Consider the following 288,358-nt stretch of genomic DNA (forward strand, 5'->3'; position numbering starts at 1 on the left):
TAAGCTCTTGTATGTTGACTCCTTTACGTTGTGAGCACCTTTACTCTACATGTTTATTGTCTATATTTACATATTTGATAATATTTACAGATATTAGGTGTGTGACGCTGTAATAATGTGTCTGAGCAGCAAATAAGAGTGTGTCTTGGTTTAATCTTATTTCAGGACTGTATGAGTTTTGTTCTGTTTATAAAAGACATCTTTTCCAATGATGGCTATTATTTTCTTTCTCTCCTCTCTCTGTCCTTTGCCTCCATATGTGGAGGCAGAGAGAAGGTGTGGCTGAGGGGGAGCCCTGGCTGGTGGGGCACACGGCTTTTTATCTGATGCAAACAGTTGGACTTTCAGCACCGACCAAATCTCACTGGATTTTCTGCTGTCTTCCTTTTGGCATGTTTTCCAGTGACCATGCTGACGTCCTGCGTGTCCACTGCTGACAGGCTGTGAAACCGGTAAGGCTTGTCTGTTTGTTGGCTTATGCAAAAACATGAGGTTAAGGCATTGAGATTCTGCTACTTCTCTTATGTTGGGACTGTGTTCCAGGTGTAATAATTGCTGTATTTGATCAATAACAGATCTAGTCTGACTGTAAACAAATTTTTAGAAATTCTTTCCCCAAGAAAAGTTCCAACAAACCTTATTCTTTATGGAGAAACGTTCTTTTAGAGACAGAGTAAGCTTCTATTAAACTGTTGTGACAAACTATTACCTGGGTATAATGTCAGCTATTTATGTTATTTAGCTTCTGATATGACTATCTCAATACATATTTTCTATGTAGCCTCAAGTTATTTTCACAAACAAGAAACATCAGCTCTAGATAGCACTCCAAGGATCAAAACATTTACATAAGAGGGTTTATAAATGTTAATGGTTTATCTCAGAATTGGCTATATATGTGTATAGAATTTGGTGTGTGGCTGGGATTTATTAAAATAGGTGTGGCTTATGACAACAAATCTACCTGGATGACTGCAGCTACTTTTGGGACTGAAACAACTGGGACTGGAGATAATTACCAAACTTCTACAAATAAGATCAGGTCCGCTGGTTCTATAAAAGGTTATTGAAAGATGAATGTGAATTTGAAATTGAAATAAATCTAGACCAAAACAAGAAAAGTGGAAATAACATCTCAGTTCCACCAGGAGAGTTAGCATTTTTATGTTTTAATAGGCCGTATTGTACATGTTGGATCAAGTACAGTACATCTAAATATTTTGGATCTTTGGTTAGCCCTATTAGGTTGACTTTAAATGTTCTTCCCATTCATACAGTATGCAGGTTTAATTTATGTTTTCATGGAAATACAAATAGGTAAATTATCCCCGTCTTGCTTATATAGTTTATGTAGTAGCTCTCAAATAATTACAGTTTTACTTTCTAATGTGACATCAAACATTTTAAGGTAAAAAGTGAAAATATTATGAAATTTGCATTATGACAAATGTCCAGGTCCTAAATGAAAACTTTCTTGAAGTAATTTGAATCTGGAAACAATATTTTGTTTGTTTTGCTTTTCTAGTAGAAGTCTATCAGCATATATAGACTTCTACTAGAAAAGTCTTCACTTGGTAATATTTGCCACCTCTTTCTTGCAAAACTTTTCCAAATTGCAAGTTGATGTTAAATATATTGAATTGATTCTATTATATTTATGTTGGGCGTAAAACAAGAATAAATGTAGAAATTAGCTCAACCAGTGCACAGTGTAGTAGTTCACTGGTTGGCCCCTAAAAATGTTGCCACCTGAATTTAAGAGCTTCTCATTTCTGAACCAGCCATGTAGGTCAGATCACTGGCATCAAGCAGAGAAAACAACGTAGGAGAAACTGCTAAAATGTGGCTCGGAACCGTCCAACGAAGTCTTAAAAACTGGAGGGAAAGTGGAGAACCATTTACCATTCACCATGAAAAAAGTGTAAAAATTATGTATCATAGTTTCCAGCTAGCTAGCCTGTCGGGCTGCGAGGCCTCAGCCAACTATCCCCCCATCCCATTCGAGTTTTTTTTTCTTCATCTCAAGCTCTTCCCTGCAAAGAGCAGAGTGTGAGACAGGCTGTTTTTTTGCCTCTCCTCCCCCCCTCGTGTTGTTGCGTGATGGATGGTTGTAACTGAAACTGCAATTTCGTTGTCTTTGTGACAATGACAATAAATTCTTCTGATTCTGATTTATATTGTAACATCCTGACAGTTTAAAGTGTGTGTGTGTGTGTGTGTGTGTACACTTTAGAGATCCACTGTAGCTTCATTACACACAGACTGAATGCTTTCCGGCTGTTCTGCAGCTATAATAGCACTTTGTCAGATGAAATGTACAGAATCTTATTTTTAATTCATATATTGATTCTAATAAAAATAAAAATTGTGTTTCAATCATTCGACCTTTATTCTCAGTTTGTATTCAATGGCCATTTCTACAACAATTAACTTTCATCACTATGTTGTTCTTTTACTGACTGCAGCCATGACAGAGCTGAGAGAGGCAACACTGACCTTTGACCTGTGACTCCCTCTCAGGTTTCAGCCACATTATGACTAAATTAGCTGCTTCTGAGGCGGGGGAGCACCCGCCATCCTACATTATTTTTCTGGTGGTCTTCCTCTTCTTCCTGACGGGTCTGCTGGGCTTCCTTATCTGTCATCTGCTGAAGAAGAAGGGCTACCACTGCAGAACCGGAGACCTGGAGGATGAAAAGGAAAAGCTTGGGGAAGATGAAGATGGTAAGTGGAGAAGACAAATGAAGGAATCAGTTTTTAATTTTGTAGTACAGTCAAAAACATGACTGTCAGGTTAATTGGTTTCTCTAAATTGTCCCTAGGTGTGAGTGTGTGTGCATGGTTGTGTGTCCTGTCTGTCTCTGTGTTGCCCTGCGACAGACTGGCAACCTGTCCAGGTTGTCCCCGCCTCTTGCCCGGAACGTTAGCTGGAGATAGACACCAGCAATCCTCCCAACCCCACTAGGAACAAAGGTGTACAGAAAATGAATGGATGGATACACCCTTATTTTCTTTATTGTGTTTACAGATAATAAACACGTCATGTTTTCAACTTCAATTTTTCCAGTATCAAACACTCTATTTACTGAGTGGTGGTTATTTACTTAACCACATTAAGTTACTTTAACAATAAATTCTCCCTAATATGAATCATTTTAGTAGTTTTAGTTGTTGCACCAGGCTTCAGATTTAGTGGCACTGCTGGTGAAAATGTTTCAAAAGCATTGGAATAGATACATTTTAATATGGCACTACCATCAAAAGATTGATTTGTTTAATTTTGACAGATGTAATGACATTTGGCGCTGGAAAATGTAAAAAAAAAAAAAAAAAAAAAAAATCCAAACATTCAGTTTGTGGACACTTTAGTGTTGAAAGCTAAATGTCTGTTTGGGACTCTGAATAATTCTTATAGAATAATTAACTTTTTTGTGAGTGTCGAGAAAAATCTACTTATGAAAGACTTCTGTTGTTTAGCAGAGGTAAGACTATGATATTACACACATACTGATTTTGTTTACTTGCAATATTAAAAAAAGCAGCAGAAGAGGAATATGTGTTAAATATACATGGTCTCTGTGCTGAGGGCCTGGATGTGATTTTGTCCACAGAGCTAATATTTATTCCTAAATATGAAATCTTTTCCACACTGAACAAATTGACTAAAATTAAGAGTTAGATGTTTCCATATTATTTGGTTGGATGTTCTTCCACTGTAATAAATGTTTTAAATATTTCAGACGTCATTGCATATGCACCAGCCCGGTCAGTAAGTGTAGAAGATGCCATGCTATGAGAGCAGCGTAATGACATTTCCAGTGTTCTGAGTGCAGCTGGTTCTGAATCTGTTTATTTCTCATCTTGTTTTTTTCTTGTTTTTTTTCTCCATCTCACTCATAAAACCTCCTGAGTACACAAACTCTCAGCATAAAACCTGGCAGTCTTTGAAGAGTCCTCTCAAACACAAACATACATTGCTCTGATGCTCCTGCACATGTAAGAAAATTTTTTCTACACATGTAAACAAACACATACACTCACCCAAACACTCAAAAACCTAATCAGTACTTTAAGGATATTTTGCATAGACTGCACTCTCCAAAATGACTCCCTCAGGCAGTGGTTTTATTTTTAGGTGACTGAAAGGATTGTTGTTTTTATTTGTATTTCTTTCTTTGCTGTTTTCAGATGAGAATGACGAGAACCAGGACACCGTGGAGCAGATTCTTAAATGCATCATGGAAAATGAAGGTAACAAGTTTGAATGTTGTTAAATTCAATTTATTATTCCGTGCTATGATGCTAGTGTTGGGTGTATGGGCGACTGTGCCTCTGTGGAAAGAGTAGTCATCTTGTGATCGGAAGGTTGTAGGTTTGATTCCAGCTTCCTCCTGCCACATGTCAATGTGCCCTTGAGCAAGACACTTAACCCCAAATTGCATATCGGTGTATAAATGTGTAAGCGTTTGTGAGTGCGAATGGGTGAATGTGACTCTAGTGTAAAGTGCTTTGAGTGGTCAAAAATTATTGGAAAAGTGTTATATAAGTTTAGTCCATTTACCATTTGTTGATTTATTTCAAATGGCTCTTTTCTGATCAGATGTATATATCCCATTACAGTTTGTGCGATTTTCCAGAACTTGTCAGAAAAGTTGTTTAAGTCAGTGGATTTGTGATCTTGTCTCCTGCAGCCAACATGGAAGCCTTCAATGAGATGCTGGGAAACCATAACGTCTGCGTGCGCCATGATCCACGGTAAGCTCACACACAAACCCACCACTGAGCACATGGCAGCAGATTTTCTTTAAAATTACAATGAAGAAATTTTCAAATTCATTTAATTGTGATAGTTTAAGATCTGCTAATGGCACAATAGCACACTAGAGAACAAATTATGATAATAGAACTGTGAATAAGCTTCAAATACAGTAGAACGGTTCAACATAGGGGACAGAACTATTTAGCTTTAAACATAACAAAAATCACAGAAAATCAAATAATCACTGTTTCAACTTCATATTTAAGAGAAAAAAGCTCTGATTTACAGTTATATGTTAGATTGTTAGTTATTTTTACCATAATTAGCGCAGTTAGCATTGCTACTCGTAAACATCATTCCCTGTCAAGTAGGTTGACTGAGATTTAACCAATATTTCCAGCCTGGTCCATGACAGATAGATTTGATTCTTCTGAAGGAAACCAGGAGCAGCTTTGCTGTTGTTCGTTCTTGTATCATCGGCCAAAGTGGCAGCTTTAGCCGATGATACAAGTAGTTTTGTCAAACTTCTTGCACTCCATGTGCTCAGTTTTTGAAGACCACACTGATTCTGAAAATTGTGTTCTTCACTCAGTAGCAACTTGAACACCAAAGACATACTGTTAGCATGATCTGCTACAGCTTAGATACCAGACCATTCCCAGTCAAGCATTAAATCAGATAATTCTTGTCACCAGCCGTGTTCTCACTGTATGTTTCTGCCAAGAAATTCACAAAGGAACCATCTTCATCAATTCTTTCAAATTGTCTGGAATACATGAAATAATAAAAAAACATAAACTTCTGTAAGGTGTGATAGGATAGAGTAGATATCTGATTGACCTTGTGATTACATCCAAAAGGTGAAAACCTAACTAGGTTTTTTCCAAACAAGGACCAAGGTTCCAGGTTTGTATAACAAACTGAAGTCTAACAGCATCACTGCTTTTCTTGCCTATCTTTGTACAAATGCATATATTGGATCTTTGTCTTTGCTGTCCATAACAGTCTCAGGCATTTGGAGTATTTTAGGCTAAACTCTCATGAAAACAAGTAATTCTGAAATTGCACACCAATAATCTTGCATGTTGACATCCAGGTTGCGTAAGGAGTCCATTGGTGGCATTCCTCCCCATCTCCATACAGTCCACTCAGGGACCGACCTCAACTCCTGCCTCCTCTGCGCCCAGGTCAAAGCGAAGAGGGGCCACAGACAAAGCAGGACACCCCGCTTCAAACAACGACCTGGAGAGCAGACCGTCTTCTCTGTTGGAAGGTAGGAACACAGACTTTAGCCATTTTGTCAAGTTCAACGCATGACGAGCTGTAAAGTGAAACATTGTTCTCTCTGTCATTATCTCCTCAGATTCCGGGTGACACACTCTGATAAGAAGCTCCAGGGAAGTCCTAACCTATTGGCTGTTTTGGGGGACCAGCTGTACCAGTCCCAAGATAGTGAGGAGAGAAAGGAGGATGGGTACAATCTGAAGAATATGTTTAAGGAAGTCCAACTCCCTCCAGATGGTGCCAATGGTGTTGCTGCAAATGTGGGGAAAAGGAAGAAGAGTGTGACCATATTTGGGCTGAGGCGGGGCAGTGATCCTTTAGGTTTGAGAGTAAAAGAGAGGGTAGGTAGAGACACTGGGGGGATTAGATTTGCTGTTGAGCAGCCACCTGTTGTGATGGAGGAACCTGTCCAGGCAGAGAGTGTAGAGGCTAATCCGGAGCGTGGTACTAAAGCTGCTGCCAAGCTGAATACTGAGCCTGCATCAGCTCAACGTGAAGGCATAACTTCTATTCTCAAAAAATTCTCCAACTCTAACTCTGGTTCCCAGGAAAGTTCCAGGCTTGGCCTACAAGGAAAGATGGCCGCAGGAACCTCTGCCCCTTCCTCCCTGCCTGTTTCACCTGGGAAATCTGTAGATGTCTACAATAAGATAGTAAAGATTGAAGATCCTGGACCACTACAGACCTCAACCCCCATTGACATCATACCTGCACCAATTCCAGGTTTCACCTCTGCTATGCCCACTGGTCAGTCCCATTTGAACAAAGACTTTACGACTGCCAGAGTTTCCTCTGACCCATGTTCCAGTCCAGATCCAGAACCAGCTGCCAGCGGAGGCCTTGCTTTGATAAGTTTGGGTTCATCTCCTGCATCTTCCTTCCAAAACAAGACTTTTTCATCTGTCTTGTCATTAAAAACGCCTACCTCATCCCTGGCAGAGTCACCAAGCCCCAAAAGCAGATTGGAGAGCAGCTTAGCAGAGGCTACCAAGAGCAAACCATTATCACTATCACCACTCGCCCCATGTTATTCTCCAACTGCAGCCTCACCCCATTCAACCCTAAAGTCAGAATGTTTGACTTCTGTAAGATCTGCAACCCATGGAGATTTACATCCAAGTTCATATTCCACGAAGGAACACAAGCTTGAAGGACAGACTGAAGAAAAGATAGAAAAAAAGAGACCTGGAATCCTAAAGACACCCAAACTGTCTTCAGTTGCAGCAGGAGATCCAGCCTCTTTGTCTGAGCAGGTTTTAAAAGACAGACTGGGAAGTTTATCTTTGACGCCCCCCAGCCCGTTGTCCCCATCCTCACTTCAAGGAGGGAGAGTAAGTAGTGTATCAATTGTTAAAGCCAGTCCTGACAGCAAGAGGGAGTTCTCTGTCGTCACTATGGTGAACAAAGAAGAGGCATCCTCATCGGACCAGAGGTTGAAGAGTTTCCAAGATGGATTTAAATCAGAGAGAGAGGAAACAAACCCCACTGTTAGAAAGCAAGAACAGATTTTTATTGGTGAATCTGAGACTCAGAGAAAGGAAACCTCAGTAGTAGAAACCAGATCATATCCAGATCAAGACAAGGATGACATGATGGAGATGGAAGACATTAGAGACTGCAAGGTGACACAGGTGGAAGGAGCTGAAGGGCCGAGAGGGGACACTGACAAGATGTTGGATAACCAATCACTACAGAACCAAGAAGAAAAGTGCCAAGATGATGAAGAGTCTACTGCATTCAGAAACAATCCAACCAGAGAGACAAGCGATACCACAAACTGAACTACACTCAGACAAGTGATAAGATCGATGACAAAATACTATGATGAGCATTCTTTTATTCATTTAACTTCAGATGAATTTTTGGGAAAAGTTTTTTTCCCTTTCTTGCCATAAGAGTGAAACTGACACCAGACCTTCATATTTATATTAATGTAAAAGTTATGGTTTGTTAATATCAGCTTTGTTCTGTCAGTTTACCACTAACCACCATACCACCAATGGGCTGGTGGTCTGGTGTTTGGATATGCATGAACAATGCCACTGGCATTCACCTCCTTACTAACAGTTTAAGAGTTTCACTTAATGCCCTGAAATGTGTCGAAGTCCCTTCCTTTACCAAATAGAGCATTGGTTTATAATCAGTTGGCAAACCACAAACAGTTGTATCTTGGAAGATCTCACACAGTGTCTTATGGGATAGTCACATTCTACTGACTTTCTACCATCAAAGAGATTGGGCCGACTACCAGAGGATTAGAAGACAATGGACTTCTGCAGTGTTACCATTGAACTGAGGGCTGTGAAAACAGACAACAAAAGATTATTCCACTGAGTTTGGTATCCATTAAAGAAATGTAGTTATTCCAATTTGCACAATTTTATTTTCAATGGAAACACAGCTACTTGACAGCAGAGGTCTTAAGTGAAGTCCCAAGTAAAGACATTCAGGTGCAAAGTCAAGATCAAGAGTTAAGTTCATGTTCTAAGTTCTTAGTTTTTCCATTCTTACTAAGTCATTTTAGCAAATATGTCATTCAGTTTCAGAGTAATAAGATTTGACTACCTAACAACTACCTAAAAAAGGTAATGCCAAAGTAAGCAAATTTAAACAAATTAGTTAAAAATGGAAATGTATTTACTTTAAGGCTGATGTTACTCCAGAGTGTCAGCATGCACATGCATGTTTATGTATAAATTAAATAAAATCTAAATGCAATAAAAGATGTCTCCCAAAATATAGTTTTAGTTACTCATCTAATTTGTAAAGTAATAATTTGTGTCTTGTTTGCGTGTATGAGGATGAAGACTGAGAGGAAGGAAGAAACCCAACACTTATATAAAGTCAAAGACATTAACAGAAATGCTGTTGAATGAATCAAAGTGCAGTTAATATCTGTTTATGTCTGTCTTCATATTGTCCATTATATATTGCACTAAATACGGTTTATATATATATATATATATATATATATATATATATATATATATATATATATATATATATATATATATATATATATATAATAGTGGAAAATCATTTTCTGTTTCCATATTTAAAAACTTTGTTCTCAGTTCTGAATAAGAAATGTTAAAAATTTAAGGTACACATTACATCATAATGATCGAGACAAAGTGTGGGAAGTACATAAATGAGTCTCGAACTTCTAAACTAAAGGGACAGGAAGTGCTTTTCTTTTGTTTCAGCCGGGCGTGTCTTTGTAGTGTTACGACAAGTGATCATTATTGTCATTATTATGACTAACATGCACAGATAGTTCTGAGCCATTAACAGACATCAGCAGTTTTCCAGAGATCTGAATGTTTATTATTATTATTATTATTATTATTATTATTATTATTATTATTTTAATTTCTTCAGAATATTACAAAGATGTCATCAGTTGCAGAATCTGACACAGGGTTACTTCATTACAAAAAACCTCACCTCAAACAAAGAAATATTCTCCCTAACTATGCTACAATCCTGCTTAAGTAGACAGAGACCCTACCACTGATTAAATTCAGTGGGAAAGTCAGACAAACAGCGGTGAAAATTCTTTAACATTCACCACCTTAGCTCTCATCTTCAACCCATTCAGATGGATGATTATCGAATTTCCTCCAGGTCAGACGTTTTGTTTAGTGCTGAGCTGCCAATTAATGGATGTAATACAAACTACACCAATAAAATGAACATATAAACAATTACCAAAGGTTTTTTCCCCTCTTTTTTCTTTTCTGTAACAGCAACAATCTATGTAGAAGGTATACATTCAACCACTCCAGTTCCACTACAAAATCATTTGATTTTACATTAAAAATAATTACAAATATTTTGTACAAAGCACTTAAAATATTTTAAAAACTACGCATGCATAACTGCCATTAAATGTAGATTGTGCCTTTGCTAAAGAAATGTACTGTTATGGGATATCGTTTGTAAAGTTTGGTCAAGAATTAACAACAATAACTTCAGCTATTTTAGCCAACCATAAGAAGCATTGTTTTCAAAGTCATATTTTTACCATATTGTTCATTCGTTTATAAATATCAAATGATATATTTAATTAGCAAGCTAAATGTTTACTTGTAAATATTTTTTTTAGCCATGTAAATGTTTTATTTAAAGTAACATGTTTAGCTAAACATTTAATTAGCAGCAACATATGCAAACTAAATATTTAGTTTGCTATTTAGTACTAAGCTAATTATTTAATTAGAAAGCCAAATTTGTAGTTAGCAAGGTAAATACTTTACTTGAAGCTAAATACTTAGTTTGAAGCTAAATATCTAGCTTGAAACTGTGATGTTTATAAAATAATAAATAACATAGTGAAAATCTGAGTTTGAAAAACAAACCCTGATTTCTTTTCTGTCATGACAGGCTAAATTACGGTGGCCGGCAGGTGCAAATGCGCAGCAACAGAGAAAAATGCAAACAAAAAAAGAGACGCAAACAAATGAAATGCAGCAAACGAGAAGAGATGACGCAAACAAAAAGCAAATAAAATGCAGCAAACAAAAAAAGAGACGCAAACAAAAAGCAAATGAAGCAAACAAAAAAGAGACGCAAACATTTTTATTGGCAAATGAAGCAAACATAAAAAGAGACGCAAACAAAAAGCAAATGAAGCGAACAAAAAAGAGACGCAAACAAAATGACACGCAAACAAAAAAGACTACAACCACAAATGAAATGCAGCAAACAAAAGAAAAGATGCAAACAAAAAGTGCTGAAAACGGAAGTGCTCCAGACCACTAGAGGGAGTCGAACAAAAACAGCTGTGTCCAAATTTAGGGTCTGCATTCTTTAAAACGGGTGTTCAGAAAAGCAGCAGTGGCGGCAAAATTATTTGTGCTGTGTTGAACTTAAAATTACACAAAATTATTTTTTTTACAAAGTTTTTAGGCGAGAATGTAGATGCATAGATCTGAAATATCTGCTGAGTTCAACAGTAAATCATTTAATTACAATATTGCTCGGACGTTTTCGGAGATGTCTGCTCCCGCTGCATTAACAGCCAGTTCCCCTCGCCAGTTGTCAGCTGGCCGGGCGCTCCAGGTTTGGTACACCGAGAGAGAACCCATGTCTCCCGGCAAATCGTTTTAAAAACTCCCGCTAGTTTTCCCCTATGAGCGGAGGTGAAACACAGACATTAAGTCTGATAATAGCTGTAAATATTTTTTGTTCACTAAAGTATTTCATTTATTCCTGAGCAAATGGGTTTCACTGATTAAAGTTAAGCCTTCAAACATAATAGTTTTATTTAACTGTAATGTCTTACTCCCTGAGATATGGAGAGTATTTGAAAATGAATAATTTGCGTACATCCCTTGCTAAACATGTTTAAACATTTTAGAATCAGACAGATTTTTTTTTTTTTACTATGGAACAGCCTTTATTACAAAAGGTGAGGAATAATACAGAAATGAAGAGTAAAAAAACAAACTTCGAGTCCGTTTTTTTTCCTTCACCGCTCTGTGCTTCAAGTTGTCACGGTTGGTAAGCAACATAACGCCGAGATAGAGGCTAGGCAGCTAGCCGAAGGCTACAGCTTCTCTCTTCTGGTCGTCCATATTCGTGGCCTTCGAAGGCATAGACATAAATACGTAGACGCCTCATGCAGCCCGTTGCAGCGATACGTAATCGCGTCCGCCATATGGAATGTGGCTTCTCTGCCAGTAGGCTAATACAAATGAATGGACCGAACTTCAGAAAATGCCATTCCACAAAGTATTTTTAGCTAATGTTCGTCATCGACCCACTCACATATAAACGTGAATATATTTGGAAATTAAACAATCACCAAAGACAACATTTATAACTTTTCATTATATTTTAATTGTAATTTCTGAATAAAGAAAATAAATGTGAACCTATAATACAATTGATTTTGATACATCGTTTTTATATATACAGTAATCAACATTTATGAACATATGTACACACACACAGACGTCAATATATTAAATAATAAAATATATGTATATATAAAATATATATATTATTTTTTTATTAGTTAACAAATAAAAAATATTTTATTATTCAAATAAATATTTTATTCAAATAAATATATGAATAATATATAATAAATTTGATATATATATATATATATATATAACAAACATATATAACAAACATATATATATATATATATATATATATATATATATATATATATATATATATATATATATATTTTTTTTTTTTTTTTTTTTTTTTTTGTGTGTGTGTGTGTGTGTGTGCGTGCGTATTTACTGAATGTGGAATATGTGCCAGTAAGGTAATACAAGTGAATGGGCTGAACTTGATAAAGTGCCGTTCTACAAAGTATTTTAAGTTAATACCTGCCATTGACACATTTTCTCACACACATTAATATATTTGGCAATCAAAGAAATTACTAGAGATCGTTTCTAACTTTAAAGAGCATAATTAAATTAAAGAGTGTTGAGAATGAGAATCTCAATCGATGAATCATAATTTGTATTGACAGACGGAGCATAAAATCAGCCAAGAAAAGCATTCAGACTTTACTTATTTTATTAACTTTCAGCGCTGAAAGGAGACGCTTTACCATTACATCCGAGAAGAGTTTCTAAAAAAGTCTGTGCAGCGTCTGAGGAGAAAGAGGAGAGTAGCTGATCATATGAACTGAAGACACTCCCTGAATGCACACCATGTCTCTGTGGCCTGATAAGTTTCTGTTTCTCGTGAGAAATGGACCTTGGTGTCTAACAGAATCAAAAATGTAACTCTTTACTATGGGCCCTTTGTCTAACAGCATGTGACTCTTTCTCGGCCTTGGTAAAGCATCTCAACATTCGCCCTGTTGGGCTCTAAAAGAGCCCAAAAAGGAGAAGACAAACCCTAGAGTAGACACTGTCCCTTCCGGAAAACATCCCCCGAGGCTTTTACAGATCTTGACATACATTTCATCATTTCAGTCATTGATGTTGTCTTTCATTCATGTCATTTCATCTCATTTCATTTCATTTCATTTCAATTTTGGGGGTAAAAATGGACAGGGCACCCCTATGCCTCTTAGGCGGTGGATCGAAACCACAATGTCCCTCTTACAGTCTAATGAAGAACACGTAAGGAAATAAAATTGTTAAAGGACGTTAGAGTGTTAAATTTTGGAGGAACATAAGTGAACCCACCATGGCATGACTGTTTTTTTCTTTGTTTTTTGTAGAAGAAAACATTTTTACAGTTTTGTCAGAGCTTCATCATTTGTAATTACACATCCATCATAAAGTCGAACGATTACATTTTCTGGAACCAAATATTATTATCATTACCTTTATGTTGCTTGTTATTTATTAATTATTTCTTTTTGTTACCTCAGGTCAACGTCATGCCACGGAAGGGTAATGAACTATTAAAGAACAAAGTCTGAAATTTTTGTTAGTTTTTTTATATATATTTTTGTAATCCAAGTTAAAAAGAATAAATGTTAAATTTTATGAAAATATAAAATGGGTGAAGTGTTAGGAGGATATAATTTTCATCTCTAAAGTAAAAAAGTATTAAAATTATATTCACTAAGTTGTTAGAGTTAACCAAAATGTAAATATAATAGAATGTTAGGATTATATTTCGAAACGTAATAAAATGCAAAAATGAATAAAGTGTTAGGTTAATATTTAAAATGAATAGAATGTAAAATGAATAAAAGGCAGATATTACTTAAGACTTAATAAAGTAAAATTAGAAATGTTAAGGTACTATCCTTTAGTCAATGAAGCGATAATGAGTGATGCGTAAAACAATTTGTTAGTAAGATAATAAACCAAACTTATTGAAATTTCAATGTAATATTTAAAGGTTAATGAACTACAGAAAGGATGCAATGTTAAACGAAATGAAATGGTAAGAAAAGCTTAGAAGTCTGAGTATTGAAAGGCACAGAACAATGAACACATTCATAAAACAGCAAACCAATGCAATAAATCAGGATGAAGGGCAGCACAGTCAAAATATACTGATATGAATTAACTGTGATGAGGAAACAAGTAAAAATGCTCTCTAAGTAAAATACAATAATAGTAATAAAATCTAATCATATCAGTCTCTCTATAGCGAGACCTATCTACGTCAAATCAGTTTCTGCGTGTGTCCAGACGCAGCTCGATAGGAAACCCCGACAGGCCCATAAGGCTTCAGTGGCGTTTCAGCTTTAACTCGGTCCACCAATCGTGGAAGGCACCCATAGTCTGACATCCCGGCACACCCAGAAAGGATTGGACTTCATTCTGCAACAGAAAAAACACAACAAAAAGCGAAATCAATGGATTATATAAAGAACATTAAAGTGAATGTTCCGTGTTGAATTAAGATCCCTTGTACTATATTGCATTCATGTATTAAAAGACAACCTTATTTTGTCTCAGACCAAAAACTGCAAATTTTGATTATGAGAAATGTTTAGGCATTATTACCTTGGATCAACAATTACACATAGAACTAGATTCTTTTTTTATTCTGTCAGTCTGTTTGACCCGCTTTAAGTGGTTCCATAATTGCTCCTTTGTAAATCCAAATTTAGACCAATTTAATTTGAATCCTCATATTTTCTTCTCATCTATTATTTAAATCCCATAAGTTCAACAATTTTAACCTTTGAACAATTTGTTCTCTTGAAACCCTTCTATAAAATATTTGTTTAACTGAATTACACTCCTTTGTAGTGTTGATCATATTTATCAATGTTTTTGGCAGTTTTGGGGAGAAATTTGATACAACTAGATTTATTAAATAATATAATGTTCAGGTTAGACCTTTCTGCATGACTTGGTTAAACAAATTATTTTGAATTATAGCAAGAGAGAAGCAGCAATCAAATAATTTAAAGTCTTGACATCATTGTTAATTTTAATGTATTCAATTCAGAATATTCAGTATTAGTTTAGAAACTCATTCGAGTAATGAAAACATTTATGAATTTTGATTTAACCTCTTTTATATTTTGCTGAAGCCCAAAACTGAAAAATTTCTCAATTTCTTAGATTAACTCAGAATTTGCTTGAATAGTTTAATTCCATTCATCTCCCCCTGTTTATGTATTAGAACACTATATAGTGTTTCGGTACAGAAACTCCTAAGAAACCGACGAAAATAATTTAGCCCAAATTTTCTTTCATTGCTAACTGTAACAGTTGGATGTAATTTAAACAGGGTGTTTACACCTCAGTGAAAGAATTTATGTGCAGTAAACCCATAATTTGGTTCAGTAATTTTCCGAAGAGTAGATTTTCCTAAGATTTGAAATGGATTCAAATAAACTTAAATCATAACTTGAAATAATTGTCCTTATATTTGTAGCCACTGTAATTTGAGGCAACTAGAGCTTAGACTAAGCGTGGTTGGTTGTGCTTTTGTAAATCAGGAAATTAACAACTGTTACCATACTTTTATCCTGTTTCAATTGTTGTCCTGGTGGAGAAGAGAAACATATTAGCCAGATGTTGGACAATCAGAGTTATAATCATTCAGGCAAACAATATTTCTGCGAACTGCAGAGAGTTCTGACACCCTGCTGCACCGTTAAACTTATCCTGGGGGTCAAATAGCAGAGGTCAGAGTGCAAAGGCAGTAGATAATGAATTTGCTGTAAATAAACTAAGTTGAGAAAAAGTGGCATCACACAATTTGAAAATTCTAGAAAAACCATTAAGAGCTACAAAGTTTTGTTGGCAGCCATTTTGTCTCCAACCTGTAGACTGAGGGAAATCCCAGGACCAACCATGGCAACAGACAGGACCGCCTACGAGTCTCAGTCCAACTTTACATGTGATGTTCCATTTGCCCCATCAGAAACTGTCCAGGGCAGCATTTCATTCCCGCTGTGCAGAAAAATCTGGACAAAGTATGTGGCCCCCCTTGTGTGGGAGAGGGAGAGACGGAGAAATACAGCAGATGAATCATTGTTTTCAAACCTCCGTCTCACGTCGGGCAGAAGCTGTTGGTCTTTTCTGCCACAGGAGACCCTCAGAAATGACGCCTGGGTCTCGTCCTTTAGCCAGGTGTTTCCTCAGAGATCACAGTCAGACATCCAATGCGAGATCCTGCAAGCTGCAATCCGCCTTCACGTGACAACAGGAAAAATCAATCCAACCTCACTGACCTCTGTAGAAGGTGTAAGAATCGTCCAGTAGGTCTTTGCTCTCAAACAGCAGTCCAGCAGAAGATGGCACAATTCATGTGTAGAAAGTGCAAATGTCCAAGTCAGCGTGGCTAACAGCGGAGGCCTGACGCTGAGGCCACGCGATCCCCCTTCTCATCACCTCATTGCACGGTTCTGAACCCACAAAACCCGTCAGACCACAGGAAGCAGAACTGCTAGAGTAAAACACAAAGTAAATTAAGAAAATAAAAGTGTATGCCACCTTTTGCTCACATAATTAGAAATTAAATGTCTTTTTTTTAGCTTGTGATGTAGATGAAGAGTTGGCTCTTTATTTTGTTTCCTTTTTTTTTTTGTTTCAGCCAGGCTCAGGGTCACTGGAGCTGCTCAGATAAGGGCCACTTGTTACGGAGTAAAGCTTCTTCTCAAACAAGACGGAGGCTCGTATTTCTTTTACTGAACCTTTCTGTTCAGTATTTATTGAAGAGGAAAACAACAGCATCAGCTGATAACGGGCAACAGCTGTTCGTAACCAATAGCAATCAAAAGTCAACAAAGCAAGATAGTGACTAAACAGTAACAGATCCTTAAGCATTCTTCAAAATAAAAGACTTCCTCTATTCAAATAAATCATGTCTTGCACTTAAATATATTTCACTTCACCTTTGTAATTATATACAATCATGTTCAATACAATTAATAATAATCATCATGTAAATTATGCTTAACATATAATTGTAAATCAGTCACTTATCATGCAAATATACCGAACAGCATAAGTGTAAAAAAGTCACAACATTCTCCCGCCCGATGAACAACTGTTCATCTGTGTAGGATTTACCTTTCATTTAAGATACCTCTAAAGGGTACAATAACTGAATGGGCCTGCGTAACAAGCCACCAGTCGAAGTACGAACATTGCATGAACGTATGAGACCATCCCTGCTTGGAAAGACCTCTACAATTCTACCCATTTTCCATGTCTGTCTGGGTGTATTGTCCTCCCCCAAAAGAACTACATCTCCTACTTTAAGTAGTGTTGGAGTACGACTGTTCACCCTGTGGGCTGATTTCAAGTCCATCAAATAATCTCTGCGCCAGCGTTTGCAAAAGCCTATCAAAAGTTTCTGTTGGTATTTCCACCTTCTACCTAGCTGTTTGCGGTTTGCAGTGAGAACCTGATTTAGGTGAGGTGAAGGAATAATCTTTGGTGGCAAGGAAGTTAAGCGTTTACCAACTAGGAAATGAGATGGGGTAAGTGGCTGGGGCTCTAATGCATCACTAGTTACATAGGACAGAGGCCTAGAGTTCAACACTGCCTCAACTTCAGTAAGAACAGTTGTGAGCTCCTCAAAACTTAAAGATGCTTTCCCCAGTAGCTTTCTTAAGCATGTTTTTACAGATCTCACAAGCCTTTCCCAGAATCCCCCCCACCAAGCTGCTCGCTCAGCGATAAACTTCCACGTGATTCCCTTGTCAGTGAAAAACTCTGAGTGTCGTTCCTAAGATATTTTGCCATAACTCTTTTAAATCTTTGTCAGCCCTTTTGAATGTTCTAACATTGTCAGAGTAAATGACCCTACAAAGACCTCGTCTTGCAATGAATTTCTTTAAGGCCAATAAGAAATTCTCTGTAGTCTGATCTGAGACCAACTCTAAGTGTACTGCTCTTGTCACTGCACATGTAAACAGTGCTATATACGATTTTACAGACCCGTCCTTAGTTTTAACATATAAGGGTCCAGCAAAATCTACACCAGTAACTTCAAAAGGAGGTGATTCTGTTACTCTGTCTCGAGGTAAGGGAGCAGTAATCTGTTGTGCTGTCTTAACCTTTAGTTTTTTGCAAATGTAACATTTTGAGACAATGTTTCTTACAAGCTGTCTGCCTCTCAAAATCCAATATTGTTCTCTAACTTGAGTTAATGTGTCTCTTACACCAGAATGCATCACTCTTTCGTGACATGACTGAACTAATAGTTCAGAATACTTGTGATTTGTCGGTAGTATCCAAGGGTGTTGTTCTCTGAAACTAAGATCTGAATTCTGCAGCCTTCTCCCAACACTTATTAGACCATTTTCATCTAAGAATGGTTTCAAATCTTTGATTTTAGAATCTACCTTCACATTTTGCTTTGACCTTAGCTGCGATATTTCAGAACTGAAACAACTCTCTTGTGTAGACTTAATCCAGTGCATTTCAGCTGCACCAAGTTCTTCTGTACTTAACTCTCCCTGAACCTTCAGACAAAATCTTGTGTTACTTCAAACCGCTTTACCCATGCAGTGATTCTTAACATGGTCTTAAGCTTGCTGTACCTTTCTAAGTTTAACAGAGGTTCAGTTTGCTCAGTGCCAGTGAGCTGCACGACAGTCTCATACCCAGCCCTCAGCTCTGCATTCACTTCATCCACTACATAGTCACTACAAATGTTCAGTTCCTTCTCATCCGTAGACAGTGAAGTGGGTCCCTTCCACCACAGCTGGCTCTCAATAAGGCTCCGAGCATGGTAACCCCGCGTAAGAAGGTCGGCAGGGTTCATTTTGCCAGCACAGTGGGACCAGAGTTCTGGATTTGTGAGCCCTTGTATTTCTGCCACTCTGTTGCTCACAAATGGTTTCCATCGACGTGATGAGCTGCGGATCCAGTGAAGCGTGATCATAGAGTCCGTCCACATGTTGAGCTGGTTTTTCTCCATGTTCAGTGGCTTAAGGAGGCTGTATCCTAATCTTGCTCTAATAAGTGCACCCATGAGCTCCAAGTGAGGTAATGTCATTTTCTTTAATGGTGCTACTCGTGACTTGGAGGCCACAAAACTGGTAATAGTCTCTCCTAGGTTGTTTTGTCTTTGAAGATATGCCACAGGACCGTAAGCCTTTTCACTTGCATCACAGTAGACATGCAACTTTGTGTGTGACTCTTTGTTAATCTCAGTGTGGTACCACCTGGGAATAGACACCAGGTGTAACAGTGGTAACTCCACAGTCTGTTGATTCATTTCTGGTTTTCCATCTGCAACCTCCTCACAGATACCATTTTGAAGATAGTCTTCTATTACATCGTTGTATCTGGCAAATAAATTTACATCAGTCTTCAGCTTTCTCGTTAGATTCTCAAAGCATTTCTTCGCTACCCTGAAGTTGTCTGGAAGCTGGTCTTTGTCACATTGCCAGGGTAACTCAACTTGGTACCTTCCGTCTTCAAATGTTGTTTGTTCAAAACGTTGCATAATTTCTGAGTCCTCTGGGCTTTCTGACTGTTTATTTACAATACCCAGGGACTCCACCTCCCAGAATGCATGCAACTGCTTAGACAGCTGGGTGTCTTCGTTCAAACTAATGTGCATACACGTGGTGTCTGTAACACTGGAGGTAGTCACTGGTCCCTGTAAAGCCCATCCAAAGAGGGTTTCAACTGCCACTAATGAATCTGTAACCCTTTGGACCTTTCCAGTAACAGCCTGCCAGTAGTAATCTGCTCCAATTAACATCTGCAACTCTTGTTCATTAGCACCCTCTAGTGGAAAGTCTCCAAGCTGCAGTCCTCTTTTCTTAAACTCTGCTTGAATGGGCTCAGTTGGTACCTTTATTACAGCAGTGCACACCTCGGGGGTCTCTACAGCATCTATTTCGATTTTCCGTTCAGTTTTCCACACATTTTCAAGTTGAACTCTCACTATGTTGCGTTTCTCTACTACAGGACTGGTGGAACCAAAAACATGGAGGTTTAGTGTCTCTTGCCTCACAACTGGCAGTCCTAGGGCTCGGACAATGTCTCTGTGAACAAAACTACGCTGGCTACCTCCATCTAACAGACAGCGAGATATTTTTCTCTCCTTTGGTCCTACAGCCCATGCCTTAACCGTTTGGAGCAATACTGTGTTCTGAGTATTTGTCTTCACTTTGACTGAGCTGGTTAACGAAGACAACACAGCCTCTGCATTTCCACTATTGCTGGTACTGTCGACTTCTGGTTTAGCTTCAGATTGTTCACAAACTGACAAGTGGTGTTTTTGATTGCACTATCTGCACAAAATCTTCACTCTGCAGTATTTCGCAATATGTTTCGGGCCCAGGCAGACAAAACACCGTCCAAGCCTTTTCAGTTTCTCCCTGCGTGCACTTATTGTAAAACCAGGACAGTTCTCTGGTTTATGGTCATTACCGTCACAAAACACACAAGTTTGTGGCACGACGCTGGCTGTGTGCAAAGCAGTCGCTGATGGGATGCTCCACTTTCTAGGTTGATCACAGGCATAGGATGGCTTACCCACATGCTTGTGTTGTGGGCTCTGGCTCTTCAATGTGTGGCCTGGTCTGGTCAGCAGAAGCGCCCATTCTCTGCTTTGCACTTCATTTTGCAGAAACTGAATCAATTCTGGGACTTTCCATTCGTTAGTTGAGTTTTGTTGCCGTGTATAAGCAAGTGCTATGTCTTCTGGAATAAGCTGTAGCAACACTGGACATAGGAGACAGCCGTAAGTATCACTTTGCACTCCAAGAGACTCCAAGCTGCGTATCTGGATCTCACATTCATCATAAAGGTGCCTCAAAGCTGCAACATCAGATGATCTTCTCACAGGTGTCAAGTTCAGCAATTTAGACATATGAGCACTTATCACAATATCCTTCCTTCCAAAACGATTCTGGAGTAACTCTATTGCAGCATCATAGTTGACATCTGTCATTGTCAGTCCTGCAATAGTCCGAGCAGCTGCTCCAGTTAGGTAAGATCTCAGGTAAGTGAACTTGTCCGTCTTACATAGTCCATCATTTCTGTGAATGGCTGATTCATACTGTGACCAGAATTCCTGCCATTGGCTTATTTCTCCATCATACTTGATTAACGTTAGTTTGGGCAGTTTAACCGTCTGTTTGGATTGTGATGAAAATGAGCCGTTGTTTACGTCACTCACACGCGCTCTCAGGGTGTCTGTAGCGGTCTCCTGCAATCCAATAACGTTGGTGGTGCGAACCTTCCAAATGAGAATCCGGTCCGTGTAATCCTGTGAGTTCGTTAACTCAGTGTCCAAGTCTTCAATTGACGTTTCATCTTCTATGCTCTTGTCCAAATCCAATAAAATTTCCTCCTTAGAAGATAAAACTGCCAGGAACTCACGCAGTCTATCCATATCTGGACTCTCTTTGCCCACCTCATCCTCTAGTCGAGTTAACAGCTTCGTCGTTGCTGTTCGTACAGTCGACCGTTTCCTCTTTAATCGCTCCAGTCTTTCCGTCATGTTGGCTGCTAAACTGAGCCTTAGCTTCACTTCGTTCAGAAAAATCAAAAAAATCCTTATTCCCGGGTTTCGGCACCAAAATGTTACGGAGTAAAGCTTCTTCTCAAACAAGACGGAGGCTCGTATTTCTTTTACTGAACCTTTCTGTTCAGTATTTATTGAAGAGGAAAACAACAGCATCAGCTGATAACGGGCAACAGCTGTTCGTAACCAATAGCAATCAAAAGTCAACAAAGCAAGATAGTGACTAAACAGTAACAGATCCTTAAGCATTCTTCAAAATAAAAGACTTCCTCTATTCAAATAAATCATGTCTTGCACTTAAATATATTTCACTTCACCTTTGTAATTATATACAATCATGTTCAATACAATTAATAATAATCATCATGTAAATTATGCTTAACATATAATTGTAAATCAGTCACTTATCATGCAAATATACCGAACAACATAAGTGTAAAAAAGTCACAACACCACTGCCTCAGTCTCTGAGCTCCAAGGAGAAAGATAAAATAGAAATGCGTTAAGATGATTCACCCTCAGATATTTCAGAATTAACCGATTGTGGAGTCAACTCCTCTCAAAAATTAAACTCTCAAAAATCATTAAAAATGTAAACAAAATTTAGTATTTCAGCTACATACACTTTTCAGAAATTGGTTATTCAAATCCATATGTAAAATAATTAATTTAATAGTGTCCAATTCTACACAAAAGCATCCTTGTGAAATTGCCACGCTTTAAGACAACTAGTTAAATTTCCTTAATAATTTAGGTCAAAAAGAGAACTGTAATCAAATATTCTTTTTACCATTAATGAAAATGTTACCATTATCCTGATAATTTTCAAAACAGCTGAGTGTTGTATTTATGTATAGTTTTCTTTTTAGAATTTAAAAAGTTGTTCACATTTTATCTGAATTTTTTCCCATGTCCCCTTAAGGGGCTCCGTAGAATTTTATAGTACTTTTAACCAAAGTTTTCTCAATGATAACAATTACATCCAACTGTAACTTTATACAATTAAAATTAGAGGTGATGCAGGAAATTCATGAATATTTAAATAAACATGGCATAGATATTGATTGAAACTATTCAATTTTAAATTACCGATTTTAATTTAGTAAGATCTTCTATATGACTGTATTTCAGTCATGCAGGAAGGCACTGTAAGAGCTCATTAAATAATCTCACAATATACCAATGTCAAATGAATAAATTCATAATTAACCATATCTATACACCAACTAGGAACTAGAGTCTATTTCTTCCCCACCCCCTGTTGATATAATTTAAAAATTTGAAAGCAATTTTGCATGTTACTATTCTCCAAAACTAAAATATTCCAGGGTGTCACAAAGTTTTCCAAAACTTCTGTCTAAAATTCTAAATGTTCTAAATGTAAAGTTTTATCAGAAATGTTTTATGTTTATCATTTATCATTTCCCCCTTTTGTTTTCTTATGTAAATAGAAAACAAACAAAATATTGTTCAGAGACTCTTTATATGTCTAAAATGTCCAACTGAAACTGTACTGCAAAGGCCAAAAGTTTAATTATTTTAAAGAGTTCAGATCAGAATTTGGATTGCTTTCCTAAAAAGCAGTGTCATTGTTCTGTGTGAACTGACAAAAGAATAATTTATCAATTTAGGCAAAGGAGCAAAAATGTAAACAAAGATTATGCAGTACTGTAAGATGTCTTTGAGTTTCAAATCAAATGTTTTGTTGGACTTGGATTCATGTATCAATTCAATCAAAATTTAAGGCACACAAATGTTGTGAGCCAGTTGTTGTCCAATCAGTTTGTTTTTACATAATCAATTATTATCATATCCACTAAAAGTTTCATGTCCAATTTGTGCCTTTCTACCAAGACACGCATGTGTTTCGAAATCAAGAGTTAGTTCCGTTAGTAAATTAGTTAGTTACTTGGTTTGTTATTAGGAAAAAAATAAAAACAACAATAATATCAATAAAAATGAAAATTAAATAAAACATGTCAAACCAAATGAAACAGTCTCGTAATAAATGCCGTCTGGTCTTAAACCAAAGCTGAAATGTGATTACTCCTTTTCCAACCTATCATTTCCCAGTTTGAAGTAAGGTAACCGAATTCTCTGGATTTAAAATCATAAATTGTCTTTGAGACAAGAATATTTTGTAACCAATGTAATGAACCTTAATTGAATCTGGAGCTGTTTCATAATCACCTTTTAATTCATACAAATATTCATATTCATTTACCAATTCTGTTCCCTCTTTAGACATTTTAAGGTGACCAAGTTTCAAATAAAAAGGAATCATGTTTTTGATAAGATAATCAGAGAGAGACAAATTTTGATTAGTCCATGATAAAGTTCAACTCTGCTATAAACCTCAGTTTTAAAGTTTCATTAAGTTTAAATTTAACCCTGTTTACAGCTAAGACGGATTTCAAAAACTTCAACCCATTAGATGTCTATTTTGTTTATAATTTTACCTGTTATGTAATTTCATTCATCCTTCATACAGTTAATTTTACCATATGTGAATATAGTGAATTGTGCAGGATTACTTTAGTTTCAACCAGTTTTCCCTTAGTGTCATTTATTGCTTCCAGCCAGTATTTCCCCAAAGGCTGTTTAACAGGTCGCCTCCTTTCTTCTGCACCAGGTATTCTAGCCCCTTTTGTTTTTTGTTTTTCTCTTTCTCCCTTATTTTGATATTCGTCATGCTTTGCCAAATAAGTTATTAATGCTTCTATTTGCTCACCGAGCGCAATCCATGACCCGATGCCCCACTTTGGATCATATTTTTCCTTTTCAAGTTCACCCTCCATCTGTTTAGGCTAAAATTTAGGCTCAAAAATCACCTCTTTTCTTACAGTTTTAAAAATCACCTCTTCTTCCTCTCTTTCTTTTTTTTCAGTTTTGCTCGCACGGCGGCGAGGAAATCAAACACAGCAGAAAATCAAACCCAGCAAACAAAATCAAAAACATCCCACAGATTATAATTTCCCAATGTTGACCATGGTTTTAAAACACATTGCAATAAACATAAAAGAGTACATTTAAACACATAACGTCTGCTCAGCGGCAGAAGCTTACACACACAGCTGACAGATACACACACAGCTTTCAGATACACAGAAATGGATCCACGCTTTACAGCTCCTATTATTGTCCTCTTTTTAACTCTTATTTCACTTATTACTTCACTTATTCACTTATTACTCTTTAGAGGATCAGACCACGATCGACCTTTATCTTATTCTCTTATCTCTTTATTCTCTTGTCTCATCTTTTTTCCTATGGTGGACCGCTTTCACCGCATTCGTGTTTCTCAAGCAAAGTCTCAGATTGGCTTAACGTGTTCTTTTCCGGGGGCAGTACTCCCCGAGGATAAAACCGACAAAACCTAGTCTTTCCCTTCCCCGCGTCCGGCAGAAGGGGGGGACGACCATTTCCCACTGCAGAGCCAATCGACCTTTTACTTTGACTATTAACTACTTAACTCTTTAATCTTTAACTTTACTTTAAACTTTAACTCTAACTTTACTCCTATGAACAACTCGAAAGCTTTAGACAAACCAATCAAAAGCAGTACGAACAACAGCTGACAATGAACAATGGCTGGCAACTTAAGACAACTCGGTGACAAGCAGACAAACCTGGGAAACAGTACAGACAACAGCTGATAACTGAAATTTATACAGACCTGAGAAACAGTACAATGGTGTATATTAAGGAACAAGTGTCCTTACCTTTTATTTGGGCCCTACACCAGAGTACTGTTTCGGAAAGTCTGCGCCTGAACGGCCAGTCCAATCTCTGCTCATGTGTCAACACAAAACCATCCTCTGCTACCAACTGTTGAGAATGAGAATCTCAATCGATGAATCATAATTTGTATTGACAGACGGAGCATAAAATCAGCCAAGAAAAGCATTCAGACTTTACTTATTTTATTAACTTTCAGCGCTGAAAGGAGACGCTTTACCATTACATCCGAGAAGAGTTTCTAAAAAAGTCTGTGCAGCGTCTGAGGAGAAAGAGGAGGGTAGCTGATTATATGAACTGAAGACACTCCCTGAAATCACACCATGTCTCTGTGGCCTGATAAGTTTCTGTTTCTCGTGAGAAATGGACCTTGGTGTCTAACAGAATCAAAAATGTAACTCTTTACTATGGGCCCTTTGTCTAACAGCATGTGACTCTTTCTCGGCCTTGGTAAAGCATCTCAAGAGCACAATGTTTTATTTGATAGAAACGATTCTGAAAATTTTTTATAATGACATTGATGAACAGACACACTTTTACAGTGTTTTATTGAAGAATATATTTTCATAATTCCATAATTGAATGTACATTTAACATTTCAAGACAAGACACAAATAATTTTCCTGTATTTATTTTTTATGCGTTATTGAGAAATGACTTTTGATTTATAAATCAGTCATTGTCAAACATTAAACTACATATTTTTCTTACTTTTTTCCAGAGAATTTACAGTATGTCAACTCTGCTATTGACAGCAAAGAGTGAAAATAATTCCAACAGAGTAAATTATTTTTTATTTCATTATATACACTACATTAATACAATAATACTTCAGATTGAGATATTTAAAAATACACAAAAAGTGAAAGAATAACACATTTATTTATTATACTGGGAACACTGGTCACAGGCTTCAGTCTGCTGGTCACACTGGGAGAACTCATTGACTTCAGAGACGTCCTGGTTCACAGGCTGAAGCCAAGGGTAAAAGAGAAATTATCCAAAAGTGTAATAGAAAATACATACGATATGTTTCGTATATGTTTCTTTCACATTCATAAAAATAAATTTTCAGCATGTTGGGCTCGTAGCATCTTTATAGCTAAATACCGACATGGTGAAGCTGAGCTGGAAACAGACTGAAGAGCAGCAGCTCCAGCTCTGACCCTGACTGATCTTTCCTCACTAAATCCTCTGGTTTCTAATGAACTTCTCCTCTAACAGCGGTTTTTCATCACCTCTCTCTCATTAGAAAACAGTATGAAAACATTAGCTGCTAAGCTAACAATCAGCGGTTATTTCGGGCCAATTTAGCTACATAGGAAATATTTTTCGGTTGTTTAAAAGCGAATTTCTGGCTGGAAAGTCAAGTAATTCTGATCTTTCATCCTTACCTGGGGAAGGTAATCCTAATGAATCCAGTTTGTTTCGTAAAACGGTTGAAACAAGTCCACACAGCACAGGACTTAAGGAGCTCCGATCGCTCTGCTGCCACATACAAGATGGCGGACGCAGTTACGTACGGCTCAGCGCTCCATGAGGCGTCTACGTATTGATGTCTATGTTCGAAGGACCCGTCTTCCGTAGACCGGGCCGTTTCTCACATAGACATAATAAAAGGACAGACGCCTAATGGACGCTCTCGTCTTATCAATACATATTGTAATGACGCCAGCACACCACAGATGTAGTCCCGCCAAACGGGTTTATTAGTAATGAGAACGAATCAAGGGCACAGATCACGACTCCAACAAACCGTTGCGCTCCCCCAACTAGCTTCCTGCTAACACCCCCTCGAACTCCCTCCTCTTCCGGTCCTGTCCTGCTGCTCCCCTGATCAGACAGATCTATCACATGTGAGCGGGAGTCAGCAGAGCCAGTCAGGGGAAGGCCATAACTTTATACACACAACAATAAAGATCACAATGTAACAAACAACAAATACACATAACCATATGGGCACCAGCAGAACCAAAACACAGAATCGTTACAATATTTATATAAATACAAACATAAATAAACAATGATTAACACTGAATAATATTAGGCTATACATGTTTAGCGCACACACACACACACACACACACACACACACACACACACACACACACACGTAGGTTTTTCTCATGTTTTCCAGCCAACGAGTTCTAGCTTAAGAGTGATTGGGTCCAAAATCCGATGTGAGATTCATCCATGCTGTGCAGTGAATCTGTCTCTTCTTAAAGACATTTCTCCCTTCTTCCTCACATCGTGCCTTTAGGAAACCTTCAAGACAAAAACAGGAGATTTGGGAGGTATCTTACCTTGACAGAGTGAAATAAATAAATAAATAAATAATAGCCATTGCCACTTGTGTAAACTTTGCTGGTGAATGTTATAACATGTAATGTTATGATTTTTATAATATATATTATATTGTTTCATTTCTATAGTAGGCTCTTGTGTAACAGCTCTGTCTTTACCCGTCCGTCCTGTTATGCACACTCGGAGGCCGGTTGGTTGGTTTTTAGATGATTTATTGCAATCTGTAATCAGTGGTTGATAAAACACATATGGCGCAGTGAGCCTCTCTACCGGTCAACCTATGGCTCACAACAGAGCGCTGAACCAACTGTGCAATTCACAAACAATTATAGTGAATTCCGACATTATATTTTCTAGGCCATTTGGTCGTATAGTTTTAGAATACAAATAAAAATATGAATAATAAATACAACAACAGTGATTAAAAGCTCTCTGGGGATTAGTGGAAAAGAAACATGCCATGTTGCATAGAACCCAACAAACAAAAAGAATGGCAACCACAACTGACAAACTGATAAATATCACAAACTAACTGACAAACTGATACACATATCTGACAAAATAAATTACTGACATTTAATAATATAATTACCTGTAATCTGTGGTTGATAAAACACATATGGCGCAGTGAGCCTCTCTACCGGTCAACCTATGGCTCTGTGCAATGCAACAAAGATTCCAGTCACCCTCCTGAACAAACCTCCAACATCATTTAGAAGAGAACCGGATTTGTTGACTTACCACAACAGAGCGCTGAACCAACTGTGTGGAATTTTTGGTTTCTCATCCAATTTATAGGTAACCAGTAGGGGGCGCCAAAAACCACCAATTACAGGATAACTGTGAAACATATTTTAGTAGGAATTTCATCTGTATATCTAATACCTGTTACACTTGTATCAGATAATCTAAGTCAATGTTAGAGAATAAACCTTTTAAGATAATCTCGGTTAGCTTTCAAGCAGGGGCTGAACACCAAGCACTATAGCGCTATACCAGCTAGCATTCGCTGGTATTTCGCCAATGGACATAAATACAGTAAAGTAATATTCTAATCACAAAATACACACAATATTATGTCCATCTTACTTGCGAAAAGTTGTCTGTCGAGCCCTCACGTCAATAGTCTGTTGATCTGATCAACAATATCCTGCAATGCTGAGGCATCTTCTGCTGTTTTGGTCTAGCAAAGCAGGAGGGACTTTTATTTGTGTCTCTTTTTTTGTTTGCTGCATTTGCTTTTTGTTTGCATCTCTTTTTTTGTTTGCTGCATTTCATTTGTTTTTTTATTTGTGTCTCTTCTTTTGTTTGCTGCTTCATTTGCTTTTGTTTGTGTCTCTTTTTTGTTTGCTGCTTCATTTGCTTTTGTTTGTGTCTCTTTTTTGTTTGCTTCATTTGCTTTTTTTGTGTCTCTTTTTTGTTTGCTTCATTTGCTTTTTGTTTGCATCTCTTTTTTTGTTTGCATCTCTTTTTTTGTTTGCTGCATTTTATTTGCTTTTTCTTTGCGTCATCTCTTCTTGCTTGCTGCATTTCATATGTTTGCATCTCTTTATTTGTTTGCATGTTTTCTCTGTTGCTGCGCATTTGCACCTGTCAGCCACCGTACTAACTAATCCAAATTATTGCTATTGTTCTTTGACTGTGTAACTTTACAAACGCCACTTCATAAATATTAACTTTTCTATTTGGATATTCCGTTAACTGTATTTTAAACACTGATCCTTCTAATATTTCACCTGTTAAAGGGTGTGCATATACTGACTTTTCAACAGGTCCATTGCAGAGAAACCTATGTAGTGTCTGTTGCATTCTCAATTTTGCCAGTGAGAACACCACTAGTGTCTGCTCAGGCATGAGCTGATTGGCTCAAAATAAGTCACTATTTCCTGTGAAGCTTAACCGTCCCACATGGAGCTCGTTGGTGGAGGAGGGGGAGCCCGACACTGAAACCACACAAGGACAGTCAAAGTATTGGTCCTCACATCTTCTGTCAGCTCAAACTTGAATATATAATTGTCTTATTAAGGTACACATACTGGTCTTAATCGATCGCTGGGGAACTCTAGAGGAGTGGGGCCTCTAGTGTCAGCCTCTGTTGTGCCAAAAGACACACAATGGATTTAGATGGCACTGCTAATATGTCATGTTCCAGAGGAAACACTGCATCTTACCAGCAACCCTTGACTCTTCTATGTGAACAGACTGCTGTTTGTCCTCCACACCAGCAGGAGGAGTAGTACTAATGTTTGCACAGTCACCAGCAGAAGCTGAGGGAATTGGGATGGGGGGTGAGCAGGGACATATAGCTGCAGTATGGAGAGGCTAGACAGAAAAAAAACATGAGAAAAAGGAGAATTCTGGAGCCATTTTTCCATCAAAATCCTGCAGGGCTCCTGCTCACCTCCTTCTCCTCCTCCTCTTCTTCTTCATGCAGGAGCTCCACCAGCAATGACGGGAAAACGCCGATTCGCCCATCTAGTTCTCCTTCCCAAAAACCATCATCTACCTAAAAAAACACACGTAAGAATGGTTTCATTCAGAGGCCCCTTCAGAGCTACTGCAACGTGGACCACTACAGGAGATCCTTCCTGGTCACAGCCATCAGCACCTACAACAACTCTTTGAATAAAACTGGGTCATATGAGTTAAAACAACATTCATTTCCCACTTACTCACCTCTCCGTGTAGACAGCGTATGAGACGAATTAGCGCTCCCTCCTGGAAGGAAAGCTCTTCTGCACTTTGAGCTTGGTAGGAGTACAGAGCTTTGACAACACCTAGAACAGATGGAAACAGATTTTAGTCCCATGTTGTTCAATGTAGCGATCAAGAACATGATCAATTTATACACTTTACAAACGCCAATCCATAACAAGTAACTTTCCTATTTGAATATTCTGTAAATTGCAATTTAAAAGCTGATCCTCATAACATTTGGCTCATGGCCTTCACCCAACTCAGAGCGAACTATCAGGAAAATCACCCAGCAGGTTGGAACAGCATTAGACTGTCAGTGTGTTACTGTGCAGCATAATTTTAACTGGACAACAAAATCTTGGTTGAAACAAAACTGATAGAAGTGGATGAAGGGGCGTCCTTTTTTTTGTTGACTCTCAAATGTTAATGTTACATTAATAGCAGTAACTAAGGTTGTAATGTTACACAATAATCCCATTTCAGTAGCTTTTCTGTATGTTTCAATAATAAAAGTAAGGAAATATTTAAGATTTTTACTTCCGTCACCAGTAAAGTTGTGAAATTAATTATGTTTTTATGACTGTGACATGCCAACACTAGCCCAACCATAAAGCATCCCTACAGCAGTATCACTTTACTGACCGGTGGCCTTCTCTTTTATCCCTGAGGAGGAGCTGGAGCTGAAGGAGCTGTCCAGCTGAGCAGCGTACTCTGCTGGTAGACACTGGAACTGCACATAGCGCTCAGGAACATACCCCACCTGGCCACAGGAGTTACACACCTGGGAAGTGAGATTAGCAGATGTGTGCATTCATAGCCTGCAGCTCAGTTTTTTTCTATATTATATTGATATGAATGTATAAATTGCTGTTTTTGCTACCTTCAGCCAGTCCTCCACATCTCCGTCTTCAACCACATGAAGCTCCTCCCCCTCTGTGACTGACAGCTCATCTGATTGGCTCGCCTTCATGAGAAAAACCGGTTGGCAACAATTTTTTTTTTTGAGAAAAGCATAACTTCACTACACCAAACCAAGAATCTCTGCAGATTATGCAGAGATATTCCTGTCCCAGTTTGTCTTGTGTACATTATGTCCAGTCCGATGTTTGTTTTAAAAGAAAAACAATTCAATTAAAAAAAATAAATAAATAATGAGCTAAAAACATTTAATAACAGATTTCGGATCTGTTAAATGAGTTGAAGCATTTACAGATAGATGATTTCTTAGTATCAGTAAGAACAGCACATTATATTAAGTTGATTTTTTTTCAAACATCATTTTTTTAAAAGTACAGTTCTGTAGCAGCAGCTGTCCTGGTTAGACATTTACATATCTTACAATAAGATATAAAGCTTTTACGTTTTCCAGTAACATCTGTGTGAAATACCTCAGTTAAAGTGTGGTCAGTGCTGGTCTGGTACTACCCACCTGATAGCTGTAGACAACTCTGCAGGCTGCAGGATACACACACACTCTAGAGGCCGAAACTGGGTCTGCAAATATGTCTCCATTCTCATCGTCATAGTCCTCAAAGTCAGTCAGCTCAAACTCATCCTCCTAAAAAACAGGAACACAGTTGATCAGAGAGAGGAGGGTCAGGTCCACTCTGTGGACATTCTGCTGCCTCTGCATTGATGGGTTTAAGGGTAAAAGACGTCTGCTCTGATTGGCTCTGTGTGTGGCATCATCAAACAGAGACCAAAGAAATTCCAGAAGCGAGCAGGAACAAAGAACTGTGAAAGGACAGGGATAACTTTGTGAAACTGAAGGAACAATGCTGAAAAAAGACACAATTATGGTTATGTATTTTCACCAACATGCCTGAGACATTATGCTGAAACTGAAGCTATGATGGAAGCTGCTAAAATCTTTTAAAAAATCCCTGCTTTAGACTATTTGAGACAAAAACACCAAGCGTCTACCGATGGGGCAACGTTTGAGAGGGAACCAGAATCTGTCCAGTCACGGCCGGTCTGGGTGACAGAAATATGAACACAAGCCAAAGAAAATGCACTATAATAGTAAAAATCTTGACAGTTTAAGAAAATATAACAAGGTAAAAAAAAGAATATTAAAATACAGACAGAAAATGCACAATAAAACTATAATAAAAACTCATTAAAGTGTATTTTACATCAGGACAATGAGGAATTCCCTTCGTCTCCTTCTATTGCTATATTAATCAAAAGATTGCTTTTACTTAAATACTGACTAATGGATTTTCTTTTCCTTTAACTTTGGAAAAGTAAAGTATATCAGGGGAAACAGGGCATTAGCAGAGCTTAAACAATGAAATCCAGTGTTGGGCCAAAACCCTTAGAACATGCTATGTGTACGTTTCCAATCTTTAATCTGACCATAACAACCACATGCTGGTGGTCATTTAAGGTGATGTCTCTTCATACATGGAAGAGACATACTCTGACTTTCTCTCCCTCTTCATGGGAAAAAGAGAAAGTTGGAAAGTTCAGCTGATTTAGGGATCTTAACAGTAATTACCGCAGCGATTTAAAGGAGGAATGGGGGCTTTAAAAGCTCTGATGTAATGCAAGAAGTCTCAAAGAATAAAAAGCTGGAACCTTTCAACCAGTTCACAGATGTTCTTAAAACAGATTAACATATTTACTGAGGGAGTCTATGTCAAAGGGGCGGTATTATATATTTTCCAGGCTCATAGTGCCATTTTATAGCACAATCAAGTAACTATGTTACCTTCAGTTGTTATAAAAATGGTATGTAAAAGTTAGGAAACTGTAACTTGCTGATGGTAATGCTAAATCACTGTGGTGAGTCCGGTCAGAACCCCAAAGAAACCAGAGTCGCACATCAGTTGGTCCAACCTGCACTTGCTGTTCAGTCTTTATTTCGGCGTAACGGTGTGGTTCTACAAAATATAAATAATGCAGCATCAGTGTCTGATGAATAAATGACTGAAATAATAATACACTTACTTAACTAACTACACTAATAAAGGTTACACAAATATTCTGTTCTAAATAAACGACACAAAAAACCACGTTGTGTAGCTCAAGTGCGCACGTGAACGAAGCTTGCAATCAATAACGCTAAAACTTAAATATTCAGATGCATAAACAATATTCTTCACTTTCTAACATCACTTACTTGTATTCCACGCACACATATCGAAAATAAAGGTAACAACAAACTGCAAACGGTAACTCAAACTACACAAATGTGATCGGTAACTCTCGGCTCCTTCCTTTTCTTCTCTCCCTTTTTTCATATGCGTGCTGATCCACAGGTGCTCTAAGCTCCGACCCCTTAAGAGGGCCTCAGCACTTGAGCAGCCTTTTTCACAGTATGTATACCATATATGACTTAAAAGAAATTTGGCTTTATAATTAAATGTTTTGAAGTTGGGCCTCTGTCTCTTTAAGAAGCTCCTGCTCTTCCATAAACTTCAGGAAGTCATCTCAACATGACTCTGTCATTAGTTTAATGTTTTTACCAGTGTTGCACTGAGAAAGGAGGAGCTACAATTCGAAAGGTGGAGCTAGTTCTATCCAGGCCTTTTGCACAGCTGAATGGTTGCCATGGAGATTAGATAATTGATCAAACATGCATGAAATAATCAAAGCAACACCTGATGAAGGGATAAAAGTTTTACATGATGTAAAGCTCAAAAGAGTCGAATTTACATAATACTCCCCCTTTTCTGGTGCAGAACAAACTGAGCCTCCTGGAGATGGTGTGTGTGTTTGTGTGTGTGTGACCTTACTGAAAACTCCTCTGTGGACCTCCTCTGCTCGCTGAGACGCCGCTCTGTCTCCAGCTCCTCCTCCGCCTGGTTCATGGCATTGTGGAGCCACTGTTGGGTCCCCGTGACGCTGAGGGCCAGCAGAGCCAAGCGAGCCTCCGCCTTCACCCTGCTGAGCTGAGAAACCGACACACACGGGCCAGCCCCGATCAGGACATCACAGCCCATAAAGTTCCAGTTTAAGTTTATTTGTAGAGCACATTTCAGCACACTCTTAGAAATGGCTGTAAATTTACGGTGGAATTCCAGCAGTAACATACTGTTATTCCAAAATACGGTAGGATATTGTCAATTTGATGTCTTCTTCTGTTGTCACAATCAAGACTGATGACTGGCAGTAAACTACCGTAAAATAATTGTACAATATAGTTTTTTCCCCAGGAAAGACATTTTACTTGTATTTGCATCTTAGAGAACCAGCATTTAAAGACAATATTAAACGGAAAGAAAAAAAATACTTTCCATAATAAATCTTTTAGGGAATGAATCGAAATCTACAGAGCATAATCAAAAATGTTAGAATACCAGTGCTGGTGTTGTTTGTTAAAAATACAATGTTAATTAAACACTTGTTTAGTCAAATTCAAAGATAGGTTTGTCAGTTTCCCTAAAGAGATGGTGTTTGCTAAAGAGTTGCCTCCACAATCGCAACGTATCTGTGACGTCACGTGTTTGCCCGGGAGACAGCAGTATGGCGTCTTGTCTGGAGCTTATCAAGGTAAGTTCCCCAAAGCTATTAAAACTTTGGTCTTTATGTGCACATTGATATTAGCTCAAACAATGATGTTTGACCCTCTGGTGCATAGCGGTCACTACAGTGGACAGCTGTTTAAAAGTCATTGTTTCCTAAATGCAGTGGTTTCTATGGTGGAATTGCATATCAGTCCTTAGAATGCTCTCTACTGCTCCCCTCCATTGAGGTTAATTCAGTGGCAAGTTGTTGTAACTACAAGTTAATGTCATTGGAGTCCAAGATGGCTGGCAGACAGACACACTCGATGACCACTCCTGGAATATCCTCTCAATCCTTCTATTCTAGGAGAATCCTGGAGGTAAAAAAAAATACGCTGACATGCAGGAGTATCTAAGTAACAATATTATTAACTTAGTTTGGAAAATTTAATTTCACATAAGTAGGAAATTGTGATTAACCATGTGTCCAACACAGTGGACATCATGCATCGCTGACTATATTTTTAACATAAGTCATGTAGTTGATTTACCTTTCACTATAGCTGTTTTGCTTGTAATTTAATTCATTTTGAGTATATCTATAACTTAGTTTTAAAAAATATGCTTTTTTTATGCAGAACAGTTGTAGTTTGTGTTAGTAAAATTATCATTTTCTCATACTTTTAGACCACAAGTGCAGCAAAGAATAAGGAACACTATAGAATAGTCAAGGAAATTCCCTCCGACTCCTCTGATGATGAGTACAGCAGTGATGAGGAGTGGCTACCAGAGAACACTAGAAATATAGGAGATACGGATGATGAAGGAAATGCAGACAGTCAGGATGCTGAAAGTCAAGATGATGAGGGCCAGGATGATGAAGGACAGGTTGCAGAGGGAGGTCAGCAAGATGAGGGAACTGAGGAAAATGTCCACATGGTACCAACTCAGAGAAATGTTCACAAGGGCCATGCCCACAATCAACCCTGCAAATATGTCTGGAAAGTCCAAGACAATAACTTTGATGGAGACCTGCCACCTTTTCTAGGAGAAAGAAGGGTAAATGTTGATGGAAGAGAACCAATTGATTTCTTTAGGTATTTGTTTCCCTTAGATCTCATTGATGAGATAGTGCATAACACCAACATGTATGCACTGCAGAAAGGGAAAGAAAATCTGGCAGTGACAAGCGAAGAAATGCAAATTTTTCTAGGGATCAACATGGTCATGGGGTACATTCGGTATCCTAGAACACGGATGTACTGGTCCAGTGAGGATGGCCTTCGTCTTGGAATAATTGCAGATGCTATGCCTGTAAACAGATATGAGCAAATTCTGAGTTATCTGCATTTTGTGGATAACTATACCTACCAACCAGCCAGCAAACACAGACAGGCTCTTCAAAATAGCACCAGTGCTAAGTACACTTCAGAAAACATTCCTGGCGGCAGCAAACCCTGAAGAATTCCAATCAATTGAATCATTCCATTCAAAGGCCAACTGTCAATCAAGCAATACATACCAAAAAAGCCCAAACCCTGGGGAGTGAAAGTGTGGGTCAGGGCAGGGTCCTCAGGTTATATGTACAGATTTGAAGTGTACCAGGGCTCAGCAATTAGGGGTCAGAGCAGTGGTTTGGGAATGGCTGGAGATGTAGTGATGCGCCTTTGTGATGACATAAAGCACAAAAACCACAAGGTGTTTTTTGACAACTTCTTCTGCAGCATTCCACTCCTTGAGGCCTTGAAAGACCTAGGCATCTATGGCACAGGTACATGCAGAGCAAACAGAGTGAAAGGAGCGAGTCAGAAACTTAAGAGTGAAAAACAACTGAGAAAAGAAGGTAGAGGAGCCTGCTCTGTTGTCAGCACAAACAGTAACATCACTGTCACACGTTGGCTTGACAGCTCAGTCATCCACATGGCATCGACCTGTGCAGGTCAGTCCCCTGAAGACACGGCCCAAAGATGGCTAAAGAAAGAACAAACCAAGATCAGTGTGCAAAGACCCTACTCGGTGGCCCTTTATAACCAACACATGGGTGGGGTGGATCTTGTTGACCAGTGTGTGGCAATGTATCCCCACAGACGTAGAAACAAGCAGTGGTACATCAGAGTGTTCTTTCATTTTTTGGATGTGACTGTTGTAAATGCCTGGCGACTCCACCTGATGTCTGGTTTGGAAAAGATGAATCTCCTCATCTTCAAAGCTTCTGTAGCCCGTGCACTGATAAATTCTGGCTCTGTTCAGCAAAACAGAAGAGGAAGACCCAGTGGAGCCCCACCTCCAGCAAAGTGCAGAGCAGTGACGAAAGTACCCAGTGAAGTCAGGTTCAGCACAGGAAATCACTGGCCCGAGCTCACCCAAGTCAAAAATGCAAACAGATGCCACGATGCCGCATGCACAAGGAAGACCAAATACATCTGCATGCAGTGCCATGTGGCACTGTGCCCTGGATGCTTTGCCAATTTTCATGTAGCCTAGGAGTTAGGAAAATTAGTTAGGAGAGAAGTTAAGAGAAAAGTTCTGGAGATGCAGGTGTTTGATGAAGATTGTTCTCTAGGTTTGGACTAAACAGAAGGGCTATAGGATGTTAGAGTGTATGAAAGTATGTTCAAGTGCTTTTCAAAGCCCACAATGGAATAAGTGGTCATGGATATATGATCAAACTCAGACTAAATTAGTCTTCAGTTAAGTTCATACTGTTCTATGTTGAGTGCTGAAGTGCATGCAGTCCACTGTAGTGGACATTTCTGTAACTTCCTGAAAAAATAAATTTTTTGAATAAAAAGTTCATATTTGTTTTGTTAATGCCCCAAGAAGAGTAAAAACAGATTTAAAAATTCTTGACTCAGGGATTCATAATTCATGCATCAGAGGGTTAATGCATTTATGTAATGTAATGGTGATGTATTGTCTGAATGTTTGTCTGAATGTTTGTGGTATAATGTCCGCCAGGGAGTTCCCTGGCGGACATTATACCACAATATATGCTGCATTTATACTGTTATGTATTCTGTATCTCAATAAAGATCCATAAAAAAAAAAGGTAAGTTCCATGTTAAAATCATCATGTGATTCTTCAGAATAGAGACAAAATGGGTTTTAATTTTCCCCTTTTTTATTATTTCTCAACTTTATGTATGCAAATATGACAAATAATGTTTTGGAAATGTAAATATGCTAAGGTGCAGGCTCCCAGTTGCAACATTTTTTTCAATTACATTTTTAATCGACCTGACCCAGAACTTTGTCATCACCATCTGACAAAAATAAATATAAAATGATTTCTAAAATACCCTATTAGTGATATTTTAACTCATTTTACAGACAAATGCTTCTCAAGAAACAAAAGAAATATTTAAAATAAAAAACAACAAAAAACTCCATCTGACGGAGTTGACAGTGCATGACGGAGTTGACCCTGAACTGAAGGTGGTGACAAACTAGTGAGTAAAATGAAAAACTTGATACATGTGAGCAATTTATGTAAAATACATTAAAATTAATTAAATGCACATTTAAGCGAGATTTGTCAACAATTTCACTGAAAGAGTCACAAAAACTCTGATGGAGTTGACATCTGACGGAGTTGACGAAATACCAAACTACCTCAATTTATATGATGTTATTCTGAAGGAGGCCATATTGTAGCTCATCAGGTCCATGAAATCCTTACATTATACCAAACTTAAGCTTTTATTTCACAAAATTTCATCACAGTTTTGAAAATTGTCACTTATGGAGTTGACACATCATGGTTGTGACAAGTAACTTAAGAATAAAACAGAAGAAAAAACTAAAGAATAACATAAGCTAACCAGAGCTAACTAGCCCTCCTAGCAAAGGAAAAGAAAGGAAGAGGTAATGGGGTCCTCAGAAGTTCTGGTGCCCCCCAATAATGCCTGATTTTTTTTTTTTTTTTTACATTCTTTTCATGTCTGACTGTGTTGACAAAAACTAGGGACAAATGTCAACGGAGTTGGAAAATATCTACAAATTATTTTTAATTCAATTTATTGATACTTTTATAATTATTTATATACTTAATTGTCATAATGTATAATTTTTGTATTTCTTTAATTGTAATTTAAACTATTATTGAGTTCTGCTCCTGGACAAGGGATTTTACAGGCATCTTCCACCGACTACAATGTTTGAAATAAAAACATATTCAGCAAACACCAGGAAAACATACATTGTTGTGCTCACATGACCCAGGTTAGTTTAGTCAGATATTTGAAAAAATTACATTTTGTGTATATTTTATTCATATTTTGTGCTTTATCCATAGGACCTGTTTTGTCCCTATTCTCAAGAATCACTGGTTTTTGATTTTTGATTATTTTTAATGAATGCATTAACTTTCTGTTTGCGCAACAGTATCAACTTATTCTTGACGTAAGTTTATTTGTTTGAATATCGCGGTACGACTGTTCAGTACAGGGGTGCTCAAGTCCTGTCCTTGAGAGCTGCTATCCTGCAACTTTCAGATGCGTCCCTGCTCCAATTAACACACTTGAATCAAATGAAAAGCTGGTTAGCAGGTCCGTTCGGAGCTGATCCTGGTCTGTTGGAGTAAAGATGCATCGAAAAGTTGCAGGACCTCTCGAGGACTTGACGTGAGCACCCTTGGTTATTATTTTTGTTAGCAGCTAAAGCTAGCCAAGCAGGTGTAGCACGGGGTGTCGGGTGGTTAAACAAACATTAAAACGGTCAGAAAGGCAGTTTGAGTTAACATTATTTAGCTGCGGAGTCGTTTTCTTGAAGTTTTCGGCTATAGACGGCATAATGGGGAGAGTGGCTGTGCTGGACCGGTGGTTTGATCTATGCGAGCAAAGCTAAGCCAAAATGTTTTTGTCTCTATAAATAATAATTATCATAAATAATGACATTGGCTGCCTCTTTTTTCTTCATTAGTACTTCATGTTGGTGACTGAAGCCTGTTATGATGACTTCAACACATTTCTTCTGACAGGTTGGTAGAAGAAATCCTCTCCAGAATGTTTCTATAAGCTGACTAATTTCTATAATGCCTAATGTCTGAGTTGTGTTCATGGTAATTATTTCTGACATTGTTATGTTACAACACTTTATGTTGTAGGTGGTAAAATAATGCTCTCCACGGTAAACCGGGTGGACAAAGTATGTTGTTGGGTCTGGTTAGTTTTGCTCACTTCTCTTTAAAATCTGTATTTTTTTTATCCTAATGTATCTGCTATTTATCCTGTTGTTCCTCCAGGCTGGGAAAACCAGGCATTCTTCCGTTGGTTCATGTGCTTCGTCCTACATCCAAAGGCCACAAGAAGAATCCAAAACAGCTCATGTCAAACTGTGGACCATGTTTTCAGATATGTGCAGGTATGTGGTTATTCTAATGATTCTGCTTTGTAGAAGCACTTTCTTATTGTCTTTGTTTGCTATCTGAATGTAGCTGTGCTACTAAATATATTTAATAATTTTTATTTGTCTCCTTATCATTATGTCAAAGATGCAAACCAGCTTTGAAACATTCCTCATTGCCGTGCAACCAGGACAGCCCGTCCTCCTGCATGTTGGTGAAAACAAGAGCAGTACCAAAGACACTTCACAAGATCATCCAAGGTAGCTTTTGATGAACTTTGAAAGCACACTTCTCATTCAACTTCTGTACAACTTCTGTACATTAGTCCAGCCTACAGTTTTCAACATTGATGTGACTTGCACGACAATTGAGGAGTTTAATATCCTTGCTTCTGCTTTACCTGACAGAGTGGACACTATTTATTATGATGATCATTTAAATGCATACTGTATCAATAAGAGGATTTGTTTTATAGTCGTTCAATTAAGGACTTGGTTTATTACAGTCCCTGTGGCAAGCAGTTTTCTGCATGGTCAGCATTGAAGGCCATATTGTCTTTGAGAGGGTCCAGCCAACATTCCAGACAACACAGTGTTGTCCATCTTCTTCATCTTCAGCCTCCAATGAGGCAGCCAAGACTTTGGTTCATTCAACGGTAAAACCATTCCTGTATTTTTTTTTACAATGACATGGTTTTAAAGCAAGTTATGATTAACATTTGACAAAGGTGGTGATGTTTTCTCTTTACGTAATTAAAAACAGCTTTATTTATATATTGTACCAGCTGTATTCAAAATGCCTCACTATTTGTATTCTCGGGAATTTTCCCATTTTTAATTTTGTTTTTTAGTCGCTTCATTGGGATTAACCCAGAAAGGGGCACAAAAGCCAGTCAAGTGACGGTCAATGTTCAAGTTTCCACCTTCATCAAAAACATGATGGACTTTGAGTGGCATCTCATTCAGGTTAGTTGTTGTCCTTTTCTTTTATTTGAAATATTTCTGTTTCCATATTATTTAGGATCTAAATTATATTGTCTTTTCTTTTTCCATGTTGGACAGTGCCTTCATCTGCATCTAATAAAGTAAGTGCCACTTGGACTCTTGAAAACCATTAATAGTTCACATTTTAAAACCCTGTTAGAATTCCACATTATTTCAGCCATGTTGAATTTTAGGTTTTGGAAGTAATTTTTCTTTGATTTGTTTAGTGATAAACAAATCAGATTTTTCTTTAAGAACTGTGTTATGTTCATAATACTGTAGAAATTAATGAGTTAAACCCAGTTTGTCGCTGTAAACTGAAAGTCTTCAATTTTTATTCCAGTGTTAGTGAAACTATATATTGACTTTGAAGGCCTATTTTTTTTTACCAGTTCTCTGAGGAATGGTTTTGTTATTCATTTTGAATGTTTGAATATACTGGAAATATATGTGGTTTGGTGCCTTTAAATAAAAATTCTGTTCTGACGGTTACTTATCACATCCTCTTCTGTGTTATGTGAAGTTCTGATTATGCATTTTAGAACCGCATCAATTGTAGCACTTCTAAGAAGCTTACACTGGGTTAGGTATTAATGTTCTATCGTAAAACTAAGACTGTACTGTACTAATATGTTTTTAGACTTAACTTTAATCAGTCAAATCAATTTGCTCAGGAATATATTAAATATTTGAGTGAACCAAAATATTACAACTAGATGTTACCTGACTTAATATATGTGTTTAACTGTCATTTGGGAAAGCCCAAATGAGTCAGGTGTTCTCCTGCTGCCAGCTGGACCAGCTGGCAGGACCCCACTTTCGTAGACCGAGTCGTTTCTCAAGCCCATAAGCTTGAAAGGATGCAGACCCTGAAGTCGGACACAAAGCTCTAGTGGTCTGGAACACTTATTTTTATGTATTTTTTACATGTATTTTTTGTTTGCGTCTTTTCTTTGTTGTATTTGTTTTTCTCGTTTGCTGTGCGTTTGCACCTGTCGGCCACCGTAGTATTTTAACGATTCTGTATTTTACTTCTGCTGGGCTCCATATGGTTATGTGTATTTGTTATAAGTTGCATTGTGATCACTGTTATGTGTAGAGTGTTATGGGGTTCCCCTGTCTGACTACTGACTCCCACTCGCCCAAATGACAGGTCCATCATGGACCTGTCATTTGGGCGAGGGATCAGGGGAGCGGGAGGACCCGGACCGATGCTGACAGAAGACCGGAAGAGCGGAGAGTTCAGTGTGTTTTTAGCAGTGAAGCTATTCAGTTGAGTGTAACGGTTTGTTAGAGGCGCAGCTGCTCGCTCTTATTTCTAATAAACCCTGTTGGCGGTACTACGTCTGCGGTGTGTTGGCGTCATTACAGTATTTACTTGCAGTACACCACTTTAAAAGATAATTACAGGATTGAAAAGGTAAATGTCCAGTAAAATACTGGTATCTACAGACGCCAGCATTTTTTTTTTTTACCGTTTTTCTGAAAGAACGGTAAAAAAAAACCTGGCGTTTGTAGCTACCAGTATTTTTTTTATCGTTCTTTCAGAAAAACGGTAGATTACCGTTCTTTCGAAAGAACGGTAAACTACTGGCAGCTATAGACGCCAGTATTTTACCGTTCTTTTAAAAAACGGTAAACTACTGGCAGCTATAGACGCCAGTATTTTACCGTTCTTTTAAAAAACGGTAAAGTACTGGCGGCTACAGACGCCAGTATTTTACAGTTATTTCGAAAAAACGGTAAAGTACTGGCAGCTACAGACGCCAGTATTTTACTGTTCTGTGAAAGAACGGTAATCTACCGTCAAGATTAATTACGGTTCAGCAACTGTGGATTTACAGTAAACTTCTGGCGTCTATAGCTGCCAGTATGTTACTGTAAATTTTCAGGATTATTTCTTAGAGTGCACCGACGCAGCTCAAAGTGCTTTACATCATACAAACATCACCGATTTTGAAACAAGAAATAATCATTACATTTTGTCAAATGCCACCATCAAATATATTGATCAATGTTCCAATTATTATGAATTAAAAACAGCTCTGAACAGCTGGGTTTTCAGTCTAGACTTCAAGGAACTCAGTGTTTCATCTGTTTTTCAGTTTTCTGGAAGTTTGTTCCAGATTTTGGTGCATAGAAGCTGAATGCTGCTTCTCCATGTTCAGTTCTGGTTCTGGATGCAGAGCAGAACCAGAAGACCTCAAAGGTCTGGAAGGTTGATACAACATCAGCAGATCTTTCATGTATTGTGGTGCTAAGCCATTCAGTGATTTATAAACTAACATCAGTATTTTAAAGTCTTTTCTCTCAGTAAACTGAGTGATGTTGTCTATCTTAATGGTTTTAGTCAGAACACCAGCAACAGCATTCTGGATCAGCTGCAGCTGGAGGATTGATGTTTTAGTCAGACCTGTGAAGACACTGCTGCAGTAATAAGTGCAACTAAAGATAAACACATGGAGGAGTTTCTCTAATGCTGTGACATCAGTCCTTTCATCCTGGAAATGTTCTTCAGGTGATAGAAGGCCGACTTTGTAACTGTCTTTATGTGGCTCTGAAGGTTCAGGTCAGAGTTCATCACTACACCTGGATTTTCACACACCGTCTTTGCTGTGAGCCGTGCTCAGATCCTTCAGCTAAACCGAACAAGGTCCAATAATGTTGATCAATACTTTAATTGATTTCTGAATGTCAGAATTTCTGATCAGCTTTGAGATTACTAACAGTCATAGTTAGCTATGAGACACAGAGAGGTGGACCAGAAGATCTTAAAGTCAACGTGTTTATCTCACACCAACCTTTGCTTTCCTGACAGTCTCCTGAACCTCTGTGATCTTCTGCTCCACACTGAGCCCCGTCTCCCCTGACAACAGCTTCCTTCGACTCTCCAGCACATCCAGAGCCTGGCAAAGAAAACCAGACTAAACTGTCTACACAAGAAGCAGCAAGAAAATATCTTCACATTTGTGTGTATTACTGATGCTGGTACTTGAATATTCAGTGTTTATTGGTTTCAATTCTTTGAAGAAATGAAACAGATTTGTTCAGCTGGTCAGAGAAGATGGGAGAATGGATAGAGATAAATACAGGACAATACAGGACAAGAGACCCTAAGAGAGGTCAATAGAGACTGGGATGAAGGTTTACCTTCAAGCAGGACAAAAACTACATCCATCCTACATCCTTAGTAGATCAAACCAGATTAAGGAGGCCTACTCAAAGTCCAGACCTATTTCCAATTAGCAATCTGTGACCTGAAATCCAGTGTTCCCAGATGCTCTTTATTCAATCTGACTGAGCTTTTCAGGACAACATATCAGTTTGTAGATGTGAAAAATGTGAAATGATTCGTAGACCTAAAGACTTGCAGCTATAGTTGTGGTAAAAAGTGCTTATGCAATGTATTGTTTCAGGAATACAATGCCACACTTTTCTGGTCAACATTTGCTATATGTTTTTAGAAACAAAAACACTTCCCAATTCAGCACTACTTTGTGAAGTCTAATAAACTTTGAATAAAATGCATCAAAGTTTGTGGTCAGAATGACACAAAATAAGGAAAAAATTGAGGGGTATGAATACTTTTTAAAAACACCACAGTGTTCTCTAAAGGCATTCAAACTGATAAGTAAAGCATAGTTTCAGCGGCTTACATTCTGCACAGTGTAAATATAAAGGTTGTAAATGGTAACAGCTGATGGTTTTATCCAGGACATGTTACTGTGGAATATCATCTCTGGTGCCCAGGTATTAAGCTGTTAGCATGCGATGATGCTCATACAGCTACAGCATCACCATCCACAACAACTCTTTGAAGAAACTTAGATCATATTTTGGAATTGAATTGAATTGTCCCCCTTTGGATTGTTTCAGTTGTGCAGTATTTCTTCAGATGTTAGAACAACAAGCTGACGTTTATGGCATATATGGAACTTTTTAATAAAGTGAACATATATTCAGCCATATATTTACAGTTGGACCAGTTGGGAAGACAAAGATAGAGCAATCTTTAACTCCAGGAGAAAAGGGTTACAATGATACACTTAAAAAAAATTCTAAAAAAAAAATAAAAAAAAATCTAAATAAGGGAAAAGTTAAAGGTCAAGTGCAGAGTTGTGGCTCTGTGTTCTGCTTACCCTTTCCCCATGAGTGGCGATCTTGTAGTCCTTGGCAGCCTTGGCTGCCCATTTCTTGGCCTCCTTCACCAAGCAGCTCTCTCCCTCAGAGTCCTGGATGTCCTGCAGTGCAGTTGTCTGTGTGAAAAACAAACTTAAAACATTTTTCCTGAGTCCTGCAGGGCCAGAGGAACATGAGCTGCTGGTGTGTTGCTGACTAGCTTCGCCTTCAAATCTCCTTCACAGCTACATGTTTTTTATGTGTCTTCCTGTCTTTTTGGTTTTCTGTTGTGATCATTTTTGTTTCTAAGGTTTGGCACAGTTAATTTCCTCTGGTTTGTTGCTGTCATTAATGTTAATATGCCCTTTGTTTTGAGAACCTTACTTATCTCTTGTGTTCTGTTCTCTGTGTATTGTGTATTTTTCTCCCTCTGAGTTGTCTGGATTAGTCAGTTTCTCCTGCTCAGTTTTCTCCCACAGCTGTTCAACATTCCTCTGGTTAACGTCAAGACACGGCTCCTCTACAGACCACTGGAATTGTGAGATCAAGTATTCACATGAGTATGTACTGGAAATCCTGCCAGGATTTCCAGTACAAACACAAACCGGTCTGGCAGGAAAACTTGACCTTCTGAATTTCAAAGTTCTTGGACTCAACAAATTGCTGTGCAGTTCAGACCAAAACAGACATCAGGTCAGTCATCAGGTCCCATTAACTTCACCGTTTTCTAACAGCTGCATACATCATCCAAGACGAGTTTCCATCTGATTGGAGACAAATTGGATCCAGTGTGTCTTGGTCTTTAGGCTCCTTTGTCACTGATCACATCTCCTCTGTATCTAAGTTCCCCGATTTTCATTGGTCATTGCTGGACAGTATAAGACTCTCAGTCAAGTTCATAAGTGCCTCTGTGTTCTTGTGTTCTCTCTAATATAAGTTTGTTCAGTTCTCTTGTTAAATTCTGTTTCATTGGACCATATGGTCCCTGTATGCTGTCTTTGACAGAAGGAACCTCTTTTTTTTTTTTTTTTTTTTTTTTTTGTAAAGCTGAATTCTGTTTCTAGTCAGTTTGAAATCAAATCCAACTGAGATGATGTGCTTTGACCTTAAAAAGGCGGTCAATGCTCAAAACCTGTCAGGATGGCTGAATTAAAACAAGTCTGCAAGTAAGAGCGCACCAAAATTCCTCCACAGCAAAGTAAGCGGAACTCACTAAGCGTTACCAGGGGTGACACAACTAGTTACTAGGTCACTATGTTACCTTTCCTCATTGAGCCACGTTGGTTTGGATACCTTTTGCTTCTTTAATAAATAAAATCATCGCTTGTAAACTGATTTTAGTATTCACTTTGTCTGATATTTAAGTTTGTTTCATGATCTTAAGCTTTTCACTGCCAAACAAAAAAAAAATCTGTAAGAAAGCAAAACTTCTTTCACAACTTCACCAAATCAATGAATGAAGAAGGAGACAAAGCAAAGGCACACACCACGTCCCGCAGAGCAGGCTGGAAAATGAAATCTGATGTTCTTGTGAAGGAAATGGATTCCTGCAAAAACTGCTGAACATTCCTCTCTCTGGTCACCTGAAAACAAATAGTGTGCATCAAATTAAATGTTCACTGATCATCTAAAAAAACATTCAAAACATTCATCCTGCCACACAATTAATTCAGAGTTTCAGATTCTTTGATTTTGGCTCCAGATGTTCAGAGAGCGACTCAGGACAAACTCCTCTGCTTCAGTGATGTGGTGGTGGTTTTCTCTCTGGAAACATCTCTCCTTTAAGCGCTCCAGCACCATATTTATTTTGGCTTTTTCGCCGTTTGGCCCGACTTTGTCTTATTTACACAAGCGACCTTGTCTTTCCCCTATTTGGCTGCTCCTGCTCTGCTCTCTCTCCTCTCTGTGAGCCTTTTATTTTTCTGCTGCGCATGGGAATGAGGAATGTCTCATGTCTGGTCTCAGACAACATTCTGGCATGTTCCACCTGGGAAGCCCCACACTGAAGAAGTGGAAAGGCTTTAGTTTAGCAATCCTATCACTTTTTCTAATAACCCAAGCTAAAATACAGATAAACATATTAATAAATACCATTATAATATGCAATTTTCTATTAAATTCCTTCGTTCTTTATTTCAATGATCCTTTGTTAAAGGGGCAGTAAAATCAACTTTTAACATCATGCCATAGCATGATGTTAAAAGTTGTTACACATCATTTGATGGCATGTTTTGATGTTATTCCTTCATCAAAACATGCATGGAGTGTTACCTTGCATGTTTGAGAAATCCTTTAATCTCCATGGCAACCATTCAGTTGTGTTAAACAGCTGGATGGAACTGGTGCAGCCTTCAAGCATGAAGCCCCTCCTCCAAACTGCAGTTTCAAAACTTTCACCACACAGAGCAGCCCTCCCTTGCATCTCCCCCACCCAACTCCTTCAGACTAGCCAGCAGCAAATAGCAAACACCTAGTGGAACTGTGCATGCTAAGCTCATTATATGAGCTATTTCTCAGTGCAACGCTGATAAAAATGTTGTTAAAGGCTTAATAAAGGAACCATGTTGTGATGACTTCCTGAAGGTGGAGCTTAAGGAAGAGCAGGAGCTTCTTAAAGAGACATGGGCCTAATTTCATATCATTAAATTACAAAGTCAATTTTCTTCTAAGTCATATTTGATATCTACAATATTTTTATAACAACTGAAGGTAACATAGTTACTTGATTGTGCTATAAGGTGGCACTATGTAGCTCAAAAACACACAATACCATATTTGACCCCAGAGAATATCCCTCTTTTTATCTTCTTTTTATATAGATAAGATAAGATAACCACTGAGATGGAAATATGACTTTGACATCTGGCAGAAATCATCTACAGTGTAAAACCACCTATGTTTTTAACAATTGTAAACAGTAAAATTGGGCAAGAAAATGATGTGTAAACTGTAAAACAATTTAGAATTGTTGAATTGATGTGAAGCTGCCATACATGAATTAATAGGTGAAAAGAGTCTTTTGTAAGTCACGATAAACGATAAATCAATTAATCGCACGATAAATTAAACCTATCAACCTCATTTTAATTATTATTATTATTATTATTATTATTTTATTTTATTTTATTTTATCATCTCTTCTTGCATTTTTTTCTTTCTGTAGATGGCACTGAATGAAAAAAGGCTCAACTCCGGTGCTCTCCACTGACCCTCCCTTCCTCATTTCCTTAGTGTAATGTCCAGCGCACACTACACGAGTTGTCGACCAACTGTCTACCCATTTTCAAAATTCGATCATGCCGTGTGGTGTTCAGCCACATGGGCACAAAATAATGGCTACAAGTCCAGTTAACTAATTTTAAAATCAGGCATTAATAAATGCTTTACTAGAATATACCTGTGATGCATGTGGCTAGAGTGGGCGTAAAGTCCTGACTGAATGAAAATCATTATAACCTAACGAAGAACAGCTGAAAACTTACCGGGTTTATCAACTGCAGTAGCAATTTCGCTCCAACTCCTCTCCTTGTCATTTCTATATTCTATGCACGAAATGTTGAATAAATATTAATGTTGTTTCCACATATCATCTCCAAAGTCCGCTGGATTTTGGGTTGCGCCGTGTCAGCTGTTTGGGATTCCCCTCCGTAATTTCCCCTCAGAAAGCGCGAAGGAGAATCCGCGCTTTCTGATTGGCTACCTGTCACATTCAGCGTTAACGCTCCCAGTCGGGGAAAACCCCTCATTTAGATCGGAGCGGCCACGATTATCTAAATCACAGTACAGGATGATCGGTTACGAAATCACCAGCGACAATTTTAGAACGGCCAACGTTCTAAGATTGTCGTAAGGGGAAATCGTGTAGTGTGAACTATTGCATTAGGTAGTCGGATGTGCCCATCTTCTCTATTTAAATCTAGTGATTACTGAAGGGCAATATAGTATACAGACTTCATAATCTGCACTCTTTTGGTTGAATGCAGTATTTATTTCCACTTTGGCTTTATGTTGTTTAGTTTTTATTCAAGTATGTTTTTTTGTTAATGGAGACTGATAATCCTTTTTTGTTTGTTTTTGGTTGTTTTGTTTATTTAGTTTATCAGTTCCAGTGTTATGTGTTCTTTTGAAAATAAAGTGTAATAATACAGGGCATGCATTATTACGTCATTTCCATTAAATCAGTGTCAAAAGGTCTTGAAACAATATTATCGTTTATCACAATAATTTTTTAGACAATTAATCGCTCAGCAAAATTTGTTATCATGACAGGTCTATTTGTATATTTATTTTACAGGTTGTTTTCATGTTCATTTTTGGGGAAAACAGTTTTTTCCCCCATAAGCCAAAAATTTTTTTTTAGTAAAACATTGACTCCAGAAGCATTTTTAGCCATATAATCAACAATGGCAATGGCCAATCCCAGAGTTTTACCATGGAATGTCCAGGTATTGTGTGTGTGTGTGTGTGTGCGTGTGTGTGTGTGTGTGTGCGTGTCTGTGTGTACAAACCTTAGCAACACCATCCTTTATCTTGCTGAACTGCTTGTGCGAGGCCAGACAGGTGTCCATTTCTGTCCCACACAGCCGGGTAAAGTGGTGCCTCAAATCATCATAAACGTCTCTGTCCATTTGCTGGTGAGGAAAGCAGAGGAAACCAGTCACTTTTACTAGATTTTAATGGTTAAAGAGACATTTGATGTCTTTTGAACTGCAGTTTACGACAAGAAAAACTAGTCGCATCCTTGGTTGGTTATAACCAAATATGAGAAGCCCTCGCCTCCACTTGGTCAGTGTGTGAGTTTCTCACCTCCATTAGGAGAGGTAAGTCTTCAGTGTGGTAGTGCTGGTGATGTGAGTTGATGGCTGCAAGGGTCAGCAGATATTCGTTACGAGCTTCGTTCAAACGGTCTTCACACTCTTTCAGCCTGGCACTGAGCTGCAAAAACATACACACACACACACGCACACAACGGAGCACAACAGAGCACTTTACTCAGTCTCAATTACACACTGCATACAACTTTTACAGTGATTAACATCTTGTAACTGGTTAGTTAATTACAGGCTTTTCTCATGAGTTTTAAGATTATCCACTTGTTTATATATAAACAAGTGGATATATATATATATATATATATATATATATATATATATATATATATATATATATATATATATATATATATATATATATATATATATATATATATATATATATATATATATATATATAAGCGGAAATAATTAGGTTCACAAGCAAAACCGATTTACTGAGAAAACAATTGAAACCAGACGTTCACATAGACAGACTAAAAAAATAAAAATGTACATACATGTTTTTTTTCTCTCTATCTTAAGTTAAATCAAACCAACCTTTAGCAAATAGAAATATTTTAGTAAATCTGACTGACCTAAAACAAGAGAGTTCTGGTCCGATTTAAGTTCAGACAGTGAGAAAAAAAGATGTCTTCTCTTTATTCAGTGTATATGAACTTATGGTTTCAACTGTAGATCCATCAAGTTCCCACAGACTAAATCAAATTGAATCAAACAACACATTTTGGACCCCAAAAATACAGAAAAATGTGGGGAAAAAAAGAAACAGCTACAGCATATTCATACCTTAGCAGTCATCTTATGTTGACCTGATTTGAAATGGAAAATCCCATGTTCACTCTTTCTAGTTCTGTAAGCAGGTAGAAATTAATACATATTACAAATGAGTAAAAAACAATACAAAAACCGTGTTTGGTCTTAGAGAGGGAAAACTTACATTATTATAGCATTATCAATATTAGTAAATAGTCTCAAAACAACAATATTATCATTTGTTGCAATCATTTCTGGTACAATTTGATGTCCAGCAAAATGTGTTATTGTGACAGGCCTGACTGGTGACACATCATTGCACACATCACGGCCACACGGGAGCTTTTATGATGATAACAGCCCCTCAAATTTTTGGATTTCTATGTAAAGAGAATATTTGCAGCTAGTTGAGATACTATAAACCATACATGTGCAGAATTTCCAACCAGAAAACCTGCTTAGCCAGATGGTAGGGACACTATGGCAGTCCACCACCATGTTTTTGAGTTAAAAAAAAACATGGTAAAAAATGCTAAAAGTTAACAAAAGTTCAGAGGTGCACAAGCTGGCATCGTAATTTGGAAATAGTAGCCAAAGGGCAGGTGCAGGGACAGCCTTCACGCCCAGTTCAATGTGTGAACTATAAACCTGGCTTAATCCGTCTTTACTATCACCGTTACTTGTAAAAAAAAAAGAAAAAGAAAAAAAAAAGAAAATCAATTTAAAATAAAACACCTAGCCTGGTGGGGAGCCAAGTAAAGCCTGGTGGCCTGCCAGGCTTGTAATACACTGGAGGAAACCCTCCAGGAGGGAAAACCTGAGGAGGGACGATGTTTTACTGAATCTCTGACCTCGTCTGGGCGTCAGCTGCTTTCTCTCTGGCTACACTGGCGATGTGACTCAGATGGTGGTAGTTCTTCTTGACCCTGTGCAGCTCTCGCAGTGCGTCCACCACCTCACCCTGCACCCTCTGCAGCTGCTCCAGAACCTGCAACGTGTCGTTTCTCCGTCATTGTTTCTTAGGGGCTACTTCGCTCTGCTAAATGATCCTCAGCATAAGGTTCGCATGCTGTCTCACTCGTTTCGCGTGGATCTCCTTGGCGTTGTGGATGCTTTTGGAGGCGTGTCCAAAAAGCCGGCGGTATTCTTCTGCAGCAGTGAGTCGAGAGGCGGCAGTTTGAGCTGTGGCGTCCACCACCGATCGCCACACACCAAACACACTCCTGAAAACACACACAGCAGTAACAATAACTCACACTTACACAATACAGTATAAACAATATACACACAGAAAGTCACTGAATCAGAATTTTAATAAGGTAAACCTCACTGTGGGACCAGAGGAAAGAGGCTTTGAGCTGCAAACTGGTGAACTTGAAAATTTTTATGCATCGTCCCTGCTTATATGGACATACAAGTAAAATATTAAATAAAGGGTAAATTAAATATACTGTTAAAATAATGTGTTCCCACATCTGTTCTGTGGAGATGTATTAAACAGAAAGACAATGGATTTCCTCTATATTACTTATTAATTTTGTGCCATAATCATGTTTGCATTAACCATGTTATTGATTTAGTACTGTCTCCTTAGGAGCCTGAACAATGGGAATAAAGTTTAAAAAGTAACTTTGTGATTCTGATAATTCACCAAAAACTTTGTTAATTTTCACCTTATTAAAAATGAAATGTTTTGCTGAGTGAGACAGGATGGAGGTAGTCATAAAGTTTTTCTTACTTTTGTTGCTGATTGTGTAACAGAATCAGACACCAATAGCTGCAAAGTTTACAACAACAACCATGTTTATCCTGTGTGGGGAAAATGACCCTCCATTTTGACTTGCATTACAATGTGTTATTCATAACAAGACAGGATAAAAAAGTGTTGTAATGTAAAATAGGTGAGTACAGTATCTGTGTGTGTGTGGACTTTTGGTAATAAACTAAGTAGTGTTAGGGAAAATGTCTGGATCAGGCATAAATGCAGTTACTAAAATTAATGGAGGTTAATACAAAGCCAAAGTTCTAGTAGAAATATAAACTTATGTATGTGTGGGTGCGTGCGCACTTGTGCGTGTGCATGTGCGTGTGTGTGTGTGTGTGTGTGTGCGTGTGTGTGTGTGTGTGTGTGCGTGGGTGTGTGTGTGTGTTAGTCACCCAGAAATCACAGTGTCTGTATTTCCTCTCTGCCAGTCTCTCTTCTGGTACTGGATGGCTAATCTCTGAAGAGCCTGAAAACGAGATGACATAATAACTATGTTTTACACAGATATATACATTATGTATTTTTCCAAAAATAAATAAAGGTATTTTAATTTCTACTGGCAACCAATCCCGCCACCCACCACCAAAATAAATAAATGTATAATTGAATAAAGGTTGGCAGGAAGTATGTTTTCCATCTTTAAGGGTATTGTTGCTTGATAGAACTGATGTTTGAGTGTGCTATTCTAATAAGTATTGCATAACATTTTATGTTTAAATAATCTGATCTCAAGAATCTAAATTGCATAAAGAATCAGGATGTATTTCACACAGCAGAGAACACACACAGAGAGGAGACATGAAAACCAGAATATTTTTCTAAAAATAATTCTGGGTAGGTACAGATATGTGTGCACGTGGTAATAAATACAAACCGAGTTATTAATTATTATCCTATAAGATGGCGGTATGTGGCTGAAAAACACATAATCTGCCACTTTAAAACCTCAGTACGAAAACAAAGGTGAAATTCACACACTCATCGTGCTAAGTAAATATTTTTAGAATATTAACTTTCGCTCAGGAAATGCATTTTTGCTTAATGAACATAACAGGGTTTATTTTTGTATTTACTCGTAATGAAATCATTTCCTGTCCAGTGATAAAGACTAGACTTCAAAATGTGAGCGGTTCTTTCTAAAGAGCTGAATATTAAATGAGGCATCCTAATTTTTTTCACGTCTACAAAAGTAGTTGCAGTATTGTGCTCTGCTGTGCAAAACTAACATCCACAGGTGAGTTGAAGCTCGAAGCCATCACTATCTTATTCCTGACAGCAGGGCCCAGTAATATAGCTTCTGCTATATCAGAAGCAAATATAGGACAGGAATTCAATAAAGATGACGATTCCTACTAAAACCATAAAAGGTGCCAGTAAACAGGCCAGCAGTGAACCGAAATAGACCATGTGTCCTCACCTGAGCATACTCCTTCTCTATAGCTGCTCTCTGCTTACTGAAGGACCTTGGGGAACACAGAGACAAACAGAATATGACACTGCTTCAACTGAATGTCAGCATTGATCCGTCAGCCTATCAGTGATCCCGTTGGAGGGTATGAAGGGGGGAGTGGCGGGGTTCATACAGATGTCCCCCAATCTGTGTTATGACCCACCTGATCTCCTCCAACAGCTCAGTGTCCTGGTGCTGTTTGCACTGCAGTTTGCTGAGCTGCTCTGAGAACAGCAGCTTCACCTGCTGGCTTTCCTTTACCTGCACAGAGGTTCAGAGACAGGTTGGTAAGTTTGTTCCAAAACTTTCAGAGATGCAGCTTGGCGTGTCCAAATTGTCCCTCCTGTCTGTCGCTTCTTATGCAAAGGGACAAAGGGACTTTTTTTTCTTTTAGCAAAAACTTACCAGCCAATCCCAATATATGAGCTATTATACATTATAATATGTGCTCCTGTATTATTATTTTCCCGTAAATATCTCGTGTTATGCCCCCCACTCCCACTCTGCTCTGACGGTAGTTTCTCTCTCTCTAACTCGCAATCCTCCATCCCCCATCCCCCCATTTCTCCTCGGATGGCGACATTTCTCATTTCCTCAAATCCACAACTTCACAGGTAATCCAACTCTTCATCCATGTTGTTAGGAATTTGTCAGTAGAATTTTTTAACATTGACGACAAAGCGGTTATAAAAGCTTTTTTGTAGTTTGACCAAATTATGTCTGTTAATATGTCATATATCTTGGTATTTTAATAGCATTCTTACCTAGCAAAAATGTTTAGCAGCTACAGTTTAGACGGGATGAATGTCTGTTTACTAGCCTTTCAGTCCTAGATCAGTTCATTAGATTTATCAGCAATTCCAGTTTTTCTCTTTCTGCAGGTGTAGGAGCAGACTTCTGGTATGTGGACTTGGTTTCTCTGATTCTTTCTCTCCTCTTACCTTTGGCTCTACCTTTAAAACTTTTACCCACCTTTTTCCCTTTGCTTTCTCCTTTATTTACCATCTGCATGTCCATTACATTTGAGCCTAAAGTGAGTTCTAATAAAGTTCCACATACATGTTAAGATGAGCATCATGGTGAGAGCTGTATCACTGGAAGTAAATCTGTTGGGCCTCACCTTGACGCTCAAAAAACAATTCAGAGTACCACACTGCCATACAGGAGACATAAAAAATAGTTTGCAATGAACTGTCTAGCACAGGGATGGGCAACTCCAGGCCTCCAGGGCCGGTCTCCTGCAACTTTTAGATGTGTCTCAACTTCAACACACCTGAGTCAAATAATGGAGGACAAATAGTCAAATAGTCATTAGCAGGACTCTGGAAAACTTGATTCAGGTGATTCAGCTGTTGGATTTAAGTGTGTTGGACCAGGGAGACATCTAAGAGTTGCAGGACACCGGCCCTCCAGGACTAGGATAGCCCACCCCTGGTCTAGCACAATATTATGCAGAACTACACAGGACAAAGTGATGTCACATTCTTTCTACAACATAGGTCCTTCTGCTAATTTAGGATGTAGGCATTGCTCCTTCAGTCGCCCTGAAGCATCATGTCAGCATGGGATGTGGTGAGCCAGCATCAACTGTGCTCCAGTCCATCCAGAGGTACCAACCAAAGAGCAATTTCCTCTGCAAGCATTAAAAAACAGAACTGCTGATGTTATTAGGGATGCTATTTTTTTTAATGTGGTCAGCAGGTATTTTTTCTTGTGCAGTGGTTTGGGCGTTCTGTGACTGAAAAGGAGACTGGCTTTGAGTCATTCCAACATGCTGTGTGGGTTTTGGTTGATTTTTCCAAACCAAAACCCACTGACTCTTTTTGTCCTCCAAGTCTCTAATATATCCTAATCAAAGCCTTCATTTTTACACTCATACTGTGTAAAGGACTGTTGGAATGGAGTTGCAGTATGTGCCCTGGTGACACAGTCTGCTTCTGTGGTGATCCTGGTGAACAGTAAGAGCAGTGTTATATTGATTACAATCTCCATATCATGTTGTATGATATGCAGGTTGAATTGTTCTGTATTTTCACCTTTTATGGAGAGAAGGACTCTGATTCCGTCGACACCACCAAGTTTTGGTTTGAACTTTGTCTTTTTTTTCCCTGCAGCACAACTCATCCATGCGTTTAGCCGTCACTGATCAACTGACAGACATACTTTAATTTCAAATGTAATTTGTGCTAATTACCTAATTACAGTGTAAATGAGTAGTTCAGTTAGTTTTGTTATGCTCTCACATGGTGCCAGCTAAAGCGATAGCGTGTACTACAATGCATTACCAGTAGAAACCACAAAAAATGAGATGTGAACTTTCTCATCATATTCTTGCCTGGCTCTTATGACTGCTCCTATGACTTAAAGAACAGAATCGCACCGTCGGCTTTGCCATTGCTAAACATCCTGTTTACGATGACCCAATTCAAGAGATGTATAAGTAGATATGGAGAAGTGCTAACATCTGCAGGCTAGCTGAAACATCTTCCTTCCTGCCCCCCAATGGCAGAAGAGTTTTCACATCTCACCAGCCTGCCAGAAAGAACAGCGATGACGCTATGCTAGTGCTGACAGAGCACAGCCTAATCCACCATCCAAAATAGTAGAGACTATGGCCTGTGTTTATGATGTGAATAGTCGGTGTGATAGTGAAGGAAAACGAGCAGCAGGTTGCTGTGTGTTTGTGGTAAGGAGCTCTGAGAGAGCAGCTGAAAAACCACCTCTTAAATTTGACATTGATAGAAAAAGAGCAGTGTCTATAAAACTGGAACCTTCTGATTAACTTGAACTGCACTGAAGTTTGGTGCAACAGGTTTAATTACTGAGTCATATGGAAACAGAGAACATGCTGATAGCAACTTAGCATGTCCACACTGTCAGCAGGAGGGAGATGGAATCAGATATCTAGAAGCAATTGATAAGGAAACTAAATATTTAGCTTCCAAAGTAAACATTTAGCTCGCTAAGTATTTAATTTGAAGTTAATTATTTAGATTGCCAACTAAGCATTTAAATTGGTGCTAAATATTTAGTTTGTAAGCTTTATTAGCTTGCTAAGTAAATACATAGCTTGAAACAATGGCATTTATAAATGAGTGAATGACATGGTGAAAATATGACTTTGAAAAATGAACCTTCTTTATTTCTGTTATGACAAGCTAAATAGACCAAATTGTTGCTGTTCATTTTTGACAGTGTAACTTTACAAACTCCACCCCATAAACAGCAGCTGCTCAATATATTATGCATTGTTTCCACACCAAACCAACCTGACATATTCAGAAAGCAGTTGAAGTTCCATTGGTGTTTAGCGAGATGTATTTATTTATGTTTGTGATGGTAGGGCAGAAAGAGACTTTCCTTGGTATCACCTTGAATCAAAAGAGAAGGGTTGCATGTTGGTGCATATTACATTTTTGAGCATCCATGTTTATAGTAAAGACTTAAGTGTGATTTGAAATGTCTATGCAATGCTTTGTTTTTTAGATTTTACTTCTAATTTTGTGTTTAAGACACAATACAATGTCAGATTCATGCAAACATTTTGTCAGAGATACTAACATGTAGCTCCCTTTCATTTAGTAGTCAGAACAATAACCTGCAGTTTTAATCTGCACTGCACCCTTTACTCACTAACATGATTATTTTCAGACATGAGAAAACTCAGTAATTTTGCAGAAAAAGGTCAATATTATCTCATCTTAATGTGAACATAATCAACAGAGTAAATTCATGAAGATATTCTTAGACCAGTTTATACTGGACATCAGACATCTAATTTTACTAAGTTTTGATGCTAACTGAACAATATTTCAAATGAAATGTGTTTCAAGAAAAGCTGGGAGAACATTGATTCATCCCCCCCCAAAGAGTAAAAACATTTAAAATATTGCAAATATCTCACTGCCACACACAGTAACCTAATGTCAGTTTTGCTTTATAATCAAGCAATAGCCTTAAAATAACAGTTCAGTCTGAACTGTTCAGATGTGATCCAAGTCAAGCAAGCAGAAAAGTGAAAGTAGATTTTAAAATCAGCTCTCCTTCTTTAGACCCTCTTACCTTCCTGGGTGGCGGCTGCATGTTGCGGTCGGTGCCCCAGAGTCTGCCTCTTTGGAACTGCTGCGACTTCCTCAGTAGGTTAAGCCACAGTTCTGTTACCCGTTCGCTCTTTCTCTCTCTCTCTCTCTCCCCCTCTCTCTTTTCCTTTCTCTCACACTCTCTTTCTTACTTACTGTGTTGCTGGAAAGAATCCTGTAGAGGGCACCAAAGACCAGTAGACGGAGCTGAAGCATGCGACATCTTGAAGGTTTATCTTAATTTTTATTGCCAAATTCCATTGCTGTTGCCCCAACAAACAATTATTTTTATTGTAAAATAAGTACCGTATTGACCAAAAATATATTTAATATTTGTTGAGTGAATTACCAGTTTTCCCTTCCTTTGCAATTCCGCTCGAAAAAATTCTCTCTTCCAGCAGAGTCTGGACTTTCTCCACTTGACTCCGATTGTTCCCGGTCGATTTTTGACCGGGCCAATCAGCGAACAGAAGAAGTTGTGAACGATGACGTCGATTTTCTGTCTGTAGTTTTAGCAATAGCAGCAGAGGAAGTGAACGAAGCCGTTCAGTCTATGTTGGCCAAATACTGAATTAGCATTAACAGCCGCCTATTCTCTCTTTGTGGGGGAGGGTGGTTGTTTTGACTCCATCACCACACCCAGATTTTGAGCCTGATCACTAATTTCTAGCTGTAATAACTGAGGATGTAATAACTAACTTTAGGATTTAGTTTTGACTCCGTCCTTGTTCTGTGACTGACAATTTATGAGCTTTTTTGCCTCCACCTGGTGACACACATGGTTCCAATCAATGAGTCAGTATAGAGTAAAGCAGAAATATACACTCACAAAGAGAATACATTGTTAAAGATTACTTTATTCATGCACTATAGAATAACATTTAAGGACCAAAGTAACACAACAAATTTCTTAAAAAGTAAAGAAACGAGGGGACTGTTCAATATGACCAAACTAGAAGGGGATTCTTACATATTATCTCATTAAGACATCAGTATGATGTTGACATTCAGTTATATGTTTAAATCACATAAGTTCAACTATTTTCTTAACATATATAAATACACAAAGCTAAAGTATAAAAACTCAATATGCGTCTGCAGTATGTTGATAAATTAATGATAAATAAAATAAATAAGTAAACCTTTTAAAATCACATAGCACATACCATGATCAACTTCATGATGTTACATTTTACAAATGTACTGTTTTATACTCGCATAGTGTTTGATAAACTGTACTTTTTGGAATCAACAGCTCCTGGTTAATTGTAAGAAAGTACTGATAACATTCACAATACAGTCACAAACTAATATAGAGATATACCTTCATCACTTCGTTAGGCAGATTACTTCTTTCTTTGTTTTAGTCAGAATCGTTTGACCAAATTGGTTCTTCTGAACTTAAATAATAAAAAAAGAATTGGTAGAAACTGGATTGATTGTAAATAATAATAATAATAATAACAATATGTTTGACAATGAAATATTGATTTTTGCACAGAGATGATAATTTTAGGAAAGTAGCCAGGAGGTATAAAACATTCAGAAGTGTCTTCCTCAACATTCTGAGAAATATATCGATGTCCAGTTTTCAGACATTAGCAGTGATCCCTAAAGCTCTGAGTCTGATGGATTACTGGATTCTGATCTGCCTTAAAGGAGGCATGTCTCGTGGTACTTCTCCAGCAGGTTATTCAGGTTTTTAAGGAAACCTTCTAGTGAGGCGATGGGAGCAGATCCCATAGTGGTGTTGTTACAGTACAGGTCCACCTGCAGGGAGAAACAGCAGTCAGACCCAATGCTGCCATTTTTCCAAACAAACCACAAAACTACTTCAAGGCGTTGCATGTTTACTAAAGCGATGAAGCCTGTTCTGTTTTCTTCTTGCAAGATTCCTTCCCACTCATAAGATTTTAGCTACTGCTTCCCTATCTGTTTGCTATGTCATGTTGAAATCCAGTGGTTTCCTGGCAAGTGTGTTATTTTTAGCTTTGAGCCTTTACAGATGTTTCTGCAGAACAACCACTAAATAAAAACTTCAATCTCCCTTTGGAGACAGCAAGTGTGTCATAGTTACTTACCAGAACTGGGCATTTATTAGTGATATTCAGCCTGCCTTCCAAGTGCTTGAGGTGTTTGACAGAATCATCGTCCTTCTGTAAGTTGCATTTTGTTAAATCCAGGCTGAGCAGGTTTCTGACTCCATGGCTGAAAATACCAGGAAAGGCACATGTCTGCGCAGAGGAAGAAACATGGCGTTATAAAATAAACACACATACAGTTATCTGACAGCCGCCAAGTTGTTTGACCACAAAATGCCACTGATCCCAGACCACTGCAAAGCTCTTTCATGATGTCACTTAATATTTGGGTCATTCCAAAGAATTTAAGCTTTCCATCTGGGTGGAGATTTTAACAAAAGGTCCATTTAAAGTTTCACCTTTTTTTATTTTAGTTTTATTTTTTTTTACTTAATCTGTTTCAGGTACAACAACAATAAGTGAAAGCAGTAAATCTGTGGTAAACGCTTCTAGAGGAAAATCCACTACATGTATAAATGCTCGTGTTTTAATCAGCCATACTTTTATTAATAGCTTTGTATAACTCCTTGAAGAATTTTGAATTAATGAGTAAAAAGTTAAAATATGAAATGGAACCCTTACCTCCTCTGCTGTAGGGAGGTGATGAAGAGTGGAGAGGAGTGATGAATTCTGCAGGAAAAAGCAAAAGGATAAAGCAGACATGTTAATCATTACTGCATGAAACCACCAAATTGCTCCCAGAGAGTGCAAATGCTGACTGTGTAATCATAACACAGGTCTTCATCTAACCACCTCAGCTGGTTCATGTGTGACAGCAGCAGAGGAAAGAGGAAGTGGTGAAGGCATGGTGATGCTGAGCTTCTCCGGCAGCCCTGCTGCATGAGCAGACTGCTAATCTAGCACTTTTTAATTCTTCATGATAAAATGAAAATAAGAAATCCATCATTATTTGTAAAGTTGTTGTTTTTTTAACAGGAATAGTTCTCTTAATTATCGATGGTGCTGCTGTGTTTTCTGCACACATTGGATCATTTTAAAGTCCCACTGTATTAAAATAGATGTGTGACTTTTTAAAAGTCCCTGTTGACCTACAGTCAGGAGTTAACAAGATAAACACTATATTGAAAAGTTATTTCAATATAGAAAAGTTATTTTTAATATTTCAAGGTTGTTGTTTTTTTATTTAAAGCATGGATTCTTTTCAAAGTCAGACTGGTGTCCATATATCAGCTTAATGGCAATGGAGAGTACAGAGGATTCTTAGATCAGGTTAGCCCCAAAAAGAAACTAGCAAGCATACTGCTATCTCCAAGGCAATCATAATAAACTTTCACTTTGTGTTTTAAAAATCAAACATCAGATACGGTCAGGAGTAAAAAATAAAATAAATGTATCGGTTGTACTTACCAAGTTATAGATTCCAGAGCATTTCTGTCAAGACAAAGAAAAACAGGATTAGATACGTCAGACCAGAAGCGTTACAACTAAAAAAGAGCTGAAGACAGCAAAGCAGCCATAGTGATAGTTAACTGACTGCATGCAAAGTTATCTCTGCATCACTGAACCCACACACACACACTCATCTGTTCTCTCAGTGGGTGACATGACGACCAGAATGCTACATCTTGTCAGTCAGTCAGATTGTGAAGTGCATCTCTTAACCCAAAGCAGAACTTTGTACCCAGTTCCTGCTGCCTTCATGACGCAGAGCACAGATATCTGAAGTATGGCGTTCCCAGTGTCTTCCTTACCTCTTTCAGCAATTCCAGTCCTTTCAAATTATTTTTAAACTCCTCGACACCAACATCCTTACAAGCTGTCTCATTGCAATAGTGCTTAAGAGGCTTAGCCGACGTCTGATGGAAAGAGATGAAAAAAGGCAGCAGCAGCAGCAGGACACTCCATGTGGTGGTAGATGATCCGGCCATGGCTTGCAGACAGACTCAGTTCCACTCAACGTCCAGATGATAAACTTAAAACTAAGCCTTAGCCTGTCGTACTTCTGTTATCGGCTTAGATTTAGTCACTATAAAGATCCAGCTAATGCAAGGTTCTGGTGTTCTGACACTCTTGTTGCATGGGGGTTCTGCTGCTGCTTTGTCGATGGATAGGTGACAGGTTGAGGGCCTTAAATACAAACAGGTTAGGTCATTTCCTAACCTGTGGGGAATCCCGACCCATGTTGTCCTTGGTTCGATCACTTTCATTCAGAATGCTCCCACGCAGGACGTCCTTAGTCAACAGGACCCTGACACTATGGCAAGAGAGCTGCACTGTCAGCCACATATCAGCCAAATCTGACTGATTATGACTGTTGCGGCATTTCCTCACCTCTCTGAAAACATGGCGGCCTGTGCACAAAGGAAAGTCAGAAGCATACATTTTTTCCTGCTGCTTTGCGGCCATGAGTGGGCAGAGTGCCCAGGCAGGTAGGGCTCCATCATCCACGCTGACGTAGAGGACAACCCAAGGCAAGAAATACTCAACAGGACAGATTTATCAGCTCAGATTGAACTTTGGTACCTCAAATGATTTGATCTCTAGGAATGCAGAGAGCTCCTTCACAATATATTTTCCAGGAAAAGCCATATTGTATGTAAGCTGGTATTAAATATGTTTTTAAACATGTGTATCAGTGTCACCGAGTACAAAAATGCCATGTTTCTATTTCGTTGCTTTTCTGGAACTCTGTGTGCTTTTATTGCTCTTGCTTTCTAATGCACAATGTGCACTTGGTGGGAAACAATATTTAATTGTTCTGGTGAAAAGATACCAAAAGAAATAGAAAGTAATGTTGAATCATTTTTTGCTCTTTTCTCTGGCCCTCTATGTGACTGTTACTGTTGCTACAACTGCGGCAGCACAGCACTGTTTGATCCATTTCCATCGGAGGTCAGGTTGGATTAGAAACTATTTTTCTTGTCCTTGAAGATATTCTGAATGCTGCACTATGAGCATTCAGAAGTCCTTCTGCCAAATGTGTTTCGAGGTATTCACCAACAACCAAATTATTTCCTTCATTTAAAATGTTACTGCATATATGAAGATGGGTCCTGGCAAAGAGCACTGCTTCAAGGTTCCATGTACATTAGTGATGGTCGAACATAATGATGCCTGATTCTTGAAGCTGTTTGTGTGCTGCTGCCTCCACCACTATGAAAAAGAACTCTGACTGGTTTTGTTGCCTCCTGACTGATCTGTACATTTGGCTTGGTAAATAAATATGTTTACAAAGTATTCATTTTGTCATATTGGGTTCCAGTTTCTTTACCCACATACAGACCACCACCAGGAGAACAGATAATCAGATAAAGTTTATTTTTACAATGATGATGAAAAGTAGTCATGGGTCCGGCAACACCGATGGTTCGGCACAGGTTTCAAGCCCATAGACCAAACCCCATGTCTGTGCGCGTATTGCTTTGAGCAAGTCATGTGACCGATACAGGAACTGTTTCGAAATGACATTAAAGCGCCAAAACTGTGTTTATAAGGAAGTGAATCTGTCAAATGCATTTACCAAAATAATTCTTGATCTTTTACGATACAGCATCAACTATGGAGCAGTCTCAAGGCAAACGAAAAGTTTCCACAGTGTGGGACCATTTTGATCTTACATCGGAAAATAAAGTATTTGTTTTCATTTCATTGTTTCATCTGGTTCTTTTCAGTTTCTATTTGATCTATCTGAATCCAAATTCAGCTGAAATTGACTCTTAGTTTACTTTCATATAATGTTCTGCAGGTTAAGTGTTGCATATGTTTGACAGAAATGTCTTATTTAAATAAATCCACCTCCTCAATGCTGAGGCATTATGAGGCCAGGCATGAGAATGAAGTCCCAGATACACCTAGGATAAACTCAGACATACAGCCATTTTACAAATTACTCAGTTGCTTTTTATAAATTACTTCATATAAATGTATTGTTTACTTCATTTTTTTCTACAGCAGGAGAAGTTGTGTCAAAAAAGCGCAACAGACTAAATTTCAAAATGTTGGAAAAACTTATTTTGATTGAAAATTTAAAACAAAAAATGTCCACAAGCATTCTCATTCCAAACACGTTCACTTAAATTTTCACTTTATGGTACATGTTCACATTAATTGATTGTATCTAAGAATATCAAATATATTTTAAATTTAACTGAAGATGTGACATAATACAAATATACAATAAAATACAAAGACTTAAATCTTATTGTACAGACTTCATCAACAAGGGTGTAAATCCCTTCTCATTATTTGGGGGGACCATAAACACGGAAATTTTTTAAGAGCAATTTGGGGGGGGGGTCAGCAAAGTTACAGTGGTTTAAAAAGTTTTCTATTGTGTTTAAGCTGCACCACCAAAAATGACTAGTAAGTAGCAAATGAATAACAAGTGTTTTTCTTCGTAAACAAACTGTTGAAACCCATAGAAGTCAAACTAAGATTCAAATGTTTAGATATGAGTTTGGTGAAGAGTCATAGATCTAATCTCTGCTAAACCTTTACAAAAACTTAATACTCTGACTAAAAACAAGTTGCAATAAGTCCATCCATTTTATATACACCCTTGTCACTTAGTGAGGTCGGGAGGGGTGCTGGTGCCCATCTCCAGCTAACGTAATTGTAATAAGTAACTCCACTTAATAAAGTTCTTCATAAATATTGATTTGTTGCAGAGGTACTCAATACAAGTAACGTGTTATTTAAAGTATAACTTAAGTTGCTTTAAGCTTTTATTTATTTTCATGTCCTGGATGGCTGAGAACCTTTAAATATGTGGAAATTGAATATCTGGGAAGGATCATAACTTAAACTTATTGGTCAGCCCCAGAGTTTTCTAGAAAAATATTCAGATTTTATTTTGTGGTTTTAAATGCTCTACACTGAAGATGGTAAGAAATAAAGGCATACTTTTTATTTTTTACCGTCAGCTGCAATAGTTCCTCTGCTTTCTGCTCCTATACAGAGCTGTCAGTTAGTGGTCATGCTCAGCCGCTCCCGTTTCAAACTTTTCTTATTAAAGTAAGAGCTAAAGAGCTAAATATAATTGAAATACTGGCTACCTTCGACAGAAAGTCTATGAAAGCGATGTAGCAGTTTTGCTAGTTTTGATTTCCAAGGCATAAGGTGGCAGTTTATCATGATTCAGCCAAAGTAATGAAATGAACAAACTGCGGTCTGATTTTTGTTCATGCGTTTCTTCCTATTGAGCAGTGAAAGTAAATAAAATGTGTAACATGTCTTTTACTTTAAGTATTTACTTACTGGAGGGTTTGTCATTTGTGCTGCAGAGCCACAGCTAACTCCTCACTTCAGCGGCTCTGACGGAGGCTGTGTCGTTCAGCGCTGCTATTGTTCCGCCTGCACTTTGGACTGAACCATTGTTCTAACAATGGTGGGTGGGACCTAAAAATTATTATTTTTTTCTTAGAGGAATGGCAGATTTACTTCGTTATTTGTTTCCATTGCCTTTTTTTATATTGATATTGTTTAAATACAAAGGTTTCTTTCATAATTTCTTTGGGGGGGACAATTCTAGACTTTTCCAAGATTGAGGGGGTCTGGACTACCCTGACCCCCCCCAGGATTTATGCCTATGTTCATCAAATCAGTCTGTCATCTACGTTGCCTGTAGGGATTTCTGATGTCCAGCAAGTGTCAGTACTCGGTGACACAGTATCAGTACAGTTTTGCTATGGGTCAAAACGCTACATGACGCCTCATCTACCCCCTCACTAATGAAAAGTGAGATTGTGTGAGTCTGGTGCTTGGGGTTGGCAACCGGGGTCTGTACGCTGAAGAACAGTGAGAAAGAGATGGTGAGTTTGAGGTCGTCAGAAATTGGAACTTCGAGAAGAATTAGACTGATCTTACTTGATGTGAAGATAGGTTTCCGCCAGGGGAGTAATACAGTGGTTTCCAGTGGTCCGGGTTCCAGTGTGAGGTCTTGACGGAGTGAGTTCTTTGTTGGTGATGTGGAGGCTGCAGTGGAGGGCGGACAGGTAAGTTCAGGTGCGGAGAAGAGGAGCGAACAGATTGCCAGCTGGGAATCCAGGAACGGTTTATTGGAGATCTGCAGGAGCAGGGGTGAAAGTAGTTTTAATTTCTTGAGGGTACTATGACAAAAGTATATAGGAGCAAAGAGGGTACTTGGGCAACCAGTGGGTAACAATCCACAGCATCACAAGGGAGGAAAATCCAGAAAGCCAGCTTCACAGGGGAATTTCCAAGGTGTCAGAAGGAAACACCTGAGAGAGAGAGGCAACAAGGATAAATTACTAGAAGTTATTTCAGAGATAACGCACAGAGCTAGCTCAGAGGTTCAAAGAGTACCATAACAGGCAAACACTTAGGCGTCAAAGTGCTGGCGGCCTGCTCCTCATAAACTCCTGGATGATTAGGTGATGAATTACACGTGTGCTGACCTGAGTCAGCGGGCACGTCCTCCAAGGTATTGCAGCCTCTAGGCACCACCTAGTGGATGAAGAAGGAAGCAGCAGGCAACAGAAAATCCTGACAAAGAACCAAAACCCTGGTTCCCAACACATTTATACATCTCATATTATAGATAGCCCTCAATATACTTCATTCCATTTTGGAAATGAACTTATTTTGTAATGAGGTTACTTAATTTTAACATTCAATTCAATTCAAAAACACTTTATTAATCTCAGATGCAAAATAAATGTAATTGCAACTCATATGATAAAATGTTCTTCAAAGAGTTGGTAATAATTGATTTCATGAAGAATAATACTGTGCACCATCATGTCCAGATATCCCAGAGTCGACCCAAGAACAGAACCAGTCTTCTTTATCGGGTTAAGTCCTTGGCATTGATACGGCGACCCCAAATCTTTACTTAATTTCTAAATGTTTTACTTTATTCTTAAAAAATACCACACTTTGGGCAGGGGGCAGAGGGGGTGCAGGTTCACCATGCTGCATCCAGGCCTGAGTCCTGGATGAATCCAAGCCTCAGTCCTGGATGCTTGAGCCGTCATGGGCCCTGGCCCTGTTTAGTTGACCTTTGCCACATGTTTTCTGCCCTCTCTCATAACCCGCCTTCCTGTCAATCAGCTGTGAAATAAAGGCCACGAGAGCCGAAAAAAAATTATTTTGAAAAAATGTCATACTTTACTTTTGTCATACATAACTTTAGATTTTTGTCTTAATTTTCCCAAATGAAATCAGATGTCTTGATCAAAGTAGTGTTTTTGCCAGATGTTGTTTTACTCAAGTTCTTTTTGTTTGTTTTCTGTTTTGGATTACTGCTTTTTTCTTGTGCATGACTAAAATAAATTGCGTGTGGGAGCACGCTTTTACTAAAGTAACATTTTTGGCTTCTCTACCCACCTGTGCCTTTTTCAATGTGTCCCAGGAAAAAAACGGAACTGTAAGTTGCCTAATGATCTGTTGCTGCATTCCAGTTAGTGCCAAAATCAGAGTTCCAGTTAACGAAGTCGGAGAAGTCGGAATTTCACCATGGCGACAAGTAGACATTGTTTTAAGTATCTCTGATAAACATCATTTAAAACTTCATTTTCCACCAGCAAACACAACTCTTAGTTCGGTTTAGAGCTGGAGGCGCTACATTTCATATGAAACTTATTTTACATGCACTTTACAAGTGTGTATTATAAAAGAAACATGTTTTCACCTGGATTTGGCCCCCAAGCCTTGAGTTTGACACACGTTAAAACTGAACCCCTCCTCTAAGTGAGCACTCAGCAGTCACTTAAATGAACATCCTGAGAGTGTACACAATTTGCTCTGCCAAAAAAGGGGACATTTAATACATTTTACATTTCAACATTACTTTATTGTTAATTAATCAAGCTTCATTGATTTTATCAAGTATCACTTTATTGCTTGGTTTTAATTTTCTGTTGATTTTACTGTGTTTCTCATGTTATTTCTTTACATTCTCCAGATACTATCATCTGGGGAAGTAGTAACAGTTCAGGTTTAAAAGGATGCAGAATTCCACTCACAAAAAAATGTAATAAGCACATTGCTTTATTTTCCAGTGTTGCTTTTGTTGATAAACATGAAAGAAAAGTGTGAGAAAAATTCCCAGCCCTGTCCCTACACAGTCTTACACTGGAGATAGAGAGAAATAATCGCCCCCAAAAAATACTTTAAAGGTCACTTTTTGTTTTATTCCAAGCAGATGATATTGTTGTCTAAAGCAATCGGGTTTTCACAAATTTCCACATCAATCAGTATAAGCAAGGCCTTGCTGCAGCCGAGGAACACATTCAGACAGTGACGGCGATGTAGCAGATTACGCTGTGAAGTGGTTTTCTTGGAAAGTAAAACCACAGCACCACATCTTAGGCAGTACTGCTGTCAGCGGACATTTAGGTGGGAGCACGCTGCTGACAGAATGACTGGCATCGATCTCTCCATGAGTAGAAAGTCCACAAAAGCACTTTTAAAAAATGAACTGGGTGAAGTTGTTAGATATGAAATTTAGCTAACATGGTGAGCTGCTTCAGAGGTTCCCGAAGATGATCTGTTTATTTACAGACCAAACTGATTGTGGTGCCAGCGTTGCCAGGTTCACATCATCAAGGAGTGAAAATGGTTTTCTGATTCCCCTCACCTCAGCACTGGGAAGATGTATAACTTTTCCTGCATCATCAAGAACAGGGTGTCAGACTCATTTTCATTTTGGGCCATATCAAAAATCTGAACGTTCTTAAATGGCCGGTTGTGCCATAATATATTGATAAAACCATTAAACTGCTAAAACATCAATTACTAGCTGTTTGTTTCACCATTCAATAAGTGTTTCTTAAAATTAAATAATGAACATCTTTTCACACTGGAGCAGTGGGGTTCTGAGGAAGTTAAAACACGGAGTGGGAAAGACGAGCTGAGCCGGCTGGTTGTCATGTCACTTTTTCCTAGAGATAAGTCCCTCCAAGATTTCGTGATTGTTTTTGTGGTTTCTTGCAATCAGATTCATAGATTTTGTGGTGCTAAGTTAGAAATATTTGTAAGGAATGTATGACGTTATATGTGACTTTCTTTTACTCGCCTTATCAATAACAGACTACAGCTTGACATCAAGTAACACTGAGGCAGCAGTCACTTAAACTCTTTGTTTTTGTCCAATTATGAGAAAAAATTGCAGTAAAAATCAGAAAGAATTGTGGAGATCTGTTGATTTTGTGTGCATTTTGCACATTTGTGAAAGACTGGAAGGATTTATTGATGTAATTTGGAGTCCAGAGGACCACATATGAAGCTTCAGCGGGCCAGATTTGGCCCCCAAGCCTTGAGTTTGATACATGTGACCTAAATCAGGGTGTCAAACTCATTTTCATTTTAGGTCACATCAAGATGACGTATGTCCTCAAAGGGTCAGTTGTGGCACAATGTATCAATAAAACTACCCTCTAACAATCTGTTAAAATATTAATATATAGTTGTCCAAGTTTTTGATGAGAACATAGACTTAATTAATATTCTACATCTTTGATGTTCAGTCTGTCTGAATCTCCAGATTTCTTCTGATTTTGTCAGATTTGAAGGTTTCAGATGATTCAACCACTTTCAATATCAGACAAAGGTAACCTGGGCTGAGATGGTGTCATTTATAAATGGGGGAAATAAGTATTCAAACCCAACCTTCCCCAACTGAAATGTAAATGTTGTGTTGTTAAATCAGACATTTTGATTTGTCCAGTGAAACAAAAACACTTTTTGGGGGGGGCTTTATGATTCCAACAAACCAAAGCAACAGCCATTATCCAGAAACAGAGAAATGGCTGACTAACCAAAATTAGTCCTAGAGCGCATTAATAAATCTTCCAAGAGGTCATAAAGGTACCCAGAATAATATATAGCAACAGTTGTTACAGTTTCAGCTGAAGTAGTTCACTTTCATACTGCACTATGTTGAACGAACCAAAACCTTTGAAAAACCCGTTCCCTTCCTCACCTATGGGGGCGCTGCATCAAGAACCACCGAAGAAAATGACATAAAAACCTCAGAAGAAGACATTGAACCCAACTCCCTTCTTCGTAAATTAGGAACACACTATAATTATCCCTGCGACATTGATGCAAACAATAAGGGTATATGTTACTTTATGCTGTAATCTTTGCTCTAAATATGAGATTAAAGTACTATGTACCTTCTTTGTATTTAAAACATGTAAATAAGTCAGTGATACATTAGAAATTTCAGTCGTTACATTTGTAGAATCTGGTAACACTTTAGATCTGAGGCCTTGGTTTGGACTGGAATCAAAAGTCTTGTTCTGAGAGTGAAAAATGCAAGGCAAAGAACCCCTGGCTGTGCCAAAGAATGTTTGACACTACACAGTGACGGGAGGGTGTGAGGGGGCAAGGATAGGAAGTGTGTGTTTGTAGAAAAAAGGTTGTGCATAAAGTTTGAGCCATGTGTTGGGGAATGCCAAATGTGTTACTGTATAGGAGTGGAGACTGTGTTTTAAAGATGGTTAGGAGTCCTTTAACATTCAGTTCATCTGCAATTTCTGATGTGGGGTTGATTGACTTAAAGTCTTCCTTTGTTCAGAAAAGTCTGTGTCAACAGAATAACTTTCTCAAACCCTCACACTAACAGTTTGAAGGTGACTAACAACAACTTTGTTCAGTAGAGCTGGACTCAAGCTTTTTTGAGAAAGTTTCTGATAGTTTGTTATTTTATTTGTTACTACACTGCAAACTGCCAGACTTCTTCTGGTTTTGCTTACTTATCACATTTTAATGTTTCAGATCTTCAAACTAATTTTAGCAGTAAATAAGTAAATACAAGTTGTTTTCAAATCATGTGTTCACGTTTTAGAGAAAAAAGACCTACCCAATCCAAGCTGGCTGCATGAAAAAAACAGTATCTGTAATTTTGTGATAAAACAGAAAGACTGAGTTCAGCTTGAACTTGGTAGAATGAATAAATCATTTAGACAGAATCTGTCTGATAACATGAAGTAGGCTAAAGAACTCAAAAAGCAACCCACATTGCTCCAATCTAAAGGAACTCAAGAACAGATAAAAACCAAAGAGTGCTTCAACGACCCACAACAACTGCTGACCAAAAAGAACATAAGCTATCATCTCACATCTACAAAAAAAAAAAAAAACATTCTAATGAAGGGAAACTTTCATTTGTGTTCTCTGTAACCTGAGAACACAAATATTTATGTTTTTGCAAAATTTTCTCAAATACTATCTGGGGGAAAACTAACAAGAATATAGCACCTACTATTAAACATGGTGGTGGTAGTGTGATGCTGTGGGGTTCCTCTGCTGCTTCGAAACCAGATTGACTGCACTGCTGCTGTCTACCAAAAACTACAGAAGAAGGAGGGTCAGCTATCAGTTTGTTGCCTTAAGGTCAAATACAGTTGGGTTATGCAGCAGGACAATGGTCCAAAATACTTCAAGAAGTTTGCCTGTCTGGGTAAAAAAAAACAACAACAACAAAAACACAAAACAAGCAAAATAACAGAAAACTTCAGAGAGGTCTACTGAAAGCCTGGACCTGAACCCAATGAGACATTTTGGCAGGACCTTAAACATTCTGCTCAGCTCTCAGTGCAATTCTGTAAAAGACCATTACATTTTTGTATCTGCTCAGACTATCTTTGTGTAGCATTGGGATTGATTTGGTGATCTGAAATCATTTAATTGTACATTAAAAAAACCCCAAAAGAGATAGATGGGTAAATAAGTTGTCACATCACTGTAAATACATGACAGGTGCAAAGGTTTCTTTAGAAAAACATCCACTGAAGATATCAGTGTTAAAATGGAAACAAACTGATGTTGGTGATGAAATGATGCAAACTTATGGCGTCTCCTCAGGAGGGTCATCAGTATTACTCATGGTGATACTGAAGTTAGTTCTTCGCCAGAATGAAACACCATTATCTTGTTAAGTTTAAACACTCGTTCCAGGTAAAAGACATAAGATGTAATAAATTATATAGAGAGTTGGGGAATGAGTAATAAGTCCGCTCTGACATTTGGGTGAAGGATACAGTTTTGACTCCATGCCCACTGAGGACAGATATGATCAGAGAGAGTGTCATGGCAGAGACAGATGTCCAGCAGAGTAGTGGGGCTCTGAGGAAGTTAAAACACAATGTAGGAAAGATGAGCTGCACCGGCTGGTTGGCACGTCACTTTTTCAAGTGACGTTGGAAGATTGGGATGTATGGATAGACTCTAAAACACAAGAGACAAAAACATCAAAGGTCTTGAAACACATTGTGGCACAATGAAAAGCTGTCACTGCAGAAATGAAAACTGAAACTCACAGACGCTCATCCCCAGTTAGATAACAGAAAAAGAAATATGTCACATGGAAAAGTAAATACTGAGTTTGTTGGGAGCATTGATGGTTATAAAGTCTAATAGCTGCTGGGAGGAAGGATCTATGGTAATGCTTGTTAGTGTACATTGGATACAGCAGTCTGTCACTGAAGGAGTTCTCCAGTTCAATCACAGCTTCATGCATGTGTTGGGACACTATGTAATGCTGACTTAGCTAGAGTTCTTCTGTTTCCCACGACATGTACCAGGTCACTACTGTAATAAAACTAATATATAAATATATATATATATATATATATATATATATATATATATATATATATATATATATATATATGTATGTTAAAGCAAGTAACATTCTACAACTTGTAGCATTAAACTTATTCGACCCTGACATAATAAACTAATGAAATGGGATCAAAAGGTTATTACACTGTAAACTAGAGATGTGCCGATCAGGTTTTTTCCTTCCGATACCGATCACCCATGAGGGCCGATCACCGATACCGATCACATAATTATTATTATTTTTTTTTAATCATAAACACTACCGGTTACATTATGTGGAAAAAGGAACCATGAATTAACCTTAATTTAGACAAAAACTTGTTTTTAATAACTTTTTTCAAGAAGAAAACTAAACAAAACAGGCATTGTGCAAATTGTACTGCTATTGATAATACTATCTTTAACAGACTTATAACATATAAAGGCTCTGAAGAGGCTAAATAACGCAAAGAGCCAAAATAAAACCTCTCATTTGTTGCTACGCGTTTGCGCAGAGTGAAGTAAAGAGGAGAACAGCTGCACAGGCAGGCTGCGAAATGAGATGATCAGTATCGGCAACAAGAGCCAATGATTGCCGATCATGCACTTTTTCATGAAAATCGGCCCGATTATGATCGGTGACCGATCGATCGGCACACCTCTACTGTAAACCCTAACAAGTTCACAGAACTCAAAAATTATTTTGTAACAGATTACACAAAAATATTTTAGTGATGTTTTTAAATGTACATAAAATAAAAATTACAGGTGTAGTTGCCTTAAATTATCTCAAGTTATCTTGTAAATAACGATATTTTTCAACTTATGATTAGGGAATATTTCACTTAAAATTTAACACTTTCAACTCATATAATGATGGAAATAAACTCAATTTTTTCCGTATTCTTCAACTCATAATCGAGGGCAGTGGTTCCCAAACTTTTTCTTCTGCGCCCCCCCAGTGGTTTCCAAACATTTTCTGCGCCCCTCCTACGGATTACAAATGGCTGTCTGGCTGAAACGACGCGTGTGACGGGGGGAGGGAGGGGGTATCGACTTTCTGGGGGGCAAAATGAATGTACGTAGCTGAAAATAGACACCAACATCGGTAGCCTACAAGGTACTTGTTAAGCTTAAGGTTCTGTATTGATATTAGCTAGTCATCTTTTAGCTAACATTACCTGCATCCAACAGCTTTACTCAACTCAGTCGGTTAGTTTGGAGGGAAAAACTGTGAAAAGTTCTTTGCGTTTTGCTGGTTTGCTGCCGTGATTCTAACACAAACCTGCGTAGCTCCGCACAGCAGCAGCAGGTCTCCTTCACAGGTGTAAACCCAGCGCGAGCGTCGTAGCTCTCATGTTGCGTTTAAAGGTGGCTCGGAAAAACAGGTTACAACATGTTAACGGATTAAACAGTTTTAACTGCTGATAAAAGTGACAGAGGACACAAATATGGGAAGTGTGGAAGCCTCTACTCTATCAAATTGACATAGGAATAACAGAGAGTTGGCCATTCTAAGGTAAAAACCCAGCGCATACAGTGTTCATGTTTTGTTTTGTTTTGTTTTTTCATCCAGGCGGCTTCCTGCGCCCCCCCTGCAATGACACGGCACACCCCCCCTAGGGGGTGCGCCCCACAGTTTGGGAACCTCTGATCTAGGGGACATTCACTCAAAATTTACCCTATACTGAAATACTGAAGTGACAATTTAACAAGTTTTTTTTTAATACAATGTGCTTTTTAAAAGGCATGAATCAAAGTAGCTCAGTCAAAACGAAGTGCTTGTCATAAATTAGAACAGAAAAGGAGATGACTCCAGCACCTTATGATAAAAACTCAAAGAATTCATGATAAAATTCAATATTGTAAGTACAATCCATCCTCAACGAAAACTATTAGAATGTGTAGCCATTTAACACTGTTTAAAAACATGTTGGCACTTGAAACACAAGTTTTAAGTGCCAACATTGCAACTTACTGCAACTTAAAAAAATAAAATAAAAACATTCAAAAAGTACTTGTTTATACTGTTCCGTACTTCAACTTGCAACATCAGGTAACATCAGGTAGTGTAGGCATTAGGCAACAGAAAATTAAACATGTATAGTGTATGAATTTAACAGTCGTTTCATACAAGTTATTCAGTACATAAACTTTGAGCAATGTTGTTATATTTATCTATTAACAATCAATGTATGTAATCTGAAGTAGAAGGGAAAAAAAAAACAAAAACTTCCTCAAAACTCACTTCAACAAATAGTCCATTCTGAGTGATTCACTCATTGAACAAATCATTCTTCAGCGTCAGGAGACGCCCTTTAAGTGGTTTGTTGTCCTCAAGACACATCACAACTTTTTGGATAAATGTAAGCTCAAGATTCTTTGGGTACTGTAGGTCTAGCGCATAGATTTACCCAAAGAGCAGGAGAAATGAATCAGCCAGATTTGTGGGACCACTCACAAGTATTTCATCCTCCATGAAAATATAGATGCTCTCAGGGCTGAACAGGGCTGCATCAGTAATGTCATCTGTGATGACTGTCAGAAGAGCCACCGGAGTGTCAGTGAGGTCTGGACCATCTGCAAAACACAAATACAAGAATGAGTTCAGTCCCTCAAGGACAGAAATCATGTTAATGATGTCAAGACATTACTGTCACTTAGCACTTTGGACTTAGACTGCAACTTAGCTACATATTTAAACAATTGTCTTTACATATGCTTATATCTTATGTTAGTTTCACACTTACCTGTTAGCATACTTTTTAAGAAAAATTTGAACATTTCCACATTTTGGCAACAACTCTCCCAGATATTTATTAAAGATGTGTCTAGTCATTTTTAAATGGTATCAACTGTTTTCCAACTTGTTTTCCCTTACTCATTACGTTTTTGTTGAACTTCACAATTATTATTATTACTAAAAAATCTCAGAACGTGTTCATTATTAATTCCAAGGGCCATCATCATTCTTGTGTTACTCTGGAGTTTTTCTGACTACCTGAAGCTTAGTGTTAGCTTCCCCATCTCACTCACACTCACACACACACACACACACACACACACACACACACACACACACACACACACACACACACACACACACACACACACACACGCCTTCCTGCCTGCATGAAACCTTTTCGTTATGAACGTTTTCACTCCTTCTTACCGCAGCAACAGCTAACCTGACCTCTTCCTCAATCTGTCCCTGGTCACGTCTCTCTCATTATCATCATCCTCCGACGATAATAAAGCCCCTGCTGCACCACACCTGAATAGAATAATTAGGTCATTAGCAAGGCTCTGGAGAACTGATCTACACGGGAGGAGGTAATTAAGCAATTTCCTTCCAGTGTTTTGTACCTGTGCCACATCTAAAAACTGCAGGACAGCGGCCCTTGAGGACTGGAGTTTGAGACCCCTGATTTATGTATTTACTATTAATCTAATGTATGATTTGTTCTTTAAATTATCATCTGTATTATTTTGGCTGATATTATTGTACATTAAATAAGCAAATAATCAAACCAATATAGTCTACTAAAAGCACAAATGTTACCATATCAGGGTCTGCTGTGTTCCTCTCCTAATCTATTCTGTCTGGTATCATACAGCACTACGCCACGATGGACACATTTTTCTTTTTTAACTGAATGTATTCATCCTCACTAACATGTTCAGCCTGGAATTTGCGTTTTCCGTCTCAAGTCTGTATCTTTACGAGAGGTTTTGCTTGTAAGGACGGTGGAGAATCGGGTCGAGAATGTTTTAAAAAGATCCAGGTTGATAGCACCTCACTGCGGCTGCGTAGTGTCCGCTCTAGGCAACTCTTGTTACACTGTTGATATGTGTGTGTTGGGCGTGTCTATCGGACATTTATAGAAATACGGAACAAATCGCGTCCCATATCGGTTCAGTACGGGATGCAACATTCAACAGCCAAATACGGGACGATTCCGTATTTTAAGCCAGTGTTTTTCAACCACTGTTCCGCGACACTCTAGTGTGCCGTGAGTGATCGTCAGGTGTGCCGTGGAAATTATTCAATTTCACCTACGGTACCGTATTTTCCCGACTATAAGCTGCTACTTTTTTCCTAAACTTTGAACCATGCTCATTGTAGCCCGGTGCGGCTTTTCTGTGTATTTTTCTTCAACCACCAGGGGGTTCTCTAGCAGGAAGTGAATAATTAGATGTCAAAATTGTAAATCAAAGAAGAACGCGTTAATTTTCATTTAGAACAACCACATGCTAGCAGCAGGCACGACAGAGAAATGTTTTCAAACTCATATGGTGCAGCTTTTAAGTTGAGGGCTGTCGATCTGGGACTACAGGAGGGAAATAAAGCCGCTGCACTTAAGCTCGGTGTGAACGAAACCATGGGTAGTAGTGGCTAGCGTCGTAATCATGTAATTTTCTTACCACTAGATGGCAGTAGGTACAGAGCATTTTACATTAAAACAAGAGAATTAGTGATGCATGAATGTTGCAGGTAGCGGTGAGAGCATCGTATCTAGCAAGACTGTGACAGCAGTGATGGAAAAGACAGTGAAGCTCAGCAGTAGTTGGAAAGAACATGGGTCCATTTCCCACAACATGTCTGTGTGAAGTGAGCTTCTCAAGCCTGGCTACTATAAAAACTGAAACCAGAGAGAGACTGAGAGCTGTTGAGGAAGAGCTTTGTCTTTCTTCAATTTCTGCCAGGAAATCAGCTGTTTTCATCCAAACATGCACAGGTTTCACACTAGATGGGTAAAATATACAGATATTGACATTTTGTACATGCAAATCTTCATATTGTAACAGTGAAATGTTTCCCAAATATCATTGCTTCTTTCAGAATAAGAATTATTTTCTGTATTCTGGCTAAAAGAATGCTTGTGGATTAGTTTGTAAAACACTTTGAAGTTTTCTACAACTTCTTTAAATTTAAGACCACATTGTTGTGGCCCTGTTCAGGTGTATTTTTGAAGTGGACATGTTACGTGCAATTTGAAATAAGAAATGTAAAATGTGATAAAAATACATTTTTGTGTTTATTTGATTCCTATTCAAGACACTTTGATAAGAATGAATATATATGTAATATAGGCGGCTACAGAGTATCTTTGTTTACATTTTTGGTTGGTGGTGTGCCTCGAGATTTTTTCAATTAAAACAGTGTACCTTGGCTCAAAAAAGGTTGAAAAACACTGTTTTAAGGGACGGGTGGCAACCTTAAATGGCGGGCCAATGAGAACCAATGGATTTTATTGGGTAAGCCCAATGTCCGTTAATAAAATCAACCAATGGGCTGTAGCGGTCGATAAAAATTATATTTAATACATTTTTTTGTTTGTTTTGTTTTATTTTTTGTTTTGTTAAATCATGACAACCTAGGGCCACCAGATATGGAGATTATGCACATCAGTCTGGACTCCACAGGGTCAGTCCTCCCCTGGACAGAAGTTTAAAATGAATGCAGCTTTTTTTTTTTTTTTTTCTTTTTCCGGTTCAAATTGTTAACCCGCCACAGTGGCGGGTGCTAATTTCCACCCCTGAACATAACGTATTTGTCACATTCAACAACTTCAGAAGTTACAATAAGAAACATTCACTGTGCACATTGTACAAATGTATTCCCCGCTCCAAATTTAAGACTATCTAAATTGAGTTTAAAGAACAAAAAAAAATTTTGCTTACTTACCAAATCATGGCTGATGATAAGACGGCGCTTAAAAACAAACGAGGGAAATAAGACTAATGGGGAAAAAAACTGAGGAGGTGGTGATGGTTTGAAGCGGGAGGTAAAAATGCGCATTTCAAACATTTCAAACCAATCAAAATAAATTAAACCGTCTTCCACATCCTCACAGGCTGGCCAAGATTTCTCGCATCAAGGCAAATTCAAGATGGCTGACTCATCTTACCTGAGGGAGAGATAAGACCCACCCACCAGAACGTCATGACGTTGATAACGTCAGTATGGTTCCTAAAACTTTTGAGCGTTCCAGACAAATTGGGTTATAAAATACTGAGCCCTGTTCAGTTAAAGTAGCATAAATCTCAACAGAGCTCAATACTTTATAGTTTGGTCAACTCCATAACAACATTTGACTGCTGTGAACTTATTAGTTATGAGCTAGTACAACTGTTAGGGAATACAGTGTATGTAATAAAACTATTGTCATGTTATTCCCTCATTAATAACATACCTGGAATGTTGCTTTGATTCATTCATGCATGTTTGAGAAATCTTTTACTCTCCCATCCCATCTCCCATCTCCCATTCTGAGGAGTCCAAACACCTGGTGGAACTGAGCGCCACCTTCCCCACACAGACTGAAGGCTCTCATATACTTCATGCAAAGTGCCAAAATTGTTTCCCGTTGACATCGACAAAAATTGCATAATTATGTTCAGAGAAATTTCAGCTCATTTTTTCACATTCCCCCTCCCCCACATTCCAGCCCATATTTACGTCCATATAGAGAGAAACACTTGTCAGTGGAGACACACCCAACTTGGTTAGATTAAAACCAGACATTAACTGGTTAGAGTGAGACTTGACACTGGACAAGGGGTTTCGGTGATCCCACTCTTGGCTTTAGTGAGGTTTGAAGACTTCTTCAACTCCCTTGCATCCTTTCTCACTGTGTGATGGCAAGTTTATTTAGACATTTTATGTATTACTTTGGCTGTAGATGTGGGTAAATGAAGACAAAGTTAAGTTCTCTTTGCTATTTCCTGACTTATGAAGATCCTTGCTTGAATCACACAATCTCTTGTTCTTCCTATTGTGAATAGTGCCTCATAGATTCAGGGCTCTCTGTCACATCAGAATGATACCCTAAGTTAAACAGGAAGTCTGAGTAAAAGTTCTTACCTTTGTAAAGCTTCACTTACATTTAATTTGCATGAGCTGTTAAATGGCAGCTATCTTGATGTGGACAATTTTCCCCAGAATTGCTAGGCACAGGTTGTGAGTGGAACAACACTATCAGAGACTGAGAGCAAAGGGTCATACAATGATATATATTCTCAGTTTTCTAAAATATAAAAATTCTAAAGATCAAGTACTGGCCATTTACCATTACCATTTGCTATAACAGGACTTTCATCCTATTGGTGGAGAGTGTCATGTTTATAATCAGTATTTAGGACAGTCACAATAATAGGCCCATTAGGGTCACATGAGACATTAACCCTAACCTCCATCATGTTCAGTGGTTGGATCTTAACAACCCAAACACAAATAATGATCCCAACTTGTCACATTTTGGTCACATGGTTCAAGGTGTGGATATGTGTAAAACCAGCTGGGGAGATGAGTCAGGGCTGCAGAGGAGGTGTTAGAAAGATGAAACCTGAGGCCAAACCCTCAGTTTAAGGCTGTTTGTTCATATCATAGATGGCTTCTTTCATCCCTCTCTTGAATCACTCATCTTCACTATCTTGTAAATCAGACCTGATCATTTATTGACCTTCTTTGTTGGGATATCAGTTTGTGTAGCTGCTGTTCAGTTTCTCCAATGTAGGATAAGAACAAAAAACAACAAATGATTTATTACCAAGAAGCATTGTTAGAAAAAAGAAATAGCCAACCAACCAAGCATGGTTGTTCTATTTGTGAACTGAAAAGCCTGCTTGACCTCAGAAGCTCTACCTTTGCAATGCCCTTGACACTCTGGTCCCCATTTTCTGAGATAAGGTGATTGAAATCTCAAATGTATAAACCAGTGAACAGGCTGAGGGTAAGAAAATAACCCAAGTGATTGCTAAGCAACATACATATTTACTCATTTCTTTGGAGGAAAATACATGCTGTTTATCACCTATATGGTTTTATACAGATCAGCAGTTTCATTATGTTTTGAACAACAAGACTAAACATGTTCTTTCCCTGCTTCTATTTTGACTATCACAGAGATTGACGTGATATCAGGTGTAGAGTGTGAAAAACAAAAGAAACAGGATGATGTAGCAAAGCTAAATTTGCAATCCAACACTCACCGCATTTACATGTGATGCATCGCACATGAGAAATATGACTGTGTAGGCAACTTCATCCTCTCATTATTTTCAGGTCCTCCATGCTCGAAGGTCCTCCAGTGTGGCAGCAGGAAAATGGTTCTGCAGACCCAAAAGGTCTGAAATTACTCCACAGTGATGTCTCATAGCTCATATAAACTTCTTTCCCAGATCATGTATAGAATGTCATCTTAATATTCTAGATTGGAGTGTGCTGTGGTGGCCCAGGGGTTAAGCACAACCCACATATGGAGGCCTTAGTCCTCGACGCAGCTGTTGCAGGTTCAATGAACTGGCCCTTTGTTGAATGTCTCCCCCCTTCTCTCATTATCTGCTTTCCTGTCAGTTAACTATCAAATAAAGGCCACTAGAGCCAATAAAATCTTTTTAAAAAAAATTCTAGATTGGAGAGAATGTTTTCTGCTGGAGTTTAGAACCTTGGGAACGCCACAGCGTATTTAGTATTTCTTCAGACACCTTTGAAAACAAACTATTTTATGATTATTTTGTGCCTTTGATGATTTATAAAGAGTATGAAACACTTAAAAATGAAAGCAATGGCTCTAAATTGGATACTTATAATGTTGGTTAGAATGAAAATATTTTTGAAGCGCTTTTGTTGATGGTTTGAGGATCTGTGAAGTCTATCTGGGTCCTTATTAAGGGAAAGTGAGCATTGTCCTTCTTGATCCCACTCATCACTCAGGCATTGTGTCAGTCTGACTCAAAAACAATCAAATTTCAAATAGAAGCTATAATTAGTACTATTTCAGGTCCAGTATGATGCTTCATTAAAACTGATGTATGCTCTGAACAGGGATGATGCCAGGAATCGTGGGCCCCCTGACAAAAAATTTGTTTGGGCCCCCTTGCGCAGCTGCTGTTACAATTTTTTGAGCCTATTTGACCCATAAAAAGCATCACAATTTTAAAGGCTTGTATCTGCCTTGCTTTCTTTGGTTCAATACTGATAATTAGCACAATGTCTACTGCTCATGAATTTAACATCCAACAGTCCACATCCAGTATGCAAGTAGGTTTCTTACATTTTTTATGTTAGTTCTAGATTACTGAAATGTCTCCCATGAGCAACAGTCAAAAGCAAAGTGCAACTACACATACAGCAATCCAGACTTCTCAAAAAATGCTACGTAGTTGCATTTTATTCAAGCTGCAGTACATAACTTTAATAAAAAATATGTTTTCTCCATCCATCCATTTTCTATACACCCTTGTCCCTCAGTGGGGTCGGGAGGGGTGCCTATCTCCAGCTAACATTCCGGGCGAGACGCAGGATACACCCTGGACAGGTCACCAGTCTGTCGCAGGGCAACACAGAGACAGACAGGACACACAACCATGCACACACACACTCACACCTAGGGAGAATTTGGAGAGGCCAATTAACCTGACAGTCATGTTTTTGGACTGTGGGAGGAAGTCGGAGTACCTGGAGAGAACCCACGCATGCACAGGGAGAACATGCAAACTCCATGCAGAAAGATCCTGGGCCGGGAATTGAACCCAGAACCTTCTTACTGCAAGGCAACAGCTCTACCAACTGTGCCACTGTGAAAAAGAGGGCAGAAAGTTTGCCTGCACAGGTTTATTCTTAAATAAACATGTGCAGGAGAAATATGTTTTCTCCATATTTGTTAAAGCTGTCACGATGTCGTAGCAGTTTGTTATGAGGCAGATCATCTGTGAAAACAATCTCCTCCATCTCCTTCCTGAATTACTATTACTGGTTAAAGTAATGCACCATTCTGACCAAAACAACCAATCAGAACTAGTAGGATGCTCTTAGCACTGTGAATTAGCCTCATTCACTCACTGATAAATGAGCTAATGGTGGAGAAACAACTTATCATTACAAGAAACCGTTTATCTGCCATCATTGGTAGATATGCTAACTAAACTGAGAAGAGGTGACCGGACCCTGAGGAAGATTGTGGAGAAGGGCCGATTCCAGACCAAATTAAATTTTCATCTCCATAAAACTTTTCAGCAGATGGAAGCATGAAGTGCTCCAAAATCTTCTGATAGCTGCTGCATTGATCCTGCCCTTGATAAAACACTGTGGACCAACACCAGCAGCTGACATGGCTCCACAGACCATCACTGACTGTGTGTACTTGACACTGGACTTCTGGCATTTTGGCATTTCCTTCTCCCCAGTCTTCCTCCAGAGTCTGGCACTTTGATTTCCGAATGACATGCAAAGTTTGCTTTCATCCGAAAAAAGTACTTTGGACCACTGAACAACAGTGGTCCAAAGTGCTGCTTCTCTGTAGCCCAAGTCAGGCGCTTCTGCCGCTGTTTCTGGTTCAAAAGTGGCTTGACCTTTGACCTGGGGAATGCGGCACCTGTAGCCCATTTCCTGCACACGCCTGTGCACAGTGGCTCTGGATGTTTCTACTCCAGACTCAGTCCACTGCTTCCCCCAAGGTCTGGAATCGGCCCTTCTCCACAATCTTCCTCAGGGTCCGGTCACCTCTTCTCGTTGTGCAGCGTTTTCTGCCACACTTTTTCCTTCCTACTGACTTCCCACTGAGGTGCCTTGATATAACACTCTGCAAACAGCCGATTCGTTCAGAAATTTCTTTCTGTTTCTCACCCTCTTGCTTGAGGATGTCAGTGATGGCCTTCTGGACAGCAGTCAGGTCAGCAGTCTGACCCATGATTGCGGTTTTGAGTAATGAACCAGGCTGGGAGTTTTTAAAGGCCTCAGGAATCTTTTTCAGGTGTTTAGAGTTACTTTGTTGATTCAGATGATTATTTTTATTGCTCGTTCAGAGAACCTTTTCATAATATTCTAATTTTTTGAGACAGGGATTTTGGGTTTTCATGAGCTGTTTGCCAAAATCATCAAAATTAAAACAATAAAAGACCTGAAATATTTCAGTTGGTGTGCAATGAATCTAAAATATATGACAATTTAATTTTTATCATGACATTATGGAAAATAATGAACTTTATCACAATATTCTAATTTTATGACCAGCACCTGTATATATATATATATATATATATATATATATATATATATATATATATACACAGAGCTAGAGATGTAGCTCTGTCAGTCGTAGTCGTAGTGATATATCACTACGCTGCGAGGCCTGACACAACGGAGCTGCGCTGACAGAGCCTCTATTCTCGGGGCTCTCATCATAAATGAGTTCAGCTATACTCCCAGATAAATGATCATCTGGGACGAAATAGCCGAACTCTTTTCTCAGTTGATGGAAAATCCTAGACTCAGTAGATGTGATGAGTTCCTCTGGACCGAGCCAATAAAAGCAGGTCGTCCAGATAGAAGAGGACTCTCATCCCAGCCACGTACAGTGGCTGCAGCGCTGTTTCCAGACATTTGGAAAACGTGCGCGGGGCGAGAGAAACGATCATCTGGGACCAAATAGCCAAACCCTTTTCTCAGTTGATGGAAAATCCCAGGCTCAGCAAATGTGTTGCCAGCTTCTGGGTCTGAATGGCGGCTTCCTCTCTGGACCGAACCAGTAGAAGCCGGTTGTCCAGATAGAAGAGGACTCTCATTCCTGCCATGTGCAGGGATGTGCATGCGCCACTCTGAATAATGTTCTGAAAGCAGGCGTACATTCATGTGAAGTGCTGTGCTTTGCATGAACTATAGCCAAGTCAGAGCCCCTACCGCCATCCCCTGCCTCGGAGATTCTCTGGGGGACTCATGGGGGCCATAAAGGGCTGGTTGTTAGCCTCCATGCCGCATGACGCGGCCACGTTCATGTCAGGCCGAGGGCGAACCTGAACGCTCCCTGAATAGGAGTCAGGGTGCTTAAGACGCCATTTCGGCGCGGACCGCTGACGGACAGATGACAAACAGCCAACACTCACAAAGTGAGATGAGTGCGAAGCTGCAGCCAGAAACAGTAGGCTTTGACTGTTCACAAAACGCGCTCTCAGATCCAGACTGTTCAGAAGAGGCAGACTTTTCGGCAGGCAGAAAAATTCTGTGTAGAAACCGCGGAGCTGCGGTGCCTCCTAAACAGCTGTCTAGAGGCCGCTGGCTTGCTGTGTGTGGGGAATGTGTGCGAGGAAGCTGCTGTGATTTCAGCTGATCTGACAGAGCTGGAACCTGCAGGGATTTTGCTCTCAGCGATATGTTTGTGTTTCATTTAAAAACATTTCACATTATCACACACATTCCTCCCAGGTAGTCATTATTAGCTTGCCTTCTCCGTGGTCCCTGTGGCTGGCCGGTCAAAATGGTTCAGGCTAACATCCTCTGGGAAGACGCTGGGTCGCTGGCTGTCACACTGGGAAGAACCGCAGAAAGGTGGTGGATGATGGCGGAGCGGAACCGGAAGAGGCTACAGCAACTGTGGAGGGCCCTGGAGGGCCCTGGAGGGCCCGGTCAGAGATCCTGGTAATCAGCTGATCGTGCAGATTCGTGCTTAAAAGGGGCACAGGCCGCTGAACTAATCCTGATGTCCTGGCCACAAACATGTCAGTGAGGCCCGGATCCAGAGGGGTAACAGAAGGAAAACTCCGCTTAGTTAACCCTTCCACCCTGGTGATAGGCGCAAAAGTGGAGAAAGGCACCCTCAGCTTTGTGGGCTCAGTCGCTGCCTCAGTTATGTAAGCCATTACGGCCGCAAACTGAGGCCAGATGGGGTCCGGACGGCGTCTCAGGGCGGAGCTAAACCGTCCCGCCAGATCATTCGAACGTGGCGGAGGAGGTTGGGGGACGGGAAGCCCCTTAGCGCTAGCTGGCTCCTTGATCAAGCTAGGTAGCTTGAAGAGGAGCAAGCCCACAGCTAGGAGCGGGGTTGAGTTGGACATACGGACCCCGGGGTTGACTGAGTATCTGCTCAGCCGCCTACCTTCCACCGCGGTGCTTCCCAGCTGGGAAGCAACATCCGAAGCGCAGCTGCTCCTGCTGTGGTCCTCGTCGCTGTCGTCCTCTCTGCCAGTGGGATTATCCGATAAACGCTCAGCGTAGCTAGCATCCCGCTCAGTGTAGTTAGCATCTCCCACGAGCAGCGACCGGACTCGGTGAGCCTGGCGCCCCGCCGAGCGCCAGCCTAGAAAAGGCTAGCTCCGGCTCCTCTCTTCCAGCGGGAGGAGAGCACAGGAGCGGCAAGAGGGCTGAGGTGTTAGGGCGAGGTCCGCGTGCTGGGGACCCAGGTATCCCTCGAAGGTGCCCATCCAAGGACATGATGTATCCCGTCTGACAAGACGGGCAAAACGGACGTTCTCTTTTATAACAGTGCTATCTTACACTGAAGAAAAAGAGGGAGCCGTTTGTCCGGTCTGACCGTGATTTATACAGACCGGGGTGAGGCCCACCCAGTAGGTGGGCGTGGGTTAAGCTTTTTTTCCAGTGCTGCGCTGCGCGCGAGGGATAAACCCACTAGCGATAGCCTTAAAGGGCGAAGCCTATCCGAAATAGAACAGCTTCTCCCCATCAGCACCGCCTGTCATGAATGCTCCTGCTAGTTAGCATGGTCACCGATGACGGCAGCAAAACTGTTTTTCTTCTGTGTTTTTCCACACATTTTGCATTGAGTACATGATTTTGATTGACAGCACTAAGGCCCTCCTCCTGGCTCTGACTGGTTGTCTTTGGTCAAGAGCAGTGCATTTCTTTAGATAGCAGCTCTGGCAGAAGGTGGAGGAGATCGATCTCTTCACAGATTATCTGTCTCATTTTATACTGTTATGGTGACAATTTTAACAAATAAAAGCATTTTTTATATAAAAGTTACATATTGCAGCTATAATTTGCAATATGAGACAAAGGGAGAGTGAAATGACTAATCTGTTATTGTAGCTTATATTCATTTATTTCAGTGAATTAACTCAAACAGTGAAACTCATTACATAATTAAACACAGACTGATGTTTTCAAGTCTTTGTTTATGACAATATTTTTCTGCTTGCAGCTAATTGAAAAACTAGAATATTACATCAGACCAATAAAAAAGTTTAATGCAATGTAAAGAAAGTATGTTATCTGATTAAAGGTTTTTATTTTTCAAAAGCTACTTTAAACACTGACAAACAAGCCTCAATGGAATGTGTAGTCTAATTTACTCTAATTTACTAATTTATATACATAAATCTGTTTTCAAACCAGAGCAGGTTTCTTATGAGCCCTAAAGATCATAAATCATTTTTAATCGGATTAAAACAATAACTCCCCCTGTTGGAATGGTTTCACAGTATCTTCTGGGATGGATATATCATTTAGTGTCAATCAGCGCACCGTTGAGAATTTCTTCAGCTTCTGCCTGCTACCTCCTGAAAAGTTTTGTCCAAATTAATCTGTGTGCAAATGGAACAGGAGTGAGGAAAGTTATATTTTCATGAATGTCCATAAGAGTTCAGATTACCATGGTGATATCTTTGTACTTTATTTAAACTAAAGCTTTGCTTGTGTGTCTAAGATTAAGGAAAAATAATGAAATCTGTTAGAATGGAGATTAGCAAACACCAACATAGTGTAGGACAGTGTCTGCATCCCATCAACAATAAAGTAATCTCAGGGAACTGTTCATTTTTTCATATTCTCTTCTCACGTAGAATATTATTAGCTTGCAGTGTGGAATCATGTTGAGCTAACATTTTCTCATCGTCTGAGCTCGCCAGTATCTTGACAAATAAATCTTATAAATAAAGGAAAACAGATTGTTAGTCAACCTGAAAATTGAGAAAAGTCCTTGTTTGTTAACTCTGAAATGCTGACTAATTTAAAGGTGGAAAGGGATTTATGTGGCCCGAGCAAAAATATGATGGCTGAGATAGAGGAGGAGAAAGTGAGAGAGCAGTCGCCTGTCTTATCTCGGTGCCGTGACGAGGAGTTCAGAACACACCAGCACGTGGTTTTCCACAGGCCTGTTTATGAAAGTGAAAATTTGCACCGTTCCTCTGAACTGTCTCAATTCACTGAACTGTACTCTTCCTGAGAATTCCTGTTCTACACAGAAGAACAGAATTTGTTATGTTCAGAGGTTTTGCTTTGCATCTTTCTTTCTTGATATTGAATCTATTAATAAACTGAATTTGGTGAAAACAGATAATTGCACAAGCACTTCAGATTTTTGCGGTGTAGCTGAACCTCAGCGTGTTCTACGATAGCTGACACATTTTTCCCTGCGCTTATCTGGAATGATTAATGTTGAGCTGAGTTTGAAGGATTTCTGCTTATCTTACTACAGCTTCCTCTATGAGTGTAATGGGGCAACCACAGCAATGTTGCCTCTGCACTTGCAGTAACTGGTGTAGATAATGTGGAATCAAAGGCTTCCACTTTAGCCAACGGATCCAGGCGGGGGAGTTCCGATGTGGAAGGTCATAAGGCTGAGGCAGGTCTTCAGCCACAACTATAGCAAAGGTAAAGACTGTTGTCTGAATGAACTTTACAACTCTGGTCAGAATGTTACAGCCATCCATCACAAACAGGACAAATAAGTCATGTTTGACTTATTTGAGATTCGTTCTCCAGAGTGAAACAACCGTTATTACTTACCTTACCTTACTTCTTGTTTTAGTGAGAAAGCTAGCAGCACAGTTCTGGATCAGCTGCAGTTCTCTGGCTGATTTTTTAGTCAGAACCTGTGAAGATGGTGCTGCAGTAATCAGTGCAACTAAAGATAAACACATAGATGAGTTTCTCTAATGCTGAGACATTAGTCCTTTAATCCAGGAAATGTTCTTCAGGTGATAGAAAGCCGACTTTGCAACTGTCTTTATGTGGCTCTGAAGGTTCAGGTCAGAGGTCATCACTACTCCCAGATTTCAGCCTGATCTCTAATATTTATCTGTAATAACTGAAGTTGTGTGTTAACCCTAGATCATTCCTCTTTGGGTGCAAAGATAACTTCTGTTTTGTTTCTGTTCAGCTGGAGAATGTTATGGCACTTCCACACAATGATTCGCACCACAGCATTCTAAGCATCTGTTCAGTCACCTGGTGACATCATAATGTAGAGAGAGCTGTGTATCTCTACACAGCTTAGTTATGGTAGCTGAGCTACCACTATTATTTTACAGAAGAGGTCCAATTTGAATAATTTTACAGTCTGGTTAAAGGTAGATTATTTTTCATTCTTGCTGAAACATAAAATCCTGGAACTGAAAAAGTGTTTACTTTCTTTTTATATCACAAGAGAAAATAACTCAGCTCAAACTGTCAATGACCTGTTGAAACACCAAAGATGGTTCAGTTACTCCCAAAAGAAAACAGGCTTCAACTCAGCAAACTTTAGAAAAATATAGTTCAGAGCAGTAGTGACTCAGTGCACTCCATTTAGCTGCTAGGTTTCAACTCAGCTGTCCTGGGTTTGATTCCCAACCCTGGGCCACCAGCTGTGTTCATGTGAACTCTCCGCTCAATAAAAGTCACCAAGAAAAAGTAAATAAAAACAGATGTTTTTCTAAAATGCATGTGCTTCTAAGATTAACACAATTTTGCAATAAACAGTAAAGATAAATACTGAGCAGCAGGAGATAGGTAGGTGGATTGGTGCTGCATCTACAACGATGCAGATTCTGTACATAACTGCTGTGGTGAAGAAGGAGCTGAGCCAAAAGGCAAAGCTCTTGTTTTATTGGTCAGTCTACCCTTATCTATGAACACAAACTGTGTTCAAACCAAAAGAATGAGACCACAGATACAAGTGGCCAAAGTGTGTTTCTGGGCCTAGGTCATGAACTCTTCTCTTCAGCAGAAAATCTGGAAGGAGAAGATCAAGACTTCGGCTTTTTTGTAACCTTAAGCTCAAGCCGTGTCTTATGCTTCAGGACAAAGATCCAAAGCTCACCTGTATAAGTCCACTTTTTAAAGGCTCAATGAAGTTTTTAGGAATGGCTCAGTCCATGTTTGTGGCATGGCCTTAAACATGCTGTTTATACTTGAAAAACCTCCAATGTGGTCAAATTAAACCAGGACTGACGAAATGGTTGAACTGAAGTCTAACTGTCGACGCTCAGTCACATGGTTTTTAGAAGTTTGTTTTCACACTGTTCTACTCACATGACCACTCAAAGCGCTTTTACACTAAAGTCACATTCACCCAACCACACACACACACACGCGCACACACACATGTGTGTGTGCGCGTGTGTGTGCGCGTACACAGATAGGAAGGCAAACACTGGTACACAGATAGGAAGGCAAATTGGGGTTATGTGCCTTGTTCAGAGGTACATTGACAACTGACAGGAGTCTTCCCTCTACAGTCAATAATTGTTTTAATGCTGACTGATGTTCTAATACATGACCTTATGATAAAATGTGGGCGTCTGGTCTGTAATAACTTTATTACATACCAAAATTCATGGCAACACAGCAAATTCAAAAGTGTTCGATTTCCAGTTTAAGCGTTATGTTAAAAATACAGTGTTAATTCAACAACATGAGTGTTAATGAGTGTTAGTTTCCCTTTAGACTGCTTCGCCACGTAGAAACCAAGCACGCTGTGGATATAAGCAACACTTCGGGAGTTATTGTCCCGAACGAGACGGTCCAAGATAGGACCGTCTCGTTGCAGAGAAACAAGCTCAGGGCTCCAGTTAGTCATTATCGTGAGTTAAAATTTTCATGAAAGTAAAATGCTCGTTTTTGTGGCGCATCTGTATCTTATTTTGAAGGGATATGTAAACGCTACCATAGCGACCAGAGTCAGAAAGCGTTTGGGCAGTGGTCGAAAGGAGATGAGTAGAGCTTGTGAGTTTTAAGTCTGGTTTAGACGGCAAGATTTAAGGATTGTCGGCCGATTTTCCAAACCTCTGTGATCACAGAGCTGATAAAAGTACAACAGGTTCGATCGGTTCGTGTCTCCAGCCACACGGCAGGAGCAGCACACCACACGAACCGATTCCAGTCACAAACATCGCGATTCCAGAAGAAAATCCACAAAACCCCCAACACCGCACGGGAATTTAGAATGACCAAACACGGATGACGGTGTAGAAGCAATAGTGACAGTTTGTGGACTCATTTTAAGAGCTAAAAGACGTAACAAAAAGAAAAGGCGGTGGATAAAAGACAGCGGGAGCAGCCGCTCTATTTGCTGCACTATGATTTGGAGGCGACTATGTTTTTTCATAGTTAACATTTTTAACTTAATAAACATAAACATATATAATAACGACCTTTACATATAATAATAAACATTTCCACATATCATCTCTGATATCCACCGGACTCACAGTTGCGCGATATGTGAGCTGTTTGGGATTCCCCTCTGTTGTTACGTCACCACGCTTTCTGATTGGCTACCTGTCACATTCAGCAGGTTGTATTCTCGTTCCTAGTCAGGGTAAACCCCACAGGCTGCGATAAAAAGGCCAAGACAACCCAAATTGGGTATATTCAGGATTTAGCGGGAACACCAACATGCAGAAGCCTTATCTCACGGTTCACTCCTTCTCCTCCTCTGGTATGGCAAGACCTTTCAAGCAATAATTGAAATAGAGATAAAAGGTAAAATAATGTTGTTGAAGTGCCCGTTATGATTGACATAATTGCAGTTCTATCCATATTTTTAATGTTGCAGAGGACAGACTTTTTGAAAATAGATCAAAGTTTATACTGGCATTGTTGCATAGCTTTTATCTGGTCATTCTGTGCGATATGTAACAATTAACATCAGAAAATGGCACAGAACAAAAATATTTTTTTCCACTCTGATTGGCTGCTGATAGGCCTACCAAGCTTAAGTTGACACCTGTAAAAATGATTTTTATACCTATGGCTTTTTTTTGTTCTTTGGGAAATTATTTTTGATGATAAATACAAAAACAAGCATAAAAATGAAAACATCAACAATAGTGATAGTAATATTAATAATAAAATAATATTCAGTACAAAGTAGCCTACAAATTCTTTGATGGGGGCGGTGAGGAACCTGGATAATAGATAATGGGGGGCGCTGGCTCAAAAAAGGTTGAGAAACACTATGATAGAACACGAGATTTTCTAAAGCCTGGTCAGACACAAAGTCACCAGCAGACAAACCAACAATCCAGATGCTTTGCTGCCACCTGGTGCTTTACTTTGGCATGTGCACTGTGTCCAGATGTGTGTCTCGCTGTCCTGTCTGTATTTGGGTGTATGGCGATGTCTGTCTCTCCTGTTCCCTCCCACGTCCCCATCTTGCCCGTCCTCCCTCTGTGTTTCCTGCAGCTCTTGTCTTCCCGCAGGAGGAGACAGAGACAGGGAGAAGTCATCCACTGCGGACGGGGACGAGGAGTCGATGCAGTCCAACCAGTCTGCAGCAGAGGATCGTGGGTATCCATCCTGCGGTGCAGAGCCTGGAAACATAAACTTCCAGTAGGAATCTCCTCTGAACAGATAAACAGAACCTAAAAGTGGGAGAAGAAAGTTACAACAGGGCTACACTGATAACCTCAGCAGTTTCTAGACGAAAAACTCAGCTAATTTTTTTAATTTATGTTCTTAAAGGGGCAGTATTATGTAAAATCACATTTTTTGAGCTTTACATCATGTCATGATGTTATTTCCTCATCTAAAGCATACCACACGTAGCTCCTCCTAAAAGCTGTAGTTTCTAAGCTTCCAAGCCTCACTGCTCCCCCACAACTCCCTCACTCAACTCCTTCATAAAACTGGTAGAACTGCTCATCAGCTGAGCTCATCATAAGAGCTACTTCTCAGTGAAACGCTGGTGAAAAAAAAAGTTGCTAAAGGGTCAATAGAGGAGCCATGATGTTCTGACTTTCTGAAGGTTTCTGAAGTGTCAGAAAAAGCAGGAATTTTAAAGACACAGAGATCCAATTTCAAGGCGTTAAATTATGAAGTCAAACTTCTTTTAAGTCATAATTGATTATGTAGCATTTTTTTTATTAACAACTGAAGTTAACATACTTATTTGATTGTGCTATAAAATGAAACTATGTGCCTGGAAAACACATAATACTGCCCCTTTAACCAACTCAATTCCACTTCAATTGATTTTTATTCATATTTAAAACGAGAGCAGAGGTTCAACACATTCTGAGACCATTCACTTCCTCACCGTCGTTGTCAGTGGTGATGCCGCTGACACCGTCCCTAAGAAGCTGGCTCCATTTGTCTTCCTGCTTCTCTTCCTCTAAGTTTCCCACTTTTCCCCACACAGGTCCTTCCTCTGGATCCCACACCAGGGCCCAGTGCCCAGATCCCGGTGCTGCCTCATCCTCATCATCAGGCTGTCCTCGGGTCAGGCTCAACTCCATTCGGAAAGCAGTCAGGGGCTGAGGGTAGCCGTCCTGAAGGGACAGATCCCTGAATAGCCAGAACCTGGAGCCTGCAGCAGCACACACAAGTGGCCAGGTAAGGCAGCTGAAGCAGTATGTACATATTGAAAAAGAGTACACACCCGCTGAACCTTTTAACATTTTATCACATGACAACCACAGACCAGTGGCTCTTTGGACCTCCCACAATGGCTCTAAATAACTTTGACTAAAAGTGATAAAGAACCAACTAATGTTTATACATATAGCTATAACAAATACAGATTTTAGCAGATCAGTCCAGATGTCAGGAACAGGGTCAGGACAAAACACTGCACAGGTAAACATATTAAAATGGTGTTGTGTACCGCTGATGAAGATGATGGCGTGATCTGAATGCCTCTCCAGCACAGCGTCCAGGCGCAGCAGGTCAGCGGGCAGACCCCTCCACAGCCTCCTGACTGCAGCACCACGCCCTGACACCAAACCCCCACCGTTCACCCGCCACACCATCAGGCCTGCAGCAACATCAACATTTGTGTGACATGATGTCACATAAATGACATCATTTGTGTGACAAACTGGAGAAAGAGTTTCTAGTTGTCCCTCCAGAATGTGTCCATTGGATGCAACATTAGCAGCTCAGCAGCATAAATAGGAAACATGAGGCTTCAGCACACTGAAGGATGAGGTTTATAAAGGCAGAGATTAATATAAAAGATATGTAGGGTTTATTTACTGGGGTTTCTTTAGTCTTTTTGTCCTTTTGTGCTATAAATGCTTTCAGAAGCACATGCAGTTAGCTACTGTTGCTACAAGCTACAAGCTGAATGTACAGCTCTGGAAAAAATTAAGAGACCACTTAAAATGATCAGTTTCTCTGATTTTACTTTTTATGGATATATGTTTGAATAAAATTAACATTGTTCATTTATTCTATAAACTACTGAAGAGTCTGAAATTCCAATCAAAAATTTTGTGTTTATTTGCAGAAAATGAGAAATGGTCAAATTAATGAAAAGATGCAGTGCTTTCAGATCTAAAATAATGCAAAGAAAACAAGTTCATGTTCACTTAGAAACAACAACACTAATGTTTAAACTCAGGAAGAGTTCAGAAATAAATATTTTGTGGAATAACTAGGAGGTTTTCAATAGGATTCAGTACAGTGGTGTCTTCATTTTTTCAGAGCTGTATATATTGAAAGAGATAATAACATGTTTAATTTCTTTATTGTTTCCAACATTCAAACCTTTGAAGAAGAAAGTCTCTCCTCTTATCTTTGCCACAGCGTCAAAGCTTGTGTTACAGCGATTTATGGGAGGGCTGAAGGGACAAAAACAGAGTCAAAGGACACATGGTGATTCATTTGGTCAATCAATCAAGCAATCAAATTTTATTTGTATAGCACATTTCAGCAGTAAGGCATTTCAAAGTGCTTTACATAATAAACACAAAAACATAAAGTCATGCAACATAGAATCAACAATCAAAACATTACATTAAGTCAAGTGCCATCGTTACATTCTTAATTGATTATGTTTGAAATACAACTCTAAACAGATGGGTTTTTAGTCGAGATTTAAAGGCACTCAGTGTTTCAGCTGTTTTACAGTTTTCTGGACGTTTGTTCCAGATTTGTGGTGCATAGAAGCTGAATGCTGCTTCTCCTCGTTTGGTTCTGGTTCTGGGGATGCAGAGCAGACCAGAGCCAGAAGACCTGAGGTGCCATAAATTAAGTAAACTTTCTTTTGTGTCTGTTTCCATCACTCACACACTCTGTGCTGATCCTACATCTGGTCACTGCAAAGTACTTCTGTTACTGTCAAAGTGTCATTCAGTTCCACTCCAGTCCTACTATACTGCGTTACATATAACTACTTAAATGAACTCACCCTGGGTTTCCTTGGCTACGTTTATATTCACTTAAGTCTTGAATTTACCAACTTCCTCTGAGCTCAGTGCTTTCACTCGCCTTCAAGAAAGACTATGAAAAATTAACTTATACAGAATTTTAGCTGTAAACACTGAAAGCATTTTGAATGAATGACTAATCCCAACTCCATGATCCCGTGTTGTGACAGTCTCCCAGTTTGTCTTTGTACAGGTTGTACCCATGTCTGTGATGATGGTGATGGGCTCTGTGGTGCATATTAGGCTCCGTTGTAAGGCGAGGAGCATCTGTCAGCAGAAGCTGGTTCCTTTTACCTGCAGCAGAAATTAAAATACGTTGAACTTGAAAAACCTCACAGAACAGGAATGGGATTATTCACTTAAAATCCTTAAAACCACAATAAAAACTCAGCCAACACCTCCTGCAAATGTTGAGCTAGAAACCATGCAGACAGACAGCTGTGTCTGCAGAGCTTACAGGGTATTCTGGGAAAGAAAATGGTGCAATCAGTTCCACATTTCACCAGACACTTCCCTTCCTCTGATCCTCTGATGCTTTACAATACAATGTTTTGACATGGGATGGCAGGGTAATGTGGAGGTTAAAGCTGACAGCAGCAGTCAGTAACAGCAGCTGTCAGACCCGCCAACGTATTCCTATTGACGACTTAGGATGCATTCACATCAGACCCTTTTAGTTTAACTTTAGTTCATTTGCCTAGAAAGTTTGGTTCATGTGTGGGAGGTATGAATGTATAATTAAAATCTGATGAGGATCAAAAACATGAACTCTGGTCAAATGCATATGTGAATACTAAGCAAACTGGAGACCGCTCTAAAAGCAGGAATTAGACAGTAGCACAGGGAATTCTGGGTAAATACAACCAAAATATAAACAAGCAAGTCTAGCACTAGAATTGGCTCGTGGTGTTTTACCAGAGACAAAAGAGAAATCCTATAGCCACTAAAAATCTGACACTACTCTACTTTTGTTTACATTTTGCAAAGAAGGAAGTTGCTCTCAGTATCTTCAAAGGTTTTATGTTGCTTCTCTGAGTGGTTCCTGGCACCACTCAGATGGAGTATAAAGGTTTTTCAAAGGGTTCAGTTTGTTTGACTCGGTGCTGTGGGAAAGCAATTTTTTGGCCCAAAATTGACGATTGAAGTCGGAGTGAAAACACCCTCTTAATAGTCTAAACCTTTGCCTGTTCTCATTCCAGCGCAGGAAGATGCTCAGATATAATTCAAGTATAATAATATTTATACCATCTAGAGGTTGTAAAGTTATATTTTGGTTCATCTATCTTGTGCTTCCTTATAATCACATTAAAGGTTCTCATGTGGTAATGATGCAGTGCTGTTCCTACCATAGATGTGAGTGATGTGCTCCAGGTCTTGCTGTTCCAGGCGGTAGTGCAAAGGATCTCCAACAGGACCCTGGTAGTATGGCCTCATCACTGAGTGGCGGGACGAAGAGTGGGCCAGGCCCAGAGCGTGGCCAAACTCATGGACCAACACCGTAAACAGGTCCGTGCCCTCATAAGCTGGAGGGGAATATACACAGTTATACAAGAGTTATTACAAAGTAGATGTGTCTCTTAAAGCTTGTTTCTGACCACATGATGGTGCTGTTGGACAGAAATGAACCAACTACAAACCAAGTACCTTTGGGGTCATTTAAGCTAGACAACAGAAAAAAATATAGTTTTGCACATGGAGTGAGTGGAGGGATTGTTTTTATGCGCAATACCACTAAAATCCACTAAACTGTGCCTCCAAAACATTTCCAGTTTCTGATTCACACATAAAGAATTAAAATATCACAACCAATGATGTAAAAATTAGTTAATTCCAGGGTCTGTAATTAATTAATTACTATTTAATTGAAAATTATACATTGTCAAAACAAGCAACATTCTCAATTCAAAAAAACCCTTTTTGCTGTAAAAATGTTTGAATAAATATACATGTGAGCTCATCAATCAAGACATTTGCTTTTAATATGGTGTTTGTTCAACCATCATATTGGTGCAAAGTGGTGTTAGAGCCGTACAAACAAGCTCAAGGAATCATGATCATTCATGGAACTTCATGAACAAATCTGTCTCTGGAAGCATGGACAATAGATGCTACAGCGGCGCACTGTAGATAGAAAAAAAGGAGTACACTTACATATAACAAGCTTGAGATTATTCTCAGAAAAAAAAATTCCTAGAAAAAGCTCAGAAATTTTGACATTAATTCTTTCCTTGTGCATTCTAGAACATTTCAGAAATTGTCTGAAAATTAGTTCTCTCTTCTTTTTTTTATCCACACTAAACCCAACAAGCCATTGTGTTGAGAACGTTAGCATTGGGGGTGGGGTGCTGCTACATGGTTAGCATTGAGATGCTATTTTAGGCTTGAATAGCTTCACTGACAGCATAAACACTCTAAAATGAAGGTATTTTGTTCTTTTATTAATAAATAAGTGCAGCCTGACCTGGCTGTCTGAAAGCCCACTGCTCCTCTGCATCCAGATGAACTCCTCCTGCCCTGGCAGGATCTGAAGGGAAGAAAGCATGACCCACTGCTCCACCCGCTCCATCGAAGGGATAGCCATCACCATGGTAACCTTGGAGAAAGTCTACCTGCAGGTCAGCTACCTCTGGGCTGCCCACCTGGATGCAAGACAAATCAACAGAGTACAGCACCCAACAAAAGTATCCATGGTATCCACAAACTTTAGCACTTCAATGGCATTTTAGTTGATAGAAGTAGATAGGCCCCCTGCCTCAATAATCTGTACAACATTCTTTCACTGAAACCTAATAATCCAGGCTTTAATTATCCAATTAGAGGTTTGTCCCTATTTGTTTCATAAAATCCAAGAGGTGAATCTCCTATTTTATTGTATTTTATTACAAGCACCATCAAACAAATGTGCCAACCTCATGGAATTCCAGCGACGTTGGCTCTGCCCAGACTCTTAGAGCATAGAAGACCAGAGAACGAATCATCTCCCTGGACAGGTGTGAAGAAGAAGGGTAGGATTGCAACCTAAGAAGGTGAAAATACTCTGTGAGTAGAAGAGAAGGGCAAAGTGAAAGAAAAATAATAATTGCCCTATTTGGGATAGTTACAAAGTAAGTAGCTAACTTAGAAACCAACACATACCTTCTCTCCACTGAATTGTTTGTTCATTTAATCAAATTCCTGACTTTTTCTGAATTCACGCCACATGATTTATTCCACTATGTCATAGACACCATTTCCCCTTACACCGGAGGAGACTTAAAAGCGTACAAAAGCCTAGATGCTAACCAGTTTTTTTTGTACATGCTAGGCAGCATGATAGTGGGGCATTTTCTTATTATTGATTAGACATGTACCTTCTCCATAATGCAATATTTGATTGCATCTCACTAATCTTGATGACTCATAAAGTATAGGAAGGTTAATCTTCTTACTTTATAAAAAAGTGTTTATTGAAAATCTGCAAATACGTCAAGAGCTGCCAGTTCTTAAGATTGGCAGCTGTTATCCATCGCCGTCTTCTTTCCTCATTAGAAGGTTTATGATAAAATGACAAGTTTGGTTTGCATCCTCATCTGTTTGTGCATCTGTTGAGCACCCTGTGACCATTTCTAAATAAAAGCAGTATTAGTCAACTGTCTGTTTTTGGACAATCATTACAGGAGTTAACGGAGGTATCGGTTGTTTTGACATCCGCCATAATGGAATGGAATGCTTTTTGAAGAGAGTGACGTCAAGTTCAAAGGGTAAATAGAGACACAAACTGCTGGGTCACTACAGCTACAGGATACAGATCTATTGCTCTTTCAAAGTCAGGTTACACTACAAGTTCTGGTATCCTGGACGAGCCCCCAATTTCTGATCTGATCAGACCCTTTTGACTCCAACATGAAATGCAAGCTTAACACTTTCTTTTAAACCAGACCTAGCATGCCCTTCCTTGGACTAAAAAGCCGATATTATTATTTTTTGGTGAAATGAATGATACACACCAATGTGCAATTAGGCAGAGTAAGAAGAGTTATAATAGACTTCCATCCAACCTCCAGTTTATGTTCCTGTGGGTCCACATGGAGACAGATCTCCTCCTCCTCCGTATCTCCTTCCCCTGCTGGAGGACCAGTAACTTGGATGGTCCATCTTGGTCAGGAAGGGAGCAGCGTGGGCTCTTCATCAGCACCAGTGTTTCCTCATCTAGACAGTCCAAGTACAGAAAGATACATTCACATTTAAACCTCGGGTCAGAGGAGTAGATCAACTGTCAGCACAACACTGGGTGTAGTCCTCACCTAAAACTCCAGAGTCTTTGAGGCCGGCAAATGTTTGCATGGCTTTGACAGCGTCAGTGACAGCTGTCCAGGCCTGTAGCTGCCCAGTGGAGCGGTCTGACCGGGGCAGGTAGCCATACTTGATCAACCAATCCTACAGAAAAGAACATTCGTTTCTGCCTCAATTATTTAATTAGGCCTCTCATATAAAATCCTTCTCTTTGCTTTTGGTTAATGAGCCATCCCAGACTTGGTAGGACATCGTCCCTTTGGATCACTGAAACTTCAATTTAAAGTCAGAAATCTGTTTGTGGAAAGTGATTCTGAAATTATTTCTCACTTTAATGAGTTCATTTTTCTCAGTGTAAGTCTATCTTTGTGAACTAGACTACCATAGCAGCCTGTAAAAACAAGTAGAGTACCTTTGAACACTGTATATCTACCAAACAAGATGTACTTCTTGTCTGTATTGGTGAAACTAATTCTCTTCTGATATGTTTCACAAATGCGCTGCTGTATCAAAATAATCTGACCTAAATTCACGGATCAAATATTGTTTAATAAAAACTATCTATGTTATTTTACCACCATCTGGGTGCTCTCATCTTCGGTGGGTGTAGCGGGTTGAGACGAGGGAGTTGGGGTCACACTGGCAGCAGAAGCTGTCTGTATCCATTCATTACTCAGGCACAGGATGAAAATCCACATTTTCATCTTGGTTGCATGTTATTTGTACAGGTCGACTCAGCACACTTCCTGTACACTCCAGTGTACAGGAAGAAGCACGTGGACTGTCAGCCAGATCTCCATCCCTGGTGGAACACAAAGCAATTGTAGCATTAATGTCAGAATGTTCATCATTCAGCTATTTGGCTCAAAATAAAATGAAATGACATAAGATATTAGCAACTAACAATTATTTAATTAATCGATTATTCTATCAATTTTTGGGAGGATTAACTGGTTAATTTTTGCACTAACCAAGTATTAATTGTATAGCAAAATGTGCTTAATAGGATATTTTGTTTTTTATAGAATTTGAACCAGGTGAAGCTAAAACTACAACTAGAACAGATTTACAGACAAAGAAAGTTTTTATCATAAATCTAAATGTATATATATTTTTGTACCATTTTTGCTTAGTTACTTGTAGCAAACAGTCTTTTTTGAGTCTACTCAGAGAAAGGCCAGTTCATGATTAATGGATTACTGGATTAGTTAATGATCATTTCAAAAATCAGTTAATCAGGATTAATCAGGGTTAATTTGATTAATTGTTTCAGTCCTACATCATAGGGCTGAAAACTTAGCTGCTCCAACATGCTTCCGCCACAAGTGGCGCAATAAAACATTTTTTTATTATGGTATAGTAAGTTATCAGCAACATTCTAAAATGGCCCCAAAATACAAATTGGTATTTTTTGTCAAATTTGCTAATCTAGTTATATTAGACATGAACCCTTTCAGGGAAAACACATACATATTACAAGTCATCTATGGGTCAAATGAGGACAAAGTCGCTTTTGTTTAAATCAAAATTACTTTCCATAAGTCCGTTTGCAAGCTTAGAATCTTTTAATCTTCAGGGAGGCTTTGGAAGAAAAAACACATTTGAGTCGTTTGCAATGTATGAAACTTTTAGATGACCTCATGTCTGAGCACAGTCTGAATTTGGACCAGGACATTTTGTTTATGAAGGATCTTGAACATTTGGATGATTGTATTAAACTCTCTGGTGTACCGTCAAACTGTCAGGTTTTCACTTATAGGGATCAGAAGCTACAAGGTTCATAAGCCTGCTAAAGGCAAGCAGCATCAGCACAGTGTTTGGTTTGTTTGTCAACTTGCTTTTTTAATACACACAGTGATCCGTATTATCTGGCTTCAATCTGGCAATACTGTTGCCACGGCGATGCTGAGGTCTCATCTACCAAAGAGCTCCTCTTCCTCTGGGTGGATGACTACTCCTGACTAAGCCGTCAGCTGCTGTTGGCATTATGCTGAAGTTTGTAACATGCTGCATTTTACCAAAGGGATTGCTATGATTTTCTATTTTCCATATGGGGAATTGAACTTGACCAGTTTGGCAGAAATCATGTTTGTAAGGGTTTTTTGGCATTAGTGATCTTTGTTTGAAAGTGCTGAAACAGGAAAGTAGGTAAAGAGAGAGAGAGAAGACATGTGGTAAAGGTCACCATTACGGGAATCGAACCTGTGATGGCTGCATCGAGGACTAAGGCCTTCTTATGAGAGTTGTACTTAACCCTACACCACCACAGCACCCCAGATATCATCTAAAGTTTCAGTGGCATTTTAAGAAGTTTTGTGGAGCAAGCTACTGCACAAATAACTTATGCTATGTTTTTTGAAAGGAAACCGATCTACAAAATTACTACATGGATGGATGGATGGACGGATAGATGGACGGACGGACGGACAGATGGATGCTTCTGGGCTTCATACACAGTGAAACGTCAGACTGGGTTTGATATTTTGTACACTAAAGGGAGATGTAAGCATCCCCTCGTAATTTGAAAAAAAAAAAGAAAGCTGAGAAAGAAGAGTGTGTCACCATGCCAAAATTAGTCAACATGCCAAAAAAAAAGAACAAGAGATGGGTGGAGCTAAAACAATGGAAAAAGTCACTGCCGGAATGATATTTTTTTCTTTCTTTTTTTTTTGGACCAAATCAACATCTAATTTGTCAGATGTGGAACCATCACTGTTGTGACGTCTTTCCTTAGGATTAAATTAACTTCTTAAGATCAACAGATTATGGTCCAAACCTCAGCTTCTTGAGATCTTAAAACAGTCAAAAAAAATGTGTTAATATAAATATGATTCCCTCCAAGATGTAACTGAGAACATTCAAAGTTGTTTCAGTTTAGAGCAAAACAAAATTAGTTCTGTCTGGGGCTGAGCCAGAGTGAAAAAACTCACTGGCCCTCCCTGACATCTGATTGGCCCCCTCTGAACTTTTGTGTTGTTTCTGATACGCCCATAAGTCTGACTCACAAGCGTTATCCACGAACAACAGCAATGGACTTCACAGATTCTTCTTTTGGGCCACTGGGGGTTAAATTTTGCTTCAAAAAAACCATCGGATTGGACTATGGTGTTCAAATTGTACTAGACGGAGTTAGCCTGTCAGCTCTTCAAGCCTAAAATAGCATCTGAATGCTAAACATGCAGCCGTAGCACACACAACCCCAACCCTAATGTTAGACGCTACAGTCCATATTTCCAAAGAAGTTCCATGAATGATCAGGAAAGCTAAATGATAGAATAACACTTAATCTAAGTAACAGATTAAAATGAGTAAATGCATTGCTGGTGAGTTCATATATATATATTTATTCAATAATTTAGTGGGTGCACATCCCTGATTCAGCACAGTGGTGGAGCTAGACTTTTAAAGTTTGGGGGAACAAGGGGGGGCCAGGAATACCTATGGGGGGGCAAAATTTAAAAGGTGTGTGTGCACATCTATATATCTATCTAGTCGATAAAAAAAAAAAATCCCTTCTCACCCTCTGCAGGTGGTCTCTTTTTCATCCTCTGAGCTCGGGTCCTCTACCAGAGGCCTGGGAGCTTGAGGGTTCTCCGCAGTATCTTGGATGTGCCTAGAACTGCACATTTCTGGACTGAGATGTCTGATGTTGTTCCTGCGATCTGTTTTAGCCACTGCTCCAGTTTGGGGGTGACTGCCTTGAGGACACCATTGACCACAGGTACCACTGTGGTCTTCACCTTCCAGGTCTTTTCCAGTTCCTCTCTGAGGCCCTGCTATTTCTCCAGTTTCTCGTGCTCCTTTTTCCTGATGTTGTAGTCACTTGGTATTGCTACATCCACCACAACGGCTTTCCTCTGTTCTTTATCCACTACCACAATGTCCGGTTGGTTCGCCATTACCATCTTGTCTGTCTGGATCTGGAAGTCCCACAGGATCTTAGCTCGGTCATTCTCCACCACCTTTGGGGGTGTTCCCCACTTCGATCTCGGGGCTTCCAGTCCATATTCTGCGCAGATGTTCCTGTACACTATGCCCGCCACTTGGTTATGTCGTTCCATGTATGCTTTCCCTGCCAACATCTTGCACCCTGCTGTTATGTGCTGGACTGTCTCAGAGGCCTCCTTGCACAACCTACACCTTGGGTCTTGTCTGGTGTGGTAGAGCTGAGCCTCTATTGCCCTGGTGTTTAGGGCCTGTTCCTGGGCAGCCAGGATGAGGGCCTCTGTGCTGTCCTTGAGTCCAGCTTTCTCCAGCCATTGGTAGGATTTCCTGATATCAGCCACTTCAGTTATTTGTCGGTGGTACATCCCATGTAGGGGCTTGTCCTTCCATGATGGTTCCTCCAGCACCTCGTCCTCTGTTCCCCATTGCCTGAGACATTCGCTGAGCACATCGTCCGTTGAGGCTTTTTCCCTGATGTATTTATGGATCTTGGATGTTTCATCCTGGACAGTGGCTCTCACACTCACTAGTCCTCTGCCTCCTTCCTTACGGCTTGTGTGCAGTCTCAGGGTGCTGGATTTGGGGTGGAACCCTCCATGCATGGTTAGTATCTTCTGAGTATCTTCTGATGAAGGCCACATCCGTGGCCTTCATCTCTTCCATTGGCCAGCTAATTATTCCGGCAGGGTATCTGATTACTGGTAAGGCATAGCTATTTATTGCACGGATCTTGTTCTTGCCATTGAGCTGGCTTCTCAGGACTTGTCTTATTCGTTGGAGGTATTTGGCTGTGGCTCCTTTCTTGTGACCTCATCGAGGTTGCCATTTGCTTGTGGTACTCCCAGGTACTTGTAGCTGTGCTCTATGTCTGCTATTGTTCCCTCTGAGAGTGAGACCCCTTCTGTGCGGACGACCTTCCCTCTCTTTGTAACCATCCGACCACACTTCTCTAGTCCGAATGACATTCCAATGTCAGTGCTGTAGATCCTGGTGGTGTGGATCAGTGAGTCGATGTCTCGCTCGCTCTTGGCGTACAGCTTGATGTCATCCATGTAGAGGATGTGACTGATTGTGGCCCCATTCTTGAGTCGGTATCCGTAGCCAGTCTTGTTGATGATTTGGCCGAGGGAGTTCAGGTCTATGCAGAACAGCAGTGGGGACAGAGCATCTCCTTGGTATATGCCACATTTAATGGACACTTGTGCAAGTGGTTTGCAGTTGGCTTCAAGGGTGGTTTTCCACAGCCCCACAGACTCTTAAGAGCAGTGAAAGCTCTTAGAGTCCTATTGATGTTGTACAACTCTAAGCATTCAATGATCCAGGTGTGTGGCATTGAGTCATAGGCTTTCTTGTAATCAATCCAGGCGGTGCACAGGTTGGTGTGTTGGGTTTTGCAGTCTCGGGCGACTGTGTGGTCTACCAGGAGTTGGTGTTAGGCTCCTCTGCTATTTATGCCGATGCCCTTCTGTGCCGTGCTCATGTATTTATCCATGTGCCCGCTTATCTTAGCCGCTATGATGCCTGACATGAGCTTCCATGTTGTAGAGAGACAGGTTATTGGCCGATAGTTGGATGGGACTGAACCCTTTGAGGGATCCTTCTGGATCAGGATTGTGCGCCCTTCAGTTAACCATTCAGGGTGAGTCCCATTTTGAAGCAGCTGGTTCAGTTGAACTGCCAGTCTCTCATGGAGGGCAGTGAGTTTCTTTAGCCAGTAGGCATGGATCATGTCAGGCCCTGGTGCTGTCCAGTTTTTCATACCTGAGACTCTTTCTTGGACATCTGCCACAGTGATGGTTACTGGGGCTTGTTCAGGGAGGTTGCTGTGGTCCTCTCGTAGAGAGGTTAGCCACTGTGCATTGCTGTTGTGGGACGCCTCCCTTTCCCATATGCCTTTCCAGTATTGTTCAGTCTCCAGCCTTGGTGGGTCTGCTCTGTTATTAGTACCCTGCCATTGAGAGTACACTTTAGCTGGTTGGGTGGAGAAGGGCTCACTTCCCTCCTTGTTATCTTGATCTTAGCCTCTAATCGTCTTTTCCATGGTGGATATTGGTTGCTCTTATAGCCAAGCATCTCAAGGATCACTGATGCTGAGTTGTATATCAGTTCATTGGTTTCAGTTATGGTGTTGTAGGGATCGTTCTCAATGCTGCATTCACATCTTCAATGAGACTTTCTGATGGTACTTCACTCAGCCATTGTAATTGGCATCGGGGTTGTCTGGTGTTCATTCGGGCCATGATTCTCTCTCTCAGGTCAGTTGCTGCCTCGTTCAGCTCAGATGGTTCGTTCATTACTGGGGCTACATACCCAGTCTCTGGGCGGGTAGTTGTATATATATATATATATATATATATATATATATATATATATATATATATAATTTTAAAACATAACCAAACTGAATATTTGGTTATTTTTTTAAGCCCCTCTGTCATTTGACAGGTTATAATTAACACTTTTGACTGGTGCACATGGAGACATGATAGACTTTATGCAAAGAGTTCATCACAGAGGCAACTAAAATCAATCAATAAAAAAAATCCTTTCTGAATATCATCTCATAGACACCGAACTAAATGCGTCTTTCTGACCGGGAGCTGACAGCGTGTTGAAGAGTTATGGACAGGACACCTTGGTTAGGAAGCTCATTGCAAACCTTTAGTTGAAATGGCGCCTTTAACTCCAGTCTCCAGTACGGAACAGAGAAAACTAAAGAGAATGCAACGTTGTTTTAATCCATTTATAGTCTAAACAGAGGAGCCAGCAGTTTATTTTGAGGAAATAAATAAAGGTGCAGAAGTTAATGAGATCCATGCGCAGTGCACTGCACAACTAATGCGGACGCGGCTCTGCCGCTGCGAAGAATTAAACTTAACTCGCCCTGCAGTTTTAACAAATGTAGGTGAAGATGTTACCCTCCCGCACCCAGAAGGAGAGCGATGCTCAGGAGGTGCGCGGCAGACGTAACATCTGTCCGTTTTGGAGAAGCGAAACCATGCAAAAAATAAAAAATCCTGGCAAAAGCGCACGCCCGAACCGCGGACAAGGTAAAAAAAAAAAAAATCTCGCAGAGTTCAATGGATCGGTTTGGTTCAGGCAGGTCCAACTGTCGATGAACCAGCGCAGATTTCTCTGCAGATGCGAACCAGGAGGAATTTGTGAAGTTGTGTGTAACCCACGTTAAAATCTGACAAATAGGAATAAATAGCTGCTCAGTTAAAATCTGAATAAATAGGAATAAATACTTGCCCATGTTAAAATCTGACATAAATAAGAATAAATAGCGGATTAAAAGTCTGAACAGAGAATAACGTCGCTGCCCCTTTAAGGAACCAGCGTCACAGACGCGACGCCTGAGTTCGGCTGCGACCGGGACAGCAACTCTGACGGAGCGTGGTTCGGTCACGAGAAGCTAAGAAGTGGAAGAGCGGTTTAAAGGCATAATCTGGACTGTGAGTGGACTAAGATGGCTAGTAGTAGTGGAGGGTGCTCAGAGGATGAAGGAATGGAAACAAGTTGGTCGGTGGTAGAAAATAAGAAAGGGGGAGGAGGAAAAGATAAGGGCAAGAAAGGGATAAATACAGGAAAAAGATCTCTCGAAGAGGAGGAGGAAAACGTCGAGACACGAAAGAAAGTAATGATGGAGGAGTTCAAGGTAATTTTGAAATTCAGAGCTGGACAGGATTTGACAGGAGTGAGTCCAATCACGCTATCTATTGGTTTAAAGAAAATGATTGGAGATGTGGGATTAGCTAAAGTGCTAAGAGATGGAAGCCTGTTGATCATCTGTAAAAATGCTGAACAAAAGAACAAAGCGTTAAAAATACAGTCGATTTGTAAAAGAGAAGTAATGGAGAGGAAAATAATGGGAGAAGAGAGAGGAACAAAAGGGGTAATATCAGGGATTCCATTAGGAGAAAACTTGGATGAGTTAAAGAAAATCATAAAAGGAGGAGAAGTAACAAATATCAGATGACTGCAGGCTTTTAGAAATGGAGAAAGAGTGGATAGTACTTCTGTGCTATTAGAGTTTAAAGAAAAAGAAAAACCAGATAAAATAATGATTGGATATTTGAGTTTCAGTGTTAGGAATTATATTCCTCCACCGATGAGATGCTACAAGTGTCAGAGATATGGACATACAGCAAAAGTATGTAATGGGAAGCAAAGATGTGGTAGGTGTGGAGGAGAACATTCCTATGGGGAGTGTGGAGAGAAGCCGATAAGATGTTGCAACTGTGGAGGAGATCATACTGCAGCATATGCAGGGTGTATGGTGAGGAAAGAAGCAGCAGAAATTCAAAAACTAAAAACAGAGAAGAGAATGTCATATGCAGAAGCAGTAAAGGAGGTGAAAAGTGCAGGGGTAAATCAAAGAGCAAAAGTAGAAAAGAAGATGATAGATAAAGGTCAAAATAATGTCACACTAGAAAGACTGATCCCGTTCTTAGCCTACATTATAAACTGTTCAGAGCAAGCGAGGACTAAAACAGAAAAAATTAAAATAATAGTGAAAGCAGCAGTAAGATTCTTTAATGTCACGGATTTATCATGGGAAAGAATTCAGGAGGAACTCAGACAAGGAGAGGGATCAGGTGAAAATGAAGCAAATCAAATAGTCATATAATTTTAATATTACAATGGAATGCTAGAAGTCTAATTGCTAATGGTCAAGAGTTTAAAGGTTTTATTAATAGATTAAAGGAGAAACCAGATGTAATTTGTATTCAAGAAACTTGGTTAAAACAAACATTAATGGGTATTCAACTATAAGAAGAGACAGAGGAAATGGAAATGGAGGAGGATGTGCTATATGTATAAAAGAAAAGATAAAATTTAGTAAGATACAATTTGACACGGAATTAGAGATTCATGGAGTTAAAATGTGGACAAAAAGTGGAAGTATAGAAATTATAAACTATTATAATCCTTGTAAGAAAATAGATAAAGCAAAGATAGAAAATATAATTAAACATAGGGGAAAGAAGCTAATATGGTGTGGGGATTTTAACGCACACAGCACTTTATGGGGTGAGAAAGATGATTATAATGGGGGAATTTTAGAAGAAATAATTGAGGAAAAAGAACTGGTAGTATTAAATAATGGCGAAGGAACTCGGTTGGATATGATTAGTGGTAAGGAATCTGCCATTGATCTCACCCTAGTATCGCAAGGAATGGCAGATAGTTGTAAATGGAAAATAAAAAAAAATAGTACAATAGGCAGTGATCATTATCCAATATTTACTGAAGTTGAGATAGATACGGAAAAAGAACAGGTAAATAGTCAAGGAAGATGGAGGTTTAAAGATGCTGATTGGAGGAAATATAAAGATATAAGTGAAAATAGATTGATAAATATAGATATAAATAAATCAATAAATGGATTAAATTTAGAAGTTAGTAAGAGTATTATTGAAGTAGCAAAAGAAGCAATCCCAAAAGGTAAAGGGATTAAAAAGAAAAGAATAGTCCCTTGGTGGAATATAGAATGTACAATGGCAATTAAAGCAAGGAATAAGGCTTTTAAAACACTTAAAAAAGATGCCAGTTTCCAAAACCTAATTAGTTATAAGAGGAAACAAGCAGAAGTCAGGAGGAAAATTAGAAATGCGAAAAAGTTTTATTGGAGTAAATATTGTGAATCATTAGGAAAAACTACAGCATTAGATAGAGTATGGAATACAATTAAGAAAATGTCAGGAAAGTCAAAGGAATACAATTTTCCAATACTTAAAAATAATGGAAATATATTATAGAAGATAAAGATAAGGTAGAATTATTAGTAAAAGTTTTAGCTAAAGTACATAGTAACGAAAATCTTAGTAAAGAAGAGAAAGAAGGAAGAGAGTTAACGATGAGAAAATATAATGGAAGGATAAATGAGGAAATGGTTGATAATGATACTATAAATATGAAGTTTTCAATGACAGAGTTAAATAAAGCATTAAAGAATACAAAAAATTCATCACCAGGGGAGGACCAAATAAATTATGTTATGCTTAAAAACTTGAGTGAAAGGAGTAAATTAGTTTTACTAAAATTATATAATAAAATATGGGAAGAAGGAACTTTGCCAGATAAGTGGAAAGAATCAATTATTATTCCTATCTGTAAACCAGGTAAGGATCCCCAGTTAACTGAAAGTTACAGGCCAATAGCTTTAACATCTTGTATCGGGAAAGTAATGGAGAGGATGGTGAATAATAGATTAATATACTTTTTAGAATCGAGAGGAAAAATAAAATCATACCAATATGGCTTCAGGAAAGGAAGAAGTACAACAGATCCTATGGTACAGCTAGAACATGAAATCAGAAAAGCACAGGTGAATAAAGAGGTTTTAATGGCAGTGTTCTTGGATATTGAGAAGGCATATGATATGTTATGGAAGGAAGGTTTACTGATTAAAATTAGACAAATAGGGTTAAGAGGAAAAATTTATAATTGGATTAAAGACTTTTTAACTGATAGAAGTATAAGAGTTAAAATAGGAAATGAAGTAAGTTCAAAATATTTAACTGAAAATGGCACTCCTCAAGGTAGTATTATAAGTCCAATGTTATTTATAATAATGATTAATGATATTTTTAGTAAAATCGAAGGTAAGTTCGGAATGACTTTATATGCGGATGATGGTCTTATTTGGAAACAGGGAAGAAATATAAAATTTATAAATTATAAAATGCAAGAAGCGTTAGGTAAAGTAGAAGATTGGGCGCTAGAGTGGGGATTTCGAATTTCAAGTTCAAAATCTAAATTTGTTAACTTCACTAAGAGGAAGGTAGGTGCTAATATAAAATTAAAAATGTATGATAAGGAAGTAGAAAGGGTAGATAAATTCAAATATTTAGGTTTATGGTTCGATAAAACGCTTACATGGAAAATACATATTAGTAAAATAATAGAGAGAAGTAAAAAAATATTAAATATCATGAAGTGTTTAAGAGGCAAAGAATGGGGAGCAGGTAGGAAAACTTTGAAAATATTATATATTGGACTTATTAGATCGGTAATAGATTATGGATGTGTGGTATATAATTCTGCCTCAAGTCACTTATTAAAAGAGATAGATAAAATACAGTATCAAGCGTTAAGAATTTGCTGTGGGGCAATGAAGACGACACCAGTGTCAGCACTACAGGTAGAAATGGGGGAAATGCCATTGGAGTTAAGAAGGAAACAATTAGGAGTAGGGTTTTGGGCAAACGTAAAAGGGCATAAAAGAAATTATCCTATAAATAATATATTACAACCATGCCAAGAAAGTGTTAAGAGTGTAAATGTAAATAGTTTTGGATGGATAATAAATAAGGACATAAAGGAAATAGGATTAAATCAATGTTTAATTAGCCCGGTGGTGGATTTTTCATGTAATCCGCCTTGGATACAAAAAGAGATGAAAGTTGATTTAACATTGTTGGAAGAAGGAAAACAAACAGTAGAAGGAGAGGTGGAAGGATACATAAGAAGGGTATATGGAGAATACTTACAAATATATACAGATGCATCAAAAATGATAAATGATAGAGTAGGAATAGCATTTATGATTCCAGATTTAAACATTATGGAAAATAAAAGGTTAACGGATAGTTTGAATGTATACACAGGAGAGTTAATGGCCATTTCAAGGGCGTTAAAATGGAGTGAAAAATTAAGCGAAAAGAAAGTGTTAATTTGTTCTGACTCAAGTAGTGCATTAATAAGTATTATGGAACAAGAGTCGGAAGCAAGACAAGACATTCTGATAGATATAAATAAATTAATACATAAAATGGGAAAAAATGGATCTACTGTTAAATTTATTTGGATTCCGGCTCATACTGGAATAGTTGGAAATGAATTAGCAGATACATTTGCAAAGAGTGCGAGTAAGAGAAATGAAATTGAATTGGAAGTTAAGTATAGTAAAAATGAGATAAGGAGTATAAGTAAAATATATTACAAAAAGAAGTGGCAGGAACAGTGGGAGGGTGAAAAGAAAGCAAGGTTTTATTATATTCAAAAAAAAGTGGGGGAGTGTAGAAAAGAAAATAGGAATAAACGAGAGGAAGATATTATATCTAGGTTAAGATTTGGACATGTAGGGTTAAATAGCACTTTGAAAATAATAAATAAACATAGTACGGGGTTATGTAATTTTTGTGGAAAGCTGGAAACAGTTATACATATTTTTATGGAATGTAATAAATATAATCTAGAAAGAGAGGAATTAGTAGAAGAGTTAAATAGGAATAAAGTTAAATTAAATATTAGAGATCTGCTACAAAAATCATCTGGAGATGTGGTTTTTAATTCCGTGTTTAGGTTTCTTAGAAAAACAGGTCTAATAGGGAGACTATAGGGATTAGACATCTGGTTCATACTCCAGTCCAGAAGGTGGCGGTAATGCACCTGAAAGTTGTTTGCCAACCGCCATAAAACAAAAAGAAGAAGAAGAAGAAGAAGACGCTACGCCTGGGTGACGCTGCGGTGCACAAACCAGAGGGAGAGAGCAGAGGAGGAATCGGAGGAAAAGAGCAGTTGATTGATTAACGGAAAAAAAGTTAATATTATAGTTAAGAAGACATAATTTACCTGGTCGGAAACTGACGGGTATTTTATGAGAACTGAGTTACATCGGTTTTGGTGAGTTTTGTGTTTATTTTCTTACATATTCACCGTGTTGTACTTTTCCTTTTGGCGGAAAGCTAACGCTTAAGACGTAGCTGTTTGCAAGAAATGCTCCGTTATAAACTGTGATCAGGTTAATGTATAAACGGTTATCCAGTTAATATGTTGAGTTTATGAAGAAGAATTTATTTGTATAATTTAAGGATTTAAAAAGAGTTTTGTCGTGTTTGTGGCCTGTTACACAGGTCAGGTTTTTTGTTCGGTTGGAAGCTCGGTCGGAGCGAAGATTGGTCTGCCGTGTGCAACGTCCACATTCACAGACGGGATTCAAGATGGCGAGCCAGACCTAGACCTTCAATTCATCTTCTCCATCATATCAGGGAGGGACTCTCCTGCGTATGATAATTCGCTGCCGGAGTGGTAGGAACTAGTTCAAACCGAACTGAGCCGGATTAAGAACTGATTTAAGAACTGGTGAAATTATTATTATTTTTCTGGACTGAATCAAAACTGAAGCTTTTCATTGAACTGAGAACCTGAACTCACATTTGGACTTGAACTTAAAGTGTCATACTTAGATTTTCATATGTTATGTCTCTGAATGTGAATTGAATAATTGTGGTCCACTTTGATTTGTTTGAGGGTATTTCCTTACCTGTGAAAGAAAAAAAAACGAGTTAACTCAGAGAAAAAAAATAGGAATCCTAAAATAGGTGCAACCTAAGAAAAGGAGACTGGTCTAACTAACTTAAATTAGTTTGACTAAAATAACCTAGGAAAAAGAGACTGGTCTAACTAAATTAGATTAGTTTTACTGAAATAAGCAAGGTGAACTAATGAGTAAAAAGAAGTGATACACTTTTCTTTTTCTTCTTTTTTTTAGGGGGTTTTGTGTATTGTGTTTCATGTGTGTTTTGCATTCAGTAAATTGCCGGCTTTTTGCATTTAAAGCAGCTGTCTCTGGTGTTATTCTTGCTTCCCCACTCCTTAGAGCCTAGAACTGGTCCAGTAGCGCAGTTAGCCGTGTGATACCGGTGCTACATGTGCGTTCCAGCAGGGCCGAGCGCAAATCGTGACGTCAGATATGGGTTGTTGCTATGTTGTTGTACGGTGTTTTAAGATCTTGTTCAATGTGCCCCTTTTTTAACTTTGAGCCCCTGAGCCTCCAAAGGTCTCTGCACGGCCCTGGCAACCATCAATTGTAAGAACTGAAGACCATCGGAGCATTTGCAGCTTTGCAGCAAATGCTCCGATGCAAATGCTTAATCTTATTTTTACAAAATAAGATTAACATTCATAAATAAGATTAGTATGATGCAATCAAATATTGCATTATGATATCTAATCATTACTAGCCATTGAGAAAATGCCCTTCTGTCATCATGTTTTCTACCATGTACGAAAATAATTTTTGTACAATTTTAAGTCTGCTTCAGTCTAAAGAGAAATGCTGTTTATGACATAGTGCTATTTGGAGTGAATTCAGGCAAAGTCGACAATTTGATCAACTCAACACGTCATGAGAGAGGGTATGGGTCGGTTTCCAAGCTAGGTTTTTCCAGTTTTTGTAAATACAGCCATCTGTGAGCCCCAATTACAACTACATGAGTGCTGCCTCCACAGACATGAACAAGTGGAAGCCATGGCTACACTGGCAAAAACAACTTGGAAAAACAATCTCTCACTCCGTTCACACTCCCATCCCTCACCTCCAACGTCCGTCACAGCGCCTCAAAATGGTGGTTGAATCATGATGAGTGATTAGCGCTGGTTTGTTGACCACTAACACACTGGCCAACCGATAAACTTTTATCAGCGCAGACAGAGCCGGGCGCTGGGCAGCGTGTTGAGATGGGAAAGCCGCACAAAATTCTTTGTTCACAAATATAAATCATTCTCACCGCTCGCTCAACGTGCACCTCTGAAAGCACGACTCAGGGCCGTGCAGAGACCACTAAAAGGGCAGGTGCTCAAAATAAAAAAAAGGGCACATCTTACCGCATTCTAGGACAGAATATTAACAAAGCCACTCAGCTTTTAGAGTTTAATAAACAATGATAAATTACAAAATTGTGAAATATACAATCAAAGCTAAGGTAAATCTCTATACAGAGCATACAACTATGCATATGTAAGATATTTTATTAGTAATTTCTTTCTGCAGGTCTATTTTGTTATAGGAAAGTATTGCAATATTCAAACCCACAATTTAGCAAGATATCAACTGGTGGTCTAGCTCTGATTTACATATTTTGTCTTTACAGAATTACATTAAAAAAATATAAACAAGGGTACAATGCAACCTTTTTTGTGGACTGTAATCTGTAAAAAACAGCTGCCTGTTTGCTGCAGTGGAGATGAAGATGGTCCATTCAGGAAAGCAGAGCTGCATCAAACTTTAAGGTGGAACTGCAGGAAAAAGAAAAAATCAAAAGCAAAAATTGAATTGTTAATGCATGTCACTGTGGGAAAAGCCTACTGAGTTTTACTTAAAACTTTTTTAAACATTTAAATCACACATTTGTCTCATGAAAGGAATTTTTTTTGCAAAACAAACTTATTTGTGCATGACTCAGTTTTGCTTGTGATTCTCACATGACGTCATGGGGAGGGCCTAAATTCACAACAAAATATTTCTGATGTGTGCAAATAAAAGTTTATGTTTGGCAATAACTTTTAAAGTTCACAAGACAAAAATTAGTTATTTAATTAAAAAAAAGTTTTTTAAACAAAACAATTTGTTTTTAAAAAAGAAATCATTACAATTCCAAAAGTTTTGATTACAATTTTATTTTACTTAACTGAGGTTAGTTTATTTTTTCCCATTGAATAATTGGGGAAAAAATTTAACTTTATACTCTGCGAACCAGACCCTAAACTTAAAGTCTGGGTTGAGTTTTTTCCCCTTCATTAATGACATACATTATATCTATCATGGTGATCAGAGTGAGTTATTTTTAATTCTAAATGAATATCCCTGTTGAACTTTTATGTAAGTGCTATTCTCCTTCAAGGTACATTTACCTAACGCCAGAATAAATGCAATCCCAGATAGCACATGATGTTAAATCAACGTTGAAAAATAGTTAGAATCGTTGATTTTTGGTTGAAGTCGACAAATGACGGTGGATCAACCATCAAACAACCATCCAATCAAACCGTTGAAACTGTGACATTGAATCAACGTTGTTTTGTGGTTGAAATCTGATCACTGAAATGCCGAAGTCTGATTTAATGGTTGATTTTTGGTTGAAGACGACAAATGACGGTGGATCAACCATCAAACAACCATCCACCTCTAGCCAAGTAACCAATGTTGAAACTGTGTCATTGAATCAATGTTGTTTTGTGGCTGAAATCTAATGACTGAAATGCTGATGTCTGATCAACATCTGATCAATATTGAATCAATGTCAGATGTATTGCCGCACCCCTTCCCCTCCTCTCCTCCTCATCAGAGCTCTGGGTCAGAGTATTTTATTACTGAGCGGGGGTTATCACATTTAAATTAACCACTGTAGAGGATAGTGGGTGCTGATTCCTTTCTGTACATTTTCTTACTTGTTCATAACAATTCTCACTGACTGTGTGTGTGATATATTGACACAAAAACATCTACAACTTACTAAAAGGAGTGGAGGGGTCCACCCCCACCGTTTACATGAGTGGGATGTCCCAAACACACAGCTGCTTCGCTGTTGGCTTGTTGGAAAATATGTTAATTCAATGTTGAATTATCATCACAAAGGTTGCATGTTTGGTTGAGGTCGACAACTGATGGTGTCGACCTCAACCGACACCATCAGTTGTCGACCATTCAATTCTAGCCAATTAACTAATGTTGAAACTGTGTCATTGAATCAATGTTGTTTTGTGGTTGACATCAAATAAATGAAATGCCAACGTCGAATCCAGTGTGTTTCAGCACTGGTCCTCCAGGCCCTACAAGTTTTAGGCATTTCCCTAATTCAACACACATGATATTAATTGACGTCTGATTAACGGGGTTTTGCTGAACTGAAAAAACGCAGGTCAGTTTGATTGACGTGAAGGTTTGGGGAAGAACTACCCAGATAGCACACGATGTTTATTTAATGTTGAATAATGATCACAAAGGCTGCATGTATGGTTCAGGTCAACGACAGAAGCTGGATCAACCATCAAACAACCATTCAATTCTAGCCAATTAACATTCATTGATTGAAATGCCACATCGAATCCAGTGTTTTTCAGCACTGGCACCAGGCACACTGCCCTGCAAGTTTTAGCCATTTCCCTAATTCAGCACACATGATTTTAATTAACATTTGATTAACAAGGTTTTGCTGAACTGAAAACATGCAGGTCAGTTTGCCTTGAGGATAAGGTTTGGGGAAAAACTAGTAATCAAAGTGTTCAATCAATGTAAGGTGTTTTTTGCACCCCTCACCACCGCCTGCCATTCAAACGCCCAACCCCCTTCCCTCCACCCGCCAAAAACACACACACCTCTTTCCCCCCACCTGGGCCCATCTACCCCTCAATCGGGTGAAACAACTTTAATTTTAAGTGAGGGTTTTTCATTTTTCACATTTTATTTTTTAAAAGATTGTTTTGGCTAGTGGCCTTTATTTGATAGTTAATTGACAGGAAAGTGGGTAATGAGAGAGGGGGGGTAATGCAGCAAAGGTTGCCAAGGTCAGGAATTGAACCTGTGACAGCTGTGTTGAGGACTGAGGCCTTGATTGTGGTTTGTGCTTAACCCCTGCGCCACCACAGCACAACCCCTTTTAGGTGAGGGTTAATCACGTTTTAACTTAAGCACTATGTGTTGACAACACTGAGTTGTGATTCCGTTCTGTACCCAGATTCACTAGCGGAACAAGTCAGCGTTGGGCCGGGGGGCGGGGCTAATTACCCGACCCCTAACGAATCACCAGGCCCCTGACGTTTATCGCCTGCGCTACCAGAAACTGTTGAGCGAGGGGCGGGGAGGTTGGTCTGCGTTTTTTGGTTGATCTTTACCCAGGAAACACATCGGCTAAACCGTGAGTGAAACGGTCACTGGGACTGACTAGTATATATTCCATTGAGGGAAAGTAACTTTAACATTAAATAGACCTTTCTCAACAGGCGGTAGACTTTCTCAGTCTATAATCAGATATTTCCTTTCTGTACATTTTCTTACTTGTCTGTAAATATTATTACTGACTGTGCATAATGTGTTGACACAAAAACATCTACAAGTCTCTACTAGGAGTTGTACAGTCCACCTCCCCGATTTTACACTTGTGGTTTGTCCCAACCAAAAAGCCACTTTGCTGCTGGCTTGTTTGCTACCGGCTTCTGAATTGAATTCTCCGCTGAGCACTTTTATGGTAAGTTTTTCAATATTACTTTGATCTTAAATGTGTTTATTGAAAAATAAGGGCATTGTTTTGTGCCCATAGTAATCCTGGTTATTTTGGGGCAAAACGGATATTTTTAATAATTAAGGTCATGTCTCCTTTTGTATTATTTTCATCCTACCCACCACTCCAGGCCTAAGTATGAAATCCTGTGAGATTTTGTGGGATTTGAGTTTTTAAAATAGGGCGGGGCCTATTGTTTGGTCTGGGAGAGCATGTGGTGGACAAGAAAGTGTAAGGCTGGCTGCTCCAGGTGGGCTTTAAGTTGTTGTGATAGTAATCACTTGTTTTTAACTTTTTATTATGATATGCTTAGGGTCGTGCTTAAATGAGCCTCTGTATCAGAACAGCTGAGTTGGATGATTACATGACCGTCTGCAGCCATCAAGAAGTGCAGAAGGTTAATCATCCACAGATTCAATCGAGGTGAGGCAGAAGGGAAACACTTAACATGTAAGGCAGGTGAAACACTGAACTAAACCTGCTAATGACTGATTCAGTCTGTTGATCCTTGGATTGGTAACTGGTTAAATTGAACTGGACTATTGTTACTTGTGTGGGATCTTTATTAGCATATAGACACTTTTTAAGGAATTTAATCAACTTATTTGGAAATATTTGTAGTTGATGGAAGATTGAACCAGCTATTTGATGGAAGTTTATTCTGTATGAATTATAATTTTTCCAACTACACTATAAATCACCTTTTGTTTGATTTATTTGTTTCTGGTGTGTTAAATAAACCCTGATCCTCCCTGAGTTTTATTGTTAGGTTTTCTGATAAACAGCCCTTTATTTTAAATATTGATTTAATATCAATATCATAAATCCTACACTATACTGCAGCTTGATGGGTAAATGCAGTTGTATATGTAAACATTAAGATAAATATTAATGAGAGATTAAGATATTAATTTAACAGTGAGTGTACATGGGGAACTATATGGTTTGTATTTGTTCTCAGACCTGTAACCAGTACACTGTTTAATCTTTCATTGTGTTTCAGAACTTTTCAAATGTTTATCATCTTTCTAACCGGCACCTTCCTCACTTTTATTTTTTTCAGCTGTTGCTCTGCAGTTTGACCGAAAGCTGACTCTTGAGGACTGCAGCAAAATTGTCAAGAAGTGGCTTCATTATGCACCAGAATGAGAGGAAGACATCGCAAGGAATCAAAGTGACGCCAACCAGAGTCAAACTGGGGTTACCACAACTTGTACTGTTTCCCTACTTCATACAGTACAAAGCTTAACTTCATCGACTCTGTTCTTCTGTGGACAACAGACTGTTGTTTTGACAGTCAAAAAGGAGTCAAATATGTTTAAAGATCTGTCCCTCTTTTCTTAAATAAAATGTTAAATCAAACCCATGTTGTCATTTTTAAACTTTTGTACACAGTTTACGCATCATCTGCCAATAATCACTGTTTAACACCAGTGAAGAAACTTTTAGTGGCATGTTATGATGTAGACCTGTCAGACTAAAATGTACATAAATCCTTAGCTTTCATTCAATATAAAAACAACCCAAATCTGCATGTACATCCACAGTCAAATGAGTGTTGAATCAACATTGATTCAATGTAGAATTAACACAAATCTGCATGCAGATCCACGTTCAGATGATGGTTGAATCACCATTGATTCCTAACTTATTCAATGTAGAATCAACACAAATCTGCATGCAGATCCACAGTCAAATGAGTGTTGAATCAACATTGATTCAATGTAGAATATGCATGCAGATCCACAGTCAAATGAGTGTTGAATCAACATTGATTCAATGTAGAATCAACACAAATCTGCATGCAGATCCACGTTCAGATGATGGTTGAATCACCATTGATTCCTAACTTATTCAATGTAGAATCAACACAAATATGCATGCAGATCCACAGTCAAATGAGTGTTGAATCAACATTGATTCAATGTAGAATCAACACAAATCTGCATGCAGATCCACGTTCAGATGATGGTTGAATCACCATTGATTCCTAACTTATTCAATGTAGAATCAACACAAATCTGCATGCAGATCCACGTTCAGATAATGGATGAATCAACGTGGATTCCTAACTGATTCAATGTAATATCAACACAAATAGGCATGTAAGTTGACATACAGATGATGGTTGAATCAACATTGATATAATGTCAGTTATGGTTGAAACCCTAACGTTGATTAAACATACAAGTCACCGACCACTTTCAATGTTGTTTCAATGTCAGCGTTCAACGTTGATTCAATGTTTCTGGCTGACATTGATTCAATGTTGTTTCAATCATTCTGTGCTATCTGGGATGTACATTATGCAGCAAAGGAAATTAGAAGATCTGACATATATCCATTATGGAGATGATAAGTTTTGGACGGGCGATGTGCCTCATACACAGGGAAGAAGCTTTTTAGTTATCTAGCTTCTAGCAAAGTCGTTAGCTAGCAGCTAGCTAATAGCACAACAACAGCAGCCTAATGTCTGAATGATAAAAATACTGAATCGATAGATAAGAACAGTTTTTCCTCACCTGGCTGTCTCCTCCCCTCCGTAGTTCTTCAGAGTAAGCCAGACGCAAAGGCCTGTCAGTGTCTGCTGTATTTCATTACCTCTCTGCTTAAAGCGCGACTCCGTGCTAAAGCAGAAACGATACTTCAACGTTCTCCGTCATCTGACAAGTAGCAAGTCTACTCCACTTTATTCACCAAAAACGTTTTTATATATATATATATATATATATATATATATATATATATATATATATATATATATATATATATATATATATAGATAGATATATATATAAAATTCACCAAAAACTGATCTGTAATCTGGAACGTACTGCGCGAGAAGCAACTGCGTCATGCGTCACGGGCAAAAGGTCAAAGGTAACAAGTTCACGTAGAGCTGCACAACCAGAGCTAACGCAGTGGGTTTTAAACTCCAACTTGATTTAAAAAAAAAAAAAAAAAAAACTGAACAGAATAATAATTCCTCACAGGGGGTTGATGTAAATATCCATACAGGTCAGCCTGTGTCCAGTTTGAGTAAAAGGAGGCACACTCGATACGCACTGAGGTTAACTTTAGACATCCAGCTGCTGCAACGCGCAGAAACGCCAGCGGTGTGATTGGTCCGGCTTTAAATGCATAAACTATAAACCTATCTTCTATAAACATATCGTTTAGGAATAAATCTGCTAGGGCAGTGAAACGCTCAGTGCAACAAAGACGCTTGCAATCCGTTTTTTTTAAAGCGATTTTTTATTTTATTTTTTTTATATTTCCCTAAAAACATAAACAAGAACGACTTGGCCTGGCGGTGGCGCTAGTAAAGCATGGCGGGCCGCTAGGCCTATAATACACTGGGGGAAACCGTGGAGTGGATACTTTTGTCTTATTAAAGGAACATTAATTGATTTGTTTATTTTATTTTATACTGAATGTTATGAACTACTTTTTCTCTCAAAATAAAGACGTTCTTCTCTATTAACAGCAATCAGACGTTTGGAGCATTTTTCTGCTACATTATAGAATAAAAATAACTTTTAACACTCTTTAAATCATTACATCAGGACTTCTTATCACCTCTGTAAATAGATTTACCACACACTAAAGACCTGGCGAAAAAGTTGTACAAGACTCAAGAAATGTATTTACGGGCACTGCATTATTAATTAGAATTAAACAGTCAACTTAAATGAAAAACTGAATTAGAAATAAGTTTCAATTTTTAAAACTGAAAACAAATGTCCAAAATAAACATCAGTATTCCAACTACAAATTCCAACTTGGATCTCAGAGATTTCTGTCCAGCCCTGACCTTAGTGTTGACCCATGATCCAGTCTAATTGTACAGATCAACAGAACGTGGTGAAGCAGCCACAAGCATCCTTTCCTGCTTACCTTCCTGCTCCTGCTCATTCTCTGCGTCTGACCCCCTCTCCAGCTCTCTTTATCTGCTGTGTGATGAACAGATGGGTCCTTTCTCTTCTCTAGCTTCTTCTTTCTCTCAAATCTTCGTCTTTAACCCCACCCCCCCAACTCACACACCCTGACTGCCCCCCCACCTCTCACCCACCCACTGTCAAAACCATGGTGACAAATGCCCTGCATTGGTCACTTTGCACTCTTCACTTTTCCTGAACATCAGGGGATATTTGACCAATATGGAAATGAAATAAATAAATAGAAATAATTAAAAAAACAAACAAACAAAAAAAAACTGAAACAATTAGTTAGAAGGCAGAATGCTCCCCCGCACGCAGGAACAAGCAGTGGACTCAGCAGGCAGGATTAGTTGTGTGTTACACAGAAAAGATAGGCTTTGTGAGTGAGTGTGTGTGCAACATCTGCATCTATCTTCGCTCATGATGCCATCAACATTTTTCTCCCAATCCTCTTAACGTGAGGATTAAAACAGAAGTAAAATGAAGTCGAACAGATTTGTCACTCCATCCCTTCCTCTCTGCTCCGTCCTCTCGTGCTGCTTCTTTGTGTTTAAGCTACTGACCCAACTGTTAGACGGCAACACGCCATGACCTGCTTCTGTATTCACAGCTCACACACAGCTCCCTCTCTCTATGAAAGGATCTAGGTGACGCAAAGCTGGAAAACTAATTCGACTGGGTGTGTCTCTGTAATAAAAACGTTTTTCCTGGTTTGTATTTTCTTTATTGCTACAGATTGGGGCACATCGATGCTAATACTGTTTCTTCCATTGTTGGATTCCCTGGCCTATTAACTCCCGCCAAGTCCCACTGGGATCATTATGCTCCATCTCATCTGTGTGTGGAGCTGGATGGTGGTTTAGCAGGAAACCCGAGTCTTTCTGCAGCTTCACAAACACATCTGACACGTTTCCTTCAGACACAGATCCTCGTCCTCAGTGTAAATTTTACAGAGTCTTGAAAAACTATTCAATCCTCTTTGACTTTTTTTGGACTTTGTATGTCTTTGGGATATTAAGTGCAATACTTTGAGCTAGAGGTGTGCCGATCGATCGGTCACCGATCATAATCGGGCCGATTTTCATGAAAAAGTGCATGATCGGTGATCGGCGATCATTGGCTCTTGTTGCCGATACCGATCATCTCATTTCGCAGCCTGCCTGTGCAGCTGGTCTCCTCTTTCCTTCACACTGCGCAAACGCGCAGCAACAAATCCTAAGCGATGTATAACTATAACGCACTGAGTGAATGGGGAAGTTTGCGTGTTGCGGCGGAAAATTGAAGCACGTCAAAATGCATCAACACAACGAAGCTAATACGACATAAAAACAATGCCATACTTGACGGAGATTGGCTACATCGAGGCTCACCACAGTAAAAAAGACATACGGAGCAACCAGATGGCAGGTAAAGCAGCGCACAGCTACAAACACTCACCCGGATTAGCATGACGGTCAGAAAGCTAAACAAATAACCCGCAAAATTATTTAAGTCTTCGAGCTGCGATGTAAGACGCTGGTTCTGCTCTCCTGTTGAACCGCTGCTACGCGCTACAGGTAGTAATATTTGACAGACGGAGCGCCGCTTCTGCTCCACCTGGTAGTGACTCTCACACCGAATCTCTGTTTAAAGCTGCAGCATCTAACCTAAAAAAAATTAATTTTACAAACGTATTAAAACTTTAGTTGTCCCAACATGAGACAGATAATCTCTAAAAAAAAAAAAAATCGATCTCCTCCCTGTTCTGCATAATTCCTCCGCTCAATCAGAAACAGCCACTCAGAATTGGCAGCGTTCAGCACCGCAGTGAAGTTAGTTTCCAGTTGGATATTCGATATTCGAGCTCCGCGGAGTAAGCGGCGTTTAGCTCAAGGTTGATCCGATTTATGAACGCTACTGTCGGCCAGCGGTTCTCCACCGCTCCCGGCCGCAGCGCCCGAAGGTTCACTTAGGGACTATCAACAAATTACCGAACCAAACATTCCTGTCAAAGAAATGTTAATAAATGCCTTGAATTGAAACCAACTAACTAATTGTCAGTGCTAATTCATGCTTTTACATGAGCCAAAATAGCATCTATAAAATTTTAAAGTCATATACAATATTTTCAATAATTTTAATATTAAATAATATAATGTTTTCTTCAATAGCTTCCAGGTCATTTGACCTAATGACTCAAAATCACTTTGAAATAATTATACTAGTCTCTTTAGATGAGGCACAGACATTTGATTTCCATTTTTAGCCATTTTCCATTTTTTATTGATTTTTTTTCATCAAAATTCAGTGTTTTTCTTCAATAGCTTCCAGGTCATGTGACCTATTGATTCAAAATCTCTTTGAAATAATTCTACTAGTCTCTTTAGATGAGGCACAGTCATTTGTTTTCCATTTTAAATAATTTTAAAATTTTTATTAATTTTTTTCATCAGAATTGAGTGTTTTTCTTCAATAGCTTCCAGGTCATGTGACCTATTGATTCAAAATCACTTTGAAATTGTTCTACTAGTCTGTATAGATGAGGCACAGAGATTTGTTTTCCATTTTAAATAATTTTCAATTTTTTATTAATTTTTTTCATCAAAATTGAGTGTTTTTCTTCAATAGCTTCCAGGTCATGTGACCTAATGACTCAAAATCACTTTGAAATAATTATACTAGTCTCTTTAGATGAGGCACAGACATTTGATTTCCATTTTGAGCCATTTTCCATTTTTTATTAATTTTTTTCATCAAAATTGAGTGTTTTTCTTCAATAGCTTCCAGGTCATGTGACCTATTGATTCAAAATCACTTTGAAATAATTATAATAGTCCCTATAGATGAGGCACAGACATTTGTTTTCCATTTTGAGCCATTTTCCATTTTTTATTAATTTTTTTCTTCAAAATTGAGAGTTTTTCTTCAATAGCTTCCAGGTCATGTGACCTATTGATTCAAAATCACTTTGAAATAATTATAATAGTCCCTATAGATGATGCACAGATATTTGTTTTCCATTTTTAGCCATTTTCCATTTTTTAGGAATTTTTTTCATCAAAATTGAGGGTTTTTATTCAATAGCTTCCAGGTCATGTGACCTATTGATTCAAAATCATTTTGAAATTGTTCTACTAGTCTGTATAGATGAGGCACAGACATTTGTTTTCCATTTTAAATAATTTTCAATTTTTAAAGAATTTTTTTCATCAAAATTGAGTGTTTTTCTTCAATAGCTTCCAGGTCATGTTACCTAATGACACAAAATCACTTTGAAATAATTATAATAGTACCTATAGATGAGGCACAGACATTTATTTTCCATTTTAACATTTTTTTTTTTTTTAGCAATTTGTTTTGTCAATATTTAGTATGTTTTTGCAATAGCTTCCAAGACATGTGTTCTATTGATTCAAAACTACTTTGAAATTGTTGTACTAATCATTAGAGATTAGGCACCCTCATTTTTCCCCATTTTAGATCTTTATCTATTTTTTTACATCATTTAAATTTACAAATTAAAAAATATGATTGGTGTTTAATATCTTAAATTTCATGTGACCGACTGAAAAGGAATAAAAAGGGCTAAATGGAATAAAAATGAGTTTGCACCACCTATCCTGTCTAGTAGAATAATTTCACATTGATTTTGAGTTAATAAGACCCAATTAACTTATGGGTCTTATGACCCATAAGCTATTGAAGAAAAATCAATCAATCATCTTCCCCTTGTCTGCAGTCAGGTTGCGGGGTCAGCAGAGGCCCAGACTTCCGTCTCCCCAGCCACTTGTTCCAGCTCCTCCAGGGGAATCCCTGGAGGAGCTGGAACGCTCGTCCACGCTGGAGAAACATCGTCCCTCCAGTGTGTCCTGGGTTTTCCTGTGGGCCTCCTCCTGGTGGGACGTGCCCAAAAGACCTCACTAGGGAGGTGTCAAGGAAGCACCCTAATCTGATGCCTGACCCACCTCAGCTGGCTCCTCTCGAAGTGAAAAATCAGCAGCTCTACTCTCAGTCCCTCCTGGATGACTGAGCTTCTCATCCTATCACTAAGGGAGAGCCCAGACACCTTATGGAAAAAACTAATTTTGGCCGTTAGTTTCAGTCAAGACCTTTAAGCCTATGCCATAGATGAAGGTAGAGACATAGATCGACTGGCAAATCGAGACCTTTGCTTTTCGATCCAGCTCTCTTCACCACGACAGACTGGTACAACGCCCACTTTACTGCACCAATCCTCCTATTGATCTCCTGTCCATTTTGCCCTCATTCTTGATGTTATGGATTCTGTATTTTCCTCCATCTCTTTTACCCTCTTAACACGCTGCAGCATACATAACCATGTTTATATGTGACTGCTGACATGTAAACAGACTGAAACTGATTAGAGTACCGTTTAGGGAGGGTCCAGATTGCAGAGATGAATAAAAAGCTAAACTTGCTACAATCTTTGCCTCACTTGGCCCAACGCTGGACGGTGAATGTAACATAAGAAGCATGAAGTTCCATTTGGATGATAAGTATGGCTTGTGGAATTTGATCATCTTTTAGCATTAAAGTTTGTTTTTATATATAACCAAATCTCATTATTTCTCAAGGTCATTTACAATGAGTGGTTCTGGTCGGGTCCTGAAACTGGTTAACGGACATGGGTGGTGAACAGAGACAGAAATGAATGAACTCCAACAGTGAACAAGATCCTAAGATGCTTAAACTCCTCCACTTGGGTCAGGACAATCTTCCCTGACCCAAATAAGGCGCTCTACCCTTTTCCAGCTCAAGACCATGGCCTTGGATCTGGAGGTACTGATCCTCCTCCCAGCCGCTTCACACTCATCTGCATACTGCTCCAGTAAAGCTGTAGATCACGACCTGATGAAGCCAGTAGGGCCACATCATCTGCCAAAAGCAGAGGTGTGATCCCAAGTAGGGCTGTTGTAAACGAATATTTTAGTAATCGAGTAATCTATCGATTATTCTTACGATTAATCGAGTAATCGGATAAAAAAAATTATAAAATGAAATATTGGTAAATCTGGCATAATACCGGTGTTACTATCAGATATCAATATCAGTCCAATTTTTTATATTTGAGCATCCCTAACAGTTGCTTTTTTGTAGTTTAGAAAACTAACCTGTAACAATAATAGCTCACTTTCTAAGTTAACCAGAAGAAAAGTTATAGAAAAATCTGAAATTATATTGAATTTAATAACAAAGAGGCAGGCTCACAAATATGCTTATAAAAAATGTCTACAATCCAGCTTTTAGTTTATGTATTCATCTTCAGTGAGTTTAATAGATTAATTAAACTCACCTTGCCACCTAACCTGTCACGCTTTGGGTTTGAAAATACGGGAAATGCCGCCTGGAGTGGGAGGAGAGGGCGAATGAACGAACGTAAGATGGGGTGGAGGGGAGGAAATAGACCAGCGGACTGACGAACCGTTAGACCGGGGGACGAACACGGGGGAAGCAATACGGGATATTTACGACACCTTCACTGGTCACACTCAGAAACTCATCTACCAGCCATGTACGATGCGCTCCGCCACCCGTTTCTTCAGACCGGGATATGAAATTTATTGTGCGGTTCGTCGGTAAAGCTACATTTACACGGTAAGCATCAGCTACTCAGCCGCCGCCCTGTTCAGTCTATCCGCTCACCTCAGCGCTCTTCCCACCGTTCGCTTTCAACCAGCAGCCCCGGAGGAGAAATGCTGCCGTACTCCAGGCATTTCCCCAGTCATTTTAAGGATGCTTATTGGTTCCCCAGAAACGATAAAAAGTCGGGCATTATCATCAATCAATAAAATCCCCACGGGCCAATCTTGAAGATTGGACTTTATGCTGCTGAGACTTAGCTTTTGTCAACATCTTAGAGGCGGAAGTGAGAGCTCCGCGCAACGCAAATGAAGTCCCGGCCGGAACACGGTGCGCTAACTAATAAAACATAAATTAACGAAGCTTCGAGGCAGGTAAATTTTCCTCGAGGAATTTTAGTAATCGAGGTACTCGAATCATTCGAGGAATCGTTTCAGCCCTAATCCCAAGGCCACCAAAATGGATCCCTTCAGAACCCCGGTTGGGCCGAACGTGGCCTCGGACAGAAAACACCCAAATCCAAAAATCTAATCAAATTTTATTTATATATCACATTTCAACAACAAGGCATTTCAAAGAGCTTTACACCATAAAAACACAAAAATACAAAGTCATAGAAACACAGCCAACAACTGAAACATTACATTATCTCACTACATATCAGATTGTTTATAAATGTTCCATTAATTAGCGCATGGCTCTCATCTCGGGTCATGCGATGAGATGAGACTATTTCTAGTTAGAACCTCTCAACCTCACACACCAGCTCAGGCTCCCACCAGAGAGGTGATGCCCATGAAAAGTCTATCGCCCAGGGCAGGGGTGGCCAAGTCCAGTCCTCGAGAGCCACCATCCTGCAACTTTCAGATGCATCCCTGCTTCAACACACCTGAATCAAATGAATGGCTCGTTATCAGGCCTCTGTAGAGCTGATCCCGAGCTTTTGGAGTAAGGATACTTCTAAAACTTGCAGGATGGTGGCTCTCGAGGACTGGACTTGGCCACCCCTGGCCCAGGGTCAGATGGCCAAGGTCCCCTCCCTCGGCCTTCTAACATCCCACATTGCACCCAGCCCTTTTGGCCCACATGTGGTGAGCCCATGGGAAGGTGAACCCACTGTGGGCTGAGCCTGGCCAGACTCCATGTGTTTTGGCACCAGATGCTGCCACGGAGAACCAACTCCAGGCCCGGCTCCAGGGTGGAGCCCTGGTGACCTGCGTCCAGGTGAGGGGACACTGTATCCATTGATTGTGCTCTTCATAAAGGGTCTTTGGGCTGCTCTTTGTCTGGTTCATCACCTCTAGCATTGGGTGACCCTACAAGGGGTATGAAACCCCTGACAGCATAACTCCTAGAGTCACTTCAACACTCAAACACTTTCATCATGATAAGGTGGCAGCCTATGGAGGTGAAGAGAAAATAGGAAATATATTTTTTAAATATAAAATTGCCTAAAAAAAAATAAAATGGGTCAAAATGAATTAAAAATGAGCGTACCTCATTGCTCCAGTCTACTAAACTGGTTTGCTCCAGAACTAAAACTGGTTCTGGATGCAGAGCATCCAGAACCAGAACCAAACGAGGAGAAGCAGCATTCAGTTTCTATGCACCACAAATTTGGAACAAGCTTCCAGAAAACTGTAAAACAGCTGAAACACTGAGAGCCTTTAAATCTTGACTAAAAACCCACCTGTTTAGAGCTGTATTTGAAACGTAATCAATTACGAATTTAATGACAGCTCTTAACTTAATGTAATGTTTTGATTGTTGATTCTATGTTGCATGACTCTGTGTTTTCATGTTTTTATTATTTAAAGCACTTTGAAAGGCCTTGCTGCTGAAATGTGCTGTACAAATAAAATTGGATTGACTGATTGATGACATAGAAGCTAATATAAAAATACCTACAAATTATAAAAAGGACTAAAATCGAATATAAATGTCTGTGCCTCAATTAAAGGGACTATTACAATTATTTCAAAGTGATTTTGAGTCATTAGGTCACATGACCTGGAAGCTATTGAGGAAAAACACTCAATTTTGATGAAAAAAATTCCTAAAAAATGGAAAATGATTTAAAATGGAAAATAAATGTCTGTGCCTCATCTATAGGGACTATTATAATTATTTCAAAGTGATTTTGAATCGATAGGTCACATGACCTGGAAGCTATTGAATAAAACCCCTCAATTTTGATGAAAAAAATTCCAAAAAAATGGAAAATGGCTAAAAATGGAAAACAAATGTCTGTGCCTCATCTATAGGGACTATTATAATTATTTCAAAGTGATTTTGAGTAAATAGGTCACATGACCTGGAAGCTATTGAAGAATAACACTCAATTTTGATGAAAAAAATTCCTAAAAAATGGAAAATGATTTAAAATGGAAAACAAATGTCTGTGCCTCATCTATAGGGACTATTATAATTATTTCAAAGTGATTTTGAGTCAATAGGTCACATGACCTGGAAGCTATTGAAGAAAAACACTCAATTTTGATGAAAAAAATTCCTAAAAAATAGAAAATGATTTAAAATGGAAATCAAATGTCTGTGCCTCAATTAAAGGGACTATTACAATTATTTCAAAGTGATTTTGAGTCATTAGGTCACATGACCTGGAAGCTATTGAGGAAAAACACTCAATTTTGATGAAAAAAATTCCTAAAAAATGGAAAATGATTTAAAATGGAAAACAAATGTCTGTGCCTCATCTATAAGGACTATTAGAATTATTTCAAAGTGATTTTGAGTCATTAGGTCACATGACCTGGAAGCTATTGAAGAAAAACACTCAATTTTGATGAAAAAAATTCCTAAAAAAATGGAAAATGATTTAAAATGGAAAACAAATGTCTGTGCCTCATCTATAGGGACTATTATAATTATTTCAAAGTGATTTTGAGTAAATAGGTCACATGACCTGGAAGCTATTGAAGAATAACACTCAATTTTGATGAAAAAAATTCCTAAAAAATGGAAAATGATTTAAAATGGAAATCAAATGTCTGTGCCTCAATTAAAGGGACTATTACAATTATTTCAAAGTGATTTTGAGTCATTAGGTCACATGACCTGGAAGCTTGAGGAAAAACACTCAATTTTGATGAAAAAAATTCCTAAAAAATGGAAAATGATTTAAAATGGAAAATAAATGTCTGTGCCTCATCTATAGGGACTATTATAATTATTTCAAAGTGATTTTGAGTCAATAGGTCACATGACCTGGAAGCTATTGAAGAAAAACACTCAATTTTGATGAAAAAAATTCCTAAAAAATGGAAAATGATTTAAAATGGAAATCAAATGTCTGTGCCTCAATTAAAGGGACTATTACAATTATTTCAAAGTGATTTTGAGTCATTAGGTCACATGACCTGGAAGCTATTGAGGAAAAACACTCAATTTTGATGAAAAAAATTCCTAAAAAATGGAAAATGATTTAAAATGGAAAACAAATGTCTGTGCCTCATCTATAAGGACTATTAGAATTATTTCAAAGTGATTTTGAGTCATTAGGTCACATGACCTGGAAGCTATTGAAGAAAAACACTCAATTTTGATGAAAAAAATTAATAAAAAATTGAAAATTATTTAAAATGGAAAACAAATCACTGTGCCTCGTCTATATAGACTAGTAGAACAATTTCAAAGTGATTTTGAATCAATAGGTCACATGACCTGGAAGCTATTGAGGAAAAACACTCAATTTTGATGAAAAAAATTCCTAAAAAATGGAAAATGATTTAAAATGGAAATCAAATGTCTGTGCCTCAATTAAAGGGACTATTATAATTATTTCAAAGTGATTTTGAGTCATTAGGTCACATGACCTGGAAGCTATTGAGGAAAAACACTCAATTTTGATGAAAAAAATTCCTAAAAAATGGAAAATGATTTAAAATGGAAAACAAATGTCTGTGCCTCATCTATAGGGACTATTATAATTATTTCAAAGTGATTTTGAGTCAATAGGTCACATGACCTGGAAGCTATTGAAGAAAAACCCTCAATTTTGATGAAAAAAATTAATAAAAAATTGAAAATTATTTAAAATGGAAAACAAATCACTGTGCCTCGTCTATACAGACTAGTAGAACAATTTCAAAGTGATTTTGAATCATTAGGTCACATGACCTGGAAGCTATTGAGGAAAAACACTCAATTTTGATGAAAAAAATTCCTAAAAAATGGAAAATGATTTAAAATGGAAAACAAATGTCTGTGCCTCATCTATAGGGACTATTATAATTATTTCAAAGTGATTTTGAGTCATTAGGTCAAATTACCTGGAAGCTATTGAAGAAAACATTATATTTCTTTGACAGGAATGTTAGGTTCAGTAATTTGTTGATAGTCCCTAAGTGAACCTTCGGGCGCTGCGGCCGGGAGCGATAGAGAACCGCTGGCCGAGAGTAGCGTTCCGAAATCGGATCAACTTTCAGCTAAACGTCGGTTACTCCGCGGAGCTCGGGCCGGGAGCGGTGGAGAACCGCTGGCCGACATTAGCGTTCATAAATCGGATCAACCTTGAACTAAACGCTGCTTACTCCCCGGAGCTCGAATATCGAATATCCAACTTGAAACTAACTTCACTGCGGTGCAATAAGCTAGCCGCCATGCTATCAGGAAGTTTTCATTCAGTAACTCTGGATTGTTTATAGTAATGGAACCTGTTTTTGCCTTTGAATGTTAAGTTTTATACTTGAATTTTTTTGGCAATGTTGAGAGGTTTTATTTTGGCTCTTTGCGTTATTTAGCCTCTTCAGAGCCTTCATATGTTATCAGTCTGTTAAAGATAGTATTTTCAATAGCAGTACAATTTGCACAATGCCTGTTTTGTTTAGTTTTCTTCTTGAAAAAAGTTTATTAAAAACAAGTTTTTGTTTAAATTAAGGTGAATTCATGGTTCCTTTTTCCACATAATGTAACCGGTAGTGCTTATGATAAAAAAAAATATATATATGTTATCGGTATCAGTGATCGGCCCTCATGGGTGATCGGTATCGGTATCGGGAGGAAAAAACCTGATCGGCACATCTCTAATATATATATATATAGCTCATCACATTTCTCCAATGAAATGTTAATAAATTATCCATCTATCTAAGACAGCGTCTTCCTACTCATGTCTCTATCGTAGCAAGAGTTTGACTTCTCAAGACATGGTGGAGTAGCGGGTGTGTTGCATAACTGTCAAGTTTTGGACTTGTGTCATACTGAGAGGTACCAGGACTCGAAGGCAAGCAACAACTACGGACACCAAACTCAGTTTACAGATTTATTGAACAAGAAGGTGTAATGGGGGAAACGATGGAGAGGTGTAGATCAGCGGCAGCAGGGAGGAACCGGGCCAGAGGAGGAACTGAGAAATGTGTGAGCAGTTAGACAGAGGAATAATGACAGGAATGATGATGTAACCTGATGAGGGCTTACGGATTGGGGGTTCAGGTGAGCAGAGGAGGGTACAGCAGTTGGGGCAGCGAGGGGTCTCCAGGTGGGGGAGTTCCAGCAGGTAACTGAGGGTGGACAGGCAGCAGCAGGGTGGTGGTGGTGGAGGAATCCAGGGGCTCGGCCAAGCCGAACAGCGAGGGCCAGGTAGTCCAGGTGGATCTGATTCTCAGAGAGTGGTCAGGGCTGGTTCTAGGAGGAAGAAAGATGAAAGAGGCATCAGGAACAAGTTAGACACTTGAGACAGCACTGAGAGCTAGAGTGTACCACTGTAGAAGCGGAACCATCTGGCATCTTCTTCTGGGAAGCCGCTCCTATTTAAGGCCATTGTTGATTGGAGATGACGAGCTAACAAATTACTATTGCTATCCTAGCATATCAACTAACTGCTAGAAAAAAACAAAACACGTACCTTTGTAGTCAAACTGGTGTCAATCAGCGAGGAATTTGTCCAGTTTAGATTATGTTGAAGAAAATTTTTTTACAAATAGTGATATATCTTCAAATCATATTTGTGGCAGCTGCTTTAGAGTCCAGAAATAGCTTTAACTCCACACATCGGAACTAAACATACACTGCATCGAGTCAAAACGGATGTTGTCTGATGTCATGTGAAAAGGGTCTATTATTACAACTCAAAGAAATTAGTACCCTTAAAATTTAGCTGCATTTGAGAAATGGGTGGTTTTTTTATGTAAATCTGTGAGCTTTAAATTTATTGTTTAAGTGTTTTGATTTGGCCTTTTGATGCTGTTCACCAAAGTGGATGCTATATGGTTGTTTTAGAACAACAGAAGGACACGTGGACATGATTGCACAAAGAAATGTTCATGATTTCAAGAATTTGTAATAAAGAGACAGTTTGGGAAAGAAGACAGCGGTTGTTAGTTTCACTGAAGCTGTTCATGTTTACAGGCTCTCCACTAAGAAGAAAGGAGAAGCCGAGACACATCAATAAAATAAATAAATAAATAAATAAAACAAACATAATTTGTTACAATTGTCCATTCCCAGCTGAGAGATGTAACACATACATTGTCTCTAGAGCTGTGCGTTTTAAATGTTGGTTATATATTTAATGTACTGAGCAATATGTGTGTTCTTAGGAGTATCATTATATGCTCATGTTGTTATTGTGTGCAATGCTGGGACAAACTAAATTTCCCCCATTTAGGGAATCGATAAAGTATTATTATTATTTTAATTCATAATAATAATAATAATAATTCTAACTGACCTAAAACAAGAGAGGTTTGGTCAGATTTAACTTCAGACATTGAGAAAAAATTATATGTGTCTATTTATACTGAATATATATTTGAACCTTTAGTTTTTTTTGTTTTTGTTTTTTTTTGTTGTTTTTTTTACCTGTTTTCAATGTTTCAAGCTCTATTTTTTTTTTTTTTTTGGCAAGGCCTTGCTCTGGACAGACAATCAGGAGCTATGAGTTTCGAGTAGAACCAAATGCTTGTCCACAATGAACAGTCAGTTGAGATGGTTCTACCTAGAACTCATGGAAAGAGGTTTCCATCTCTTCTCCTTCTCATTTGGGAACACTTTGTGTTGGCCCAATGAACAGAAGAGCTGGAGACGTCACTGGGGAGAGACTGGGTTTTCCAGAACTTGAAGAGGGTGAAGACAACGAATAAATGGATGGATTAAACAGTCCAACATGCACATTAATAATCACAGTCTAGTTCCACGTTGCTCTTATTGTTGATCTGAAGCCCTGACCTTGGTCCTCCCTGGCCCAGTGCATCGCTGGTGGTTCACCAGCATTTCATCATCAGCTGCAGGGTTACATCATCACAGATCTGCCTAATTGTTACACTGATGGACACTGAGACAATATGCTGTGCTCTGACCCCCGAATGGCTTTATTAGTAAAACCGTCATATGGTCCTCAGAAGGGATCTATCTGTGGTTAACTTGGGAGAGGGTCATTCAGAGCAACAGACGCAGCACGCAGTGTAAAAGAAAAAGGGGTAGGGGGGGGTGGGGAGAGCATTTTCGTTGCCATGGGCAACAACTAAATGAGTCCTTCACAGTCACAGACACACAGCTTCTTTCATGTATATAACAAGATCCCTCATCCAGCTCCCATCACCCATTAACCCCAAGTCACCTTTGACCCTTCCCAGCAGCTGCATTCAGGAGGAAGTAATCTGTTGTCATGGTGACAGAGAAAACGACTTTTGGCTTTTAAAAAGTTGCATTGTGAAAGGACCCATGCATCCATCCTGACCAGGGTTTTTTTCACTGATCATATCTGTTTATGGCAGTTTTACACCTGCATATATGTGTTACACTGTGTGAGCAGCTAATATTAACAAGCAAATCTAATGCTATCCATCACTTTGTTACTATTAAAGATGCATTAAGCATTTCCATATTTCTGTATGAGTGGGTAAACTTTATTCATGTAGCCACTTTCACAAGTCAAAAATGACAAAGTTCTTTTACAAAGAAAAAAAGCATAGAAAACGTAGAAGATTAAACATGAAAAGAAATGATAAAACAGTCAATACAATGGTTCTGGCTGAAACCTTTGTATGTAAGGAAAATTATAAAAGCAATTAAAAAAAACTTACACGTTAAAATCAGATCAGCATGTGATTTGATTTTAAGCAAGTGTGCCACAAAATTTTGAAGAAAATGTGAAATGTGGCAGCTGGGACCTGCAGCTGTAATTTTTTTAATATTACTTGACATGGTGACAAACAAAGAGAGTTGATTGAAAATGCAATAAAATCAGAGAAACTCCAACTAACAGATAACCTGTATTTCAAAGTGACAATTAAAATAATATAGATTTGTCAGAATGTCAAAATTAAGTTAAAAAAATGTATACTGTTTTAATGTGGTGCAAATTCTGGAGTGAAAATGTATGGCAATTTACATTGGGTAGAATTTATTGATTATTTGATATTGTTGACCTTACTGATAAAATGTAATTTCATTTTACTTAGTCATTTTAAGCTGATAGTATTTATACAGAAGTAAGTAAAATGTAATACATAAATAGAATGAATTTTATAAAAACAACATAATTAGTATGTATGGCTTGGCTACTAGTATTTATTCTATAGACATAAATGTATCCAGGTCACACTTTTTTGAGTGGAGAAATATGATTGCGGCAAAAGCTCAAAGTAGAGATGTGCCGATCAGGTTTTTTCCTCCCGATACCGATACCAATCACCCATGAGGGCCGATCACCGATACCGATCACCGATCACATAATTATTATTATATGAAGGCTCTGACGAGGCTAAATAACGCAAAGAGCCAAAATAAAACCTCTCAACATTGCCAAAAAAATTCAAGTATAAAACTTAACATTCAAAGGCAAAAACAGGTTCCATTACTATAAACAATCCAGAGTTACTGAATGAAAACTTCCTGATAGCATGGCGGCTAGCTGATTGCTGCTAATTCTGAGTGGCTGTTTCTGATTGAGCGGAGTAATTATGCAGAACAGGGAGGAGATCGATTATTTTTTTTAGAGATTATCTGTCTCATGTTGGGACAACTAAAGTTTTAATACGTATGTAAAATTAATTTTTTTAGGTTAGATGCTGCAGCTTAAACAGAGATTCGGTGTGAGAGTCACTACCAGGTGGAGCAGAAGCGAAGCTCCGTCTGTCAAATATTACTACCTGTAGCGCGTAGCAGCGGTTCAACAGCGAGAGCAGAACCAGCGTCTTACATCGCAGCTCGAAGACTTAAATAATTTTGCGGGTTATTTGTTTAGCTTTCTGACCGTCATGCTAATCCGGGTGAATGTTTGTAGCTGTGCGCTGCTTTACCTGCTATCTGGTCGCTCCGTATGTCTTTTTTACTGTGGTGAGCCTCGATGTAGCCAATCTCCGTCAAGTATGGCATTGTTTTTATGTCGTATTAGCTTCGTTGTGTTGATGCATTTTGACGTGCTTCAATTTTCCGCCGCAACACGCAAACTTCCCCATTCACTCAGTGCGTTATAGTTATACATCGCTTAGGATTTGTTGCTGCGCGTTTGCGCAGTGTGAAGGAAAGAGAAGACCAGCTGCACAGGCAGGCTGCGAAATGAGATGATCGGTATCGGCAACAAGAGCCAATGATAGCCGATCACCGATCATGCACTTTTTCATGAAAATCGCCCCGATTATGATCGGTGACCGATCGATGCGTGCCTCTATCGATCGGCACACCTCTAATATATATATATATATATATATATATATATATATATATATATAGCTCAGTGGGTAAGACACCAGTCTACCACCTGGGAGACCGGGGTTCGAATCCAGGTTGGGGCAAGTTACAACAGTGCAATTGAGCTATGCAGTGTGGGTCCCTAGGCAAGACCCTTGGAGCTATATAGCCTACCTCATACAATGAGAGACACTGATAAGCATGACATGCCGGCTCAGACGTCGCCCGGCCAAACAAGGTCTGCGTCAGGTGCTGGGGAACCAGAGCACCTTGATGAAAAATGGGCTACTGGAACAAGACGGAAATGGGCGAGAGACGAAAACATGGATCTGTTGGAATGCTACTACTCAAGTAACCCTAGTCAGAGGGGTTACATGCAAAGACTGAGGGTGGAATGGTTACTTCGACACCCACAGTCTACAATGACTGCCAAACAACTAGTAGCTCAGTGCTCCAACATCCGCAAACGGCAACTGCTATCACAACTTGAGATTGACGAGGTACAACACAAATGCTACGGCATAAGGGAGGAGCCCAAAGGTAAGGTCAGGGGGGAGTTAACTACTCCCCACCCCGAGACTGGGTATGCAGCCCCAGTAATGAACGAACTATCAAAGCTGAACGAGACAGCAACTGACCTGAGAGAGAGAATCGTGGCCCGAATGAACACCAGGCAACCCCGACGCCAATTACAACGGCTGAGTGAAGTACCATCAGAAAGTCTCATTGAAGATGTGAATGCAGCATTGAGAACAATCCCTACCAACACCATAACAGAAACCAATGAGCTGATATACAACTCAGCATCAGTGATCCTTGAAATGCTCGGCTATAAGAGCAACCATGAGACCCAATATCCATCATGGAAAAGACGGTTAGAGGCTAAGATCAAGATAACAAGGAGGGAAGTGAGCCAGCTGTCAGAGCTCCTAAGGGGTGCAATGAAAAGATCAGTACCCAAGAAGTACAGCCAGATGCCCATACCTGAAGCACTCGAAACTGCCAAACAAAGGCTCCAAGCCTTGGCCAGCCGCCTAAAGAGATACACAAGAGAGAATGAAGCCAGGAGGATCAACCGGCTCTTCTCCACCCAACCAGCTAAAGTGTACTCTCAATGGCAGGGTACTAACAACAGAGCAGACCCACCAAGGCTGGAGACTGAACAATACTGGAAAGGCATATGGGAAAGGGAGGCGTCCCACAAGCAACCTCCCTGAACAAGCCCCGGTAACCATCACTGTGGCAGATGTCCAAGAAAGAGTCTCGGGTATGAAAAACTGGACAGCACCAGGGCCTGACATGATCCATGCCTACTGGCTAAAGACTCCATGAGCGACTGGCAGCTCAACTGAACCAGCTGCTACAGAATGGGACTCACCCTGAATGGTTAACTGAAGGGCGCACAATCCTGATCCAGAAGGATCCCTCAAAGGGTTCAGTCCCATCCAACTATCGGCCAATAACCTGTCTCTCTACAACATGGAAGCTCATGTCAGGCATCATAGCGGCTAAGATAAGCGGACACATGGATAAATACATGAGCACGGCACAGAAGGGCATCGGCATAAATAGTAGAGGAGCCAAACACCAACTCCTTGTAGACCACACAGTCGCCCGAGACTGCAAAACCCGACACACCAACCTGTGCACCGCTTGGATTGATTACAAGAAAGCCTATGACTCAATGCCACACACCTGGATCATTGAATGCTTAGAGATGTACAACATCAATAGGACTCTAAGAGCCTTCATTGCAAACTCGATGGGGCTGTGGAAAACCATCCTTGAAGCCAACTGCAAACCGCTTGCACAAGTGTCCATCAAATGTGGCATATACCAAGGAGATGCTCTGTCCCCACTGCTGTTCTGCATAGGCCTGAACCCCCTCAGCCAAATCATCAACAAGACTGGCTACGGATACCGACTTAAGAATGGGGCCACAATCAGTCACCTCCTCTACATGGATGACATCAAGCTGTACGCCAAGAGCGAGCGAGACATCGACTCACTGATCCACACCACCAGGATCTACAGCACTGACATTGGGATGTCATTCGGACTAGAGAAGTGTGGCCGGATGGTTACAAAGAGAGGGAAGGTCGTCCGCACAGAAGGGGTCTCACTCCCAGAGGGAACGATAGCAGACATAGAGCACAGCTACAAGTACCTGGGAATACCACAAGCAAATGGCAACCTCGATGAGGTCACAAGGAAAGGAGCCACAGCCAAATACCTCCAACGAATAAGGCAAGTCCTGAGAAGCCAGCTCAATGACAAGAACAAGATCCGTGCAATAAACAGCTATGCCTTACCAGTAATCAGATACCCTGCCGGAATAATTAGCTGGCCAATGGAAGAGATGAAGGCCACGGATGTTAAGACTCGGAAGCTACTAACCATGCATGGAGGGTTCCACCCCAAATCCAGCACCCTGAGACTGTACACGAGCCGTAAGGAAGGAGGCAGAGGACTAGTGAGTGTGAGAGCCACTGTCCAGGATGAAACATCTAAGATCCATAAATACATCAAGGACAAAGCCTCAACGGACGATGTGCTCAGCGAATGTCTCAGGCAATGGGGAACAGAGGACGAGGTGCTGGAGGAACCATCATGGGAAGACAAGCCCCTACATGGGATGTACCACCGACAAATAACTGAAGTGGCTGATATCAGGAAATCCTACCAATGGCTGGAGAAAGCTGGACTCAAGGACAGCACGGAGGCCCTCATCCTGGCCGCCCAGGAACAGGCCCTAAACACCAGAGCAATAGAAGCTCAGATCTACCACACCAGACAAGACCCAAGGTGTAGGTTGTGCAAGGAGGCCTCTGAGACAGTCCAGCACATAACAGCAGGGTGCAAGATGCTGGCAGGGAAAGCGTACATGGAACGACATAACCAAGTGGCGGGCATAGTGTACAGGAACATCTGTGCAGAATATGGACTGGAAGCCCCGAGGTCAAAATGGGGGACACCCCCAAAGGTGGTGGAGAATGACCGAGCTAAGATCCTGTGGGACTTCCAGATCCAGACAGACAAGATGGTAATGTCGAACCAACCGGACATTGTGGTGGTGGATAAAGAACAGAGGAAAGCCGTTGTGGTGGATGTAGCAATACCAAGTGACCACAACATCAGGAAAAAGGAGCATGAGAAACTGGAGAAATACCAGGGCCTCAGAGAGGAACTGGAGAAGGCCTGGAAGGTGAAGACCACAGTGGTGCCTGTGGTCATCGGGGCCCTCGGGGCAGTCACCCCCAAACTGGAGCAGTGGCTCAAACAGATCCCAGGAACAACATCAGACATCTCAGTCCAGAAATGTGCAGTTCTAGGCACAGCTAAGATACTGCGCAGAACCCTCAAGCTCCCAGGCCTCTGGTAGAGGACCCGAGCTCAGAGGATGAAAGAGACCACCCACGGAGGGTGAGAGGGGAATTTTTATATATATATATATATATATATATATATATATATCCAGCACCCTGAGACTGTACACAAGCCACATATATATATATATATATATATATGGACTAGAATGACATCCCAATGTCATTCTAGTCCGAATGACATTGGGGATGTCATTCGGACTAGAGAAGTGTGGCCGGATGGTTACAAAGAGAGGGAAGGTCGTCTGCACAGAAGGGGTCTCACTCCCAGAGGGAACAATAGCAGACATAGAGCACAGCTACAAGTACCTGGGAATACCACAAGCAAATGGCAACCTCGATGAGGTCACAAGGAAAGGAGCCACAGCCAAATACCTCCAACGAATAAGGCAAGTCCTGAGAAGCCAGCTCAATGGCAAGAACAAGATCCGTGCAATAAACAGCTATGCCTTGCCAGTAATCAGATACCCTGCCAGAATAATTAGCTGGCCAATGGAAGAGATGAAGGCCACGGATGTTAAGACTCGGAAGCTACTAACCATGCATGGAGGGTTCCACCCCAAATCCAGCACCCTGAGACTGTACACAAGCCGTAAGGAAGGAGGCAGAGGACTAGTGAGTGTGAGAGTCACTGTCCAGGATGAAACATCCAAGTATGGAAAGCCATTTGCGCCAAAATTGAATAAATAAATAAATGGGTTAAATAAATAAAAAATGAGTAAAATAAATCAAAAACTGAAGTAAATGAGTGAAATAAATAAAAAATTTGTTAAATAAATAGTTTAGCTTTTTCATTAAACCAATTTTTAATTTATTTATTTTTCATATTATCAATTTCCCAATTTCTCTTTTTCATTTATCTATTTGTCATTTATCCCTTTATCCATTTACCCATTTTTCATTAATCTATTTTTCATTTGTCCATTTTTCATTTATCCCTTTATCTATTTACCCATTTTTCATTAATCTATTTTTTAATTTAACCGTTTTTCCATTTCCTTTTTCCATTAACCCGATTTGCTATTTCTCACTTTCATTAATCAATTTCTCATATATCCCTTTTCTTACTTACCCATTTTCTTTTATCTATTTTTCATTTACCCATTTTTCATTAATCTCTTTATCTATTTACCCATTTTTCATTAATCTATCTTTTAATTTAACCATTTTTCCATTTCCTTTTTCCATTAACCCGATTTTCCTATTTCCCACTTTCATTAATCAATTTCTCATATATCCCTTTTTTATTTACCCATTTTCTTTTATCTATTTTTCATTTACCCATTTTTCATTAATCTCTTTATCTATTTACCCATTTTTCATTAATCTATCTTTTAATTTAACCATTTTCCATTTCCTTTTTCCATTAACCCGATTTTCTATTTCCCACTTTCATTAATCAATTTCTCATATATCCCTTTTTTTATTTACCCATTTTCTTTTATCTATTTTTCATTTACCCATTTTTCATTAATCTCTTTATCTATTTACCCATTTTTCATTAATCTATCTTTTAATTTAACCATTTTTCCATTTCCTTTTTCCATTAACCCGATTTTCTATTTCCCACTTTCATTAATCAATTTCTCATATATCCCTTCTTTATGTACCCATTTTTCTTTAACCTATTTTTCATTTAACTTTTGTTTGAAAAACTTTTAATTTTCCCATTTTCCAATTTCCCTTATTCATTTAGTATTTCCTTATTTTCTTATTTATCACATTCTATTTTCCCCGCTAAACTTAGGGAGAAAAATAAATGCAAATGAGGAGTGGCACGTCATCAGGCTACAACTTCCCCAATTGGTTGGTTAGCGTCACACCTACTTTGCTTTCAAGAAAGATGGCGACCTACTAACGGGTTATCAATAAACATAAGCTCATCAACTTCATTAGAAAATAGTGTTATTACTCCTGACTTTATTTTTGTGTGGCCGCTCAGACAGAACGTGTTTCAGCTGGCGGCTCTCATGGACTCAGAGCTTCACCGTCGGGGTTTTTTATAGTTTGGACGAAGCGGCCGCTGAAGTTGGCTTACGATTGAAGGTTCAGGACGCCTTCGTAGCTACCAGCTGTGATTCAACTATAAGGAGCAGATTTTACTGTACATCGTAAGTGAACTGCAATATCCAGTGGCAGCTCTACGGAGCATCGAGCTGAAAGAATGACGGTGGCAAGCCTTGGAGATCTGCATCGGAGGCCATCTTTCAGACATGCACCGCTGCTGTCCGTCCAGGATCCTCCGGTTGCCCAGACGGTAAGCTAACGCTGATGTTTTCCAACTACAGTCATATTTGTAACCAAACTTGAGGCTAACAGGTGTACTTTTGATCGCCACCAGGTCAAAAGTACAGCTTGTTTTTGCAGCACATTCATTAATGTTTCTATCGTGTATGTTTTCAGATGTTAAGCTGTCACAGCAGATCATCCTGCAGGCCTCTGGTCTCTGTTTCCAGTGGGCTCACAGCTTCAGGGTGACCAGAGACCTTCACCTTTCTGGACCAGGAACACCCGGCCAAATGCACTGCTGACACATTTAATTTAAAAAATGTGGGGGTAAATTAACGCTGATGTTTGTAAACAGACTACCTGAATACAGTGACCTTAGTGAGGGTACAGAATGCAGAATGGATAAAAGCTGAACTCCTGCTAAAATCTGTCCCTATTGGTTACATCCCTGAAATGTGCCAAGTGTGGCCCACATGCATGCATGTCGTATTCATATAAAGTAATTATGACTATTTATTTCAGTAGTTCTTTGTGGATGTATAACTTGGCCACCTTAGTTTCCCTGTTTTTGTTCAACATATGTGCCTCAACATTTGGTTACTGTTCCATAATTTGTACTCCAAACATGTTTTTACTCATGTTTATCTCTTACTTACATGTTTAAGTAAAAAGTAGCTGAATAAGAAATTACACATGAGTAAAGAAGCATTTGGTAAAAAGTATACAAGTACTGAGTAACTGATCAAGTTATCAATTATTTCATACCTTAAAAAAATTACACAATTAGAGGGCTCAAAATATAAAGTTCAGCGGAATTTTTAGTTTTTTAAAGACAAAATAAAAAATTTGTTTAAATAAGAATAGTGATGCTTCATAATAAAATGACCTGAGTAAAAGTAAAAAGTTCAGCATAGTAACGGTACTCCTAAAACTTCATTTGAGTTTCAAAAAGTTACTCAACTATATTTGAGTAAATGTAATTAGTGAGTCCTAAACTCTTTCCTTCTGAGGGAACAGGAGAAGGAATTGTTAAGGAAATAAATTAATCTTATTTTTATATTAAACATTGTTTTAATTAACAAACGAATCATAAATAACACCCAGAACATATTCTGTTACGTTTATTCAAGGATCAAGAAAAATGACTGGAGATTCTGGCTGAGAGAGGGACAACGGCAAACAGGGAGGAGAACCGTCTGCACTGTGAGCAGCACCAGAACTCCTGATGGATCTCCTTCAGGAAGAACCAGAGAGATGGCCGACCTCCGCAGAGAAGAGTTCACCCAAACATCAGAGGAAAAATGAATTTTTTTTTCACTTTCAAGGACTCTAAAAAGCTTGCTGATTAAATTTTCAGTTAATGTTCAGCAAACATTCAAAGTTTAGTGTTTGGATAATACTTATGCAGTATCACATGTTTAGACTAAATTATCACATGACTAGAGCTGATTAAATCTTGGTTGCACCTCGGCGAGAAAAAGAGTGCCACAAACCTCCCAAAGAAGAGGATAGCAATGTATGTTTAAATAAACATACAACAAAGATTTTTGGTGCACATCATCTTTAAAGTGTCTAGTTATGATATTCACCTTTGCATTTATAAAAATTTGTTAGGTGTGTGAGCAGGATGTGTAAACATGTTGACGGTCATAATAGTGACAGGTGGGAGAATACGTTTGACCAATAGGTCCACTTATTTAAATACATACCATATTCTTCCAATTCCTAACTTCTTCCTTTTTAAGATTAATTTTGAGTTTGGTTCTTGATTTGTTGGACTTTGTTATAGCCAGACAAAGCATACAACAATGTAGTGAGAAAAATGGAACCCTTACTGATTTTGATAGTGATGGCTTAGACATGGACTATAAGGGGAAGATGGGCCATTTTCCATGCCTGATTTTGAATGCATATGATCAGTTCATGGGAAAAGAGGATAATCTGACCCTTCATCAGGCATGTGGTACTCTGTTACCACCTGCAAAAGTTTATGACGAAGGGACAGCTGTCTCTTTGATGTACCCTTTAAAGAGGATCCAAATGAGGTTCCAACACAAGATGAGAAACTGCTGATCCACTAGAAAAACAACAATATTTTCCTAATGGAAACAAAGATGAAGAATTATATAGAGACTGATGTCAACTAGATCAATGAGCACATGAGAGGTGTAGACCTTTATGACCAAACCCCCTCAAGGTTCAATGTCATGGTCAGGTCCAAGAAGTGATGGTGGTTGTTGAGATGCTTTACCAAGGCCGAGAAAGAGTCACATGCTGTTAGACAAAGGGCCCATAGTAAAGAGTTACATTTTTGATTCTGTTAGACACTAAGGTCCATTTCTCACAAGAAACAGAAACTTATCAAGCCACAGAGACATGGTGTGATTTCAGGGAGTGTCTTCAGTTCATATAATCAGCTGCCCTCCTCTTTTTCCTCAGACGCTGCACAGACTTTTTTAGAAACTCTTCTCGGATGTAATGGTAAAGCGTCTCCTTTCAGCGCTGAAAGTTAATAAAATAAGTAAAGTCTGAATGCTTTTCTTGGCTGATTTTATGCTCCGTGTGTCAATACAAATTATGATTCATCGATTGAGATTCTCGTTCTCAACATGGTCCATACCAAAAGCACACCTGAAACGGTGCCGGTAGCCTAGGAGGTTGGAGTTTATCTTGTACCTGGTGGGTTGCCTGCTGGAACCCCCACTTTGTTTGTGTCAGTAGTTGTGACCTTGATCAAGAGGACAATTCAGCCACCATGCCAGCCGGTGGTATTCAGAGGACCCTGGTGGAGGAGCCGGTGTATGACTGCCTTACTTCTGTCAAACTGTGGCAGGCAAGCTGTAGCTACAATATAGTAGCTTACTGCTGTCGGTGTGTGAATGTGTGTGTGAATGGGTGAATGTGGTGAAAACATTTTCAGGTCATTTGGACTTGATAAAGAACTACACAAGTACAGGCCATTTACCTTTCAGATATTATTTTACAAATGTGTCGTAGGAGGAACAACTGATTTGCTCATCATGGCTTATTATCTTATGCAAAGGTTTGGTATAAGGCCAGCAGGTCATGGAAATAGATCTCAAATGGACACTTCTCTTCAAGTTATGACGAGATGTAACCAAGACACTTTCTGGTCAGTCAATGCAAGAATCGTTTCCAGAGATGTTGTTCCAGTTGTTGCTTTTGCACCACCCATGCCTTGGAGAAATTCAAGGTTTTATTGCACACTGAGTGCTTCAAGAAAGAACATGGAAAGTAAGAAAGAGATGAAATAACCTAAAATTGAAGAAAACCAAAGTCACCAAATGGTGAGAAGGAGCCATACTACTCTCCTTTGATTCCAGGCCTTGGGGTCCGGTATCCTGCAACTTTCAGGTGTGTTCCTGGTCCAACACACCTGAATTAAATGGATCACCCTCTCAGTATGCAGTCCAGTTCTCCAGAGTCCTGCTTATCACCTGATTCAGGTGTGCTGAAGCAGAGGCGGATGGAAAAGATGCATGACACAGGCCCTAAATCCTGGAGACGGAGACCCCTGGACTAAGTCTATTGAGTTTTACTTTATGACAGTGTGACAAATGTTCATAATTTTCAGAAATATAAATGAAAGCCTCTACTGTAGATGTTATCTTTATGATCTATGTTACTGTGATGACACTACAGCTGACTGAAGTTCAATATAATTATGCATAAACACTCAAGCACTCAAATTTACCTTGGTTTAGAATATATTGATAGTCAAATTTGTACTTTACAGAGCAAATGTTGCACTAAAGTAATGCTGTGGCAAGATATATTCTACTAAAGAAACAATGTTCACATATTATGATCATGTCTATTTGGAAAAAGCACTTTTAGCTCATCTTAGTATTAGAACACCATATTATCCCACCGGTCACAATTGTGACCGAACATAAAACACACTTTTTTGCATACTTTTCCACAATTTTTAAAATTATTTCCCTGATTAGTTCAAAGGGCTATCAATGACATCGGATTTTCATATTTACATGTTTGGGAAAAATTTGGAATGAATGGGTTAAAGCCACAAACAAACTATCCATCTTATTGTCTCTGGGATGTGAAAACATGAGATTTGATTAAATTAGAACTACACAGATGAGAAGGAACACAGATTTCATAATATATATATTTTTATTATTAAAAACAGTAGATGGTTCTTGCATATCAATGCTATAAGAACAGCCACATTTTTTAAATTAAATGTGTCAGCAGTGCATTTGGCCGGGTGTTCCTGGTCCAGAAAGGTGAAGGTCTCTGGTCACCCTGAAGCTGTGAGCCCACTGGAAACAGAGACCAGAGGCCTGCAGGATGATCTGCTGTGACAGCTTAACATCTGAAAACATACACGATAGAAACATTAATGAATGTGCTGCAAAAACAAGCTGTACTTTTGACCTGGTGGCGATCAAAAGTACACCTGTTGGCCTCAAGTTTGGTTACAAATATGACTGTAGTTGGAAAACATCAGCGTTAGCTTACCGTCTGGGCAACCGGAGGATCCTGGACGGACAGCAGCGGTGCATGTCTGAAAGATGGCCTCCGATGCAGATCTCCAAGGCTTGCCACCGTCATTCTTTCAGCTCGATGCTCCGTAGAGCTGCCACTGGATATTGCAGTTCACTTACGATGTACAGTAAAATCTGCTCCTTATAGTTGAATCACAGCTGGTAGCTACGAAGGCGTCCTGAACCTTCAATCGTAAGCCAACTTCAGCGGCCGCTTCGTCCAAACTATAAAAAACCCCGACGGTGAAGCTCTGAGTCCATGAGAGCCGCCAGCTGAAACACGTTCTGTCTGAGCGGCCACACAAAAATAAAGTCAGGAGTAATAACACTATTTTCTAATGAAGTTGATGAGCTTATGTTTATTGATAACCCGTTAGTAGGTCGCCATCTTTCTTGAAAGCAAAGTAGGTGTGACGCTAACCAACCAATTGGGGAAGTTGTAGCCTGATGACGTGCCACTCCTCATTTGCATTTATTTTTCTCCCTAAGTTTAGCGGGGAAAATAGAATGTGATAAATAAGAAAATAAGGAAATACTAAATGAATAAGGGAAATTGGAAAATGGGAAAATTAAAAGTTTTTCAAACAAAAGTTAAATGAAAAATAGGTTAAAGAAAAATGGGTACATAAAGAAGGGATATATGAGAAATTGATTAATGAAAGTGGGAAATAGAAAATCGGGTTAATGGAAAAAGGAAATGGAAAAATGGTTAAATTAAAAGATAGATTAATGAAAAATGGGTAAATAGATAAAGAGATTAATGAAAAATGGGTAAATGAAAAATAGATAAAAGAAAATGGGTAAATAAAAAAAGGGATATATGAGAAATTGATTAATGAAAGTGGGAAATAGAAAATCGGGTTAATGGAAAAAGGAAATGGAAAATGGTTAAATTAAAAGATAGATTAATGAAAAATGGGTAAATAGATAAAGAGATTAATGAAAAATGGGTAAATGAAAAATAGATAAAAGAAAATGGGTAAATAAAAAAAGGGATATATGAGAAATTGATTAATGAAAGTGGGAAATAGGAAAATCGGGTTAATGGAAAAAGGAAATGGAAAAATGGTTAAATTAAAAGATAGATTAATGAAAAATGGGTAAATAGATAAAGAGATTAATGAAAAATGGGTAAATGAAAAATAGATAAAAGAAAATGGGTAAGTAAGAAAAGGGATATATGAGAAATTGATTAATGAAAGTGAGAAATAGCAAATCGGGTTAATGGAAAAAGGAAATGGAAAAACGGTTAAATTAAAAAATAGATTAATGAAAAATGGGTAAATAGATAAAGGGATAAATGAAAAATGGACAAATGAAAAATAGATTAATGAAAAATGGGTAAATGGATAAAGGGATAAATGACAAATAGATAAATGAAAAAGAGAAATTGGGAAATTGATAATATGAAAAATAAATAAATTAAAAATTGGTTTAATGAAAAAGCTAAACTATTTATTTAACAAATTTTTTATTTATTTCACTCATTTACTTCAGTTTTTGATTTATTTTACTCATTTTTTATTTATTTAACCCATTTATTTATTTATTCAATTTTGGTGCAAATGGCTTTCCATATCCAAGATCCATAAATACATCAAGGACAAAGCCTCAACGGACGATGTGCTAAGCGAATGTCTCAGGCAATGGGGAACAGAGGACGAGGTGCTGGAGGAACCATCATGGGAAGACAAGCCCCTACATGCACCGACAAATAACTGAAGTGGCTGATATCAGGAAATCCTACCAATGGCTGGAGAAAGCTGGACTCAAGGACAGCACAGAGGCTCTCATCCTGGCTGCACAGGAACAGGCCCTAAACACCAGGGCAAGAGAGGCTCAGCTCTACCACACCAGACAAGACCCAAGGTGTAGGTTGTGCAAGGAGGCCTCTGAGACAGTCCAGCACATAACAGCAGGGTGCAAGATGCTGGCAGGGAAAGCGTACATGGAACGACATAACCAAGTGGCGGGCATAGTGTACAGGAACATCTGCGCAGAATATGGACTGGAAGCCCTGAGATCAAAGTGGAGAACACCCCCAAAGGTGGTGGAGATTGACCGAGCTAAGATCCTGTGGGACTTCCAGATCCAGACAGACAAGATGGTAATGGCGAACCAACCGGACATTGTGGTGGTGGATAAAGAACAGAGGAAAGCCGTTGTGGTGGATGTAGCAATACCAAGTGACTACAACATCAGGAAAAAGGAGCACGAGAAACTGGAGAAATACCAGGGCCTCAGAGAGGAACTAGAGAAGGCCTGGAAGGTGAAGACCACAGTGGTGCCTGTGGTCATCGGGGCCCTCGGGGCAGTCACCCCCAAACTGGAGCAGTGGACAGATCCCAGGAACAACATCAGACATCTCAGTCCATAAATGTGCAGTACTAGGCACAGCCAAGATACTGCGCAGAACCCTCAAGCTCCCAGGCCTCTGGTAGAGGACCCGAGCTCAGAGGATGAAAAACGAGACCACCCGCGGAGGGTGAGAAGCGAATTTATATATATATATATATATATATATATATATATATATATATATATATATATATATATATATATATATATATATATATATAAAATTCACTATTAATCATTATTTATTTGATTTATTATTACTAAATAATTTATTAAATAAATTATGAACGGCTGTGTGCTTTGTAATATGCTCTTCATACATCGATATCAGAATATTCCATTCCTATTCTATTGTTATAGCCACTAAGCATATTTAAATATGATGAACTATGTATTAAAAACATACTTAAAAAATACAATTGTTTATAAATGTTGCTTTGATAGATGTTTGAATATGGTTTCCAGTAACAAAAAAGTGTGTTATGATCTATTAAATGCGCTGATACGTCATTGTGCCTGCTAAACACATAACGCTGAGTGGAGTGGTGTACCGCTCCAAGATGGCCGCCCAATAGGCGGAGAGCGGTCCATGAGGCGTCTATTCTTATATTATGTCTATGGTACGAACAGCTTCAGTGAAACGAACCGACGTCTTCCTCAAACTCTGTCTGAAGAGCAAGGGGACAGGGCTCCTCACTTTAGGTCTCCTGGTGAAACGCTGTCCGTATTTTGGTTCCGTTTTTTTTTTTTTTTTTAATTTAACAGGTTATTTCGGTCCATTTCAGTCTTAAAAAACACACATATAATACATTGGAATACTAATAATTTTTGTGGTGGCTTGTACTCTTTAGTAGATTTTCTTGACTATATAAACAAGTGATGATTTTATGGACTATCACATATGAATCATACAGTCTGATAGCCTCTGGCAGAAAGGACTTGCTGTAGCGTTTATCTTGGCTGCAATAATCTTTGGTTATGTCTGCTCCTCAGGCTGTCCACCATGCAGGGGATGGAAGGGGTTATCCTTGACACCTCTGATCATCTTCAGCATTCTGTCTCTCATCACCTCTTCCAGTGGAGCCAGCTTGATCCCTACAACTGACTCAGCCTTTCTTATCAGTTTGTTAAGTCTGTTTGAGTCTTACCAATAATTAATTAATTAATCTAATTAACAAGGATATTTTTGTTTCCTAAATGCTAAAAAACTTGGAGAGAACATTTTTTAGAGATTTTTTGTAACTTTCTCCATTGTGTATTTCAGTAACTCAGTTCACTTAATGACACATATTATATAGATTTATTGCACATAGACTGAGGCGCTTCCACCTTTTGCTCTTTGTTATGTATTCATTCGCTGTAAACGACATTGCTGTTAAAACATTACATCAGACCAATTAAAAAAAACAGGCATCAATCGGCTTCTATTCTTTGCTATTTATTCACTTGAGTTATAGTGTACTGGATAAAGTTATAAAGTTCTTCAAAAGGACTATCAATGGTAATTTAATGACATAAAGTGTTTTAATCTGCGAATAACTTACTGTGCAAAGAATTAAAATAAAATTAAATGAATTTTTTTTTTTTAAATCCTGCTGGAGATGCCGGGGATTGAACCCGGGGCCTCATACATGCAAAGCATGCGCTCTACCACTGAGCTACATCCCCTAGCGGAAAAATGTCGCGGAATCATCTAATATAAAATCACATAGAATCTATGTGATGCTGAAAATTTATATGGTTGTGTTAGTTCCATGCAATGTGATTCCTGATTTTGTCTTCTCCTCCTTCGTTCCTTTTTTTCTTTCTTTCCTGATTTTGTCTTCTCCTTCGTTCCTTTTTTTCTTTCTTTCTTTCTTTAAAAAGTAAGCCACGTGACGTCTTCCCAAGGCACTATCAAGACTGCCAACACTCACGGAACAAATTCCCTTTGTCCCCTAAACATCGCCTGAACAATAAAGAAACTTAATCAAACTCCTGCTGTTTTAGCATAAACGACATTCTCTTCTGTGCCATACCTGTGCTTACATTAAAATGTTTGAGAACGTTATTGCATAATCAACCACAAGATGTCGCTCTGGTCCACAGCTGACACCTCCCTATTCAGAAGGTAATGACACCTCTGCCAAAGCTTTACATTTTACACGAAAGTCTAGTGTACACCTGACCCGCATGAAGTAGGTGTGTTTGGTACTTTTTGACGTAGTCAGCTGCGAGCCGTGAACAGCCAATAACGAGCCTCTAACACTAACCTTTGGCATTCACCTGTAGCTGCCTGTCCACCTGTTATCCATGGGAAGTTACGGGGGTCAAAGGTACAGTGACTGAGAGGAAGGACTCCTAGTGAGAAATGAAATGAGGCTTTACCCCCTACGAGTTGGATGTTTGTTTGTGGTCGCGTGTTTTCTGTCACTTTCTTGGATAAAATCATTTCCGGATGATGGAGGTAGGTCCAATTATCTTCCAAAACAAAGATAAAGGTCTTTTTATTTTTTCTAAAGATAAAAACGTAATTTTTTAGTGCGGGTTTGTATGAGGAAAAATTACATCAAATGAAACTGATTACTGGAATCTTCATGCTAAAATAGTTCGATTTTGTTAAATTGTGTCGGACTTTGTATTTTCTCGGCACGCGGCAGTGGGTTGTAGTGAGTAATACATAACTGTTTTCTCTTACAGTCACGAGAGCTATTACTCCTAATTATTAGGCATAATTATAGTTTTAATGTATATCGTAAAACTCTCCAGTCCTTCATATGTTGGATATGTTGTACGATAACGTATGCCCAGTTATGGAAGTCTATGTTTCTCCACTCTACTTGATCAGTTTCTGTCTCAGCTTCCCAATTTCAGCCAATGAACAGCTGCAGCAAGGAAGACCCCACGAGACATCATTCTCCCAAGGGCGTAAATCCCATCTAATTATTGGGGGGGAGGGGGGGCGGTGGGGGACGAGGGGGACCATAAACAGGGACATTTTTTAAGAGCAATTTTGGGGGGTCGGCAAAGTTACAGTCAAAGGTAATGTAAAATGTGGTTTAAAAAGTTTTTTATTGTGTTCAAGCTGCACCACCAAAAATGACTAGTAAGTAGCAATGAATAACAAAAGTGTTTTTCTCAGTAAACAAACTGTTGAAACCCATAGAAGTCAAACTAAGATTCAAATGTTTAGATATGAGTTTGGTTAAGAGTCATACATGTAATCTCTGCTATACCTTTACAAAAACTTAAGACTCTGACTAAAATCAAGTTACAATAAGTAACTCCACTTAAAATTCTTCATAAATATTGATTTATTGCAGAGATTCTCAATATAAGTCATGTGTTATTTAAATTATAATTTAAGTTGCTTTAAACTTTTACTTTTTTTCATGTCATGGATGGCTGAGAACCTTTAAATATGTGGAAATTGAATATCTGGGAAGTATCATAACTTAAACTTAAGGGTCAGCACCAGAGTTTTCTAGAAAAAGATATTCAGATTTTATTTTGTGGCTCTACAATGAAGATGGTAAGAAATAAAGGCATACTTTTTTTTTTACCGTCAGCTACAATAGTTCCTCTGCTCTCTGCTCCTATACAGAGCTGTCAGTTAGTGGTCATGCTCAGCCGCTCCCGTTTCAAACTCTTCTTATTAAAGTAAGAGTTAGAGAGCTAAATATAATTGAAATATTGGCTACCTTCGACAGAAAACAGAGCCAAGTCTATGAAAGCAATGTAGCAGTTTTGATAGTTTTGATTTCCAAGACATAAGGTGGCAGTTTATCGTGATTCAGTCAAAGTAATGAAATGAACAAACTGCGGTCTGATTTTTGTTCATGTGTTTCTTCCTATTGAGCAGTGAAAGTAAATAAAATGTGTAACATGTCTTTTGCTTTAAGTATTTACTTACTGGAGAGTTTGTTATTTGTGCTGCAGAGCCACAGCTAACAGCTAGCTCCTCACTTCAGCGGCTGATGGAGCCTGCGCTGCTGTTGCTCGCATGCACTTTGGACTGAACCATTGTTCTAACAATGGTTGGTGGAGGACCTAAAAATTATTATAATTTTTTTTTTCTTAGAGGAATGGCAGATTTACTTCGTTATTTGTTTCTATTGCCTTTTTTATATTGACATTGTTTAAATACAAAGGTTTCTTTCATGGTTTCTTTGTGGGGGGGACTTCTCCAGGTTGAGGGGGTCCGGACAAAACAACCAATCAGAACTAGTAGGACGCTCTTAGCACTGTGAATTAGCCTCATTCACTCAATGTGCTAATGGTGGAGAAACAACTTGTCATTACAAGAAACCATTTATCTGCCATCATTGGTAGCTATGCTAACTGAACTGAGCATTCACAGTTTGAATCTGCACAGCTCTGTGCTATGCTAACTGCAGCACGGCACAAATCGAGGGGGAGGAAGGATGAGCAGCACCACATGAGATTGTGACTGAAAGCACTAAAACTCTCCTGCCACTGACTGGTTGTTTCTAGCACTGGGGGAAGGCAGAGGAAATAGATTTTTCACAGATTACCTCTCATACTGTACTGCCACAACATAATGACAGTTTAAAAAAATATGTGAAATAAAATATTGATAAAAAAGTGACATACTGTAGCTTTCTCAGAAGAGAACGGTCAGGAGGAACGTGGGTTAGAGCTGCTGCTGACTGACTCATCTGTTGTTAAGTAGTAAAAGGTACAAGGGACAAGTTAAATATATGAATATGTTGATAACTTTTTTCCTTAATTCATTAAATGCTAGTGAAATGGAGGCAAACAGTAGTCTGTAGCTAAGCTAACTATGCTAAATGGTTGATAATGTCATACAGTCTACCCACCTCTCTTGGAGAAAAACTGGGTTATAAATTAACACTCTTGCCTTTCTCTCTCTCTCCCTCTCTCTATTTTTTCTGAAAACCTGATTTTCTAACTTTTCTTAGCAGCATAGTAACTGCCACAGTCGTTCTTGTTTCCTACTGTCTGCTGCTACCAGCATCACGCTCTCTCAAACGCTCCAAGCAGGAACAAACCATTCCATACAGATCCAGGGGGGTTCAGGGTAATATGGTAGCTTTTTGATCTAGGAGTGGGAACATAAAATTTTTACTGCTAAAAACAATCTTTGTAAATACAATATTTTCAAAGATAATTTGTCAATTTTGCCCTGTCAATTTTGTAATTGACAGGGCCCCGTTTTTTTATTTTATTTCTATGAATAAAAAATAAATAATTAAGTTGTGGAGGGCCCCCTGTTGGTCAGGGCCCCTAGAATTGTTATCACTTTTCCCCCCTACACCGCTCCCTGTTTACACCTATGCATTCTCCTGTCAGAACTGATCAAATGTCAGGAAAGATGTCACTCCAAAAACATGTCTAACTCAGCTAAATAATGCAGTGAATGATACATTGAGGTTTAAAAGATTAACAGATCATGAAACGGCCAATAGTAGCTACTGAAACTCTCCAGTTTTCTCTATCTTCTGTCAGTGTACTGATGAACACTGACAGAAAATAGAGAAAACTGGATATTTAGGAAATGTTTAAGTGGCATTTAGAGGGCTGATGTCTTGATTGGTCAAACTGGTAACAGGAAGCTTTTAAGTCAGTCACTACTGTAAATCTTCTCTGTCTGAACTCTTTGTCTCTTGTGAATGCATTTCCTGGCTTAGGTGTTCTGACTACCAGGCCACGATTTTCCTTGTTCCCATCACAAGATACTTTCACAGATGTATGTAGTTTTTCAATGTGTTTGATCTGTTTATAATTAAAACGGGTAATTTACCTAATCTAACCTTTGCCTGATAATCCCACATACTTCCGTACTTTGGGCCACTCTGTAGTTTTTGATTGTTTTCCTTATATAATAAGTCAGTCACTACTGTAAATCTTTTCTGTTTGTGACTGTACCATCTGAACAATATCAATACAGATGGAATAATCCATCTGTATTGTGTCTTTAGATAACACATTTTGAAGACTGATATAAAAAAGCAGAAATTAAGAAATCACTCAGTTAAAATGTAAATGAAGACACTTGCTAACTGAGATTGTCACTAACCCTGGGCTTATTTTATCCTGTATTTATCTCTAAAAATATTAAGGAATGTTGAGAATGTTGATAGTGCTGTGAAAATGTAGGAGCTCCTGCTAGATTACGTTCTGTTTTTGTGCAAATGTTTTTAGATTATTTTACAATTTTGAAGATCAGACAAAGTTCTGTTCTGATCTAATACTAAATGAGGAAAATGGTTTATTGTGAAAAACAACTGATCAGTGCAAGAGCCACTTCAAACTACAATATCCGTATTTTCTAAATAATTCACTAAAGACAGAACATACTTTCTGGAAACAAATGAATATATTCCTGTATTTGTAAATATGCTGCCTAAGGATACATCTCTGCTCCCACTGACTGTTTTGGAGGGGAAATGCTTGTTCCAGAGTTGAGCTTTGCTGCTGAGTTCCTTCCAGATGGGAACAATCAATCACAAAACAGGGGTTTAATGATTGGCCAGCAGTGACCCAAAATAACACATAGGTTTGAACAACAGAACTGAGACAAAAGTAGAACTTATGGAAATTGTAAAACTAACTTTTTGGAACAAAACAAAACAAAAAATATACACTTACAGTCAAGCATAGTGGTGGTCACGTGGTGGTCTGAGCTTGTGAGTAGGCCACAATTCCTCCACAGCAATAAAATGTCAGTTTTTGCAAATGTTTGGGAGTTTTTGCTGCCAACAATGAATCCAACAGGGGACAATTAGTTTTCCACTTAGGGCACTGTTACTTTGGGTAATTTAACTGAGATAATCCTTTACATTTTGCATTTTTCAAATTCACATTGGTTATCTCCGTCTAATAATAAAATGAGTTTGAGGACCTTATCATTGTAGCTTCACTTGGACTCAAAGGCAAAAACAGGAAAAGAGAATACAACTGGCTCAAAACACAAGTATATTATTCTTAGTGAATGTCTGAGTTAAGATGAGAACTTCTACCTCATAGTAAACAGAATCACTAGAGCAGTGTTTCCCAACCCTGGTCCTCAAGGCAAACTGTCCTACATATTTCAGAGGTTTCCTTGCTTTAATGTGCCTGATTCAGCTGATTGGAGTTCAACAAACGCCTATTAATCAGTCATTGATTGAAATCATCTGGCCTGAAGGAAGAAAATACCTAAAACATGAAGGGCAGTGTGCCTTGAGAACCAGGGTTGGGAAACACTGCACTAGAGTACACACCTATCTCCACAACTACAGATCTGCAGATACTGTACAAGAGACTGTCGGTGGCAGAAGAGCTGGGAGGAAAGGTCAGCAAGGATCTCAGCATCATCCTTGAGCAGCTGGGGAACATGACGCGCGCTGCCAACGTCAGCCACCTCTGTAGCAACACGTCCAGCAGCAGCACTATGGGTGAGTAGCAGAGCACTCAACCGGACCAGCCCAACACATTCTGCCACTAGTAGACACATGGAGTGCTGTAGAAGAGCAAATACACCCAACAGGTTCTGCTGCAGCGCAGCCAAGATTTCTGTAAACTTTCAAGATTTCTTGGTCAGTGTGAACACGCACAACGCAAAGCATGTAGCAGAACGGGTTAGCTCAGTTTTGCAGAAGCTGGTGATGAAGGATGACATGAAGGATTTAACCCAAGTGGCTCTTTGTATCAAGTCACAGGCTATTTCCTGGTATGTGCTGGGTTTGCTTGCGATTACCTCCCTGCAGTGAACTGGTCTGTATTGTCTGTGTGAAATACACTCAGTTGCTCCTTTGCTAACAGCACAAAGTCAAACTGCAGTGCCTGTATTAACTGATTAGAGATTGCTAGGATGCAGGTTGGGCTGCACAATATTAGAAAATCTTGCAATAACAACAGTTGCCTGTTTTCTTCTGTCTCTCTCATTTGTGCTTCCATCACTCTAGCCATGCAACATTTTTTTAACCTGCATTTTAAAGTATCGCTTCAGAAACGTTGATGGAAATGGAAATATTTGAATTATCTTCTACAGTTTGGCAAAAAACCTTTGGTGGTTTTTAGGCTTGATTGAAAAGGAGTTCATACACTAATGGAGAGATGGAAACGGGTTTACTGGATAAACTCTGACGTAGAAAACTCTCCCATCCACTGGCCGGTTGGTGCCTTACTTTAGGCACAAAACTCTGAGAAATATCTAAGTCAAAGCCTCAAATTTGGAAGGGCGAATGTCTTCATTTTCCTCCAGTTCGCAATCTCTACTTCATGTTTATTACAGTGTCAACAGCATTGCCTAGTTGATTGGCTCCGAACAAATAGATGGAACACGCCTCCTTTCTCTATTTTTGCAACACTTTAAAAGTTCACTTAAACTTTGCATGACAATTAGATGGAAACGTAGCGAGTGACTTTTAGCAATTTGGGCAGCATCCTTTGTGTTTGGTGTGAGACTTTCTAAACACTGCATGGACATGCACTAACAAATGACTGTCTGCACACCAGTCATTTGTGATATGAATATTGCACACACTAATATTGTGATAATTGCATATTGTGGATATATTGTGTTGTAGGTCTGCATGATGGTTTCTTCCAAAACAGAAAGTTGCAAATGATATGAGTGCAGGCCTAAAGGAGCCTGAGCAAAACGGAGTTTAACAGTAAGACAAGTTAGGAAACGATTAGATTCCCAGTTCTCTGAGAGCAGAGAAGCGTTACATAGCTTTAATAAAGGCTGTATGCAGATGGAGATAAGATCGGTGGACAAGATTGTTTTCACATGTAAGCATCATTTCATTGCTGATCTCCCAAATTGAAGCAATTCAGGGCTGATTTATTGGTGCACGCCTGGAGATAAGCAAGTATAGATAATGGATGGATAGTTTCAGTGAGTGGCCATAGTATAAGAACTCTACTTTCACGCTCAAATATTCAGAGCCGTTCTAGCCCCTTTCTTTGTTCCCTTACTCTGTTAGCTTGGGCATCTGTCCTCTTGGAATTTTAAAATGTTTTCTCTAAGATTTGTGTTAACAGTTACTATAACTAACTCAGTTACACTTTACAGGGAAACTACAATAACTCTTTAGACTATTTTTGGACCAGAAGAAATTTTTACCCCTTTTTTCTGTATAGTCGAAGGAAGACCCTGGTCCGTTTCACAGTAATCATGACACGTTAATCTAGATCAAGGCAAAAGTCAGGTGTGACTCACTTCCTGATGCTTTGCATTATTTCCTCAGAACTGCTATTTTAACGTTTCCTTACAGCAGTGGCGTGCGGTGAGGTTCATAGCTGGTGAGGCACTGACTTAATCATAATCAAATTTACAAATCTAGACCCCCTGCAAGTTATTGTTTTGCGCATGCAGACAACGCTGGAGGGTAAAAAGGCTATTTCTTTACATGCCATCCATAGCCGCTCTGCCGCCGTAGAATAACTCCGTTAACTCAATCAAACTTGGACATGTAGATATTAATTTCGTGCTGCTCCACAACAAAGGGAAAAATCGTTGAAGAACAACCCAAAACCACGTCTTTCTTGCTCTCTGTATCAGCACAGCTACAAACAGACTCGTTGCCATACCAACTGACAACAAAGCCACAAAAAATTAACACTCAGATATTTCCCACACAAAGAGCAGAACATTCAGTCTGTTGCAGTAGTATGGATTTAGGCTTAATGTTTATTTTGGGATTATTAATAAGTGACTGCTGTGGTAAGAATAAGAGAAGAAAACTATAAATATATCGCTGCACTTGACGGCTAGCTGCTAGCTCTCTGTTACTGTCTTACTCTGCAGTTGTGTAGTCACAATGTCTGGGATAATGAGCGCCCCTAGCGATGAGGCAAAAGAACTGCCTGCCTCACCTCGAATCTGTTCTCTGCCGTTTCTGATCGCTCCTCGGCACACGAAACATGTTACACACACACAGTTGGTGACAAAAAACACTGTACCTTATATAGATAAACTAAATTATGGAAAATAAGTTCATACATTAAATGTTTTTTAACTATTTTATTGGCGAAGTACAGGCAGGAGGAGCATGCTCTCAGAGTGGCAGACAGTGCAGTTAGCGAGAGGTTGCGTAATCCCAGGTGCCTCACCTGCCACCCCTGACCGCACGTCACTGCCTTACAGTGTTAGACATCAGTAAAATGCCCTTGAGCAAGTGTTAGTTCCTGCTAACATGCTGGCTATTAGGAGTGTGTTCAGCAGAGTTGTGAACGGTGCTTTAACCAAAACAGTTGAGTCTGTCTCTCTAGGCTTTAGGGAAAACAGCTGTAATGACATTTGCTTCCCTGCGTGATTAACTCCATCCACGTCACACTCTACAATAATTCTGTTGAACAAAGGTTGTGATTATAAAGTCGTTTTACAGTGTCTGCTTAGTTGTAACCAGGAGGGTTGGTACTCTAAAGTGTGGAAGCACAAAATTAAACAAAATTGAAAAGAACTGAGGATTTTAGGAATAAATTATAGTGTCTATGTTTCCTGGCGATGGAGAGTTGATTAATGCATTGTGGGATGATTCCCAGCAGCCACAGAACTATAAAGTTATAGTTGAGGGTTGTCTGAGTCTGAATGTTACGTCTTCTGGGCTGGAGACACATTAAAGAAGCCTGACATCGGAAAGCTTAATAGGCATCATAATGATTTTCAAATACTGTGGTTTTTGTTTTTGGTCTTTCTGTGTGGCAGCAACAGTAAAACATCCAATGGATGACCTGATCAGACAGCCACTGCCTCAGGCCACTATTCACTTCTACATGCCCCACCTCAGGGAGCATCCCAACAGCCTGGTGCCTCATGTGGTGCTGGGGAAGGGACGCAGTGGAGGTATGGAGCACGCACACACACACGCACGCACGCACGCACGCATGCACGTACGCACACACACACACACACACACGCACACACACACACACACACAATACCGCATAATCCATATAAAGTCTAACGTATCAGGACTTTTTTATGATCCAAACTTCATATTTGTTTCGAATCGATTTCTAGTTCTTAGAATGTTACCAACTAGAATTATACAGAGTTGTGTACATTTACTTGAGTAACATTTTTCAAAGAATTTACTTTTATGAGTTTTTACTTCTACTTGAGTAATTTTATTATAAAGTATTTCTACTCTTTCTTGAGTAAAATTTCTGGATTCTCTGCACACTGAATGAAAAACAAACATGTTTTAACCAAAACTTTAACAGACACAGACACACATCTGCAGTTTTTGTTAAAGTTTGACAAGTCTGTTTTTTACCAAAAGAAACTGATTTGGAAAATTTTTCTCTTGCCTGATTTTGTTATTTTTTGTTACTTTATGACTTATTGTTATTTTCATCCTTAAAACACCAAAATTTAAACTTAACTTTATATTTTGTCCATCTGATGACGTAATTTTTAAATTTTAAATAATTGATCATTTCATCAGTTACTCCATACTTTAATAGACTTTTGACCAAATACTTTTTTACTCTTGCTTGAGTAATTTCTTGGATGGATACTTTTTTACTTTTATGTTGCTGTTGAAGTCATGCGACTCTTACTTGAGTACAATGTTTGGCTGCTCTGTCTGTCTCTGGAATTACATTTTTGAACATTCCATGAGAGCAGGTCCTGTGACATGTGTTTAGCAATGACTGAGTGTTCATCTCCCTTCTCCTTATCCCACAGTGAGCATGGTCCTGGGCATTCCCACGGTGAAGCGTGAGAAGCAGAGCTACCTGGTCAGCACCCTCAGCTCCCTGCTGTCCGGCCTCAGCTCCTCAGAAATGCAGGATCTCCTCATCATCGTCTTTGTCGCTGAGGTTATATGATGCAGCTTTTTATTCAAACGAATGCTAAGCCATCATTTTCTTGTTTTTCCTACCTCTATGGGGTGCCGCCAGGAATCGTGGGCCCCCTGACAAAAAATTTGTTTGGACCCCTGCGCAGCTGCTGTTACAATTTTTTGAGTCTATTTGACTCATAAAAAGCATCACAATTTTGAAAGGCTTGCATCTGTCTTGCTTTCTTTGGTTCAAAACTGATAATTAGCACAATATTTACTGCTCATGAATTTAACATCCAACAGTCCACATCCGGTATGCAAGTAGGTTGCTTAAATTTTTTCTATTAGTTTTAGATTACTCAAATGTCTCTCCCCATGAGCAACAGTTCAAAAGCAACGTGCAAACTACACATAAAACAATCCAGACTTCTCAAAAGTGCTATGTAGTTGCATTTTATTCAAGCCGCAGTACATAACTTTAATAAAAAATATGTTTTCCCCACATTTGTTAAAGCTGTCACGATGTCGTAGCAGTTTGTTATGAGACAGATAATCTGTGAAAACAATCAATCTCCTCCATCTCCTTCCTGAATTACTATTACTGGTTAAAGTAATGCACCGTTCTGACCAAAACAACCAATCAGAACTAGTAGGTCGTTCTTAGCACTGTCAATTAGCCTCACTCACTCACTGCTAAATGTACTAATAGTGGAGAAACAACTTATTATTACAAGAAATCGTTTATCTGTTGTCATTGGTAGCTATGCTAACTAAACTGAGCATTCACAGTTTGAATCTCTGTGCTATGCTAGCAGCAGCACGGCACAAATGGAGGGGGAGGAATGATGAGCAGCACCACATGAGATTGTGATTGACAGCACTAAAACTCTCCTGCCACTGACTGGTTGTTTCTAGCACTTGGAGAAGGCAGAGTAAATAGATTTTTCACAGATTATCTCTCATACCATACTGTCACAACATAATTACAGTTTTAAAAAATATGTGAAAAAAATATTTGCATAAAAGTGACATACTGAAGCTTTACTTTCACTCAGGAGAGAACAGATCAGGAGGGACATGGGTTAGAGCTGCTGCTGACTGACTCATCTGTCGTTAAGTGGTAAAAAGTACAAGGGACAAGTTAAATATATGAATATGTTGGTCATTTTCTTTTCTTAATTCATTAAATCCTAGTGAAATGGAGGCAAACAGTAGTCTAGCTACGCTAACTATGGTAAATGGTTGATAATCTCATGCAGTCTACTCACCTCTCTTGGAGAAAAACTGGGTTATAAATTAACACTCTTGCCTTTTTCTCTCCCTCCCTCTCTCTATTTTTTTTGAAAACCTGATTTTCTAACTTTTCTTAGCAGCATAGTAACTGCCACAGTCGTTCTTGTTTCCTACTGTCTGCTGCTGAACAGCGTCACTCTCAAGCAGAGGCGGAGCCAGACGGGGGCCCGGGGGGCCAGTGCCCCCCCTGTCATCTGATTGGCCCCCCCAGTGGCCCTCCCTGATGATTGACATGTAACAGCACCAGGTCATTCCTGTACATTATTTGGAATCATTCTAAGCCAATCTAATATCTAAAGAAGAAAAACAATAATAAATATATGAAAAGAAAATGTACAAAACTTTATATAAGTCCATGTGATGACATAAATAAATAGCTTTATATCAGGCGCGATACCAGCCTCCTTTATACTTGTACTCATAATAACGAGCTGACATTGATCTCCTGGATCAATGTGCTGTGCTGTGGTGCAACTCAAAGGCTAAAGCCCTTCATACCTGGTGGTTGTAAAACACCAAGAAGTTATTTACTGATCCTCCACAAAAAAAAAAAAAAAAAAAAAAAAAAAAAAAAACGAAGAGGGGACGACAACGTTCGTAGTTTGGAGCAGAGGTGGCGCTAGAGTTTTTTCGTTGTCCGTCAAAGAAAAAAATAATTTTATTTCCAATTTGTAGTCATCAAATGAAACATTTAGTATTTCTCTGTGAGAACGTTTTTGAAACCAGGTAACATTTCACGAAATGACGTGATTAGAAGAGACAGAACTCTGATCGTTTCCTGATCCCGCATCTCTTCCCTCGGCCTGCGGGAGAAAAACCCCGCAGAAGCGGATCAGCTGTGCTGGTCGCTCCAAAGCCTCTGGTTCGTTAAAGCGTCCAGATCAGAGATGATTCTCTGACAGATATTGTTCTTAGTATGATTAATAATGAGCTCCGCGATGTTCTCTGTTCTCTGTGCGTAAAGTTGAAACTGCCTGCGCACCAAGTGTCAGCTGCGCTTGATCACAGTCTGGACAGAAAGGAAATTAAGTGACTCCACTTAAATTACCATTAATTCACCCACTGCGGTCTGAACACTCAGCTTCACAAATTCTTCCTGGTTGCATCTGCGGAGAAATCTGCGCTGGTTCATCGAAATTTGGATCTGTATGAACCAAACCGAAGAATTGAACTCTGCGAGATTTTTTTTTCTTTTTACTTTTTTTTTTTTTTACCCTGTGTGCGGTTCGGGCGTGCGTTTTTACCAGGATTTTTTATTTTTATTTTTTGCATGGTTTCGCTTCTCCAAAACGGACAGATGTTACGTCTGCCGCGTTCCTTCTGAGCATCGCTCTCCTTCTGGGTGCGGGAGGGTAATATCTTCACCTCCATTTGTTAAAACTACAGGGCGAGTTAAGTTTAATTCTTCACATTGGTTGTGAAGCAGACTGCACATGGATCTAATTAACTTCTGCACCTTTTTTTATTTCCTCAAAATAAATTGATGGCTCCTCTGTTTAGACTATAAATGGATTAAAACAACGTTGCATTGTCTTTAGTTTTCTCTGTTCTGTACTGGAGACTGGAGTTAAAGGCACCATTTCAACTAAAGGTTTGCAATGAGCTTCCTAACCAAGGTGTCCTGTCCATCACTCTTCAACACGCTGTCAGCTCCCGGTCAGAAAGACGCCTTTAGTTCAGTGTCCATGAGATGATATTCAGAAAGGATATTTTTATTGAATGATTTTAGTTGCCTCTGCAGTGAAATCTTTGCGTAACGTCTGTCATGTCTCCATGTGAACCAGTCAAAGGTGTTTATATATATATATATATAAAAAAAAAATTCCCTTCTCACCCTCCGCGGGTGGTCTCTTTCATCCTCTGAGCTCGGGTCCTCTACCAGAGGCCTGGGAGCTTGAGGGTTCTCCGCAGTATCTTGGCTGTGCCTAGAACTGCACATTTCTGGACTGAGATGTCTGATGTTGTTCCTGGGATCTGTTTGAGCCACTGCTCCAGTTTGGGGGTGACTGCCCCGTGGGCCCCGATGACCACAGGCACCACTGTGGTCTTCACCTTCCAGGCCCCCACTTTGACCTCGGGGCTTCCAGTCCATATTCGGCACAGATGTTCCTGTACACTATGCCCGCCACTTGGTTATGTCGTTCCATGTACGCTTTCCCTGCCAGCATCTTGCACCCTGCTGTTATGTGCTGGACTTTCTCAGAGGCCTCCTTGCACAACCTACACCTTGGGTCTTGTCTGGTGTGGTAGATCTGAGCCTCTATTGCTCTGGTGTTTAGGGCCTGTTCCTGGGCGGCCAGGATGAGGGCCTCTGTGCTGTCCTTGAGTCCAGCTTTCTCCAGCCATTGGTAGGATTTCCTGATATCAGCCACTTCAGTTATTTGTCGGTGGTACATCCCATGTAGGGGCTTGTCTTCCCATGATGGTTCCTCCAGCACCTCGTCCTCTCTTCCCCATTGCCTGAGACATTCGCTGAGCACATCGTCCGTTGAGGCTTTGTCCTTGATGTATTTATGGATCTTGGATGTTTCATCCTGGACAGTGGCTCTCACACTCACTAGTCCTCTGCCTCCTTCCTTACGGCTTGTGTACAGTCTCAGGGTGCTGGATTTGGGGTGGAACCCTCCATGCATGGTTAGTAGCTTCCGAGTCTTAACATCCGTGGCCTTTATCTCTTCCATTGGCCAGCTGATTATTCCGGCAGGGTATCTGATTACTGGTAAGGCATAGCTGTTTATTGCACGGATCTTGTTCTTGCCATTGAGCTGGCTTCTCAGGACTTGCCTTATTCATTGGAGGTATTTGGCTGTGGCTCCTTTCCTTGTGACCTCATCGAGGTTGCCATTTGCTTGTGGTATTCCCAGATACTTGTAACTGTGCTCTATGTCTGCTATTGTTCCTTCTGGGAGTGAGACCCCTTCTGTGCGGACGACCTTCCCTCTCTTTGTAACCATCCGGCCACACTTCTCTAGTCTGAATGACATCCCAGTGTCAGTGCTGTAGATCCTGGTGGTGTGGATCAGTGAGTCGATGTCTCGCTCGCTCTTGGCGTACAGCTTGATGTCATCCATGTATAGGAGGTGACTGATTGTGGCCCCATTCTTGAGTCGGTATCCGTAGCCAGTCTTGTTGATGATTTGGCTAAGGGGGTTCAGGCCTATGCAGAACAGCAGTGGGGACAGAGCATCTCCTTGGTATATGCCACATTTGATGGACACTTGTGCAAGTGGTTTGCAGTTAGCTTCAAGGGTGGTTTTCCACAGCCCCATCGAGTTTGCAATGAAGGCTCTTAGAGTCCTGTTGATGTTGTTGGAGCCTATTAAGAATTAGATAAATTTATTCTTTGCTAAATTAATTTCCACAGACTTAATGACAAATTAATGGTAGCTCAATTTTGTATATTCAATTATGTATGTATTTAATTGTCCCTTTTTTAGACCCTCCTCCTTGTCAGTCAGTAGCGGGCGGTGATTAACAGGCACAAACAGCTGTTGGGGCTGAGCTGATTGTTTGACAAAGGAGTGAGGAGCGAAATGATCTTTGTACCGCAAATTAATTTTTTTTTTTTTTTGTAGAAGTCAACTCGGAGATTATTTTTTGTTATGTTCGTAAGTAAAATAACCTTTTGGAAACAGGAAAGAGTCTCCGCGAGTGCTTTATTTGTTTGAGCGAGTCGAAACCCTCCTCCTGGACTGCTCTGGCATTATTTTGCTTTTTGGATATTTTGAAATGCGAGAGTGGACCTAACAGATGTTGTACATCTCTAAGCATTCAATGATCCAAGTGTGTGGCATGGAGTCATAGGCTTTCTTGTAATCAATCCAAGCGGTGCACAGGTTGGTGTGTCGGGTTTTGCAGTCTCTTGCAGTCTCTCTCTCTCTCTCTCTCTCTCTCTCTCTCTCTCTATATATATATATATATATATATATATATATGTATATATATATATACATATATATATATATATATATATATATATATATATGTGCGCAGGTAAATTTTGCCTTTTGCCCCCCCAGAGGTAGTCTTGGCCCCCCCAACTTTAAAAGTCTGGCTCCGCCACTGCTCTCAAGTGCTCCAAGCAGGAACGAACCATTTAACACAGATAGGAGGGGTGTTCAGGGCAGATAAGGATGTGTGTTTTTTGATCTGGGAGTGGGAACATATAAAATTTTTACTGTTTAAAACAATCTTTGAAAATGCAGTATGATTAATTTTGTAACTGACAGGGCCCCTATTTTTCATTTTTATTTCTATGAACAAAAAAATAAATAATTAAATTGTGGCGGACCCCCTGTTGGTCAGGGCCCCTAAAATTGTCATCACTTTTCCCCCTGTACTGAGCCCCTGGCTCCAGTACATTGTTTTAAAGTTGGGATGCAGCAAACGATTATGTGACAATTAGTAGGATAAAACAATTGGCAAATTCTGCAGATTTTTTATTTATTCAATATTAGAAATCCATTAAAAGATGCAAATAAGCAAATTCTTCAGTTCCTTTTTTGAATAGAAGAATGAACATTGTATTACCTAAAATACAATAACAGAGTTCTGGGTGGAACAAATTTGAAGACATTTTTTATATATATCTTTAATGCAAAATGTGTAATATTTTGTACAATTACTGCTCTGACTGTGTTGTTCTTTCAGCAAATGTCCTTTTTTGAATCTGTATACTCCAGTTAACGATTACTCAATTACTAAATTAGTTGACAATTATTTGAATAATCAATTAATCATGATTAATCCAATTAATCGCTTCAGCCCTACTTAAAATATCCAGAATAGACAGAGATTGTGTGAGATTAATAATTATAAATGATCCAGTTGGTTTTGGGAGCAATTTTTCCAACCACTGCTAAAATAATGTGTGTATATGTATATATATATATTGTTAATTCACAGTACTCAGCCACGCCCCTAACTCCTCCTAACCTCCATGGGACTGACTACTGACCAGCTCTCCATCTCACGGGTCCGAAAAGCCTCTAATTCCTGGGTATTAACACAAATAAGAATGTAGAGAACTTTTGTTTAAGCTGGGAGCGAGAAAGATTCGTCTAAGCTCTAACTACCTTCATCCAGACGTTATGACCCGCTTCAGTCTATGATTCAGACACTGGAGTAGCCCCGCCGGTGTCCGAGCTCATAAACCACATCTGTTCACGGCAGCTCTTCCTCTATTATTAACGTGCACTTCTTACCGCTTAGATAATTTTAGCCACTAGGAATAAGTCCCAGGGTCATTATTTATCTGAACTAAAGAATGTACGAAGCCACCCTAATTTACTAGGACCATTAACATTGATTTCACATTAATCAGAATTAATTTTTAGTTGACTCAATTAATTTAACTGTTCACAGCATCAATTAGATTTTAGTATTTTATTAGCAAGCTTTAGCAAGGGAAAAAGACACACAGCTTATCAATAAAAGATTAAGAAATTGATATTTTTAAGAATTTTTAGAAATTACTCCTAATTCTAACCCTACACTGTGTCCTGATCTAAATAGAAACTTTGGGGAGGCAGTTTTCACTCGAACCCAGATGCAGAGACGATCTTTGGCAGCAGAGAACTTTAACGTCCATGGATGGAGTCCTGTCTTTGTCTTGGCAGAATCCTTTTAGAATAGATCCAAAGTTGAACTGGTGAGAATCCTCAATGAACTCAGTTCTTTATCCATATAAGATCTTTGTCTATTCCCCATGTCCACTCCAGCATCGTTGGAATCTTTTGGGTTGAGCGTGGGGCCGCAGTCGAATCAGAATCCCGGGTTGTGGGTAAACGGATCTTCTTCCTTTCTTGTGCAGCGAGCAGTCCCATCGTCCCGGGGTATCAGCACTGTTGATTCTGCATCTCCATGTGTGCTCGACTCGAACACTGCGGAACAAATAACCCCGATCCTTCTGTCTGGTGTCTTTTTATTTCTTGTCTGCAGCCACACAACTTTCCTCACGTACGTTTTTCCTTGACGTCAACTGCCTTTTGGTTGGGCCTCAACTTCAGATAAACTTCCTTGTTCCCTTGGAGCTGTACTTTCTGAAGTTCTCTGTCTGCCTTTTGCACCTGTTTCCTTCATGCATCTCAAAAATCTCACTTCCTGTTTCTTCCGTACTGACTGCTTGGACAGATGATCTCATATCCATCACCGTCTTGGTGACATGATGTCTGTTCTAATGACCTAATGTCTTGGTCACCTCTGTTCTCCTATCAGTTCCTCTTTCTCCCTGACTTTTCACCTACCATCTACAACATCAACATCAGTGACCTTTAGTTACAGTTACACACTTTACCACATTTCAAGTTCAATGTCAAAATCACATTTTATACCTTTTAGTTTATCTGATTTAGCATTCATTTATAATTTTATAATAACCATATCTTATTAGTTACTCTTATTATAATCATGATGTGAGTTATTACAGACATTTCTGAAAAGAAACCAAGAATAATCCATTATTCCAATTATTTGATACCATGTTGCAGTTACTTCTTTCACCTGTAAGTACTTCCATAAGTTTAAGAGTAAGTGTAAATATTCTTATAATCAAACCAACATCAACCATTGGTTAAACCAATATTAATTATTGGTTTAATCATAAGTTATTATTATTAATTTAAGTATTTTACTCTGGATTTCATCCAATTACTCAAAATGTTTAGATTTTATTCTTTAAACCTTTAATGCCTTGAAATGAGCACTCTAAACTATTTTTATTCACTGCAGGCTGGAAACTTCCCCTTTCTTCAGGAAACCTGCTCTTCCTGTTCCATGACTCTCTTTCTGTCTGATTATGTTTTTTATGATTAAATAGAAAAAAAGTAGAATTAAAGCAAAGTTTGCAGGACACCATAACAACACACACAACCAGATTAATTTTATTACCGTCTGACTCTACTGTTGGGTCTTGATGTCACCTGTGTAATTAGTTTTAAAGATAACTTTATTCATTGTTATTATTAAACTAAAATCTCCAGCATGGGGAAGTGGGATGAGCTCGACTTTTCTCGACAATATACACACACACACACACACACACACACATATATATATATATATATATATATATATATATATATATATATATATATATATATATATATATATATATATATATATTAAAAATCCCCTTCTCACCCTCTGCGGGTGGTCTCTTTCATCCTCTGAGCTCGGGTCCTCTACCAGAGGCCTGGGAGCTTGAGGGTTCCTCCAGTATCTTGGCTGTGCCTAGAACTGCACATTTCTGGACTGAGATGTCTGATGTTGTTCCTGGGATCTGTTTTAGCCACTGCTCCAGTTTGGGGGTGACTGCCCCAAGGGCCCCGATGACCACAGGCACCACTGTTGTCTTCACCTCCCAGGCCTTCTCCAGTTCCTCTCTGAGGCCCTGGTATTTCTCCAGTTTCTCGTGCTCCTTTTTCCTGATGTTGTAGTCACTTGGTATTGCTGCATCCACCACAACAGGCTTTCCTCTGTTGTTTATCCACTACCACAATGTCCGATTGGTTCACCATTACGATTTTGTCTGTCTGGATCTGGAAGTCCCACAGGATCTTGGCTTGGTCATTCTCCACCACCTTTCGGGGTGTACCCCACTTTGATCTCGGGGCTTCCAGTTCATATTCTGCACAGATGATTCTGTACACTATGCCTGCCACTTGGTTATGTCGTTCCATGTATACTTTCCCTGCCAGCATCTTGCACCCTGCTGTTATGTGCTGGACTGTCTCAGGGGCCTCCTTGCACAACCTACACCTTGGGTCTTGTCTGGTGTGGTAGATCTGAGCCACCCGCGAGAAGGGAATTTTTATATATGTAAACAAGTGGAGAATCTTAAAACTTGTGAGAAAAGCCTGTAATTAACTTTCCATGAAAGTGAGTGTAGAGGCCTTCTTCCAGCCTGTTAACCAGCAGTGGAGCAGCAGATCAGTGTAGAAACCTCACCACTTTGGCATCACATTAAGGGACTGATACAAACCTTCGTACCGGTCTATTCATGTTTCTGCTCATGTTTGTGTTTGTATTCAGACCTTTGATTTTTCCCACCATTCTTCTCATAAAACATGTTTTATCACCAAGAAACAGCGAGAGCAAAGTTCATCTTTAGATTGTATTTTTTTGCTCATCATTCTATGTGAGAACAGAGTGATTCTGGGATACATGTTCTTCTTCGGTGAGATGGACGATAACACAAACGTTTCTGATTCAGAATCTTCCAGCCTGCAGTTCCAGAAGCTGTCGGTGTGTTGCGGAGCTGTCAGAGAGACATACACACACTCCTCCTGTTCCAACATGTAAAACCTGTTTTGATGTGTGAGCCATTGTTCACTGGGGAATGTTTGCTGTGGAGTGTTGAACATATTTAAATAGGAACAGAGTCCATGAGCTGGTATTCTGACACCTGTTGTATGTGGTCAGACCAGCACAGCGAGGCGGCCACTTCACACCACAGTAGTTCCTCACTTTATTCATGCCTTCCATACGTTAACTTCACTAACCTGTTTTTTTTTTTCTTTATTAATGTAGACGGATCTACAGTATGTGGAGGGCATTGCACGCAGCCTGTTTGAGAAGTGAGTGGTTTCTAGTTGCTTCCAGTGAGAGAAACTGAGGCTCTCATTGCTAAACGAGAAACTCGTTTAGCAATGAGAGCCTCTTCTATTGCTTATTTTTCATGGACAATTATAGGCTGTAAAATTACACTGGTCAATGGCCAAAAAGACTGTCTGGAGTTTTAGGGTCATTTTGATGAGCTGGATAAAAAAAAACGCATTGGTTTTGCTCAACCAGGTCAACTTGGAGCAACATGAGCATTAAAATGAATGACTTGTTCTCGCATCTGAATCAGTTTCCTGACAATCTGAGATCAATGAACGATGAGCAGGAGGAGAGATTCCATCAGGACAGAAAAGAGACGGAGAATTTTAGATAATGAAGACGTAATGTTCAATTCACATGTATTTACTCTTATCAGTGTTTATTTAATTTACAGAAATCCAAGTTTGTAACATTTGTTAGAAAACTTTTTTTTTCTCCTGAAAACTTTTTTGGATGAGACATATTAACGGAAATAAACTGAGAATGTCACAAAAATGTCAACAGTTTAGTCAGAAGACTGAAATTCTCTAAATCAAATTAGAATAAAACCCATTGAGATAAATGGATGTCATTATTTGATTTAGTAGTGCAAAAATAGTCCTTATTCAGTTGAAAAAACATAGACAACTTTCAAAACATATTTTTTGTAATCCAGTACAATAAGCCACTTTAAAATGGATAGTCCTGATTTCATCTGAAGGCAAAATGTCCAGATTTACAAAGACCCAACAGCTTTCCCCTTAAATCTGACACAATAATTAAGTCTGCTGGATAATCATTTGACCCAGAAATTATTGTGGTGAACAATAATATTGTTGTTTTGAAACCATTTTAAAGTAATATAAAGGTAATGACATAGCAATGCAAGAACACATTCTCAAAGATCAATAAACTTTAAATTCTTATGGATATTTTAGACTTGAACTGGAAGACTTTTTAAATATACAAAATAACAAAAAACAACAAATAAAATAAATAATGAAGTCACTGTAAACAAAACTGTCCTTCAAGCAGAGAGCTAGTAGAGAGCAAAGCACCAGACTAAAGACGTTTATCATCCAGTTTTTGGTAGAAAGAGATAAAAGAGAAAAACAATAAATCTTGCAAATGAAAATTATTGAGTTTGTTTTTATTTATCATGTGATTAATTGATTTATTGCTTATTGCGACAGACCTAATCCTCCTCTGAGCTGCTGGCAATCTGGAGAAGACAGATGGTCCCACTCATAAAAACGAAACCCTGCAAAAACTCTTTCTGAACAAGGGATACCTGAAGCACACTAGATCATAGTTTTATTTTTTATTGATACAGGGATCTTAGTGATTGTTTTTAATAGTTCAGGTTTATGAAGCTGTTGCTTTGTCTTTGTATTGGTTGGGTGGTTTTAATGTGCGTATGTCACATAGACGAGTTCTGTCATCTCCATCTCAAAGGTGACGGCCGGTGAAGTCATCACTTCAGAATCATTGGTTTGAAGTCGAATACGGAAAGTTTTATTTCTGTATGACATGCCAAGTATTATGCATTTAAGAACAAGCCCAGCCATAAATTTGCAGTGACGGTTACATAAGTCGATACTTTTATAGAAATATGAGCTGCTGCCTGAGGGCCTGTTCAACACTAAACAAAAGTGTTGAACTGTGTACTTTTCCACTTTCTTCAGAAAGTGGAAAAGTACACAGGATAATAACAATCACTGGTCTGCACATTATTTCCACTGCGACCTGGAGCTGCAGGCCTTCTCCAAGTCCAACAGTGACATGGAATCATTACTCACTGTCTTAAGGTACAGTAGGAAGACATCACTGATGCTGCTGGAAGTGATGGGGGCTGAATACATATGCTCACCACACTGTTTATTTTGTTTCTGCAAATTAAAAATAAAATGCATCAAACATATTTCCTTTTGACTTCAAAATAATGCACTGCTTTAAGAAAATATGACTCCTGTTTTGTTTTGTCCTCTGTAGTTTTCCAAAAGAGGTGCAGTCTGGTTTACTGGAGGTGGTTTCTCCATCGCAGCATTACTACCCCGATTTCAACACCCTCAAAGAGACCTTTGGAGACTCCAAGGACAGAGTCAAGTATGCATCAAAAATCTACATGCATAAACATACACACTCCCTCCTTAAACGCCCCTTGCTACAAAAAAACAAACATAACGAATGTGAGTGTATTCTTATGTAAGAGCATTTATGTAAGTCATGGTGAAATCTGTCTGCGTTCAAAACCCCTGCTGATGGTTCTGAGCAGTTACTGAGTCTGTCTGGATGTCAGCACGATTTAAAAAAACCCCATCTGAATAACAAATTTAAGAGAATGATTACTGAAATTACAGCAAAATCCTTGAATTCCAGTTAATTATGGCTGGCCTCTTCCAATCAATCAACAAGCATTGATTGTTTTAGCCATTCATAATTTGGACGATTAATTGATTAATTAATTTCAGAATACGCCAAAAATTGGCAAATTCTGCAGATTTTCATTTAACTACTTGTGCATTTTTATACAGTGTTAGAAATACATTAAAATATGCAAATAAACAAGTAATTAAAATCCTTTTTTAAATTAAAAAATATATATATTGTTGCCCGTAATGCAAAAACAGCATTCCTTTAGTTTAATAATCAATTAATCATAATTAATCCTTCAGCCCTAATGCTAATGCTACCATTTCCAGAGTATGTTGATAGTGTCTCTAAAGTATTTGCATTCTGACCAGTCTAGATAACCCTGTCTGCATGAATGGGTTAGGGTTAAATAGGAATGTTTTATGCTTAGTCAGTTTTTACCAACAGTTTGTAAAGCTCAACGGTTGTGCTTAATATTTACAATAAAAAAATAGAATCAAGTTTGTTCCTCTGGTGCAGTTGAATCTGTGAAATGTTCCTCCTTCCTGAACACCAGAATGTCTCAGCACAAGAACTGTAAATATTCAACTCATGAATTTTAGCTTTATTTTACTTTAAAAACTTGATGCGTTATTGTTGTACAATCATTAACATTACTGTTACAGACTGCAGCTCTCAGCTGTGTTTCTGTGTGTGGGATGACAGAAAGCCTAAGAGAACAAAGATGTTTATTGTGGGGTTTCTGATGGTAGTAAAGTAATTAGGCCCAAGCAGCAAAAGCCTATTTAGGCCCGAGCAGCAACAGCGCTGGCGAAGGCCTATTGAAATCATTAGGCCCGAGCAGCTAAGCGCTGCGAAGGCCTATTGTAATCGTGCTGTAAATTATTATTATTCTTCCGTAAAATAAATTGGCTTTTTGGGGGCCAAAGCGGATCGCATGGAGGACGGCGCGCGAGCGGCGGCGGTGGCTGGCGGGAGGCGGTGCTGGAACATCCGCGGTGGCTATAGGCCTGAGCGGCGCTTGGCTGCGAGGGCCGCTTGAGGCTTCGCGGAGCTTTAATTATTATTCTTCCGTAAAATAAATTGGCTTTTTGGGGGCTTTATCATATTCAAAAACTCACCAAACTTGGCGGGCGCATAGAGCCCAGTGAAAATTTATGTATTTTAATGTCCACGGAAAAATCGCAACAGAAACGGCTCAAGGGCGCCACCTAGTAAATTTCAAAAGACCCTTTCCTATTCACTTACTTTATCGTAGAGACTTGAAATTTGGTACACTTGTAGAGCTCCCCAAGACACTCAGAATTTACAATTAATGTCATAGTGCAAGTATCACAGAATGTCGGCCATTTTGGATTGAAGTTCCGATTTTGACCCGATTTTGGCCAAACGGCCAAAATCGGGTCAAAATCGGAACTTCAATCCTGTAAACACAGGGTTCAATCCTGTAAACACAGGGTTCGCATTTGATCGAACTAGTCCTAGCGATTTTGAACGATCGGCTTCAAACTCGGTCAGATCGTTCATAAGGCATGGCCGATCCAAAGTTATCAAAGGTTTGCGTTTTCGACCTTCTTGAAGGGGGGTTTCCTGGGGTCAAAGTTCACCTATTCGCAGTGATACACAAAACTGTTATAACTTTTACACAAAACCTCACAGAGGCACCAAACTTTCAGTGATTGATCATCATCCGGTCCCCTACAATACCAAATGGTCAAATGATAACATCACTTAGGCCACGCCCCCTGAGAAGAGGAAGTGTCATGTTTTACTCTAAACGGTCACTATCTGACCCCTTTGACCTAATCAACATGAAACTGTGTCCACAGACAGAAAACATGTTGGTGTGTCATGGATTCCAACCCTGTTTGGTTTTGATGGAGCAGGTGGGCGTGGCGGCGTGGCGAAGTGACCTGTAACGCCATCGCCATACGTTTGGCTCTAGATTCCACAATTTTGAGCCTAGCTGCACCAAACTTGACATGAGTGATCCTGGTGGGATGCCTGACGATCCTATGTCATCATAGTCTGATGTAATCTAAGCCCCGCCCCCTCAGAACAGGAAGTGCCTTTTTTTGACTTGTAAAGCTCCATCTATGGCTCTCTCAACCTAATCAAGATGATTCTTGATTGCTGGAACATCCGCAGTGGCTGTAGGCCTGAGCGGCGCTTAGCTGCGAGGGCCGCTTGAGGCTCCGCGGAGCTTTAATTGTGTTTAAAATCGCAAAAGAAACGGCTCAACAGCACCACCTAGCAACTTTCAAAAGACACTTTCCTATTACCTTATTTCATCATAGAGACATGAAATTTGGTACACTTGTAGAGCTCCCCAAGACGCACAGAAATTACAATTAATGTCATAGTGCAAGTCAAAGTCAAAGTCAGGAAGTCAGCCATTTTGGATTGAAGGTCCGATTTTGACCCCATTTTAGCCGTTTACAGCCTTCACATTTCATCAAACTCCTCCTAGGGATTTCGATCAATTGGCTTCAAACTTGGTCAGATCGTTCATAAGGCATGGCCGATTAAAAGTCATCACAGGTTTGCATTTTTGTGCCTGCTAAAGGGGGTTTTCTGGGGTCAAAGTTCACCTATTCGCCATGAAACTTGAAACTGCTATAAGTCCTACACAAAAACTCACAGAGGCACCAAACTTTCAGTGATTGATCATCATCGGGTGCCCTACTGTTGACCAATGGGTCAAATGATGACATCACTTAGGCCACGCCCCCTGAGAACAGGAAGTGTCATATTTTACTCTGAACGGTTGCTTTCTGATGCCTTCGACCTAATCAGCATGAAACTGTGTCCACAGACAGAAAACATGTTGGTATGTTGTGGATTCCAACCCCTTTTGTTTTCAATGGAGTAAGTGGGCATGGTGGCGTGGCGAAGTGACCAGTAATGCCATTGCCATACGTTTGACTCTGAATTCCACAATTTTGAGCCGAGCTGCACCAAACTCACTAGGATGGATCCTTATCCACCTGCCGACAGGAATCCATAACAATCTTTGGTGGGTGTGGCCTAATTTCTCTATAGCGTCCCCTAGAATATTTTAAATGATCAGCCCCAAGACATGCTTTAACCTAGAATGATCAAACTTGGTACACATGTGTATCATGTCAAGACGGACAAAAAAAGACTCTCACTCAGCACACTCTTGAGACATTGAAGGTCAAAAGTTATCACAGGATTTTTGTACATCAAAGCACCTGGGCGTGGCTAAGTGCCAAACTTTGACTATTTGCCATAAAACATCAAGGTGCGATAACTTCCACATACAAGGTCACAGCTGCATCAGACTTCCTATGTCTCACTACAGATCAGCACTCATCACATTTAGGTGGTCAATTAATGACATCACATTAGCCCTACCCACTTCCGACAGAAAGTCACCTGTTTTTTTCTGCTGTACGTCTTACTTTTACTCTATGGGTTTAATCCTGTGCCAACTAACCTAAAATTACATGATGTTAATGCATGCTGTTGGCTGAACCCGTGTGGGCGTGGCCAAATGGCAAGTTGCAGTCCCTCGCTATATGCATATAGTTGTCTCTAAATCACACATGGAACATCCAATTGGCACCAAACTGGATATGTATGACCTTTATTCACCGCTAAAGAGCCCAACAGCATTGAATTGCAATTTGACTCCACTGCACCCCCTAGGTTATTCCATCAGCTATACCTCCTCGCTACATCGGCCGATCTGCACCAGATTTTTGGTGAGTCGTCAGGGAGCGCTGCTGAACTCATGCATGCATACGGCCTGCATACGGCCTGGCGGGGACAGATGCGGGAACTATGTGAGCATCCGCGGTGGCTGACAGGCAGCGGTGCTGGAACCCCCGCAGTGGCCAATAGGCCGGAGCCGCACTGAGCTGCGAGGGCCATTCGAGGCTGCTTGCAGCTTTAATTATATTTCAATCTGGAGAAACTCACACGGAGAAAAAACATCAGTTAGAAAGATCTATTAGACTGCATTCTTTTTTGGCGCACGGGCCCTGCTGAAGATGTTCGTGCTGAACATCATCAAGCGATTTGATGATTGGCTCGGGCCGGAGCTCAGGGTAGTCTTCTCCCCCGGGTCCGGACACCGGTGGTGGAAAAGAGCCTAGGAAGGAGGGAACACGAAGATGCTCGTCCGAATGGAGGTGGAGATGGGAAGGAGGTGGGTCGAAGCGCGGCTGAAAGGCTGGAGAGCCCATCTTTGTTGGTGCTTTTGAAGGAACTCTTGTGAGGTGATTGGCTTGAGTGGCTGTGCTCGGGTGCTTGTTGATTGAAGCGTGGGCGTGGTAATGGAAGAGGCCGATGAGTTGATTGGAGTCTTCCCAGCTTGAATTTAGCTTAAAGCTTCCATTTTACAACCAGCAACTGAAAGCAGTCAGGATAATATTGCTTCTGTTGCACAAAGTAAGTCTGAGTGAAGAGATAATATTTGTTGCTAAAATCATTCATGTCAAAACATTCTACTCATCTGCCCAATTTAATCCAATTCTTCATTCTAAAACCTCCGAAGTATTTTTGATCTAGTTTTTAGTGAAATATCTTAGTGCACTTGAAATAAGATAAAACTCACTTGCAAGTAACTTTTCAGCAAGATGTGGGAGCTTGTTTTAAGTCAATAATTTCTTAATATTCATTTTCAAAAAAGGAATAGTTTCACTGGCAGGTTATTTCACTTAGAAGAAGACATTTTCCCATGTTGTAAGTGAAATAATCTGCCGGAGGAACACGTATTTGCTGACAAGTTACTTATTTAAAATATACAGATTCAAATCTTACCAAAAATACTTGGTAAGATATAGTGTTTTTGCAGGGTTGTGGTTGAGTGAACTTTGGATTTTTATTAGACACAGACAGCTTTCATACTGTAACAGTAATGTTTGCTGCTAAACAATACAGAGAAAATATTCACTCTCAATCATTTTCACTTTTTGACTTTCACTTTTTGACTTCCGAAGATTTTATTTTTTTAAAGTCGACATAAAATGCCATGTTAAAACCTGAGTCACATTTTTATGGCATCTTGTTAGCCTTTCATCCGTTCCTCCATAGCTCTGCTGTTGATCTGATCAGAAGGACATTTTTTTCTGCTTTTTCTTTTGTCATTTCATTCAGCTGAGCACAGTTAGACTGATGAGGAGGTTCGCTGTCTGCTTACATCACTTCCTGCTCTGCTGCATACCTGTGCCTGCCACAGCTTGCCTGATCATGAACATTCCTGTGTGATAAGATTGTTAGAATGATGTGTGTTCCTCCTGTTGTTTATCTCACAGATACACAGGACACGGTCATTTATTTTGTTTTGCTTTGCAGATGGCGAACTAAGCAGAATTTGGACTACAGCTTCCTCATGCTGTACGCGCAGGACAAAGGAACGTACTATGTTCAGGTGATTTTAGACTTCTACCATGAAGCAACTTGAGATTTCATGTATGAGACATTTTGAATATCATGACTGGAGTTATGTCACCTGTGAGTGGTGTCAGAAAAGCTGTGGACTCACCAGCTGCGTTTCTATTACAAATGTGCACAAAACTTTGTCATTAATCCGTAAATGTTGGAAAAAACGCAATTTTGCAATTGCTGTGTTTACATTAAATAGGAAATAAAGTTTAAATTACAGATGAATATGTTTGTTCATATATGTTTTCATATGATATGTTTTCTAAATGCCACACTTTACAGTTTGTTCAAAATTTGTACAAAAAATGTAGATTTGCCTCATACAGTCATATTCAATGAATTTGAATGAGTTCAGATGAGGCCTGATTGTCAAATTTAAAGTATTTCTTGAAAATAACAACCTTGAAGTAGGTTTCTAATTAAGCCCACATTTCTGTATTAAATATGTTTTTTTATTGGTCTGACTTAATAGTCTGTTATAATCAGCCATATCCACCTCCTCACAATTCTCACAGACTGACTACTGGCCAGCTCTCCATCTAACAGGTCCGGAAAACCTCTAATTCCTTAGTATTACTCCAGCTGAGTATGTGGAGGACAATCTGTTTAAGCTGGTGTCGAGAGAGATGCATCTAGACTCTGACTACCTCCGATCCAGAAGCTATGACCTTTTTCAGTTAATGAAACAGTCAACTGAGTAGCCCTACAGCTGCTTAGTTCCAGAAACTGCTCCTGTTAACGGTAGCTCTCTCTCTATCAATAACGTGCACTTGTTGTGGTCTAGATAAATTTTAGAGACTCAGCATGAGTCACAAGGTCATTATTTTATAAACACCAAAGAAATGTCCGAAGCTCCCTAATTACTAGAATCATGACCATTGGTTTTACCTTAATCAGAAGAAAGAACTCATGAAATGACTCAATTAATTTAACTGTCCACAACTCTAATTAAATATTTTAATACATTTTTATTAGCAGGCTTTAGCAGGGGAAAATTTACAAACAGCTTCTACAATCAACAAAATAAGAATTTAATATAAGAAATTAAAATCACACCTAACTTTCCTATCTCCAATCCCTATACTGTGTCATTAGTAGGCCTGTCACGATAAGATATTTTGCTGAGCAATTAATTATCTAAAAAATTATTGTGATAAGCAATAATATTGTTTCAAGACCTTTTGACACTGATTTAATGGAAATGACCAATAATGCATGCGATTTACTGCCATATATAGATACACTTTATTTTCTAAAGAACACATAACACTGGAACTAATAAACTAAATAAACAAAACAACCAAAAACAAAAATAAAATGGATTCTCAGTCTCCATTAACAAGAAATGTACTTGAATAAAAACTAAACAACATAAAGCCAAAATGGAAATAAATACTGCATTCAACCAAAAGAGTGCAGATTATGAAGTCTGTATACTATATTGCCCTTCAGTAATCACTAGATTTAAATAGAGAAGATGGGCACATCCGACTACCTAATGCAATAGTTCACACTACACGATTTTTTTGCCCCTATTTTATGACAATCTTAGATCGTTGGTCGATTTAAGATTGTCGCTGGTGATTTCGTAACCAATCATCCTGCAGTGTGTGGTGTGTTACGGTAGATCGTTGTGGCCGCTCCGATCTAAATCATGGATTTTCTCCGACTGGGAGCTTATCGCAGCCTGTTGAATGTGACAGGTAGCCAATAAGAAAGCGCGGATTCCCCTCCACGCTTTCTGAGGGGAAATTACGGAGGGGAATCCCAAACAGCTGACACGGCGCCATTATTTTGTGCCCATGTGGCTGGACACCACACGGCACGACGAACCCGATTGAACCGTTATGCCTAGTATTTCTGTCGGCTAATGTGTGGTCTCAGGTTTTGAAAATGGGCCGACAGTCGGCCGACAACTCGTGTAGTGTGCGCTAGACATTACACTAAGGAAATGAGGAAGGGAGGGTCCGTGGAGAGCACCGGAGTTGAACCTTTTTTCATTCAGTGTCAGCAACAGAAAGAGTAAAGGCAGGAAGAGACTATAAAGCCGATAATTCAAATGAGGTCGATAGGTTTAATTTATCGTTTATCGTGACAGGCCTAGTCATTAGATTAAATGAGTGAGGCTTTGGGATGCAGTTCCACTCATACCCAGATGTCGAAATGATATTGGCAGCAGAAAGCTTTAGAATCCTTGGTCAGAGTTCTGTATTGGTGCAGTAAAATTCTTTTCAGAATAGAAACAAAGTTGTACTGGTGGTTGATTCTAAATTTCATGTTTCTATTAACTTTAAGTGTAAATCATCATGATTAATAGAAATAAAGGCTTCCATCTGCGCGTAATCTCTGTAATTTCACTTGGTGTTAAAGTTCCTGAAATAATTGGACTTTTTTATAATATTCTAATTAATACAGGTCTATAGATTTAATATTCAACTATGTTTATTCCTTAGATTGTTAGAAAGAAACAATGTTTCAGTTAAAGTACATCACACAAAGCAGAGATTTGAAACATTTGACAAAAGCATGGAAAAAAAAACCAGGAAAAAAACGTTAATAGTTTCTGGCTTATGCCGATCAATATTTGAAATTAGGGTGTGTGTTGATGTCACAACCTGGCTCTGGGGTTATGACAAAAGAAATGACGCAAAATAATGCTTTGCAAATATTTACTCTGGGAAAAAATGGCCAAAGCAAACCAGAAGGCAAACAAATGTGACCCTGAGTGACTAACATTAAGCAGCTCAAACAATTAATTACCTGACAGGTCCATCACACTGACCTCTGACTCCAGACCGATGAATTGTGATCTTGTTGAAGAGGTGACAGTCAAGATTTTCTTAAAGCTACAGGACTTTTAGAATTCCAAATGTGGCGTGATGTTTCTCTGAGCATTTCTTCAACTCATCAGTTAATGCTACACTGTGTTCTATTCCAGCACTAATTTCATTTCTCTACAAAATGTTCTGGAAGTAAGTCTCTAACTATTCTTGTGTGTTTTCTAGTTGGAAGACGACGTTTTTGCAAAGAACGGTTACTATAGCGACATGAAGGCATTTGCCACACAGGCGTCTTCTAACGAATGGCTCTACCTGGAATTCTCCCAGCTTGGGTTTATAGGTGTGTTTGTCTTTCCACACAGCATCGCAGAGAGATACTTACTCAGATGCTTGGTTCTAGCATATTCTGTTTTTTTTTTTTTGTGGCGGGGGGGTTTCCAGGTAAGATGTTTAAGACCAGAGACCTCCCGATGATAGCCGAGTTCTTCTTCATGTTCCACAAAGACAAGCCTATCGACTGGTTGCTGGATCACATTCTGTGGGTGAAGGTTTGCAACCCAGAGAAAGATAATGTAAGTCTGCTGACCCCAACCAGATCCCAACAGCTTTAATACTTTAGTCATACTCTGTTTATTTTCACTTTGTTAAAACATTAATGTCCCGTCAGTCTGCTGAGAATTATTTCATTTATTACATGATTATTAGAGAGGTACCAATCTGATCTTAATATCTATTAATATCTTTTCCTGATGTGGAAAAATATTCCACATCATTGACAACGTGTCCAATCCACAAGGGCAGATCTATTCAGTATAATTCTATGCTTTGTGCTCCAAGTGATGTCATGCTCTATTATTTATTTTACGTTATATCTATAATTCCTAATTTCACTTTCTGAACCATTTGGTTTGTTGTAGTTTATTTTTGCATGTTTGACCAAACCTATTGTTTAGTCAGTTTCAGTTTCTTTATTATTTACATTAATATTAGCTGTTTATGCTCCTACATGCACTGACTGAACAAGTTAAAGTTGTTTCTACATGTTTGACCATGCTTGTGAAGCTGTTGATGTATTTTACTATGCTGTCCTGATGTAGAGTGCACATTTCTGGCCAATCGCCTGCTTATAAAAGGCCTGACCTGTCAATTGCCCCCCCCCACCCCTTTTTTTTTATTAATTAATTCTTTTTTTGGTCTGAGAAATTGCTAAAAATTGCTAAATATAGCAACAAAGTCACTAAGTTGGCAACAGTGGGCGGACTACTGTTAATGGAGCATGTGACCTGGTGGGCGGGTCTGTCAGAAGGAAACACTGGCTGATTTTCAGACCTTTGTGGAGGTAGAGAAGATTGATGAGTAAGATCAATATCTCCCAATCGATCTCCCAAAAAAAAGAATTCGGGGACGGTTTATGGGTACACCCCTGATACGGATTAGGGATCCCTATTAGGGATCCAGCCCTGATGGGGATCTAGCCGTGGATCTCTCCAGATGTCTTCATTTAGCTTTTTGGAGGCTTTTAATTTTATCTTCAGCTTCTGCATGCAGCATATCAGCATAATAATGACTATCTTGGGTGTTCCAACACGTGATCTCTTTTCTCACTAATCATCAGTGGGTTTCATTTGCAGAAACACTGTGATCTACAGAAGGAAATGCTGAGGAGGAGATATAAGCCCTCACTCTTCCAGCATGTTGGTCTTCATTCCTCTTTGCCTGGAAAACTGCAGCGTCTGAAGGTGAGTGCACCTCTGACCTCTGTCACGATGAGTGCCGTCTGTGTGGAGCTAACATCAGAGTGCCACAAAAGCAGCAGACAGCTTCATTGATTACATGTAAATGACTGCATGGAGAGAAAGAATCAATCCAATCATACTTATTTTTTCTCTTGATCAGAAAACCATTTTCTGGATGAAAAATTTAAATCCTGACAGAGAACTGATGCAACTCCAAAATACTTTATTTTTCCCAAAGGGAATTTAAATGCTGTAGTAACTCCTATAATCCTACAATCTGTGGATGGTGATGCTGTGCTTAGGAAAAATCTGTGGTAGCAGTCTGTCTTTGTTTCACACAATTTCAAAAACAAGAAAATAATAATAATAAAAACAAATAGCTAAACATTTTCCGCAAGATATTTTATAGGGCAGAACTGAAGGTGTTCGAAAAGGGAGCAGGAAGAAGCAATCATCCATCTCCCCTGCTAGAGTTCACACTGTTCATAGCAGTGGAAATGCTGCTCTCCTCATCTGATACCACGTTTATCTTATTCCCTCCTGCTTCTCCTCCGCTGCAGGATAAGGACTTTGGGAAACAGGGTTTGTTTCAGGTTCACAGTAACCCAACTGCTGCGGTGAACACCAGCATGAAGCACTACCAGCAGCACAGCCTGGAGCGGCTTTACAAAGGAGGTGACTTCATGTGGGCTTTGACGCCGGTCCAGGGCGACTACATCCTCTTCAGCTTCCCTCAGCCCATCCACATAGCTGGGTCAGTCGTGTTTTAGCTTTTTGATCAGCCTGATGGGAAGATGATTAATAGCCTGTTGATATACTACAGCTGGGGAAGTGTGAGCAGATGATACTTTCTGCACTTTGAGCCAGTCTTGGAAGCAGAATTTAAAGCTTCTGAACTGACTGAACACACAGTCAGTTTAGTGAGTTCTCAGTAAACTGTGTTTACTGAACAGATGATTTAAGATTCAACTGAAACAGTTTAATCTTAAATCAACTGTTTTAGAGTGTGTTTGCTTCTTATACTTTATCCTTTATGTGTATCATAACTGAGCATATCAAAAGGATAAGGAAGGATTTTTTTTATCTCCAACAAACTGACCTAAATCAAAAAAAACATTTGCCAGTTAAGATACATCATACATATAAATTCATACCATCAGTGTAATTTGTACGGTTTAAACGTAAAATGACACATTGCATTTCTTTGGTATTTAGGGTGTCTGCACATCCTTAAAAAGTCTTCATGTATCTAAAAGTAATGCCTTAAAATGTCTTAAATTGGTAAAAAAAAAAAAAAAAAAATCTGTATTTTGGCCTTAGATACGTTAAATTTTGTCATGACAAGATTATTTAATCTTGTAATTTTTTTTCTGTTTTCTTGTTTTCGCAGAAATTTTCTGTCAGGCAAAACTTTGAATCATGTTCAGATGCCGCCAATGATTTCTGTGACCTAAGGCAATTGAGGCTACTGCTAGCCAAGCTCTAACATACCCTTGCTAGTTTGCTAGCTTTTTTTTTTAAGTATCTATCAAGGGTGTAAATAGTTTTTGCCACTGGCTCACGAGGTGCATTCCGTGGAGAAAAAAAATAAAGTTTGGCGCTATGAGGGTTAACGAATGCAGAGGGTCATATGCAGCGGTAGGAACACAAAGCTGCTGCCAAAGGCCACAAGCAAGACTAAAACTACTTGCATGTTTCTGATTCATTCATGAATCTGATGCACAGTGACATCCGTCATTAGATGACAAAGTTGCTTCTCTTGGACCACTAATTTCTGCTTCAAAAAACAATCTGATGAAACGCTGGAAGAGACCAGGGAAGCTGCCAGGACTCGTGGGCCCCCTGACAAAAAATTTGTTTGGGCCCCCCTGCACAGCTGCTCTTACAATTTTTTGAGTCTATTTGACTCATAAAAAGTATCACAATTTTGAAAGGCTTGCATCTGTCTTGCTTTCTTTGGTTCAATACTGATAATTAGCACAATATTTACTGCTCATGAATTTAGCGTTCAACAGTCCACATCCAGTATGCAAGTAGGTTGCTTAAATTTTTTTCTATTAGTTTTAGATACTGAAATGTCTCCCCATGAGCAACAGTCAAAAGCAGTGTGCAACTACACATAAAGCAATCCAGACTTCTCAAAAATGCTATGTAGTTGCATTTTATTCAAGTTACAGTACATAACTTTAGTAAAAAATATGTTTTCTCCATATTTGTTAAAGCTGTCATGATGTCGTAGCAGTTTATGAGACAGATGATCTGTGAAAACAATCAATCTCCTCCATCTCCTTCCTGAATTACTATTACTGGTTAAAGTAATGTACCGTTCTGAGCAAAACAACCAATCAGAACTAGTAGGACGCTCTTAGCACTGTGAATTAGCCTCATTCACTCTAAATTCACTAAATGTGCTAATGGTGGAGAAACAACTTATCATTACAAGAAACAGTTTATATGCCGTAATTGGTAGCTATGCTAACTAAACTGAGCATTCACAGTTTGAATCTGCACAGCTCTGTGCTATGCTAACTGCAGCTCGGCACAAATCGAGGGGGAGGAATGATGAGCAGCAGCACATGAGATTGTGATTGAAAGCACTAAAACTCTCCTGCCTCTGACTGGTTGTTTCTAGCACTGGGAAAAGGCAGAGGAAATAGATTTTTCACAGATTACCTCTCATACTATACTGTCACAACATAATGACAGTTTTAAAAAATATGTGAAAAAAATATTGATAAAAAAGTGACAGCTTTAATTTCACTCAGAAGAGAACGGGTCAGGAGGGACGTAGGTTACTGCTGCTGTTGACTGACTCATCTGTTGTTAAGTAGTAAAAGGTACAAGGGACAAGTTAAATATATTAATATGTTGGTAACTTTTTTCCTTAATTCATTAAATGCTAGTGAAATGGAGGCAAACAGTAGTCTGTAGCTAAGCTAACTATGCTAAATGGTTGATAATGTCACACAGTCTACCCACCTCTCTTGGAGAAAAACTGGGTTATAAATTAACACTCTTGCCTTTCTCTCTCTCCCTCTCTCTATTTTTTCTGAAAACCTGATTATATAACTTTTCTTAGCATCATAGTAACTGCCACAATCATTTGTGTCTTCCACTGTCTACAGCTGAACAGCGTCGCGGTGAAGCGCTCCAAGCAGGCACGAATCATTTAACGCAGATAGGCGGTTGTTCAGGGCAAATATGGATGTGTGTTTTTTGATCTGGGAGTGGGAACATTATATTTTTTACTGCTAAAAACAATCTTTGAAAATACAATATAATTAATTTTGTAATTGACAGGGCTCTGATTTTTTTTTGTTTTGTTTTTCAATTTCTATTAACAAAAAATAAATAATTAAATTGTGGAGGACCCCCTGTTGGTCAGGGCCCATAGAATTGTCATCACTTTTCCCCCCTATATCGCACCCCTGGAAGAGACTGTTGTTGTGCTAAAAGGAGTTAGCTTATCAGCATAGCTATTCAAGCCTAGAATGTTATCTGAATGCTAAACATGTAGCAGCAGCACAAACACTAACGTCATCATCTACAGCCAACGTGTCTAAAGACATTCCATAAATGACCAGCAGTTCCTGAAACTCTGGAACCATAGAATAACTTTGCACCAATCTGATGGTGGAATAATCTAAATAACAGAATTAAAACAACAAATATCTTAGTTGGTGAGCTGAGTTGTCTGATTACTCAATAATCAGATTGATAGCACCTTTTTGGTGCTAATCAATTTAGCACCAAAAAGGGTTCTTGAATGAAAATGTTGCTCATTTTGTCGATATAGTTTTTGATAAAATGTGATTAATCGCAATTTATTAATTACAGACCCGGCAATAAACTCAATTAAGCATTATGGTAATCTTGTCCACCACTATTACTGAGTTATCAGTCAATAAAAATGACTAATAACAGGTTTGCCTGTAGGTATGTGTTTCGTAGTGGAAACAGCCAGGCAGTGGGGGATAAATTCCACAACACCACAGTGGAAGTGCTCTCCAGCAATGTGAGTAACCCGTGTGTCTGTGTGTCTGTGTGTATGCGTGCGCGTGTGTGTGTGCGTGTGTGCTCCATGTGAATGTTAGTTCTCTAGTTGCTCCACCTGCTGACGGCACCCAGAGTCTTGGTTTTCATTGCAGGTGTTGATGCCTTAGGAAAGAGTGGCAATGTAACAGGAAACACCCACCAGAACAAGCTATCTGTTATCACTGCACCACCCACCGCACTGTGTGTGTGTGTTCAGCCACACTTGAGGCACACTAAAAGGGAAAAGTGTTTATGTGACAGCTGACCTTTGAGTAAAGTTAGACAGACACTGGATCCATGAGTGGAAGATAAGAGGGAAACCACAATACAGGAGATAAGTCTAGTCCCCAGGCTTCAGGTTGCACTGCGGCCAAAGGGAACTGCTGCACGGCAGGAACAGCTGGCAAGGAAAACTATGTTCTTTAAATTTATAACATCAGAATATTGAAATGATTCTAGAAATTGGGTATTTTTAAAAAAGTAACAAAACTTAAGTCAAAGGTAATTTGGCCAAATCAACAACAACAAAAAATGAAAGTAAACCGATTTAGTGAAGCTTCTTCTGATTGAAGTTGCTGAAAACATTGAAAATTATGAGAATCTGCCTCAGAACAAAAAAAAGACCTGGAAGTGATGATGAAGAAGACGGAGGCGTTATCAGCCTGTTGGAGGATTCAGTCTGTCTGCATGGGGCGAGAAATTCCAACGTTCACAATCACTGCTGTGTGAAACAGACAAGTTAAGGTTGAATGAAACTCAGTGAACAAAATACAGGGAAATAGGACAACCAAAAGATAAAACCCTTATTTTGGAAAGCTCACAGAAACCAATTTTACTTTATGAAGTGTACAAGTCACGGTCATCCACTTCAAACAGCGCCGCATCAGGTTGGAACAGCAAGATAAAGACATATATGAAGGCTTTATCAAGAAAATACTGATTCGTTGCTTCTCTTGAAATGTTCAGGCTCATTTTAAGATATCCAGTTGAACCAATCCTATTGCTCAATCATATTTAATTAAGTTGTTCTATACAGCACTTAGTCAACCCAGGCCTCAGGTAAAATGACTTTAGTTGGATGAACGATGAGATCTTACAATATCTAGCAAAAACAAAATGTCCTTAATCATTTACAGGACATCAGTGGAGAGGGGATGCTTTCTTAGGTTTGATCTGTAAACTGAAAAGCTGTCCAGGAGTAATACTAGTTACCATGTTGATTACAGGTACACCAATTGCAGTTTTCGGGCCAATCGCAGATCTTTACAACGTCTGTCCTGCCTGATTGTAATTTTGATCAAAACCAATGTTTTGGCTGAATAGAAATTTTCTATGTTAGCAAGTATTTAAGATCAGTTTCACATGCACGTTTCGGCCAGTCTCCCACAATTAACCAAATTTTGGTTGATTTCATTGGCACGCATCCAGCTTTCTGAACCTGAAGTTATTTTGCTAGTCAACCAGTTCCAGGACTGGCTGTTAGTCCATAAGATGATTCATTGATTAATCAAACAGATTCTAAAAAGTGAACACAGATTTGCTACATAAAATGTTCAGGGTGGTTCTCCCATGGGCACCAAACTGGCTATGACCGCCACTATTCAGCCAGAGCAGACACCAGCTGTTGAGCTCTGGCCTCCACTTCATTCATATTCCTGGGTTTGCATGTTACACCCTTCTTTTCAAACCCTAGCAATAAACAATCATGTTAAGACTTCACCACTCATTAGGTAAAACATGGTGTCCCTCTCTGTACTGGGGTAAAACATGGTTACTAGGCATCTCTCTGTTCTCCAGCCTCTGACTCCTCTGTGTTTGTGTCTCGTAGACAACGGCTGCAGAGAAGCTCCTGGCTGGCTCACCATCTAAATACAAGCAGTCTGACAGCAGCTTCATTGTTATTGGTGAGTAAATGATGAATCCATCACATGGTGGCCTTAATGTGTCAGGTGGGTCTTACTCTGCACCACTGCAAGCAAAGGTGTGGAAGAAAAGCAGAATTAGTCTTAATAAGCTGGTTTGTCTCCTGGTGTTCGGCACGGACAGCATCCAGCCTGCAGACTAAACTAAAAGGAGCCGTTACTTCTGAGCATGGCGTTTACTGAACACACACTCCCTCCAGTCATATTCTGCAGTGTGCAGCAGACCATAAACAGCCTGGCTTTATAGAACAGGTGCCATCACGTTTGCATGGCCCCTTATAAAACACAGACCTGAACCTCTAATGAACCTCATCCACAGGAGAGTTATCAGTTATCAAGCCTCATAACTGATTACTCAGCATGCGATAGGCCACCTGCCATGGAGGTTCTTCTGTGAGCAGAAGAAAGTCTGTGGGAATGCATGTTGTTAAGGCAGAGCAGTTTGTAAACAGTGATATTGGATGGAGTCGGACCTTTCTGATGTCAGGCCTGCTCCACGGATACCGTTTCCTTTTCCAGAAGAATAAGCTGACAGGAAGTGGAAATTTGAGGATAAAAGCAACATTTACACCAAATACGTTCCAGACCAGCGTTGTTCTAGAGGTGCTGTCGATCAGGAGTAATTAATCATCTCCAAAAAGAAGCAAAGGGTCAGTATCGGCATGGTAACGATGTCTGTGTAAATGGCTGCAGGCTATACAAAGAGCAGTGATATTAATATTGTGTGAAAACGAAAAGCTAAACCCTGCTACAGTCTAGGGCTGAAACGATTAGTTATGATTAATCAATTATTAAAGTAATTGTCAACTAATTTATTAATTAACTGGAGTAAACGAACTCAAAAATCCTATTAACCTTTTGCTGTCTAATTAATAATTGGTTAATGCAAAAATTAACCAGTTAATCTGCAAATGATCAAGCGTATACTAAAGGAAGGCTACTGTTGCATTTCTACGCAAGAAAATGTTTTTCTTATTTAAAAAGGAGCTGAATTATTTGTACTGTGATTGTGACAGCAGCGGGTAACCAGCTGTGTTTGTTGCAGATGAATTTTACAACGGAGTGGCTGAAGGAGAAATCGATGAAGTTCTGCAGCCCATTTCAGCTCTGCGCCTGGTGGTTCACTCCAACTCAGATGTCTGGGCTCTGCTGAGCGAGGTCAGAACCTGAAACGCCGAGTTAGTGTTCATCAACAAACCTCTAAGAGAATGTGCACAGATTTTCCCTTCATTTCCGCCTTTGGTCTTTCTTGGCATAGAGATGTTTTTGCCCACATTGACAGGATGACATCACGGACTGCTGACTGAGGCGTAGAGATACAAACCTTTCAATGTCTAGTGATTCAATTCTGATTTTTAGGGTCACGATTCGATTCAGAAATGATTTTTAACTCACAAACCAATTTTTCTATTCAAACAGTCTGGAGTTTGTGTTTAAATTATGCGAGTGACAAGAGCAAAAGACAAGTTTAAGAACAATTTAATCCACCACTATCATGTTACAAGTATACAAACCGCCAATGCTATAATATACAAAACACAGTAAAAAAAAAAGACCTAATGTTCTAGAGGTTTGTTCAGTTTGTTCAGCCGTGGCATCAACATCAACATCGCATTTCAGGGTCCTGTTCACACCGGCCGGGTGTTTAATCCCACATGGTTACACATCTCACTAACTGTGTGTATGTACATAAACACAGAGAGAATTTATGGAGATTTTCTTCTGATAATTTTTTTTTTATATGATAGTCTTTATACTTCAACAGGATGTTTATGAGGCGAGGATGGTGAGTTTAAATCAGGGAGGTACCTGGCTCATACTTCCAGAAGTTGAAAGTCAGAATTTAAATGAGCCTGTGTAACATTCCCTGAGCCCGTATTCAACTCAGTCGGGACGATATTAATAATGGTGGCATTGAATTGAACACAAAATAACCTGTTAGAATCATCTTCCTTTAAAAGTTTCTGTTGCTGGATCAGTTCTGTGACTACAGTTCTGCTTTCTTCTGTTTCTGGTCTTTGTTCATCAGTTTCAGGTTGAGTTGTTTGAATGCTTATATGAATATTCCCTCTGTTTTTAGATGTTGTGCAGCTAGAAGTATTTTTTATTTTTATTTTTACTTTTGGACAGTTGTTATGATGTATAACCATGGGAACAACGTATGGTTTTTAGAAAAATGTAGGAGGTAACTACCATCTTAAAAACTCAAATAATACCTGAGTGACAAATCCCAGAGGAGTTGAACAGGCTTCAGGCTTCAAAGCAGGAAGTTGATAATGAGCAGGGATCTTATCCCTGCTCATCAATCTCTGTCAAACCGTATCTCTAACCATACGGTTTGACAGAGATTTAAAGAGGAGCGGCAAAAGCAAATGAGGTGGATTAGCAAATCTGCTAATGGCTGATGATTGTCATCCAGGACATGTTTCTACTGTCTGCCTGGAGACTGAGCTGTTAGCATGTCATGACAGTCATGAGACTGTCATACAGCTGCGGTTTTCAGTCAGAAGTTACTTGAATGATATGAGTTACAACAGCGTTTATGTATCCTTTGGGATTTTTGATACTTAACTGAAAGTGATTGAGGAAGCCCTATAAACTTTGGTATAGATCTACACATAAATGATCTACCCAGATAGATCTGCATTCACCTGATTACACAACCGAAACACAAATGTGTCAGACGTGCTGTCAGTATTTTCAGGAAGTCCACAGAGAAGGTACCCAGTTTAATGGTTACTGGAACTTCCTCTGATGTTTTGTGATGATATAATCCCCCCTCCCTTCTTCTCTACCTCGCCTCCTGAGTTAACCTAGCTAATTATTCTCTGTCTCAATAGATACCGGACACACTGAAAGTCTGGTCTCTTAATAAATAAACGCAAAATGTTTCTGGTCAGTCTGATCTTTCACCAGATCCATGATGTCTAGACAAAGACTGTTTGTGTCACAGGGACACAACCAGACAAATTCTGTAATGTATCAAACCAGCAGCTTTGAGATAACCCGTCAGAGGTGAACCATGTCCATGGTTGGATTGAGAGCTTTGGAGCGTGTCCAGATTCATTGCTATGGTTTAATTTGTCTGCATGTGGAGGGAAGCTGTGGGGGGAAGAAGATGTTCTTAGTCATGGTTACCACCAGAGAGGCAGATAAGAAACATTTTTTAGCTGCTGTTGGGTTTTTATTGTCTTGCGTTTGCTATGCAGGGTATCGTTTCTTGGGATAATGCACAGATGGGCAAGTAGAAACACATCTACCATGTCTGAGTTCAGAAACATGTAGGAAGCAGACGGTAGTGTGTCTGATAAAGATAGCTCTCAACTTCTCGTCTGCCCGTCATGTTTTCAGCTCAGACCTGTTTGGTCTGCAGGTTCTAGATGCTCCAAATAAGGAAATGTTACCTTCTAGTAACTGTCTGGCTGCTACTTAGATGATAGTTACGGGTAAAGCAGCAGAAACTGGTTCAACTTGCTCTCATAAATATCTAAATTTCCTCTGGTTCGGATTATTTGATCATTTTCAGATAATCACGTTATATTGTCTTCTTCTCTGAATGTCTGCTGGTTGCTGGAGGTTTTTACCTGGATCTGTTCCAAAGCTGTGAAAAATGTGAAACAAACAACATTGGTAATGCTGAAACCAAACTGAAAAGATCAGTCATTCTGGTTTCCTCTGCCCGTCAGATTCACATCAAGGTATGAAGACAAAGCGCGCCCTCTGGTGGACAAAAACTCTAACTACAGGGACATTTTGAAGCAGCTCTGAAGTCTGATGAGCAGATCGCCTGTTGGTGATCTGAGAGGAGCTTCAGACTGAAACCTGACTCATGTTGAGTAACCATGTGGAGGAAGAAGCACTCCACCCACTGATGGGTTTACACCAACATAACTTGTCACACATGTTTTTGCACTTTGACAGATTTTTATTCTAAGAAATAAACATGTTTGAAATATCAAACCAGGGTTGCCTTTCATGTTTTTAGGCTGTGACTTGACTTACTTTGTTAACCATGTTAAAAATGACCTTTAGTGAACAAAAAGCCTGTGTTCATATATACCAACTCCCCACAGATCAGATTTCTTGTCTGTTAGTGACCCAGAAAATATCCCAAACAATGGAGATCAACCTGAAGTCATGAATTTAAAGTAAGGGTGCTCAAAGTAGGGCCCGGGAACCATTGGCAATCCCTAGACTTTTTTCTCTTTTTTTTTGCAGCCACGAGACCATAATTCAAGATTAAATTAAGTAATTTAAAATCTACTTACAAGTTAGATGCAAGCAGGAAATAGAAGTTTAAATCATTGTAGATCCAAATCTTAACAAGGTTTTCACATTATTAAAGTTTGCAAAAAAAAAAAAAAGTCTTTTCTGAGCTATAAGAACAGTATTTGGGTCACTCTGCTTTTATAAATACTAATTGTATTTAGCCACTTTTAATAAATGAATTAAAAGCAGATTTTGGATCTCTAAAGTCAGTTGATAAATCTGAATCTGTTTACTGTGAAATGGATGAGAAAGCAAAAAACAGATTTGTGTTGTACTTATTTTTTGTAAGCTTTTGTCAGTAATAATTTGCTGCAACTAAAGAAAAATAGTCAATCTGCATCAACCACCTTTCTGGCAGATTTCTTTTGAAAAAAAGTGAAAAAGATGGATAATTATCTAATCTGTGTCAGTCTGAGACAGGAAATCCAAAATAAATGCTTCAAGTTTCATGAGTGGAAGTTGAGATGAGAAATGAGCTCCTTTGTGCATAGTCTGTCAAACCATCAGTACCAGCAGTCTGATGTTTTATTAAATCCACAAAAACAGCCTGACAAATGTTCATCAGAAACAACCATCACAACTTTATTCAGTCAATAATATTAGAAATAATAAAAACAATCCACAAGCACAACGGGGTAGAAGACCTCTGTTTTAAATCTAACATGGCTGCCAATCACAGGAAGCACAGACAGAGACGTTACTGAGTGCAGCAGGAAACACTGACTGCTTCATCTGTACAACAGAACTAATACTGACTCACTGAGGGTTCCTGAACACGGACAGAGGCCCCATGTTTCAGACAACAGAACGTAATGGAATGTGTGACCACCAGAGGGCAGTGTTGTTTCTGCTGTTCTCCGGCAGCAGAGTGGCGAAGCCAGCAGATAAACCGTCTCTCTGCCCTCCAGCCACCTGCGCTTCCAAGCACTGCAGCCCCATCGCTCTGCAGACCGTCAGGATGATGTGGGCGGATCTCAGGCTGTGTGCTTTCAAAGCGAGCAGCTGGTACTGCAGAACCAATGGTCTGAGTCGCTCCAATCAGACGGCATGAAGAAAACAGGCTGTCCAACAGTTGATTTTCTGCCTCTCTAGTACTGAAACGATTAATTGGAGTGATTGTGATTAATCTGTTATTGAAATAATTGTCAACTAATTGTTAACTAGAAGTTATAGACTCAAAAAAAGTTAATATGGCTATTAAAACAACATGCTGTACGCTACTGCGCTGCATCTTTTACAATAAAATTATTTTTAAATTAATTGAATTAATTGTTTCTTAATGTATAAAAAGGCTTACATGATTAAATGAAAAATCTGTAGAATGTGCCAATTTTTTTGTCTGATTAATCATCAGAATAATTGATAGATTAATCGATTACTAAAATAACCATTAGTTGCAGCCCTACATCTTTCTCATATGAGATGAACAGCAGATTTTTGAAAGCAGCCATGGAGATAAGTTTATTTTTATCCTCTTTTTTCTGCTTCGTAACTAAATTATGTAGCAAATGTGTAGTTTACCTGAGTGATGTCATGTATCTTGTTTATAACACAGTATTTACAGCGTGAGTGCTTCAGGTATTAAAAGTTGATTGGATTTCCTAAATTCCACCTGTGTTTGAAGAGAAAAGTTAGCATAATTGTGTAAATTAATCAAACTCCGTTTTGAAATCTATGCTAGGAAAAAAAAGTCAAGTAAACTAATATACTGAGAAATGAAACAGCTCATTACATCATAACATGATTCGTCCAATCCCCTGCTGATCCTCAGGCTGACTCCTCCTCCTTCTAACCAGCTTATGTATCTGACGTCTCCAAAACCTATCTAAACAAAGCAACACTGCCCCCTAGTGGTCAAGTGAAGATAAATACCAATATTTACATTCAGGCTTGGCATTATGTCCCAGACAAGATGTTATTAAAGAGTCCATGAGGCCAGACGCTGTGACCTTTCTGGGTCTGACTGGGCCCTGTGATGTCAGAGGTTCTGCCTACTTCCGTTTACTCTTGGTGTCAGTCGTCTGGAAGACACTAGAGGCAGACATGAGATTCTCGATGTACTGGCCCAGAACCTGGTTCTCCGACTTCAGCTTCAGGTTCTCCTCCTTCACTGCATCCACCCGGGCAGACAGGTCTGGAACACACACATGGTCCACGTCCAGGACGTCAGTCTGCAAGGCTGTTTGCCTTACAGAAGAGGAACGTTGACTAAGGTAGTAAACGATGTCAGGTGGAACTGTGCAACTATAGTGAAAGTAACTGCACCGATTCAGAGGAGGAAAAGATTTTAAGTTACAAAAACATAACTGATTAATGTGCTTTGCAATATAACCTGGATTAAAAACACATTTTATGATCATTTACAGGTTGTATATTAACCAGATTGTGATTTTTATAAATAAACTCAGATCTCCGGTGGCTTACAGGAGCAAACGCTTAGCAAACGGCCAAACGTGCTGCTGCACACACATGGATGATTAAAACTCCAAAACACACAATAGAACAGAAAAACACTGCAACCACAGGAAATAAAAGAAAAGGGAAAATGGGGCAAATGGCTTTAACAAATGCAAACATGAAATACTGCAGACTCCATTAAAACTAGGGGGAGTCTAGAATAGCTACTGTTATTTACATAAATATACTGCTGTTCTAGAATATTGTAAAAGATTGCATTTCAATAAGACTAGTGCACCTTTTCTACCTTCCATCTTTACTGAGAGTCTGATCCCAGGTGATTTGTTGGTTGACTCCCCCTAGTGGTCAGGAGCTCTTCTGTTTTACAGAGACAGCTTGCAGCATTTCATCTCAGCCATTTCTACTAATCACAGCATTTTCTCCCTTCTCCTGTTTCCTGGGACTGCAGCCTTTTTTGTTTGTTTTTCTGTTGATTTGCTGTTTTATATTTGTGTGTTTTGGAGTTTGGATCACTCATGCGTTTGCAGCACGTTTCGTTGTTTGCCGCTGCCTGCCACCATCCAGATCACTCTGTCAACTCGCAACTCCCCACTTCCTCCCAGCTGATCCACACAAATGTGGAATAGTATTCCAGGAATAACTGACCAACTAGAAACACTCGCACTCAGGATTCAGGTAATGTTGCATAGTCACCATGCCATAATGGATGTGTTAGGCTTGTTCTCATGGTGTTGTCCTGTGTTAGCAGTGAGTGCAGGGAGACGTTCTCACCCTCCAAGGTGTGCTGGAGCTCCAGCACCTGGTTGATGAGTCTGGTCTTCTCCTCCAGCTCAGCCTGGTTCTCCAGGTCACCTGCAACCATGAAACACTGATTTCTTTACATTCAGCTTAAAATAGACTCTGTCTGTGTGTGTGTGTGTGTGTGTGTGTGCGCGCGCGCGCGCGCGCTCACCATCATCTGAGCTCATGGTGAAGTACTCGTCTTCCTTTTTGGAATGCAGGGCTGCGACTCTCAGACACTGTGCACACATTCAGATGAACCATTTACAAAGAGTTTACAGTTGGAGCAGATCTGTGAAGAATGATCCCTGGTGTGATTTAAATACCACACTAAATGTCGTTAAATCACTGCTATTTATAGTAGATTTTTTTTTTAACTTGACACAAACAGTCGTTGTTTAACTAAATGCTGTGCTATTGTAGACCGACAGTCTATATGCTAACTTGGTCACCATCCTTTAAAAACCCGTTGTGTGAAAGCTACTGGCTTCCCTGGTAGCCGAAGCTAAAGAAGAGGTCAGCTGTGAGGGCTTTGCCTGCTGCTGCTAACTAGCTGTGAGCATGCTAACAGGCTAGCTCCAGGCTGCTTAGCATCAGTGACAACAAACCAACATGTCCTATGATGTAGCCGTGGCCAGGAAACCTACCTTATGATGGGAAAACAAGAGGCGCTGCGCTAAACTGCGAAGCGTCGAAAGAAAATTTGAAGGTTGGTACGTGTTAGCTTAGCTGATGTTTGACACCATCTGTTTGATTTAGACAAGACAAGTTATACACAACTTAGCCGCTGGAGGGCGATGTACCACCACGAAGTGAAATGTTAGACGAATCTTTTTTGTGTGCGTGTTTCTGGTATGCAAATAATTCTTGCGCACAGTGTTAACATGTTGCAACAGCACAGACGTCCCCAATGCTAACGTCAACGTTCACATTCCACATTTCTAAAGAAATTGTATGAATGATCAGGGCTTCCTGTCTGGAACACTGAAAATCTGAATGGGTATAATAACACTTTGCACCAATCTGATGGTTGAATAACCATCGGATTGTCAGATACTCTGATATTTATTGTCAGAGTATACAATAAATACTCTTGTTGTTGAGCTCAAGAACTGCAAAATGGATTTTTGAATTGAAAATGTTACTTATTTTGTCAACATGTAGTTTTCTTTTAAAACCTAATTAATTACAAACCCTAAAATTAACTTGACTAAAAATTTTAGCATAGTCTCACCACTAGTATAAATGCATGATGTTAACAAAATTTAAAGAAAGACTTTATTTTCTAAACTTACAACCCATTTACATTGTGCCTCCTTTTAACAGAAGACTGTCTCATTTCCAGTCAGAATTAAAGAGACACCTTCACTGATGAAAGGAATTTAAAAATTACCAGGGGTATGAATCATGTTATAACAGCAATAATTAAAATTCAAATTAGAAGACATACTTCGATGAGGCAAAAAAAAAAAAAAAACCTTTATTGGTTTTGGCAAAGTTGACTTTAATTTCCCAGGTCCCTCTTGAAAATGAGATCTGGATCTCAACGGGGTTTACATGGTTAAGTAAAGGAAATAAAATAAAAAATAAAAAAAATACGAATTTGTCAGTTACACTTTATTAAACTTAATTTTGGAGGATTGTGATTGTCCGATACTTAAATGTGAAGCCAATCTTATCCACTGATCTGAAAGGTTTGAGTGATGCACCCATCCACCAAGTCATGCCTGCACATTCCCAGTGAGCAATACTTACTCCACTGTTACCATTTCACCGACTTTTCGCTATATTTAGCAACATTTCAGACAAAAAAAAATTGACACTGGCCAAAATCAGAATTGGCATGGCAGACTTTTTAAAGATCAAAAATCGGCCAGAAAACTGCAATCGGTGCGCCCTCATACAGAAGCAGCAGAAACTGGTCAGAAACCACTTTTAGACAATTACTGATAATTACTCAGATGAACCAGAACAGCTTCTGTCTACAGATTATACACTTGGAGAACACAGGCTTGTTATATACATAAAAGCAATATTTGCAATCCTCTTCTTCTTCACATGAAACTGATGTAAATCTTCAGATATGGGTATAAAAGTACTTGTCCAAGAGTCCGCGCGTTATTCCGACCACAGCCAGAACGGACAGGGTTAGAAGTACAGCCAGGGTCAGGTGAAAGCCGGGTAACCTGCAGAGCAGACACCACTCACTAATCACAATGCTCTCCTGAGAGCTGTGCATGCTTTGTTCTTAGGACAGATGATGAGGGTGGGTAACCTTTTCTTGGTGGACTGGGTGTAGCCATTGAAGTAGAGCTGCCTGGCCGCCATGTAGACCAAACCTGTTGCTGCAGCTAGCACCTCGCTGAAGAACATCCCACAGGTCCACAGAGTCACCAAGAACAAGGGGTAGAACTCCACACAGTTCTGACTGCAAACACACAAAACTGCAGGTTCACTCATTAGAGGTGACAGTTAGAGCTGTGGTGTATCAAATGCTTGTTTTCCCCATTGTACTTCTTCGAGGTGATCCATCAACTAAAATAAAATTTCTCAAATGTGGCACCGATTAGCCGGTCTGGACACTCTCAAAACAGAGCTTCTCTCCGTTGTGGTCTTCTCAGCATGTGAGAACGGTGTGATGGAAACAGATGATGGGTTGCACACTCTTTTGAGGTTATTATTGCGAACGCCAGAAGCTAACAGTTTCTGTTTAAAAGGTTCCAAGCACGAGGTAACTATACAAAGATGAAGTTTGTGGTGGCTCTGGAAAACTTGTTTCCAGGATAACATTATCTAAATTCAACTTTAGGATGAATCAGAGTTGGAGGGTAGTGGCACTCAAGGACTGGATTATTAAACAAACATAGAAAATGGAAAGGTTTCTGAAAAATTATGACATTCCACAACCATGAACACTCACAAAACACGAAAAAGGTCAACAGAATTTAAGAGTGATGTACTTTTTGTTCAAAGTCACTGTAATTTGGCAAGTCTCTTTCCTATCTTCCAAAGCTAGCATATTAAATTTTAATCTGTACAGGCAACTGACTTACTGTGCACGAAAAGTTCGTTCAAACTCTGGAGGACCGGAGACTGCAGGAGGGAGGATCTTGTGAGCCATTCTAGACCATCCAACTCTGCGGGCCAGGTACCCTGAGTGAACACAGTAATGGTAGGAAACAACCTTTTGTTAATAATTCAAAGAAAGCAGAACATTTGCATTTAGAGTAGAGGTGTGCCGATCGATCGGTCACCGATCATAATCGGGCCGATTTTCGTGAAAAAGTGCATGATCGGTGATCGGCGATCATTGGCTCTTGTTGCCGATACCGATCATCTCACTTCGCAGCCTGCCTGTGCAGCTGGTCTCCTCTTTCCTTCACTCTGCGCAAACGCGCAGCAACAAATCCTAAGCGATGTGGAACTATAACGCACTGAGTGAATGGGGAAGTTTGCGTGTTGCGGCGGAAAATTGAAGCACGTCAAAATGCATCAACACAACGAAGCTAATACGACATAAAAACAATGCCATACTTGACGGAGTTTGGCTACATCGAGGCTCACTGCAGTAAAAAAGACATACGGAGCGATCAGATAGCAGGTAAAGCAGCGCACAGCTACAAACACTCACCCGGATTAGCATGACGGTCAAAAAGCTAAACAAATAACCCGCAAAATTATTTAAGTCTTCGAGCTGCGATGTAAGACGCTGGTTCTGCTCTCGCTGTTGAACCGCTGCTACGCTACAGGTAGTAATATTTCACAGACGGAGCTTCGCTTCTGCTCCACCTGGTAGTGACTCTCACACCGAACCTCTGCTTAAAGCTGCAGCATCTAACTTAAAAAATACATTTTACATACGTATTAAAACTTTCGCTGTCCTAACATGAGACAGATAATCTCTAAAAAAAAAAAAATCGATCTCCTCCCTGTTCTGCATAATTACTCCGCTCAGTCAGAAACAGCCAATCAGAGCTAGCAGTAATCAGCTAGCCGCCATGCTATCAGGAAGTTTTCATTCAGTAACTCTGGATTGTTTATTGTATGGAACCTGTTTTTGCCTTTGAATGTTAAGTTTTATACTTGAATTTTTTTGGCAATGTTGAGAGGTTTTATTTTGGCTCTTTGCATTATTTAGCCTGTTTTGTTTAGTTTTCTTCTTGAAAAAAGTTATTAAAAACAAGTTTTTGTCTAAATTAAGGTGAATTCATGGTTCCTTTTTCCACATAATGTAACCGGTAGTGTTTATGATAAAAAAAAAAAAAATAATAATTATAATTATGTGATCGGTATCGGTGATCGGTATCGGTGTATCGGCCCTCATGGGTGATCGGTATCGGTATCGGCAGGAAAAAACCTGATCGGCACATCCCTAATTTAGAGCATCTCACGGTTACATATTTTGTGAAATTTTACTTTTAAAATGTTAGAATCCTGCAAATCATGTCAAAATATACAGATAGTAAGGAACCTCTTGTCCCTGATTATTGGCTGTGGTGGTACCATCATCATTATATGGGCATCAGACATGCTAGTAAACAATGATTGCAGAGCGTATCCAGTATGGAGTCTAGTAATCACCTCTCCATCCTATTGTTCGGGGTTCAGTTTCAGTTAATGGCATCCAGTCGGCTGAACGACCTCCATTGTTTTCCAATTTGAACCATTCCAGCCCATGTGGTCGTTGGTGGTCCAGTAATAGCTTTACAGCATTTAAATTGTCTTTAGTTTCTTCTGTTTAGTTTCTTCTTCAATGGCGGTTGGCTGGCAACATTTTGGTGCATTACTGCCACTTCTAATATCATTGGCAAAACTTAAACCCTGTGATTTAGGTTCCAAAAACAGGCAATGGTACCACGTAACTGTTGGTAGTGAAAAATCTTTAAACTAAGTTGAAACGAGTGGACAAGAGCCATAAGAAGTAAATGCAGGGATGAAAAGATCATCATGAAATAATCAGCTAATTATACTGTAGTACTTGTATGCATCTGCTTATCTCTGCATTATTTCCCATACTGACTAGGCTGATCTGAGCTTAAGTGCGTTACTATTCATTGTTACTTTGTTGAATGCAGAATTCTGCATGCAGCGGTTGTGTGTTCTGGGAGGAATGTTTTGTTTCAGTTCTTGATGCTCGCTGACTCTGGTGTGGACAAGTAAAGTTCGTCTCCATCGGCGTTAGAGCATTTTAACTATCCAGTTGTACTCCGGTTCCGTTATCTTCATTAAAAGAGGATCGACATTAATCCCTCCTGGAGTAGTTATTATCCCGCACCTTTACAATCCATCCGTGGCCGTCGTAACAATACAGTCAGTCAATGATGCTTTTTGAATGAATCACTGTTTTAGAAAGCAATGACTTGTAAAATAATCAGAGGAAATCAGATTTTTAAAATTTTTTATTATTATTATTATTATTATTTTTATTTTATTTTATTTTTTTGCGTGGTCCTCATACTACTTCAGACTCTGTGTGAACACAGGGACGAATCTACTGGGGTGGCATGGGGTGGCAGTTGCCACCCCAAACGAGAGCCTTGCCACCCCTGTTGCCACCCCAGCTAGCGACAATGAATTCAATAAATAGTTATGGCAAATCGGACATTAAGCGCATAAAACTCTTTGTTCCGACAACATTGAATGCAACACAATGTAACCTGACACCTACTGCTAAGTAGCGGGAAGTGCGAGAGGAGGACAGAGCGCCAGCAGCATTGATGGATATATATGTTACTAGACTGGACATTACGTGATTTATCGTACGTCACACATACGCCATTGCTGTCCATTGAGTCAGGAATATCTGTGGTCAGGAAAATACTACAATCACGCAAAGAATCAGAACAACCGGAGCAAAGTTTAGCAGTTAATTCCACCATAGATAATGGTAATAAGGGCTTCAGATTTCACAGGTGAAGAAAACGTTTTAACTTAAAGAAAATATTGAACAAGTGAGCAGTGGGTCAGTTATACTAGCCTAATTGCTGCTGGCCTGGTATTGACATTGATAACCTTAGCATGTGCTGCGCAGTTCGGTGTGTTTTGGTTCCATTAGCACGAAACAACCCGCACACCAAGTCATCAGTAGAGCAGCTGTTTAAATCAGCTAATCAACCACCGCGGTAGTCAGGCGAAAACTTATTAATAATCACAATGTAGACATTAAGCCTGACAGCATAATGTAACATACTTGATGTTCTGTTTTAGTGTTTTTGCTACTTTTTTGTGTGGGAAATGTTTGCTTTTTGGTGTTGATTCCCCTGATCGGTGATCTCTTCTCTGTCTGCTCGTTGAGCTGTTGTCTGTCGGTTGCCATGGCAACGGGTCGTGCGTAATACCGACATACAGAGCGGAAAAAGGCGGAATAGAAGTTGTTGGAGCTATTTTTTCTTTATTTCTTTATCCATTTGAATTTTGTTACTTTATTCTTAAATTTCTATTTTTTGTATTATGTACAGAGTTTATTTGTAGGTTGATAATTGTTGATTTTATTTATTTTTTGTTTTATTATTTTTCTTATTTATTTTCTAAATTTAGACAGGAAGTAATGTGGGTCAGTCCACTTTCTATAAGGGCCTGGTGAAGGACCAGCAGGTATTTGGGTTTGTGGCCGATGGTTTTTACCAGAGCAAGAGTGGTAGCATGAAAACAAATGAAAGTTTGATCTCTGTAATTGTTTGGTTAAAGAGGAAAATAAATCACCAAGAACAATCAATAAGTTTGGAAATTAAACCTTCTTTTGCCTGTGTCGAGAAACATGACCCCAGTGCCTTAGTAGTGGCTTGGTGGAACTTTTATTGGATGTTTGGCTTGGCAAACAATCAGAAGTGGTTCTGTCTAGTTCGGTTCTTCATCTGTTTATCAGCTTTATTGTACCTTTATTGCGGCGTGCTGCAGTCGCTGCAATTCCTAAAAACAAGCGACAAAAACTGAGCTAATCCCCTGTGTTCACAAAACATGGTGATATTTATAACAGTCGTCAAACTACGGCTCCAACAGCATATTTAAAATAAAACGATTGACCAATATGAATAGAAATTCGCCCCTTCTTGCATCTTGACAGAACTAACAGAAAATAAACTGTTTATAGATTTGTATCATGGAAAATTTATCAAATATTAGTTTTCTAATCTTTATTTTAAGTCGTATTTAATACATATATCTAATAACAAATGATGGCGCTACTAATAATTTCGTGACAGATTTCTCCTTGTCCTTGTAATGACTTTCTTAGTATTTTTTTTTTGTTTGTTTCCTCATCTAACTAAGAGGTATTTCTTGTTTTGCGGCCGATGCTTTTATTTCGAAAGGGCTTTAAAAGGCAAGGTTGCTGAGTGACTGACAACACTGCAGACAATAACTGACAATTAACTGCTTGGACATCGTGCAGAGAGAGAGCACACGGGTCGCAGTAAAAAGGAGATAATTCAGGAGTAGTCTAGACTAGCAGTTCTCAACGTGGGCGGTACCGCCCCCCAGGGGGGGTACTGTAGGTGGTGCTGACGGAAAATTTTACAAAAGGGGGGCGCTGGGATTCCTTTGGGGGGCGTTTGGTCAAAGGTAAACTTTACACCTTATATGCACAACAATGCCAGTTTAGACTTTGAGCAACTTGGTAAAATTGTATTGTGTAACATTAAAATATGCTTGGCTGCAACAGTATCAATGGCAGCTCTTCTTCTTCTATTCAGTGTTTGTAGCTTTTGGTGCAGCTCCGCTCCTGCTACTGGTAGCTTCACCACATCAGTTGAGCGTTACACCGGCTGATGACGTTGCTGTGATTCACTTTGTCTGGTATTTTTGTACAGATGTTTTGGCAGTAATGTGATCATGTCAAAGCAGCAACTTATATTAAAAAGTGTTTTATTTCCGTTTGAAAGCTGCCCACTTCCATGGAAGGACAACAGAAAATAACTCTTATAAACATGTAATTACTAAAATCACGATACCCTCACTTTGTATCCCTCTGAAAAATGAACCCATTTAAATAAAGAAATCCCTCCATGGTGATAGCGTTAACACCGGAGCTGTAAATGGTCCGGTATGAAACGGGTGTGATAGAACAACGGTACCACAGCACTTTTAAATTTCAATAATCAGAATACCGAAATTGTTTCCGTTGTTTTGAAAGGTTTATGTCAGTCTGCCTTTTCCCCATCGATACGCTTCCCGAACGCTGCGCACCATAGGGGGTTAAAAAAAAGAAAGGAAAAGAAAGGAAAAAACGACTCGCACATTGCGCAAAACTCTGAAACAGGAGAAGCGGGACATAAAACGAAGCGACGAACTAGATGTGAATTATGGGATAAAAACAGAGAATCCGACGCTGAACAGTGAAAAATCAACATATGATGTGAAACACATGACGATTAGGCGGCGCAGCAGGTGATGAGTGAAGATTAATGATGGTGAGCGACAATAAACGATAAAATAAATCTAGCAACAGGAAAGAAACTAAAGTGGTGTTACATGCCTGCCAGGCTGTTTCTCTTTCCCCTCCCCCTTTGTCTCTTCACAGGTACTAGGGAAAGCTGGTGTCAATCTCCCCTGATTGATCCTCATCAACCATGGGCCAATCAGCATCCAGGGAGGCCTTATTTAAGCAGCCCAGCTGGGGAGATCTGGGGACAACTGGCTTTGTTACCTGACGCATGACTTGGTCCTCTTTGTGTGGAGGTTTGTGGTGGGAGTTAGAGGGTGAGGTAAGTTTGGGGTACCCTGTACATTTCATCACGTAGGTGTTTTTTTCTGTTAGACACACTAGGTAAGTAGGTGGGTGCCACCCATCTAAAGTTTTGGTGGAAACTTTTTGATAGATTAGATAGGCAGGGTTTTTGTTTTCTTTTGTTTCTTTAGCACAGATGGTAGTTAGGCCCTGTTTTGTTTTATTATTTTCTTTGATTTGGCACCACCTAACCGCCCCTTTCTCCCCTACAGTTTGTGTGAGCTTTGTGTGAGCCTTCTGGGATTTTTGTTATCAATAAATCCCTTCTTTTTACAACATTCACTCGGACTCTGTCAAGTTTTTATGGTTGTCGTGTTACTCCCCTCCTCCTCACGAAGGGGGGGGCCGTAACAGTGGACATAGCAATAAACCGAGAGAGGATAATACTAATCAAAGGAAAGTAAATGGAAATGAATGAAGAACAAAATGCAAGAATAAACTAAGAAACTAAAGTAAATACAGAGGAATAAACTGGTATGGCAAGACTTTTCGAGCAGTAGAGCAATAATTAATACAGTGGACTGTATGGTAAGAATAAACGGACACTATTTCCAGCTAAAAGGTAAAATAATATGTTGAAGTGCCATGGGTTTGATGAGACCATATCTAATACTGAGAATAAATATATCTTACAGACCAGACCATAACAGTAAATAACTTATCACTTATTTATGTTTTTGATTAGATTTGATATATTTCTTCAATATTATTTTTCATGTCAGTGTTAATGTCATGAGGCTGATGACTCCATGACACTTTCAATTTGACTCATTAGGATTTGATTAAGAACCAGATTTGTTCTTTGTAATTTCTGTCCAGTAAAACTATTAATCTGATAATTCATTAGACAGATCTATATAAATATATAATCCATGTTTCTGTCTCATATTTGTATGGCATTAAAAGGATCTGGAACTTTTGTTTTTCCGCTGAAAAACAAAAGTGGGGGGCTGTGAGGGACCTGGATAAAGGCTAAGGGGGCGCTGGCCCGAAAAAGGTTGAGAAACACTGGTCTACACAATCAATTAATTAGCGCTTGGTTGATGAGGGAACAAGGTGAGTGTTTTGATGAGTGGATTGTATGTATTGGGTGTGACGTTTATGTTTTGCCATTAGATGGTGTTAATATTTGGTTAACCGTTGAACAGTTGAAACACGTTTTAATTTATTTTATAATACAGGAATGTTAGAGTTAAATGAATACATGTATTGTAAACATAATTATAGCACATAAGGTAAAGAATTCATAGGTTAAGGTGAAAGGCTAGAACAACATTGAGTTTCTAATGGTATTTTATTTGTATATTTTGTAGCTCTTACAGTGTGTTCATGTACAAAGGCTGTTGAATAAAGAAACGTGAACCATCAGTTTGAGAGACCATCATTTCAACTGGGACGCTACAGTCCTGTATTGGGATAAAATGGTTTTCTGGACACAATGAATCACATAGCGACCAATAGGCGCTGTCCAGTCTAGTAATACATATCAATTAGCAGGAGTATGAAAGACGTAAAAATAATTAACTATACTATATTAAGAAATTGTATTTAAGCCTCGGTGCTACATGAAGCTCATTTTGAAACAATGCAAGTTAAAAACAATATTTTGTGTGTGTGTGTTTATATATATATATATATATATATATACTGCCACCCCTGAAAAAATTCCTGCCACCCCATAAATATTTTTCTAGATCTGCCCCTGTGTGAACAGTTTACGACTCCAACCTCATCGGGCTTCTTCTTGTGCAGAATTATGACGCATGTCGCACAGCAATGACGTAAAAGTCAGATAAAATGTGATATGACCATTCAGACTGCAGGCACTTTGAAAACAATTGGATTAATGCTGCATTCCAGTCGTAATCAGAACTGGAAAATTTTGACTTCCCAGTTGGAAAAATTAACTGCAACATCCTCCAAAGTTGAATTATGACTTGTAAGGCTGACTTGATGTTCCAATATGGCCGCTCCTCGCATCAACTCTATAGCCGTGGTGAAAACATTTTTATTTTTCAAAGCACACAAAGAAGAAGACTGCATCTAGAATTAATGTTACAAAATCCAAAACATGCTGGTGGGAACCACAATCTGGCAATAAGTCATGACTGGGGTCATTCACCCCACAGGTAAACACTGACACCAGGAACCAGGGGTAAAACTCAATGCAGTTCTAACCGCAAAGACATAAAACTGAGGTAAAAGTAGGGTTATGGTAACACAAGTACTTGTATATGGAGTTTTCATTTAATATCATTTAATACTCACACATCTGGAAGGCAGATAGAAGGGTCACTGCAGCCAGGAGAAGAGGGGAATCTGTTGCCATTGCAGACTGAACTTTACTCAAGTGTTAGGAGAGACTTCCTGGGAAAAGACTTAAAGCCATCCCACTGTATGTTCAAACATGTCTGTACAGTAAAGCTCTGCCCTGCCCTGCCTCTGTAAAATACGGACTGGATTCTCAATTACATATTTTTGTTTGAAGAAAAAAATGTTGAGGATGCTTTCTCTGTGAAGCATGGTGTCAGTTTTATATCGTTTCTTTCTCCCATTACCTGTTTGATCTGTCTGCAGGAACCTTTCTGATCGGCCGTGGCGGTGCTGTCAGGTTTTCTCTAATGGAGATTTTAAAAAACGAGTTCAAGTCAGCAGTTAACCGGTTCAGAGCACCTAATTGGCATGTGTTACCACGCCCCACGGCAGCCCACTGGTGACAGCGCAGGGTTGTGGTTTGCGTGCCATTATCAGCCGGCTTCCTCCCGCGGTGGCATGGACAGCGACGATGAAAGCGTGGAGGAGGTGGTGGAAGGTTTGTACCGCTGCAACACACGCTGTTCACGGGAGGGATGTGGTAAAGGAGGGCTTTGATCCCACTTTAACTGCTAAACGCTTCAGTCCCGAGCCTCCATGAGGAGGTCTGACACTGGGCCCGCTCGGTAGCGGGGAGCGCCAGGGACTGGAGTTGTGACGGCGATCCGCGCAAGAGGCAGCTGAAAGCGGCGTGGGTGCCGTTAGAGCTCCGCAGCCGACGGAAGTTTAACACGATACAGTATGTTCGCTTCATCGCACTGGTGCTTTTAACAGCTGATGTGTCTGTTGAACAGGAGTCAGTCAGAAAAAAATTGGATGGTTTGTTTCTTTAAGAGTTGACAGAAAGTTGACTGAGTTTATAGAAGCTCCAGCAGCTGGGGTTGAGCGAGTAGTAAAACTACAGCAGTTGTAGAAAAAACGCCACGAATTATTTAATATATATATATATATATTATTTTAATTTTTTACAAATTCTGAAAATCAGTGTAATCACTCAATGTTAAGGGAAATTTTTGAGATCATTAACAAAAAACCTACACAGCAAAAATATGACCACCTGTGAGATAGGATAGTGTTTTTCAAAGTGGGGGCACCAGAGGGCGCAAGATGGACTATTTGGAAGTTGTGAAAAAAAAAATGTAAAAAAGATTATCTGGTACTTTTTTAGCAAAATATTTTAATCAAACTTTTTGTTATCATGAATGCTAATCTGTCTTTCAATCATTATTAAAAACTAAAAATAATTTATTAAAAACAACATGGCTATGCCATAACAATGCAACAACATTCAGTTGGTAATTATCTATCATGTGCTCAAATGTGGGTTTATGTGTTTTGAACTTGTGTGATGTGCTCAGATTAAGATCAGAAACAGTTTAGTCCAATCAACCAGAACCTGTTTGTGTGTAGGCCCTTTGGATGAAGATGGCCAGCCCCATGGTTTCTGTACAGTCACCTATTCCTCCAGTGATCGCTTCGAAGGACACTTCACCCACGGAGAGAAGAATGGCAAGGGGAAGTTCTTCTTCTTTGATGGAAGGTAGTGACTCACTGTATCATGGAGCCTCACTAAGGGTGCATTAACACCAACCCTTTTTAGTCCGCTTTAATCAAACCCCTATTTGCCCAGAAAGTCTGGTTCACATGAGGAGGTGTGAATGCACAATCCAACTCTGATGCAAACTCTGGTCCTTCTAAAAACCGATATTCTGTTTGTTTAAAGCAGGAGTCTTAAACTCAATTTACCCAGGGGCCGCTGGAGGCAGAGTCTGAGTGAGGCTGGGCCGCATAAAAGATTCCACAAAAAGCATAAAAAAAATATCCTCAGATGTCATCAACATTTAATTATTTCTCCAATACATGAACTGCAGGCTTTTGACTTTGACAAAGACATGATGAGGGCACAATAGCGTCAGCGTTCTCAGTTGGTAGAAACCAACCGCCATAAAATGAAGAAGTGCTCAGTGTTTGCGGAAGTAAACATGGATGCTAACGGTGGAACATAGCTTACACTTTTGAAGTTGTTGTCCAACAGGAGCAGCATATTAACAACTTAATCCTCATTATAGTCAGTCATGGTTGTTTTTCTTCCCACTTGCGCGTATCAGGAAGCAGAATTTGTTGAGTATCAGTGATGTTCAGTTCGGATGAAGGCGGCCTGGACGTTAGGTTGCATTTGAATCGGAGATGGGTCACATTCGAAAAGAATCCGACCTGTGCTGTTCAGACTGTCATGAAAAGATCAGATACAGGTCGCATTAGGTCAAAAAAAAAAAAGAAATTCGGAACTGGGTCACTTTAGGCTGCAATGTGAACGCACCCTAGTTTATTCCACTTGGCGTCGCTCTCGTTCTGTTTCATATTAGTCTTTAGCCAGCTAGCAGCATATGGAGAACGTAACGACGCGTGACGTCATTACCGCTTCTACTTGTCACAACAGCGCGGCGGATGACGAGCAGCCCGGTAGCAGTCGCCTTTTTCTGCGTTTGATCGTGGCCAGTGGAGGGGAGGAACAAAGTACAAGTACTTCGTTACTGTACTTAAGTACAATTTTCATGTATCTGTACTTTTTACTTAAGTAGATTTAAAAATCGGTACTTTCTACTTTTACTCCATTACATTTTACAGTAAGTATCTGTACTTTCTACTTCACTACATTTCTACAAAACTGTCGCGTTACTCGTTACATCCAAGTCGCGTTGCGCTTTTTGTCCGTTAAAATGTGACGTTCAGGGACTTAAGGTGGCGCCGTAAAATCCATGCAATAACGTGACTTACGTGTCTGCTGTCACCCATCGCCTCCCCCTTTACTCGCACGCGGAGCTCCAGACATGCGCAGTGGTTTCCTTTGAGCGGGAGAAGATGTCTGTCTAATCGTCAGTACGTCTAACTTTTAGCGTCACTTGGAAGGAAAGCTTAAAGAAAGGTAAGCTCTGTGGACGTGATGCTAGCAAAGCTAGCTGTACAGAGACACATGTTGCATCTGCGATGAAAAACAGTTGTCACTCATGCGCTGAATTATTGTGTGGAGGTGTTGACTGAGGTGTCGCAAATATGGGACAATGCTGTGACCAAAGTCTGCATTGATATGACATTCAGGAACGATCCGATTCTTCTGGACGGATCTTTACTGATTAAATTTATTTCAGCTGTAAGTATTTAATATCTAGGTGTTTTATGGGAATGTGGATCTTTCAGATCAATTTGAGAAGCAATTTTGATAGGTAAAACTAATTTTTTTTGTGTCACGTAGCACGGGGTGGTGGTCTTGACTTGGTCTTGGGTAGGTGGTCTTGACTGCAACACTGCTACTGGCTCCTTGGTTCCATGTCCTCCCCCACCCACCTTCTTTCCATCCCCTTTCTGTTGGATTTCTTTAAAAATAAATGCCACTAGTGGCAAAAAAAAAAAAAAGTGAAGTTCATGCTATGTTAGGACAGGAGACAAGATGTTTCCATCCCTGAAATTATGATGCATAGAATCACATATCTAAGTCTAAACTATGTTACAGGGAGTAAACATAATAAAAACATGCTTTACCTGTGGCATTGTTAATTAAAATGGCACATTTCTACTGTATTAAAATTAAATACGATCAGTTCACTTAATGATATTGTATTAGGGATTAGGTATTATTCAGCAAGTACTTTTAATACTTAAGTATTTTTAAAAGCCAGTACTTTTTTACTTTTACTTAAGTACAAATGTTAATGTGGTAGTTTTACTTTTACTTGAGTACATTTTTGTCTGTGTATTTGTACTTTTACTTAAGTACATTTTTTGAGTACTTTCTCCACCACTATTCATGGCATTTGTTAATGGTAGAAAGTACCGGAATGGCGACTGCAGGGAAGGGCAACTGGACTATCAAGTGTGAAAACTTGATAGTCCAATTTTCAGAGTTGAAAACTGGACTATCAAGTCTAAGACCTTGGGTTCCCCCCAGCCGTTCCCTTCTGGACCTGTTGTCCCTGAGTCTCAATCTCAAATAAGCGGAAATGAATGGTTGGATAGATGGCTCAGTCGATCCAAACTGTCAATTTTAGGTCGTATCGTCCAGCTCTGGTTGGTGCCAACAGGAACTGCTTAAATGGCTTTGTCCTGAAGACAAAATAACTTGAACACAGAAAGACTAGTTCTATCCTCTGTAGCAGTGGTTTTTAACTCTTCTCCTCGAGGGCCGGAGACCTGTAATTTTACATGTGTTCCTTGTCCTATACAATGCAGCTGTCTGTTTTGTGTCCACAGCACCTTAGAAGGTTTCTACGTTGACGATGGTCTGCAGGGCCAGGGGCTGTACACACACGAGGACGGCGGTGTCCTCCATGGGATGTATGTCGATGGTGAACTCAACGGACCGGCTCAGGAGCTGGACGTAGATGGCCGCCTAGTCTTTAAGGGTCAGTACAAAGACAACATCCGCTGTGGGGAGTGCTGGATCTACTATCCTGTGAGTGAGCCGAGTGCACTAATGGTTCTTTACTCTGAAGGACAGCTGTCATTTCATATGTGTGTTGGTGTGTGCGTGTTGGTGTGTGCTGTGGTTAGGATGGGGGCTGCGTGTTCGGGCAGGTCAATGAGGACGGGGAGATGACTGGCAGCTCCATAGCCTACATCTACCCAGATGGCTGCACGGCTCTCTATGGAAGCTTTGTGGACGGGGAGATCATCGAGGCTCACCTCGCCACACTGACCTCCAACCGGACCGGAAGGCCACGCTTCCAAATCGCTCCAAACAGTAAGATTTCATCTTGCATTTCACACGTAATGGAAACGTGCCATAGACAGAGTACGTATGTTCTCTAATTTAACTGATCTTGAGTTATTTTTCTAAGAGAAATGAGCAAAACTTTCAGTCTCTAGATGTAGAAAGCTGGGAGAGGAAAAGACTCCCAGCTGTAACTGCAGCCAGACCTGGTTCTGTGAAATATTACTCAGTGGTTATGAAAGGTTTTTTTTTTTTTTACATATTCATTTGTAAAAGGTCTCTTCTGTACTGCTTTATTTAATTCCTATAGTGTTTGTTAGTGTTTTCTTTTAATAATTTATGTGAAAAAGTGTGCATGCTGTTAGCTGGACTCAAACAGGAATTGCTGCAGAATTGGTGTGATTGAGCAGGTGACATGATGACTTCATGTGACCTGCAGGTCCAGTCTACTCCTATGACAAGTCCACCTCCACCTGCATTGCCACCCATACTCTGCTGCCGGACCCGTATGAGAGTCAATGGTAGGGCCACTCTGAGTGATGAAGTCACACTGTGGAATGACAGTGGTTGTTCCAACAAGCTGGATCAGAACCAGAACCATTTGGAACCTTGTGTGTTCCCTCTCTGTCAGGGTGTTTGTGGCAGAGTCTCTGATTAAAGGAGCCGGTCAGGGACTGTTTGCCAAGGCAGTTGCTGGGCCGGGTACCGTCATGGCTTTTTATAACGGAGTTCGGATCACGCATTCTGAGGTATGGTGCACTGCTTCCATGGAAACGAAGATATGTTGGAATGACACAAAACAAATACACTGAAAGGGGAAATTGACAAAATGTAGCAAATTTGATTTATTGATTAAAAATGATTGCTAAATGACTTGTTGCTTTGTCAGGTGGACAGTCGGGACTGGGCTCTGAATGGAAACACCATCTCACTCGACGACGACACTGTGATCGATGTCCCACAGCCATTCGACCAGACAGAGAGGTACTGCGCCTCTCTGGGTCACAAGGCCAACCACTCCTTCACTCCCAACTGCCAGTATGAGGCGTAAGTAGAAACGACTAGAAGGAGGAGTGTCGGCTTTTAAAATATGGGTCCATAATCAGATCAGGCACTCAGCTACACGCAATGGATCCTTCAAGTCATTCAGAATCTGATTATTTTTTTGTGTTTTTGTTTGTTGTTTTTTTTTTCTTTCTTTTTTTGCTTGGTCAGTGTGGATTGGTCATCAACCAATCCAACAAAAAAAAAATCCAATAATCTTCTAATCAGTAAATACACCATACGTAGGAGCTAGCACATCGTACAACAACATAAAAGTTATGACTGAGAGAAGCCATTTTCTGTTTCAGTTTATTTTTACAATGAAGTCACAGGAAGCACAAAGATGCTGGAAGCTATTTAAAGGGGCAGCGTTATGTAAAATCAACTATTTTAGCTTCATGTCATGTTGGAATTTCTATTGCCTCGTCAAAAACATCAAACATTCTCAGACATGCATCAGTCTTTCATGCATGTCTGATAACTTTTTTCATCTCCATGGCAACCATTCAGGTGTGCAAAATGACTTCCTGAAGGGGAATGTTGGAAAGACCAGGACTTTCTTAAAGAGACAGAGGCACAATTTTAAGGTGTTAAATTACAATGTCAAATTTCTTTTCAAGTCATATTTGATGCGTATAGCATTTTAATAGGATTGTGCTGTAAAATGTCATGGCTGGAAAACACATAATACTGCCCCTTTTTATATATATATATATATATATATATATATATATATATATATATATATATATAATACTGCCCCTTTATATATATATATATATATATATATATATATATATATATATATATATATATATATATATATAAAGGGGCAGTATTTTTTATATATATATATATAAATAATACTGCCCCTTTATATATATAGATATATATATATATGTATGTATATATAAAAATTAAAAAAAATTCTTTCTCACCCTCTGCGGGTGGTCTCTTTCATCCTCTGAGCTTGAGGGTTCTGCGCAGTATCTTGGCTGTGCCTAGAACTGCACATTTCTGGACTGAGATGTCTGATGTTGTTCCTGGGATCTGTTTTAGCCTCTGCTCCAGTTTGGGGGTGACTGCCACGAGGGCACCGATGACCACAGGCACTGCTGTGGTCTTCACCTTCCAGGCCTTTTCCAGTTCCTCTCTGAGGCCCTGGATATATATAAAGACATTTATTACAATAAAGACATTGTAACATCCCTTTACAGTCATGCAGCCTCTTGTACTACAGCACACACTTTCCGCTCACTCACACACACACACTCACAAAATAAGCAGTGGGAGAAGTTATGAGGATTATTACTTCCACGTTGTTGATGGTGGTGAAATGTATATATATTTCTGTTTAAATTGAAATTGTGTTGTGGAGCTGTGATTGCACATCCCACATGTAAGGAGGTTTTCTGTTTCATGAGTCAAACAATTGGAATACGGTGAAAATACCTTTTTGTCTGTGTTTACATACAAAATTCGCTGAACAAGCAGCTCCTTCAGGAATAACCGTTGTGTCTTCCCCTCCCTGTCCATGATTATCTTCTGGACATGTCCACTCAACTGTCCCCCCCATGATTGTGTCCTACTGGCCCAGAGTGAGACACTGTTTAGAGGTCTAGAACCCAAACACCAGATCAGACCACAGTCAACATTTCTCTAGGAATAGAACTGCTATAAAGTGCAATCCATGTTGGATACAATGTTGGTTTGTTATCTATAGCAACTAGGAAATGTCCGTTGTTCCAGTATGTTATCTTTTTGCATTTTCATGTTTCTTATGTACATGTTTCTTATGTACGTCTGTCTCTCTGCTCAGGTTTCTCCACCCTCGTTTTGGACCGATCAAGTGCATCCGAACACTCAGGGCTGTGCAGAAAGACGAAGAGCTCACAGTTGCCTATGGTTACGATCATGAGTCGTTGGGGAAAAATGGCCTGGAGGCTCCTGATTGGTACAAACATGAGCTTGAGGTTTTCCAACAAAGATAGGCAGCTCCTGTGAGCCACTGAAAACCCAGAGGAAGACCCCCAAAATCCCCAAGCCCCAAACTGGAGCTGCCACTTCATAAAACTGCTGGAGCACTGCTGTAGCTGCTGACCTTCCAAACTGCTTTGACCAGAACGACACAAGAACTATGCAAGAAACCAAGTGATCTTAGAGGTCGTTGTTCTGACTGACATATTCATCTCATGTTTTAAGATTCACATGTTCATCACTGGTGCTTCTAGACGTCATGGAAACCCGTTGTTTTCATTAGGTCAATTTACACGACAGGACTCTGTTTAGGTGTTTATTGCAGATCTGACCTCCTGCCCAGACTTACATTGCCTTAACATGCCTGTTGACTTGACATGTGAAATATGTTAGTGACTACTGTATTTATTAAAAGTTACGCGAATTATGTTTGTGAAGGACTCAGAAGAAATGTGTGGACTTTCTGCTACACATGAAAGAAATTAGCTTTCAAAATCTGTACACCCCAAATAATGAATTGCCCCAAAATAAACCAAACCATATCCATTCCAATGCTTCTTTTTTCAATTTTCTTTTCTTTCACTGAAATTCATTGTGATTAAGTTTTAAAGTTCCTTTTATTTTTAGCCTGCTGTTCTATGATTCTTCAGTCTATAAACAAAAGTAACTAAGACTTAAGCCAAAGTATTTCAGGAAAAGAACAAATGGTCCCATATGGTGGTGGTGGCAGTATAGTAGTCTGGTTGCTTTGCTGCTTCCAGATTCTGGATGGTTTGCTAGTTATAGAACCCTCAGTTCTGCTCACAAGAAGAAAATTCTGGAGAATCTTTAGCCATCAGTTTGTGATCTTAAGCTCAAGTGCATTTGGTTATAAAAGGTTACAAAGTTTTTTCAGAAGTAAAATAAAATTTTCAGAAATCTTAAATTATGTTGAAAAATGTTTTTGTTTGGTGTTTGCTAGATTTGCCTCGATGTCAAAGATTTTAAACCGTTTCCAAATCATGAACTGTCAGATACCAGCTTCGGTCCCATCAGCTGCACATGTTGTGTGCCGCAATATTTGTACACAAAGATACAAAGAAATACAGATGGATATTATAGACAGCTGTTTACTGAAATTAAAAAGAAATTGATTTGCAACATTTTCCAAGAACAGTTTAAATCTACTCTCAGCAAGTCCTAAAAACACAGAGAATATTGACTTTTCAAAAATTGGATATATCTTCTAAAAATAGTCTTTGAAATTTTATGAACAGCGAAAGCAAGGTTAAAAAAAAGAAAACACTAATCTCCACAAGACACCTGTCGTTTCTGTACCAGGAACGAATGGCTTTAATGTGATGTGGGCGGGGTGTGTGAGCCTGAGAGTCCAGACTCTGGGCAGACATATCCCACTCTTCCCCCTCCACCTGCGGCTGGTCAGCCAGGTTAATGAATAAACAAACTTCCTGTCTCCAAACCGACACCGAAACTTCTCCGGAATACTGCCGCTGTGGTGACGAACCTGTCAATGGGACTTTTTTTTTTTATTTTTTATTTTTTACAAGAAAGTTATTTTTTTTCTCCAGTCAATAGGTATTAGTATTAATGTTTCTGAGGCAGAAACCCAACCAAACGGCGCTTAGCATCAGCCTCGCTCACACGTTTCCTTCAGAGCTTCTTTAAACCGAAACGGAAGCACAGCGGGGGGATTTCCATCTGAACATGGACCGGTACCGGTACTTCATATTCAACCAGAGGAGTGTGCTCATCCTGGGCATCCTCCAGATAGCCTGTGCGGGTGTCTGTGTCGTCTGCGGCTTAATGGACGCTGCTTTCCGCAAGAACACCCCGCTGAGCACCAGCAGGACGCCGGTGTGGGGAGGACTGGTCAGTATCACCTGGAACGCTCTGCTCGGTGAGCATCCAGGTGTCAGGATACCTACGGAGTATTATTGGTGTGTTACAGGCTCATATAGGAGACCGCTTTCTAAAATATGGTAAGGATCCTCTTAAGAGAAGAATAACTATTGACAGGGTCGGCCAAAGATTGGCGGAGGCCGTGAGCAGACATTAATTTGGGGCCCCCTGTTATATCAGACAGCCATACACTGTCAGGATAGCATACATGCAGTGAGTACGCATGCCCGCGCATGCGCATTAAGAAGTCCGACCGTCAGCGGAGTTGTCGGTTCAGCATATGCAACAAGTTATGACGAAAATAAGTCATTAAATTGTTTATAATATGATAACTAGTATGTATATTTTTTGTTCATGAAATTTGGCCTCAGCTCAGATACAAATAGGGAAAAAATATTAAATTGAAAATTATGAAAATTGTCAATCATGAAAATTGACCTTTCATAGTTAATTACGGTAATAATTAATGCTATTATCACATTAGGATCCTCGCTCACACTGCTTTCTGTTGTTTTCAGATCATGGCCTGTCATGGTGTGCTGGCGCTGTTTGCATCCCAGAGGAAGAATGCTGTATTGGTGAGTTTCTAGCTTCTGAACTCTGCTTCTCTTTAGGAAGTGACAGGAGGCTGGTACATATGGCAAGCTCAGAGACACCTCTTCAGTCTGTGTCGATATGGCAACCTTCTGACTCTAAGCTCAGCGACCTCTTCCTGTTTGATCCCTGACAATGCTGAGGTACTGTTAACTTTTTACGAGGACTGGGCGATATGGCTGAAAAACATATCATGATATAAACACTTCATATCAGTTGATGCTGATAATTATGGATTAGTTTTTGTTTTAAATACCTGAAATGCCGTCAAGCTGGTGACATGGTCTTTACTGTTTAATCCTCAGTTTACTCTGGAGCTTTTGAGTCATTTTCTACTTTCACTCCATGCTGCTGCTGTTTATTTCTAAGCTGCTAAGAGGCACAGTGGTGAAACCTGAAACTGCTGCTGCGCATGGTACTCAGCAGGCTGTTGCTAGGAAACCAAAGAGTGAGCGAGTGAGTTACTTTATGCCACCAACCTAGCTTAGCTGGCTTGTGAGAGGTTGAGCAGCTAAAGCCTTTCCTCTACCTACATCCCCCAGAATGCTTTTCTGGATCAGAGTTCAGTGAAAATTTTATTGGACATATTTTCTGTTGATATTGATGATTTTCTGTTGGGATATATATTGTTACTGATTTATCGTCCACCGCTACTTTTTACGAATTTTCAAGTTTTGACTTTTCAGAGTCAACGGCACCTCCAGGGAAGTTTCAGATGGATGGATGGATTAATTTATTGATTGATTGATTTGTCAATTTATTTTTTATTGGGTTTTACATTTATGTCTGGATTGCAGAAGATGACCCTGTATGCCTAGCTTTGACCTGAATTTGACTCTCCATGGGGGACAGTAGAGTTTTTCCAGAGGGGGTCATGTTCTCCCCTGCTCACACTTTTGAGGGCGCCACTGTTCAGAGTCAGTCAAATCTCTTAGTTTTTGGCAATTTTGTAGCTTTTATTCTGAATTCTTTTACACACCTTGACATAGATGATCTCCTTAGGCAGCACCTTCCCTCATTGCACACATGTACATCTCTCTCTCTGTTGTTCAGTAGATTTTTCAATACGTATATTTCCCTCAGGTCAGCTGCATGGTGGTGGCTGCAGGACTCTCCTGTGCAGCTGCAGTTGTCATCTTCGGCTACTCCTGTCTGACGCTGACCTATGGGGAAGAGGACGAAGACGTCTTCCACCAGCACAAAAGTGCCAAAGTGGTAACTACCGCACACAGCCAGCTGCATTCAGAGCTCTTCATTTGGAGGAACTTCAAGTACACACACTATGTCTGCTGTTTCACAGCCTTTCTAGCCTCTGACAGCAGTGACAGTAGCTGCTGACTACAAACCAGACAAGTTGAAGTGATTCATGCATCTGAATCTTCTTTTATCTTGGTGGAACATGGTTTTAAGTGTGTGGCATGGCTCTGGAAGTATTTGTACCTAACAACAGCACACTGTGTTACACTGATATTATTTCTGTCTCCTATCCTAACTCAGACATTTGTTCTCCATCGGATGGTGAAAGGAGCCAATGCCACCATCATCCTGACCTGCACCATCAGCCTGGTTCTGTCCTCCCTCATTGGTTATGTGGGTTTCCGGAGTCTTCCATGCTGTGGCTGCTATGATTCCAGGACTGGACTGGTACGGACTGGTAGCCCACCGCCTCTCTGTGTGAGGCTTAAAGGGTTAATCATATCATGGTACAATGTTTCTCCAAAGGTCATGCTGTTGTGTCTGTCAAAGTTGCTAATAGTCCAAATAACTAATGTCTCAATTTAATCAATACTAGAAAATGTATTGATTTCAAATAACAGACTCTTAGCCCTTTATTGTCCTGTGTTGTAAGTTTAACTTGCTAACGTGACAGAAAGAAAACATATGTGACTCTGTAGCCAACAGGACTAACACAAAAGGATTCAAGGGAACTTTCTTATAAAGGCAGATGGGGGGAAAAAAAGGAATACCAAAGAATGACACGTGCTAGCTATGCTAACACTGATGCTTGAAAGCAGCCTAAAATGGACAGTGAAGCTCCTGTATCTGTGATGTAGTAAATTTCATGGAGCCACAAACAAACACTACCTGTTTCACCCTGCAGCGGTCAGAGATGTTTTCATTTGGATCCTTGAGTTTTTTACTACATGCGCCGTCCAGTGGGATTGCGCTGACCTCGCATGCGCTTTTGCAAGGGATTTTTTGTGTAGTTTCGGAATATGATGGTTCCCCGGTGTCCCATCATGAGATTTGCTGCACTCCTCATAAGCATTGCGCTAAGACTGCAGGAGGGCTACATATTAGCTTCACGGACAGATGCAGCCCTGTGATGGGCTGCAGTCGGTCGGAGCTCCACCATCAAGACGGCCTCACGAAGTTCAAAACTCCCCAATTTTTTGTTCTAATCTTCGTGATTAGACAGCTCAGACTCAGGTAAGGATGAGGCACTGTGTAGAATAAGATGTATTATAGAAATTTGTCACAAGTGTAGGAAATGGACACGGTCAATGAAATCTATGAAATCTCAATAGTGACAAAGGCAAAATGCTTCCCTGTAATTTGGCATATCCACCTAAATCCCCACCCACCGTTTAATTCACTCCACCCAAGACTGAAATCAGAAAGGTACGTGTCATGGAAACAGTTCCTGTTGCTATCAGTTGGGAAATTGCTCCTAATCCATGAACCCTTAGCAATAAACCACACAATCCTTGACCCGGTGCCCCTTCACTGCCTGCCAGCTCACATGAGCAAAGGACAGAATGTGTCAGTGATTAGATCACCACCACATGATTTAATTTAGTCAGTTCCATCATGTTTATGAAGCATGGCAGAGAGAGAGAACCAAACCCAGCTCAGTCTGGTCTGTAAGTGAGGTGTTTTATATTTGGTGAACTCTGCTCAAGTAATAATAATGCTCCATACTCTAAAGTTCAACACTGAATTTTGAATCATGTTTCCATTAACCTCTTTTTTTTAAGTATCCAATTAGAAAAAGTCAATGGAAACAAGAAACGGCACAATTTGAAATAACTTCCTCAGTTTCACAAAAAACGTTTTCACGCTCACTTGAGGTGGCTTTTGGCTTTTCTCAAACAGTTAATGTGCTACAGTGGAGATGGAAACACATTACATCAGCCTGATTCTGAAACATTTACCTCACACTACTGATTAGTTACAATCACTAGAGTTGCATTTCTTTCTCTGCTTCTCTGGACAGCATGCAACATTACCAATACTACAGACATGACAGGACAACTTCAACATGTCCCAAGCAACACATTCCTGAACGTCTCTCTGTTTTCCTGAGATGTGTGGTCCATGCTAGTCTGTTTATTACAACCATGCATAACGTGAATATCTCATGAAATCACACTTTGGTGTGATTTGCTTGGTTGATTTGCTCTATTCTTTAGCAGTTAAACGGTCAGAATCTAGTGTATTAGCATATACAATAGCTTCAAAAACTCTGGTCTGAACTGCCCAACCTTAGCTTGGAAATAAAAAGTGTTGTATTTCAAATGTTGCAGTTTGTGTCCCATGTTTTAATTTAAAAAGCATCCATCAAGTATCACCTCCCTGAAATGTTATCATCTGTGTTTCAGGAGACCCTGGTTCCTCAGAGTGATTCTGGAGACACTGAGTTGATATGTACTTGGCAAGGTAAGCCATCCAATCAAACATGGTCTGTTTGAGTGACAATGTGTGGAGCTCCAGACACAGTGAAAGTCTTAATGTAAAAGTAAAGACATATTGTCAGTATTGTTTTTCATGCATGGTGCATGTCAAGCCTGTTATGTTTTCAGATAAGTTTTGTTACCCAATATTTATCCTTGTTAAGGTGTTTGTTTGTGATATCATTAACACTTTTAATCAAGTTAATTGCAGGGTCTGCTTTTAATCAGAATTAATGGAATTTTAATCCAAAGCATATCAACAAAGTAAGCAACATTTTCAGTTCAAAAACAATTTTTGCTGTTAAATTAGTTGTCATAACAAAGATTTCTTGTTTTAATCTGTTCTCCAGGTTATTCAGCCATCATAATAGGGCAAAGCACTATTAAAAAATACTTCTGATATCTGGTTTAACATTAGTGTTGTGGCCGTCAATGCTGTTGCTACATGTTTAGCATTGAGATGCTATTATGGACTTGAATAGCTTCACTGACAGGTTAACTCTTTTTAGCACAGCCAGAACACAGTAGTCTTCTAATGTCCCATTAGATCTTTCTTTGAAACAGAAATCCTCAGTTTGCCAAGAGAAGCAGCTTTGTCGTCCATCGCTGCTGTTTGCATGTCACTTGTGCATCAGATTTACTGGTGTACCAGAAACACATGAATACAAAGGTTTCAGCTATGAATTTTGGTATGGTTAAAAAGAACTGTGGTGAAATTTTTAACATGTTAAAATCAATGTAAGTAACTCGTTAAGGTCCTGACCCTAAATATTGCCCATTCGGTATGTCTCAGCTGTCTTGTGATGTAGATCTCCTGTATGTCCAGCAGGTGGTGATGACAAACTTTTCAACTCTCCTCAAACATCTGCTGGAGTCACTGAAGAGGAAGAGGAGGCTCCCTCTAACCTTCCTCCATACAGCAGACTGACCTGACCCAGAACCCAGCAGCTCTGTAAACGGTTCCTGACCATCCAGCTGGTTTCATCACCACTCTAAGAACAGTTTCAGTGCTCTAACAGCCAATGAAGTTAAAGATCGGTCAGACTGATCAGTACAGCTTCCATCAGTTTCCCTTTAACTCCCTGTATTATCTGAATCTAAAAGTTATGATTTTATTGTGTTTAATAAATACATTTGAACAGTAGTTTGTTTTTGAACAATTGACAACTTAAGATGACACTTGTCTCAAACATTTATTGCAAGGTGATGTATGGTGAAAGGAAGCACGTTCCTGTTTAAATTTGTTCCAGGGTGCAGCTGTCAGTCTGTTTTCAGTCACATCCAGAGCAGCAGCAGTATTTCCTGACGAAACATGATGCAAATGGATCAGATTCAGAGGAAAGCACTCAGTCTGGCTTGTGCTGACAGGCTACAGAAAGGCTTGATTAGGTTCTTCATGTGAACAGAAAGTCCTGAGAGACGGCGACGAAGTGAAGCGTGAGGCGATCATCAGCAGAACCACAGGACCAGCTGTGGTCACACAGTAGCTTAAAACAAACAAGATGCAGGTTGGTGCTGTTACTGTATGAATATACAAGCTTATTCCATATTTAGGAAAACACTCTTCTACATACACGATGGAGCACAAGCCTGCATAAAGTGTCTGATTTCTAGTGCGTTCTAGTGGCAAAAGGCTCCAGATCTATGATGAAATAATTGAAAATAGGGAAAGGCTTCATTGTCCCATTCAATACAGGTTTTGATCCACTTCAGCTGGTGAATTAAAGAGATAGCTAATATTTTAGAGTTGTGTTGCAGAGTAAAGTCCTACCTGCAATATACAGACATTTAAGTCAGAGCAGCTAAATCAAAGGAGGGTGATTAGCATTGCTTGCTAACAGTTGATGGTGCCATCCAGGACATAATACATAATAAATAATTTTAAGCTGTTGGCAAGTCATTACCATCATAAGACTGATTGATGCAGCTGGCATCAGTATCCACAATGACTCTGAAGGTACTTGGTGATATGAGTTATGAAAACATTTCATTCCCTGAATAAAGTATTTTTGTATAGAAGTGAATAAGAATAAAAATCTGAATTATCCCTTTAGGTCAGCAGCTAACGCAGCACTGCATTCCTTCCTGTTGATCAATTTGTTCAGAGATGTTACAAAAGCAGGTGTGGACATTTCACTCACATTCCACTAACACTGACATCCCAGTGTCAGTGGGCCAGTTCCTAGTAACAACACACACCATAGAATAAAAAAAGAGTAACAGTTTCATTACTGTTCCAAGAGTTCCAAGAAAGACTAATTTGGCTGTTTGGAAATATTTCCAGTTACAACAAACTAAGAGTCATGGTGTGAAACCTAAAGGGCCACAACTCATCATTCTTATTAAGCAGGGATGCACAATATATCAACACTAACATCAGTATCAGCTGATATTAGTCATGTTTTAACATATCTGTATCGATTCGATACAGATAAATTATTAATATCCTCTTAAATTTGGATATCTGTGCATTCTTATTATAAACTCCTAAACAGTCACGATGACACCAAACGCTAAATATGGCAACAAAGTTGGTGACAAAAAAAAAAATCTCTTATCAGTCAAAATCAGAATCAGCAATTTAGGCTTTTTACATATTAGTGATCAGCCAGAAAACTGCCATCGGTGCACCCCTAACTGAAACTGCTGAATCACTGTTTCTTATCACTGAGAGGCTCATACCAACCCATGCCCACTATGGAGTAGCTCAGAACCAATCCAGGAATTCACGTCGCTGGAATCCAGGCTCCAGCTAATCTGTTTTTTTAATCTGCCATCATTCCAGCTCGTCTCTAATGAAGCACACTGTCCTCTTAAAAAACACCAACATAAAGCCACTGAATGGTAAAATCAATGCAAAAACAAAAACAGCTGAATGTCCAGTTGAGAATTCGTTTGATTAAACAATCACCTTGGATACCAAACCACCGTATATAAAGATTAATCAGCTTCTGTGCTCAGTGTCTTCCATTTCACTCATGTTTACTCAGATGCCCTGACATAACTGGAAAATCCAAAGAACAGGTGAGCCCTGAAGGCATCAAACCGTGCTGCCAACCAGAGTGGACCTGCCTGGACTGGTCCTCCTCCTCATCCTCTTCTCTGCTCACTAAGGTGAAGATGGTTCTGTTACAATCACTTCTGGTCTCTAACAACCAAATAAAGCACCTTCGATTGGAATTTACTGCTGAATTAAAGAATGAGTGACTACCAGGCTCCTGCAGCAGTGAGTGTCTGCTGAGGAGGTCATGAATGCATCTAAAACATGCAGGGGAGGAGTGCATGGATCAGGTTTATGAACCATTGTGCTAATGGGTTGGACAGGATATTTGGCAATGAAACGGATCATATCTGGACAACATGAGCATCTGACCAGGAAACAGCTGAGTGAAGTGATGGCATAAAGGAAATCATGTAAACAAGCAGTATGGTTCGTCTACAATGGTGTACAAGGGCCATCGTAGACAGAGAAAAACAGGAGTAAATTTCCACAAAAAACTCATAATTTTCTAGAACAAACATGGATATTTCTGAGTTTTATAAGTCGAAAATTTGCAACTTTTAATTTCAAAATTTCTCAGTTTTTTGTAGCAAACTTTAGACTTTTTCAAACTGAGAAACTTCTGTGTTTCTTCTAGAAAATTTCTGAGTAATCTCAACATTTGAATTTTGTTCTAGTGAATTTTCAATTTTTCAGACTCAGAAAATGTCCTTATTTTTTCTAGAAAATTTCTGAGATTAATCTCAAAATGTCTGAGTTTTTGTATGTACTCTTCCTTTCTTTTTCTATCCATCATGGCCCTAACTCGCTGTGGTATTCATCAGTGCTCTGAAGTTTTCCTCTCCTTGCTCCAGGTCTGGACAGCCAGTGAAGTTTGAGTCCTCAGCAGCTGCTGCAGCTCCACCCTCTGCCTCCGCCCCCATCACTGCCGTCATTCCTCCCTCCGCTCAGGGTGATGGTGCCCCCCGACCCCTCAGGCGGCTGGCTCAGCACTAGAGGCTTCTGGGACTTGAGCTTGTGTGCCACAGTCATAAAGATGGCCTCGACGTGGTCGCTGTCACGGCAGCTCCCGTCTCCCAGGCTGTTGGGGCTTTTGGCGGACGTCTCAAACAGCGGCATGGAGTGAGTGTCCGCAAACTGCTGCGCTACGTCCGTGCCCACCTGGACCGAGTCCTGCAGGTCGCACTTGTTCCCCACCAGGATCCTGGGCACCTCGGTTCCCAGGGCATGCTGCTTGCACTCCTCGATCCAGGCGGGCAGGCTGCGGAAGCTGGCGGCGTTGGTCACATCGTAGACGAACACCACAGCGTGGACGTTGCGGTAGTAGTGCTGCACCATGGACTTCCTGAAGCGCTCTTGGCCGGCAGTGTCCCACAGCTGAATCTGGGGGGACAGAGCAGCCTCGTTATTTAGTTAACACAAAGTAAACCAGACTCTAGAAGCTCTGCTGCTTCCTCCACAGGACTGGGAGCGGTGGATAATAACAAGCAGCAGAGAGGAGGCAACATTCAATAAACCTCTGTTTCTTCCAACTAAATGAACATGTTATTTATCCATTATCAATTATTAGCATTACTATTATTTATACTTATAGCATAGTGAAACATCACGGGTTGTTAGCTGTAGTTAGTACTAATTGAACATGTTTTTTATTATCTGTTTATTAGTTATTAGCATTACTATTATTTATACTTATGGCATAGTGAAACATCATGGGTTGTTAGCTGTAGTTAGTACTAATTGAATGCTATTTATTAACTATTTATTATCAATTATTAGCATTACTACTATTATTAGGACTCGTAGCACAGTGAAATACTGTTATTGTTAGTCCACTACAGACCATGTTTACCCCACTGGATGACCTTAGATGACCCTGATGAAAACCAATGCTGTCCTGTAAATCATTACAACCAAACAGTTCAACCCAGCCTCCATCAGGCCATCAGATTAAGACCTTTAACTACACCAGAGCAGCAGAGCATGTCCACATTCAATCAGTCAAATCACATCAGCCTGTACATCCAACCAGCCAATGCTGCAAAGCAGAATGGGCAAGATACTTTTCAGCCTTCTGCTGTATGATATTCTGTTGCATGATGTTTTAATGTTTCCTGAACAGGCTAATGTCAAAAATTAGAATTTGCTCTTAATCAACTGACCTGCTTATAAAAAGGTTAAAAATAAATAAAAAGCAAATGACACAGCTGATGGTGTCATCCAGGTCATGTTACTGTGGAATATTATCTGCTGCCTGGATGTTGAGCTGTTAGCATGTCAGGACAGTCATATAGCAAACGTTTTCAGTCAGAGGCTTAAGACTGCAAGACTGACAGCTACCTAATATCCCTCCTGACCACAACATCATCATCCATAATGACTACAGAAGTTACTCTGATTGAGTTATGGCGTAATTTAATTAGGCCCGAGCAGCTAAGCGCTGCGAGAGCCTATTGAAACTGTGCTGTAAATTATTCTTATTCTTCCGTAAAATAAATTGGCTTTTTGGGGGCTTTATCATATTCAAAAACTCACCAAACTTGGCGGGGGCATAGAGCCCGGTGAAAATTTACGTATTTTAAGGTCCCCAGAAAAATCGCACAAGAAACGGCTCAAGGGCGCCACCTAGCAAATTTCAAAAGACCCTTTCCTATTCACTTACTTTATCGTAGAGACTTGAAATTTGGTACACTTGTAGAGCTCCCCAAGACACTCAGAATTTACAATTAATGTCATAGTGCAAGTATCACAGAATGTCGGCCATTTTGGATTGAAGTTCCGATTTTGACCCGATTTTGGCCGTTTACAGGGTTCGCATTTTTTCGAACTAGTCCTAGGGACTTCGATCGATCGGCTTCAAACTCGGTCAGATCGTTCATAAGGCATGGCCGATCCAAAGTTATCACAGGTTTGCGGTTTTTTTTTTTCTAATTGGAGTTACCTGGGGTCAAAGTTCACCTAGTCGCCATGAAAAATAAAACGGTTATAACTTTTACAACAAAACTCACAGCAGCACCAAACTTTCAGTGATTGATCATCATCGGGTCCCCTACAACACCCAATGGTCTAATGATGACATCACTTAGGCCACGCCCCCTGAGAACTGGAAGTGTCATGTTTTACTGTGAACGGTCCTTATCTGACCCCTTTGACCTAATCAACATGAAACTGTGTCCACAGACAGAAAACATGTTGGTGTGTCCTGGATTCCAACCCTGTTTAGTTTTGATGGAGCAGGTGGGCGTGGCAGTGTGGCGAACTGACCTGTAACGCCGTGTCCATACGTTTGGCTGCAGATTCCACAATTTGGAGCCCAGCTGCACCAAACTTGACATGAGTGATCCTGGTGGGATGCCTGACGATCCTATGTCGTCATAGTCTGACGTCATCTAAGCCCCGCCCCCTCAGAACAGGAAGTGCATTTTTTTGACTTGTAAAGCTCCATCTATGGCTCTCTCGACCTAATCAAGATGATTCTGTGTTGGATGACAGATAACATGTTGGTCTCACTTGCTTTAAAGTGCCAAGAGTTTTCAGTAGAGGGCGTGGCCGTGGCAGCGCGGCGAAGCAGAGGGAACGCCGCCGACATACGTTTGGCTCTAGATTCCACATGTTTCAGCCCAGCTGCACCAAACTCACTAGGATGCATCCTTATTCATCCCCGAACAGGAATCCATAACAGTCATTGATGGGCGTGGCCTAATTTCTCTACAGCGCCCCCTAGAAATTTTCAAATGATCAGCTCCAAGCCATGCTTTAACCTAGAATTATGAAACTTGGTACACACGTGTATGATGTCAGGACCTACAAAAAAGTCTCTTAGAGCCATGGTGCAAACCCAACAGGAAGTCGGCCATTTTGGATCAAAATCCGCCATTTCCTCTATTTCATAGACGCCGCATCTGATCCATCTCCTCCTACAGCTTTCGAGATACAGACTTCAAACTCAGTCAGCAGAGAGTTGAGACATTAAAGGTCCAAAGTTATCACAGGAATTTTTGTATGTCAAAGCATGTGGGCGTGGCTAAGTCCCAAACTTTGACTATTCGCCTTAATACATTAAAGTGACATAACATGAACATACAAGGTCATAGCTGCATCAGACTTTCTATGTCTCATTACAGACCAGCCTTCATCACAGTTAGGTGGTCGATTGATGACATCACCTTAGCCCCGCCCACTTCCGACAGGAAGTCACCTGTTTTTTCTACTGTATGTCTTACTTTTACACTCTAAAACATGTTGGTGTGTCATGGATTCCAACCCTGTGCAGACTGACATAAAATGAGATGATGATGAACTCTGCAAATGCCTACAGACCTGTGGGGGCGTCACAAAATGGCTGACCCTCGCCATATGCATACAATCGTCTCTTATTCACAGACGCATCATCCTATTTGCACAAGACTTTTTATGAGTGACACTTGTGAACCTCTAAGGAGCCCAATAGAGTTTAATTGCAATTTGACTCCACTGCGCCCCCTAGGTTAATCAAACAGCTGTATCTCCTTGCCACATGGCCCAATCTACTCCAGATTTTGGGTGCATGGCCAGGGAACGCTGCCGAAGGCATCAAAGCGGATCGCGTGGAGGACGGCGCGCGAGCGTCGGCGGTGGCTGGCGGGAGGCGGTGCTGGAACATCCGCGGTGGCTATAGGCTTGAGCGGCGCTTGGCTGCGAGGGCCGCTTGAGGCTCCGCGGAGCTTTAATTTAATTTACCTTTAGAATGAATAAAGTATTTTTTGTGTTGTGTGGTTTTAAGGTGAAAACATCAGCTCTTCTGTAAATTGGAGGAATATTTCTTTATATTTGGTTCTATAAGAGACGAAATAAATATTCACAGTTGCAATAGTTGCTTTTGCAATGAAATCCATTTAACCCATTATATGGGTTAAATGGATATGTATTATGTTAATGAATTTTTCCGGCCTGCAGCAGTAGAACAGCCTCCTGCACCATCATGTTTACCAGACTGACGGTTTCAGTGTCTAAAAGGCCGCAGTGCACACCTTGATTTTCTCTCCGTCAATCTCCACCAGCCTCTCCCTGAAGTCCACCCCGATCGTGGCCTCGGTCTTCTCGGGGAACCTGCCCGCACAGAAACGGAAGGTGAGACAGGTCTTCCCGACGCCAGAGTCCCCGATGACTATGATTTTGAAGATCCGGGTCCTGGGCGGCGGAAGAGCCGAGCTCGTCAGGGAGCCGGACAGTTCAGCCGCGGAGCCGCTCTCTGCCATGTCGAGCCGAGACTGGGGCTGGGTGACCTCACACACCAACAGAGGCTCCTTCACTACTGCTCCCCGGGGAAAGGAAGAAAGGCGGACGCTAAAGAGCCTTCTCGAAGGCGGCTGCCTCTCACATTTACTTCCAGACTCGGACGGTGTGTAAATATCAGCTGGTAGTTATCTATGAACGGATACTGTATATGTAAACATTGTATCTCCACCTCCGAACCACGACACCCCCGAGCACCCCCCCTGCAAAGCTGTGAAGCCACGTACTGTACTCGAAGGGATTTGCTGCTTCTTCTTCTTCTTCTTGTCGGTTTTATGGCGGTTGGCAAGAAACTTTTAGTAGCATTACCGCCACTTACTGGTATGGAGTGTGGTTCGTGATGGTTTAAATATTTATCCTCACATATATTCTACCATAAATTCTATCTAACATAACCTCACACATTCACACTTAACACATACATACTTGTGCACAACTTTGTATATCATGCCTTCATTTACAAACACACTACAATTAAATTCTATGAAATAATTTCGTTTTCTTAAGAAATCGAATAATTATTTGTATACGTTTACTCCCTAAATTCTTCCTCAATATATCCAATAAATTAACCTTCTCCTTAATCCTTTCACACTCTCTCTTCATATATCTTCTCTCTATTTCATATTTATGGCATTCTAATATAACATGTTCTATAGTTTCATATTTATCACAATAATCACATTTGCCAGTTTTATGTTTTTGAATTTTAAAAAGTGTATAATTAAGTCCTGTATGTCCAAATCTTAATCTTGGTATCACTCTTTCCTCCTTTCTGTTTCTTCTTCCATTTCTTCTTTCTCCTACATTCTTCTGAATTTTATAAAACCATCTTCCTGTTTTATCTTCATCCCACCTTTTTTGCCAAACTTTCATCAGTTTCTCTTTAACAATACTCTTTCCTTCAGATTTACTTAATTTAACTGTAAAACTAATAGGATTTTTAATTGCTCTCTTTGCCATTTTATCTGCCCTCTCGTTTCCTTCTACTCCAATATGTGCTGGAACCCACACAAATACAACTATTAAACCCATGTTTTGTATTCTAAATAATATATGCAATATTTCTAATAAGATGTCCATCCTACTATCTGTTTGATTATTTTTTAAACTTAATGCAGAGCTTGAGTCTGAACATATTATTGTTTTTAATGGTTTTATGTCTTCTACCCATTGTAAAGCCAATAATATTGCCAACATTTCTCCTGTATATACTGATAATCCATCTGTAATTCGTTTTCCTATTTTTATATTGAATTCTGGTACTACAAACGCTATTCCTATTTTCCCAGTTATTTTTGACGCATCAGTATAAATTTGAATGTATTGATAATAATTATTTAAATATAATTGCACTGAATAACTATTTACAATGTATGATTTATCTTGTTTCTTTTCCATTATTGACATATCTACTTTTGCTTCTGGTAGAATCCAGGGTGGTATAATTGATATTGATGTTTGACTAATTTCTAAATTATTCATTTCAAAATTTTGTATTTTATTTTCAATTGTCCATCCAAAACTCCTCATTTCTTTCTTTTCTTTTTCCCAACATGGATTTAAAATTTCCAGGGTTGGATGATCAAAGTTACTGCCTTGCAAATTTAACCAATAATTAATTTCTAATTTTGTTCTTCTTAAATCTAATGGCATTTCTCCCATTTCTATTTCTAATGCTGCTGTTGGTGTGGTTTTAAATGCTCCAGTACATAATCTTAGTGCCTGATGTTGGATAATGTCTAATTTAACCAGATGTGTTTTGGCTGCTGAACCATAAACTAAACAACCAAAGTCTATGTTGGATCTTATCATACCTGTGTAAATCTGTTTTAGTGATTGTCTATCCGCTCCCCAGTCACTGCCAGCCAAACATCTCAAAATATTCAATATTTTCTTACATTTATCAACAACTTTTTGAATATGTATATGCCATTTTAATTTTTCATCAAACCATATCCCTAAAAATTTCATACACTTTACCTGCTCTAACTCTTGATTATATAATTTCAATTTTATTTCCTTGTTCATTTTTTTCTGAGTAAATATCATTACTTTCGTTTTATCAACTGAGAACTTAAATCCCCATTGCAACGCCCATTTCTCTATTCCAATAATAACCTCTTGTAATTTTTTGACAATAAAATCAACATTTTTCCCTCTTTTCCAAACAGCTCCATCATCTGCGAAAAGTGAACAACCCATGTCTTTTCCAATATCTTTAAATACATCATTTATCATAATTGAAAACAATAATGGACTTATAATACTCCCCTGTGGGGTTCCATTTTCTACTACATATTTTCCTGAGATACTTTCTCCTATTCTAACTTGTATTTTCCTGTTTGTTAAAAAGTCTTTAATCCATTTAAATATTCTCCCTTTAATACCCAACTTGTTTAATTTAATTAATAATCCATCCACTCACATCATGTCATATGCCTTTTCTATGTCAAAGAATACTGCCACTACATTTTCTTTATTTACTTGAGCTCTTCTAATGTCATGCTCTAAACAGAGCGTTGGGTCATTAGTACTCCTCCCTTTTCGAAAACCACTTTGATATTTTGACATATATCCTTTTCTATTTAGATAATATATTAGTCTATTATTAATCATTTTTTCCATTATTTTACATAAATTTGATGTTAAAGCTATTGGTCTGTAGTTTTCTGGGTTTGAATGATCTTTTCCTGGTTTGGCTATTGGTATTATAATCGATTCCTTCCAATTCAATGGTAACTGTCCCTCCTCCCAAATTTTATTATATAATTATAATAATATATCTTTAGATTTTTCACTAAGTTGCCTTATCATTCTATACCAAACTTGATCTTTACCTGGTGCCGTGTTCTTTGTCTTCTTAAGTGCATTATTCAATTCCGTTTTTGTAAACTCAACATTCAACAAATTATTTGTTTCTTCATCGTTCTGTAATAAATCTTTATAATTTTTGTATATTCTCTTCCTTTTCTTCCCTTTTCACTAATATTATTTGAACTATGAATTTTACTAAATGTTCTTGCCAGTATTTCAACTTTGTCTTCATCTCTTATATTTTTATCATCTATTTTTAGTATTGGATATTTAAACTCTCTTTTTATACCATTCATTCTTTTGATTACTTTCCAAATTTTCTCAATTTTTGTTTCTTTCCCTATCGTATTACAAAAATTTCTCCAATATTTTCTTTTTGCATTTTTAATAGTTTTCCTTACTATTGCTTGTTTTCTTTTATAATCAATTAAATTATTATAAATTGGATTATGTTTGAGTACCTTAAATGCTTTATTTCTTAATTTTATTGCTTCTTTGCACTCATTTGTCCACCATGGCACCATTTTCTTACCATTTTTACTCCCTGATTTTTTTATGAAAAGATCTGCTGCTTCCGTTATCTTACAAATTATTAAATTTGCATCATTTATATCCATACTCATATCTACTTTTTCTAAGTTTATTTGACTTATATGTCTAAATTTAATCCAGTCTGCCTTGTTAAAATTTAACTTTTTCCCAAGCTTTATATTCTTATTATTTAGATTCAGCCCTACTCTTATTGTTATGGGGTAATGATCACTACCTATTGTAGATTTTTTATCAATGATCCATTCACAAATACCAGCTAAAACATTTGAAACAATTGTTAAATCAATAACTGATTCCATCCCCGTTCTTATATTAATTCTTGTTCCCCTTCCATCATTAATACATACTAGATTTTTAATTTCTATTAATTCCTCTATAACTTGTCCGTTTTTATCATTACATTTACCCCACAATGTACTATTTGCATTAAAATCTCCACACCAAATTACTTTCCCTTCCAGATATTCAGTTAATTCCTCCATTATCTCAATCGTTAATGTTTTACATGGATTATAAAAATTTATTATTTTGAATTTACCTTCTTCTTCCCATATCTCAGTTACTATATACTCTAGTTCTTTCCCTTTTCCTAATACCTGATATTGTATTCCTTGTTTTATAAATATTCCACATCCTCCTCCACTTCCTTCTGATCGATCTCTTCTTACACTATCATATCCTTTAATCACAAAATCTAATGTTGTTTTTAACCATGTTTCCTGAACACAAATAATTTCTGGTTGTTCTTCAAGCTCATCAATATAACCTTTAAGTTCCTGTCCATTAGCAATTAAACTTCTAGCGTTCCATTGTAATATTAACATGAACCGTTTTCACCTGATGGTCCTGGTCTCCCATCTTCCTCCAACTTTTTATTTATGTTCTCCCATGATCCCTCTTTAAAGCTCAAAAACTTTTCAGCTCCTCTCACTATTATTTGAATCTTCTCAGTTTTGTGTTTGGCTTGGTCAGTGCAGTTGATAACATAGGCTATGAATAATATTAGTTTTTCCACTGGTACTGTGACTTTATCTTCAGTATGTGCTTTGCTTTGCTGTGTAGTTTGACTCACTGTTTGTTCAATCTCTATTGTTTTCTGTTCCTTCACATTTTTAACTGCTTCTGCATAGCTTATGTTTTTAGTTGTTTTAATCTGTACGATTTCTTTTGCTCTCTTCCTCACTTCACATCCTCCAAACGTAACTCTATGATTCCCTCCACAGTTACAGTATTCTCTTGTCCTCCCGTACTCAATGATGCCTTGAGCTACATAGAGATGACAGTCAACGCTCCACGTCATACGTCATTTCAGAGTTTATTCTAACATTTAAAAGTATAAAATCACATTGACACTTCAAACACACTAAAACAGACATTAATTTACCTGAGACAAATGGAAAAGAAGAAGAAAGAAAGGCAAAGACATCTTTGGAGAATTGCAAAAGCAAATCTGGTTTGTTCCTCACGTGCACAAATTTTTATAGTAAAGGCGTATTCTTCTCTGTAATTTATTCAAATAAGGCGTATCTTTGCTCATCCAACCAGGAGTTGTCTCAGACTCTATTAAAAGTTAGAAACTCCCTACAATTTGTTTTCAAGATCAAACACCAGTTGTCTCCTTTATCTCCTTTATCTAAACAAGTGGAAGCAGAGCTTCTCCTCCACTGACCTGAACTCATGCTGTTTTATGACTTTTCACAGATCAGTGTGAAAGCTGGAATTTCTCCTGATTGTTTCCCGCTCAAACAAAGGGCAGATCAGAAAATCTAGCAGGCAGTCTGCTGTAACTACAGGTAACATAAAGGTCAATAGGGCATAGTAAGTTATTAATCCGAAAACTACAATTAGGCTATTTCAATCAAGACATGTGGTTAAGTTTTAAAACTAGCATATTTTAAATTTATTTTCCTAACATGAATAACAACAAAAAAACAGCCACATAAAATCGTAATAGTGTGTATTGGCGCTAGTATGGATGGGTTATGACACAACATATACGTTCATTCAGCATCACTGATGTAACGCACGTGAAACCTTCGCGTTTGTTACATCATGACCTTCACATGCTCCACTACCTGTGTTTGTCCCATTCCGGCCACACTCAAAAAACAGAAAAGGACAACAATAACAAATTGTATACTCTCGATAATTTTTTTTACAATTATTGTTCAGTTTATACCGTCTGGCATACTCTCGCATAGTATTCACGAACGGCCGTCCAATATTTTGCCATTCAATATAATTTTTCAGGCAGTATCTGTACAGCCTAATTCGGGGTCCTTCGGTGGTGTCTGGTGCAACATGTGTTAGATCATTCCAGAAGCGTCTCCGCACTTTCTTTGCTGTTGCAGACCAGACACAAGTAGTCAGAACGGGCCTGAGCTGGAGCTTCTTTCCGCTTGGACACTGACAGAGGACACTTCTGCAGCTTTATCTCCACAGTTAAGCTGTTCTCAAGTCGCTCTGGGGCTTTAAGCCTACTGCGCTGCTTTTTTGTTTGCTCGTTTGGAAACAGCTTTGGTTAGCTCATTAGCCGGCTTGTCGAAATGTTAAGTGTCGCAAGGAGCGTTTCAAGGTCTTTGCCAACCAAGATCTGCTCTCGAAATGTGTCGTCTTTGGTGAAGAAGGTAAGAGGTCAACCATTTTATTACTGCATTTACACACGCTCTGTGCTCATTCCGGCATGACACCCTGACATCTAGCCGCTTAGCACAGCATGCTAGTAGTGCTAGCTTAAGGCCACCTCGCAGTTTGGAGAAAAGCCTTTGAGGTTGACCGCAGTGGTTCGTGACTTTTAGTTCTTTGCTGGGTTATTGAACATCTGCTGGGTGATGGTGAGCTGCTCGTGCAGCTCAGTTTGCTACCAACCTCATCACGACAGGATCCGTCAAAACTGTCACGCGTCAACTTAAGAGGTTATTACATGAAGAAATTAAGCAGAATTAAAATTCACACATTCTCGGTTAGTTAGTTTAAGAACTGTTCATTCGTCTTCGAACTATGCAAATTTTCTGACAAGGTTTTTCCAAGGGGTTGTTAGTGAATGGTTCTGTGACCTTCATGAGTCTGCTCACCCGCTTCATGCTGTTACACCGCTAAAAAGGGGCCCGGGAATCTTCTGACTTCATCTAATTTAACATGCTAACATCGAGCGGTCCTCGTTGTAGTTTCAGTGAGTTTATGAGTCATTTTGTAATTTTATGTTCTAAGGCATGCTGGAGTGGGTTCCAGTCGGATGCAATCAGAGCTCTGTCCAGAAGAGACTATGCGTGAGTAGAAATGCTGTCATACTGCTGAGTGAAATTTAGCCATATTCAAAGCCAGCTACACAGTGTGAAACACGCACTCATCACTTCCTGGTATGAAATGTGTATGTGGTGCAGGTCGGAAGCCATCAAGGGGTCAGTGATCGGCATTGACCTGGGAACCACCAACTCCTGTGTTGCCGTCATGGAGGGGAAGCAGGCCAAGGTGAGGATTAGCTCAGTAATGTGGACACACTGCTTTAAACAGAACTGCTGTCTCGAAGTTAGTCAGCATATCTACTTTATTTGGCTTTTCATTGATTGGATCTTATTGTTTCCTATTGGAATAGGTAAATGATTAAACATTTGTTAGTGTCAAATCATGTTCATACTGAAGTATTTATGTGTCAAGCATTGATTTTATTTATTTATTTATTTATTTATTTATTTTTGTCCTCAGAGTTTCCCCCAGGGTATTATAGGCCTAGTGGCCCGCCATGCTTTACTAGTGCCACCGCCAGGCTAAGCCTTTCTTGTTTTTGTTTTTGTTTTTTTGTTTTTTTAAGGAAAATAAAATAAAAATTAAAAAAATCTCCTTTTTTTTAAGCCGGATTGCAAGTGTTTCTGTTGCTCCGAGCATTTCACTATCAGAGCAGTGATACTGGACACAGGCAGAGAGAGACAGCAGGCGCAAATCGTGACACCGCACCTACTAATGGCACTTCCGGTGGCAGGTGTCATTACGCGCCACAAGTGCCACTGTTTTCGGGACTAGCTGCCAGTGTTGTCACTGACTTCGGCTGACCTCGGCACCTCATACTGGCACTTCCGCTGACACCTGCCATTAGTGCCACTGTTTTCGGGGCTAGCGGTCAGTGTTGTCACTGACTTCGGCACCTTCCAGGGGTTGCCGCTACCTCATACTGGCACCTCCCACGCCTCATGGACCGCTCTTGCCTATTTTCGCTGACGAGATTTAGGGCGGCCATTTTAGAGCGGTCGACCGCTCCACTCAGCGTTATACTTTGGACAGGCAGAATGACTTATTTGAGCATTTAATCTTTCATAACACGCTGTTTTGTTAGTGGAAACCTTATACAAACAGCTATATTTATAAACAATTTTATTTTAAAGTTTTTTTAATTGTATTATACATAGTTAAGCATATTTAAATATGCTTTGTGGGGAAAACAATAGAATAGGAATAGAATATTCTTTGGTGACAGCGTCTGTGTCAGATTTAATATGAATGAATTTATAATTAATGAAAACAACGGTGGATCTGGCACAACGTATTGGATTTCCTCTTAAGCGTTGTGTTCCCTCAATAAAGCAAATATGCCCTGGTCTATTTTTTATAGTCTCAAATTTCAGTTTCCAATAAAGAGCCTCAGTGAAAACATGTTGACAGCTGCCATAAGGTGTCACTTGCGCCACGGGCTTCCAGGTAAGGTGCCACTTGTGCCACCTTACCACTGGGTAAGGTGGTGCCACAGGCTGCTAACCTCATTCTCTATCTGTTTCAGATAGAATGTAGCATATGAATAACTTTAGTTCAAACTAATAGAAATAAAATATATCTTAATTAAAACATAATTCTCATACATATTTAAATATACAGCTGGTGTTCAGACTTAACAGAGAAAGACAACTCCTGCACTGAATCCATGTCAGATGGGACCTCTTCTGCGACAGCTGATAATAGCTACCACTAGGTACCTACCACTACAACTGACACTAGGTCGCCATGGTTTGTCAGTGCTGACAAGCTCCTGTCATTTCAGGATTATAATTATTTTCATACAATGACCTTAATATAATGCTATTGATTATTAAACCGGGTAAGTTCACTAATATTGACTTATTAGTTAATATTAGTGACAGTGGCAACATGAGATATTGACAATTCCAGAGTGACATTATGTTCAGCATGGTTCCATGACAGTGCACAGGATGTCATAAGTTATAGTGGCTGCCTGGTCTATTATCTAATAGACCAGGCAGCCACTATAACTTTCAGTGTTTTATTTAAGATAATGCAATTTTTCAAAAAAACATGTTATCATAATTTTCCAAAAATGCCTGTTAACCAGTTTTAAAGAGTTATTACTTGTTATTATTTAATAAATTTAATCTGCTATTTTTCATTATTTGTCAAGTTCATTACAGATTTGTGTGGCATACATGAAGGTTGCTTCTCTGTGTTTGTTTCTGGTTCTGTTCATTGTCTTCAAAGTTTTCTTATTCAAAGATGAGAGAATGACTAAAATCTGAGCTACAAAATGCATTTCAATAGCATTTTCAAGGCAGCAGGAGGACTTTCACTTTCAAGTTAAACCACCTTAAATTTTTTACACTAATATTGAATATTAAGTAAAAACACAAAGTATGTACACCTCAAAACTTTGACAATGTGTGAATCTTAAGCAGCATTAAGAACAAGATTGTTACATATTTTTGGAAATAAAAATTACTTTGGGTTATACTTAAGATGCAAATGCTTTTTTCAAAGAAAATTGTGCTGTTTACATATTATTTTATTTGGCAGATATGTCTCAACATTTTTTGCATAGTAATTGATTTGTCAATATTTATTAGCCATTGAATGTAAATACTTTAAACAGCAATAACATATGATTTAAGTTTTCAATAGCCAAGAACTAAAACATTTGTGTATCATAAAATCCCTCTCTGAAATCATTTGAAGTCTACTGTTAAATTCATGTTTAGTCAACGTGTGAATTTACTACATCAGGATCAAATAACTTATTATTCATCCATGAGAAATTATAATCATTACGCTTAAAAAATATTTTTCAAACTTTATTAATTTCTACAATATACGTTTTACACAACTACTACGTATTTCCATCTTGGCCAAAGCCCTATCTGGCAACCCAACGGGGTTCAACAGGTTCCACTGTAATAGTGACACTTAGTGGTAGATTCAATTACTTTGGCCATCTTCCTTCAATTAAATTAAGTCAAACATATTCAAGGATAATTAACCAATACAATTACCATTGAAATAAAAATTTATAAACAGGCAATATAAGTAACACGTTTTCCAAAAACTGTCATTGCCATCCCCCAAAACATCGGCACCAGTTGTGACAGCTCTGAAACATCCTGGACACCTAATGGCAGCTCTAGTGGGAGCCAGACTCAGCTGTTACAAAGGTGCCGAAACCAATGGCATCCCTGATACCTGCTGTGTATTTGATTAATTCAAAGACGGAAGGAGTCATCTGGATTATTCAGATGAACTTTAGTGAATAAATAGGATGAACGAATCATACATAATGATATACAAAAAAAGTGTAGGAATTCAGCTAACATAAGTCTTTCTGCGAAACAAAAACTCTTATTAAATTCTTTCTTCTTCGTCTGTCTTCAAGTTCTTCTTCGACTAGTAATAAAGCATCATGGGATATGTAGTCCATTTTCCGAAGCCAGTGGCAACACTTACGGCTAGCCTCGAAAACAGTGGCACTAATGGCAGGTGTCAGAGGAAGTGCCAGTACGAGGTGCCGAAGTCAGTGACAACACTGGCAGCTAGTCCTGAAAACAGTGGCACTTGTGGTGCGTAATGACACCTGCCACCGGAAGTGCCATTAGTAGGTGCGGTGTCACGAATTGCGCTTGGCCCTGCTGGAGGCAGACCGCTATGGATATTTACATCAACCCCCAGTGAGGAATTATGATTAGTTATGAGGAGTTATTGATTAAGGTAAGAGTTTAAACTCACCGCGATAGCTCTGGTTGCACAGCTCTACGTGAACCGCAGGAATAACTTGTAGTCGCGCTTTCAGAAGTGCTTTGAGCAAGCGGTGAGAATGATTTATAATTGTGAACAAACATTATTCGGCGTTTACATTTCAACACGCTGCCCAGCGTTTGGCCCCGTTTTCCCTGTAAAGTTTAGGACAGTATTCCCGTTTGGCCGGTGCGTTAGTGGTTAACGACCCAGTGCTAATCACTCATTGTGCAGGTTTAACCCGGTGAGGAGCTTTCGCGCTCTCCTCGCAGTCACGCATCATGCTGATTTTATATTATTTAATGATTATTACTATTTTTATTTTTCTGGTTACACTAAGCACCAAACCATATCAAATGCTTTGTCCACTTAGTCAGACAGAGTTGATGTGCGCGGCCACTGGAAATCTGAAAAACTCGTCCAGAAACTCGACCAACCAAAATAGTTTCTGTGTCCCCTTGTTAAAAACTCAAGAGACACGAAATGAAAGAGCTACTAAAGCCACATTAGCAGCATTGAATTAAATCTCCCGTTTGTTGCTCATTTCTGCGCAGTGCAGCGGGTTTAACTCATCATGCAGGGCCGGTCCAAGGGTGTATGAGGCCTGGAGCAGAATATGACTTAGGGGCCCCTTTTGTTGCTAAAAACATCAGCACCTCTAACAGCTTCTGTATTAGATTTAGTGAAATCTAGGACAGGGGGAGTAGTTTAATTGGCAAACCTAAAAAGCAATAAATTATAACTGCAGTTTACTAATTTGTATTTGTGAACAAACGGAGCTGAAACTCAAAGATTAAACTCACAGCATCAGATTGTAGCTATGGTAACAAACCAATCTTACTATGAATATTTTTCTTTGAACTTCTACAAAGTAATCTTGCCAGCTCCTTAAAATCTTACATATGTCAAATAATTTAAAGTCAAATTTAGCAGCAATGATAATCTCAATAAACAAATGCTACATTTATATATCTGTGGTCTGTTAAAATATTAGCATTTATAATGCCCCTGAAGCCGTGGGGGGCCTGTTGGAGCCGCTGACTTAATTTGGATTTACCCAGTGATATTTTCACTTTTATTGTCTACTTAACATCTTTTAATACAAAAACACGGTGGACCACCTCGGCACCCCGACCACCGGGCTAAGCAAGTTTTCTGGGGGAAATCCTGGTCCTCATAGGTCGTTTTGGTTCCTATTGAGCATATGTTCTTTGAAATATTTTTATTTGTTGAAAGAGCAGTAAACTGGTGTTCAGTAGTTTTGTTTACATCCAATTATCATTCGAATTCTGAGCAAACTCCTAAAATGTTGCAAAGTAGGCATGTTTCCATCTACTGGCTTGGAGCAAATCAACCAGGCTACGTAAGGCGTAATTTCAACAAATGCTGATTTTACTGGCTGTATTAAACAGGAAATAGAGGTTTCAAACTAGCATGAACCACATCTCATAAAAATGGGGAGTTCTCTCCTCTGAACTGGAACTTTGCAGTTAAATGTTTTTTTTTTAGTTTTGTGCCTCTGGTAAGGCACAGATCCACCAGTTGGGTGGGAGAGATTTGATGTATCTAACTATTTGGCAATCATGTTTACACCTCCCCTGTAGCGTATTAACTGTTTTTGGAAAAAGCCAAACCCACCCAGAAGAGTTCCTCCTCCTCCTGCAGGTGTTGGAGAATGCAGAGGGAGCGAGGACCACCCCATCAGTTGTGGCCTTCACGGCGGAGGGGGAGCGACTGGTGGGCATGCCTGCTAAGCGCCAGGCTGTCACAAACCCTAAGAACACGCTGTACGCCACCAAGCGGCTGATTGGCCGGCGCTTTGACGACACTGAGGTCCAGAAGGATATGTGAGTGACTCTCCAGAGGAGTGCAGGTTGATCCCTGAACACACATGATGTTAATATTCTGCTTCCCTCCGTCCTCAGAAAGAATGTCCCCTTCAAGATCGTCCGGGCCTCTAATGGCGATGCTTGGGTGGAGGCTCATGGGAAAATGTACTCCCCCAGCCAGGTGGGAGCCTTCGTCCTGATGAAGATGAAGGAGACGGCAGGTATGTTGCAGGGAAACGCCAGCTAAGCGGTTCTGTGAGGGAGCAGAGGATGGCGCTCTGATTCTGATTGTGTTGCAGAGAACTACCTGGGCAGCAACGTGAAGAACGCCGTTATCACTGTTCCAGCTTACTTCAATGACTCTCAGAGACAGGTACCACACACACTAATCCACTGTTGGGCTGTTTGGGCTTCAGCTTTGATTTGATGATGCTCAGTTTCCAATAGGCTCCTCGGCTTTTGGCTCTGCCTACTGAACATATTGCTTCTAAACATGATCGAACTGGGTCACTGGATTCAGAACAGCGAAAGGCTGCTCAGGACTGAAAACAAGACTATGTGTTTATTCTGATCATGAAGTCTGCCTCTTTATGCAGGAGCTGGATATTCACTGTTCTGTTGTTTTCAATTTAAATGTAAAAATATTTGGTGGAGACATTCACTTTTTCCACATTAGTTTGTAAAAGTTAACATTTTCCTGCTTTGGTTCCAATGAAGGAGCAAATATTTCTTTTGCTTTTTTATATTACAAAAGAAGACGACTTCTGTGTTTCACCTCAATAATAATTAGGAAGTATGACATTCAAAATCAAAAAGACTTTATTTATCCCAAAGGGAAATTAAATTTTATTACTCATACAATCTTCAGAGAGTTGTTGTGGATGGTGATACTGAAAGATCTCCAGTAGCAGGTCAGGCTTGCAACCAGGGGCGGATCTACTGGGGTGGCATAGGGTGGTAGTTGCCATCCCAAATGAGAGCCTTGCCACCCCTGTTGCCACCCCATCTGGCGACTATGAATTCAATAGTTATGGCAAATCGGACATTAAGCGCATAAAGGTCTTTTTTCCAACAACATTGTAACCTGACACCTACTGATAAGTAGCGGGAAGTGCAAGAGACAGAGGCAGCAGCATTGATAACAGGACTGGACATTACGTGACTTATCGTGCGCCACACACACGCCATTGCTGTCCATTGAGTCAGGAATATATCAGTGGTCAGGAAAATACCACAATCACGCAAAGAATCTGAAAAAAGGACGCAATATTTAGCAGTTAATTCAACCCTATGACAGCCATAGATGACAAGGGCTTCAGATTTAACAGGTGAGGAAATAGTTTTAATTTAAAGAAAACATTGAACAAGTGAGCAGTGAGTCAGTTCTACTAGCCTAACTGTTGCTGGCCTGGTATTGACTTTGATAACTTTAATATGTGCTGTGCAGTTCAGTGTGTTTTGGTTCCGTTAGCACTAAGCTAAGACAACCCGCAGACCAAGTCATCACTAAAGCAGGTGTTTAAATCAGCTAATCAACCACCGTGGTGGTCAGGTGAAAATATATTAATAATCACAATATAGACATCAAGCCTGACAGCATAATGGATGTTCTGTTTTAGTGTTTTTGCGTACTATGAGTGTGGGAAATGTTTGTTTTTTGGTGTTGATTCCCCTGATTGGTAATCTCTGCTCTATCTGCTCGTTGAGCTGTTGTCTGTCCATTGCCATGGCAACGGGTCCCGTGTAATGCTGACACACAGAGCGAGAAAAGGCAGAACAGAGTTTTGGAGCTGACGTCACAGCGTATGACGTTTATGTCGCTCTGTGCCATTTTTGGTGTCCACAGACCAAAACAAACTAGTCAGAACACCGGTATTTTCATTGCGTTACCGACTGCAGTGAAGTTGTTTTCAAGTTGGATACTGGATATTCGCGCTCCGTGGAGTAAGGGACGTTCAGCTCAAGGTTGATCCGATTTATGAACGCTAATTTCGGCCAGCTGTTCTTTACTGGTCCCTCCTCAAGCGCTCGGAGTTTCACGTAGGGACCGTCAATTTCCTAACACTCCTGTAAATAAATGCCTTGTCTTGTGACCAACTGATACAAAAAAGTGGTAATTCATTAAGTCATTACACGAGGCACACTATCCTCTATTAAAATTTTAAGTCATATTCAATAATTTAAATAAATTTAATATTAAATGTTTTCTTCAGTACCGTCCAAATCGTGTGCCATTAACTCAATCTGTGTGAAATTGTTTAACTAGACTGTATAGATGAGGCACACTCACCTTTATTACATTTTAACACGTTTTATATATTTTTTACTATTTCTGTAGTGAAAATTTTGTATTTTTCTTAAATGGCTTCTAGGTCATGTGACCTATTAACTCAAAATCTGTGTGAAATTATTCTACTAAACTATATAGATTAGGCATATTTTTATTCCATTTTGACCCCTTTTTTATTTTTTAACCAAAATTATATTTTAAAGAATATTCATAAAATGTATTACCTCAGATGATCATCACTTGTTATCCATAATGTTCAATTGCATAAAATTCTAGGACAGGATCTATCTCATTACATGTTCACTTACCTAGAATATGTTAAATACAACAAATATTTACTTAAAGTGTGATCTATTTAATAAAATTTGTCACCTTTATTGTTTAATTAGACATTAAATGTTTGAAGATGTGCTCTTTCATCTGGTTTGTGTCATGATGTGGTATGGTGGTGGACACAAACGCAGCAGGCAGTAGACGTACTTTGTGGATGTTATTTTAATGAACAAAATAAACGAACTAAATCCAAAATCCAGGGAAAACAAGAAAATCCAAAACACAATGAAACCAAAATAGTTTCTGTGTCCTTTTGTTAAAAACTCAAGAGACACGAAATGAAGGGCTACTAGAGCCACATTAGCAGCACTGAATTAAATCTCCCGTTTGCTGCGCATCTCTGCGTAGTGCAGTGGATTTAACTCATCATGCAGGGCCAGTCCAAGGCTGTATGAGGCCTTGAGCAGAATATGATTTAGAGGCCCCTTTTGTTGCTAAAAACAGCAGCACCTCTAACAGCTTCTGTGTTAGATTTAGTGAAATCTAGGACAGGGGGAGTAGTTTAATTGGCAAACCTAAAAAGCAATAAATTATAATTGCAGTAAATTGTAAATAAATTGTATTTGTGAACAAATCGAGCTGAAACTCAAAGATTAAACTCACAGCATCAGATTGTAGCTATGGTACAAACCAATCTGACTATGAATATTGTTCTTTGAACTTTTACAAAGTAAACTTGCCAGCTCCTTAAAATCTTACATATAAATGTTAAGTAATTTAAAATCTTTTAATGTATCTATGCTGAAACCATTATGTCAAATTTAGCAGCATTGATCATCTCAATAAACAAATGCTACATTTATATATTTGTGGTCTATGTTAAAATATTAGCATTTATGGGGCCTCTGAAGCCCTGGGGGGCCTGTTGGAGCCACTGACTTGATTTGGATTTCACAGAAGTGGAAATAATTGATATTCATTTTAATTGTATTTTTTGATTAGTTGTTTTTAAGACTAGTTGTGGGTTTATATAGCAGTTCACTGACGATGTTTTCCCATAGCATATAATTACCCAGTGATATTTTTACTTTTCCTGTCTGAACATCTTTAATATAAAAACATGGTGGACCGCCGGTGGACCGCCTCAGCGCCCCGACCACCGGGCTTAGCAAGTTTTTTAGGGGAAACCCTGAGTCATACATATCAATTAGTAGGAGTATGAAAGACGTAAATAATTAGCTGTACTATATTAAGAAATTGTATTTATGCCTCTGTGCTACATGAACCTCATTTTGAAACAATGCAAGTTAAAAACAATATTTTGCAATGAGTAAATTAAGTCCAATGTTTGGTCTGTGTAAGCTAAATGTGAGACTATATAAATATTTAAATTCCCTTCTCACCCTCTGCGGGTGGTCTCTTTCATCCACTGAGCTCGGGTCCTCTACAACTGCACATTTCTGGACTGAGATGCCTGATGTTGTTCCTGGGATCTGTTTTAGCCACTGCTCCAGTTTGGGGGTGACTGTGGTCTTCACCTTCCAGGTTTTTTCCAGTTCCTCTCTAAGGCCCTGGTATTTCTCCAGTTTCTTGTGCTCCTTTTTCCTGATGTTATAATCACTTGGTATTGCTACATCCACCACAACGGTTTTCCTCTGTTGTTTATCCACCACCACAATGTCCGGTTGGTTTGCCATTACCATCTTGTCTGTCTGGATCTGGAAGTCCCACAGGATCTTAGCTCGGTCATTCTCCACCACCTTTGGGGGTGTTCCCCACTTTGATCTCGGGGCTTCCAGTCCATATTCGGCACAGATGTTCCTGTACACTATGCCCGCCACTTGGTTATGTCGTTCCATGTACGCTTTCCCTGCCAGCATCTTGCACCCTGCTGTTATGTGCTGAACTGTCTCAGGGGCCTCCTTGCACAACCTACACCTTGGGTCTTGTCTGGTGTGGTAGATCTGAGCCTCTGTTGCTCTGGTGTTTAGGGCCTGTTCCTGTGCAGCCAGGATGAGTGCCTCTGTGCTGTCCTTGAGTCCAGTTTTCTCCAGCCATTGGTAGGATTTCCTGATATCAGCCACTTCAGTTATTTGTCGGTGGTACATCCCATGTAGGGGCTTGTCCTCCCATGATGGTACCTCCAGCACCTCTTCCACTGTTCCCCATTGTCTGAGACATTCGCTGAGCACATCGTCTGTTGAGGCTTTGTCCTTGATGTGTTTATGGATCTTGGATGTTTCATCCTGGACAGTGGCTCTCACACTCGCTAGTCCACTGCCTCCTTCCTTACGTCTCGTGTACAGTCTCAGGGGTGGATTTGGGGTGGAACCCTCCATGCATGGTTAGTAGCTTCCGAGTCTTCACATCTGTGGCCTTTATCTCTTCCATTGGCCAGCTAATTATTCTGGCAGGGTATCTGATTCAGTAATCAGATACCCTGCCAGAATAATTAGCTGGCCAATGGAAGAGATGAAGGCCACGATAAAGGAGATAAGGCATAGCTGTTTGTTGCACGGATCTTGTTCTTACCATTGAGCTGGCTTCTCAGGACTTGCCTTATTCGTTGGAGGTATTTGGCTGTGGCTCCTTTCCTTGTGACCTCATCAAGGTTGCCATTTGCTTGTGGTATTCCGAGGTACTTGTAACTGTCCTCAATGTCTGCTATTGTTCCTTCTGGGAGTGAGACCCCTTCTGTGTGGACGACCTTCCCTTTCTTTGTAACCATCCGACCACACTTCTCTAGTCCGAATGACATCCCAATGTCAGTGCTGTAAATCCTGGTTGTGTGGATCAGTGAGTCGATGTCTCGCTCGCTCTTGGCATACAGCTTGATGTCATCCATGTAGAGGAGATGACTGATTGTGGCCCCATTCTTGAGGCGGTATCTGTAGCCAGTCTTGTTGATGATTTGGCCGAGGGGGTTCAGGCCTATAGAGAACAGCAGTGGGGACAGAGCATCTCCTTGGTATATGCCACATTTAATGGACATTTGTGCAAGTGGTTTGCAGTTGGCTTCAAGGGTGGTTTTCTACAGCCCCATAGAGTTTGCAGTGAAGGCTCTTAGAGTCCTATTGATGTTGTACATCTCTAAGCATTCAATGATCCAGGTATGTGGCATTGAGTCATAGGCTTTCTTGTAAACAATCCAAGCCGTGCACAGGTTGGTGTGTTGGGTTTTGCAGTCTCGTTCGACTGTGTGGTCTACCAGGAGTTGGTGTTTGGCTCCTCTGCTATTTATGCCGATGCCCTTCTGTGCCGTGCTCATGTATTTATCCATGTGCCCGCTTATCTTAGCCGCTATGATGCCTGACATGAGCTTCCATGTTGTAGAGGGACAGGTTATTGGCCGATAGTTGGATGGGACTGAACCCTTTGAGGGATCCTTCTGGATCAGGATTGTGTGCCCTTCAGTTAACCATTCAGGGTGAGTCCCCTTTTGTAGCAGCTGGTTCAGTTGAGCTGCCAGTCGCTCATGGAGGTTAGTGAGTTTCTTCAGCCAGTAGGCATGGATCATGTCAGGTCTTGGTGCTGTCCAGTTTTTCATACCTGAGACTCTTTCTTGGACATCTGCCACAGTGATAGTTACTTGGGCTTGCTCAGGGAGGTTGCTGTGGTCCTCTCGTAGAGAGGTTAGCCACTGTGCATTGCTGTTGTGGGACGCCTCCCTTTCCCATATGCTTTTCCAGAATTGTTCAGTCTCCAGCCTTGGTTGATCTGCTCTGTTGTTGGTACCCTGCCATTGGGAGTACACTTTAGCTGGTTGGGTGGAGAAGAGCCGGTTAATCCTCCTGGCTTCATTCTCTCTCGTGTATCTCTTTAGGCGGCTGGCCAAGGCTTGGAGCCTTTGTTTGGCAGTTTTGAGTGCTTCAGGTATGTGTATCTGGCTGTACTTCTTGGGTACTGATCTTTTCATTGCACCCCTTTGGAGCTCTGACAGTTTGCTCATTTCTCTCCTTGTTATCTTGATTTTAGCCTCTAACCGTCTTTTCCATGGTGGGTATTGGGTCTCATGGTTGCTCTTATAGCCAAGCATCTCAAGGATCACTGATGCTGAGTTGTACATCAGCTCATTGGTTTCTGTTATGGTGTTGGTAGGGATAGTTCTTAATGCTGCATTCACATCTTCAATTAGACTTGACTCTGACTCTGATGGTACTTCACTCAGCCGTTGTAATTGGCGTCGGGGTTGTCTGGTGTTTATTCGGGCCACGATTTTCTCAGGTCAGTTGCTGCCTTGTTCAGCTTTGATGTTTCGTTCATTACTGTGGCTATATATATATATATATATATATATATATATATATATATATATATATATATATAAAATAAAAAAATTCCCTTCTCACCCTCCGCGGGTGGTCTCTTTCATCCTCTGAGCTCGGGTCCTCTACCAGAGGCCTGGGAGCTTGAGGGTTCTGCGCAGTATCTTGGCTGTGCCTAGAACTGCACATTTCTGGACTGAGATGTCTGATGTTGTTCCTGGGATCTGTTTGAGCCACTGCTCCAGTTTGGGGGTGACTGCCCCGAGGGCCCCTATGACCACAGGCACCACTGTGGTCTTCACCTTCCAGGCCTTCTCCAGTTCCTCTCTGAGGCCCTGGTATTTCTCCAGTTTCTCATGCTCCTTTTTCCTGATGTTGTGGTCACTTGGTATTGCTACATCCACCACAACGGCTTTCCTCTGTTCTTTATCCACCACCACAATGTCCGGTTGGTTCGCCATTACCATCTTGTCTGTCTGGATCTGGAAGTCCCACAGGATCTTAGCTCGGTCATTCTCCACCACCTTTGGGGGTGTCCCCCATTTTGACCTCGGGGCTTCCAGTCCATATTCTGCACAGATGTTCCTGTACACTATGCCCGCCACTTGGTTATGTCGTTCCATGTACGCTTTCCCTGCCAGCATCTTGCACCCTGCTGTTATGTGCTGGACTGTCTCAGAGGCCTCCTTGCACAACCTACACCTTGGGTCTTGTCTGGTGTGGTAGATCTGAGCTTCTATTGCTCTGGTGTTTAGGGCCTGTTCCTGGGCGGCCAGGATGAGGGCCTCTGTGCTGTCCTTGAGTCCAGCTTTCTCCAGCCATTGGTAGGATTTCCTGATATCAGCCACTTCAGTTATTTGTCGGTGGTACATCCCATGCAGGGGCTTGTCTTCCCATGATGGTTCCTCCAGCACCTCGTCCTCTGTTCCCCATTGCCTGAGACATTCGCTGAGCACATCGTCCGTTGAGGCTTTGTCCTTGATGTATTTATGGATCTTGGATGTTTCATCCTGGACAGTGGCTCTCACACTCACTAGTCCTCTGCCTCCTTCCTTACGGCTCGTGTACAGTCTCAGGGTGCTGGATTGTGTACAGTCCAGGGTGCTGGATTATATATATATATATATATATATATATATATATATATATATATATATAAAATACACACACACACACAGGCATATGCTGTCACCCTTGAAAAAATCCCTGCCTCCCTCTTGCCACCCTATAGATATTTTTTTAGATATGCCCCTGCTTGTAACAAATATGAAGAAGTCAGTTTTGCTAACATGTTAACAAAATGGACATGTTAGCATGTCAGTTTTCCTGGCAGCAATAATATTCCTTGGATGACATCATCAGTTGCTGGCAGCTCTGCTAATCCTCCTCATTTGTTTTTGCTGCTCCTCTTTAAAGTACAGAGGACCAAATCCCAGTGCCGTCTGGGATTTGAACTTCCTCCTCCCCATGCTGCTCTTTTCAGCTCGTTCTGGGGGTCATAGTTCATTTATCCTTTGAGTTTTGGTGATGCCAATCAGCTGCTCCAAGTTGTTGGAGGAAAAATTGAAATATAGAACAATCCCAACTCATGGGATAAACAGTACAGATGTGTCTGCTCAGTGTTTATTCCATCAACAGACCCCAGACAATGAGTTGTCTGCACAGCTACCGGAAATCAAATTTTTAATTGACCAGAGTTTCTTCTGGTTTTAGATGACTCAGACCAGGCCTTCTCTGGCTGCTGTCAGGATGAACTGAGCTTCACTTGTCTATCCTCAGGCCACCAAAGACGCCGGTCAGATCGCCGGTCTGAACGTCCTGCGTGTGATCAATGAGCCGACCGCGGCTGCTCTGGCCTATGGTCTAGACAAAACCCAGGACAAGATGTGAGTAGCAATCGGAGTAATGTTGATGTTTGATGCTGCTGACCTGAGGTTAAATGACATGTCTGCTGCTCTTCCAGCATCGCTGTGTATGATCTGGGTGGTGGAACCTTTGATATTTCAGTCCTGGAGATCCAGAAGGGAGTTTTTGAGGTGAAATCCACCAACGGAGACACTTTCCTGGGAGGAGAAGACTTTGACCAGCACCTCCTCAAACACATCGTGAAGGAGTTCAAGAGAGAGGTGAGTTAGGTTCTATGAAAGCCATTTGATTATTTTCCCTAATTCCCGCTTTATTCCGTTTTAATTATTCCAAAGACATGTTTTTTATTTTAGCCATATTTATTACCCCAGAATGTAATCATGCTCTGAATGAAAAAAAATTAACAGATCAATAACTTCAGGTTGTTTCTGTTTTTCTGTTTCACAAATGACACATGCTGTGATTCACAGAACATTAACTTTAAAAGGTGTTAGTTTCTCACTCTTTTTTGAGAACTCAAACATTATGTTCAAAACTAAGAATCTTGTTAACAAAAAAGTCTTCCTTTTGAAAATGCATTAGAGTTCAACTCAACACCAAAATATTTGTCACAAAAGAAAACTATAAAAAGTGAAAGCTGGGAGTGTGCTGTGGTGGCGCAGGGGTTAAGCACAACCCACATATGGAGGCCTTAGTCCTCAACGCAGCTGACGCAGGTTCAATTCCCAGCCTTGGTGACCTTTGCTGCATGTTTGCCCCCTTCTCTCAGTGCCCACTTTCCTGTCAATTAACTATCAAATAAAGGCCACTAGAGCCAAAAAAATCTTTAAAAAAAAAGTAAAAGCTTGTACTCGCCTCCATAATGCTACAGGAACTACTGTAGATGCTTTTTGTTGGGCGTGCGGAAATCCAATAAATAAATGAAATTCCCTGTTTTATTGTTGGTTCCATTTTGTTTGTTAAATTCCATAATTCCATCCTTGTTTTCCGCATCGTAAAAATCACAGGGCCGTAGTTGAGCATTGTGACACACTGCTTTCTTCCTTCTGGTGGCTTTTATTGACTCTGTCTCTCCAGTCTGGTGTGGACCTGATGAAGGACAACATGGCGCTGCAGCGGGTCAGAGAGGCTGCAGAGAAGGCAAAGTGTGAGCTGTCCTCTTCTCTGCAGGTAGGAATTGTGTTTTAGTGTCAGTAGCTCCTCCTGCAGACCGTCCCTCCACACACACACACACACACACACACACACACACACACACACACACACACACACACACACACCCACCATCTTCTGACATGTTCCTCTGCTCCCCAGACGGACATCAACCTCCCCTACCTGACCATGGACGCCTCTGGACCCAAACACCTGAACATGAAGCTGACCCGCTCTCAGTTTGAGGGCATCGTGGCCGACCTGATCCGCCGCACCGTGGCCCCCTGCCAGAAGGCCATGCAGGACGCCGAAGTATCCAAGGGAGACATCGGAGAGGTGCTGCTGGTGGGAGGCATGACCCGCATGCCCAAGGTATTAACAGGATACCTGTGATCATTCAGCTGAGCCTGTTCAGGACTGGTTGAGAGTCATCTGAGAAACTAGTGTTGCTGGGAGAACTGAGCAGCACATTAAAGGAGACCTACTATGCACATTTTTGTACTTCCATTTGGATTTCTACTGCTTCTGAAAACATCCCAGCTGCTTAAAAAAAAACACGCAACCTGTTCTATAAGGTCCTTTTTTTTGTTGTTGTCTGGAAAAACGAGCCATTTCAAAAACACCCTCCCGATTATTGAGTTACACTGTGCTGTTACCCATCAACCCAAGTGGAGCTCCAGGAGGTTTGGTCAGCAGGTTTTACCGCTGTATGCGCTGTACAATGGCTGTTGGAAAAGACAAGTGTTTTGTTGTTGACATACCATCCAGAAACCTCTTGCTGCAGTGTTGTTTGCTGTGCAGGAGGCATTATTCAAATAATAGTATTATTTGAATAATGCTATTCAAATATTTATAATTGTATACTTGTGCATCTGTTTGCAGCCGTTTTCACATGCAAGTGTAAACAATGAGTTGGGGGCGTGGCCAGCGGCAGCTTATTTGGTTTTAAAGTGACAGAGCTTATTCTGAAAAGAATACTGAGCAGACTAAAATCTCATTATCTAAGAATTATTCTGTGCAAAAAATATAATAAACTTGTTTTTTTTACCTAGCTTAGCCTGTTCAAGGGAGCACAATAGATTGATAGAATTGTGACACCTGCTGGCCAGGAGGGGTGTTACACAGTGGGTTACATCAGAAATGTAACACAATAAAGCTGTCAGTAACCCTGTGCCTTTCTGTGTGTGCAGGTCCAGCAGACCGTTCAGGACCTATTTGGCAGAGCCCCGAGCAAATCGGTCAACCCTGACGAGGCCGTCGCCATAGGAGCAGCCATTCAGGGTGGAGTTCTAGCCGGTGACGTCACTGACGTGCTCCTCCTGGACGTGACCCCGTTGTCACTGGGCATCGAGACCCTGGGAGGCGTCTTCACCAAGCTCATCAACAGGAACACCACCATCCCCACCAAGAAGAGCCAGGTAGGTGGAGCAGCACCACTGGCCCGGTCCGGTTCACCACAGAACCCACTACAGTATCTCTGTCCTGTCTGCGTCCTCTGAAGGTGTTCTCCACAGCAGCTGATGGCCAGACTCAGGTAGAGATCAAAGTGTGTCAGGGGGAGAGAGAGATGGCAGCAGACAACAAGGTGCTGGGTCAGTTCACCTTGGTGGGGATCCCCCCAGCCCCCCGCGGAGTCCCTCAGATCGAAGTCACCTTCGACATCGACGCCAACGGCATCGTCCACGTTTCAGCCAAGGATAAAGGCACGGGCCGCGAGCAGCAGAGTGAGTACGGCCTGACTAGAGGAGTCTATAGAGCCACTTGGCTTTAATGCAGCTTACTGGGAACATCAAAGAATGGCCCAGTCAAAGTCCAGACATAAATCTCTTTAAAGAAAGAATTGGAAAGAAAATGAGCGGAGACTGTTGATGCTGAACAGGTACAAAGCTGATAGGTGTACGCCAGCTGATCTGCTACTGTAAATGCAGGCGGTTCTACTCAGTTTTGACTGAGGATCTGAATTCAAACTTGAGTTTCCTGTGCAGGGTTTCCCCCAGTGAATTATAGGCCTGGCGGCCCGCCATGCTTTATTAGCGCCACCGCCAGGCTAAGCCTTTCTTGTTTATGCTTTTAGGAAAATGATAATAAAAAAATCTTTTTTTTAAAGCTGGATTACAAGCGTCTCTGTTGCTCTGAGCGTTTCACTGGCGGAGCAGATTTATTCCTAAAAATATATTTATAGAAGATAAGTTTTGTTAATATATGCCTTTAAAGCCCGACCAATCACACTGCTGGCACCTCTGTCCGTCGCCTCGCACGCTACAGCAGTCATAAGTTTACCTCAGCACGGATCTCGCGCACCTCCTTTTACTCAAACTGGACACAGGCTGACCTGTATGGATAGTTACATCAACCCCCTTTGAGGACTTATGTTTCTTTCCAGAGTTTTTAATCAAGGTAGGAGTTTAAACCCCACTGCGTTAGCTCTGGTTGCGCAGCTCTACGTGAACCGCAGGAATAACTTGTGGTTGCGCGTTCAAAGGTGCATTGAGGAGTGGTGAGAATGATTTATATTTGTGGACAAAGAATCTTGTGTGGCTTTTCCATCTCAACACGCTGCCCAGCGCCCGGCTCTGTCTACGCTGATGAAGTTTATGTCTGTTCCTGGTTGGCCAGAGAGTTAGTGGTTAATGAACCAGCACTAACCCCAGATAGCACAGAATCATTGAAACAACATTGAATCAATGTCAGCCAGAAACATTGAATCAACGTTGAACGCTGACATTGAAACATCATCGAAAGTGGTCGGTGACTTGTATGTTGAATCAACGTTAGGGTTTTAACCATTACTGACATTATATCAATGTTGATTCAACCATCATCTGTATGTCAACTTACATGCCTATTTGTGTTGATATTACATTGAATCAGTTAGGAATCCACGTTGATTCAACCATTATCTGAATGTGGATCTGCATGCATATTTGTGTTGATTCTACATTGAATAAGTTAGGAATCAATGGTGATTCAACCATCATCAGAACGTGGATCTGCATGCAGATTTGTGTTGATTCTACATTGAATCAATGTTGATTCAACCTTCATCTGAACGTGGATCTGCATGCATATTTGTGTTGATTCTACATTGAATAAGTTAGGAATCAATGTTGATTCAACCTTCATCAGAACGTGGATCTGCATGCATATTTGTGTTGATTCTACATTGAATCAATGTTGATTCAACACTCATTTGACTGTGGATCTGCATGCATATTTGTGTTGATTCTACATTGAATCAGTTAGGAATCAATGTTGATTCAACCTTCATCTGAACGTGGATCTGCATGCATATTTGTGTTGATTCTACATTGAATCAATGTTGATTCAACCTTCATCTGAACGTGGATCTGCATGCATATTTGTGTTGATTCTACATTGAATCAATGTTGATTCAACCTTCATCTGAACGTGGATCTGCATGCATATTTGTGTTGATTCTACATTGAATCAATGTTGATTCAACCTTCATCTGAACGTGGATCTGCATGCATATTTGTGTTGATTCTACATCGAATAAGTTAGGAATCAATGGTGATTCAACCATCATCAGAACGTGGATCTGCATGCAGATTTGTGTTGATTCTGCATTGAATCAATGTTGATTCAACCTTCATCTGAACGTGGATCTGCATGCATATTTGTGTTGATTCTACATTGAATCAGTTAGGAATCAACGTTCATTCAACCATCATCTGAACGTGGATCTGCATGCAGATTTGTGTTGATTCTACATTGAATCAATGTTGATTCAACACTCATTTGACTGTGGATGTACATGCAGATTTGGGTTGTTTTTATATTGAATGAAAGCTAAGGATTTATGTACATTTTAGGTCTGATAGGTCTACATCATAACATGCCACTACAAGTTTCTTCACTGGTGTTAAACACTATATTATTGGCAGATGATGGGTAAACTGTGTACAAAAGTTTAAAAATGACAACATGGGTTTGATTTAACATTTTATTTAAGAAAAGAGGGACAGATCTTTAAACATATTTGACTCCTTTTTGACTGTCACAATCAAGGCCTCAGTCCTCAACACAGCTGTCGCTGGCTCGATTCCTGACCTTGGCAACCTTTGCTGCATTACCCCCCCTCTCTCATTACCCACCTTCCTGTCAATTAACTATCAAATAAAGGCCACTAGCCAAAACAATCTTTTAAAATGTGAAAAATGAAAAACCCTCACTTAAAATTAAAGTTGTTTCACCCGATTGAGGGGTAGATGGGCCCAGGTGGGGGGAAAGAGGTGTGTGTGTGTTTTTGGCGGGTGGAGGGAAGGGGGTTGGGCGTTTGAATGGCAGGCGGTGGTGAGGGGTGCAAAAAACACCTTACACTGATTGAACACTTTGATTACTAGTTTTTCCCCAAACCTTATCCTCAAGGCAAACTGACCTGCATGCTTTCAGTTCAGCAAAACCTTGTTAATCAAATGTTAATTAAAATCATGTGTGCTGAATTAGGGAAATGGCTAAAACTTGCAGGGCAGTGTGCCTGGTGCCGGTGCTGAAAAACGCTGGATTCGATGTTGCATTTCAATCAATGAATGTTAATTGGCTAGAATTGAATGGTTGTTTGATGGTTGATCCAGCTTCTGTCGTTGACCTGAAGCATACATGCAGCCTTTGTGATCATAATTCAACATTGAATTAACATTGTGTGCTATCTGGGTAGTTCTTCCCCAAACCTTGACGTCAATCAAACTGACCTGCGTTTTTTCAGTTCAGCAAAACCCCGTTAATCAGATGTCAATTAATATCATGTGTGTTGAATTAGGGAAATGCCTAAAACTTGTAGGGGCTGGAGGACCAGTGGTGAAACACACTGGATTCGACGTTGGCATTTCATATATTTGATGTCAACCACAAAACAACATTGATTCAATGACACAGTTTCAACATTAGTTAATTGGCTAGAATTGAATGGTTGTTTTATAGTTGATCCACCATCAGTTGTCGATCTCAACCAAACATGTAACCTTTGTGATGATAATTCAACATTGAATTAACATATTTTCCAACAAGCCAACAGCGAAGTGGCTGTGTGTTTGGGACATCCCACTCATGTAAATGGTGGGGGTGGACCGCTCCGCTCCTTTTAGTAAGTTGTAGATGTTTTTGTGTCAATATATCACACACACAGTCAGTGAGAATTGTTATGAACAAGTAAGAAAATGTACAGAAAGGAATCACCAACCACTATCCTCTACAGTGCTTAATTTAAATGTGATAACCCCCGCTCAGTAATAAAATACTCTGACCCAGAGCGCTGATGAGGAGGGGAAGGGGTGAGGGAATACAGCTGACATTGATTCAATATTGATCAGATGTTGATCAGACAACAGCATTTCAGTCATTAGATTTCAACGACAAAACAACATTGATTCAATGACACAGTTTCAACACTGGTTACTTGGCTAGAGGTGGATGGTTGTTTGATGGTTGATCCACCATCATTTGTCGTCTTCAACCAAAAATCAACCATTAATCAGACTTCGGCATTTCAGACATCAGATTTCAACCACCAAACAACATTGATTCAATGTCACAGTTTCAACGGTTTGATTGGATGGTTGTTTGATGGTTGATCCACCGTCATTTGTCGACTTCAACCAAAAATCAACGATTCTAACTATTTTTCAACGTTGATTTAACATCATGTGCTATCTGGGACGTCATCATGCAGGTTCAGCCCGGTGAGGAGCTTTTGCTCTTACCTTGCAGTCCCGCATCACACTGGTTTTATATTATTTTATTATTATTGTTCCGGTTACATGATGCATCAAACCATATCATATGCTTTGTCCACTTAGTCAGCCAGAGTTAATGTGTGCGGCTGCGCAGAGATCTGAGAAACTCGTCCCATAAACTCGACCAACCAAAATAGTTTCTGTGTCCCCTTGTTAACAACTCAACAGACAGAAATGTAAGAACTACAAAGCCACATTAACAGCATTGAATTAAATCTCCCGTTTGTTCCGCATCTCTGCGTACTGAGACGGGTTTACCTCATCATGCAGGACCGGTCCAAGGCTGTATGAGACCCTGAGCAGAATTTGACTCAAGAGCCCCTTTTGTTGCTAAAATCATCAGCACCTCTAACAGCTTCTGTGTTAGATTTAGTGAAATCTGGGAGAAGGGGGGTAGTTTAATTGACCAACATAGAAAGCAACCAGTTATAATTGCAGTTTACTAGTTTGTATTTGTGGGCAAACAGAACTCAAACTCAAAGATTATACTCACAGCATCAGAGTGTAGCTATGGTAACAAAACAATCTAACTATGAATATTTTTCTTTGAACTTTTGCAAAGTAAACTTGCCAGCTCCTTAAAATCTCGTATATAAATTAGAGGTGTGCCGATCGATCGGCCACCGATCATAATCGGCCAGTTTCCGTGAAAGTGTATGATCGGTGATCGCCGATCACGGTCTCTTGATGCCGATCACACAAACTGATCACCTGCATCTCATTTCACAGCCTGCCTGTGCAGCTGGTCTCCTCTTTCCTTCACACTGCGCAAACGCACAGCAACAAATCCTAAGTGATGTGGAACTATAACTCACTAAGTGAATGGGGAAGTTTGCGTGTTGCGGCGGAAAATTGAAGCACGTGGGGTGAAGCACGTCAAAATGCATCAACACGACGAATCCTAATATGGCATAACAACACTGCCATATTTGATGGAGTTTGGCTATATCGAGGCTCACTGTAGTAAAAACTGACAATGATCAGATAGCAGTTAAAGCAGCGCATAGCATACTCACCCGGATTAGCATGACGGTCAGAAAGCTAAACAAATAACCCGCAATATTATTTAAGCCTTTGAGCTGCAATGTAAAATGCTGGTTCTGTTCTCGCTGTTGAAGTGCTTATGATTAAAAAAAATAATAATTGTGATCGGTATCGGTGATCGGCCGTGATCAGCCCTCATGGGTGGTCAGAATCGGCAGGAAAAAACCTGATCAGCACATCTGATATAAATGTTAAACAATTTAAAATCTTTTAATTTATGTATGCTGAAACCATTGAATCAAATTTAGCAGCATTGATCAATCTCAGTAAACAAATGTTACATTTATACACCTGTGGTCTATGTTAAAATATTAGCATTTATGGGGCCCCTGGAGCCTTATGGAGCTGCTGACTTAATTTGGATTAAACAGAAGTGCAAATAATTGATATTCATTTAGTTGTATTTTTCGATGCGTTTTTAAGACTAGTTGTGGGTTTAGATAGCATTTCATTGGTGATATTTTCAGTAACGTATAATTATACGTTACTGAAAATAACCCAGTAATATTTTTACATTTCCTGTCTACTTAACATCTTTTAATACAAAAACACGGTGAACTGCCTCAGCGCTCCGACCACCGGGCTGAGCACGTTTTCTGGTCTTCTGCTGTGCTGAAGTTGGAAGGTTTTAATTCTCGTGCTGCTTGGTGAGGATCCTGACCTCTGACTTGTTCCTTCAGTTGTGATCCAGTCATCAGGAGGTCTCAGTAAGGACGACATCGAGAACATGATCAAGAACGCTGAGCGGTACGCCGAGGAGGACCGGAGGAGGAAGGTGAGGCTGTCTAGACGTCAACATTTTCTCCAGGTGTACAGACTGCTTTCTCTTTATCTCACTGGTAACTGTGATGTTGCTGCAGGAACGAGTGGAGGCCGTGAATACAGCTGAGGGCATCATCCATGACACAGAATCCAAGATGGAGGAGTTTAAAGATCAGCTTCCTGCTGATGAGGTACAACCGCAACATTTTCTGTAGTCTGGGAAATGTGGCTTTATGTCATGTGGGTTTGCTTAGAGATTCTAATGGGAAAAAGCCTGGAATTTTGCACTGTGGTTGAGTCCAAAGGCATGATTAAATACATTTATTAAGTCTATTGTTCAGATTACCTATAATTCACTCTTGACACATTCGTGCAAGCAGGGCTGAATGATATGGTTGAAAACGTATCTTGATAGAAGCGTTTCCTATCAGTCGATTGATAATTGTCGATTAGAATTACTAATTCTAATTAATAGAATTAATAATAGAATTTTTAATTATATTATTAGTTGTCTTAAAAACTATTGAATTTGAGTTTGAATTTGTTAAAATAGTTTATCTTAACATTAGTTAAGATAAACTATTTCTGTCCTCTTAAAAATAGAAATAGCTGAATGCTGGCTAAATACCAGCATTCAGTCTCAACAGGGTTGTAAAAGGAGCCTGAGCTCTCTAATGAAGCGTTAAGTTTAACCAATCAAATCCTCTGAAAAGAACAGCAAGTGAGCATTTATCACTTCCTCTTTGAACCAGGACTTGTGTATTCTAAGGCTGTTTTCCTCACTGATGACTCTGCTGTGTATCATCAGTGCACCAAGCTGAAGGAGGAGATCACGAAAGTTCGGGACCTCCTGGCCAATAAGGACACAGAGACTGGAGAGAACATCAAACAGGCAGCAAACAACCTGCAGCAGGCGTCTCTGAAACTCTTTGAAATGGCCTACAAGAAGGTAGGAAGGTCGTTCACAGTGAGTCTGGCCTCAGTGTTTGCCTGATGAGCAGAGGGTTGACTCCATGTTGGTGTTTGCAGATGGCAGCAGAGCGGGATGGCAGCAGCAGTGGGAGCAGCAGCGGCTCAGAGGGGGAGAAAAAAGAGGGCCAGCAGTAAACTTGCTGTCTCCATGACAACAAAGGACTTTGTGCTCAGGTGGTTCACCTGAGTTATTCCTCCATGTGAAAGAATATTCTACTGTGTTTTTGCAGTAAAATAGATTCATGTCAATATATGCTCTATGCCCAGCAACACCCTATGTGTTTGTAATTTAACTGTTTGTACAATGTTCTGTTATTTTTACAAAGCCCTTAATTGACATTAGATTATTTAGCCTCCTCTGAGGCTGATCTCTTCAGCCTCCTCTCTGATCATAGGCCTAACTCCACCCAGCGTTTAGCATCTGCTGGTCATCAGAGAATCATGTGCTGAACTCAGGCGTTGCTCCCACCTGTCCTCAGCACAGCTGACAGAATCAAACCTTCAGTTCACTTTTTGCTCTTTGAATGTTCCCACCTATCAGTGATCAGCCGGCCATTCTGGATAATGGGACGGTCTGTGTGAGGATCTCCTCTCTCATTGGTTGTGAGTAGATGAGAAGAAGAAGAAGAAGATCTGTATAGATAACGCTATGAACCGCAATAAGGTGACTGGATGCTGGAAGCAGGCAGTGCAGTCAGATCTCCCACTGTGTGGATAAGGCAGTGAGGATGAGAAAACATGGACCCAGCTGTGTCTGTTCCCAGCCAGAGGCGATGCTGCTTCTCTGAGCCAGGCCATGATGGATGATAGATATGGTCCTGCTGAGAAACTGAAGGGTCACAGTAACTGTTGCAGTCTTTTCTAATAAAAAATGAAAACCTGACTCTGGCTGCTCTGTTCAGTGTGTTACCGGTGAAGTTGACCTGTTAATACTCAGTGCTGCTTTATGGGATGTTCAAGCTGAAGAAGTTTACTTAGACTAGGCCTCTACTGTGATAGGTGAATGTGTGGATTGAAATCCACTTTAACAGAAATGGTGGTCCCTTCAGAGCTGTTGAGTATTCAGTATGTATGAATCTTTTATAATTTTTTTAATAAAACATTTAAAAATATATATTTTTTACATGTTTATTTCAGCTGTAAGTATTTAATATCTAGGTGTTTTATAGAAATGTGGATCTTTCAGATCAATTTGAGAAGCAATTTTGATAGGTAAAACTTAATTTTTTTTTGTGTCGCGTAGCGCGGGGTGCTGGTCTTGACTTGGTCTTGGGTAGGTGGTCTTGACTACAACTCTGCTACTGGCTCCTTGGTTGCATGTCCTCCCCCACCCACCTTCTTTCCATCCCCTTTCTGTTGGATTTCTTTAAAAATAAATGCCACTAGTGGCAAAAAAAGTAAAGTTCATACTATGTTAGGACAGGAGACAAGATGTTTCCATCCCTGAAAATATGATGCATAGAATCATATCTAAGACTAAACTATGTTACAGAGTAAACATAATAAAAACATGCTTTATCTGTGGCATTGTTCATTAAAATGGCACATTTCTAATGTATTAAAATTAAATACGATCGGTTCACTTAATGATATTGTATTAGGGATTAGGTATTATTCAGCAAGTACTTTTAATACTTAAGTATTTTTAAAAGCCAGTATTTTTTTACTTTTACTTAAGTACAAATGTTAATGTGGTAGTTTTACTTGAGTACATTTTTTGAGTACTTTCTCCACCGCTGCTACTCTTATGTTATGTCTATGGCAGCCATACCCGTCTCTGGACAGGTCTTGTGAGAAATTCTGTTCCCCTGTGAAAATCTGTTCCCCCTGTGTCGGGAGCGCGCATTGCAGCCAGAGAAGTGGATTCGGCGGATCTGACCATTTTCACGGCGCTTCTGATCGATTTCTCGGTAAAAACTACTCATATAATCATGTCAGTGTTGTAACTTTCAGTTTAATCGGCAGCTATCAAAATAAAAATACATACGTAAATAAACGAGGTCTGGTGTGGAGGTCTTTTTACGCTGTTTTGTGTTATTTTAAACGTGAAGAGAATCGATCTTTTTTTTCAGCTTTTGCCTCACAAATAAAAGTCAGTCAACAAACACAGGTTCCCAACACGAAGTGTGCATTTATAATTTTTCATTTCTGATAAAGGAGGAGGGAAGCTGGCTGATAGCAGGGCACAAAAATAAAGACTTCCTGAAAAGATCAGAGTGTAAACTTTTTGGCCAGTCACGTTCTAATGATAAATAAGGAAAATAAGGAAATGTCTAGTATGCTATCACACATAATAATTTTTGAGAATTTGGAAACAGTTACTTTTTATTTCCCAAAGTTATGGGGGAGAAGAGGAGAGAATGGATATTTCACCAGCCTGATAAAATCTGTTCCCCCTACTTAAAATGGAAACAAATTAATTTACCTGCAAGTCTTTTGCTGTGTTGATTCCACTCATTATCAACAATAAATCCTGCAAGTTTGAAAACATTTGCTCTATTTTTGACAAAGTTAGGATGGGGGAACAAAATATTTTAAGCGCCTGATAAAATCTGTTCCCCCCCCCTTAAAATGGAAACAAATTAATTTACCCACAAAGTCTTTTACTGTCTTCATTCCCTCATCATCAACAATAAATCCTGTGATTTTCATAACATTTGCTCTATTTTTGACAAAGTTAGGATGGGGGAACAAAATATTTTAACCGCCTGATAAAATCTGTTCCCCCTACTCAAAATGGAAACAAATTAATTCACCAGCAAGTCTTTTACTGTGTTCATTCCACTCATCATCAACAACAAATCCTGTGATTTTCATAACATTTGCTCTTTTTTTGCCAAAATTAGGATGGGGGAACAGAATATTTTAAGCGCCTGATAAAATCTGTTTCCCCTATATAAAATGGAAATAAATTAATTTACCTGCAAGTCTTTTACTGTGTTGATTCCACTCATCATCAACAATAAATCCTGCAAGTTTGAAAACATTTGCTCTATTTTTGCCAAAATTAGGATGGGGGAACAAAATATCTTAAGCGCCTGATAAAATCTGTTCCCCCCCTTAAAAATGGAAACAAATTGATTTACCCACAAAGTCTTTTAATGTACTGATTCCATTCATCATCAACAACAAATCCTGTGATTTTCATAACATTTACTCTTTTTTTGCCAAAGTTAGGATGGGGGAACAAAATATCTTAACCGCCTGATAAAATCTGTTCCCCCTACATAAAATGGAAACAAATTAATTTACCTGCAAGTCTTTTAATGTGTTGATTCCACTCATCAACAACAACAAATCCTGCAAGTTTGAAAACATTAGCTCTTTTTTTGCCAAAGTTAGGATGGGGGAACAAAATATTTTTGCTCTTTCAGCCACCTGAAATAATATGTTCCTCCTACATAAAATGGACATGTATAGTGAATTATTTTTCTTTGTTACCTAAAATGTGAATCATTAATGAAGCTGTTTATTTCAGTTTGCAGAAAAAACTCCTAGCAAAAGTGGTTGTGGATTTTCCTGTTTCCACTGCGGCAGTCTACTGCATGAGGTTGGACATTGCTGTGAGACTTATTCTGAACAGTGGTGATTATAACATTAATATTCTTATTTTGAGTGTTAATGAACATTTTTATCATGACTATAATTTGTATGTTTTGATAAAAAAAAATGTATTTAGCCAAAACTTAATACATCAACATGTGAAAACAGTTATTTAACAAAATTGTTTGTCTATAACTTAATTTCATTTCCTCTAGTTATTAAAAGTAGATGCGGTTGAGGGTCAAGAAAACCCCTTTATTGAAGTTTCAATTATTGTACTTATTAAGTGTACATATGCAGGGTGTTGGGGGTTTTCTTGACCCTCAACCGCATCTACTTTTAATAATTAGAGGAAATGAAATTAAGTTATAGACAAACAATTTTGTTAAATAACTGTTTTCACATGTTGATGTATTAAGTTTTGGCTAAATACATTTTTTTTTATCAAAACATACAAATTATAGTCATGATAAAAATGTTCATTAACACTCAAAATAAGAATATTAATGTTATAATCACCACTGTTCAGAATAAGTCTCACAGCAATGTCCAACCTCATGCAGTAGACTGCCGCAGTGGAAACAGGAAAATCCACAACCACTTTTGCTAGGAGTTTTTTCTGCAAACTGAAATAAACAGCTTCATTAATGATTCACATTTTAGGTAACAAAGAAAAATAATTCACTATACATGTCCATTTTATGTAGGAGGAACATATTATTTCAGGTGGCTGAAAGAGCAAAAATATTTTGTTCCCCCATCCTAACTTTGGCAAAAAAAGAGCTAATGTTTTCAAACTTGCAGGATTTGTTGTTGTTGATGAGTGGAATCAACACATTAAAAGACTTGCAGGTAAATTAATTTGTTTCCATTTTATGTAGGGGGAACAGATTTTATCAGGCGGTTAAGATATTTTGTTCCCCCATCCTAACTTTGGCAAATAAAGAGCAAATGTTATGAAAATCACAGGATTTGTTGCTGATGATGAGTGGAATCAACACATTAAAAGACTTTGTGGTTAAATTAATTTGTTTCCATTTTAAGGGGGGGAACAGATTTTATCAGGCGCTTAAAATATTTTGTTCCCCCATCCTAACTTTGGCAAATAAAGAGCTAATGTTTTCAAACTTGCAGGATTTGTTGCTGATGATGAGTGGAATCAACACAGTAAAAGACTTGCAGGTAAATTAATTTGTTTCCATTTTAAGAGGGGGAACAGATTTTATCAGGCTGGTGAAATATCCATTCTCTCCTCTTCTCCCCCTATAACTTTGGGAAATATAAAGTAACTGTTTCCAAATTCTCAAAAATTATGTGTGATAGCATACTAGACATTTCCTTATTTTCCTTATTTTACATTAGAACGGGATTGACCAAAAAGTTTACACTCTGATCTTTTCAGGAAGTCTTTATTTTTGTGCCTTGCTATCAGCCAGCTTCCCTCCTCCTTTATCAGAAATGAAAAATTATAAATGCACACTTCGTGTTGGGAGCCTGTTTGTTGACTCACTTTTATTTGTCAGGCTTACGAGACAAAAGCTGAAAAAAAAAAAAAAGATCGATTCTCTTCGCGTTTAAAATAACACAAAACAGCGTAAAAAGACCTCCACACAGGACTTCGTTTATTTATGTATGCATTTTTATTTTGATTTCTGCCGATTAAACTGAAAGTTACAACATTGACATGATTATACGAGTAGTTTTTACCGAGAAATCGATCAGAAGCGCCGTGAAAATGGTCAGATCCGCCGGATCCACTTCTCTGGCTGCAATGCGCGCTCCCGACACAGGGGGAACAGATTTTCACAGGGGAACAGAATTTCTCACAAGACCTGCAAGATGGCCACCATTGCACTGTGCCACCAGCAGCGATATACAGAGGTAGGTGTGTTACAAAACGTTGTTTTAAGGTGTTTTTAGGCTAGAAAGTAGCCCTCATAGCTTCATTTACGCACTTAGTTCATGCAGTTTCTTTGAAATATACTCCGGAGTTTTCGGAGCAGCGCAGCTCCGCTAACGGGGCCAGGCGGCTCCAGACTCAGCGGCCGGGCGGAGTGTGTTTACCCCGCTAACCGCGGCCTGATCTCGGCAAGTCACCTTGTCGTATTCTGCTGCTTGATATCTGATTGTAGCGACTCAAAGTGTGACATGAAGAGTTCAATGAGTTTGCATGTATACTCCCAGATAGCACAGAATCATTGAAACAACATTGAATCAATGTCAGCCAGAAACATTGAATCAACGTTGAACGCCGACATTGAAACAACATCGAAAGTGGTCGGTGACTTGTATGTTGAATCAACGTTAGGGTTTCAACCATTACTGACATATCAATGTTGATTCAACCATCATCTGTATGTCAACTTACATGCCTATTTGTGTTGATATTACATTGAATCAGTTAGGAATCCACGTTGATTCAACCATTATCTGAACGTGGATCTGCATGCATATTTGTGTTGATTCTACATTGAATCAGTTAGGAATCAACGTTCATTCAACCATCATCTGAACGTGGATCTGCATGCATATTTGTGTTGATTCTACATTGAATCAGTTAGGAATCAATGTTGATTCAACCTTCATCTGAACGTGGATCTGCATGCATATTTGTGTTGATTCTACATTGAATCAATGTTGATTCAACCATCATCTGAACGTGGATCTGCATGCATATCTGTGTTGATTCTACATTGAATCAGTTAGGAATCAATGGTGATTCAACCTTCATCTGAACATGGATCTGCATGCATATCTGTGTTGATTCTACATTGAATCAGTTAGGAATCAACGTTCAACCACCATCTGAACGTGGATCTGCATGCAGATTTGTGTTGATTCTACCTTGAATCAATGTTGATTCAACCTTCATCTGAACGTGGATCTGCATGCATATTTTGTGTTGATTCTACATTGAATCAGTTAGGAATCAACGTTCATTCAACCATCATCTGAACGTGGATCTGCATGCATATTTGTGTTGATTCTACATTGAATCAATGTTGATTCAACACTCATTTGACTGTGGATGTACATGCAGATTTGGGTTGTTTTTATATTGAATGAAAGCTAAGGATTTATGTACATTTTAGGTCTGATAGGTCTACATCATAACATGCCACTAAAAGTTTCTTCACTGGTGTTAAACACTATATTATTGGCAGATGATGGGTAAACTGTGTACAAAAGTTTAAAAATGACAACATGGGTTTGATTTAACATTTTATTTAAGAAAAGAGGGACAGATCTTTAAACATATTTGACTCCTTTTTGACTGTCAAAACAGTCTGTTGTCCATAGAAGAACAGAGTCCATGAGGTTAAGCTTTGTACTGTATGAAGTAGGGAAACAGTACAAGTTGTGGTAACCCCAGTTTGACTCTGGTTGGCGTCACTTTGATTCCTTGTGATGTCTTCCTCTCATTCTGGCGCATAATGGAGCCGCTTCTTGACAGTTTTGCTGCAGTCCTCAAGAGTCAGCTTTCAGTCAAACTGCAGAGCAACAGCTGAAAAAAATAAAAGTGAGGAAGGTGCCGGTTAGAAATATGATAAACATTTGAAAAGTTCTGAAACACAATGAAAGATTAAACAGTGCAGGTCTGAGAACAAATACAAACCATATAGTTCCCCATGTACACTCACTGTTAAATTAATATCTTAATCTTTCATTAATATTTATCTTAATGTTTACATATACAACTGCATTTACCCATCAAGCTGCAGTATAGTGTAGGATTTATGATATTGATATTAAATCAATATTTAAAATAAAGGGCTGTTTTCTGCAGAAAACCTAAGGATAAAACTCAGGGAGGATCAGGCTTTATTTAACACACCAGAGACAAATAAATAGAACAAAAGGTGATTTATAGTGTAGTTGGAAAAACTATAATTTATACAGAATAAACTTCCATCAAATAGCTGGTTCAATCTTCCATCAACTACAAATATTTCCAAATAAGTTGATTAAATTCCTTAAAAAGTGTCTATATGCTAATAAAGATCCCACACAAGTAACAATAGTCCAGTTCAATTTAACCAGTTACCAATCCAAGGATCAACAGACTGAATCAGTCATTAGCAGGTTTAGTTCAGTGTTTCACCTGCCTTACATGTTAAGTGTTTCCCTTCTGACTCACCTCGATTGAATCTGTGGATGATTAACCTTCTGCACTTCTTGATGGCTGCAGACGGTCATGTAATCATCCAACTCAGCTGTTCTGATACAGAGGCTCATTTAAGCACGACCCTAAGCATATCATAATAAAAAGTTAAAAACAAGTGATTACTATCACAACAACTTAAAGCCCACCTGGAGCAGCCAGCCTTACACTTTCTTGTCCACCACATGCTCTCCCAGACCAAACAATAGGCCCCGCCCTATTTTAAAAACTCAAATCCCACAAAATCTCACAGGATTTCATACTTAGGCCTGGAGTGGTGGGTAGGATGAAAATAATACAAAAGGAGACATGACCTCAATTATTAAAAATATCCGTTTTGCCCCAAAATAACCAGGATTACTATGGGCACAAAACAATGCCCTTATTTTTCAATAACCACATTTAAGATCAAAGTAATATTGAAAAACTTACCATAAAAGTGCTCAGCGGAGAATTCAATTCAGAAGCCGGTAGCAAACAAGCCAGCAGCAAAGTGGCTTTTTGGTTGGGACAAACCACAAGTGTAAAATTGGGGAGGTGGACTGTACAACTCCTAGTAGAGACTTGTAGATGTTTTTGTGTCAACACATTATGCACAGTCAGTAATAATATTTACAGACAAGTAAGAAAATGTACAGAAAGGAATCACAACCTCAACATGTTCTCAACATGTAGTGCTTAATTTGAAACATGACTAACCCCCACCTAGTAATAAAATGTTCTGACCCAGAACTCAAGGAGGGGGAGGGAAGAAGGGATGAGAGAGGGTAAAAAGGAGAAGGTTGGGAGGACCGGCTGGGTGGGGGAGGCTTGGGAGGGAGTAGGGGGAGATGAGGAGGTGATGAGGGATGCAACAAACTGCCCAGATTGCACACAACGGTAAATCAACATTGAATTATAGTCAGAAGGGTTGATTTTTGGTTGAGGTCAACAACTGACGGTTGATCAACCATCAAACAACCATCCACCTCCAGCCAAGTAACCGATGCTGAAACTGTGTCATTGAATCAATGTTGTTTTGTGGTTGAAATCTAATGAATGAAATGCTAATGTCTGATCAACGACTGATCAATATTGAATCAATGTCAGCTGTATTGCCGCACCCCTTCCCCTCCTCGCAGACCAACCTCCCCGCCCCTCGCTCAACAGTTTCTGGTAGCGCAGGCGATAAACGTCAGGGGCCTGGTGATTCGTTAGGGGTCCGGTAATTAGCCCCGCCCCCCGGCCCAACGCTGACTTGTTCCGCTAGTGCAGGGGTCACCAACTCCAGTCCTCGAGGGCTACCATCCTGTAACTTTTAGATGCGTCTCTGCTCAAACACACCTGGATCAAATAAACTGCTTGTTTCCAGCCTATTGCAGAGAGGAATGAATGCTGGTGAGAGAATTCAGACATTTTGGAGCAGAGGTGAATCTAAAAGTTGCAGGATGGTAGCCCTTGAGGACTGGAGTTGGTGACCCCTGCGCTAGTGAATCTGGGTACAGAACGGAATCACAACTGTGTTGTCAACACATAGTGCTTAAGTTAAAACGTGATTAACCCTCACCTAAAAGGGGTTGTGCTGTGGTGGCGCAGGGGTTAAGCACAAACCACAATCAAGGGCTCAGTCCTTAACACAGCTGTCACAGGTTCGATTCCTGACCTTGGCAACCTTTGCTGCATTACCCACCTTCCTGTCAAATAAAGGCCACTAGCCAAAACAATCTTTTAAAAAAATAAAATGTGAAAAATGAAAAACCCTCACTTAAAATTAAAGTTGTTTCACCCGATTGAGGGGTAGATGGGCCCAGGTGGGGGGAAAGAGGTGTGTGTGTGTTTTTGGCAGGTGGAGGGAAGGGGGTTGGGCGTTTGAATGGCAGGCGGTGGTGAGGGGTGCAAAAAACACCTTACATTGATTGAACACTTTGATTACTAGTTTTTCCCCAAACCTTATCCTCAAGGCAAACTGACCTGCATGCTTTCAGTTCAGCAAAACCTTGTTAATCAAATGTTAATTAAAATCATGTGTGCTGAATTAGGGAAATGCCTAAAACTTGCAGGGCAGTGTGCCTGGTGCCGGTGCTGAAAAACGCTGGATTCAATGTGGCATTTCAATCAATGAATGTTAATTGGCTAGAATTGAATGGTTGTTTGATGGTTGATCCAGCTTCTGTCGTTGACCTGAACCATACATGCAGCCTTTGTGATCATAATTCAACATTGAATTAACATTGTGTGCTATCTGGGTAGTTCTTCCCCAAACCTTGACGTCTATCAAACTGGCCTGCGTTTTTTCAGTTCAGCAAAACCCCGTTAATCAGATGTCAATTAATATCATGTGTGTTGAATTAGGGAAATGCCTAAAACTTGTAGGGGCTGGAGGACCAGTGGTGAAACACACTGGATTCGACGTTGGCATTTCATATATTTGATGTCAACCACAAAACAACATTGATTCAATGACAGTTTCAACATTAGTTAATTGGCTAGAATTGAATGGTTGTTTTATAGTTGATCCACCGTCAGTTGTCGACCTCAACCAAACATGCAACCTTTGTGATGATAATTCAACATTGAATTAACATATTTTCCAACAAGCCAACAGCAAAGCAGCTGTGTGTTTGGGACATCCCACTCATGTAAACGGTGGGGGTGGACCGCTCCACTCCTTGTAGTAAGTTATAGATGTTTTTGTGTCAATATATCACACACACAGTCAGTGAGAATTGTTATGAACAAGTAAAAAAATGTACAGAAAGGAATCACCACCGACTATCCTCTGCAGTGGTTAATTTAAATGTGATAACCCCCGCTCAGTAATAAAATACTCTGACCCAGAGCGCTGGTGAGGAGGAGAGGAGGGGAAGGGGTGCGGCAATACAGCTGACATTGATTCAATATTGATCAGATGTTGATCAGACATCAGCATTTCAGTCATTAGATTTCAACGACAAAACAACATTGATTCAATGACACAGTTTCAACACTGGTTACTTGGCTAGAGGTGGATGGTTGTTTGATGGTTGATCCACCATCATTTGTCGTCTTCAACCAAAAATCAACCATTAATCAGACTTCGGCATTTCAGACATCAGATTCCAACCACAAAAAAACGTTGATTCAATGTCACAGTTTCAACGGTTTGATTGGATGATTGTTTGATGGTTGATCCACCGTCATTTGTCGACTTCAACCAAAAATCAACGATTCTAACTATTTTTCAACGTTGATTTAACATCATGTGCTATCTGGGCTGTTTGATATGTGTGTCAAAATATAATATTCCTCTCTGGAGAGTTCGATACTTTTGAAGATGTTATCTTCAGAAGATACTTATATCTTCTGAAGAACACAGTGTTCTCTTCCAATACTACTAATATTCCCTTCCTCTTATTTTTTTGTAGTTTGTAAATTCCTATTATTTGTGTGTGTGTGTGTGTGTGTGTGTGTGTGTGTGTGTGAGAAATATATTCTTCCCTCCGGTTGGCTTCTTATGTGCAGTGTGAACTTTTTTTTTATATTTATCTTTTATTGTTTCAGGCAGGCGGCTCTTGAGGAGGAGAGGCCTCAGCTCCCAGTGATCCTCTTCCTCCTCCTGACATGGTCTTCTTCACTGTCTCCTCATATTTTATATACATAAATTATAGGAATATTTTGTTATGTTTCCAAAAACATTGGCTGAATATCTGCTTGTATGTTATTGTAATAAATACATTTTTATGAAAAGATTTTGCTCTGTTTATTTTGTAAGATTTGAGTTTAAAGCTCTGACTACATATAGGTTGATACAAATTAAATGTGAAATAATTTTTTTAATGTTTCTTGCTTATAAATCCAGAGATAAATAATGGAAAGAATCAACTCAAAAATTGTTCATTATGTTTAGTCAGTTGAGTGTAATATGTTATAAGTATATAGTCTCATGTGGGGACAAAGGTTTTCATTTCTAATTGGACAGTCATACTTCACTTGTAAAAATGTGAAACAAAAATATTGTGGTGTTAAACCACATAAGGCGCCTATAGCATTTTTCTAACACCAACTGATGTGCAAGATTTTTTTTTTTTTTTAGATTAAAGTCAGAATGATGACCGGTTTTCTTTCCCAAATCCTCTTCCGTAGGCAAACATTTATTTAATTAAGCTTGGCACATTATTTCAAACCTTTCTTACCTGGTAGAAGCAGATACACTTTTATTGTATTTGGATAACCTTTTCTACATGCTTGTTCATAATATACAGGATTATAATCGGTGTGCTAATGCTATTCAGAAAGGAAAAAACTTAAAAAGCTATAGGATTTGAATGACGGCGCTTGTGATTGCATGAAAACTGTTCTATAAACCTTTTAATATGTTTGATTGAAATAAAAATAAGGACGGATCCCACAAAAACCCAAGAAGAAGAATAAGCTGACGTCATCCTATGCGACACTTACACTCCGGTGAGTAGAAATCTGCATCTGTCAAAATGTTTTTGTACTCTAAAACCAAAAATAACTCCAAAGTGTTACGTTATAAAATTACTGATGGTAGTTTTAGGACTTAATGGCAGTAGGACTGTGATGCGAATGGTTGAAGACACGTTTGTAACTTTTTTTTGCCGGAAATTTACGGTGGAAGCTAGCTAAATTAGCCTCTTGGAGGCTAATTGTACCTGTACACTGTATATACACTATATATGGTCTTCCAGCTGTTTGTTATATGTTCAATTTCCTTTTTCCAGCCACTTATTTGGGATTTGTAGACATGTCATGAAAGTTTGAAACAACATTTTTTCCCTTAAAATGACACATTCTCTCAGTTTAATAAAAGAGAGAAGTTCAAATACATGCCAACAGTGAAAATTCTTTTTAAAATGAAGATATATCACAGATTTAAAAAGAAATTTAGCGCCCCCTTCACTGGGCCAGGACCCCTTGGCCTCGTTAGCTGCCCTGACTAATGCCTAAAGAAAATACGAGGTCGAAATTTTAACATTTTGAAAACAATTTTATTGAAACCACTGATATTGAAAGACCAACATTTTTGTAATATCTAATAAACATTTTGATCATACATGACCTACTTCAGGACTTTTTAATGGTGCAGAAAACAGGCAATAGCAACACGGACCAACGACATGAACCAACGACAAGGACCAACGACATGAACCAACAGCATGGACCAACAACGTTCATCACATATGCAGCGAACGCATATGCAACATAGACATATGCAACGTAGACATGTGCAGCGAACACATATGCAGCGAACGCATATGCAACTTAGACAAATGCAACATCTACATATAAAACATAGACCAACGACATAGACCAACGACACATAGCAACGACACATCTGCACATATTGACTTCTACTTATTTTTGATACAAATGGAACCCCATATGGAGGCAGTGACTGACCTGCTTCGCAGGTCAGTCACTGCTCTCCCTATGCATTGCTTATGGCAGGCCCCAATTAAAATATGCTTGGCTGCAACGGTATCGATGGCAGCTCTTCTTCTTCTCCTATTCAGTGTTTGTAGCTTTTGGTGCAGCTGCGCTCCTGCTACTGGTAGCTTCACCACATCAGTTCAGCGTTACACCGGCTGATGACGTTGCTGTGGTTCACTTTGTCTGGTATTTTTGTACAGATGTTTTGGCAGTAATGTGATCATGTGAAAGCAGCAACTTATATTAAAAAGTGTTTTATTTCCGTTTGAAAGCTGCCCACTTCCATGGAAGGACAACAGAAAATAACTCTTATACACATGTAATTACTAAAATCACGATACCCTCACTTTGTATCCCTCTGAAAAATGAACCCATTTAAATAAAGAAATCCCTCCATGGTGATACCATGATAGTGAGCGTTCATTTTATAGCGTTAACACCGGAGCTGTAAATGGTCCGGTATGAAACGGGCACCCGCTTCGGATGTTATCATCCCATAGAATGGCGATTATCAGTGGTTATCAGTCCCGTTGAATGTCCTCAGTTCGTCCCTGCTCTGCCTGATAGCAGGCTGTTATCAACCATTCTATCGGTGATAACAGCCGCGTGTCGCTAATAGAACCTTTTTTTTTTTTAACCTTTTTTTAAAAACCTTTATTTATAATTTATCTGCGAATTTGAACAGGATATTAAGAATTTACTAAAAATACAAAAGCCAAACGTATCCGTCATAAGATTTTAATTAGGTATTTAAAAACAACTCACTAAAATCAAAAACCGGAGTTTTTTTTTTGTTTTGTTTTGTTTATTTTTGTTCGCTTTTTTAAAAACCTATATTTCCAATATGCCTTTTATTTCTTTGGATTTTTTCCAATAATTCACTCAAAATAAATGCCCAAATTTAACATACTTGGTTAATATTATTGGACCTTTTAATATGTTTGATTGAAATAAAAATAAGGACGGATCCCACAAAAACCCAAGAAGAAGAATAAGCTGACGTCATCCTATGCGACACTTGCAGTCCGGTGAGTAGAAATCTGCATCTGTCAAAATGTTTTTGTACTCTAAAACCAAAAATAACTCCAAAGTGTTACGTTATAAAATTACTGATGGCAGTAGGACTGTGATGCGAATGGTTGAAGACACTTTTGTAACTTTTTTTTTTGCCGGAAAATATACGGTGGAAGCTAGCTAAATTAGCCTCTTGGAGGCTAATTGTACTTGTACACTGTACCTGTGCTTAATACGTTTAATTAGCCATGATAGAGTCACATAACAATGTTTATAGTCATGCTTGTTGTTGCCACTTTGTAATATTGGAGGGTTGCTAAAAACATCAGTGCCCCTAGGCTGTGATGATCTTAAAGTTCTGAACCCTGTCTGAATACACTGATTGCAGCTAGGTCATTTACTTGAATTAAAAATGAACTTGCGTCAGTACAGGCAAATTTCTTTTCTCCTGTCTGTTATTTATTGCTGTTGCACGCCAGATGAAGAACTGATGAGCTGAGAACCTGATCTTTGAACAGACAGAGACCATAGCTGAGGAGCAGCCTGGGATGCTTACTGAGGAGCATCCAATGATGATACCAGAGAACCAGGAAGAGACTGTGATAGTGCTTGATTTAGTTCCTGTTTCTCATCCTGTTGTCCCATCCTCTCAGTCTTTTCAGAAGAAGAAAAGACCCAGAAGCATCTCTCCAGCTGCCTCTCCTCCCACTCCGTCATCTCTCCGTCCCCCCCGCCCGTAGATCAGCCACATCTGCATTCATGTCACCTGCTGACCATGCCGTCTCCTTAAGTCAGGGTGGCGTAAGTTTTGTTTTCTTTACATTCATCCATTTTCTTACACCCTTGTCCCTATTGTGGTCGGGAGTGTTGCTAGGGTACACCCAGGACAGGCAGTCACTGTGGTCATGCTCAATGGTATGAATAACAATTCTTTGAATGACTCAAAACCATAATATAAAAAACTATATTATCAAAATTTAAATAACTGTCAACTTTGGCTGTGTGAGTACTTTGACGTATATATCCCAGAAGGGCCGTCTGACTCTATTCTTGAGTGGTTATGCTATTCAACATTTTGGTGTAACTGGTTAAACACACTTGAATCAAATGGCTGAGGTACCACCTCATTCATTCTGCATTCAGATCATATGAAGTCCTGGTAACATCAAAATTAATTGAGTGAGATGTTTTGTCCCAGAGAAACACCTAAAACTTGAAAGACACCTAACCTATTCTTGATGCCTGGTATTTGGACACCTATGTCCTATTTTATGTTTTCTTTTTTTATCTCTCATTTTAAATCACAGTTAAGATCTCGGCTGACAGCTTCCTGAAATGATTTTTGAGCGGGAAGTCATAATATATGAGTTGGATAAGATGTTAAGGAAGGATCCCTTCAAGTGTCAAGCTTGTACCCCAGATGTGCTTTCAGTTTCAGTGGATGGAAATTGCAAGTATTACCATTTAAAGAATGCAGCAAGGTATTGTAAAATGTGTAAAATATAATAATTCTTTGTATATGTTAGTGATGTTCACTACCTTTGGACAATAACACCTCATGAAGTGTATTTTATTGCTTTGTTTTCAGATTGGAGGAACAGGCTATATTTCAGGACCTTTTCATAGCCAAGGATGAAAACGTAGGAAAATTTGTGGACCTTATACACAAATCAACCAAAAATGTAAGACTGCAGATTGTAAATGTATAATAACAGTAACCTTTTAGCCTGTAATAACAGCTTGCCTGACTGAATTGTATGCATTCTAGATTTTGTGGTGGGCAGCCAGGGAGATCTCTCACAGATCCAGCAGCAAACTGGGTGAGGAGGCTTGGAGCTAGCGGTGTGTAGACATGGAGTGCTGCTTAGTGCTCTTCGAGATAGTATGAAATATTTGCATAAGCTTTGTTCTTTCAACAAAGGCTGGCCAACAGACAATCACTTTTTTTTCCATAGATGTAACATGTAAGTACTGGCCAAATCTTGAAAACTAACAAAAAGCTGTCCTGAGCTCCAACACCTGCTTAAAATGAAGCCATTTCTCTCAATTTTCCATGGCAAAGCCCATGAATGTAAGGTAAGGAACACTGACCAGGCATTGTATAACCTTGCTGGTACATACTGCATAAACATCTTTGACATAGTTGATGTTGTTTGTGTATGTTTGTGCAGATACAGATGGACAAAGCTTGTGCCAAGGCTCATCGCAAGATCAGAAAAGATGCAGGTGGTTTAACACACCTGCATCAAATGATGGCTCGTTAGATGGCCTAAGAAGATGTTTTATGAAATTTTAAATCAGGGTCGAAGGAGATCGGCGGCAATAACGAAACCAAACGCTGTTTCTGCTAGAATTAAATGTGCTCGATTTATTTCCCCACAGATTACAGCAAAATAACATGCATCAAACACTGTTACTGCTAGAACAAATATGCTCGATTTATTCCCCACAGAATACAGTACAAAACACTCTATGACTAAACACGTGATGCTCGATTCATTCAAGTTACCAGCGCTTACCTCGTGAAACTTGGTCGGAGAGCCTTCGGCCTAGAGACAAACGTAGCATCAACGTAGCTGGGCATTCGAACGCGATCCACAGCAGACTCTGACTCAAACCGCGGGCTTTTTCGTATTTTATCTCTTAAAGAAAGGGATGCCTGCGTGCAAAGGGGGAGTGGCCATCTCCATCCTTGCAGGCGAGCCATCCAATCAGAGGTAGCCGCTCTCCGACCATGAGCCAATCATGGGCTGAGAGCGTGAACCAGCAGACCAATCAGAGCCCAACCCAAGTCAACCAGAGCCAAGCACGCCCTGTTCACGTGATCCGTATGAGCACAATAATCTGAGCAGAATAAGTTTTATATCAAATTATAAAGCAAAGAACAAGTTAAAAGATAATAAAAAGAATAATGATTATCAAAGAACATAAAAGATAATAAAAAGATAATAAAAAGATAAAAATACAAAATACCATATCAACCATATCAGAAGAACATTGACAAGCTGAAAAGGTTGTTTCTACCACCAGGGAGAGAATAAAACATGCAGGATGCCGGGCCACTAGGACTGACTTTGGACACCCCGATCTATAGACTTTGTCAGGAGCAGAGAGCGTTACCTTTGACGACGACTTCAGTAGTGACTGATAATAGTCATATATTATCATATATTGCTCATAAGTCACAAAGAGACACCTTACAATTTGTTCTTGTGCTTTCATGTTTCCAAATGGGCAGTGTCTTGAATCTTGTGTCTTGAATCTTAAAAAAAAAGAATCTTGTTGATTCTTTTTTTTTAATAGTTAATTTGTTTGTGCCTTTGTATTTTCTAAAAGGGCTTACTAGAGCTGTAATTACTTCCACATGCATGTCATTGAGTGTGTTTCTTTTTCACTTATGTTTCTGTACATCTAGTGTATTTTCTAGGTAATAAGAGAAATTGTAGTTAATTTAATAGTTTTACTATTTTTACTACAAGTGGAGTAATAACACTTGTGCTTATGTTGAGCAGTTAAATGGCTACAGTCCCAGTGATTCTGTAGTATCTAACATAACCAAGACATCTTTTTGGATCTTCTACTTTTCTTTTCTTTTTTTTATTAATATGTGCAGCTCTGACTTATTTCTTAATCCAAAGAATACACAAAGTGTGTACTGGTGGAACAATTTCTTATCCTTGGTCAATTGAATGCGGTTCAGTTTGTCTGTCAATGTCTTTATTAAAAAGAAATAAGTTAAACAAAATTTCAGTACTTGTAAAAGTGATCTTTTAATGCAGTATTCAGGTATGATTTTGTTTAATGACATGCATTTATACAAATTGTAAAGGCATGATTTTATAAACAAAACAGCATCTAATTTAGTGGACTCTTCAGGACATGTTCTGAATCCATCAGCTGATGACAAGTCAGTAATGAAGCATATTAAAATGTTGGTTGAACAAGAAGTGGTTTTAAGAAATTGTCAGGAGAAATAAGTTGTTCAGCTTTTAGGTACTCTTTAAGGACATATGAAAATTAGTTATAATTGCCTACATACAGTGGAGGCAATTATAGTGGGAGCCATGTCAGCTGCTGGTGTTGGTCCACTGTGTTTTATCAAGGGCAAGTCAATGCAGCAGCTATCAGGAGATTCTGGAGCACTTCATGCTTCCATCTGCTGAAAAGCTTTATGGAGATGAAGATTTCATTTTTCAGCACAACCTGGCACCTGCTCACAGTGCCAAAACCACTGGTAAATGGTTTACTGACTATGGTGTTACTGTGCTCAGTTGGCCTGCCAACTATCCTGACCTGAACCCCATAGAGAATCTGTGGGATATTGTGAAGAGAAAGTTGAGAGACGCAAGACCCAAAACTCTGGATGAGCTTAAGGCCGCTATTGAAGCATCCTGGGCCTCCATAACACCTCAGCAGTGCCACAGGCACATTGCCTCCATGCCACGCCGCATTGAAGGCTGCAAAAGGATTCCTGACCAAGTATTGAATGCATAACTGAACACAATTATTTGAAGGTTGACTTTTTCGGTATTAAAACACATTTCTTTTATTGGTCGGATGAAATATGCAAATTTTTTGAGACAGGGATTTTGGGTTTTCATGAGCTGTATGCCAAAATCATCAGTATTAAAACAATAAAAGACCTGAAATATTTCAGTTGGTGTGCAATGAATCTAAAATATATGACAGTTTAATTTTTATCATTACATTATGGAAAATTATGAACTTTTTCACAATATGCTAATTTTTTGAGAAGGACCTGTAGACCTAGCGTTATTTATGCATGTCTAGGTTCAACAGTTGACAGGTGAAAAAGGAAGCCGACTAAGGTTTGGTAGAACTTGCTGTCGGTGTCATTTAGTTGAAATGCTTCAGATTTGGACCTAACTTCTTTTTTAAAACAGAGCGTCCCAACTTAGTGAAATAATCTTAACATTAACTTGGTTGGATGCATTTACAAACCAAAAGGGGTAGACCTCTATTTCAACTACAATAATTAGATGGACACAACTTAACTTACATTCTCTTTATGCCTTTTCTCTGCAAGCTTATGAAATGATGAAATGAACCACAGAGGCCTGAGGCCTGAGACCTCAGGCAGATCATTCTTTTTCCACTAGAACAGATTTAGAGTCGGGCTACAGAGCTCAATTCTAGAGAAAATGCATCTTTGAACCATTACTTTCATAAAGCATTTGAAGATTAAGCCATCTCTACCACTCAATTTGAGATTAGTGATGGAGTTAGGGTTAACCCTAACCCCAATCTAACCCTAGATTGTTTTTATACAGTTTAACATAGTGTTTCTCTAGGAGAAAAGCACTATGTCAATCAAACATAATTTAGATTACTATACTAATGTAGTTTAAATTACAGTAGAGTCAAACTGATTCAATATTAATTTACTAAACTGTAATGTTGAAGGACTTCAATCTGGGTTTCCTGGGCATACACAAAATAAGCTGCAAACTTTAACTTAAATAATTAACCTTAGACAGGTAAACATGCTATTCAAAATACTTCTCCATAAAACTTTCTTTTATGTGTAAATACTGATCACACTGAATAAAACACATAATAGCTTCACACAGTTCTACAAGTGTGTAGGAAACGAATCTGTTACACAGTTTCACCTTGCGTCATACCTTAAAGACAACACACAGGGCAAATTTGACCAGCCTACAATGACGACCAGCTTGTCAGGCAAAAAGTCTTTATAAATCCCATCATGACTCTTTTTGTATCAAACGAACAGTTTCACTACATTTTGAAGTAACATTTCTGAGTGTATCGTTGACCTTGATCTTATTTGGCTACAGACAAATACGGTTGTCATCTTATTGAAAACCTTATTACCTCCCACAACGTGTTGATAGTGTTCCCTTCTTCTCTTAATCAGTCTGCCGTACGATGGCTGCGTTCCATTTCAGATTCCCGCCGATCAGCCGTACAAGAATTTCTAGAACCAACTATGCGGAGCTGGGATGCTTATAAAAAGTCTATCTATCTATCTATCTATCTATCTATCTATCTATCTATCTATCTATCTATCTATCTATCTATCTATCTATCTATCTATATTAGGGCTGTTGTAAACGAATATTTTAGTAATCGAGTAATCTATCGATTATTCTTACGATTAATCGAGTAATCGGATTTAAAAAAAATTATAAAATGAAATATTGGTAAATCTGGCATAATACCGGTGTTACTATCAGATATCAATATCAGTCCAATTTTCCATATTTGAGCATCCCTAACAGTTGCTTTTTTGTAGTTTAGAAAACTAACCTGTAACAATAATAGCTCACTTTCTAAGTTAACCAGAAGAAAAGTTATAGAAAAATCTGAAATTATATTGAATTTAATAACAAAGAGGCAGGCTCACAAATATGCTTATAAAAAATGTCTACAATCCAGCTTTTAGTTTATGTGTTCATCTTCAGTGAGTTTAATAGATTAATTAAACTCACCTTGCCACCTAACCTGTCACGCTTTGGGTTTGAAAATACGGGAAATGCCGCCTGGAGTGGGAGGAGAGGGCGAATGAACGAACGTAAGATGGGGTGGAGGGGAGGAAATAGACCAGCGGACTGACGAACCGTTAGACCGGGGGACGAACACGGGGGAAGCAATACGGGATATTTACGACACCTTCACTGGTCAACCTCAGAAACTCATCTACCAGCCATGTACGATGCGCTCCGCCACCCGTTTCTTCAGACCGGGATATGAAATTTATTGTGCGGTTCGTCGGTAAAGCTACATTTACACGGTAAGCATCAGCTACTCAGCCGCCCGCCCTGTTCAGGCTATCCGCTCACCTCAGCGCTCTTCCCGCCGTTCGCTTTCAACCAGCAGCCCCGGAGGAGAAATGCTGCCGTACTCCAGGCATCCCCCAGTCATTTTAAGGATGCTTATTGGTTCCCCAAAAACGATAAAAAGTCGGGCATTATCATCAATCAATAAAATCCCCACAGGCCAATCTTGAAGATTGGACTTTATGCCGCTGAGACTTAGCTTTTGTCAACAACTCAGGCGGAAGTGAGAGCTCCGCGCAACGCTAATGAAGTCCCGGCCGGAACACGGTGCGCTAACTAATAAAACATAAATTAACGAAGCTTCGAGGCAGGTAAATTTTCCTCGAGGAATTTTAGTAATCGAGGTACTCGAATCATTCGAGGAATCGTTTCAGCCCTAATCTATATATATTAGAGAGAGAGAGAGAGAGAGAGAGAGAGAGAGATATACCTGTCCTGATATATATCTACAGATATATATATATAGATATATCTATATATAGATATACCTGTCCTGATATACATCTACAGATATATATACTGCTCAAAAAAATAAAGGGAACATTTTACTTTAATTTTGTGTGTGGCTCCAAATCCAGGCCTCCATTGGTTAATAAATTTGACTTCCATTGATGATTTTTGTGTGATTTTGTTGTCAGCACATTCAACTTTGTACAGAACAAAGTATTCAATGAGAATATTTCATTCATTCAGATCTAGGATGTGTTATTTGAGTGTTCCCTTTATTTTTTTGAGCAGTGTATATATAAATGAAAATGTATATTTTGTGTGTTCTTCAAAATTGTGTATGGCATTTGTGACATAGGTTTATTAAAATGTATTGTTCTGATACAGTCAGTTGATCTGGACATTACAATGTATTTTTATCATGCTCTTCATCAATAACTTCACTTAAAGTTGCTGTGTTTAAAAATAAGTACTGCATTTGAAAGCAATTTTATTATAGCATTTTGCAAATACAGTCTTGATTGACAAAATCCATGACACAAAAAAGATAATATTAAAATAATAGCTTTTTGAGTTAAAAAAAAACACTTCCAATTAGTTATATTAAAATCAAGTTGTGCTTATTTTGTTATGTATTTCTTTTCTCAAAAAGAAGTGTGTACAATACCATGTTTAAAGTTTTTAAGACTTTAGGTCTATTTACTGAACAAAATCTACAAACAATTCTGTTCTAAATTTCAAGACTTAATACAGGCACAATACCTGACTGATGCAGTGACTCAATCAGCCTCACTTAGTCTTTAACAGAACTTGACAAAAATGTGTCAGTAAACAGCCCAACATAAGCTTACATATATTACAACCATAACATTCATTTCAGTGAATGGCCGAAAACAATATTACACAGAGAACTTTGTAAAATGGTCAAACTGCAGTAAAAAAAAGAAAAGAAATTAATACTTTGTAATACAAAAAAGAAAAGGCAACATCATGGAAGGACATGTTCGCTGTCTGAAGGAAGTGGCACTTGGGGGACAGCAACATGAGAGGATTTACTTGCAGGTCCCCAGGTATCATCCCAGATTTTTCCGCTAGAAAAGAACAACAATAAAATCAGGATGTGGATTTTTTGTGCTGTAAGGTTCACAAATCTCTCTTTCTAACTTTATAAACACGTTTTATTATTATAAAACACAGCAAACTAATGGTGGTAGACGGCCGCACTGGAAGCCAAAAACGCTTTATCTCAGCGAAAGAAGTCAAAAATGGACTATCTGTGAATTTGCAGCTGTACATTCAATTTTCAGCCTGGTTAGATGTTGGACAGCTCCGAAATGCTGAGCAGCACTAGATCTGGTTGTATTAAACTGAAATTAGTTGATCTTCTTAGGTTCTAAATGATCAGCAAGCCAGAAGCCAAAAACGCTTTATCTCAGCGAAAGAAGTCAAAAATGGACTATCTGTGAATTTACAGCTTTACATTCAAGTTTCAGCCTAGTTAGTTATTGGACAGCTCCGAATGGCTGAGCAGCACTTGATCTGGCTGAATCAAACTGAAATTAGTTGTTCTGCTTGGGTTCTAAATAATCAGAAAGCCAGAGGCCAAAAACGCTTTATCTCAGCGAAAGAAGTCAAAAATTGACTATCTGTGAATTTACAGCTGTACATTCAATTTTCAGTCTAGTTAGATGTTGGACAGCTCCGAATGGCTGAGCAGCACTTGATCTGGCTGTATTAAAATGAAATTAGTTGATCTTCTTAGGTTCTAAATGACCAGCAAGCCAGAAGTCAAAAACGCTTTATCTCAGCGAAAGAAGTCAAAAATGGACTATCTGTGAATTTGCAGCTTTACATTCAATTTTCAGCCTTGTTAGATGTTGGAGAGCTCCGATATGCTGAACAGCACTAGATCTGGCTGTATCAAACTGAAATTAGTTGTTCTGCTTGGGTTCTAAATAATCAGAAAGCCAGAAGCCAAAAACGCTTTATCTCAGCGAAAGAAGTCAAAAATGGACTATCTGTGAATTTGCAGCTTTACATTCAAATTTCAGCCTTGTTAGATGTTGGACAGCTCCGAATGGCTGAGCAGCACTAGATCTGGCTGTATTAAAATGGAATTAGGTCTAATGATTAAGTTTCAAGTGATCAGCAAGCCAGAAGCCGAAAACGCTTTATCTCAGCGAAAGAAGTCAAAAATGGACTATCTGTGAATTTGCAGCTGTACATTCAATTTTCAGCCTGGTTAGATGTTGGACAGCTCCGAAATGCTGAGCAGCACTAGATCTGGTTGTATTAAACTGAAATTAGTTGATCTGCTTAGGTTCTAAATGATCAGCAAGCCAGAAGCCAAAAACGCTTTATCTCAGCGAAAGAAGTCAAAAATGGACTATCTGTGAATTTGCAGCTTTACATTCAAATTTCAGCCTTGTTAGATGTTGGAGAGCTCTGAAATGCTGAGCAGCACTAGATCTGGCTGTATTAAACTGGAATTAGGTCTAATGATTAAGTTTCAAGTGATCAGCAAGCCAGAAGCCAAAAACGCTTTATCTCAGCGAAAGAAGTCAAAAATGGACTATCTGTGAATTCGCAGTTTTACATTCAATTTTCAGCATAATTAGATGTTGGACAGCTCCGAAATGCTGAACAGCACTAGATCTGGCTGTATCAAACTGAAATTAGTTGATCTGCTTAGTTTCTAAATAATCAGCAAGCCAGAAGCCAAAAATGCTTTATCTCAGCGAAAGAAGTCAAAAATGGACTATCTGTGAATTTGCAGCTGTACATTCAATTTTCAGCCTGGTTAGATGTTGGACAGCTCCGAAATGCTGAGCAGCACTAGATCTGGTTGTATTAAACTGAAATTAGTTGATCTTCTTAGGTTCTAAATGATCAGCAAGCCAGAAGCCAAAAACGCTTTATCTCAGCGAAAGAAGTCAAAAATGGACTATCTGTGAATTCGCAGTTTTACATTCAAGTTTCAGCCTAGTTAGTTGTTGGACAGCTCCGAATGGCTGAGCAGCACTAGATCTGGCTGTATTAAACTGGAATTAGGTCTAATGATTAAGTTTCAAGTGATCAGCAAGCCAGAAGCCAAAAACGCTTAATCTCAGCGAAAGAAGTCAAAAATGGACTATCTGTGAATTTGCAGCTTTACGTTCAATTTCCAGCCTTGTTAGTTGTTGGACAGCTCCGAAATGCTGAGCAGCACTAGATCTGGCTGTAATAAGCTGAAATTAGTTGATCTGCTTAAGTTACAAATGATCAGAAAGCCAGAAGCCAAAAACGCTTTATCTCAGCGAAAGAAGTCAAAAATGGACTATCTGTGAATTTGCAGCTTTACATTCAATTTTCAGCCTTGTTAGTTGTTGGACAGCTCCGAAATGCTGAGCAGCACTAGATCTAGCTGTAATAAGCTGAAATTAGTTGATCTGCTTTAGTTACAAATGATCAGAAAGCCAGAAGCCAAAAACGCTTTATCTCAGCGAAAGAAGTCAAAAATGGACTATCTGTGAATTTGCAGCTTTACATTCAATTTTCAGCCTTGTCAGTTGTTGGACAGCTCCGAAATGCTGAGCAGCACTAGGTCTAGCTGTAATAAGCTGAAATTAGTTGATCTGCTTAAGTTACAAATGATCAGAAAGCCAGAAGCCAAAAACGCTTTATCTCAGCGAAAGAAGTCAAAAATGGACTATCTGTGAATTTGCAGCTTTACATTCAATTTTCAGCCTTGTTAGTTGTTGGACAGCTCCGAAATGCTGAGCAGCACTAGATCTAGCTGTAATAAGCTGAAATTAGTTGATCTGCTTAAGTTACAAATGATCAGAAAGCCAGAAGCCAAAAACGCTTTATCTCAGCGAAAGAAGTCAAAAATGGACTATCTGTGAATTTGCAGCTTTACATTCAATTTTCAGCCTTGTTAGTTGTTGGACAGCTCCGAAATGCTGAGCAGCACTAGATCTGGCTGTAATAACCTGAAATTAGTTGATATGCTTAAGTTACAAATGATCAGAAAGCCAGAAGCCAAAAACGCTTTATCTCAGCGAAAGAAGTCAAAAATGGACTATCTGTGAATTTGCAGCTTTACATTCAATTTTCAGCCTTGTTAGTTGTTGGACAGCTCCGAAATGCTGAGCAGCACTAGATCTGGCTGTAATAAGCTGAAATTAGTTGATCTGCTTAAGTTACAAATGATCAGAAAGCCAGAAGCCAAAAACGCTTTATCTCAGCGAAAGAAGTCAAAAATGGACTATCTGTGAATTTACAGCTTTACATTCAAGTTTCAGCCTAGTTAGTTGTTGGACAGCTCCGAATGGCTGAGCAGCACTAGATCTGGCTGTATTAAACTGGAATTAGGTCTAATGATTAAGTTTCAAGTGATCAGAAAGCCAGAAGCCAAAAACGCTTTATCTCAGCGAAAGAAGTCAAAAATGGACTATCTGTGAATTTGCAGCTGTACATTCAATTTTCAGCCTGGTTAGATGTTGGACAGCTCCGAAATGCTGAGCAGCACTAGATCTGGTTGTATTAAAATGAAATTAGTTGATCTTCTTAGGTTCTAAATGATCAGCAAGCCAGAAGCCAAAAACGCTTTATCTCAGCGAAAGAAGTCAAAAACGGACTATCTGTGAATTTACAGATTTACATTCAAGTTTCAGCCTAGTTAGATGTTGGACAGCTCCGAATGGCTGAGCAGCACTAGATCTGGCTGTATTAAACTGGAATTAGGTCTAATGATTAAGTTTCAACTGATCAGCAAGCCAGAAGCCAAAAACGCTTTATCTCAGCGAAAGAAGTCAAAAATGGACTATCTGTGAATTCGCAGCTTTACATTCAATTTTCAGCATAATTAGATGTTGGACAGCTCCGAAATGCTGAACAGCACTAGATCTGGCTGTATTAAAATGAAATTAGTTGATCTTCTTAGGTTCTAAATGATCAGCAAGCCAGAAGCCAAAAACGCTTTATCTCAGCGAAAGAAGTCAAAAATGGACTATCTGTGAATTTACAGCTTTACATTCAAGTTTCAGCCTAGTTAGTTATTGGACAGCTCCGAATGGCTGAGCAGCACTTGATCTGGCTGAATCAAACTGAAATTAGTTGTTCTGCTTGGGTTCTAAATAATCAGAAAGCCAGAGGCCAAAAACGCTTTATCTCAGCGAAAGAAGTCAAAAATTGACTATCTGTGAATTTACAGCTGTACATTCAATTTTCAGTCTAGTTAGATGTTGGACAGCTCCGAATGGCTGAGCAGCACTTGATCTGGCTGTATTAAAATGAAATTAGTTGATCTTCTTAGGTTCTAAATGACCAGCAAGCCAGAAGTCAAAAACGCTTTATCTCAGCGAAAGAAGTCAAAAATGGACTATCTGTGAATTTGCAGCTGTACATTCAATTTTCAGCCTGGTTAGATGTTGGACAGCTCCGAAATGCTGAGCAGCACTAGATCTGGTTGTATTAAACTGAAATTAGTTGATCTTCTTAGGTTCTAAATGACCAGCAAGCCAGAAGTCAAAAACGCTTTATCTCAGCGAAAGAAGTCAAAAATGGACTATCTGTGAATTTGCAGCTTTACATTCAAATTTCAGCCTTGTTAGATGTTGGACAGCTCCGAATGGCTGAGCAGCACTAGATCTGGCTGTATTAAAATGGAATTAGGTCTAATGATTAAGTTTCAAGTGATCAGCAAGCCAGAAGCCGAAAACGCTTTATCTCAGCGAAAGAAGTCAAAAATGGACTATCTGTGAATTTGCAGCTGTACATTCAATTTTCAGCCTGGTTAGATGTTGGACAGCTCCGAAATGCTGAGCAGCACTAGATCTGGTTGTATTAAACTGAAATTAGTTGATCTGCTTAGGTTCTAAATGATCAGCAAGCCAGAAGCCAAAAACGCTTTATCTCAGCGAAAGAAGTCAAAAATGGACTATCTGTGAATTTGCAGCTTTACATTCAAATTTCAGCCTTGTTAGATGTTGGAGAGCTCCGAAATGCTGAGCAGCACTAGATCTGGCTGTATTAAACTGGAATTAGGTCTAATGATTAAGTTTCAAGTGATCAGCAAGCCAGAAGCCAAAAACGCTTTATCTCAGCGAAAGAAGTCAAAAATGGACTATCTGTGAATTCGCAGTTTTACATTCAATTTTCAGCATAATTAGATGTTGGACAGCTCCGAAATGCTGAACAGCACTAGATCTGGCTGTATCAAACTGAAATTAGTTGATCTGCTTAGTTTCTAAATAATCAGCAAGCCAGAAGCCAAAAATGCTTTATCTCAGCGAAAGAAGTCAAAAATGGACTATCTGTGAATTTGCAGCTGTACATTCAATTTTCAGCCTGGTTAGATGTTGGACAGCTCCGAAATGCTGAGCAGCACTAGATCTGGTTGTATTAAACTGAAATTAGTTGATCTTCTTAGGTTCTAAATGATCAGCAAGCCAGAAGCCAAAAACGCTTTATCTCAGCGAAAGAAGTCAAAAATGGACTATCTGTGAATTCGCAGTTTTACATTCAAGTTTCAGCCTAGTTAGTTGTTGGACAGCTCCGAATGGCTGAGCAGCACTAGATCTGGCTGTATCAAACTGGAATTAGGTCTAATGATTAAGTTTCAAGTGATCAGCAAGCCAGAAGCCAAAAACGCTTAATCTCAGCGAAAGAAGTCAAAAATGGACTATCTGTGAATTTGCAGCTTTACGTTCAATTTCCAGCCTTGTTAGTTGTTGGACAGCTCCGAAATGCTGAGCAGCACTAGATCTGGCTGTAATAAGCTGAAATTAGTTGATCTGCTTAAGTTACAAATGATCAGAAAGCCAGAAGCCAAAAACGCTTTATCTCAGCGAAAGAAGTCAAAAATGGACTATCTGTGAATTTGCAGCTTTACATTCAATTTTCAGCCTTGTTAGTTGTTGGACAGCTCCGAAATGCTGAGCAGCACTAGATCGAGCTGTAATAAGCTGAAATTAGTTGATCTGCTTAAGTTACAAATGATCAGAAAGCCAGAAGCCAAAAACGCTTTATCTCAGCGAAAGAAGTCAAAAATGGACTATCTGTGAATTTGCAGCTTTACATTCAATTTTCAGCCTTGTCAGTTGTTGGACAGCTCCGAAATGCTGAGCAGCACTAGGTCTAGCTGTAATAAGCTGAAATTAGTTGATCTGCTTAAGTTACAAATGATCAGAAAGCCAGAAGCCAAAAACGCTTTATCTCAGCGAAAGAAGTCAAAAAT

The 288,358-nt window shown here is 39.4% G+C and overlaps 11 protein-coding genes, 10 long non-coding RNA genes and 1 other non-coding gene across 31 annotated transcripts in view; 11 read left to right on the top strand and 11 right to left on the bottom strand.

The window, feature by feature from the left end:
* Positions 1 to 8,780, top strand: part of rell2 (RELT like 2) — a 21,321-nt gene extending 12,541 nt beyond the window's left edge. Inside the window, exons 2-7 of one of the 4 annotated variants that reach the window (XM_088009299.1) lie at positions 404 to 452; positions 2,521 to 2,724; positions 4,189 to 4,251; positions 4,692 to 4,755; positions 5,856 to 6,032; positions 6,123 to 8,780. In XM_088009299.1, coding sequence (XP_087865425.1) covers positions 2,535 to 2,724; positions 4,189 to 4,251; positions 4,692 to 4,755; positions 5,856 to 6,032; positions 6,123 to 7,824 — 2,196 coding nt within the window. In that variant the 5' untranslated portion in view covers positions 404 to 452; positions 2,521 to 2,534 and the 3' untranslated portion in view covers positions 7,825 to 8,780. The other 3 variants (XM_088009298.1, XM_088009300.1, XM_014996957.2) reach the window with 3 other exon arrangements.
* An 18,083-nt stretch (positions 8,781 to 26,863) lies between these two features.
* On the bottom strand, positions 26,864 to 58,070 carry LOC106909362 (F-BAR and double SH3 domains protein 1-like). 3 transcript variants are annotated; one of them, XM_088009302.1, is made up of 23 exons: positions 57,941 to 58,070; positions 54,042 to 54,139; positions 53,846 to 53,891; positions 52,821 to 52,894; positions 51,742 to 51,886; positions 51,515 to 51,651; positions 50,697 to 50,760; positions 49,882 to 50,010; positions 49,584 to 49,706; positions 46,563 to 46,658; positions 45,096 to 45,212; positions 43,758 to 43,862; positions 33,919 to 34,074; positions 31,608 to 31,736; positions 31,059 to 31,142; positions 30,821 to 30,959; positions 30,158 to 30,258; positions 29,883 to 29,987; positions 29,653 to 29,803; positions 29,518 to 29,573; positions 28,223 to 29,424; positions 28,074 to 28,138; positions 26,864 to 27,442 (listed from the first exon to the last, which is right to left on the bottom strand). In XM_088009302.1, exons 1-21 carry the CDS (start codon positions 57,959 to 57,961, stop codon positions 29,377 to 29,379), a joined length of 2,124 nt encoding a protein of 707 aa, XP_087865428.1. In that variant the 5' UTR covers positions 57,962 to 58,070; the 3' UTR covers positions 26,864 to 27,442; positions 28,074 to 28,138; positions 28,223 to 29,376. The 3 variants fall into 3 exon arrangements, with proteins under 3 accessions (XP_087865428.1, XP_087865427.1, XP_087865429.1); XM_088009301.1 differs by having other exon boundaries at positions 28,074 to 29,424; XM_088009303.1 differs by lacking the exons at positions 26,864 to 27,442; positions 28,074 to 28,138 and having other exon boundaries at positions 28,737 to 29,573.
* LOC148156666 (uncharacterized) lies at positions 34,465 to 36,090 on the top strand. Its single transcript, XM_088009587.1, has 2 exons — positions 34,465 to 35,009; positions 35,317 to 36,090. The coding sequence occupies exons 1-2, from the start codon at positions 34,914 to 34,916 to the stop codon at positions 36,088 to 36,090; spliced, it is 870 nt and encodes a 289-aa protein (XP_087865713.1). The 5' UTR covers positions 34,465 to 34,913.
* LOC148156667 (uncharacterized) lies at positions 42,041 to 42,296 on the top strand. The gene is made up of 2 exons (XR_015764423.1): positions 42,041 to 42,109; positions 42,146 to 42,296. It is a non-coding gene; the product is annotated as an uncharacterized LOC148156667 (long non-coding RNA).
* Positions 58,071 to 58,802: 732 nt separating the features above from the next.
* LOC148156668 (uncharacterized) lies at positions 58,803 to 61,567 on the bottom strand. The gene is made up of 4 exons (XR_015764356.1): positions 61,407 to 61,567; positions 60,621 to 60,668; positions 60,039 to 60,191; positions 58,803 to 59,727 (listed from the first exon to the last, which is right to left on the bottom strand). It is a non-coding gene; the product is annotated as an uncharacterized LOC148156668 (long non-coding RNA).
* Positions 61,568 to 74,270: 12,703 nt separating this feature from the next.
* On the bottom strand, positions 74,271 to 75,797 carry LOC106909363 (uncharacterized). The gene is made up of 2 exons (XR_001416067.2): positions 75,742 to 75,797; positions 74,271 to 75,149 (listed from the first exon to the last, which is right to left on the bottom strand). It is a non-coding gene; the product is annotated as an uncharacterized LOC106909363 (long non-coding RNA).
* A 15,450-nt stretch (positions 75,798 to 91,247) lies between these two features.
* mmp17b (matrix metallopeptidase 17b) lies at positions 91,248 to 99,775 on the bottom strand. Its single transcript, XM_014975716.2, has 11 exons — positions 99,566 to 99,775; positions 99,002 to 99,134; positions 98,756 to 98,906; positions 97,628 to 97,736; positions 97,180 to 97,357; positions 96,065 to 96,241; positions 94,919 to 95,012; positions 94,057 to 94,130; positions 93,173 to 93,322; positions 92,606 to 92,875; positions 91,248 to 91,931 (listed from the first exon to the last, which is right to left on the bottom strand). Exons 1-11 carry the CDS (start codon positions 99,692 to 99,694, stop codon positions 91,546 to 91,548), a joined length of 1,851 nt encoding a protein of 616 aa, XP_014831202.1. The 5' UTR covers positions 99,695 to 99,775; the 3' UTR covers positions 91,248 to 91,545.
* A 5,682-nt stretch (positions 99,776 to 105,457) lies between these two features.
* Positions 105,458 to 112,501, top strand: LOC148156669 (uncharacterized). Its single transcript, XR_015764424.1, has 2 exons — positions 105,458 to 111,566; positions 111,797 to 112,501. It is a non-coding gene; the product is annotated as an uncharacterized LOC148156669 (long non-coding RNA).
* A 14,487-nt stretch (positions 112,502 to 126,988) lies between these two features.
* Positions 126,989 to 131,703, bottom strand: LOC148156670 (uncharacterized). Its single transcript, XR_015764425.1, has 2 exons — positions 128,043 to 131,703; positions 126,989 to 128,003 (listed from the first exon to the last, which is right to left on the bottom strand). It is a non-coding gene; the product is annotated as an uncharacterized LOC148156670 (long non-coding RNA).
* Positions 131,704 to 131,730: 27 nt separating this feature from the next.
* LOC106913463 (uncharacterized) lies at positions 131,731 to 132,294 on the bottom strand. Its single transcript, XR_001417278.2, has 2 exons — positions 131,899 to 132,294; positions 131,731 to 131,827 (listed from the first exon to the last, which is right to left on the bottom strand). It is a non-coding gene; the product is annotated as an uncharacterized LOC106913463 (long non-coding RNA).
* Positions 132,295 to 139,719: 7,425 nt separating this feature from the next.
* Positions 139,720 to 143,820, top strand: LOC148156671 (uncharacterized). The gene is made up of 3 exons (XR_015764426.1): positions 139,720 to 141,756; positions 141,903 to 142,055; positions 142,859 to 143,820. It is a non-coding gene; the product is annotated as an uncharacterized LOC148156671 (long non-coding RNA).
* A 2,044-nt stretch (positions 143,821 to 145,864) lies between these two features.
* Positions 145,865 to 147,995, bottom strand: LOC148156672 (uncharacterized). Its single transcript, XR_015764427.1, has 2 exons — positions 146,232 to 147,995; positions 145,865 to 146,085 (listed from the first exon to the last, which is right to left on the bottom strand). It is a non-coding gene; the product is annotated as an uncharacterized LOC148156672 (long non-coding RNA).
* Positions 147,996 to 150,211: 2,216 nt separating this feature from the next.
* Positions 150,212 to 150,283, bottom strand: trnaa-ugc (transfer RNA alanine (anticodon UGC)). Its single transcript has one exon. It is a non-coding gene; the product is annotated as a tRNA-Ala (tRNA).
* A 558-nt stretch (positions 150,284 to 150,841) lies between these two features.
* On the top strand, positions 150,842 to 192,447 carry LOC106912437 (alpha-1,3-mannosyl-glycoprotein 4-beta-N-acetylglucosaminyltransferase A). 3 transcript variants are annotated; one of them, XM_088009306.1, is made up of 15 exons: positions 150,842 to 151,061; positions 155,860 to 156,015; positions 159,282 to 159,413; positions 160,260 to 160,393; positions 170,179 to 170,225; positions 172,222 to 172,335; positions 177,925 to 178,000; positions 181,020 to 181,134; positions 181,236 to 181,366; positions 182,426 to 182,533; positions 183,091 to 183,284; positions 186,467 to 186,545; positions 188,394 to 188,469; positions 189,533 to 189,645; positions 192,174 to 192,447. In XM_088009306.1, the coding sequence occupies exons 1-15, from the start codon at positions 150,971 to 150,973 to the stop codon at positions 192,189 to 192,191; spliced, it is 1,584 nt and encodes a 527-aa protein (XP_087865432.1). In that variant the 5' UTR covers positions 150,842 to 150,970; the 3' UTR covers positions 192,192 to 192,447. The 3 variants fall into 3 exon arrangements, with proteins under 3 accessions (XP_087865432.1, XP_087865433.1, XP_087865431.1); XM_088009305.1 differs by having other exon boundaries at positions 150,843 to 151,061; positions 159,276 to 159,413; XM_088009307.1 differs by lacking the exon at positions 186,467 to 186,545 and having other exon boundaries at positions 159,276 to 159,413.
* An 866-nt stretch (positions 192,448 to 193,313) lies between these two features.
* LOC106912439 (short coiled-coil protein B) lies at positions 193,314 to 197,281 on the bottom strand. Its single transcript, XM_088009313.1, has 4 exons — positions 196,602 to 197,281; positions 196,127 to 196,193; positions 195,946 to 196,026; positions 193,314 to 194,890 (listed from the first exon to the last, which is right to left on the bottom strand). The coding sequence occupies exons 2-4, from the start codon at positions 196,140 to 196,142 to the stop codon at positions 194,748 to 194,750; spliced, it is 240 nt and encodes a 79-aa protein (XP_087865439.1). The 5' UTR covers positions 196,143 to 196,193; positions 196,602 to 197,281; the 3' UTR covers positions 193,314 to 194,747.
* A 275-nt stretch (positions 197,282 to 197,556) lies between these two features.
* mgst2 (microsomal glutathione S-transferase 2) lies at positions 197,557 to 207,217 on the bottom strand. The gene is made up of 4 exons (XM_088009312.1): positions 206,948 to 207,217; positions 199,008 to 199,107; positions 198,230 to 198,382; positions 197,557 to 198,140 (listed from the first exon to the last, which is right to left on the bottom strand). Exons 1-4 carry the CDS (start codon positions 207,006 to 207,008, stop codon positions 198,032 to 198,034), a joined length of 423 nt encoding a protein of 140 aa, XP_087865438.1. The 5' UTR covers positions 207,009 to 207,217; the 3' UTR covers positions 197,557 to 198,031.
* A 140-nt stretch (positions 207,218 to 207,357) lies between these two features.
* Positions 207,358 to 215,273, top strand: setd7 (SET domain containing 7, histone lysine methyltransferase). Its single transcript, XM_088009309.1, has 8 exons — positions 207,358 to 207,491; positions 208,403 to 208,532; positions 211,241 to 211,442; positions 211,541 to 211,730; positions 212,140 to 212,221; positions 212,332 to 212,449; positions 212,590 to 212,747; positions 214,564 to 215,273. The coding sequence occupies exons 1-8, from the start codon at positions 207,362 to 207,364 to the stop codon at positions 214,733 to 214,735; spliced, it is 1,182 nt and encodes a 393-aa protein (XP_087865435.1). The 5' UTR covers positions 207,358 to 207,361; the 3' UTR covers positions 214,736 to 215,273.
* Positions 215,274 to 216,002: 729 nt separating this feature from the next.
* LOC106911659 (uncharacterized) lies at positions 216,003 to 222,032 on the top strand. 2 transcript variants are annotated; one of them, XM_088009311.1, is made up of 6 exons: positions 216,003 to 216,590; positions 217,139 to 217,198; positions 218,298 to 218,429; positions 218,712 to 218,858; positions 220,817 to 220,874; positions 221,718 to 222,032. In XM_088009311.1, the coding sequence occupies exons 1-6, from the start codon at positions 216,426 to 216,428 to the stop codon at positions 221,819 to 221,821; spliced, it is 666 nt and encodes a 221-aa protein (XP_087865437.1). In that variant the 5' UTR covers positions 216,003 to 216,425; the 3' UTR covers positions 221,822 to 222,032. The 2 variants fall into 2 exon arrangements, with proteins under 2 accessions (XP_087865437.1, XP_014833948.2); XM_014978462.2 differs by having other exon boundaries at positions 216,008 to 216,590; positions 221,715 to 222,032.
* A 30-nt stretch (positions 222,033 to 222,062) lies between these two features.
* Positions 222,063 to 229,520, bottom strand: rab33ba (RAB33B, member RAS oncogene family a). Of its 2 annotated transcripts, XM_088009310.1 has the most exons (3): positions 229,391 to 229,520; positions 228,899 to 228,977; positions 222,063 to 225,272 (listed from the first exon to the last, which is right to left on the bottom strand). In XM_088009310.1, the coding sequence occupies exon 3, from the start codon at positions 225,225 to 225,227 to the stop codon at positions 224,772 to 224,774; it is 456 nt and encodes a 151-aa protein (XP_087865436.1). In that variant the 5' UTR covers positions 225,228 to 225,272; positions 228,899 to 228,977; positions 229,391 to 229,520; the 3' UTR covers positions 222,063 to 224,771. The 2 variants fall into 2 exon arrangements, with proteins under 2 accessions (XP_087865436.1, XP_014833947.1); XM_014978461.2 differs by lacking the exon at positions 229,391 to 229,520 and having other exon boundaries at positions 228,899 to 229,384.
* Positions 229,521 to 234,836: 5,316 nt separating this feature from the next.
* On the top strand, positions 234,837 to 260,623 carry hspa9 (heat shock protein family A (Hsp70) member 9). Its single transcript, XM_014976971.2, has 16 exons — positions 234,837 to 235,159; positions 235,743 to 235,801; positions 235,916 to 236,003; positions 241,200 to 241,381; positions 241,460 to 241,584; positions 241,663 to 241,736; positions 249,971 to 250,077; positions 250,155 to 250,317; positions 251,135 to 251,227; positions 251,372 to 251,581; positions 252,400 to 252,627; positions 252,711 to 252,933; positions 258,687 to 258,781; positions 258,867 to 258,959; positions 259,577 to 259,717; positions 259,798 to 260,623. The coding sequence occupies exons 1-16, from the start codon at positions 235,079 to 235,081 to the stop codon at positions 259,873 to 259,875; spliced, it is 2,040 nt and encodes a 679-aa protein (XP_014832457.2). The 5' UTR covers positions 234,837 to 235,078; the 3' UTR covers positions 259,876 to 260,623.
* Positions 260,624 to 264,676: 4,053 nt separating this feature from the next.
* Positions 264,677 to 271,150, top strand: LOC106910355 (uncharacterized). Its single transcript, XR_015764428.1, has 2 exons — positions 264,677 to 265,164; positions 270,965 to 271,150. It is a non-coding gene; the product is annotated as an uncharacterized LOC106910355 (long non-coding RNA).
* Positions 271,151 to 274,768: 3,618 nt separating this feature from the next.
* Positions 274,769 to 277,633, top strand: LOC148156674 (uncharacterized). Its single transcript, XR_015764429.1, has 3 exons — positions 274,769 to 275,352; positions 275,460 to 275,947; positions 276,043 to 277,633. It is a non-coding gene; the product is annotated as an uncharacterized LOC148156674 (long non-coding RNA).
* The last annotated feature ends 10,725 nt before the right edge of the window (positions 277,634 to 288,358 follow it).

Source organism: Poecilia mexicana, unplaced genomic scaffold, assembly GCF_051168715.1.
Source record: "Poecilia mexicana isolate PSO_F unplaced genomic scaffold, ASM5116871v1 scaffold_10, whole genome shotgun sequence".
NCBI classification, from domain to species: Eukaryota; Metazoa; Chordata; class Actinopteri; order Cyprinodontiformes; family Poeciliidae; genus Poecilia; species Poecilia mexicana.

What these genes read in the sequence shown, in the direction of transcription:
- LOC106911659 (XM_014978462.2), top strand. Translation starts at nt 216,426, where the DNA reads ATGGACCGGTACCGGTACTTCATATTCAACCAGAGGAGTGTGCTCATC. An exon ending in AGCACAAAAGTGCCAAAGTG is followed by an intron (nt 218,430 to 218,711) that starts GTAACTACCGCA and finishes ATCCTAACTCAG; the next exon opens with ACATTTGTTCTCCATCGGAT. An exon ending in ATGATTCCAGGACTGGACTG is followed by an intron (nt 218,859 to 220,816) that starts GTACGGACTGGT and finishes TCTGTGTTTCAG; the next exon opens with GAGACCCTGGTTCCTCAGAG.
- rab33ba (XM_014978461.2), bottom strand. Translation starts at nt 229,126, where the DNA reads ATGGCAGAGAGCGGCTCCGCGGCTGAACTGTCCGGCTCCCTGACGAGC. An exon ending in TTGACGGAGAGAAAATCAAG is followed by an intron (nt 225,273 to 228,898) that starts GTGTGCACTGCG and finishes CTGTCCCCCCAG; the next exon opens with ATTCAGCTGTGGGACACTGC.
- LOC148156666 (XM_088009587.1), top strand. Translation starts at nt 34,914, where the DNA reads ATGTCATTGGAGTCCAAGATGGCTGGCAGACAGACACACTCGATGACC. An exon ending in ATTCTAGGAGAATCCTGGAG is followed by an intron (nt 35,010 to 35,316) that starts GTAAAAAAAAAT and finishes TCATACTTTTAG; the next exon opens with ACCACAAGTGCAGCAAAGAA.
- setd7 (XM_088009309.1), top strand. Translation starts at nt 207,362, where the DNA reads ATGTGTTACCACGCCCCACGGCAGCCCACTGGTGACAGCGCAGGGTTG. An exon ending in TTCTTCTTCTTTGATGGAAG is followed by an intron (nt 208,533 to 211,240) that starts GTAGTGACTCAC and finishes TTGTGTCCACAG; the next exon opens with CACCTTAGAAGGTTTCTACG. An exon ending in AGTGCTGGATCTACTATCCT is followed by an intron (nt 211,443 to 211,540) that starts GTGAGTGAGCCG and finishes TGCTGTGGTTAG; the next exon opens with GATGGGGGCTGCGTGTTCGG.
- LOC106909362 (XM_088009302.1), bottom strand. Translation starts at nt 57,961, where the DNA reads ATGCAGCCGCCACCCAGGAAG. An exon ending in TACGCTGTCTACACGGAGAG is followed by an intron (nt 29,988 to 30,157) that starts GTGAGTAAGTGG and finishes GTGTTTTTTTAG; the next exon opens with GTAGATGATGGTTTTTGGGA. An exon ending in CCAGCGATCGATTAAGACCA is followed by an intron (nt 29,425 to 29,517) that starts GTATGTGTACCT and finishes GTGTGGTTTCAG; the next exon opens with TGTCGGGCTCCCCCTCCTCC.
- mgst2 (XM_088009312.1), bottom strand. Translation starts at nt 207,008, where the DNA reads ATGGCAACAGATTCCCCTCTTCTCCTGGCTGCAGTGACCCTTCTATCT. An exon ending in GAACGAACTTTTCGTGCACA is followed by an intron (nt 198,383 to 199,007) that starts GTAAGTCAGTTG and finishes GTGTGTTTGCAG; the next exon opens with TCAGAACTGTGTGGAGTTCT. An exon ending in ACCCAGTCCACCAAGAAAAG is followed by an intron (nt 198,141 to 198,229) that starts GTTACCCACCCT and finishes TCTGCTCTGCAG; the next exon opens with GTTACCCGGCTTTCACCTGA.
- LOC106912439 (XM_088009313.1), bottom strand. An exon ending in GCTCCAGCACACCTTGGAGG is followed by an intron (nt 194,891 to 195,945) that starts GTGAGAACGTCT and finishes TGTGTGTTCCAG; the next exon opens with ACCTGTCTGCCCGGGTGGAT.
- mmp17b (XM_014975716.2), bottom strand. Translation starts at nt 99,694, where the DNA reads ATGAAAATGTGGATTTTCATCCTGTGCCTGAGTAATGAATGGATACAG. An exon ending in GTGGGCTTTCAGACAGCCAG is followed by an intron (nt 96,242 to 97,179) that starts GTCAGGCTGCAC and finishes ATTCCCCTCCAG; the next exon opens with CTTATGAGGGCACGGACCTG. An exon ending in AGAGACTTTCTTCTTCAAAG is followed by an intron (nt 93,323 to 94,056) that starts GTTTGAATGTTG and finishes ATGTTGCTGCAG; the next exon opens with GCCTGATGGTGTGGCGGGTG.
- hspa9 (XM_014976971.2), top strand. Translation starts at nt 235,079, where the DNA reads ATGTTAAGTGTCGCAAGGAGCGTTTCAAGGTCTTTGCCAACCAAGATC. An exon ending in TGGAGGGGAAGCAGGCCAAG is followed by an intron (nt 236,004 to 241,199) that starts GTGAGGATTAGC and finishes CTCCTCCTGCAG; the next exon opens with GTGTTGGAGAATGCAGAGGG. An exon ending in TGAAGGAGTTCAAGAGAGAG is followed by an intron (nt 250,318 to 251,134) that starts GTGAGTTAGGTT and finishes CTGTCTCTCCAG; the next exon opens with TCTGGTGTGGACCTGATGAA.
- LOC106912437 (XM_088009305.1), top strand. Translation starts at nt 150,971, where the DNA reads ATGAGGCTTTACCCCCTACGAGTTGGATGTTTGTTTGTGGTCGCGTGT. An exon ending in GCACGCAGCCTGTTTGAGAA is followed by an intron (nt 170,226 to 172,221) that starts GTGAGTGGTTTC and finishes TGTCCTCTGTAG; the next exon opens with TTTTCCAAAAGAGGTGCAGT. An exon ending in CTCCCAGCTTGGGTTTATAG is followed by an intron (nt 181,135 to 181,235) that starts GTGTGTTTGTCT and finishes GGGGGTTTCCAG; the next exon opens with GTAAGATGTTTAAGACCAGA.